Source organism: Melanostigma gelatinosum (genome assembly GCF_949748355.1).
Source record: "Melanostigma gelatinosum genome assembly, chromosome: 4".
NCBI lineage: Eukaryota > Metazoa > Chordata > Actinopteri > Perciformes > Zoarcidae > Melanostigma > Melanostigma gelatinosum.
The window spans coordinates 14950399-15214125 of NC_136637.1; the positions used below are offsets into that span (position 1 = coordinate 14950399).

The window sequence follows — 263727 nt, forward strand, 5'->3', positions numbered from 1 at the left end:
TCGTGTTTTTGACTGGTCTAATGTTTTAACAGGACCTCCATCACCATATCCGGCCAATGTCTCTGTGGTGATGAGTAACGATGTGGCCGGACTCTCTGTGTCCTGGGAACTCGATCAGGATGTCTATGGATCCATCCAATACCACGTGATGAGTGACCAGAACCTCACCTGTAACTCCACATCCAGCTCCTGCACCCTGCAGCCAGTGGGCTGTGGAGAGGTACACACCATCCAGGTCACCGCTTCCAAAGAGGCAGGGCCCAGCCAGCCATCCAGCCCCGTGGAGTTCATCACCTGTGAGTACTAGAGATTTGTTTTGGATCAGATCCACACAGTTATAATGGCTTATGTTGTTTGTTTTATTTTACATAGATTTTGACACTACACAGACATAAGTAGGATCAAAAGCGGTTGTAATAGGCCATTATGGACAATCAATGAGCTTGCCTTATTTATGGCAGTTTTATTCAAGGATTATGATGGTTTGGTTAAGTGCAACTCCAGATGTTTTGGTTGTGTTATAACTGGTAAATAAAAGGTAATAAATCGGACAAATTGAATTAACCACCTACACTACAGCCATTATGCCACTCTGATACCACAGTCAGTATTTGGGTGTGACCTGCTGTCCTGTTCTGTCAGTCCCTTGCCCCCTAGAGTCTTTGGCTCTCGTGGAGTCAACTGAAGGAAACTGCACGCTGACTTGGGACACGGTGCCTCATGCCCACAGCTACCAGGCCTTCATCAAGAGAGGTGACGTCCCCGAGGAGACCTGCAACACCACCAGCAACAACTGCACCTACCACTGCAAGTGTGGCAACACATACCTGATGTCTGTGTTTGCGTTCAACCCGGCTGGCAGCAGTCCCCAAGGACCGATTCTCAACTACACCACCTGTAAGTAACATGTCACCTCAGGTTTTAAGATTTGGAGTCCTTATGAGACTGATTTTCTTTCTGGTTATGATCATGATACGTGTATGTCTCTTAGCCTGTGTATCACCTGTGTCTTTCAGTGCCCTGTTGTCCAGAGGGTGTGTCAGTCTCCATGGTGAGCACTGACACTCTGGAGGTCACGTGGACGGCCTCGCAGGGGGCACAGCTGTACGAGACTCGAGCTGCAGACGGTTCAGAGGTTATCCTGTGTAACGACACGGCACCGGTGTGCGCCCTCTCTGACCTCAGCTGCGACAGTCCCTACAGCGTGCTGGTGACACCCTGCAATGAAATCAGTGGATGCAACCGTGCATGCGAAGCACACACCAAAAACACAGGTATGACACTTCTGTTATTATACCGTATATGTATCCAGAACATATCCAGACTGAGCCTGACTCAACAATTAACAAATATTTTCTACCAGTATGAGGCAAAAAGCTGCATTTTTTACATTGTATGTATAAAAACCCCCACTTGATAAAGTGACCAGTGAGTGTATGATGTGTACAGTTTGTTTTAATGGCTATATGATTGATATATTCTCAGCTAAATAATTGAGCCGCACAGCCATAGTCATTATTTTCACCTCTGGTGGTCAAACATTTAGGTAGGACCCTCAAAGGTCTGAACAAACTCAATAAAGTCAACTTGAATTCCTTCTTTCTTTCGTCCCTATCAGCTCCCTGCATGCCGATGAATTTGATGCTGAATCTGAAAAACTCCTCTTGCGTCAGCGTCAGCTGGACAGCAAACAACAGGGCTGCTACTTACACTGTGAGCGCGTCGGGAGATGACGGCGAACACACCTGCACCACCGGCGGAAACAGCTGCGACATCACGGACCTTCCCTGCGGCTCCATGTACGAGGTCAGCGTCACAGCAACCAGCCCCTTCGGACAGAGTTTACCCAGCTACTCGGACTCTCTGGAAACAGGTGAGTGTGGTCAAAGGGTTGGATTGATCCATGTAATAGAAAAAGTACAGACAGGCATCAGGTTGAAGGAACAATCTATGTAGGGTGGCTGTGGCTAAGTGGAGAGCAGGGTCTAAAAGCACTCTATATGCTATCAATAGAGATATATTTAATTGTTAGATTGATTCAGGTAAAGGGTTAAAAAACTATTTTATTCATATATTCTAACAACTTCCAGCCTAGGCCCACAGATTTGAATACAGATAGTTCTGTGACATAAACAGATAACAGATGATAACTTTGTGCTCCACCCCCAACATCCTCATATTTCATCTTCTTTCACAGAACCCTGTTGCCCGGTCAATCTAACAGTCGACCAGGTAACGCAGGCAGTGTCCAACGTCTCGTGGTCTCACGCCAAAGGAGCTCATTCGTTCATCACCTCTCTGACATCAACGCGTGGTCACGCCCGCTGCCACACCCAGGACTCCCACTGCCTCATGGGATGCATCACCTGCGGGACCAACTACACCGTCACCATGGAGGCGTTCAGCCACAGCGGGCGCAGTTCCAACTGCTCCTATCAGGGCTTCTCGTCCAGTGAGATGTTTTCTACCATTCATTTTACATTTATGTAGTTTTTATTCATAGCTATCCATTATACTTTTTATAATATGGAAGCACTCATGAACATATAAGTGACATAAGAGCTTCTTATACAGGCGCCAACCTCCAGGTCTGAAAAATGACGCCAAACTTGCTTTTTCTCTGCTGGCCATCAGAGGGCGTCTCCTCTGGTTGAAGAAGTCTGGTTGTATAGAAGTCTATGAGAAAATGACTTTACTTCTCACTTGATTTATTACCTCAGTAAACACGGCAAACATGGTCTCAATCACTAATTTCACATCTTCTCCAATACAGCATGATGTTCATTTTGTAAATTATGGTCCCATTTAGAGTGAAATATACAATAAAGCAGGGTATGCTTTAGGGCGTGGCTAACGTCTGATTGACAGGTCACTATCACAGCTTTAGGTTGCTGCTTACAACTTTAACCCTTTCACATTGTGTTTTCAATTCATGAAAGTTAATTGTAACATTTTGGTTGCCTACAATAATGCGTTTGGTTGTAGCTCCACCCTCTCGTGTCTCTTTTGGTTGCAAAAACCAAGATGGCGATGGCCAAACCGTCACACAAATGGATAATAGTTAGTTATTTTCAGTATCTACCCAAAGTTTGCTAACATTGGCTAACAGCCACTCGCTACTGGTCATAACAGACCAAGTCAGGCTGTAGCAGCAAATACCTTTAGTGTATTAAACTGAGCAATGGAGCCCTTTATTGCTTGTCAATTCAATATTTTAGTTGCAAGCGGGGGAGAATGTTTGAGTTGTTCTTTAAAAGGTTACATAATATCTCCTTAAATCAAAATACTGTTAATATTTATATCTCAAAGACGCATGTGTAGAATACACAGACTGTCATGTTACTGTCTTTGAAATGGCCCCTGTGTGTCACACATTAAATATCCACCAACATCCGGGAACCTTTGAGATAATACATCCACAACTCCCACATCTCTCGCTCTCCCTCTCTCTGGTAGGTGCCTGCTGTCCGTCAGGCGTCAGGCTCTACAAGATGGCTGGTAACTCTCTCCGGGTTTACTGGCGCAGCGCTGGCAGCAGCCACAGCTACATCACAGATATGGGGGGCAGCAGCAACAACTACACCTGCACTGCCGCTTCTGGGGAGAGCAGCTGTGATGTTGGCAACGTCCAGTGTGGGGACGTGTACAATGTAGTGGTGGCTCCGCTCACACCAGAGGGCAGCAAAGTCCTGTTCTGCCCCCAGAGACTGTACTCAGGTATGACTTCTCACAGTAATGTTTAAAGTGTAGGATGTCAGATGTTTCTGTTGACACAGATTTCGATAATGCAAATGTACATTATGCACACACAGTTGGGAGTTTCACCACTATTTTGTTCATTGTACATACTTCTATAAAGGAATTGTATCAGCTTAATTTGGGATTGGAACATTTTAGATGATTAGCAACTACAGGATGAAAAAGGTTGGATAATTACATTTTTACTGAATCTCGCCTTTTGTTTTGTCTCTGTTCTTAGTCACTTGCTCAGGGAGCAACGTTGGCACAGGTGAGATCTGCATTCATATTTAGCAGGCTATTATTTAAAGTCAAAATCACTGAAACCACCCAAACAACTTTCAGCATTTACTGGTAAAACGTTGAGATAAAAATGTTTAAAAGGTATGATTTTTCTAATGCCACTTCAACCTGTTCTTCTGCAGTGATTTACAGAGGGAAGAGAAGTGTGGACTAGCATATGGTGAGTAAATATACCATAATTATACCGTAGTGGACGCTGGATTTAGCTGCTCATCATAAGATGTCAAATATTAAACTGAATGTGACTGAATCTCTTCTCCACAGATGCACACTTCCATCTTTTTCATCCTCGTCTTCCTCCTGCATCCTCCCTGCCCCACTGGATTAAAGCCATGCTCGGAGCTAAATAAAGTGTGAACCAGAAATAAACATACTTGTCCGTTGGCCACGATACATCCTCATGTTATCACATACATGACTAATAAAGAGAAATAAAAGTTTGAGATATTGCACAGCGTTGTAAACCTGCCTTCATGCATCACGGCCAAACAACACAATCACTGTATCCTCAACGATCACAATCAAGCACTTGAATATGAACAACAATGCATTTTGTGTGTGGTGCTCAAAATATGGATCATGAGACAAAATCATAGCATGATTTGGTAAATGCAAAATAGTTTCTCATGATAAGACATTTGATTCACAAACAACTAAAACTAAATGTATATGTTGTATGATGATAATTGTAATTTTATTTTAACCCTAATTGACAAAAAAAAGTCAATAAGCAAAACAGTAACAGTGCCCCAACTGACATTTTAAACAATTTGCCTCTTCATTTTTAAGCATTAAAATGAGGTCCGGTCCCAAGTAGGAAGCCTCCTGATGATGAGCAGACACTGATCTGTGTCACTTTATCACGTGTCACCCTGTTGTATGATCTCTGCAGAGTGCTGTTGCTTGTTCTCAGGATGTATTTAACTGTTTGTGATATGTGTCACTGTGGTTGTGGAAACCTGATGCATATGTCAGTTAATAAATAATTCCTCAGCATCATTTCTGTGTTTTGCGATTTGTTTTGCACATAGATACCAAGATAAAAGGTTAAAAGTGGAGCATTTTATTTAGATGTTGTCCTCAACCAAAGAAGTTGTTAGTTGATTAACACTCACATGATTTAGTTGACTGATCAATTAATTGACCGGTCTATAAAACTGGAGAGAGAGACAACAGCAGGTAGAGGAGCTAATATGCCTTTCTACCCCTCAGTACAGAGGTCAATCACCAGAGTGACCACAGAATATGAAATTAAACAATATTTACAATGAGAATATTGCTCTTTTGACAATGGAAAATATGGCTGACTGTTTCAGTGCATTCTGCCTTCATAACACTTCAGCAGCTTCACAGGCCCGCCCTGCGCCCTTTTCAGAGCACAGGTTTCAGTTGGCTTAAGTCCCTCGAAACACAAAAGGAATGAGTCTGGTATTATCCCCGGTGCTCTGTAAAACAGTATGGGTTATCAATGATGATACTGTGGTGGCTCTCAGTGGGGAATAGTTTCCCTTCACAGAGTGGAACATGACTCAGCCAAAGAGGTGGCATTTCTTTGAGACGCACAGATCTGCAGGTCTTTTAGCAGCTTACATAACACCCCACTGTAAAAAAAAAAAGAAATCACGTGAGTGATTTAAAGTTTCTTGCCATAACAGCAAACATGTCACAACCGCGTTAAATGTTTGTTTACTATTGGCCGCTGTTATAGGTCCTTTTCACAGCAGCCATTTTGACATAGCAGGGTCAACCCACACAGGGTAATTGATAAAAATGAATAATTGTCCCATCTGGTGTATCACAGCCATTCCAGCGAGCCAGCATGCTCAATGCCAGCCCATGTCATATCATGTGAATACATGTGATATTCTGGAAATGAAAATTCCTTAATATTCTGAATTGAGGATTTTTTTTGGGAGGAAAGCCAGGGGTTTATTTACTGCGGAGCTGATGAGTACATTGCTGACATGTGTGTGAAGAGCAGTGAGAGGCAATGAGCTGATTAATGGCAGGTGTGTAGGTGGGCCCAGATCGATAGCAGGAATGGAATAGACTCTCTCTCACACACACACGCCATTGACATGGAAGACAGAAGGAGTAAACTGGTAAACACAAAGTAAAAGGAGGCCGCACAGTAAAAACTCCTTCCAAACGGTATGAGTCTCATAACTCTACGACCCAAACTCACGTCATTTGCAGCCGAAGAAGAGAAATAACTTTGCTTTGTACAGCCACAACCAGAACATCTCAGCTTTACATTTGTATGATCACAAGTTGTGTTCGAGGGCATGTCGGTGCTGCCAATGGCTACTCCAACGTCTCCGGATCATTTCTGAGTCGATTCCAGCCGTCTGCATTGATTTGCATCGCATGGAGGAGAATTTGCAGTCTGCCTTCCTCCAGCATCGAACAGACTATCCTCAGCCTTCCATGTGAAAACAGTCTGTGACTCCATCTGGTGGATGAATGGGGGTACTGCACTCATCCTAAAGGCTTTTGCCTTTACAAAACATGAGGTGTCCAAAGAACAATGGTCGAAATATAGTTGTCATAAAATTAAAAGTCAGACAACAGACATTGTCAGATGTCACGTTACAGCAGGGCATCTTATTTCCTTACAAGACAGTCACCCATACATATGTACACATGAATGCCTTTTTATAGAAGTTTTATAAAAGTCTAGGTAACATAACCACTGTTTAAACAGCATTTAAAATACTGTACTTCAATGTGTGGTTAGGCTTTGCTTCACACTGAATGTCAATGATTATGTATTATTGAGTCGTTTTAACTCGAAGACATCTTTTGACATGCAGAACACCACATCAGTTAATGTATTGTATGTGAAACTGATTGAACAGCTGGCCTACTCTATTTGTGTTCTAATAACGCTTCAGAGGAGGAAGCAGCAAAAAACAACCTAACCAGCTCTGTGACTTAAATGACTTGAGAAATGTGCAGGAAGCTGCGTCATAGGATGCTCAATATCTGTGACCTGTAACAGTGTCTACTTCAGAACAATATCTCCGCCACATAAAAATACAATGAAATATCAAGGTGTTCACGTCACGTGTCCCTTTTCACCGGGCTTCAAAATTGCTCTTTTGTTTATGGGGGGCAGCTAAAGTTTCCTGGCATGTTTATGGCCCGTATCCGCTTTCATGTTGACTTCCTTTTTTCTAATACGTGATGATGAGCCCTTTATTGTCATATGATAAAAGATCCTTTTCAACCCAGCATGTAGCCTACTGGAAGCCAGCTTTGGGATTAGTCTACCTAGGAGCAAATTTACTTCATTGAAATATATCACTGAACACCTTCAAACCTTTAAAGGCTAACAGGTTAAGAAAGACACAACTTAACAGTTCCAAGCATTGCGTGTTTTGTAAGTAAATCCCATTTAGATGGAGTGCCAATTCCCAAGTTTGCATTCTTGACTTTGGTTTCAGTGGCACTTGCGCAGGCGGCAACTCCCAAGCCTTTATCTCTTCGCTTCAGGTCATTCACTGTGTTCTCATGTATTGTTACAAGGATGAAAAAAATAGAGTTGAACCAGAAACATGGCATGTGAAATCACAGCATGCCTTCAGATTAGTGATATTTACAATAAATCGGATGCAGGGGAGGAGGATGCAAAGAGCCAGAAACTAAATGTGGACCTCTGACTAGAGAAAAATAAACAAAAACAGAGAGAGAAAACTGGTAAATGACATATGTAATGTTTTGAAAGTTTTTATTCAACATTCTCTTGCTTGGGTCTATGCTGTGAGTGATAGCTTGTTTCTATACAAAGGGGCTAGGTTGTGTTAGTAGGTCAGGAAAGTTAAAGCTGCATTTAAACTGTGGCCTCTGAATACAAACGTTACGACTTTGCTTCGATAAGATCATCAGTTTCAACTGAATCACTGCAGTTTAAAGTGGATCGCCACATTACTTGTTTCCTTTGGGTCCCTTGTTGTCTGTCGTCAGTGATGTTACATTTATTGAGCAATAAAGCTCAAGTTCAGTTCACAGTTTGGTGATAGAACTGGAGTCTGGATTGATATGTCACAGTTTCTCTATTTTCTCTGTGAGGAAATGATGTTAGAAGTGTTGTGGTCCTTCTCAAATTGTAACCAGACCAGTAAATGAGTGTAAATTCAACGGCAAAAATTTGTATCCGACACAACTTGTAGTATTAGAAATCAATAGAAAACATGTCATGTCAACAATATTTACGGATCAGAATGATGAATGTTTATAACAGCAGACGTTAAACTGCAACCCTGCAAATGCAAAGAGAGAATTGGATCCCAAAATGTGGCCTCTATTTCCAGACTGTCCAGAGTGATTTTCTAGCTGATGATGGTTGAAAGCTCGTGAAAAAGCTTGCAAGTGGTCCTCTTACAAGCTTGAGATAAGGTTCCTTTTTTGTGAAGTAAACTTCAGTTGTGGAAGAACCCTACCCCTTGTGCTTTGTTGACATTACTCAATATTTGGGGTCTTCTTAAATCCAATATATAGAAAAGTATCAAAGCAGGGAGAGCGAGAGAGAGAGCGAGAGAGAGAGCGAGAGAGAGACATTCTTCTCCTCCTTGACTTCAGGTAACGTCACCAAACCCTCATCCATCCATCCAGCCTTCCATCCCTCCCTCCTGACTGCCTGAGGCTGTTGGTGGGACAGCCTGTCCCTGTTTGGGGCCAACTGATTGGTTCCCACACACGCTGGGCTGAAGCTCAAAAGAATCCAGTATTTGACCACCTTCAACACTAAACTAATTGTTATCCAGCACTCGATGTCAAAAATGGGATTGTTCGGAGCTATAAGCTTTTCTTTAGCATTGGTATCTCTAACTCAGGTAAATATATATTTCTTTATGTTAAAATCTGTCAAACTCAACAATATGGATATTATTTAGTGTTAAAATATTTATAGCATGCTATTGATTATATTATACATTTTTTTTTTTTACAGATACCTTATAGTGCAGCAGGTAAGCAAACCAAGACGTTTAGTGTGAATACTATTTGAAATATTTGTGTTGGCATAACTTAACGTCACTAAAAAAACTCAATATGTCACATCCAACATTTATGATATTTTTGTATATTTGTGATATACCTTCAATTCCACACTTTATTTTCTGTAACCCAGCTCGTGTTTTCAGTGCCATGTCTTTCCATCTCTTACAGGGTGCATCTTCTTGTCAGCAAAGTCTACAAAGCCCTCATCGATTCTGGTAACATGGGAGAAATATACTGGGGCAACAAACTATTTCTTGGACCTTCGGGTGAAAAACAATACACAACTTGCACCGATTGTGGTGACCCTGCCTGCGACCTCGACAGAAAGGAATGTGTGGGGTCTGAGACCAGGAACCGAATATAGTGTGACTCTCAAAGTCTTTCAATTCTTCAAAGTGAACTGTACGGCTCAAGCTGTGGCGACCACAGGTAAAGAAGAAGTCAGTTTATACAACATGTACATCGAATGGTTGTAACATCTATAATTAGATTGATTTGGTTACTTTTGTTTAAGCAGCATCGTCATGCCATTCGCCCTCAGGGGTTCAATTGTGACATAGTTATAAATAGCGAACTGTACATATTTCAGTATACGAATGCATACCAAACAAGCTCCAAAAGGAGTTACTTGAAAATAAATTTAGAATGTGCTGTATCAAATTAGTCAACTCAGACTGCATCAAAAACCCGCCATTACGCACAGATGCAAAGTATGTAGCATCTAAACGATGCCGTCTCCTCTGCTCTTTCCTCTCAGTGCCCGATACATCGCAGATAGTAGAAGGCAGAGCTCTGTCGAGTGCTTCAGCCGTGGTGAAGTGGACTGAGGTAACCTCGGCTGAGCAGTACTACCTGCTGATGTACTCTCAGGCCACCGGACAGATGACAAACCTGACCTCCACCAACTCCTCCGCTGTGGTGGTAAATTTGCAGCCCTCCACCAACTACGACTTCTACATCGTCACAGCTAACCACGCCGGCACGGGACCCGAAAGCAAAGTGCGGACCATCACGACCTGTAAGTGATCAGTTCCTTTTGGAGCCATGAGAAGTTTTTTTTTTTAAAGGAAGGATGGGTGATATAATATCAGTTGATCTGAAGACATGTCTCTGCATGTACAAACGCAGAACCTCAAAACCTTGCTTTCGTTTACGTAATGTATGTGTGCAATTAATGACCAAGAGAAGACATTATCAAGTTTTTAAAAGTATTTTCTTTCTTTTCATTATGACTGGAAAAGCCAGAGGTAGTCTACTGTCAAACTATATCAAGTCATCATGGTTTACTGTGTTCAACTGAGTAAAGTGACTGACACCAGCTAAAGTACACGTATGAATGTTGCATTAAACTCCCCCAGACATCCCCAGAGCAAGTGATACAAGTGACCAAACTCTCCATCAAGTGTTGGTAATTTACGTTACTATTACAACGTTCCTGACAATGTGGGTCTAGATTGTATTGGTCACCATAAATATGGGGTCAATTCATGTCAGCTATATTCATGTTGCCCAAAATCATGTCACAAATCACAAATGTGCGTTCATAATCTGTACAGCAAACAACACCCTCTATTCATAGACCCTCAGCTCGGAAATCTGGTCTAGTTTGTAATCTAGTTTGTTACTATAGGAAAGTTACATGATAATTAATCAACCAAATAATTAAAAAAAACCCATTGTATTTTCTTACAGTGAGTTGTACACGGTTTATCTATCAGATAGACTGATATCCCCTCTAACTAAGTGCTGATGTTTCTAGTGGCTCAGCCTCCGGTGAACATCACAGCGACACAGATTGACTGGGACACGGCGAGGCTGACGTGGCAGCCGGTGGAGAGCGTCCTGCTGTACAAAGTCTCCATCCAGGACATTGATGAACCCACCAGCCCGCCGTCTGTGTACAAGATCACAGACATTAAGCTGGATGTTCAAGGCATCTTCCCATGTTCCACCTATGTGATATCAGTGTCCTCGTTCAACACGTTTCTGGTGCCCAGCGAGCCCACAGACTACACCTACACCACCAACAGTGAGTCGGCACAGCCACACAGATATCAATAACCGGTTGATTTTGATCTAGGTCAGCTATTCTCTCTGAGCCGTTCCTTTCAAACATCCAGTATATGATCCTCAGGGGAAAAGGGATTCAGATGCCCTGACAACCTACTTGTTGTTGAGGCTGTCATGTACGCATGAACCTAAGATAAAACAGAAACTGAAGTGATTGTTTAAGTCTTTTTACAGTATATTAAATATGGAATATACAGCTTTAACACTATATGGTCAGTTCGCCCCGATCAGAGACAATGTGATAGTTTGAAACAGAACAAATTAAGAATTTTACTCATAAAACAACTATTTTTAATTATGGCAAAGCAATCACTACCTCTTACGAGACAGTTTATGATATGAAATGTATATAGAATATCAATCCACTTACAACGTTCTTTTGTCACCAAGTTCTTTTGTCACGTACAATAAAAACAAAACACTAATCCTGTGTTACTTGCAGAGCTCAGACCAGTTTCATCAGTGTCGGTGGACTACACCTGCGCCACTCACTCTGCCACGGTTGCCTGGTCGCCCGTGTTTGGGGCAGACTCCTACAACGCCACGGCGATGGGCAAAAATGGCACGCAGCTGACGTGCACCAGCCAGAGCATCAGCTGTCAGATCACCGGACTGAGCTGCGGCCAGAGCTACGTGGTGCATGTAACGCCAATGTCAGAGAACTGCAAGCACATGAGGACCACCACCTCAGCCACCTTTCAGACCGGTGAGACGCAATAATCACAAAGAAAAAAGGATCACTTAACTTAGGCGACCTATCCGACATAAACACAAAAACAGACAACACACATACTGACATCTTCTTCAAAGTCCTTTCTGACATAACCACCCACCTTTCATAAACTGTGGGTGTGACTCAGTGTGAGCCTCGCTTTTGGTGAAACACCAAAGGAGATTAGAGAAAGACAAACTAGCGGGACAGTAAATGACCGCAAAACACAGTTAAGACTGAGTTGAAATGAAACAAGTGCACAAAAGAAAAAGTGAAAAGCGGTGGGGGAACCACAAAATACAACCGTTTTCACAGGCCGAGTCAAACTCCCCATTACAAGTTCTCTCTATTCCATGTGTAACATCAGTGGAGTGGTCCTTTGAATATGAGGTTGGCACACTACAAGCCCGAACTCTGGTCAAAACAGTGAGGGAATGTGGTCAAATTGCATGCTACATTTGACAAAAAGGCCAAGAAAACCAAACTGGAAACCCAGCTCTGGATTTGGTAATTATAGCCCATCAATACCAGTTAACTGACTCAATGGCTCTGTCTCCACACAATGTTAGTCTGATGAACATTCTTACGGCCCCACCCTTCCATCTATTTTGTAGCAGGCACTTAATCCTTTCATCTCACATATCAGTCTATTCTGTGAGAGCCGGGTCGAGATATTCTGTCCAACCCCACCCTTGGTGCCAAATTGTGCACCGCTAAACTGTTGTGACTTGGATGATGCTGTACGTGATTTTATGACAAGTAATTGTTTCGTCAATAATACTTTAATAACTCAATCTGGTGACGTAACACCTTTTTTTTGGAAAAGCCTAAAGGCACGAGCAAAAGGAAACAGCATCATCTTGGGATAATTTTGACTCCAATTGGGCTTTTATTTTACACTATTTTGATTCATAAGATGTGATATAAAGATCCACATCTGAATCCTGACATTAAAATGGCAACAAAAAAATTACATATTTTGTCAGGTATAAGATACATAAATTATGAATTGTCCTTTGATTTTAACACAATACACCTGGTTGTTTTTCCTTCAGAATAAGGTTTACTGAGGTCATATCAGTCAGGGGTCATTTGGGAATAGCCGTTTACCCCCCCCCCCCCCCCCGCCCTCATTTTGTTTGGTGTCTACATTCATGAGTTTATTTGAGTGCATCACTGGGTGTCTCCTTTGAAAACTGGGTCTCCCATTGAGCTGCACTGTCTATATCACATTGTGTTGTGTTCAGGCGACTAAGAATGAGCCTGTGTTTGTGTTAAACCTGAAACCTCATACAGTGAAAAGCAACACTGGAGTGTAATCTTCAGTATCAGGGCGTTTTGACCTGAAAAGGGATCTGAGATGCTCGCCTTTGATGTTGATACAACACCATTTACGTCAATTTGCTTTACGTAATTTGTCCTTTATAATGATATCTATCCATCTATCCATCCATCTGATGGGAATGGGATTGATGAATAAGCTGAATTTCACAGTTTAAATAATTATATAACATCCATTTCCTTTAAGTTCCCTGTCCTCCCAAGAACCTGGAGTTGTTGCGAGAATGTTCCAGCGAAGTCGTTGTCTTTTCCTGGGAACGCACAAACAGTTCAGACCACTACTTGGCCCAGGCAGTGGACTCTCAGGTACCACATTCTGGACAAAAGAATATTTGCAGCAGCAATTTGTTATGTAAAATGAATGTTTATGTAAGAATATTCTTTTGAATTGAAAGGAAAAGTTCAACATTTTCGGAAAGAAACCGATAATTTGCCTGCTTATGTTGCATATTACGCTACAGCCAGCAGCTAGTTAGCTTAGCACCATAGCTAGCCTGGCTCTGGCAAGAAAATCCCTCCCGGCTTTGGTCTTTGTGCTTAACTAAGCTAACCAGCTGATAGCTGTAGCTTCATATTTAAGATGTAGATGTGAGAGTGGCATCAACCTTCTCATCTAACTGTTTGCAAGAAAGCAAATAAGCACATGTTCCAAAATGTTGACCTATACCTTTAAAGAGGTGACGACCAGAGTCTGTAATTTAGTGTACACATCATGTAAATGCTTTGTGATTTCTCTGTAGGGAGTGGTCCAGCAGTGTTTGACTGAAGACAACGCCTGTTATTTCACACACACGGTGTGTGGACGACACTATGAGTTCTCAGTCCTCTCCATTGCAGGGGAGTGCAAAAGCCAGATGAGCGCTACTGTTGACATTCGTACAGGTATGACATCTCTACAGCGGTAAACGCACACATACACATATCATTTTGTACAACAAAACGTAACTTTGTGAACTAGTGATGAAGATTTTCAATGTATATAGGAATTGAATATCCATCATTTGAAGTTGCAGCAACTTTGGTACAACTCAATTTCAAACATTAGTGGGTCGCTGAACTGTGATCCATTCTCATGTGATCGCCCTCCGGTGGATTCTCTTATTATTTTAGCTCTTTTTAGCTTGAAGTGTTCGGTTATAATCTTTTATAAATTGCAAATATAACTTAAACTGTACCTGTCTCCAGCACCCTGTATTCCCCAGAATCTGCAAACCTTAGCCGACTGCAACTCAGACGTTCTGCTCAGCAAGTGGGATCTCGCCGAGGGGGCTCTTCGTTACACCGTGGAGGCCTTCGGCAACAGGGAAAACAAACGCTACTACAACTGCAGCTCCCTGTCCAACAGCTGCGCTATGCCGGGCATCGAATGTGGAGAGTACTTCACCATCTACATCACAGCTTTTGACGAAGAATGTGCCAGCCCGAGGGCACTGGGGCCTGTGGCTGAGACAAGTGAGGAGGAGGAGGAGGAGGAGGAGGAGGAGGAGGAGGAGGAGGAGGAGGAGGAGGAGGAGGAGGAGGAGTGCCTGTTTATTAGATGCCAGCAGTGGTGGAAGAAGCATTGAGATTATTTACTTGCTCCATTAAAAAATATCCAAAACAAGTAAAAGTTCTGTATACAACATCTTACATGTGCAATGGGAAGGAGGCATTGTATTATCAGCAAAATGTTTCAATGACCCCTGTCATATATTATTATACATTGAATTATTATTGCTGATACATTAATGTGTAAGCAGCATTTTGATAAGGAGGAATTTTAACTGTAACATAAACTGTTAGATTGTTGCATCTATAGCTGTCCTTTAAAATAAACTGACCAGATGCTATTTTAAGTAAAATATTAGCCTGTACCTACAGACAATGTACCGGTACAGTACTTATTAGTTACATTTCACCACAAAATATTTTCTCCATCACTTCACAAACATCACAGAAACTGCCTATTCACTCAGCATTTGCATGGGATTTCTTTATAGCTGAATCAATTAGTCAATTCATCAAAAAGTCAATTAAACAGAAAGTTTATCAGCAACTATTTTGATGATTGATTATTATTGTGAAAGTCATTTTTCAAGTTGAATTTACCATTTTTAGTATCTCAAATGTGAAGGTTTGCTATTTTTCATGATTTACGTTACACGATTTAACATTAATATCATTATAAATTAACTATATTTTGGTTTTGGCCTGTGTTGGATAAAACAAGCACTTTGAAGACCTCACTCTGGGGTCTGGAAAATGCGACGGCCATTTGTTATTATTTTCTGATGGCTTTACAGACCAAACCAGCAATCCAACAATTGAGAATATAATAAATCAATAATAAAAATAATCTCTTGATTGGCAACCTCGATTGTGATCACCTGCAAATGTAAAAGAAAAGTGGAATTCATTCTTATGTAAATGTTTCCCCTTTCCTCTAGTGCCATGCGTTCCTCAGATCGTGTCAGCAGAGAGGGACTGTGGATCCGACTCCATCACAATGGCCTGGTTAATGGCCGGCAGTGCAATATTCTACATCGCCATAGCGAAGGACAGTAATGGCGTCATTCACAGCTGCAACACCATAGATCTGACGTGTAAGATCGAGGGCTTAATGTGCGACACCAACTACACAGCGTACGTCATCGCCACCAACTTCATATGCAACAGCTCTGAGAGCGAGATGATCGCCATAGAGACAGGTACTGCGAGGCTGCTCGTTCTTCTTCGTCAGGGTTATTATACTGTAAAGCTGCTTGAGTGACCTTTGAAATGAACAAAAGTGGGAAAGGAGGGACCTGCATTTTTCATCTGAAGTACAAGATTTAAAGGTTAATAATGTTGTCTGGAAGGATTGAACAAACTTCTATCTATGATATATTTAATGCCTTGGTCCCATTTCTGGAAAGTGATTTTTAAGAATCTTAAGCTGCTGATTTTAATTTAATTTAATTCAGTTTAATTTCAAAATGTTGTCTACTTAACTGTCCCTTTGCCTCATTTCAGGTGTTTGCCCACCGGATCACGTTACTGCCTCACTGGACTGTGTAGCCAATGAGGCTCTGATTTCGTGGCGTGACCAACCCAAAATAAACTCCTACACCGCCACCATCAAGGATGAAGATCAAGGACTTCTCAGCTGCAGCTCCACTAATACCAGCTGCAGGGTACCCAACCTGAAATGTGGCCAGCTCTACACTGCCACTGTCAAAAGCTACGATGGCATGTGCCCCAGCATGCCCTCTCAGGAAATCTACATGGAGTCTGGTAAAGGAACAACAATTTGTATATTTTAAAACTTCATGTCACTGTATCTAATCTCCTCAGTGAACCTTTGAGAGCTCAACGCTGCACCAATAGGTTATTCTATGTTAACTTCATATTAACGTCTCTGAAGTTCCCTTCAGCTACAGAGTGTTTCAGCATCTTTCGGCTCATTGTTTTGGATTCACACAACCGTACTGTTATCGTTTTGCCTCTCATCAGCGTTGTTTACAGCAAAAACATCTGATAAGATAAGATAAGATAAGATAAGATAAGATAAGATAAGATAGACTTTATTGTCCCGAAGGAAATTTGACTACGTCTAAGCTTCATGCTCAGCTCTTAACAGCAGACAGATAAAGATAAAGTTAGTGACCAGCTGGTGAACACAGGGGAACGCTTGTTTGGATCAGAACAAAAGGGTGGTAAAATTGGACTAAATTAGTCAGATGGCCAGAAATATGACTCCAGTTGAATGCCACGTTGCTCCGTGCTGCTGTGGATGTGTAACTAGGCAACACTTTCCCAATGTCAACTCCACTGCAATGTGACAATATGTCAGATGTTGTGTTTACAGCGTGTAGTGCTGACCCCAAGTGGCCCAAAAACAAATATCAATGAATCCATGTTTAAGTAGAGCAGAGGCTGAGTTCTTATATTGCCTATATCAGTGATTCTCAAAGGGAGGTCCGTGGAAAGTTATGATATATAAAAAATGTTTTTTTTAAACATGTTTCCAAAGTTCAACAAATATTTAAATCTCTAATAGTTCACAGATTACCTTTTAATCTAAACAATCTGTAGCTTTTAGAATCTGGAAATATGTTTAATATATTGTCAACAATAGATTTATCTTGTCTTGTTCTTCCACATAACTAAGACTAAAGAAGTGTTAAAACATTCTAAGAAACATATGTTAGGAGGTCCCCAGTAGTCTACATTCTCTCATTTGTAAAGTGTTCTTGGCTGAATAAAAGTTGAGAACCTTCGGTCTCTATAGTCTGAGAAGTCCTACAGTGACCACTGTACTGAGGATGAACCCTGTAGAAACATGGCTCTGGTGCCACCATCAAGCCAAACTTTGAACTATTTGCTCCACTAGCAGTAAGGATCTACGGTAAGAATAGTGCAAAGTTCAAAGTTTGCTTTATTCTCAATTCCACAATATGTACCGAACATACAGAGGAGTTGAAAAGATGTTTCTCTCCAGACCCACATATAAACGTAGAAAGTGAATATCTGAAGAGACTGAAGAGACTGTGTGAGGGGTGGCTGGAATCGCACACAATCATAGTCACTTTGCAGGGGGGGAGAGTGTCATATACCGTATGTCCTGCAGGGAGGGGAGTGAGGGGAGTGAGGCACCAATGATCCTTCCAGCTGTGTTCACTAGTAAAGCTGTCATTTTCATTTATTGTTTTCTGGTGTGTTATGTGCATTACAGCCTGGCATGTAGTCTTGGTCTCAATTTAACCCACTGCACATTAGCATCCCTTTTTCCTAAACACAGTGTCTAGATCAACCTGCATGTAGAAGCTCGGAGAGGAACATACCTCACCTTTCTTCTCTCCAGTTCCTTGCGGGCCCAACGTGACAGCCAACTTAGACTGCCCGTCACAAGCACTGACCCTCAGCTGGAACGCGACGAGGAACGCAGAAGGTTACAAAACGGTGGTCTCAGACAGCAACAACGCAACATCTTACGTCACCACGAAGCCTGCAGTGACCATCACCACGCTGGAGTGTGGACTTAATTACACACTGACAGTGATGTCCTTCAACAGCACCTGTGTCAGCCAACCCTCAGTGTTGTCTATCAGGGAAAGTAAGAACACGGTGACGAATGTGAAAGAAAAAACTTTTAAAAAACGAGTAAATTATGCATTAGTCAGTGTTACCTGACATAAATGTAACTTAAATATGTCTACTGACATGTAAGCAGCTTTCTAGTACTCTAATTTAAAGACAATTCCTTAAAATGCAAAGCGCTGATCTGAGCTTTTTCTCCCTCAGCACCATGTGTGCCCACTAACGTGACGGTTACAAGAAACTGTGGCCAGAGTTTTGCGCAAGTGACTTGGAATGCAAGCCGCGGCGCCCTACGCTACCAAGCAGCTGCAATAGATAAAGACGGCCAACGCCTGCTGTGCTCCTCCAATGAGACATGGTGCACGTTGACGGGCCTCGTGTGCAGCCAGGTTTACAGTGTTGGGGTGTCTGCCATGGACGACACCTGCTCCAGCAATGAGAGCTCTGCAAAGACACTACGGGCAGGTAGAAACAAGCACGATTCAATCTCTGACATGTGTAGATCCTTCTCACGGTCCCAACTCCATGCCATCCATATGTTCTGTGCCCTTCCTCTACAGAGCCCTGCCCTAACTCTCAGCTCAACGTCTCTGTCAACTGTGCCAATAGCTCTGCCATGTTAAGCTGGAGCAGCAGCCCCAATGCAGTGTCCTACACTGGCAAAGCAGTGAGCGCAAGCGGACACAATGTGACCTGCGACGCAGGAATGAAGCTCGGTTGCCAAATGGATGGTCTGCACTGTGGCAAGAAGTACACCTTCACTGTGTCAGCCTCAGATGGCGACTGTCAAAGTGCTGACAGCGAGCCTGTCGTCCAAACAACTGGTGAGAATGAGTCGCATCGCTGCTTTCTTCCTGTGTCTTCTTTCTCACTTCATAAACCCTTTCTTACAAATCCTCAATACCGCTCAATTTTCCTTGCTTATCCTTATTATTCTCTTTTTTTCCTTCTTCTGGATGGCTCCGTGAAAAGTCACCCTCTTCCTTCCCTACCTCCTCCTTTCTACAAACACTGCAAATCCCCAAAACAGGCAACTTCACCAAAAAGATCCATTTAGTAGCGGTTCTGGAGCTCAATGACAGCTTGGCAAAGTCCATCTGCTGAGGAATACAATTGAGGATACGACCGAAAGCTCCAGAACAGCTCCTAAATGGGCTTTGTTGTAAACATATTTGAAGTGATTCAGCGACTACGACATGATCTCACTCTTTGCCTCCTCTCAGCCCCATGTGTCGTGAAGAGTGTGCTCAACGCCCTGAACTGCAGCACCAACGTGCTGACCATCAGCTGGGCGCCTGGATCCATGCCATTGAACTACAGCGCCGCCGCCCTGGCTGGAGACGGCACTGTACTTCGCTGCTTAACGGAGGATTCAAGTTGTACGCTGACTAACTTACAGTGTGGCCAGAGCTACAATGTGACGATCAGAGCCGTCAGCAGCACATGCGAAGGACACAGCAGCGTCCCCGAAATAGTCAATTCTAGTAAGTTTGGTCAGTCGAGCCACCAGAGCAGTAGGCTCTATGGAAATACAGAAAGCGCAGCAAGCTGAAGGACATGGTCTCTTGGTAGTAAAATAGTTTTCTCCTTCCTCCTCATGTGCCTATTTTTCCACCAACATAATTTCTCTCTTAGTTCCTTGTGTTCCTGTGAACGTCCGAGGCGTTGTGGAGTGCTCCGCTAACACACTGGAAGCGTCCTGGGATGCAGCTGCCGGCGCAGTGTCCTACATCTCCGCATTGAACGGAGCGGAAGGTTCCACATCTCCCTGCCCTACAGCTGACACAAGTTGCCTCTTCTCTGACCTGCAGTGCGCTCAGACGTACAAGCTCAGTGTGGTGGCCATGAACGACAGGTGTACCAGCTCCAAGAGTGCCAATATCTCAGCGAGAACCGGTAACTGCAGAGTTTTGATCACAAAGAAATCGAATAAATCAAATAAATACAGTCATAATAGTCATATTCCCCTCCCTCCTCCAGCACCCTGCGATCCTACAAATGTGGCCTCTGCTTTGCACTGCCTCTCTGGTGTGGTGACGGTGACTTGGGGGGCCAGCGCCGGAGCAAAACATTACACAGTCCTCGCCAAGGCCAACGGACACATCGACGACTGTAACTCAAACGGCACTTCCTGCGAGCTGAGCCAGCTGCAGTGTGGGAAGGACTACGCTGTGACTGTGCTGGCAGGGGACGGGAGCTGCAACAGCTCCATACTCGCCAAAACCAATGTGACAACAGGTAAAGAAAGACACAATAAGAGTGAGGAGCCGTTGTTTGTTGGAACCATTGTTGCTGATGCTTTTGAATATATTGATTTGCCAACTTTAAGATTGCTATTATAAGTTGTGTTTTTTTAATTAAATGTACGGCTTTTTATCTTGCTTTGAATTTACGGATTGTCCTTTTGAGAAATAACTCGTATTATGATGAAGGTCTTAGGTTTGATGATCTGATAACTTAATAACTGCGTCTTGAATGCAAAATATTTGCTGATTTAATTTTTAAGCTTCTTTAAACGAAACATTTGATTGAAAGTGGACAGAAAAAAAAGGAAATTACAGAGATTTGATATGAAACAAACAATGAACAAGCAAAAGATTCCTCTAAAAGGCAAATTTGAAATGTATGACAATCCCTTGCCCAGCCCCCTGCGCTCCAGTGATCCGGGATCACTCCCTGGACTGCGTCTCCAACCACGCTGTGCTCACCTGGGTTGAGGACGAGGATTCCATGAACGTCACGGTCAACGCAACCTCCAGCCTGGGACACTCGACGTCCTGCAGCTCCTCCACCAACAGCAGCTGTGTCCTGGATGAACTGCAGTGCGGACACACCTACACTGTCCAGGCTGTTGCACGAGGAGTCCAGTGTTGGAGCAAACCCAGCTCTTCTTTTCAGATCGTCACAGGTAAGTTATAACTTAAGACTTGTGTTAAGGCTGTTGCATTCGGGGCCACTTGATGTTGGCGGAGTCTTATAAAGTATTCAAGTATGAGGTGTTTAGGAACTGACTGTTTACGCCACTCTCACCTAGCCCCCTGTACGCCTGCAAATGTGGAGTACATGTACTCCTGTGAGACTGGCATGGCCTCCCTGAGCTGGGACGAGACTTTGGGAAGAAAGAGTTTCTCCGCCTACGTCTATTCTGGAGACCACATGGCCTCCTGCAACACCAGCCAGACCAACTGCTCCCTGCCCTCACTACTCTGTGGTCGCATGTACGATGTGGCCGTGATAGCTGTGGCAGACCACTGCAACAGCAGCGTGCCAGGTGGAGCGCAAATACAGACAGGTAAGAGAGCAAGGATTGGGTGATGGGACATCTACAGGGTGTGTGTGTGGAGATGATTTTAAATGACCAGTAACCTGAGTTTCTGTGGGTGTAATCTCCACTCTACTACCAGTGTGTTTGCACGTAATCTTTCTTTACTACAAAGCATGTGAACTTGACATTTTCGTGGACCTTTTCTTGAATGTCAGCAATGCACTTTTGAAAGTGTTAGGTTATATAATACTGTAGCTAACCTAAACTACCTGCAGACATGAACAAAGGATAAAAACTAAACATGATTAAACTAAACAAAAGTAGGTTGGTATTAGAAAGACACCAACCTTCCAGGAGGGAGAGCGAGAGCCATCTTGGAACCAACCAGGTCATGTAGGCTCCCAGCTGGTGAGATTAATCCCTTAATGAGGTGGGAGGGGCCAGGCAATCAGGGAGGACCTGTGAGGAGGAAGCAGAGGCAGTCCAGAGGCTCTCATGGGGCCAAGGGCCTTCACAATCAAAGAATTCAAAGGTGCAACTATCAGCTAAAACATAGATTTAGCTAAAAATTGGATTATAGTTACTATGGAGGGCTACAACGACATTATATGTAATTAACACCTTACAGACACAGTGTATGATTCAAGCCAGCAAAGGTAGGTGGGTAATTAGCATTGTAGCTAATCACAGTGCATGCATGTTCATCGGTTTTGGCATATTTTCAGAAAGACTCATGGGCACAGATGTTATAGCTCCCGTCTTCCCAGTTGAAATCTAGAAAAAAATGCAGTCGGCAAACCTTTCCCTGAAATGAAGTAAGTGATTAGTGCTTTTGCATAAAGACTCAGTTGTGTTTCTCCTCTTGTTTTTCCCATCAGCCCCCTGTGCTCCCAAAAATATCAGTGCCTTCCTGGTGTGTGACAACAACACAGCGGTGGTGAGCTGGCTACAGAGCCCCAGTGCTGTTTCCTACGAAGTGATGGCACAGGGCAGAGACGGTGATGTCAGACAATGCACTGCTAACGACACAAGTTGTCTCCTACCCAACATGCACTGCGCCCAGACCTACGTGATCACTGTCACCCCCATCTCTGAACGCTGCAAGGGCTCCGACAGCTCCCCACACAGTTATATTGCAGGTGAGGTGGGAAAAAAAGCACTTTGACACACTTTGATGTGATGTGAACATTGAGTTTTCTTCGTTCAAACATATTTAAAAAATATTGTATCCAAAAATATTTTACGTTGTTAGTACTGCCTTTCTGTTAAGGGTTAAGACTAAAACAAAGGGGGGGAAATGATTTTGCTGGGTTGATCGTTTATACTGCGCTGATGCAGTTCTTCTAGACGCCACCAGATGTCAGTGGTTAACTAAGTACATTTACTCAATTACTGTACTTCAGTACAATTTCGAGGTACTTGTACTTAATATGAGTATTTCTATTGTATGCTACTTTATACTACTACATTTTCATTACAACATCAATTAATTACTTTTCATGCTCAGATTAATACTACACAAATTGATCACAAATAATTTCTGATGTGTTGTTATCAGTTAAAATGCAAAGTTATTGACGAATGTATGATGTGAATTAACAAATAATTAGATTTCAATAATAATAATGATTCTAAAATGGACCACTCTACATAATAAGTTATTTTGGTACGTGGTACTTTGGATGCAAATATTTTTACTTCAGTAAAACGTTTAATGCACGACTTTTACTTCACTAAAATATTTCTTCTCTGGGGTATTACTGCTTTTACTTCAGCAGAGGATCTGCGTACTTCTTTCACCACTCCGAGATGCTGGCTTTAAGACAACTATTGACTACTGGATCTCAATTGTTAATTTCACTTCTTATTTTCTAATGTGTGTCTTGGTGATTGTGACAATCATGATATTGAATATAGGGTAATTACCTATTTTATCTAATTGTTATACAACATATTAAGTATGTTTGCTACATACAGTTCTTTGTTTGATATTTTCTAAATATTAAACATGTTTTTGCCTCAGGCTTACTCCACTTTTTCTTCACTCTTCCCTTCTTCTCTTTCTATCAGGCCCCTGCCCTCCCACCGATGTTCATGTGTCCCTGCAGTGTGTTGGTGATGTGGGCCATGTGACCTGGACCGCTGCCCCACAAGCAGATCTCTATGTGGCCACAGCACTACCGTCTACTGTGGATGAACAGAACCACATCTGCTTCTCCAACGGAACAAGCTGCTCCCTCACAAACCTCAACTGTGGCGAGACGCCCGTCGTCACAGTGGTCACCATAGAGAGGGGCTGCACGAGCGAGCCCAGCCTGCCTTTTACTTTCCAGTCAGGTGTGTGTGCACAATGTGTGCATAGATATTAGAGGAATAGTTTCACATTTTGGTCAAACTTTTTTCGCTTTCTTGCTGAGAGTTGAGAGAGTATGAGAAGATTTATATCGCCCCATGTCATGAGTGTGTTATCAATCTTCTCGTCAAGGCGTGTGTTTTCCAAAATGTCAATCTCGTCCTTTAAGTCTTGCAATTTGTTAGCAGTGCTTTATAAAATGTTTTTCAAAGCAGTGTAACAATATTAATACTTCTTCAGGCTTTACATATAGTTTGCTATTTGTATTGATCTCAAATGTCAATAAAAACAAATGTAAATTATTCTACATATTTATATTTTAAGTATTTAACAATCATAAATGATATCATCTATAAGTGTCACAATCATATGAACTATTATATTATTGGTTTTAGTTTGCAAAAATGTATATTTGAATCAGTTCATTTATAAGATTTTCTCTCTCTTCGTCTCCTTTTCTTGTTCTCAGTCATTTGCCCACCGACTAGTGTGGCTGGAGTGACAACTTGTAGCGACAATGACATCACAGTAAGCTGGAACCCGAGCACAGAAAGTGGCGTGACCTACGTCGTCCACACTGAAGAATATGGCGGGACCAGCGCCAACTTCTCCACAACCCAGACGTCCCATGTGCTCACCGGGCTGCAGTGTGGCGAGTTGTATTCACTGACAGTCGCTTCCATGGACAATGAGTGCACCAGTGTCCTCAGCAAGCCTATAATAAGTGAAACAGGTTAATATTTTGATAACTTGGTTGCTCACTTACAATAATGCAGAGCTGTTCCAGTGAGAAAAAGTAATTGTCACAGTGCCATCAATCAGCAAACATCCATTTCTCTACGCTAACAAAAGCTAAAGAGTTTAATTTTCACTCCCAGCTCAGTCTGTAAATGCAGTTGAGGAGCACAGAATCATTCCTTCCTGAATCTCTTTCCTGCCAGCTCCGTGTCCTCCGACCAACCTGACGGCCACAGCCGAGTGTGGAACCAACATGGGAAAGCTGACCTGGGCGCCAAGTATCCACGCCATCTCCTACACAGCTACAGTGACTGGTACCCACGGCCATGTAGTTTCCTGTTCATCCAACACAACAACAACCTGCTCAGTAAAGTTGGATTGTGGACGACAGTACTCGGCGGTTGTGGTTGCGTCCAGTGAGTCATGCAACAGCAATACGGGAGCATCCGTAACTTTTGACTCAGGTAAATGACACATGCAGATGTCTGGGCTGCACTTTCACTGTTTTAAAGCTTAAAACAAACGATTGAATGATTAAATCAATCGTCCTCCCCTCTTGTCCCTCCCCACAGCCTACTGTCTGCCTGACAGGGTGAAAGCAGACCTGGACTGCGATGCCAACTCCTTTGCGGTTGGGTGGAGGGCGACCATCGGCGACGTCGGCTCCTATATTGCGATCGCCATTTGCAGTGACGGCTCCCGTGCAACCTGTGACTCCGTTAACACAAACTGCGACATCCAGAACCTAAAATGTGGCTTGAACTACAGCATTGTGGTCACTACATCATCAGTCGACTGTGGCACCATCGAGGGATCCGACTACACGATACAGTCAGGTAGCAAAAGATCACGACTCTTAATCTGAGTTAAAACTCATATCTCCGCATCCTTTCTTATCACGACTCACTGTATTCTTACACCCTACCTCTCTTATTCGTCCACCTCTTCACCCTTTCAGCCCCTTGTCAACCAGAAGGGGTGTTGGTGGATCTGCGGTGCAGCACTAACATGGCGTCGGTGACCTGGGGAAACTCGGGGCCAGACCAGACCCAGGTGGTGTCAGCTGTGGACAGCGGAGGAATGAACACCACCTGCAGCTCCAGCAGCTCCAACTGCACCTTCGACCAGCTGACCTGCGGGGAGAGCTACGCTATCAGTGTGGTCGGCCACACAGACACATGCAGCAGTGACCCAGCTGTTGCAGCAATGCTCAACACAGGTATTTAGTAAATAATAATGTACAGCGAGCATTACATGGTCTACACACTAAAGCAGGACTGAAACCGTCGGAACATTGATTATTAAGAAGTAATAAGAATAGCTGCTGTGCAAAAGGCCTACTGAACTTAAGTACAGTGCATGTACTTAGTTAGTTTCCACCACTCGTACTTAACAAAGCTGTAATATAAAAACAGGCAATATACTACAAGCTTGCAGGAATAATTGAAATCAAATGCTACAGAAGGCTAAACTGAAAGTGACTCTTCCACATGTCGACCTCTCTTTCTACCCACCAGCTCCATGTGTTCCCACCCACCTCACGGCAGAAGTGGACTGCCAGACTGGTATCACCGTGGTCGCATGGGACTCAGCACGTGGTGCCAAATCTTACACCGTCTATGCTCGGGGCGATCGCGGCCACAATGCTGAATGCAACAGCACTGACACCAACTGTGACTTCCTTAACCTGGCGTGTGGGCAGGACTACGCCATTACAGTGGCGGCCCGCCATGACTCCTGCGTCAGTTTGGTCAGCGAGTCCATCAACGCCACCACAGGTAAAAGCAGATCGAGTATGAGTATGCAGATTTACAACCCCCTTGAACTACGCATCAGAAGCTACAGAATGCACTTGACATAGGGTGCGTTTCAATACCCATACTATTTAGTATGCCAGAAAAAGATTCAGTATGTCACAATACAAATGCAGTATGTCCTGCTGCATCCGGTGTGCAAGCCAGCATGCTTCTCTGGCTATTCTAACCCACAATCCTATGCACAGCGGGGGATACAGTACGTCACATCGGCTGAGCTGCAGAGAGCACAGATAGATGATTCAATGATGGAAGCTGCCTGCTATATGAGCAAGAGGGTCAAAGTTCAAGGCGCAATGTATTGACGAAGTAGTATGTCCCAATACTGCATGCAACAATAAATACTTTGTAATGGCAGCTGCAATATGTTCTAAAAGTAAAAATATGTGATTTGGAAAGCAGCCTTGTCTAAAAACCTGAGTGAACTTTGCAGCGCTGTGGAAGGAACCTTGATAAACCTGAAGCCGTTGAGTTGAGAGTTGGCATCACATTTCGTGGAAAGGGAAGTAATCTATGATCCACTATAGTCATTTGTATTCCTGTTACTGTACGAGTGGTTTGTGTCACGACCCGGCTCAAAGGTTGTAACAAAAGGGAGACAAGACGAGCGATAAAAGTACTCAAATAGACATTTATTTAAGAACAAAGAATTACTCAAGACAAATAAGCAGCTGTGTCATCCAGACAAGAGTCAGAGAGGAGAGAGGGGGGGCCGATCCTTGTTGAGCTGTGGATTTATATATCCATCACTCCATCAGGCTCAGGTGTGGCTCATTAGCTGCTGATCAACATCTTGAAAGACAGAAGGCAGCAGCCAGGACACAGACCCCTAGTGGGAGGGAGGGGTCGTCACATTTGGCACCACTTTATCCGATAATTTGTACTTTCTACAGCATAAAAACACAATCGCTACAATGTGTTAATAGAAGAGCAGTGTTTCAGGTTTTCAGTGTCACAGGTTTTTCCAAAAAATCATTAATTTTCAGAAATTACAGTTTTAGTTCACACAGTACATACCCACATGACCCTCTCTCTATGTATTCACTTTTCCCTCTCTACATACCTCTCTGTCTAGGTCCTTGTCCCCACAGCGGTCTGCAGACTACCCTGGACTGTGACACCAACACGGCTGTGGTGTCTTGGACGCCCGGCAGTGGCATCCGCTACTACAACGCATCAGCAGTTGCTTTTAGCAACGCGGACAAGCAGACCTGCTCCACCAACGGCTCCTCCTGCAACATCAGCTCTCTGTCCTGCGGAGAGAGCTACGGGGTGAACGTCAATGGACAGGGAAAGAACTGCCCCAGTCCGGCACAGGACTGGCACCGAATCAACACAGGTAACTTCTTATACTTCATAGAGTTTAGCTGCCAACTACTTTGAGCTTACATTTTTAACAGTTTATCCATTGCTTTCAGCCAATCATTTAACTCCATATCAACTACTTTTAGCTATGTATGCTATATTACCATATGACTTTTAGCATCATTTTAATGGTTATCCTGATAAATAACTTATTATCTAATCTACACACACACATATATATATATATATATATATACACACACACACACACACATGTAGTGATGCATGATATAAATTATCTTTCATTCCTCCAGCTCCCTGTCCTCCAACCCAGATGATGGTCGACTCTTCATGTGAATCAAACAACATCTCGGTGTCGTGGCAGGCCTCGCAGGGCTCCGCCTCCTACATGGCCGTGGCTGAGGATGCACATGGCCGCCGGCGGTCCTGTAACACCAGCAGCACCACCTGCCAGATATCCGGTCTGCTCTGTGGACAGCAGTACCAGGTCCACGTTGCTGGTGTTGATGACATGTGCATTGGTGCCATGAGTGATGTCAAAGTGATTCATACAGGTATTTAAACCAAAGTCATGTTTGGTTCGTCTTTGGTCACTTGAAACTCCATATTTACTGTGTGAATTGTGACTGATTCAACATTTTATGAAGAATGATTTCACATTTTCAAGGTTTCAACATTTATTGTAGAGCCACTGAACTACACCATCTCTCATCAGACCAGGATTATGTTTTTCTTTTTACAATTCCACCTCTATTTCTTCACTATTTTATGTTCTAATTTTATGCCGATTGTTAATTTGTTTCATTCAAATTGTCTGTTTCCTTACTATCTGTGGTTGCAAACCTCAAGAATAATTCAGGTTCATCCAAGCAGCTCAGAACCAATCACGAGCAGTTCAGTGTCTCCCTCAACCACTCGCATACCTGAGGCGGGATCAAACCTGTGACCATACAGATGTGACAGATGTTTTCTCTTTCTCTGTTCAGCTCCGTGTGTGCCACAGGACATGCAGAACGACCTCGACTGTGTGTCCGGTGTCCTTAACGTTACCTGGCAGTCGACGGGTGACGTTTCTCAGTTCCGCGCCTCCGTGGTGAGCAGCAACGGTCACGTCAGCATCTGCCAGACAAACGAGCTTCACTGCGTAGTACGCAACATGCAGTGCGGTCTGACCTACAACGTTACAGTGGTGGCCCAAAATGAGGCCTGCAACAGCTCCCATAACCCCGAAAAGCAGGTCCTTGCAGGTGGGTAAAGCTGCTGGTGATTGTTACAGCACATCTGATTACAGATCTGTTTCTCCGTGCTATTTGAATGTTGCTACTGTGTGAAAATCTAGAATAATGCATTTTTCCATGTTTCTCGACCACAGTGCATTTTTGTATTTATCCAATCAGTGAGTGATTCAAAAGACTGAAGGACAAAAAAAGCAAAACTTGTTGATTCACGAAAAATGTTTTTTTTTTTTACTTCTATGAACTGTTTTCCTATTTTCTTTCAAACAAATACTCGAAAGAATGAGAGAGGTCTGTTTTTGTGTCTTTGTTCATCCTCACCTCATCTTCTCCTCTCCCTCTCAGCTCCTTGTCCTCTCCCGACCTTCTTCCCCACTGTCAACTGTGCCACCGGTGTTGTATCTGTGACCTGGAACAGCAGTGTGGCGGGGGTCGTGTACGCGGTGTCTGCGGTTGACGCCGCAGGTCGCCGACACAACTGCAGCGCCACAAACGCCGGCTGTAATCTTACCATGCTGGAGTGCGGGACAAAGTACAACGTCACCGTCACACCGTCCATAAACGGATGTGTGGGCAGAGACAGCCCCACAAAACTGATCAAGACGGGTAAGGATCAACATTTTAGCTTTGCTTGAATAAAGAGGCAGATGTAAACTAGTTATTTTTAGCTGACTTTGCCTTCTATTTTATTTACTGTGTTTAAATCATATTTGTGTCTTTGTTTCTTTTAAGAAAATGATTTTAGGATATGATTAAAACTTCCCATGATTTAAGTTAAGTCATGCTTTTATTCGTAATAGTAGTGACATGAACGCTGCATTCTTACTAGGCGGCCATTTGCCACTGAAATATTGAAATGTGTAAGTATATTTTTTGACAAAGTGAAACCAGTCGAGGGTTTTAAGCATCATATGTGTATAAAAATAACTCATTCTCTGACCTGTTCCCGGTTACCTCCAGTTCCCTGCGTACCTCGCCTGTCTGATGTGGAGATCGACTGCCTGGTAAACTCAGTCTGGGTGATGTACGAGGAGTCTGCAGGGGCTGACGAGTACGTCATCATGGCGGCGGACGGCCAGGGCGCCGTCCAGACATTTGCGTGTAACGCCACGTCAGACGGGATGTGCGCTCTGCCGCCGCTGATGTGCAGCCAAAACCTCACCTTCACCATGGCGGCCCGCGACCTGCAGTGTCCCAGTGCACCAAGCAATGCTGTCACGACTGAGACTGGTAGATTGAAAATAAAATCAAACTACATACATAAATAAATATTTAAAACAGTATTTATAATTTAAAAACAAGAAGTCACTTTAGAAAACTGTTTTATTACACAGAGCTATTGAGCTGTAACTGTTGGCTTTTGTTTTGTTTACATTTTTCAATCATAGATTTAAAGGGTTTGCACTCAAACAGCTAGAAAGACAGCTCGGGAAAGAGGAGATGCAGAATCGGCTCTGTGATCAAATATGGCTGATTTGCTCTATTTGTATTTCTTTAAAACATGATGATTCAGATCTCCAGACCAAGTTTTTCAACTCATTTTCTACCTCTTGAAATGATCAAATATAATTAAAATCACTTTGGGTAGAATTTGAAAATGTCCAACTCGTCCAAAATGTCCATATCTGCCCAAGAGACCCTGAAATGAAAATGAAAGCACCAATTGAATTGTCTCCAAAGAAAAGCTAATGCCATTAGAATATCTTGAACGATGCTACAATCAATAAAAATAGCTTTAGTGGTAGAAATGAAGATATATTAGTTACTCTTGGGGGTTCAATGGCTGGTCTGAAGAAATCACTAAATAAGATATTTTCAGTGAAGTTTTGAGTCTGTAAAAGCAGCTAAAATCTATTCTCTCAATCGAATGTAGCTCTGAGGGTTTTCAAGTGAAATGTGCTGTTTTTTACACCGTAGTTAACACTTTTTAGAACAACTAGTCTCTAAAAGCAGCAAAAGCAATTCCTGTACCTTGGCTGTAAGGTGACGTACAGAGAAAGTATAGATTTATACCAGGTTTATGCCGTGCATTGGCAATAGTCAGGAGGTTGTTTTTAAATTGTAGCTCACAGCGCTTCTCCTTCCACAGCTCCCTGTCCTCCTGAGATTGTAAAAAAGTCAGTGAGCTGCGACAATCGCACGATCAGCATCGCCTGGTCAGCCATTCCTGGTGCGGTAACGTACATGGCCACGCTGGAGCAGATAAGCGGAGGCAGATTCTGCTGCAGCACGTCGGACACCGGCTGTGACATCACCGATCTGCCGTGTGGGGAAATGTACAGTTTGGTTGTCGTGGCCGAGGGACGAACGTGCAACAGCTCCCAGAGCGAATGGGACATCACCAGGACAGGTGTGATATATATATATATATATACTGTACATGCATACACGCATCATGAAAATAATTCAGAGAATAAAATAACTACAGCGTCCAGGCTTTGTGAACAGTCCATTAACAAAAAAGGATAAATAAATGTCTGCGTTGACCTCTCGCCCCGCAGTGCCATGCGTTCCTCAGAACCTCAAAGCCAGTCTGAGCTGCAGCGACAATGTGGCCTCCATGTCGTGGAACCACAGCAGGGGAGGACAGTTTTACAGAGTGAGGGCTGTGGGTACCGATGGCCACGTGGACGAGTGCAGCTCCAACACGAACCAGTGTGATCTGACAGGTCTGCGCTGTGGACAGTATTACACAGCTACTGTGATGGCAGAGGACCAAGACTGCAAGAGCAAATGGAGCGACAGTGATACAATCAAGACTGGTACGTAAAGACTTTCACACGGACGTGATCCAGAGCGGCATACAACAAATAACGTTTGTGCATTTGTTTTATGCACAAACGTGTTAGTTAGAAGACTTAAAGCCCCACACCTAATCTTCCTTATCTCTTCTCACTAGTGCCGTGCACACCTGCAAACGTCTCCTCTGTGGTGGACTGTGAGGGCAATACTCTGACTACGTCCTGGTCTGAGAGCTCAGGAGCCGACTCCTACATCGCCACAGTGCGAGACAGCAACGGTCGGAGCACAACCTGCCAGGGCATGACCGAGGGCTCCTGCAATGTGACAGGACTCGGCTGCGGTCAGATCTACCACGTCTCCGTGGTGTCCTCGGATGGATACTGCAACAGCCCGTCCACTCCTGTGGTTGACACACCTTCAGGTACGGAGAGTCATGTGACAGACGCATATCTTAAAGGGGAACTGGTCTGTCTTGACTTGCTCTTCTAGTTCTTTTTAGACATCAATGTGGTAACGCATTTAAAGCAAACTAAAGTCAAGACTGTCATAACGGTTTTACCTGTCCTCTCAGTTCCCTGTGAGGCGAGACATGTTGAGGCAGTGATGGACTGCTATCTGCAGATAGCCAGGGTGGGGTGGTACCCAAGTGATGGAGCGTCGTCATACATTGTCACGGCCACCACGGCGTCGGGTCTCAGCGTCATCTGTGAGGCCAACACCACCCACTGTAATCTGGAAGGGCTGCTTTGTCACCAGAGCTACTCCGTCTCGGTGAAAGCTGTGGGACAGACCTGCAGCAGCATCGCTCACATGACAGGACAGCTGCTCACTGGTGAGCCAAGGCACACGAGCTTAACAAAGCCGCATGCTTAGTCCCCTACCATTTAGTAATGTCCGTCACCGCGCAAAATTAGTCTTATTCTCGCTCATCAACGCTTTTCCTCTCCTCCAGGGCCGTGCATCCCCGGGCACATCGTCCCCTTGTACACCCTGTACAGCCTGACCATCGGCCAGGTGCTGTGGGACGTGACCACAGGTGCCGATTACTATACAGTTGACGCGGTAACAGAGCAGGGCCTGACGGTCTCCTGCAACACCACTGACACCTACTGTGTCTTCTACAACATGAGCTGTGGCCAGACGTACACCGTTAACGTCACTGCAAACAATGCTGCGTGTCAAGGCGTGTCCACCTCCACCGACTCGGCTGCAATCACGACAGGTGAGAAAATGCGCAGAACTTGATAGAAGATGCATCTTTGTACTTGCTAGGTTCTAAACAGTCAGTGGACTTTCTGTGATGTTGTCAGCACGGCGATAGTGTTTAAGATTATAAATTGATTCCTTTTTGAAAGCTACTCAAGTAAAAATACAAAACTTTCCATTATTTCAACTTCTCAACTGTGAGGATTTTTATTTCTTGTCTTGTATGATGATGAACTAAATATCGATACGTTTTGGAGTGTTGATCAGACAAAACAATTAAATTTATCAAAGAAATAATCAGCAGATTAATTGATGAGCAAAATAATAAATAGTTGCAGCCCTAGGACAGAGAACATGTATGTCATTTCGGCTTAACGTGACACTTTCGATATTTTCAGTGTCTGTTGATGTAACTATTACAATTTAAAGTATTAAACATACGAAGATTCATCGATAAAGGAGCGTATTTGTGTTTGTAGATGAAACATATCATCTGTATGCTTCTTTTTCTGCCTTTTAGAGCCGTGCCCGCCCAACAACGTGCAGACCAATGTGCAGTGTCACGACAACATGGCCATCGTGTCGTGGGAGGCCAGTTTTGGTGCAGTGGGCTATGAGGCCGTACTCACCGGGCGTGATGGCCACTCCCTGTCCTGTTACACCAACAACACTGTCTGTAACATAGAAGGCCTCCACTGTGGAATCATCTACCACACAAATGTATTCACCATCGGAGAAAACCGCAACAGTACAGGCTCCGATACTGTCCTTCTGGTCTCAGGTATGGCGTACGCATGGCTTCTGAGTATAATGTTTTCATGAGTTTAATGATGTTCCACTGATGAACAGATGCCGGTAATGCTCCAAGACATTTAGTAATGTGCTTGCAAGATGCAGCAAAAAAGAATATAAACAATGCAGGTTTCAAATATTAAAAATTGGCTTCGCAAATGCACTCAACTGTGTGGCCTCAGGGATACACATCATGCTTTTTGGTGAGAAACAGTGAATGTAAACGTAACTTTGTTTGTTGAAAGGAAAACTCCACAGGGTATCTTTTTTAAAAATGATTACATCGTGTATGGATACGTCTACACCCCCCGAGAAATTAGGAAATAAACCGTAGAAGCAAAACACAGCATATTAAACAGCAGCGAGCAAAGAAAGCTAAAGCCAGACAACCTGTGTTTAGCCTCTCTGGTGCCTTTGGCTTGCATTTAATATGAAGCAACTTTCCGTCCCTTTTGTCTCAAGCTCCCTGTGCAGCTGGAAACGTGGCCGTGGATTTGGATTGCTACAACAACACGGCCGAGGTCTCATGGAGCCCAGCCAATGGAGGAAACTCCTACACGGTGACTGCAGTAGAAGAGGGTGGCCACTGGGCTTCATGCGAGAGCGATAAGCAGCAGTGTGATTTGACTGAGCTGCAGTGTGGTCACACGTATAACGTCAGTCTCGCAACCATCAGCGACCACTGCCAGACTGAGACACTCGCTAATGTCACCTTCAGCACACGTGAGTCGAGCAACATCTCATCACAGAGTAGTGAGTGAATGGGAACCGCCGAAACTTATCTCAACTCAACATGTTGTCCAGGTCCCTGTAAACCTCTGCGTGTTGGAGTGGACCAGCAGTGTGGGACGACAACGGCCGACATGTACTGGGAGCAAAGAGAGGGAGTGGAGCTCTACATGGCCACTGCCACCTGCAGCATGGGAATGACTCTGCAGTGCAACTCCACCAACTCCACCTGCCAGTTCTCCAACTTGTGCTGCGGGGAAACCTACGACTTCTCTGTAACTGCATTCAGTGGCATGTGCTACAGTGAAAACAGCAGCACCGTGGAGGTTCAGACAGGTAGAGCTCATTGTCAACGAATTAACTAGTTAGGCGATGGATTGATGGATTGACTGGGCTTTTAGCTTCTGGAAGAAATGACTAATTCAAAAGATCAAAATGAATTGTTATTTGGAGCCCGACACTGTAGCGATATTGGAACAAGCGCGTCAGAAGTAGGACCAGCAAAGATCACGTCTGAGCTAAAATAAATCTCCACTAAGGTCATTGTCTCCTTTTCCAGGGCCCTGCCAGCCAACTGGCCTCACAGCCAGTGGGTCGTGTGACAATGAGACCGTAGTGTTGGATTGGTCGGCAGCTGAAGGGGCATCAGTCTACGTGGTGTCGGCCACGGGAGACCTGGGATATGTCATGTCTTTCCAAACCGAGGAGACGACAGTGGAGGCTGAGCTGCTCTGCGGACAGCTGTTTACCTTCACTGTGACAGCTCAGGATGGTCGATGTGACAGCGCTGTCAGCGTGCCTGAATCATTCAAGACAGGTGTGTGTTTCTATTTATAGTTCTGCCTAGTGTGGTGCACAGAATAATAAGTTTATCACGATGCCACAATTCACCCTCACCTCAGGTCCCTGCGTGCCCGAGCATGTGCAGAGCTTCGTACAGTGTGAGGACAGTCTGGCCTCGGTCAGCTGGGCCATGAGCGACGGGGCGGAGTCCTACTTGGCCATCGCAGTGGGACAGGACAGCCACACCCACGCGTGCACCACAAACACCACCAGCTGCACCTGGGACGACCTGCACTGTGGCGAGCGGTACACCGTTCACGTCATTGCCAACGACTACCTGTGCAACAGCATGCCGAGCAACAGCACGTCCATACGAATGGGTAAACGTGCTTCTATACTGTGCACAGCGAGAAGTCTCACTACCTTTGAGCGTCGTGTCAAAACCAGGAACTTATGAGGGGGAAATTTATAGGGCACACATGAAAATGAATTAAAAAAGCAAGGAATAGAAAAAGAAACCTGAACGTAGCAAATGAAAGGTTAGAGAAGTCCAACAAGAATTGACAAATAAATCTGGCACGTTCCCCAGTTGTAGCATCTCCAAAGTAATTATTTGCTGTTTCTCTGTGTTTGATATGATTGTAAAATGTATTATCTGTAGGTTTTGAACTGTTTGTAAGACAAAACAAGACGTATGATGACATCACCTAAGAAAATGATTCGCAGAATAATCGAGAATTAATCACAACTAAACGTTTGTTTTTAGCATCCTGTATCCCTGACAACTTGAATTCATCTCTGAACTGCACTACGAAGGTGAATATTTGACTTTGACAAAATGTTCCTCCTCAGGAATGATTAAACTATTGCATCTTTCTGCTCTGTGAAGCGCTTTTGTTTTGATAGAGGCTTTTTAAACAACATAAAACCATATTGTGATCTGTTTCTAAGGTGGGATCGCTGACCTGGAATGCCAGTGACACTGCTGAGTTTTACATTGTGGCCGCAGAGACCAACAGCGGCCACAAAGTGCAGCTCAGCACCAACGACACCTGGACCTTCATCTCTGAGTTCCTCTGCGGCCAGAAGTACCTCCTGTCTGTTCAGGCGGTGGACTCTGTGTGCACGAGCATCCCCAGTCAGCCGTTAATGCTGGAGTCAGGTAGATTACGATTTCAATTATTTATTGTTTTCTTTTAAACTTGTTCTTTTAGACTTTCAAACCACTAAACTTGGGGAATATTTTATATTTTTTAAAAAGGACTCTGCCGCACTGATGTTTAACCGTAGTTCCATAAACGAGGGCTGTTTTGCTCATTCCAAAGCCAGCTCTCACTAACTGTCTTATTTTCCCTTCCCCCAGAGCCCTGCCCGCCCACCGGCGTCACCAGCTTCATGAACTGCATCGCTAACATCGCGGTAGTCTCGTGGACCGGATCGGCTGGGGCCGAGTTCTACACCGCCACGGTGACGCAAGAAGACGGCCAATCACGAAGCTGCTGGTCTGACAGCACACGGTGTGGGATGCCCGGCGTCCAATGTGGACAGAACTACACCGTGACGGTCGTCGCCTCGAACGAGAATTGCGACTCTGACCCCAGTGAGGCCGACACGCTGCAGTCAGGTGAGACAATTTTATCCTCTAAACGTTTTTGATCCATTTTCTGGCGCGTAAATACATTTGGCCAAGATTCTAAGGGAAGGAAATGTATATAAAATGTGTTATCCAATTGTTGCCTTAACTGGGATTGTTTTTATGCTCAGTTCACTTGATGACAATCTCCTCCTCCTGCCTTTCTCCAGAGCCTTGTGTTCCTACAGATGTGGGCGTGACGATAGACTGCTCTGAAGATCAGGTTCTCGTGTCCTGGAGTGCCAGCGCGGGGGCTTTGTCCTACAAAGCGACGGCTCAGAGCACACAGGGAGCCATGCCCTCCTGCGAGACGACGAACCTAATGTGCACCCTGACCAACCTGACCTGCGGCCAGGTCTTCTCTGTCCAGGTGGTGGCGCAGGATGATATTTGCTCAAGTTTACCAAGCCCAGCTACAACGTTCAAATCAGGTAGAACAACTGGATGGCGATGAATCGCCTTTGGATGTTTATTTACATGTGAAGGTGTGTCACTGACTTGTTGCTGTTAAAGTGTTACTCCAGCCCTCCCTTTCTTCCCTCCCCTCTCTCAGTTCCCTGCACACCTAACATTGGCTCTGTGGTTCTCGACTGCTTCACCAACTCTGCCCTCTTGGACTGGGCCTATACCGAGGGCGCCCTGAACTACACCGCAACAGCTCGGTCCTCTAGCGGCCGTGTGTCCAACTGCACAACCAACATCACCAACTGCGAGCTGGAAGACCTGCAGTGCGGTCAGACCTATAACGTGGTCACTGTGGCCTCAAATGAGCAGTGCAGCAGCCCGCCGAGCACCCAGCTGCAGGTGCAATCAGGTGAGCTCTGAAAAGAAAAGCATCTACACTCAGTACATTTAAATTAGAGTTATAGGAGGTAGGGATTTTAAATACAGTACAAATATTAAAACAGTGATAAAAAAGACACAAAATTGGTGAAAATCTGATTGTAAAAATTCCTAGCATACACATGTAAACGTCAGACCTCAACAGACCCCCATTTGTTAAGATTATACTTCAGCGACCTCTCATCTGATTTTGAAAGATTTTTGTTGTTAGATATGATTGAGACCAGAATTCTACAGTTGAGGAGGTAAACATGGAGGAAGTGAAACCTATGATGATCAGAATAGTCACTCGGATGACTCTTACTCACATCAGGCTCACTTCTTTTTTCTCACTTTCCTCTTCCAGTGCCTTGTCCTCCGGAAAATGTTGTTCCCGTAGTGAACTGCTCCACTAACACGGCCCGCGTGGAGTGGCAGGCCGGCAGAGGGGCCGATTCCTACGTTGTCCAAGCCTTTGGCGTGGAAGAAGATGAATCTCACTGCGAGACGGACTCGCTGTCCTGCGTCCTCACAGACCTCATGTGTGGCTTCACCTACAACATCAGCGTGATTGCCGTCAACAGCGTGTGCAATGTGTCGCAGAGTGACATGACGCAGCTGCAAGCAGGTGAGAATGATCACAGAGAATTAACATGCTGAGGCCTTGCCAGCGGGATACAGATTGGGCTAATTTAATTATGTTAACTGGGATTTTCTAGTAATATTTGGACATTTTTGAGGATATATCATTGTAAAATTATGCATGTATCTACTCTTCGTGATTTTACGTACTACTAAACAATACAATATTTCCACAAACCTAATTTAGGCAAAATTAGTGTTGGGTTTTCTCTGATATTGCTAATATTGGATGGCTATTGGACCTATATTGATCCTGAATCATGATTCTGTCTGTGCCTTTGCAGTGCCCTGTGTACCACAGCAGGTGGAGGCCCGGGTAGTTTGTGAGTCTGGCGCTGTGGCGGTCTCCTGGGAGCCCAGCAAAGGGGCCTCGTCTTACACCACAGTGGCCCAGGTCAGCGGCGGCTACATGTCTATGTGCGACAGCAACGAGACGACGTGCCTGTTCGATCACTTGCTGTGCGGCCTCAACTACTCCATCAGCGTTAGTGCTTCAGATGAGACGTGTAGCAGCGCTGGAAGCTCTGCTGTGGAGCTCAACACAGGTAGACTCACTTGGAAGGCATATTGAATGTCATATTTAAAGCTCTATTTATACCTGTCTTCATCCATACCCGTCTGTCGGTCTGTAGTGCCGTGCACACCACAGAACGTAACAGCAGAGATGGTGTGCAGTAATGACACAGGAGTAGTGTCGTGGGAAGAGGAGGAGGGTGTGTCCTCCTACATGGTGCGAGCTTTTGGGCCTGATGGTCACAATATTCAGTGCAACAGCACCGCGACCAGTTGCCAGCTACCCAACATGCATTGCGGCCAGCTCTACAACCTGACACTGACAGCTAAGGATGGACAATGTGACAACAGCCACGCCTACCTCAACCTGCAGTCAGGTACGTTTTTCAGTATCTCGGGTGTCATTTTCCATGAGTTCAATGCTGCGGTTTGAGTGACGGTTGATAATCTAATAATTCTGGGATAATGTTGCTGTTAGAAGTTAAGGAATGTCACATTAAACATCTGGAAAGGGCAGCCTAAATGCTTAGGATTCAGGAACAGGTCCATTTGGATCAGGTTCCAGGTTGGTAGAGCAGCCAAATATTTCAATAAGTTCTGAGTCTTTTTATTTTAACGTCAAACATAAACAAAACATAAAAAAGTGGTCAATTAAAATGCCATATGTGGGCACCACAGTGACAATTGTCAAAAAGCTGGAATGGAACTAAATGTCAGAGACATTAAGGGTTAGAGCTTAATTGCATTTTTATAAGTCCTCAGTCCTGTATTACATTTACTTAATGTCGTATCCTTTCAAAATCCATTATTAAATAAATTTAGATTTAATTTTCAACAAATTGTCATGAATAACTTAAATATTTTAGAGTCAAAGCCAAAAGATTGATATTTAAAGAACTAAAACATGCATGTTACCGAATAAAAAACTTTTATTTTCCTGTACAATACAGAGGCACACTGCAAGTACATCAATTCAATTTATATGAATTGTATTGCATTAAAAAAAAAACACCTGCATCCAAGCTGTTTTTTTAAAAACAAAATAACAAAGTATAAAATAACAAACCCTCTGTGTAATCTTTTTGGCCTTGTCGCCGTCCCGAGGGAATGTCTCTCTTTCTTTAAGTGCTCTCCAGTGTTTGTTGAGTAAAAACACCTGTGTGACAGCTGACAAACAAATGAAGCATCGGATTGGGCTTAATACAGCTCAATATCGCCAAAACTGATGGAGACATTCCTACTTGCCGATGTGTGAACTTTCTGATCTCAGCCACAGGAACTATATTGTCTCAATGCTCGTCCGTCCTCTTTCCCTCTCCTAGTGCCTTGCAGTCCAACCAACGTCAAGGCTTCCCTCCGGTGCCACTCAAACTCTGTCTCCGTGACATGGGAGCGAGCGAGCGGAGCGCTCTCCTATCGTGCGGTGGGTGTAACAGCAGATGGAAGCCACACGACTGAATGTAACAACACCATGACCCACTGTGATCTGAGCAACCTGCAGTGTGGAAAGACCTACAACGTGAGCGTGTTCGGCCAGGACGAGTCCTGTTCCAGTGTGGAGAGTGACACAGCATACGTGCGGACAGGTACTGTAAACATAGGGGGGGTATTATAATAGTACTATTTATTATTATGGTGGTGGGGGGAGTTGCCTGGTCCAAAAGTACTTTCCGCCTCAACTTATAATAGTAGTTGAACAATATTACATCAACCGGCCCTCTTTGCTTCGTCTGTCCCCCCCTCAGCCCCCTGTGCACCCCAGGATGTGGCTGTTGCTGCACAGTGTGATGATGGCGCCATGACCGTGTCCTGGTCCCCCAACCCAGATGCCCAGCACTTCCATGTGGCGGCAGTAAGCAACACCAGGGCGAGACTGTACTGCAACTCCAGCGGCAGTGCATGCACCATCAGCGATCTACCGTGTGGACAGCACTACAACTTTACTGCGCTGGCTGTGAGAGATGGCTGTGAGAGTATGCCCAGCGCTGTGGTAGAGACGTCCACAGGTATACTTCAATACTTCAATGTCCATTTGTTCAAATGCTTCATTTACGCAGGTTCCAGATCCTCCGCAAGGATCCGTCCAGTTCTAAACGTAACAACCTCTGTCACCTGTCGGTAAAGAAAAGAAATAGCTGCTCCAAATTTAACGCTCGCATCAACTGCAGGCAACGAGTGCTTCAACAGCAGTTTTTAATGTCGTGTGTTTGTGAGTTTGTTATCTGCTGCTGTTGCCATGCGTGCCCGACATAATGTAACTCCTACCATCCCTGTGCTTCTGGAGAACGTCGTCAAACAGAGGACAAAAATTAAGATATCAATTTCTGAATTCCCTCCACAGCTCCATGTGTGCCCAGGAATGCTCGGGGCAATCTGGACTGCGTGTCAAACGATGCCTGGGTGATGTGGGACGTCTCAGAAGGAGCCCTCAGCTACTATGTGATGGCCCAAGAGGTCGGAGGTCACAACATCAGCGGCACATCCGCCTCCGCTCCCTATACTATCCCAGATCTGAAATGCGGGACCCTTTACACCTTCTATGTCACTGCTGTCAACAACCACTGCCGTAGTAATCACACCACCTTTGAGCTTGAGACAGGTATTTAACAAGAATCTCTACTCTCAGTGCACCAGCTTTGAAGTGAAGTGCTGAAACATTACTAGGAAAATGATCGCGTAAGCATTCGACCACGCTATGCGTTACCAAACACTAAATGAAACGCTATCACGTTCTTGTCTGGCACAAAAGTGCTGTTACGCCGACATCTATGAGTCAGTGGTTCCAAACATTTTCGGCTTGTGACTCCTTAAAATGAACACTTGTTCATCAAACAGTGAGTTTTCTTTCCATTTGATTGCTACTGGTAAAACCATTTGATGGAAGAAGCAACGCTTTGAGTAATAAAATAATTATTTCTTAATTGTTGTAGCAAAACAATGTTTTTTTTCTTCTTTTCCATCCCAGATAATCATCAATTGTGACCCCTTAAATTCATCTTGTGATCCATTTGGAGGGGTCCTGATCCTTAGGTTGGGCACAGAGTTACAACTAGGTTATTCATCAGCAAAACAGGATTTACTCTGCTTCTATTTTGAGCTGCAGTTAAAAAACTGCGTACAGTTTAATTTGAGAACTTCTGACGCTCCCTCCTCAGAATCATGGGTATTCAAAGGAATGCCATAGTGTCTTATCTGAAAGATTAAGTCGAACAAGAAATGAGAAGCATAAAATGCTTGTGTTTTCCTCAATATACTAGCTTTTTAATTTCATACTAGCAGTGTTTTCTGAAGCTGTTGCTTTCTTCCTGTCCTGCTCTGTAGGTCCTTGCGCTCTGACAGCCATTACTGTAGTGACACAATGCGACAGCGACACCATCCTGGTTGAATGGGAGATGACGGAGAACACACCGCTCTACGTGGTGACCGCTGAGGGCCACGACCATACCTTCGTTTCCTGTAATGGCTCCGCCCACTCGTGTGTGCTCCCGGATATCAGCTGTGGCATGCGTTACAGCATCATAGTATCAACCTCTTCTGATAAGTGCAGCAGCCTCAGAAGCGCACCAAAGAAGATCACAACAGGTAGTTTTCAGCGCACCAGTATAGTCCCGTTCACTGGAACAGATTCATGTATTCATTGCTCGTTTTCCTTTCATGAAATTTCATAATAAAACGCATATATCTTGTAGAAGTATTAAACTTTCAGTTTTGCAGTTTGTGTTTTATGTTGTTTGTGAGGTTATACTGTATATTATGTATGTTTTTCTATTGTCGCGGATTTTGTGTTGTTGTGAGATCTGTAGACCGTGAAACAAATGCTTGTGTAAACCCCAGGAGGAATTGCAGCTGCTAATGGGGGCCTAAATATACAAACAAACAAACCTATTCAAGGTTATGTTGTTCTCTCTAGCGCCCTGTGTCCCAGACAATGTGACAGTGGCAGCATCCTGTGAGGAGAATGGAGCCGCAGTGACGTGGGGACACTCCCCTGTGGCTACATCCTACCTACTGACAGCCACAGGGCGGGATGGACATGCAGCGGGCTGCAACACCTCAGTGAACAACTGCAACCTGGCTGATCTGCACTGCGGACAGACGTATAACTTAAGCATCACCGCCAGTGGAGACAACTGCACCAGCAAGCCCAGAACTTCATCCTTCAAAACAGGTATGTATAGAAGACATAAATAATCAAAAGAATATACAAATTGTTACTTGCAGCCCGAAATAAAGTCATATTTTCAGACCAGAATAGGAAGCTAGGGTATTGCAGCTGTGAGCTCTCGTGCAAAGACATCTTCTATTATGATACTGCAATATTTTTCATGCTATAGTTTATTAAAAATCTATTTCTGGTGTTGAAAAAGTAGATATTCCGATTCTTCTAATATGCACAATCTAGCTGCTACTTTCTAAATTTGGTTTCTACATTCCCTTATTATTTGCCTCCTGCTTGAATCTCTCAAGTTATCTTCTCTCTGTCGTCGCAGCGCCCTGTCAGCCCTCTGGTCTCGCTGTGGATATCGATTGTGAAACCAACTCTGCCGTCCTGTCTTGGGGTGCCAGTGAGGGCGCCGTGGAGTATTTTGGCTGTGCCCAACCTATGGATGGAGACGCGCTCTACTGCGACAGCACGGTCGCCTTCTGCACAATCGACGGCCTGGGATGTGGTGACGTTTACAATTTCTCTGTTGAAGCCTCAAACAGCGTCTGCAACAGCTCGTTTACTGCACCTCTGCGGGCGGGAGCAGGTAATTATTTGAACTAAAAGATATAACTACTGCTGTTCACCATCATTAACAATACTCCAATTGGTTAATTGAGCACAAATTCATTTTTACATAGAGAATAAAATACACAGAAAAAGTGTTACCTCTAGTCCTGTGTATTTGCAAGAATTATATTTATTTTACTGAAAAACTTCCTTTGTTTGTTCAATATAGTACGTAGATATTAAACATATTTAGTTTTTCTCAGGTAACATACAATAATTAACAACCAATCAATCAACTGATGTTAAGTTTTTCCCATTTGCTTTAATACTTGCAATGTAGTACAGTTAGCCAAGTGGTAAAAATATTGTAAAAATCAGTATATCCTACCAAAATGTCCAGAGAGGAAGTTTTTTTTGTATTCTTTAAAATGTGTTTTCAAAGGACTAACTTTTACAATTCCATTGGTAAAATACTAATTTAATCTCGAATCCCTTTCCTCCTCAGCCCCATGCGCTCCGACTGCGCTGAATGTCCGAATGCAAAGGATAGGCAAAGCTCACTGGGCCATGACGTCATGGGACAATGTCAATTGTTCTGATGAGTACCTTATGGAGGTAACCGGTCCAATCCAAAACAACCCACAGACCCTGATGCAGGTCTCTTCTTACTGGTTGCCAAGGGCATACTTTGAGTTCCCAATACCTTGCAGCACGCCGTATAACTTCACCGTACGCTCCAGAAACGCAGGCGGGGCCAGCGAGCCATCCAGTGTCTTTACTGGAGTCTCAGGTAGGTTCACACTGCACTCACACTGCACCCGGACTGTATACAGAATGTGAGGAGTGCTTTTATCTCTACAACTAGGCAACTCGCACCAAAACAATCTAGATTGCACTAAAAGTAAGAGGAAACATTTATACGTTAAGTGGAGGCTGGTGTATGAACAGAAAATAAACGACAATATGGTAAAAAAACAGTTGTAATAGTATAAAATGTCTTCATAGGATGTTATAATTGTTGACAAATACTGGAAATCAATAAATATGTATGTGTCCTTATTCTGCTTTCAACTACATGTTGTTGTACATGTGTTGTAAACCATGTATTTAAGGTTTATAAATGTGAATTGGGGGACTTAAGAATAGAGCTAAACTATGTGACTAGCAATATTAGAGGGAATGACCATTTTTACAACATTATTCTTATTTCTGTAGTGAAACATTAAAATGATTATGGCGTGACAATATTTAGGATAAAACACTATTTTGACACACATTTTGCCTGTAACAAATATTATATATATATGGCCATATTGCGATTTTAATAAAATTTTGATTAATTGTCCAACCTAAAAATGATGATGCATGTTTTAAATGCATTCTCACTGTTTTCTTTCCCAGTCCCCTGTGCTCCCCAGAATGTGAGATACACTGGTGCCAGAGCGTCTGCTGTGCTGTCCTGGGATGCATCGGTGCTTGCCGCATGGTACACCGTCTACAGTGTGTCGGGGGCCGCCCGTGTCGAGCTTTGCAACACCACCGGACTCTCCTGCCAGCTGACCAACTTTGATCCGAACACCACCGAAGTGACAGCCAGCAATGCGGTGGGAGAAAGCATCCCTACCCGAGATATAACAGGTCAGACGCACGGTGAAAACATCTACAGCGCAATCACTATTCCCTCTTTATGGCCACTTTAAAATCCAGTTTCTGACATTTGTCACCATTATTTGTCACCTTCCTCAGGTCCAGTAGCTCGCAGAAGAAGAAATGTCCATTTAGATAACAGTAAGTGTCGTGTTATTACATCACCTAGAGATGCATAGTAATGAATCTGAAATCATCATAGGCCTGTACGTTGTGTTAATTTCTCACCCATCGCTCTCAGATCTTGAACTCCCAAAAGTGCTGAATGTAACAGTGAGTGGAGTTACCTTGTATGTGGAGTGGATGACGGTAAAGAATGCGACCGAGTACACAGTCGAAATTGTGGAGAAGCAGCAGACCAATCGGCCACCGAGAAGGAGAACCGTGGAAGGTAATATTTACATCGAGACTGACCTCGAGCCGTGGACCGCCTACTGCATCAGGATTGCAGCCAAAAACGCCATCGACCAAAGCAACTACACCAAGCCAGTGTGTAGAACCACTGGTGCCTCCTCACGAAGCACCACAGATACACTTAAATAGACACTGGACTCAGCAGAAACACCACCATATGTTTGAGTTCTTCTCTCTGTAGCATCCATAACACGATTGTTAACTGTTCGATCTCTAAGAACTTTAGAAGGAAACGTGTAAAAAGAAAGTAATTACAACTACAAAGCCACGACGTTCTTCTGTTTGGGGTACTTCTTGCATGTCACAGATAAATTATGATCGAACCTGAGGAGAACCTCTTAGATTTGAATGCTTATGAATCCTTGTGAGCAATAGCGTACATATATACATTTCAATAATTATGGCTGGTATCATAGCAGCTTTATGACATTAATACTGTCTAACAAAGTATTGCTAAAATTCTATTTATCAAAAATGGTTTTATTTTCAAGGTTATTAAACTCTCTGGGTGATCGTAGTGTAAACATAAGCTGATATATTTTCAAGCAATAATTTTGAAACCATGTATATTGTCTAATGATGTACTATGTGACTTCTCATTTTGTGAACACTTTGACAGATCTTTTTTAACAATCGCAGAAATGAGAGAATAAAAAACAAATCTGTGAAACATTAACACATCCCTCTGTATGAACATTGGTGTTGAAAGCTTTCCTTTTAAGTTTTGTTACTTTAATGTTGGTATTCACTCCGTTTGGCCATTTAATCGATTCATACCTCATAATGTAGTTTGTTTGTTTTTTCTATTCTTTCTTTGCAATGTCAAGGCTTCACCTGAACCTCAATTCTATGGGAGAATGTTAAGTTTTAAAGAACTATAATGTTAAACACTCTGACAGGATACCTTAAGGAAAACTAAGGGTGTTAAAACTCCACTGGCAAAGGTAGCTGCAAAAACATCGTGCTTTACTTACTGAATGTTTATTTTTGCAGTGAAGGAAATATATCTGTACGTCACAACATTGCACTGTGTTCAAATTGACTTCACCGTCAAGATTAGACAGAAAAAAGTATATATCGGAGGATTAAAACTGAAGAAGAGCCAAAGTTGAACGGGTGAAACACCACCTGTGGTGTCCTGTGCTGCTGGAGAAGGAATGTAGTATGGACAGAGACAAAGAGGCCCCGCCACCTCAAACACTACCATGTAGAGAACTATGATAAAAGTAAAGAGGCGCAAAAAAGGTCAGAAGAAAGTCAACTGCATTAAATGTAGTTTATGAGAACTAAACACATTCTTGATCGCAGTAATGAGACAAATAGCGCAGAAGGTCACAATTAGAGAAAAAAAGCTCTCCAGTTTATCATCAAACAGCACAAAGACAAATGTTCACCATGACATTTATGGTTAAATAATTACAGATAATCCCAGCACCGATGGTCAATAATGAAGTGACTCATCGTATCAGCTCTAGAGCTTTGTGCTTAGAACGTCACTGAGATAGTGAACATGGTTAACGTGGTGATATAAACATCAGTGTTAATATGGTCATTGTGAATATGATAGTGTTTAGCAACGCTAATGAGACAACAGTGAGGTTGTGGGCTGTGACATCAAAACAATGCATTAGAAGACCCGTCCCTTCACAGGGCCTCGAATGATCAGCTTGGGTTTTAGGAGATTATGATGGGCTTTGTTTGTTATTTTAATAGATTACTCAAGAAAATAAATCAGTTTTTGACTGAAAGAAAATGGTTTTAAATGCACAAATCTATCTGGATTTTGCAGACAGCCCTAAAAAAAAAGAAGATTATCATTAAAATTTAAAAAAAAGTCCCGCGTGCACACTCATAACAGCGCCCTCTGGTGTCCGGTGGGGCTACTGACGTAACGGTTAACCTGAGCTGAATATCGTCAACATGGAAATAACGTTCAGTCCAGCGCTGCACAGACAGAGACATCAATTCGTCATCGATTTTGTCAAGAAGAATAAACCCAAAAAGGTAACGTTACTGTCTCAATGAGACACATACTTTACACTTTAGCTTAAAGCAAACGTAACTCTAGCTAACGTATTTACCGAACAAATAACGTCATAGAGCTAACGTTAACTAAGTTAGCTAACTTTAGCTTCAGTCGCAAAACCTAAATCAGGTTTTTGCATTAAATGTTTAACATTGTAAAGTAACAAACTCCAAACTATCCTTGTTAATTGGAAACAGGTTTATCTCTTAAACTTGGAAGTCAACGTTTGTTTACTAACTGAACCACAGTAGCCGTGTTTTGATTCTGACGTTTACGGTAAATGAATGGAGGCCATGCGACGGATTGGCGAAGTCAGCGCAAAGACACGCGTGTGACAACTAACGGTATTTCCGGTTTTCAAAGTAAAGTGTTAACGTAGTATAATACAAAATACATATATGGAAATAAGATCAGTTGGATAATATCACAGGATTTATAAAGCATATTACCTGTGTCCCTGATCAAATAAATCCTACTAAGTTGTGATGGAAATTACTTTATTCTTTGATTACACTCTGACTACATACAGTCTCAAAATCAAGCATTTTGATATAGATATGGTGACTAGTCAAAGTTAAAGTATTTCATTATGTACTTTGAAAGGCCTTCTTTTCTGTAAAAACACATTGCTCCATCATTTCTGACAATTTGATAAATTTGAGTTCACGACAGCTTTGACTACAGAGCATTGGAGTTCACGTGTTTATTTCAGGGCCGATACCGATATAAATTATTGCTAATCACATCTGCAGTACAAATTTATTGCATTTTCAGCAATAACTGCTGGTTCGACGCAGCTCCAATATGCGTTCCCATGTCTCTCTGTGGCACAGATTCAGTGATGATCGGCTGTTACTCCTGACATACATCCTCACTCCTTGATCAAGGAATGTTTGTCAATGGAACTTCCATTGACAAAAATGCTCCATTCTGACGATGATTTTGCTTTTTATTGCTTTAAAATTAGGTTGTAAACTGGCTACTTGTGAATCAATCAGGTCGTACACGTCAGCTCTCAACAACAAGAAGTATTTGTCCTCAGAGATCAGCTGTGGGTCTTTTCAAATCATTTACCGTAAAGTTCAGAATAAGGATGCACCGATACCAATATCAGGCTGATATCGACTCAAATAGCTAAATAGAATATCGGTGACAATGAGTCTGATACATTTAATTTAATTATATACTATATACACAATATACCTGAATTTAATTATATATTTGTGACCCATGTGTAGTGAGCTTAACATAGGATTCGACTCAGCGTACATCGTTACGGTACTTCTCTCTTCTCCTCAGGTGGTGGACTTGGGCTGCAGCGAGTGCAGCCTTCTCAAACAACTGAAGATTCACTGTGAAATCGAACTGCTGGCCGGAGTGGACATCGACGGTGCCAAAGTGAAAAAGAAGATGTACGTATGTTTATAACAATCAAAGGCGTGAGTGAATACTTCTTCATACAGGGCTGGGCTCATGGTTGAGATCACAGAGAGTTTGATGGCAGGTGAATGCAGAGTAGAAACAATCAACCGAGTTCATCAACAGAAACATAATCAGCAACTATGTTGGTGATCAATATATCGTGCCAGTTGTTTGATCGGGTAACAATTGCAAATATGTCCGCTGGTTGTAGCTTTATAATGTGAATTTATTGTCTGTTGACTGTGTGCACTGTGCTTGTATGTTCCTTCAGGCATGGATTAGCTCCGATGCCAATGGACTACCTGCAACCTCGTAATGATCAGCTGCTCGTTGAGATGTACCAGGGCTCAGTCACACAAAGGGACGCCCGCCTCAGAGGGTTTGACCTGGCGACCAGTATAGAGCTGTAAGAGGCTGATTATTGCCTCTCTTTTGTTTATCAGGGCAGGTTCTCTCTATCGGTTTGGTTTTTCATCTTTCTCTCCCTCTGTGCCGTTCATGCTCACCACGCTCCCCTGGCTTTCTGCAGCATAGAGCACCTCACTCTTGCTGACGTGGAGCGCTTCTCTGAGGTGGTCTTCGGTTACATGACTCCAGCGGCAGTTATCGTCAGCACCCCAAACTACGAGTTCAACCCCCTGTTCCCTCGACTGGCAGGTTTTAGGCACAGCGACCACAAGTTTGAGTGGACAAGAGCCGAGTTCAAGTCCTGGTATGCTCGCTGACTATGCATATGACAGAGAATGTTAATGGTTAAATCCACCCTAAAATACATCGGCACTTGTGAAGATTTGAACTGAACTTTGCGTCCCTCCTCAGGGCTCTGAAGGTGTGCGTGGATCACGGTTACGAGGTGGAGTTCACCGGCGTTGGACGGGCACCTCCGGGCCAGCAGGAGAGAGTCGGCTTCTGCTCCCAGATCGGTGTGTTTCACCGGCTCGGGGGAAGAGAGGTCTGCAACGTGTTTTGTGATGATGCTGACGATGCACTTTCATACACACTGGTGAGAGACCTTGTTCATAGACCAGTGACTTCTGAGTCTTCAGAGAATATGAATGTGGGGATTTTTGGTTCCCCGCTTTATTCACCGAATGTTTTCAGGTGTCTGAGGTTGTTTATAGTTTCCTTATATTCTGTCAGCTAATGTTTAGATCACCATGGATGCTAAGTCCACACGTTTATAGCATAATATATTTACTCTAACTAGATACAAAAAATGTTATATCAATGATCCTAAATACACATTTAAAATGAAAACAATATTTTCATAAAATGACTTAGCAAATAGTCTTTTTCCAATACAAACAGGTTTTGTACTCTTTCAAACTAATTTTTGCAAAACACAGTATAGTCATAACTTTTCAAAACCATTTATTGATAAACAAGTGGACAGATCCGCTCCTACAAATTCAGATTATTCTGAGAGATTGAGAGTGAAGATGGAAACAGATTTAATAATTGCATGCAGTGTTTTAGTTTGTATTCGTTAATTAACCTAATTCATTCAGTATTCGATGTGACAATTAAGATTTGTAGAAAAAAGTGACGCTCTTCTGGACGTGGGGCGGTAACACTCATCCATCAGCCCCAGAACCAGTGAGTTTTAAAAGGTTCTTTGTCGACCTCTGCTGGTGACCACCAGCAACTACAACATGGGGAGTCTTTGTCGTCTGTATATGGAGCCGACTGTAAGCCACGCCCACTGCCCTCTTAAAAATAGAAACCTGCAATTAACACAAAGTCAAAAACTACTTTTTAACTATAGATGAGTAAACTGGCTTGTCAGAGTCTGGAGTCTGTAAAAGTAAGTTTTTAAAGCCAGATATTTCTACAACTAGAAATAGTTTTTGTGTTTCACCTGTTTCTGTATTAGCTGTATAGTAAGAACTACCCCAGCCTGCATGACAACAACATCTTGCGGAGGGTCCTGGTGACGGAGGTGTTGTACTGGGCAGAACAGCTGAGGAGGAGATGGGTGGAGGAGGAGACCGGCCAAGGGGATGACGCCGATACACTGGCTGAGGGGGAAGGGGAGGAATGCCACAGAGCGTCAGAGCAACACCTGGAGATGGAAGAGAAGCAGACAGGTGAACAGTTCATAAGAACCAGGGTGTATATTTGCTGGAGGAGGATGCGCTTATTGGAAGCAATGGAGCCAGCTAAATGCCATTTGTGTGTAAATTAAAGGTTTCTCCACGATAGCATTGTATTTTATATACTGCCAGGTTTTTTTATGGTTAAATGTTCCTGGCAAATTAAACGCACACAGTATGTTTCCTGTTTTTTTAAAAACATACCTCACAGCAGCAGCGATGAAGAATCTGGTAGAGCATCAGGATGTTGAGGATGGAGAGCTGTTTTGGACAGATGGCCAAGGACAACAGGAGTCTGGCAGATTGCGCAGGTTTGTTTCCTTGAGGAAGATGAGGAGGAAGAGTGTTGCCGCGGCGTGTTAAAAGGCAGTTTGTGGCGTGCAGATCACAAAGACGGGCCATGTTTGTGTGGCATCTGTACTCATTACACTTTATCATGTGATCAACACACCACAGTAGACAGTGAGCTGTTCTCTTCCAAACTGCTATATTCCTACATTTGCACACATTTCTATTTTCTTGAGCTGCTACTAAAAAGCAACTCTCACCGGTCTCATTACTGAGCTTTTTATTTTGAACAAATATTTCCAAAGGTTTGGCATCTCACGAGTTTCATGTCATGTCATCTTGTGTGTGCTGGCAGGTGTGTGTCTGTACCTCTGTCTGTGCTGTGGTCCCGCTGCCCCAAAATCAGTGCCCTGAGCGGAAGCCTCGGTAACCTCAGACGGCTCCTGACGGATCACCCCGACGTTAAACTGAGCCAGGACGGCTCTGCTGTGCTCCTAAATGACCAGGAACAAGGTACTGTTAACATTCCATCACTTCTACATCCGTCATGTTATTTGTGCGTAAACATTTCTAATGAGAAGGGGACCGACGGATCTCTAGCGGCGATGTTCCACTTAAAGCGGACTACTTGACACAGTGTTGACTTTTCAAAGCAGAGGCGTCGCTACGAGACTTATCGATGGAAAAAAAATCGCAAGCGAGGCCGTCATCCGACATGTTACGCTAGTTCTGAATATGGAATGTGCGCGTCAACCTGCCACAAGCAGAGCTGCAGACTGTTTAAAAGGGGACCAATATAAATGCAACACCACAGGTTGCCCAGCAGATGTCCCCATTCTTACTGTACTCTGTGTCAAACCAAACTATTTGCACAATGCTTCACAGAGCTTAGTTTCCCTCTCTACAAGTTAGCCCATTACACTTATGAACTCATCAGCTGACTTTGTTTCCTGCTCTGCTTCTTATCTATGAATATAATAACTGAAGAAGAGGATTGTGATGATTTGGAGGACAGCGGGTTCGCAGAGGGCAGACGGTGCTACCACAGTTGTGAGCCGGAGGAAGACTGGGATGCAGAAGACACTGCTTTGGTGTCAGGGGACAAGTAGGTGACTTGTTGAGTCAGCACGTGGTTACTGTTGTGCTGACGATCCCCAAAAGCACTGCTGAAACGTTGGCTCTTGGGTTTATTAGATGGCCTGTTTGGACTTTGTGTTCTGTGTAAATATCCACTGGCCTCTTAAACAGGAGTACACTTGCTGAGGCCACTTCATGTAAATGGTACGATAAAAGATGTTCACATTGTGATTGCTGTGCATTAAAGCATAATCTCACACATGCTCAAGGTTTTAGATGGTTTTATTCAACAGTGCAAGGTACACATTTGAAGCATCCAGCACACTCGTTCAGGAAGAAAACGTTGGCCGAGAGGACAAGTCTGACGGGAACCACTGGACAGCGTCACAACAGATCACTTTACAGGAGAATATGTTTTACAGTCTTATAAGAGCTTCACAGAAGAGAAGAAGAGACCATGTTTGTAACAACATGTTAGGTACCGAGATAATCACACCTGTGTCACACAGGTAAAACAAATTATTTTTATCCAAAAACAAATGCACACAAAACTCCAATAGTTGATATATGTTGGCCATGAATCATACACTTAACACCGTCTTAACTATGTAGTGATACTTTTTTCTTAACAATAAAATATTTAGCAAAAATATGGCACAATATCAGCACTGACAGATTCAAAAACAAAGACGATGATATCTTTTTAGAGACATTTAAACCATGCCGAAAATAAAAAAAAACACTGATTTACAGTTACGTCATACATCTGCTTTAACATGGAAGTGATGAGCAAAATGTTTCCCTACGCGCTAAAGAGGCAAGCGGAGTCGTTCCTTCGATGTGGTAACATTCCGATTAAAAGATGGCACCATATCAAATGAGGAAAAAGCTTAACAGGAGGACGTCTTCATCGTGCCGAACGTACAGACACAGAACAGAGCGGTGACGTATAGTTAAAACACCATACACTGATGACACTTTGATGGAACACAGATATAGTTTATCTAGAAGAGGAAGTATCCTGCCTCTACTATGGCTTATGACAGGAGATTGTACACCTGATACTGTACAGTCTGCTTTCAATAGTTAGGAGTCTTAATGTTGTCTGAGTATGCATAGGCCGGACGGGGTCCCAGGTAATAACAGTGTGTTGTGCACTTTGGCAAGTTCTCTAATAATCTGAATAAATTAGACTGGAAAGGCATTTATTTTGTTTTAGATTAGATTGACTGGTGGTTCATGTATTGATTGTGTTGGATCATTAAAGTGGTTTTATGATGTTAGGAGGTACAGACACAAACACAGAACTATCACTCCGGCTCTTTTTTTTTTGCTGTCGAGTATTTTCTTCATGGCAGTGGATTACTTAACCAGTCCTTCTCTGTACAAGCATTAAGTGAAACACATGACATTACGCAACAGTCACACACAAACAACTGTTGGTTGGTCACAGGGTCCTTCATGTGTTCACTGATGGAAGCTTCCTGCTCAGACAGACGTAGAGCTGCACGATAGATACACGAGATATTTGCCCTTCTACAGTGAGATTCAGCACAGAAGCCTCTTTTATACTCCGTGTTTACTGCTCCACACAGGACTACATTTGTTTCTATAATTTAGGCTGAGTTCTTAACCCCAAAAACAGAATTGTCATAAAGAAGCCGACAATGCGTTTGGATAATCTTTGGTGATGTGTATGTACCCACTAAATGTGTTCTTTCAGCCTTCTTGTCCTCGTTTACAAAAATAAAGTTTATTTTGATTATTTATTGTCTTTAGATTACAGGAATTAAATGCATCTGTTTTTCTGGGTGTCTATCTATTATTGATATATATTTATAGTAAAATCAATATAATTTACAAATGAATACATTTGTGATTTGAAGGTAGCTTAAACACACCAAAGCACATTAATGTCACGAGAGTCAAAAGAAGAGATGGAGGTCACCGACATCTGTTAAGATCACCAAGATGTCAGCTCATGTTAAAAAGATTTGAACGAATATGTTGTAACCTTTGTAAGGCAGAATAGTACTGTCGGGTTTTCTACACCGCTTGGCAAATAAATGAGATCATCTTATGTTTACGATTAAGCAAATTGTTCGCGTTTTGCACGAGAACACATCACATCCCTCCACTCATCCAGGATAACAGGAGAACGGTTCTTACCGAAAGTGGTCTTTGACTGACACACACACACACACACGCACGCACACACACGCACACACACGCACACGCACACACACACCTCAAGTCTGAGGCCTCGTCTTTGTAGTAAAACGTTCTCAACTTCAAACAGCGACGGTTGTCAGAGCGCCAACAACTACAATGTTTTTTTTTAGCAGCTTATAGGCGAATATTAAAAAGAACATCCTATTTGAAGAGGAAGGTCTAAAACAAACACTGAGAGCCGAAAGGAATGTATTGAAAGCGCATTGCATACTCTGATGATGCACACACACACGCAGCCTGTCCCAGTGTCCTCCATTAGAAAGAGAGATTCACCGTTTTCTTTCGGTTCCTCACAGTTTAAATCGAGTCGGTTCGGATGCTGGCCTCAAACAGATGAGGCTAATCTACACCCAGAAAATGAGTTTGTTACATACGTGGTAATATTTTGAAGTATCTTCCCTTCACGTGTTTGTGTTTAGCCCGAGATAATAACGGTTCACCTCTCTACCGGCGAGCTACGGTGTCCTGCAGGACTCTTGAACACAGGAGGGCACTGTTGTGAGGTCAGACAGGGTGCTGAGCAGGTCGTGTGTGTGCGCTGTAGGAATGCAGATTGAAATTGACACAGCCTTGCCTCCAGTGTTCTTTTTGATGTAAGCGGTGTCGGTCCACCTGTGAGAGGCTGCAGGTCTTAACGCTTTATCACCACCTGCTCGTACGCTCCAGCTCCCACCCTGGGACAACGAGAAAAGACCATATTAGCAACTCATATCTGGCACACGTATCGCACAGTAGTCGAATCAATCATCCCCTCTTTCAAAGGTTTCAGTTATCCCTACTTATCTCCACTTATCTTACAGATAGTTACTTGTTATATAGCCGTGTCACACTCCTCTCTGACCTAGTCCACCTCTTCAAGTGGCCTCGAATCCTTTTCTCAGCCAAGCACACGGCAGATACTCTGCGGCACGACACGGCTTCATATCTACATTGTGAGATGTTTGACTTAAACCAAAAATGTCTACCTCATGGTGGTGCTAGAGGAAAGGTGGTGGATCAACCCTGAGACTTGTATTGCCATCCTTATTCCCATTTGGAAATAAAACATCTCCCAGACAGCAGTTTTTGCGCCGATAATTGTTGAATCTTTAACAAAAGACTTAATCAACCGCCCCGCACCCTCTCCATCTTCTATGAGAAACAAATCCTTTAGTGCGAGTACGCTGGACATGCTCACCTGGTGGGAAGGTGATGGCTTCCGAGGGCCGTGCTTCCCCCGGGGCCGACAAACAGACGCAAGCCTTCCTCTGGAGCAGACAAGAGTTGCAGTAACATTTGTCAGTACAGCGAGCATCCACATCCTGTATCATTCCTGTCATGAGGAGCAGCCAGTTGCAAGGCAATCTAAAAATAATCACGTATCGATAGCGGCTTTCTTTTCCTACATTTGAGCTGCATGAGACCTTGGAAAGAAAAACAACACCGAGCTCCTCGGAGCACACAGACTGACTCACGGAGGTAACGCAACACTGTCGACTTTAACACAGCTGCAGCTAATGATGGATGTTTGTGGTTATTATAGTAACAATTGGTCTGTTAGTTGACTAGTAGTCAGCAACTATTTTGATAATTGATTCAGGGTTTGAGTCCATTTTCAAGCAAAAATCCAAACATTTGCTGATGCTTCATAAATATTTTCAGTTTTTCCTTCTTTTTCCAATTAAGAAAATTAAATTGACTAATTTCTGACATTTTATAAACAAAATAATGAATAGATTAATAAGTAAGGCAATAATTGAAAAACATTTTTGTAGAATTTGTAGTATATTAAGGGTAGAAAAATGCAAATTATAAATTACCAGACCACACAGTAACATCTTCAACAGTCCAGAACTTGACAGTAATGAATCCACAATTATTTAAAAACACACAAAAACAGCAAATCTTTAAAATTGGAGAAGCTGGAACCAGCACATTTTTTTTAACTTCATAAATGACTTTTAATGTACGGTCAATCAAATAAACGATTGTTTCTGCTACGGAGTCTGAGAATATGGTTGCGTTTTGTAACTTTCCTTGAAGAGTCGATACAAGAAGGAGGGAACACACTTAACACTCAAAAGAATTAAAACCTGCAGATATGGCGATTCCCATACAAAGAGCTGAGTATTTCTCTGGATGTGTAGCTCACCTTCAGCGCTGGAGTCCAGCAGGCTGGGTGTAAAGTCTTGACTCTGGAGAATCTTTTCTATGACATCGTCAGCATCCACCCGCGTGTCGTCCATCCTCTTCAGCTGAGACTCCATGGAGTCCTGCTTCACAGGGTGTCTTAGGAGAGGACATAAGAGAGTCAGCCCGTGTCTGCTTCACCAATGACGGCTTCCACTGCCAAATGAAAATGCTCTTTTATCATCAACGAAATCTACATTTAGTGCGAAGCAGGGATGTGGTCAACCAGTGAGCCGAGGGATTCCACCATGTTCTTAGTAGAAGAGATGTCTCATTGTGGCCGATGGGGGCGCGGCCTATAAGCGAGAGGTTTGTCAGCGGAGACTCGAGATGCAAGTGGTAGCTTACAATTTATGCGCGTGGTATGGATTTTCTCATCTTACACTCTGCTAAAGTAAAACATGCTACAGTGTGTAAGAAACACACGACTGGTCGGCTGAATATGAAGTGCACCTTCAACCCAAGACGTCCCTAAAAGCCTCCCCAGTCTTGTGTTTGAGAAGCTACTCTGAGTCGTGGTTGCACATTTTTAGATTCCACAATGACGAACGTTTTCATGAGCACAGAGAGCCCTTATTGACACCACACAATGAAACCACAGACAGTCTTCCGCTGCTGCCTGAGATGCGATTATATCTAAAGTTTGTCAACTTCCTTAAAAGAACTGCTCCTCTGTGTTGTGCTCATCACCTGCAATAACAGGAGATCACCCCGACTTGCTGCTTCCTCTTCATTAAACAGATAATGATTATTATCTGGACGTACTTTCCACCAAGTACATTTAACTCACTTGACCAATGACCTAAAGAGACTCACCTGTTGAGTCGTTCACAGGACGACGCGCTCCTTACTGGTGTACCCGTCGGGTTGCTAGCGGCGGGGACCGGGTGTTCGGGTAGAGCGGGACAGGGTCTGGACTCACGGTCCCGGTCCTCGCTGGGCTCCGGGATGCTGCCGATGCCCGTCGAGGCGCTGCCAACCGAATGGTTTCTCCGGTGGCTGAACTCTGACATGCTGGAGGAGCGGGAGTGACCTGTGCTGTATCCTGAGATAGACGGCAAAGATTTGATCATATTTTAGAATATGATCTAAATATGACCCTCAGCTCTTTCAATCAGATAGAATGAGACATAAATTGTAAAGCACTTAGGATAAAAGCGTGTTATACGAGCAGCCATTTCACGAGGTCCATGCACCTGATTTGACAGTAATGTTAAGTAACTGTATGTCCTGAGGAAATCCTGCAAACGTGTATCGTAGTATTCAAAATATTGCAAACACCAGCTAACAAGATACATTAAATGATGCATCGTATTATGTAGTAATAGCTTCTGCAGTAAAAGTCCAAACATTGCTGTGAATAAGTGTAGAAGAAGAAAAGATTTACTGCCTAATATCTGAATTCAAACAAATGATTAATCAATGATCTGTTATTCATAAGAGGCGTTATACGTGTGGTGTTTCTGTCGACCAGATTTGCAACTTGCAGTGTTTTAAAAGATTTAGTCCGTCAGTAGAGTTGCAGTGACACCCAAACACGGCTTCATAAAACTAAGCTTTTGAAAAACGCATTTTAGTAATGCTAGCACACTGTTATTATTGTTTGGGTATTTTATTACATTTTTATTTTTGTATTGTAACGGTCAGATTTTATTTGCCTCATTGCTGTCGTGGAATGTTTTAATCCGGGTTCAACCATGTAAATCACTTTGGGACTAGAAAATACATTCCTTGCAGAAGGTGTGTGTGTGTGTGAACGCTGGCAGCTGGAAATAATTACAAAGCACTGATAAAAATACAGAAATCTTAAAGCACGAATGCGTCGCACTGAACAACATTACATAAAGAAGCTGAGAGCTGAAAGACATCGCTGGAAGCTAAACTGTCATACTGTCGCAGGGGGAACCACCGAAATGCTACTTTCTGTCCAAGTACTTACAGTTTTAAAGATAATTCTACCCAGATAATATAATATAATATAATATAATATAATATAATATAACGACTTCCAAAAATACGACCAAAAATACGGCTTTCTTTTAAATTTTTGTACTTATCATTTTAAAGGTCCATTCCAGCCAAATACTACTTTCTTCCTGACGAGACAATTCATTTCATCTTCCACCTTTGACAGAATTACAGTTTAGCTTCTATCTTTTTCAGCAGTGTGTATCAGCTGTTACCTTCTTTATGTATTGCTGTTCAGCTTTTGACTCTGCCCGTTTTTTTAAATTGCAGTTTTTCAGAAGCGCGGTGCATTTGTGCTTTAAGAGTTCTGTATTTAGCAATGCTTTGTAATTCATTTAAGCATTCAATTGCTACCTTTTCTGCAGGTTAGTTATTAGTATAATCATCATCATCATTATCTGGGCAACAGTTCATTACAGCCATGGAAGGAAATATTTCCCACAAACTAATATGAGGCAGGAAATGGCCATTAGAGCTGCTCTCAGTGCATCTCTCTACTTCCTCTGCTCTGTTATTGCGGTCATGTGATCCGCCTGTAATGGAAACACGAGCCTCAGCTTTGAACTGCTCTGGTGGAGTGTCGATGGAAAATGATTGTACCACTTCGCTCCTCTTTAGTCAAAAGCTTTGTGTGCATTATGCAGTTGAGGCTGTTTTAACTCCGTCACTCACCAATCCAGCTTTGACAGCCGCAGACATCATATTTCATAAACATCCATGTACGGTCTCAATGATTGCCTGCCATCAACGTCAGGTCCACAACAGTGAATCTAAAATGAAAACCCGTACCTGAGAGTTTGGACTGTTGGCTGGCGTAGCTGGATGTTCGGGAGTGGCCGCACCCCCCGAGGTCATCAGAAACAACAGGACACTTCCCTTCTCGACTCTCTGCTGCATTAGAAAGAGCAGAAGAAGAGACAAACGGGATGACGACGGCATTAAAGCGCTACGAGTGTCTGTTCAAATGTCTGCAGGACAGGAAGAAAAGGTCTGCGCCAGAAATATATAACAGAAATATCAAGAGACATGAACTGTGAGATGCATAGCTGGGTTTTATCCCCCAATATTTCGGCATTGGCATATTCCTAAAAAAAAATAATCTTGTTTCTGATAACTGCAAGTGAAAAGTAAACAGTTGTGTAAAATGCAATAAACCGGTGTTCAGTGATCACGGACAGAAACAGGTGGCATGCAAATGTTTCTTGCCATTTCATCTTAAAATTAGTTAAAAATTACAAATCAACATTACTAATCGTAGAATTATTGTGTAGAATTCATTGTTTTGTGCAAAGTCTAAGAAGATTTTTATTATTACGAAGAAAAACTATTGATTCCAACTCTGATTTCAGGTCATTTTTGACCCAATTGTAGGTTCCAGTGACTCTCAATGTATTGTTTGTCACACTCTAACATGTCTGAGAGGATAAGCATACAGATATATGTTACATGAAAAAACCCATTTGTGAACATGCAAAATACACCCCCCCCCCCAGCTCCTATTTTTAACCATGCAAGAGCCTAAAGGCCAGAGCAGATTGCAGCGGATCTAAGAGAGAACTAGTTTAAATTATACATGAAAGAGCTGCGCTACATTCTGAAGCTTCCAGGAGGAACAACACTGCGATGTGTTCACACATGGAGAAACACACACAGAGCAAGAGAGACGGGGGGGTGAAACACGGCAGAGAAGTGTAGCAGCTGGAGAAGGAACGTCTTCATAGTGCTGGATGGGAGATGAATAGCAGTTACATAAAGCACGAGTGCATCCTGCTGCAGAGCGCACACATGCTGAACTCAATTGGCCTGCATTGTTACTGCTCAACTCTGTGACAAATAAGGCTTTCCCTCTCATAGCTCCTTCACAATAAAAGCCATTCATTCACCAGCGTGGAACCTTTTAGTAACGCGAGCAGCACGCAGTGGTCAGCTTGCATTAGCGGCAACTGTTAGTAGTGATTTCAAAGCTGTTAATGTAGAGCGACACGAGTGAGGGATCAACGGTTACGCTATAGTTAAATCTGTAGGGCTCGTCCAGAAGGTACTACTTACAATAGGTTATTCCCTCCCCTAATCTGAATTTGGCCAGTACATTTGGATCATAACCGCTCTAACAATATGTAACCAAATTGTTTTCACCGTTGTTGGTTAAATCTGATAGCCACATATAATAGAAACTAACAGTACAAGGGCAAGCGCTGAGGCGCTGTTGAGCAACAGTGAGATTACACAGATAAGCAGATGGGATCGAACCAAACTCAAAAGAGGTTTCGGCGTGGTCGAGATGTTAGGAGGAATATTTTAGTTTAAGTATCTTAAACCTGTGTTTGTCCAATGGAAAATCCCGAAGGCTTTTTGTCGAGGGGAACCAGTGCGATGCCAACTTCCGGGTCGGCCTACAAAAATACGTCATCCCTGTAGCACCCCACGGGGTGGTCTAGTGTGCTCCATCAGGTAAATGTTTGGGGAAGCCAATGGGATGACTAAGCAGGCCAGAGGAGTGTAACGTGGCGTGACTCACCAGAACAACCCTTCTGGGAGTCTCCTCCCCTCCTCTCCTCCAGCAGGCTCTCTCCATCCCCCTGGATCCCGATCATTGTGGCTGTGGAGGGAGGCCTGGTGACACATAAATACAAAGCAAGGTGAGGAAGACATGAACGGGGGAGCAATGGGTAAACTTTAAGATTAAACAAAAGGAAAACACCATTAAGTTAGGTACAAAAGCTAAGGCTAAAACGTGAATATATACTGTCGACACTCAATATTTAAATATATGCTGCAATAAAAGAAGATGCAGCTTTTGGCATCAACATGCGGGCGACTGAATAATTTTTAGGTCAAATGTTGCCCTTGGGTGAAGCAGCATTCCCCTCTCTGCGCTGACACACTTTCACTGAAATCATTTATACAAGAATAACTAGTGTGACAACTTACAGTTTGTCACACGCAGGATGAACTGAATCAGGCCTTTTGACATGTGAAAGACTGATGAGCCAGCACTTCTTTAGTCAGCGTATATCTGTCTCATTTCATTCCCTTGAAACTTTCCCAGGTCTTGCTGTCGGTACCAAACTAACAGCAGCAGAGTTGACGTCATAACTTTGGCACAGAATACTAATACTTCTTTTCTAAGACGTTGGCATTGTTTGATAGTGGTAGTAGAGATGCAGACAGGACATGTGGGGAAAGAGAGGACACCGCTTTAAGTTACAGTCCGCTCCAGGTCAGTTATAGCGACATTTTGGCACCCTCAGAGTCGAGCACAGGCCGAGTGGAGAATAGATAAATTCTCAAGCTTCTGCATTTAAATGGCTGTACTACTGAAATTGTATGGTTAAGAGTCCCAAACGACTGAACTACAATCAGCTGACACAGCTAATACAGACTCTGAACTGCAGACCAAAGCAGATTTTGCACCATACTCAAGAGGAAAACTATCACTTACGTTTTAAAACAGGGATCCCCTGACATGAGCTGTGTACTGATGATGACCTACGGATAGAAAAAGAGACAATTGTTGATTTATTCAGGTTTGGACTAACCTTGTTGTTCCAAGCAATCCTGAATGTTTGTGCCTACTTCCTAGTAAAACACCACGCTTGTATTTCCTCCTAAAGAAGTCAGATCAGACCGGTGCGGATGTAGCTGGAATGTTACCTTGAGAATGGAGTTATCCTGGCGGGTATTTTTGGTATCGTAGCCTTCCAGCAGACATCTGCGAGTTGTATTCCCTGAGCCGGCAAACTCTGCTAAATTCAAATCCGCAAAACCAAGCTGAAGGAGAAAAATGACACCGAGTGAACTTTAGTTTTTTCTCTCAGGAGGCCGATGTTTTGACCAGTCAGCACTATGACAATCTCTGGATGTGAAATGACAGCAGTGAGGACATGAAACTCAACAAAATAAGCACATTTTAAAACTAAATACGTAATATTCTACAATTTCAACAGTAAGGGGGAGAGGGCTTTTATCTCGTCGAGAAATAACAAAGTCAGCATGCTCAGTAAATAATTACTTGCAAACAGTGAAAGAGGGAGCGACTGTTAAGAGAGGGCCATCTGTGCGCTACGGGCTCACATGGCTTTCTACATCAATACGGCTGATTACGGTACTGTAAATCTAGGTGACCTGGAGGTCTGGGTTTGGATGAAGCAAGTGTGTGAGGAATCACCTTTGCATATGCCTTCCCACCTTTCAGCTCCTGGAAAAGAGAAGCAGAAACATCGGAATGAAACATCAGAATTCATGCTTCGTTCAAGCATGATTAGGTTTAAAAAGAAAATAAGAAAGTTTGATGTAAATGTTTTAGCTCCGTACAAATCAAGAGAATGAGTCACACTCTCCAGTCCCGACACTGTAAACGGTGTGTGTGTGTCCGTACACACGTTATTGACCTTTTAAGACTTAAAAACGTACTAATTTAATACTGGTCTGGTCAACTATAACAATATTACAAATATGCTACTTTCCATCAGAGGAGAAATCACAGCAACACTGTACAATTTTGATGTTGGGTCCAAATGGTAGCAATCGGTTGCTGCTTGACATTTTAAAGTTCAAAACCAAAATACCGGTAGAGTAAAATAACACAGGGTTCTGTCTGGGGACTTGTAGGGCAGGGCACACCAGGAACAGGAAACACAAGAGGCATTTTCCCCAGGAAGGCTTATTCAGGCTTGTTTTTTCTACCTTATATCCTAAAAACGTATCACATGACATGATGAAACAACCAGAGAACACTCGTGTTTACGGTGTAATGTTAGAGGACAGAAAAGGACAAAGATTTCACTGTGATGATTCTGTTTTCTCCAGATTGCTGTGCTTGCGTTTTAGAGTTCATATTTCACTCTCCGGTTTCAATTTGCTGCATTAAAAATGAACGTAACCAACACCGGAATTTAAACCCAGGTACAGCAATTCTGTCAGCAAGGATCAGACACTCCTGTTTCTTTGCTTCCTTGTTTTTACTCTGACATGAACGACAGCCTTCGTTTTCTGCATAAAATCCTCGGCGGCGCATCTTTAACCTGAACCTCGTCGTCCTCTTGCAAAGCGCCACACCTAATGGATCAACAACACTATGGAGGTGCATCTGAAGTGTGACATGTGGAACACAGTGGCTTCATACGGTACCTTTCTGACGGACACCCGGCACACACAGGGGTCCAGCACCCCCGTCCCTGCATTGGCGCTCATCTTGCAGGGGAACGAGAACCGTTTCCTCCATCGAACACAGTTGGCCTGCACCGGCTCCCTGTGAGGGCAGATCACGCAAAAGTAGACCATCGTTAGGCCCTCTGTTCATTTACAACTGAATGTTAGACATCTTGAGTCGAGATTGGTGCAAAAAACTAGCAGGGTTTGGGATTTCATTGCACATGAAGCTCAATCGTTTGAACGTGTCTCTGTACAGCTGAAAAAAACGGCTCTTTTCCTTCTCGTGGTTTTGGAAAACTCACTTTATAACCTCTGATGAACGGTCTGGCTCTGCACCAGAATTATAATGCATCATACATTATACATGGGAAAGAATGTTTACGAAAATATAACAACAAAAAAATGTTAAAAGCTGGCATTGATGAGCGGAACAGTTTCGTAGCTGCTGTAGCACTTCTTCTTCGATCAAATGGTTTTCAGATTTAAAATCTAAAACTTTTCCCAGTTTTAGGCTGTTTTGTTTGTGTGTGTCTGCTTCAGCGTCATATTCAACATGTGAGAACGTTGGCTTCTTTTGTAAAATGCAAGAATGGTCTGGAAAGAAATATATTATTTAAAGCAAATTGTTAAGACAGTGTTTTATGTTAGTACCAAAACAAAGATATTAAAAACGGAGAATACAATGACTTCTATCAAAGATTTGTTTCTGATATAGATCACATTTTTTGGGATAAGTATCATTGCTACTTGTTTTTTGCAGCCCTGATAACATTCCTAAACTGTGAAAGCACAACTTCATTTCATTCATTTTAATTTCATTATTGAATAACAATGAAAGCCACTCGGGTTGAATGACTACTGGATTAACAATCCTCTCATCTCTTCCCAGTTTAAGGCTAAATTACCAATGTCACTAAAGTTTTTGTGCTTAACCTTTTTCTGGACACTGAATAAACAAGCTCACTAATTACAGTCCTGTTTACACCTGTGGCTCGTTTGCCTGCTCAATCGGCGGCAGGTGTAGCTCGTTATGGCACTAGAGTAATAAAGAAAGCACGCGCGCACACACCCGCCGCCAATAACTAGAGGGTGAAACCAATGAGAGTGAGGTGTAGCCGACTCTCAGCGAGAACATGAGATGAAGAGAAACAGAGAAGTATGCGTGGGCCGCATCTCGATACCCCAGATGGCCTCTCTCTCACTGGCATCCTCTCCTCGCCCACTCACCCAACCAAATCCCGTCTGTCAAGACAGCCCACGTGCCATTCATTTAGATCAGCTTTGCTGGACTTAAATACAAGCATCATCAGCATACAAATCAGCATACAAAGTGTATCAAGCCCAATACCTGGGCTTGATACACTTTAGAGAGTGAACTCCCAGAGAGGGAACTTCCAGCCAGCTGGACTCATGCATGCTTTGTGAATCCCGGCTTGACTGCATGTACTGTAACTCACAGCACTTCTCAGCGCAGCGAAATCCTATTAGTGGGTGAGAGTAAGTCCGGTTCTAAGCACATGCAGAGGTCGTCTCTATAGATGGGTCCGATATCTCGCTGAACTACACAGCTGCTCTCCTTTTTAAAAGACAGATGTGGTCAGGCTTCAGGCGTAACCTCTCTCATGAAACACACAGAAAACCAATGACTTAGACATGACTTTGGTGCAGGGTTTTCCTATGTCGAGCGATAGAGATTGCCCATAACAAGGACAACGTGTTATGGGCAGGAACAAGGGTGCAGTCGTGATGACAAGCCACAGCAAAAGGAAAAGAGAGGCTCATAAAACAACAAGCCTCATTTCCCCCTACACTCACAGTGGGGAGGACTCAAAAGAGACGCCAGAGGAAACATTGAAGTTTGCAGGTCCAACGAACACAACTGCTGCAGAGACTCGTGACTGCAAATTCTTCCGAGCTAAAACATTTCAGAGCCAGAGCAGGATGTTTTAATTAGAATCTCAACCCTTTGAAATCCATTGTCTGGGTTTGTGAGATGAAGGAACCGTTTTACAGCATTGCTTCCATTTCATTTAGCTACAGTGGCTGCTCACAGAAAAGTGCAGCTGTATTAAAATGACCTAAATGTCACAACTGTAGAAACATATCCTGATTACCACAGTCCAACACATCTATGAAGCCATAAAAGCTACTCACCGTGGAGCAAACAGAGGGTGTGTTACATAATCTGGGCGAAACCCTCTAATGCCTACAGTTTCACTCCACTAAACTGCTCCCCCCCCCCCTTTCTCCAATGCTCGAAGCCAGTCCACGTATCAGTGTGAACCGAAGACAAGACAGAGAGGATATGACCGTCTTTAAGCGTTATAGCTCATTTTATATAAATATATATAGGTTTCAGATTGTTGTTTGGAAACCAGGACATTCATGGGCATTTTCTGACATATTTTAGATCAAATGACTAATCGAAAGAATAATTCTGCATTAATAAATGATGCAAATAATGAAAAAGGCACCGAGTGATAAAAGCAACTTTAACTAAAAAAGAACTAAACTACAGAGGGGATGACTGTATTTGCTAACAGCAATAATTGCATTAGTGTGACACTTCTGTGGACTCCAGGGCCAATAATGGGTATAACGTTAGAGTACGGTAGTTTCCTGTCTTGCCAAACATGGATGTCATTTAGCATTCACTATGTCAGTTTCCTTTAAAAAAAAAATCTATAGAGTGGGCAACTAATTTACAGTTTCAGCTGACCTCGTGGGACACAAACATGGTGTCAATCAAACAGACTTCAGTGATAACAGGGGCAAGACATATCAATGAGTCTATTGATTAAAAAACAGACAGTTGTATGTATGTGACAGGTCAGCTGGCTCCTTATAGCACAGTAATCAATCCCACGAGGAAGTAAAAGTTGCACACCTTGTGAAATGTAAAGCGATGTCGCGTGGACCACGAAGATAATGCATAACTACTCAGCTAACGTTAACGTTAGAGGATATTTAGGAGCACGGTCTTGTCACTCGTGCTTAAGTTTATTATCACCAGGTGTTAACATGTCGGGTACTATTCAGCCTCAGTCACTATCTTTGACTGGAAGGTGACTATGAATGTGAACAAGAGAAAGAGCCGTTAAAGCGGCATACAAGTGACTGACGTGAGCTAGTTGCGTTAGCTGGTTAGCTTGTAGCTAAAACTGCTTAGTTAGAAGACACGCTAAAGACAGCCATTAACGTTGCACACTCGGTGTGTTTGTGACCGTATAAACAGCAGATAAGCCTCACCGTGAAGACTCCTCGGAGAAGCCGCCGTCCAGTAGCCTGACTTTACAAAAGAGGACACCGTTGACAAAGGGGACAGACGAGAGCTCGTCCAGTTCAAAATCCACCTTAAACTTGAATTTCTTCTTCTTCATCATCATTAAATCCATACACCGATTCAGTACTCTCGAGAAGACGCTCTTATCTCGCTCGTCGCTGTCATTACGGCCCCATTGTGTTGTCGTTCAGATACAGTGTTGTGTTGTGGGAGGATGGTGAAGATGCTGGTGACAACAGTCAAATCAGAGACGAAAACGAACCGAGGCGACGAAGAAGAGCTACTTCCTCTTGGGGATTTTCAAAATAAAAGTGTATGCTTTGAAACTTATTTTAAAGAAAATACCAGTGGTGGAGGAAGTATTCAGATATTGTACTTGAGTAAAAATAGTAACACTAAGTATGGGCTTAAGTATTAGCATCAAACGTTACTCAACGTAACTCAGAATAATTCATATATGGGTAATAGTTGCTGATGGATTCATGTGTACATCAATTAATGTTGCAACTGGTAATGCTTGAGTTTATTTTAATTACCTTATATACTGCTGGGTAGTTTAAGCTATACTTATACATCATGATTCATGAGTTGATTGATATTTGGGATGAATAACAATCTTTAATTTAACTCGTGGCGAAAGCTATAAAATAAATGTAGTGGAATGAAATGTTCAATGTTTACCTCTGAAATGTAGAGGAGTAGAGGTAGAAAGAGGCATGCAATGTACATACTTAAGTACAGTATAAGTACCTCAAAATGATACACAACACAACAAAACGTTATTCCAATATACTGTATGATCTACGACAGTTCAAAAACTTTAGTAAACAATGAATCCCAAAACCAGAGTGCTAAAACTCAATTTTTTGAAGTCATCGAGAATAAAATCTGAAACTGAATTGGGAAAGATGTTGTATGAGAGCACCCAGAGGAATACTGAGTTTATGGGACATTTTCAGTGTCAGAACTGCGAACACTTAGATTAGATAGATTTAAGTTAATTTGGGTATAGAAAAGAAAAGAAACGTTCTGTGGGTCCACAAAATCAGTCTCCTACATATTGTCTGTGGAGTAGCTCCATACGTTATACTGAATGACATCAAACGTTTGAGTCTAACCTGGTTTCTGGCTTTTAGAGTAGCTTGTGTTCACAAATATTGATTGAAATTTCATTAATAACACGTTTTTTTTGTTGATTATATTTCGTATCACTCTTCTCAATCTGCAAAGTAGCAATAACTAAAGTTAACAAATAAATGTAGTGGAGTAAAAAGTACAATATTTCAAATGTATTGGAGCAGAAGTATGACGTAGCATAAAATTGAATACTCAAGTGAAGTACAAGTATCTCAAAATTGTACTTAAGTTCAGTACTTGAGAAAATGTACTCAGATACTTTCTAACACTGGATTCATGTCATTTAGACTGAAACGTGTCTCTGTCCCTCTTTTTTATTTTGAAATAGATCAGGATTAAACGGATGTACAGTATTGACAAATTACTTCATGGGAGATTATTAAAGCCCGCCTCCTCCCTCCGTCGCCCCCTTGCGGCCAATGAAAGCAACAGCAGCACCGATTGGACAGATTACAACAACCAAGTGAAACCAGCTGCTGTTATGTAATATTTGTCGCCATCTCGTGGTACAATCAAGGCAGTGCCATGACAATCTTATTAAACTTGACATTTTTCAAGCCATTTTCTTTCACGACCCCCACAATATCCAAAGTTTTAAATTTGCACTATAATTTATATACATCACAATTACACTGGTATTACACACATTAGTGCAGATGTATACATTGTTCGAATGTATTGAGTATTCTGTTTTATTTAAATATTTGGTCATGCGTTTATGTGTGTGGAGTGTGGAGGGGGCTACGTGTAAATGCTGTATTGTGCTATAATGAAAATAGAGCTGAACCTTGAATATTCACAAGAACGACTATTTGGTATTTTTATTCGAAGTTATTTTGTGGACAACATGAGTTTGTAAAGACCATCGATGCATACCGAGGTCTTTACAAACGTAAAGCTCATGAGGTCTGCAGCATATGCCAGGTGCAAAGTCTTCCTAAAGCAGCCGCGGAACAATCATCGTCTCCCCCTCCTCCTCTCCATATCAATCTCTCTGCCTCGTTCGTCTTCAAAGCAATGAAGCCTCAATTGAAAAAAGTTTGGGGGACATGTTTTGCCTGGATTCCTGCTGCCAGATTCCTGTGGGTATGACTCACTAAACTGAATCAGACCGCTGGAGCCCACGAAAGGCTATTCCGGGTAGACTACATGTATGCGTATATGAGTGCAATGCATGTATGTGTGTGTGTGTGTGTGTGTGTGTGTGCGTGTGTGTGTGTGTGTGTGTGCGTGTGTGTGTGTGTGTGAGAGGAGTGTTCCACCGCAAACCCACAAGAAAGGATAACTTTGGATAAATTGGAAAAAGCAGGAGGTAAAATCTTGCTCATGAATAACAGTGTAGGCTCTTCTCTGTAAATACAGTATGAAATACTATCCTCAGCCTGTGTTGTTCCTGCCGAAGGGTGTGTCTCTGTGTGTGCGCGCAGTAAAAGAGGAGGTCTTCGGGCGAACTAAACCAAGTGTCCCCACCCTTCTGCTCAACGCTGTCAACCTACCGCATCTGCAAACAGCCCTCTTTAAATCTACGTGAAGCCGAATGTACCGGATTCTTTACTGCGACTTCGTCTCCAAGCTGCACTGCGGAAACCTCTCTGAAATCCTGCTGCTCCAAACCAGAAGTGCCAGCCACAGGCATCGGGCTTGTGCGTGTGTCTGTGTTTCCGCAGCAATTTAATTGCCCGATTTGGTCTCTGTGTGCAGAGTGGTTTTTCGTTCTCACTTCAACAATGTATCAAGTCGCAAGGAAGCTGTTCTTTACGGACTGCCAGTGCGCCGAAGATGCGTCGACAGCGTACGCTGATCTGTTCGCCAAGCTGGACACCAACAACGATGGCAAAGTGGACGTGTCCGAGCTGAAGGCGGGCCTGGCTGCGATGGGCATCAAAACCGGGAAAGGAGCAGCTCAGGTAGGTAGAGCCACGGACACAGTAACCAGTCGCATACAGGCCGCATAGCACGAGAGGCTCGCGTTGTCTGCTGGATGTAGTGCTGCATTCCTGAAGGAACTGGCCAGGCTGAACATTTGCAATAACTCTGCATTCACCCGGACTAACCCTAACAATAAAGTACAGGCCTCAGGGGAAGTGACTCAGTACGTTTACTCTCCCAGAGTAACGTTTTCATATACATGGTACTTTATTGTGTGTTCCACTTCAGGTCTGCAGCTAAAACATATTTTCTGTGTGGTTAATCTTTTGATTATGCTTTCGTTTTTTTTTTATAAGGGATTAAATCAAATATTAGATGACGTTTTTATAATCTGATTTCAATTTAAATACACATGTTGAACTTCCCACAAGAGAGTTTCAGAACACCTCAATTTGAGTCTCATTTCCCTCAGGATTTTCTCACGTTTTCCCCCCTGATAGTAAAAAAATAAATCGTATCTGGTTTCTCCACACAAAATAACAGCAGTCTAAGGCTGGCACAGAGCAGATGAAGAAGAGATGGTGCACCAGAATGTCTGAAACTGTCTCAATTCAAACCGTATAGGTGCAGGTGAGCTTTTATTGTGGGCTGCGACTTGATTCTTATTTTTCTTTCCATTGATTCATTTCCATGTAGATATCATTGCACCCACGTGGCTCCTGACTCTTGAGACCGTTCAATAGCACCACCGAGGTCCAGGTTTCAGTTTATCCTCCGAGGAACTGATCCTGAATCAGCACATTGTTGTGTGCACCTTCAGAAGTGTAAATTCTCTCTTGATCTTAGATGATCCCTCTGCAAACAAGAACAGTCTTTATTGAAATAGCACATTCCAAATGAGTACAATGTGATCAAATTCAGATGTAACTGAATGTAATCAAAGCAGGAAATATATAAACAGTCGGCCACAAACTGGCAGAATCAAGCACCGCTGTATGAAAAATGGCAGAATTTACCAAAACCTCTCCCACCACTCAGTGAGGGGGTCAGACAGCCAACAGACTATCATACGCTATGATGTGAATAAACTGGATTTCTAATGTTCTGTGTTTTCTTTAGAAAATCATTTCCTCTGGAGACCAAGACAAAGATGACGGGCTCGACTTCAACGAGTTCTCCAAGTACCTAAAGGAACACGAGAAGAAGTTACGACTTACTTTCAAGAGCTTGGACAAAAACAATGATGGTATGCCGTAATTACCTTACCGAGGCAACATTTTAAGTTCATGAATGCTGAAGATTTACTTTAAGACTTTAAGAGTCAAAGTAAATGCTGGGGATTGTACTGTGTATTGATATTTTCAACAGGTCGTGTGGACTTTATGGAGATAAAGCAGTCACTTGCCGATCTGGGAATGGACATCAGCAAAGAGGAGGCGCAGAAGATCCTTCATAGGTATGTCTGCTTATGTTGTAGCTGTTAACAATATAGGAAGGCCTCTCTGCAGTACTTGGTGTGCTGTAAAGAGTTAGGTGAGCGTTAAAAGTCTTGTTCCTGGATCCAAGCATAACCCTCATGAACCTTTAAGTGAAAGAAAGATGTTAAAGGAGGGGACCAGTGTGAGGGACTGATAAGCAGATCAGCCTGAGACATGGCCTGGTGCTGACGGAGCCACATGATAAAGAGCTGGCGAGACGTCTGACTGTGTTGGAGAACGAATCCCAACATTTAGAGAGTTTTTCTCTAAAGTTTGGAGAAAGGGCAAGCTCTAAATGTAGCAGCGGCAGCTAGTAGAGGCACTTCCTGCCACTGTTTGGGAGCGGTGCCGCGGCAGTTAAGCCTTTATTTTTCATTATTTGTCAATATGTGACAATACATTAAGGTCCTTGACGGTATGACTTGTTGGTAGTTGTAATTGGTTTCGTAAAAAAATGCGGAATTGTAATAGTATGGCTACTCGTTTTATTTAAGCTAAGCTAATGTAGGCTAATGTCAGTTGGTACTTGTTGCCCATGGCAACGATACACACTTTTCACTCCCTGGAAGAAGCATTTCCATCATGTGATGTTTGCATTCATTTGTAAGGTTTCCTTGATTATTCCTGATGTTCTTTGTCAATATTTTTAGCAAGGCATCCATACAGTACAATGTTATTCAACATTCGATCGTCAAATGTATATGTTAGGACAAGAAGTTCAAAGTTAATGGCAAGAAGCCACCATGTTGTGTCTTACAGGCAAAGCTCTGGGATCTACAGTGTCGGCCTATGTGTCTAATATGTGTCATCAGTCTTCACGAAAACAACAAAACAGACATTAAATGGAATGTGGTCACGTTTTAAGGGAGCAAAGCGTGAACATTTTTGAGAAAATACTATTTTACCACCAAGGAAGGAGCCTGTTTGACATGAACACATGACACTGAATTGGATCCTGTTCAACACGTCTTTGCTGTTCTTTGCTCTGCTCGTCGGACCAGGTAGACGCAGTGAGCTCTACTGCATGTTCTGTCTTTGCATAGTCAAAGTGAGAAGCAGAAGATTACAGGAGCACGCATAATAGAGAGACCTAGAAAGAGAAGTGAAGCAGGTTGTGCATAACTGTGAATCAGATCTGTTTAAAAGCCACAGAGAGTAATTGATGAGTGTGTCAGCCAGCCGCACTGACATGGAGGAAGGAAATGAATTGTAAGATGCACATTCAGAGCAGACGAGGACAGAGATTGACTGTAACGGAGACCACACGGGAGACACTTGGTTTCCTTATTTTTGTGAATTAGTTTCAACATGTACTAAAAATAAGCTCATAAATATTTCAGTTCCTCCATTTTTGTTTGCTGACTTATTTAGAAATTCACCTAATGTAGGCTAAACGTTTGTTACTGATATATTAATTTGGCGGCGGTTTGAATGATGTAACTTGTGATCTTGTGATCACCACCACTATCCGTTGCCATTAGTCAGCTCTCGCTCGCTCTCGCTCTCGCTCTCTCTCATTGAAAATTGCAGAATTTGTCTTGGTGCGTTGCAGTTTAAGTCGCTGACCGTGTAATCACAAAGATCCTGGTTGAAGGCCTTTGTTTAATGTCATCCCACACCTCTCTCTCTATCAGTTGCTTGCAGCTCTGTTCTAATGAAAAAGGCCAAACTAATTTCGAAAAAAATACGATATCTGTAAGTTTAGGTCAGTAAAACATACACTTTTCCTAAAATTCGACAATTTATTGTCCAACCCTAGTTGGCGGTTTCTCCCTCCAACACTGAAATACAAAAAACATAAGTCACTCTTGCACATATAAGCCAATACGTGGGCCCAGTTACTTGGGTCTTAATTGGACCGTTTATTATTATTACGGTATTATTATTTATCCTCTGTCTTTGCTTGTACAGTATCGATGTGGACGGCACCATGACTTTAGACTGGAATGAATGGAGGCAGCATTTCCTGTTCAACCCAGCCACCAACCTGCAGGAGATTGTCCGCTACTGGAAGCACTCTACGGTAAGGGGGGGGGGGGGGGGGGGGGGGTTACCACTTACAACCATAGATGGTTGTCATGTCGTGGACCAAACTTTAAAGCTTTAAAATATCTTAAGCTTATTGTTAATGTCTCTTTTGGGGTTTGAATGAAAGGACCTGGTGAATATGTTAAAGGTATTTGTTTTGGATGCGCTCACAAAGACAAATAAAGCACTCATTAGAAATTCAAGAGAAGAGACTTAGAGTTAACCTTCTTCATGTTTTTTGACTGTCCCAAACGTCGCGAACCATTGTGCTTTAAGGGAAAGGTGTTTGATTTGGATGAGAACTTTGGCAACAGATCAGTACCTCACCGTCAACAGGTTGGACTCGTTAACTCAGAGAAGAGGTGAGAAAAGGAGGGAGAGAGGAGGAGAAAGAAGATTGACTCAACCTGGTCATGATTACCTTTGCTTGGAACAAGAGGTTGTCTAGAAGTGGCACCAAAACAATATTTCTCAAGTCAATTTATTTATCACACCAAGTGAGATCCTCCTGGTCCCGCTTTAGAAATTTAGTCAAAATTGTTTATGAACATAAATATCAAACGCAATGTATCACCCCAAAACAAATCCTATTCAAACCCTAGTGTTTTAACTGAGACTTCACATGTAGACAGTTGGCTTCATATACTTTACTATGGTTGCATGCCAGAGACACTCCAGTCAATGGCTGATCTCTGACGTTGGCTGCCTCCATTCACTGGTAAGGTCAAATAAACCTGTGGCTGCTAAACTGAGCCGGACATGAGCTAATTTCAGGTGGATTAGTTTGTCAGTGGGAAGTGGACAGGTCACTGATGGAGGACGTGCATTTAGAGTTCAGGACAGGAGAGCTTCACACCATCTCCAGGATTCACGTGGATGGTTACTGGCCACTCTGGATTCGGTGTTTCTCCACTCGTGCTGTGGATTGGTTCTGCCGACCCTCGACGTCTCACTGGCCATTTTATGTTCAGGATCCTGATCTGTCTGGGAAGTAAGAGTTTAGGAGGGAGCTCGTACAACACTGGGACTGTATTGCACTGGATCGGCGGCGTGATCAAAGGCTTGAGATGGCCATTGCTCTGCTGCACCCTCAGCAGCAGCAGCAGCAGCAGCAGCAGCAGCAGCAACAGGGCAACTGGTTTTTCATCGATGACGGGGGGGATCTATGAGGTGGACATGGTGGGTTTGGCTTTTTAGCTTCACAGTCCAGGTTGTTGTGTAAACTTGGTTTTATACATCTGCGTGGTCGGTTTTGTCAGTCGGCCCATACATTTCAAGAAATTGCAGAAATGATGTGTTTATGGTAATTAAGAAATAGTCTTGCCATTATTCACGTTGTCCACTAGAGAGCGCTGTCTTTTTTTCCACTGTAAAACGTCGCATTCACTACATATCCTTGACACAATTCTATATTGACAAAATGTAAGGGCTGTCTTTACTTATATTATGTTATATCCTTCCTCAGCCCTTTAGCTTATATAGCGTATATTGTTTCATTTTTAAGTGAGCTATTCTGATTCAACATGTAATGTTCAGTTTTTGTTGAGACTGGGAGACGAAGGTGTTCAGGAGCAGTTGCATTGAATTCAACTATATTTTAAGGTGATCATTAATATTTTGTCCCTCTGTTAAGTCGCCACATCTCGATTCTACATAACGTAAGTTTCAAAAAGCTTGTGTTCCTTGCTGTAATATTCTGCACTGTTTTAGTACATTGTACATATGTTGGTTTGCACTGCGTCTATAGGAAGACAGACTTCACTCCATTTGCAGTCTCAGCTCAAGAGTAAAGTGATGTCGACGCTGCCTCAACATTTCAAATTACAGAAAGTTCTGTAGCACCAGTAGTCTGGAGTCTGAGCACAAGACAATATGTTACTCTAAATGAATCATCAATGCAAGCCTTCACATCACATTACGATTTGTCCACAGCTTTCTTTTATCTAACTGAACTCTGTGTAAATGAGATCGCAGTAGGAAGGGAGCCAGAACTACATTTAATTTCATATTGTCGTATGAAACAACCGGTTTGTGCCGTGCGGTAATTGATCTCACAGCATGAAGGTGTAGTGATGTAAGACTGTGGATAAGGACATTCTGTTTGTCCTGCAAGGCAATTAAGTTGAGGGCAGCGAGGCTGCTAATCGCTCAGTTACGAAGCTTTCTAATTCACTTAAAATGTATATAAAATGCAGACTTCCATGGGCTTGAAATGATATTTGAAACGATACAAAGCTCTAGTGAAAGTCACACAGGTCTATTTTGGTTCTGCAGTAAGTCAGCATCTATCAGTGCGAGAGTCAGCAGGGCCCTGAGAAGAAGAATTTCAGCTCCGTGTTGATGTTTAGAAACTAGACACCATTCACGCAGTATTTGAAACATGTCTCTGACTGAGATTTGTATATATTGTGTTGCGTGTAGGTGCTGGACATGGGGGACAGCCTCTCCATCCCAGATGAGTTCACAGAGGAGGAGAAGACAACGGGCATGTGGTGGAAGCAGCTGTCAGCGGGGGCCATGGCCGGCGCCGTGTCCCGTACAGGAACTGCCCCGCTGGACCGGATGAAGGTGTTCATGCAGGTGTGTGAAACGCTTAAAACAATGTTTTATTAGTTGTCTGTCATATGTTCTTAATAAATCACATTTTTAATGATATATATTTTATTATATGTATGTAATAATGTTTTTTATTTACAGTGGTCATGCAAGTTACTCAAAGGCAACGTTCAGACCAATGAAAAACATGGTGTAGTTAAAGCAGGGTGCAAAGTTAACACTGGTCGTATAGGTATAGTAATATGCTGTATCATGTGGCATCACAAAAGGATAATCTCACATATGATCATACATACTACAGAATTACAATAGAATGTGGAGACGCTGTTACTGTAGATAATGTGGCAAAAGGGAAATATTTAAAGGGGGTTAACCTGTTTGTAATTGTATTTAATGGAGCTTAAATGCTGCCTTTAATACTTTATAAATGCACTTACTTTTGAAAGTAATGATTTACAATGCAGGGTTTTTTCACGCACAGGTGCATTCCTCCAAGAGCAACAAAATCAGCCTGGTTGGTGGTTTTAAGCAGATGGTAAAAGAAGGCGGCGCGGCGTCTCTGTGGCGAGGAAACGGTATCAACGTACTGAAGATTGCCCCCGAGACGGCCATTAAATTTATGGCCTATGAGCAGGTAGATGATTACAGTACACACTGTCATAATATTGGCCCCAAGATGCAATTTCAGCCGAAGTTTATTACGACTGAAACGGTCCTCAAGAGTCATTGAGTTGTGATGCAATGCTCCCTTATCGCTGTGTTTCATTAGTTTAAGAAGCTGCTGTCCAGTGAACCAGGGAAGGTCAAGATCCACGAGAGGTTCATGGCCGGATCGATGGCTGGAGCCTCTGCACAAACTGTCATCTACCCCATGGAGGTGAGCGGAGGTGGAGGCACGTACAGGTCTATCTGTGTTAACGGTTTGTTTGATAGCTGAGTGGCGTCAGGTTAGAGAACATGTATTTTCATATCGCTCTGATGACGAAGGTTGTCTGGTCTATATTAATTGTCATGTGAACATTATTTGTCACCTTAAATAAATCCTTCCTTATTTCAGACTAACAGTCTAAAATAAAGGGCAAAGTAAAAAAATGTGAGCGACTTTACGGAATGTCATGCAGGTTCCCTTTTCCCCTTGATTTTTAAAAATGATAACATACTCTATCAATAATGACACTTGCTTCTTATTGTGAATCTGCTGACTCCTACACAGCGTCAGTAGAAGTGTCGTCAGGTGAAGAACAGCTTCACTTAAACTCTTTGCCCCCTGCAGGTGATGAAAACCCGCCTGACCCTGGGGAAGACCGGACAGTACTCGGGAATGTTTGACTGTGCCAAGCAAATCCTGAGGAAGGAGGGACTGAAGGCGTTTTACAAGGGCTACGTTCCCAATCTTCTGGGCATCATCCCCTACGCTGGCATCGATCTGGCAGTGTACGAGGTACGTGGAAAATGTACATACAAAGCTCCACTTCCATATGCAACATCCTCTGTCATTGGAGGCAGTGAGGGATTTCCACTTGGTAGATGTCACGTTTTGAGATTCTGTGAAATACAACTTGTACTCCTTTCTCACACACAAACACTTCCTTGTCCTCACCAGAGCTTGAAGAACCTCTGGTTGTCCCGCTACGCTAAAGACACCGCTAACCCTGGCATTGTGGTGCTGCTTGGCTGTGGTAGTCTCTCCAGCACGTGTGGCCAGCTGGTCAGCTACCCTCTAGCTCTGATCCGCACCAGGATGCAGGCTCAAGGTACAGAGAACCGAAAACCATTTCAAATTCTGTCAACTTGTGATTTAGCGCATTGCTCCCATGATCTTATCGAGAAGGATTTACACTAAGTGTAGTGAATGAATCGAGAAATTACCACTGAAAGGCACTGCACTACCGTAGCTAAAGTAAAGACTGAGTTAACATTGCGTGAAATATAACGTCATTGTGTTGGTTTCCCTGCAGCTTTACTGTTTCGCAAGCAGCTTGTTTCAGCAAATAAAGATGCAAAAACACACTGTGCACGTATACCTGCCCAGCACCAAACAACACTCAAACTAAATTAGCAAAGATTTGATGAGCATTGCGAGGCATTTGGCGGCCAAAGAGCCTGATATTTCCTTCAGGAGTTAGTGGAGACTAAAAGCAGGGCTAGAAGGAAGGTCAAAATTAGACTTATGTTCAGCTTAGCTTGTTTCTGCTGCCCCCAAGTGGCCAGAAATGACAAGTTATTGCAAGTTATATCCAAAGGTTCATAAAGATTTTCCTTCCCACCGTTTTTTGGGACAGCAGTGTGGGGACGGATTCATAATGGGTTCAAAGATGGCTCACAAACTTTGAGAGATTGACTGTGATTAATAAATGGAAATAAACCTTTGGCATTCACTGGGTGGGTATTCGAGGTCGAATACATACTTGTACATTCAATGAAAGCACTGACATCATTATCTGACACTGGTATGTCTCGCTCTTTGTTTCTCAGCGTCTCTCGAGGGCTCAGAGCAGCTGCCCATGAATCTGATGGTGAAGAAGATTCTGCAAAAGGAAGGCTTCTTTGGACTTTACCGCGGCATCCTGCCCAATTTCATGAAGGTCATACCGGCTGTCAGCATCAGCTACGTGGTGTATGAGAACATGAGGGATAGATTTGGTATCCAGAAGTAGGCAGCGGAGTCTTCTGTGTCCGTGATGAGCAGGGTTTCTTTTTATTGTTTCACTTCAATATTCACTGACTAACATATTAGGGAAACTGTCATGTAAAGAGCTTGTTTACCTGTCGGTCACCAAAGACTCAAAGCACTGCAGATGGAGTCGTTGCAGGACTTTGAGTAAACTCTTGAGCCATTATCTAAGGATAGTTTTGAAAAGTCTTCAGTGTTCACAAAGGGCTTGTAATGATTTGTAAGACTTTGTGTACATTGTGTTGCACCCACAGTTCTAAGTGCACTATCAGTCTTGGGGCCCAGTTTGGATCGACCGACTTTCAGTTTAATCAACCAAAGAAGTAGATATTAAGAATCTGAAAAACCAAAACACACTTGGGAGAGGTTCATTTTGATTTCAAAACATTCAGTTTTGTGTCGTTTAATTGTTGATTGGGGTCAAAATGGTTATTTTAAGTGTGGGTCCTGTTATGTCACATGTTCCTCTAAGTTCCATACAGAAAACACTTGTTTTGCTTTCTTTATATCTAAAATCGACATCTTCCATTCACTCACAAACACTCGTCAGCTTTGTTTACGGTCTCCCAAAATATTGAGTGATATTGTGCGAGTGGGGAGCGGTTTCACCAAGAAATCTGAGGACACTTTTAAAGTGCAATACTTTGGTGGTTGACGTTCTGGTATGTTTGAGACAGGTGTGTCCATTTGTTCAAGTCTGGTGAATGGGACTCGTGCCTTATCTATGGACTTCACCCTCTATTTGCCTTTCTATCCAATACTTGGTTCATCAGATGCTGGTGTTTACAGTAATAAAGACATTTGAATACAAAAGTGAGACGTTTTCAGCTTACAGTGATTGAAATGTAATGTTTGCATTTGACTGAATACCTTTGATGTCCGTCATGAATGTTTGGTCCAACATATTGAGGCAAGTAATGAATCGGTTGTGATCTCAAAACCTGTTAAATCTGAAAACTTGTACTGCAAACCCAGATGTATTCTGAACGGAGTACCAGAGTTCACTGGAGCCTTGTGTGTTGTGTAATGTGATGGTGTGCATGTGACCCGAGGCTTTAAGCACATATTACTCCACTTTACTTCCCGACTTCATCCATCTGATCCCGGCCGTGTAAAAGGACAACGTGGCTCCGCTAATTTGTAGCATGAAACTAAAAAGGACTGACTGAAAGAAAATTGCTCTTCACCTGCTCAGTTCCTGTTTAATAATTTGATACATACTTTTTAATAATTATTTTGATTTCTGAATAATCACCAATGTAAGTTCAAAGCACTTATGTTGATGAGAAATGCATTTATTTGATATTCATTGAGCAAGAACTTCCTCATTTTCAGTCTATTTTCTAGGTCTTCTAAAGTGCGGCATTCATAATTCTGTCGGCAACTCGTGTTTGTGTCAAATAACTGACCAAAAAGAATTATCAGATTAATTTGAAAGATGGACAAACACCGAGGCTTCAAAGTGAGGCCCCGATGAGGAAACGTGCTGTACAGCCTCCTGAGAACCGGATTATGTTCTTGCTTCCTGTTCAGATTATGACCAGACAGACTTGTGATTGAGACAGATGAGAGGAAGAAAAGTCTAATACCAAGAAATAAGATCACCAACATAAAAACATTGTGGCTTTATCATTTTATATACATACTATTTAATCTGACAGCTTCTTTTCTGGGTATATACCATTAATTATGAGCGTACCAATGAGAGAGAAAAACGCCACGGCGGTCAGGATGAAGCGAAGGGCTTTGAACCAGCTGGGGTAAGTGGGCAGCAGAGACAGATCGTAATGCAGCGAGATTCCTAGTCCCATAATAACCATGGTGGCTGCGGGAACAATGTTGTCGCTCATCAGCATGGCCACCCAGGCTAACAGGGGGGGAACCACACTGTTGGCCAGGTTGATCCAGTCGGGTTTGGCTGGGCTGCTCTCAGGAAGAGCAAATCCCCAGCGAGCTCCACCCAGGAAGGAAACGATCGAGGCGGCGTAAGCTAACTGAGCGTAGGCCAACTCTGGAAAGTAGCTCTCCGTCACAGCCATGAGCAGCGTGGGGGCTATGAAGGGGATTAGTCCTGCAAACCCGAGGTACAGAGCCGGTTTGGGACTTTTCCACAAGTCCTTCATGTCGTAGCGCAACAGATGCAGCTCTCTGGGAGCTTCAAGCTGCGGTCGCTTCTTCAGCCTCACAGCAGAGGAGTGGAAATGTTGATTCCTCATTAAAAATGGAGCCGCACTCATCCGGTTCCTCTGGAAGACCTCGGCGCTCATGGAACTGAGGCGAGCAGGAGGTCCGACTCGTCCGTCGCCCCTTTCTGAGAACAGCAGCCTTGTGCTCAGGGCTGATGTCCAGCATCTCTGTGAAGGACCTGCCCAATGCCACGCCTACAGACAAGACATTCATATCAGCATATAAGATACATTTCAGTTTTTAAATGATAGAAATATAAGCAAAATAGCTTTTGAAGAAACAAAAGCACAAATAGTTTGTTACCTGCTTGGCTGAAAGGCTGCTTCGTAATACAACAGAGAACATCATCTGAAAACAAAAATAAAAATAAATAAAGAAAACACAAAAGATCTCAAGGCAAGGCAAGGCAAGTTTATTTGTATAGCACATTTCAACAACAAGGTAATTCAAAGTGCTTCACATAAAACCATTAAAAGCATCAAAACATAAGGCAAAAGAAAAGGAGATTTAAAAACAATTAAAGAAACAGTGTAAGAAATAAAATGCAGTAGTAAAATGCAGAAATTGATTAATATTTTAATTGAACGTGGTTCAATTAAAGGCAGCAGCAAACAGAAAGGTCTTCAATCTTGATTTAAATGAGCTGAGGGTCTCAGCAGACCTGCAGCTTTCTGGGACTTTGTTCCAGATATGTGGAGCAGAAAAACTGAACGCTGGTTCTCCATGTTTAGTTCTGACTCTGGGAACAGAAAGTAGACCTGACTGGAAAACATCAAAGCAGTTATTGACGGCCAAGAAGTTGGTCAGCTGTTGGAAAACCGCTTTTTCAATTATTTTACTTAAAAATGGGAGGTTTGATATTGGCCTATAATTTTTCATCGTTGCGGAGTCTAAACTAACCTTCTTTAGGAGTGGTTTAATAACTGCAGTTTTTAGGGCTTGTGGGAAGACACCTGAGAGAAGGGATGTGCTTACAATTTGTAAAAGATCAGTAGTCATGCAGTTTGAAATATTTTTGAAAGTGTCTCACTCAAAATTAAGAAGAAATTAGCTAATTAAATTACGAGTAATATATATATATATATATATATAAATAAATAAAAGTGTCAAAATTTGAATGTAATACAGTCTTTGTTTTTCTGTCAAAATCTAACACATGAAGCTGGAACAGGAACCAGTCAAACCAGTCTGTCATCACTGTGTTTACCTTCACTGCTTATGTTAAAGTACCGGTGGCAGCTAACTGCAACTACAGCTCAGACAGATACACAGAACAGATACAGCAATACATAAACAAATACAAATGTAACGACTGAACACAAGTGCTGCTTTATAAAGATAAACGACACGGTTAACGAGTTAACGGCTAACGTTACACCACTGAAGCATTCTTAGCACGTGGCTGACAATATGCACTCACAGCCCTGAAACACGGGCACTATATTTACCTTCGTCTCAGGATGAAAACATCATACTTCAAACGGTGTTTAGCAGTTCCCCGGGGTCACCCAACTAGTAGCGGAGAAACGGGCGAAACACGTCGGTACGCGGTTTATTTCTTCCGTGTTCGCAAAGAGGCGTCCTGAATCTATGGTTCCACGAGAATACAGTGAAGAAAAAAATAAATGAAAAACGTTACTTGTTTCCATGGACTGTTTCTACGAAAAATGGTGGCGAACTGGACACATTATTTCATCAATTAACATGCCCAATTAATCAGTCCAAATTGTTATAATTATTTTATTTTACCAAAATATGCAGCAAAAATCGCCAATTCACTCAATTTAAATGCAAGCAAATGATGTTTATAAAATTAATATTATATGGGATAGAAAGTAAAGCTTAACATAAAATACATTAAAAAACAACATCAATTCAATTCTGAGCGTGTGGTTTGAATACATGAAAAAAATGGTTCTGTCTTGATCCCTCTGTCTCCACCCTTCTGTCGCTTCCCAGCGAGGGAAAAGTAAGAAGCACTTTTTTCACCTTGTCATGTTTTCACAGTTGCAGTTTGTCTCTCTGGGCAATGCTTTCTGTCACACAAAAATACAAATAACACAGCTCTATTTGGACAGTGGACGGTGTAGTTCTGCAAGCACATCATTTATGTAGAATTATTTCACACATCATTTAGGCTGTTTCATTTTTGAAAGGAAAACTGTTACCTGTTATCGTTCAGCCTTCTTTGCATTACCAACTCTGTTGAGTCAGACATGACAGAGATAAAAACTTAATTGTACAGAAAAATGAAATACTTAGCTAGTGCTGTTCTTAAGAGAACTCAGATGTCTTGAACTACTGTTTGCCTCATTTACTTCCTACTCTGTTTAATATTTATTTTTCTAGCTATATGTCTCATTACTGAAATGATAACTTTACATGATTTGGGAGATCAAATGCACTATTGCAGTTCAAATATCACCGCTTTGTGTTATTCCTCTTTCAAGACTTTGCAGATTTGGAGATATTACTCAGAAACAGAAGACTTTGAGATTAAATAAATGGTAAAATATTGTAAACTTGTAAAGCAATTAAGCTAATGGCTTTAGAGTGATGTATTTGTTTATAACACAAAATAAAATGCAATAAGATAAAGAGGCAAAGAGCAACCAGAAGAGAAGGTCTTTAATGAATAGAAAGAAAAAATAATGAGACTTTAATTGCACCTGTTATTATCTTAACATTCGCCTGTCCAACACACAATAATAATTGTTTTGCCTGATATCAGACAGAACTGACAACTCATTACACTCTGTTTCAGTTGACTCAAACCAGGTGGAGCGGGTGGATTCAAAGGCCTGGGCCCAGGCATGTATTTGTCAGTGAGAAGATGTAAGTTTTATTGATGCTGTAGATACTCGTAGGTTCATCTCTATGACCTTTTAACCCCAATCAGACTCGTGCTTACAACATCAAAATGCCCAGCAGTCATGCAACATCTATTTTTCTAAAAGGTTGTTTTCTAATAAGTTGCTGCCTTTGTTTAGGTTTGACTGGATAAGAAAAAAAAATATTTAAAACAATAGCGTGGTTTCATCCTGTCTTATGCTCCCATCTTCTTTACATACCAACAATAGGATCTTTATTTACTGACTTAGCTGAAGGGGCAACAGCTGATTCAAAAATATGTAGCACGATGAAAATCATTAAATACAGTTGTGTTAGAAATTAGTGAGAGCCAAAAATGCACATTCAGATTGAATAATAAAAAGAAACTGCCATTAATGTTTGCTAGAGAGTAAATGGAAAACCCTTTACATTGGAGCTCTGTCATTTCACCAGTGTTGTTGGTACACAGTGTAATCGAGGAACTCTTCTGCAAAAACTTAGAGCTATGGCATGAAAGCAAGAAACTACTGTCATCCCCTAAAAACAGAATAAATACAAGAAGCAGCCACCTGCTGGCTCTCACAGCTGTAGGAAGTACTCAGACGGCTCCATCACCCTGAAAGACAAACATGAACATTTTCAATACTCTCTCTTACTTAACACAAAATTGATGTTACAAAGAGAAAACTTTCGATTATGTCTTCTGTGTTTCTTTCATGTCTGTGAATGGACTATTGCTACAGTTTTACAGAAAGAAAAATAGATAAATAGATAATTAGTAACAACAATACTAATAATCACAATCGCCATAATAATAAAAATAAATGTTTGTAGATTTCGCTTCAAATTCATCCAATTCTTCTCACGAATTGACTCAGCTGCACCCGTCTTATCTCAGACTAGATACTGACCCCTCCACAGCAGTCGCCACACAGACATCCCAGCAGGCCGTTCACCACCTGCACAGCACACAGTGCCATCTGGATTGAACCCATGACCAGCAGCACAGAGAACAGAGAGACATGCCAGGACACCACGCTGGGCGGCTCCAAACAAACCGTCGTCCAGATAGATTTGTTGGACAGGTAGTCACTGGAGAGGGAGCGGGAAGAAGAGACAGCAGGTTTTTATCTGTAGACAGTTTAAATTTATGAAGAACAGATTAATTAGTGAGTGAGTTCAATGTTTTACCTGGTGTTAATGACATTTTATGTTAAAAGGGTGAACTGCAGCAGAGGTGGCACCAATGAAAATAGGTTTGATTCTTAAAGTGAGCTACATTGAATGAAGATTGGTTTATCGAAAACACCAAAATATTTAGTGTGAAAGTTTATCTTGAAAATAGTAGTTTGAAAAATGATCTTGACTTGTTATCTATTTCGGCTTTTTTGAGCTTTTTGTTGTTGTTCTACTGTGTTGCAAGACATCACATGCAACACTAGATTGGGGAAATGGCAAGAACCGACAAAAGACTTAATGAACAGCAGTCTGAGACCAGACCAAAACTGGAGGTGACCCCTAAAATCTGTACTTCTTTGGATGTTAAAATGCTATTCTCCTTTTTTTCTCCTTTTATACCCGCAACAATCAGTGAAAGAAATAGTTTGACATTTTGGGATATTTGTTCACTTTTATTGCCATGAGTGAGATGAGAGGATCAATACCACTAACTATCATCAAAAAGCAAATAAGCTTATTTCCCAAATGTCAAACTATTCTTTCACAAAATGCTCATCATAATTATGGAAAGAAAAATCTAAATTCAACATCATCTGAATTTTCAATGATAGAAACCACATGCACATCTTCAGTGATTATGCAGGTCATTTAGAATAAGATTTAATCATTTTAATACTTAATTTGAGTAGTGTGTGTCTCACCCGTTTGAGAAGGGATAGTCCCATTGCGTGCCTGTGCTGTTAACCACACACTCAGGTCCGTGGTGTATGGCCACAGCAGAAACTATAACTGAGTAACTAGCCCCCACAACACCCACAGCTGCAAACAGTATGGAAGACAGCATCTAGAGAGAAAAGAAGAAGTTAATGGGAATCAATATTTTAGCAATCTCGCGTTTAACTTCTGTCACTCCATTGAAGTTGTTATCTCAGTGTGCAGAGACCAGGCTGAGGGTCACGAACCTACTGAGGTTTGTGTGTGTGTGTGTGTGTGTGTGTGGTAATCTGACAGAATTGTGTGTGCTGATTCTTTCCTGGACCCCACACATTCCTGAAGTATCGATCAGTATGTGTGTCTGAACCGCAACAATGGCAGCTATGTGTGATAAAGTCATGTGACAGGAATTTCTTCAATTTGGGTGTGAATATGTGCTTCTGCTTTTATTGCGATGTAAATCATGGATGGTGTTTACATAGTGCCATTGTGTTTATTTGACAAATTATTAAACTTTAGTTAACAGGTGAGATACTGGAGATCCACTGGTAGAAATGGTTAAAATGAAATTAAGCAACACCCTGTAAGCCTTAATGCCCTATTATCTCTCTTTAATTAATTCATTCATTTTTTGCTGGGCCATTCATGAGGTTCATATGTTTCTTTGTACCTATTCCTGCCAAAAATAAAATAAAAAGGCACATAGACTATAAAAGTTGTTTGTGGTGAAAATGGTCTTCTTTCTGGAGAAGTTACGAATCGAGGTCCTCTTGTAGCGATCACAGCTCAGAATATTATGTATATAATACAAAGACGTAAATGTGGAGCAAATTCAAAAAAGTTGATCATTCATAAAAATCCCTCACATAAAAAATAAGCTGAATAAACCATAAACTGCCACAGAATGTTGTGCTGAAGTTTTTGTGCTGCAAATATTATTTCATAATAGGTTTTTTTTATGTATTCAAATTGAACTCCAATTAATGGTAAGGACCTAAAATAACAAGTTATTGCCATTCACAAAGGTTGAAAATATCCAATAGAAACAAGGAGGACAAATAGGCCGTCCGGTCACTCCAACAAAATCTGTTTCAGCAACACAGTTGGGAAAAACAGTAGTTCTTCTTCCTGCTGCAGGCGTCATTCTCTGGCTGACTGTATACTTGACTGGCTGTTTAAATGGATGGCTTTTGCACAGGGTCTATATAGAAAAATGACTTTCTGGGTCCTTGGGTGTCACGTGATTTGCACTTGCGATTGCGGCCACTACACCAACAACAGGCCGGTTTAATAGACCTTTTTCACTGAGGAAAGCAGAATTATAAAATTAATGATGGCTGAATTCTACTTAGCTGCTTCAGTTCCAGCGTTGTGATATTGTACATGATAACAATTGCAGTTGTTAAGCTGTTAGGTGAACTTGTTTGAATTTATGATGTTGGCTTACTTCCTAATCCTCAGTGTTTTATTGACCTTCATGTAAATATGTGCATGTGCGTCATTTTTTCACACAATTTTTCCTCCCAAACTAAAACAAAACACCAGTTTCTGCAAAATTATCTTGCGATCCATATTTAATTTCATCCTGTCTTGTGAGTCTAATTTGGATCCTCGCATAACTTTGACAAGCCAGAGCTGTGAATAATAATTTCATGATGGTGAGAAGTTAAACTGTGGAATATCTCCTCACAGCGAATCTCCGCCCACAGCTTTCGTTGCCACAGCAACCGCAGCAGTCATTGTTCTTCAGACCCAGGAAGACCAGAGCTGGGAAGATCATCTGTTGCCCAAACACACACACACACACACACACACACACACACACACACACAGATATAAAACAGTCAAGAAGATGATGAATTATTTGTTCCTCTGCTGTATGCAGGTCCAGGAGGAAATTGAACTGCCCACCATAATCATTAAGATATGAAGTAACTTCCTAAACCTGCCATTTATTAACTCTGCACCAATTTTCATCAGGATTGATGCCAATAAAATAATGTCTATGATTCCTATGATAATATTCAGTTTTCTCAATATCTCTCATGTGAACTAGCAGTACGGTACGAGATACATGACTTGTACCGTACTTGTAGTTACACATGTAGGCCTATATGCCTACATTTTAGAGCTAATTGGATCTGTTACTCAATCTTTTTTTTTCAAAATGCAAAACATTCAATTCCATTCTTAAATGAGGATTTGCCTTTTTCTTCTTCTTTATTATAGCAAACTAAATGTCTTTAGGTTCTGAACTGCTGAGCAAGCAAGCAAAATCGAGAGCAAGATCAAAAGCCATCACCTTTAGATCTTTTTGTGCTCATTTCTGACATTTTATATAATGAATGGATAGAAATAAAAAGAAAAATAATTGGCAGATTAATCTATGATTAAAAATGATTGTTAGTTGCGGCATTAAATTCATTTGTGTTATTTATAATCTATACTGTGTTCATGAGTCTACAGACACAGAGACAGCATTGGGATGACAAAATGCATTCCGTATCATGTGCTTAAATTGCAACTTATTACATTTTTAAAACTTTACAAAAACATCAAAAGAAATCAGTTGTGACAAATTCATGCTGATATCACGCAATGTACTCTATTCTGAATTTTACCGGCTATTACTGTCAAGTGTCGTAATTTCAACGTACTCACCAACACTCCGGATCCCAGAATGCCTCCACAGTACCAGACTTCGTTTGTGATGTGTTCGCTCTCCACAGATGTTCCCCCGGGGAAGAAGAGCAGGATGTTACACAGCACGCACACAATCGACAGAGGAATCAGACTGATCCCCAAACACTTGGCAAAGCCGCCTGAACACATTTTGACACTGATGCTTCAACCTCCACTACAAGTAACGGCCCCTGAAGTGTCTCAAACCCCCACTAATGGTGGTCTTTCAATTGAATCTCAATCTGACAAAGCAAGGACGTCTTGGTTATAAAATTAACAAATTAAAACTGCAGCTTTCCAACACCACCAGTTCTGCTAAAGCTTGGATGTCCCTTCAAAAAGCTCTGTCCGCCTGACTGAATCTTCTCAGTGAACCTGTCTGCCTCACGTGTCCTGTTTCTTATTTGGTTTATGCTATATTTGAGCCTTTATAGCCCACACCCCGCCTCACTGCTTCACTTTTATAGCAGTCAGCTGTAATATGGCAGGATCACACACACGCATGTACAAACACACGTGCACGCGCTTATGACTGCATGCAAACACACACTGTGGGAGCACCCCTGTGTGCACACTGACACACTGCTGAAGACACAGTGGTTAATGTTCTACTATGTGTTTTGTGCTCATGGAGACAGAAGAGGAAGAGACAGACAGTTGGTCGATACAGTGGAGCCCTCATGGCTAATCTGCACAACTGGTTCAGTGAGAACAAGACAGAGTTCCTCATTAGAACTTTCTAATCTGTAAAGTTCTATAAAGACATAATCATTTCTCATAAGTAATGTTTCATCACGTGTGAGAAATCTATTAGTGAGACATTATGATTCTGAGAAATTATCACATTAAAACCCCACAAAATGCCAATAATAAGGACAAATTGACGATCATCTGACCACAAACCTACCTGGTAATCACTTTTTTTTAACAGCTGTAACTAACTAATCAGGTCATATATTCACCTGTGCATCCTGCACACTTGAATTAACGTTGATTAAAAATAACTCTTTCATAAAATCATTTATTTTCAGAGTTTTATAATTGTAATTGCTATTGTGCAGTGAAAAGACAAACACATGTCATTAATCTGTGGACATTTTCACGATTTTGGATTATTAGCTGATGACATTCGAAAGGATCATGGCCTCTGGTCTCACTTTTTCAGGTCTCAGTGATTTAATTGGTGATGATCATGTTTTTTATTTACTTTTTTAAAGTAAAAACAAAGTTCAAAAAGTGGGCTCTGATGTCATGCAAATTCAAAAAAGGCTGACTGTTTAAAACCTTACTGTGTGGCAGGATAGCCCATTAATAAGACCTGAGTGACCAACAGCTTCTATTCTCTCCTTATTCTTGGTGCTCTAATATTTTGGCTGACAATTTGTCCAATTGTGCCCTTGTCCTGTAGAAATCATCGGAGATGTAATTTCACCTATTTTTTTCATAAATTGAAGTGACAAACCTAAACTTGAACTGAACATACAAGTTTGCAAATGGGAGTTGAGATACGTTTCCTAAGAATTTCTGCTCTCCATCCTAAACTTAATTATTGAAGTCTTGTTCTCAGAACTTGGATTTTAGCTTTAGGGGGGAAATGGGCATTAAGTGCAAACGCATCAATACTTGTAGTTGTGTTTGTTTGACATACTTATGGCCTGGTTTATTCCTAACATATCACTGTGGTTGTGTTGAGTTCAGAACCTCTCCCCAGAACTATGGAAGGCCGCACGTCTCACTCTCACTGCTGATATCTTTCGTCAGCAGACGTGGCAAAAATCAGCTGGATCCGGTTTATAATCAAAAAAGTAATTAATAATTAACAGAAGCTAAGATAGTTATAAACTGAATTACTCTATGATAGAAATATGTTTCATGAAGCAGAGACCAAACAAATTCCCCGCACAGACCAGCCGAGCTGGTTAGCTCCGAGTGATCTAATTCTTTGTTCTGTGAAACAGGCCGAAAGTTCAAATGTCCAGTATCAGCTTCAGTGATTGGCTGAAATCCAATAGCCCTCTCTTCGCTTCGGGCTCCGCCTCCTTCGGACTCCGCCTGCCCTCTGCTCCGATGGTCAGTCCTCCTCGTCTGACCACTTCCTGTTGACGGTGTCTCTGCATGCTCAGCTTGTCCTCGCTTTATTGTCCTCAAATATATTGTGACATTTAATATATTGTGACATTTTATAGTCACCATTAGGGGTGCCATTAATCATACTAAGAATGCTTTTAATACTTAAATTCCTCATAGTTGTAAGTGTTTTACAGGCAAAACAAATGATAAATAGATGAAAAACTGCTAGATGCGTCTGGTGGGTCCCCACACATGACACATATAACCTCTAACGCCTCTAACTAGCTTGTTATTCCATCATGATTCCTCTTGAATAATGGCCTGAAGATAAAATGTGAATATTAGTTATAAGTACAAAAAAATCAACAGGTTTCAGCATCCATCGATGTAATCGGTCATCCGTTTCTCTGCTACCGTCCCTGTACTGCCCCCGTCCCTATCGAGCCAAACTCAATTGATACCCGAGTAACCGATTAGAAGTTGAAAGTCCTGTCAGTAACCAGTCCAGTACGGTTTAATTGTCCCTGTGTGTTGCCGTGTTTCTGCCAACAGTCGCTGGTAGTTAAAGCGGGATGGATAGCGACTTGTCTTTCTCCTCTCGCCGATCACCGGTTGTGTGTTTACACGGCTGTGTGGCATCCAGCCAGCCGCTAGCTACCAGTATAGGACTCGGTGAGTGGAAAACAATTCGCCACGATGATCTAAAGTAGGCAACAAAGTGACAATCTCCTGAATACTTTTCGGTTTTTCCCACATAAGAACTAGTTAATAAAATCAGGAAGGAAACGAAGAACAGAGAACATAATTTTCACTTAAACTTGGGAAAAATCGACCAAGAATTTGCTCCACATATGGACATGCAGGCAGTTAATGTTAGCCAAAGTCCAAGAACAATTATGTTCTTGATTCATTTTGTCTGTAAAATATAAAATAATATGGTAACTGAAACAATCTCTGTGAGCCCAAAGTGACATTTTGCTGATTTTTTTTCCAACAAAATTCATATTCAGTAGACCGTCATAAAAGAGAAATTAAAGCAGCAAGTCCTCATACTGGAGATCCTGGAACTGAAGAACGTTTTGACAATTTAGCTTGAGACAATCTACTGATTGTCTAATCATTTCACCTCTTGCTGAACCTACAAATCTCCTATTACTAGCAACCATCCATCTATGTTTTTGTTTATTTCTGTCAGAGTGCCTCTGAGATTTGAGATACCAATGAAGATGAAGGGCATTTTATTTGTACTGCTCACAAAGCTAACATGGTACGTGGGACATCTGAAGTGGAGAAATTGAGAAGATACGTTGTGTTTGTAAGATGTAAAGTTACTCCACATATGAGGTACTCAAAGTGGTAGTAAATTGTACCTGAACCATACACTGATAAGGACCTTTTAGGGTCTAGGGTTGTATGAAACATGCATGGTCGTGTGTTTGTGTCCAGATATCTTGAAGCGTGGCGGTAATGCAGCAGATGCTGCGATTGCTATAGCAGCAGCGCTGGTGGTAACAGAGCCGTGCAGCACCGGTCCTGGTGGAGACGCCTTCTGCTTGTTCTACAACGGAAACACTGGAGAGATCAGAGGAATCAACGGCAGGTGGGAACTCTTCTTTCGCTGCCGTTGTTGTCTTCATAATACAGAATGATTAACTGAGCCTCCCTCTGTGTCCTCAGTGGTCGTTCGCCCAGAGCTCAGACCCTGGACTTCCTGGAAGGACGTGGTTACACTGCGGAGGCACCTCCCTCACCTGCTGATGCCTTGAATGTCACAGTACCAGGGGCACCTGCATGTTGGTGCGATACCGTGCAGCTGTTTGGCAGTCAAAAGGTTTGGTGTGTTTGTGTATTCTGTGTGTGCTGTGTTTTATGCAACACCCAGGTAGCCAAAAGCCCATCGAACATAATCATTCACATGACGTAAACAACCTACATGTAAACACTGCAAAGGGAGCCTTAATGGAACACCACCAACAAACACACTTGGAAGTAGGACTTTTCACTCTTGTGTCAACAGTGGTGTTGAAGGTGGGTCAAGAAGATACAAACTAGGAGTGATCAAACTGGCTCTATGGATATTCCCTTTTTTGGTCAAACAGGAGTTACTGAGCCTTTTATGGTTAGGTAGGTAGGTAAGTAGGTGTGTTTTACAGGTCTAATAAAATGTGGGCAAGCTTTTGAAATATGGCTCCTAAACTTGAATTAATTGGAGCCACTGATCTGTTTTTTTCTCTCCTGGGGGGTTGGGACTTGAACTCAACAGACAAAAACTCCCTTGTAAACAATATACTTCAGCAATAATCACTTGAAAGCTGAAGACTCGTCTGCTTTAAATTGTACTCCTGGCAGATGAGAGCAGTCACACTGCACTTCACAAATATACAATCAGTTCTCTTGGAACTGTCTTATCTCTCAGGTCAACCTAATTTTGAATAGAATATACCACCTTCCATCTGAGTATCTCCCCCCACGACTTGAGAACTGCCTTTGTAAAAGTGCGCCACATTTTTCTCGCAAGCCAATTAGAGCAAACTGTGCTTTTTGGGAAGTGGGGCTTAAGGAGAAAACATACGATGAATTGTAGATCATGTCAATGCAGCTATAATTGGATTTTGAGAACAGTTGTTCGTTGTCAAAAACATTATTTGTAAAGTTCCAGCTTTGGTGCCAGTCTCTCAAAATCACACAGAACTTTCTTTTCTGAGTCACATTTTGCAAACATTTGACATTTATTGATGGGGAAATCCCCAAGAACAGTGTATCCACAACAACTGTCATCTGCAGATCTGAATACAGCGTACGCACTAGAACAGTTTTACATTAGAGGTACGACTCACTTTTTCTCAATTTTAGATACTCTCACTCACTACTATTACAACAGCTGTGCTTATTCACATCGATAAAGTAACGATACCTGCAACACGTTCACAACTGTTTGTTTTATGCTATCAAAATGTGTCTCAGGAAATGAAATATATTATTAATGGAACGGAAGTGAGTATTGTTAACATTAAGGGAATTTTGGGACATCATAAAGTAACCGTGAAGGGTTTCCTCATTTGCACGGCCTGAAAACCCTGAAAAAAAGAGGAAATTACAAACCAGTTGGTCTCCAAATATTTCTTCTCAAAACAATGACTCACACTTCCTGCTCAGCGAGGTTTCCTGTGAGGTATTAAGGGCGTGCTTCCTCTCCCTGTTTCCCTGTTTCCCTAGCTGTCCTTGCAGGAGGTGCTGAGCGGGGCGGTGGAGCTTGCAGAGGTGGGATATCCTGTTGCAGAGGTAACGGCTCACCACTGGGCAAAATCGGTGGCTGCTCTGAGAGATGATGGGAAGGAACTAGGTGGAGACCTGCTGATCGATGGTCAGGCCCCCAAATGTGGACAAGTATTCAGAAACCCAAACCTGGCCCAGACCCTGAAGGTAAATCATTGAATCTAACAAACACACAATACATGTGAATAGGTCATGTGAGGAGCACTGGGCCATTCTTTTCTGAACTCTGGTTATTTAGAACAGAAGGAAACAGAATACTTGTGTGCTGTTGCCTCGTCTTCCCAGAGGTTTTATTCTTTTCTAAACTTGACTTAGGCTTCTATAGAGGAAGACCTTGAATGAACCCAGGGGCAGCATGGATAATTAACTCTGAAACCATTAGCGTGTTGGACTCAATATGGATGGGAAACAAGGTTGATGGAGGAAGGAATACAGGGCTGGTCAAAATAGGAAGGACATGGCAAATTGCGACGAGAGGATGGAGGCAGCCTGTATACCTGGCCATCAACAGAATCCTTCATAGCTCAATGCACTTAAAAGTAGTTTCCAGCAGATCTTAGTTAAAGTTTAATAAAATATTGGCAGGCTTTCATGCTGGAAAAAGTAGAAAGCAATGACTATGTTTGTACCTTGTACTGTTAGCCGTTCATATCTACGGCAAACAAATATCCAGAAGTGTTTTTTATGCTGGTTTGAAAGGTTTCTATGGATGTTTTGACACGTTTTTCCCACTATTAAAAAAACTTGTCACCAGTAGGATCTCACAGTTTGTGTATTTATACGTGTTTGACTGCTTGTGTGTCACCATTAAAGCATGCACTGCTCAATGCTCTTCTGTGTTACAGCATCAAACGGTCAATCAGTCTTTACTTATTCAATAATGCAGGAACACTGCCAAATACGCCCTTTATAAGTCCACACACACACACACACACACACACACACACACACACACACACACACACACACACACACACACACACACACACACACACACACACACACACACACACATAACCACACACAGTCACGTTCCTGAGGCAGTTAAAACAATAGCAGTGACCTCAGCCCCATTGACAGATGTTTTCCATTGCATCATAACGGCGATTCCTCAGCGATGACTGTGTGTGATACATTTTTGTAGAAAGAAATCACTCATTTACACACACACACACACACACACACACACACACACACACACACAGAGACACACACACCCACACACACAGAGACACACACACACACCATCCTGTTCATTTGCTAACATTGATTGGACCTGGAGATACTCACAATAGTGGACACGTCACCCACATATCTTTCATGTTGCATTACATGATATTTGAATGGCTGTGTTTTGTGCTGTGGTTTTAAAACATGCACATGGACAGGCAGAATAGGCTGATTGATTGATTGGTGGACTGATGTATCGACAGGAGCTGGGTGAGCGTGGCAAAGTGGCTTTCTACCAGGGCAGAGTGGCTCAAGCCATCGTCGAAATTATCCACCAAAATGGAGGAGTCATGACCCTGGATGATCTCAGTAGCCATGACAGTGAGGTCATCACCCCCATCAGCACAGAGTACAAGGTGAGGTCAGCGAGCATCTGTCTGTATTTTTGAAAACATGGTCAGCAGAGGGAATGACCTCCATTGTGTGTTCAGGGTGTGCGTCTGTGGGAGCCGCCTCCTAACAGTCAGGGGTTGACTGCCCTACTGCTGCTCAACATCCTGGAGAACTTCCCTCTCAAAGGTATTCACTGGCATGCTGATGTAGCAGAGATGCATTAGGACTCCATATGAGAGAATCTCACATAGAGATATCAGTCTGGCGATGTGGATGAGTCAAAATTCACTTCATAGAAAAAATAAACCTTCAGCATACTCACATTATTATTCATATTATCTTGGTTTTATTTGGCTGGGATTAGATATTCCCGTCTTAAATCTCTGCCTCCACAACATTACAAAGGAGGTGAATGGAATTCAAAACCAAAAGTCATCATAGAATTTCATTTGCACTAATCTGTTGTGTGTGTCTGTGTGTGTGGGTGGGGCTGCAGGCCATAACAGCTCTGACTACATCCATGTACTGGTGGAGGCTGTGCGCTTGGCAGTGACAGACGCTCTGCGTTACCTGGGTGACCCAGATCATGTGAGCATCCCTCTCGAAACCTTACTGGACAAGAGCTACAGCCACCAGCGAGCGCAGCGCATCCGCATGGACAGGTGTGTGTTTCTGCGTGTGTCCGTTAGTACCAGTGTGTACCCGTCGTGCTCTGTTGACTTTAGATAGGGCCGTATATTTTTACTTCCCCTCACCCGACATAAATGTTAATCCCTTCATGCCTCGGTCCTTCCTCCCCTCCTACACTGCTCCGTCTCCTGTTTTGCGTGTATGTTTTGGCAACAATATATATTTATTGGTCAGCACTGTAGACTTTGACCTCGGATCTAAGACAAACAGACTTTAAAATTATTTTTATACCGCTCATAATCTCTTAACGATCTCTTAACATGTACACACGCACTATTCAACCCATAAAAAAAGCACCATGATTGAAATACCTGGGCGTGCACGTAGACGGTGCACAAGCCACACTGGACCCTGCTCATGTCCTGCATGAGGTGTGCAGCTTCTCCCATCGGGAGGGGCTTGAAATAGGCCTTTTCCATACACATGGGCTGGCTTGGCTGGACTTGGTTTGACTCTGAAGGTGTGTCTTTAACTGATGAAGTGCTTTTCTTGATTCCATTTATGTCTCACATATGCTGATATGTACTTATGAGTCACCATATATACTCGTATCATATAACGCATTAGACTGCATGCAGAGGGCTGCATCCCGCACGTACACCCCTCACACTTGGACTTTATTTAGTATCACCTTAACTCAACCTTTGTGATTCAACCGACCCGGAATTGAATGTGAATCAGACCCATTGTCTCTCATTAATACAAACAGTAAGAAAATAATTGTCTTCACAGTCATAATGTTCACATAATAAAACAGGGAACTGGGAGAAATCAAGTGAAAGCAGGAAATTATAGATCATGTTTACATGCGCTGCAATTACCTGGTTACTGTTAAACCTGTGTTTACATGCACCCAGCAATCAGACTCCTCAGCCGACACCCGACGATATATATTTGAACCAAGGGTGTCATATGTTTGGTTTTTTGTTGCTCTGATAAGAACATTCGGACTGACACGCTGAGAAAACAGGTAGTGAGAAAGCACACAATTATAAAGATTATCGCAGCGACAGCCGACACTTCCAATGTGCAAGGTTGACAGTTACTTAGGACCTTTATTTTCCTATCAGATATATTTGATAAAATACTATATTTGTATTCCTTGTGAAAATAAATGATCATTAAGTAGTAGCACATTGTCTTATTATTTATCTTTCAGTGCATGTTGAAACTGCATGAACATGCTAAGCAATTGAAAACACTTAAAGGAATAGAGGAAACTCCATTTATTTGCTGAATTGCAGAGAGTTGTGTGTATGCTAAAACATGCTGCTGGTGCCAGCAGATGAAAAAAAGTAACAACCACAATGTCTGATGTGTGTTTATTTGTAGGGCCATGGAAGAAGTGGAGCCTGGCCTGACAGCAGGAAGTGACACAGTCTATTTCTGTGTGATTGACAGTCAGGGCAACGCCTGCTCATTTGTCAACAGCACCTATATGGGCTTTGGAAGTGGGCTGGTCCCTAAGGATTGTGGATTCTCACTACAGGTGTGAGGGGTCAGAAAGAGGGTGTGCCATTGTGTGCATGTGAGGTAGACAAGGGGGTGTAACACTGAGTGGCAACATCAGGGGATTTGATGAATAGAAATAAAGAAATCATGGACCAGACCTATGAAGACATATTGCACTAGTAACATGGAATAAACTTAATTTCCAGATTGCTGGCATTCTAAAACAATAAAACTTAAAAAAGGACATTGATGAAGTTGATTATTATGAAGTTTATTATTATAGTGTTTTCATGAAATCCCTTTTTCCCGCTCACAGAATCGCGGTGCCAACTTTTGTCTGCATCGTAACCACGTTAACTGTGTCGCTGGGGGGAAGCGGCCGTTTCACACCATAATACCTGCACTTCTCACTGACTGTGCAACCACGTCACAAAAACCACGACTCCTTGCTGCACTGGGAGTGATGGGGGCATTTATGCAACCACAGGGACACGTGCAGGTACGCTGCGATCAAGAGTAGACTGAGGTGGAAAATTAATTGCAGAAAATTTGCTTTGAGATAAAGTATAATAAGTATTAAAGATATGTCCCTTACACGGTTATTAATCAGTTGTCTCTGTTGTTTGTGAACATTATCTTTTGATTTGTCCATTTGCAAATAAGTTGGAATATGTTATTTAATAGTCGGACTAGATCCGGCATTTGAGAAATCAAAAATTGGAAACACAAAGCATTGTGTGCAGCAGGCTAGGGTCACTTCATTACATTAAGTGACTTGAACACACCTCGCTTTAATTATGGTTCAGTCTTGAGATTAATGAGATGAATGTGTTAATGAGTTACTGACTGACGTTGCCCTTGTGTTTAGGTGTTGTTGAATATGTTGGAGTTTGGGATGAATCCCCAACAAGCTCTGGACGCACCAAGAGTCTATGTACAGTATGACCACAAAAGTATGTCATGTCTTCTCAAAACACACACACACACACATGCAGACTGTCACATATAGAGAACAGTGTGATATCATAATTATAGCTCATTCTAATTACAATCCAGCTGTCTGCCTCTCTAATCCTGGGATTAAACACCAGCCATTTATCAGCCATTACAAATGTAGGTAGTAGGATGGTGTTTTTCTATTGAATTCACATGAGATTTATGGGAATTTTGTGAAAGAAAACAGTGTGTCCCATGCTTGTGTAAAGCACTTTTTGGAATGATAATCGTACTGTGATTAAACATTCTGTGTCTAGCTGATCAGTGGTCGGTTCATTTGGAGGAAGGGGTCGGCCAGGAGGTAGCTGAGGAGCTGAGGAGACGGGGCCACAAAGTCAGCTGGCCAATCACAGGTACCTTTTGTTATTTACACAATTACTCTTGGCAGTGGCTGCGTGGTATTTTGTTTTTTACATGATAAGTATGCTACGGTTCCAGACAGTAGACCAGTTTCTCATTCGTTCATCATAAAACACACAAAACGAACAAAAACAGGGGATAAAAGGCCGTTGTGCAAGATGTCAACGAAGCGGTTAGTTGTAAGAGTTTTTGCACTCAAGTCAAGTTTTTTTTTTTTGCTCCATTTGTCTCATTGATACGTATTTTATTACAAATAGGTGCCACATGTAGGAAAAGGTAATGTGTTTCATTATTGTTATATTGATTTAATGGCCATAAACAAGACCATGACTGAAACAACTGGTGAAGCATTCTGGGTCTGAGTTAGCTGCTGCTGTCTGTAAAATGCTTAATTCTTCATGAATTCATTCAGTCATAGAAGTTTTTCCCCATTGATCTTTTTGCTCAAACACACAGGCCACATGAGGTCACAGTTTGGGCGGGGACAGATCATCACAGTGGGGGATTGGTGGAACCCATCTGTCAATCAAGCTGATCTTCCATCCAGGGTGCTGTGGGCGGGATCAGACCCCAGAGCAGATGGATGTGCTCAGGGATACTAGACATAAGTGACCTCCTCTCTTCTTCCCTATAGATGTCGTATTCAAATACATTGATCACAAAGTATTCTGAAATAAATTCCTACGCATGAACTGTAGAACAGAGTTACTTTGAATATTTGGCGGTGACATAATTCACAGTTCTCGCCAACGTTTTTTCTTTGGCTTCTTTTATGAAACCAATTTTATTACCACTGTCAAGAAGAGTTGAGCCCAACAGAGCTGCCTCGAAAACATGCATACACGATCAGGGGAAGGTCAGGATATAAAAAGCATATACTCAGAAATCAATAGTTAAAGTGTAATCGAAAGATAAAGTGTATGATCGTTACATAACAAATGTTTAATACATAGAGTGATTTAACAAATGTAAACCTGATAATACTAATAAGTGTATCTGAGTATAGTGCAGTCTGAGTGTAGAAAGTACGGAGAAAGAGGAAGTAAGCAGGGTGTTTGCTTCAAGGGATGGGGAAATAATGATGGTTGAGAAGAAAAGACACAAAGCACAATAATGATGAAGGATGAGATCAATAATCTTTTGATAAGCAAATGTGTACTAAGTAGAGTGATTTAACAATTGTAATAAGTGTTTAACAAATGTCCTGTGTAACCGGAGCTGCGATAAAAGTGTTTTGTCAGGATGACTTGGAAGAAAATAGGAAAAGACTGTCGCAAGAGATGAGTCATAGAGGCATGATACAGGATGAAGCCTGGACATGTCCGGACATGTTCGAACCCAACACCCTTTCCAGAGGGTGGGGGGATGAGATCATGTATTGAACAGGAGGGGGCTAACAGCCCAAATGATGGATAAAAGAAGTGACTTGCAAACGGCAAACTGGGATTTCAACACGGGTGCTGTCCAAATGCACCGATGAGGAGATACGGACGATCGCAACTGATGTATTGAGGACTTTGTCTCTGTTCACGGAAAGAAGACCACTGTTCGTGGACAATAAGATTTAAAGACGGAGGTTTTCCTCTCCCCACTGCTCGACTCTTAACAACTGGACAACGGAGAAGACGCAGCAGCCCGAGAAAGACTTTGTACTGAGTTTTGAGGACTGTTGAACGGACTCTGCTGCAGAGCAGGAGGACCGAGGGTCTGGCCAGACCTTCGCTCCTAACAACTCCAAAAGAACCTTTTCATCGCACCATTGAACATCCAGCTCCAACCGAGCCATCTCGGCAACTAAAACGAATGAGTATAATCAGAGAAGAAAATTAACGTAACGAATCAAGTGTAGTGACATTTTATGTGAGCTGTAGCTTTAACCCTTGCAAACTAACTAAAATATAACCTGCAATAAATATCTAATCTGCATTTAAAGTAAATTTCTCAAGTGCATTCATTTGCTCAAGTAGTAAAAAGTTCCTCGTGGCAGTAAAAAGTTAAAGCCATTGTATGTCTAACAACTGAGTTCTGAAAGGTTATCCTAGAGACCGAATCCACTTAACAACCCCTTACGGTTTTAGAAAGAAGTAATCCTAGCCGTTAAAACCTAACCTGGCATTTACCAAGAGCACGGATCCATAAGAGGGAAGCTGCCATAACCGACGCGACTGGTGGGAGCGCCCGGGGCCAGGACTGGTCTCTCGGCCGAGTGCGCTCAGACCGGAGGAAGCAGGGTAGACGTCGGGAGTAACGGCAGTTAGCGGAGCCAGGCGAGTTCCCTCGCAAGAACACCAGCTCGACAATCTTTTAATAGAGAGCTGAGTCAGTAAGTAGCCCCGTATCGGGCCAGAAGTACCCCAGGATCTAACACCACGTAATAACTTGACAACAACTCAGGTAATCGACACAATCGTAGCACAGCATCAGAACACAACACATTAAACCTTTATAAAGTGTCTTTTTCGTCACATGTCTCCCCACATCCTCTTATATTCAAGCCACATTTATAAGCTAGTACGCTGTTTTGTGTGACATTACATACAAAAGGAAATTTTTACGATTTTATGCATTTTTACAAATGACAAATAAATGAATATTTTCTGTACCCGATGAAGAGCTGAATTTGGTCCAATATGTCTTATAAGAAAAGTACAATGTTTTACCAGGAGTAGTTAATACAGCTGGGAGTCATGCGGGAATTACAATTCAGTTCCAGTTTTTTTAAATTCAGCACCTAGATAAGATAGATGTGTGTGTGTATCTAACAGGTCCTCATGGAGATATTGATCATATGATCAATTGGTACGTCCAACACTTTGGTCAAGAGCAAGATCTCTCACAAAAAACCTGCGTGTGGATATTTAGGGTCTCAAAAAGATTATTTCTAAAGTCGACTGTAATGTAAAATTGTACACTTTGTACAAAACATAAGAACAACTATTGGTCTGATATTATTTGTTTGCTCTGTATAATCCCAGTGTGAATATTTAACATCATTTGCTTATTACTCTCTGACCTTTTCTCCTGCACCACCGACAAAAATCAGGGTCTAATGGGCACAATGCCATCAAGGACAAACCATTGCTATTTTGGACACTTTCAAACTAAAAGATATATCACAGACTCTCATGCAGATTACCATGACATTTGCTGAGTCAATTATTTTTCTGGCCTTTTCCACTGTCACAACTCTCAGGACATATGATCATGATCTGGTTCATGGCATGTGCATGTTTTCAAGCAGGCCAGATGGAGTTGGTATTTTGCCTTTGTGTATGTGTATGAGCTTTATCCTTTACTGAACTCCAGCTGTCGGGGAAACGCCCTGTTGCCCCTCAACATACCACACAGACTGGATAAAAACAGAGACAGACAGACGGATAAATTCAATTACAGTATATGCAGTGGCTTGGGTTGTGTGAAAAAGGATGTTAAAAATATAAGTGAGTCGGTGAACAGCTTGCAAACAGCTTGCACCCTGGAGTAGACAGCCCGAGCATGATTCCACTTCAACACAAACCTCTTGATGTAGAAACATGATGTTGAACTTTGTTTCATTGTTGATCTCTTTAGAGCTACCAACAGCACCTGGTACCAAATGTTCACTCCTATAGCAACTCATGTGTTCTGTCACCCAAACACCCTCCGCTTTACATAATCTCTCCTAATTAACACTGGTTGAAACAGCTTGTTAAAGCAGGTCGTTAGTGGCCAGTTACAGCTTTGGGCACAGTTTATCTGGATGTTTTGCATTCCAGCTGGATTATAAAGTAGCTCACAACATGCTGGGCCCCTGAAACACTCAAAGTACACAACATGCTGGGCCCCTGAAACACTCAAAGTACACAACATGCTGGGCCCCTGAAACACTCAAAGTACACAACATGCTGGGCCCCTGAAACACTCAAAGTACACAACATGCTGGGCCCCTGAAACACTCAAAGTACACAACATGCTGGGCCCCTGAAACACTCAAAGTACACAACATGCTGGGCCCCTGAAACATTAGTACACATACACAGTCGTTGTGGCTTTCTGACACTATTAAGAGTCATGCTGTGCCCTGTTGCCCCACATAGACCTGCTGAGCTGTTTTATCATTCGGACCTAGAAAAAGGCAGCCTTTGCCTGTGGGCACTATCAAGAATATGGGAACACCCGTGAGACATTTTGGATTGGACATGTAAAAACCTCTACTTTACCATTTTTTCATGTTTCATCTTCTATAGTGTTTTAAAATGAAATGTTGGGGATTGAGAAAAATATCTTGAATCTTTTTGTCTATATCCTTTTATCTAGATTCCATACACTTGAAAATATGTTTAGGTTTATCACCGTCTTATTTATATGTCAACAAAGTTTTCGCAAGTGTTGGAAAGTGCCTTTACTTTTCTTTACATTCGTTTTTAAATGTTCTGCTACCTTTTATACTCCACTACAGTTCAGAGAAGACATATTGTCCTTTTTGCTCCACTACATTTATCTGACAGCTATTTTGGTTTACTGTAAAAATGCAAAACATATAATCCGTTTATACAATATGATGCATTGTGACGGATTGAACTATTAAAATGAGCTCCAACTCGACATCATTAATAATGATCCAGTAATATAACATTCCATTTTGCTGTATAACAAATACTTTTGATACTTTGACGTTCATTTTGTTGCTAATACTTCTGTACTTTCAGTAACATTTTGAATTCAGGACTTTCAATTGTAATAGAGTATCGCAATCAAGTCAATCAGTCCATTAGTTTATCACCAGAAAATGTGCCCTTTTTATAGTTGATCAGTCATTGAAGTCATCTATCAAGATTAACATAAAACAAGATTCTTTTGTCTTCTTTCACATCACGACTTAACATTTGGTCTTGGGACTGTCGGATGAAACAAACACATTCACCCGTGGCTCTGACAAGTGGTGAAAAATCGTATTGACAAAATGATCAACAATCTATAATGTGAGCCCTTGTAAATATATAGTATTCATACTTCATAGGGTATATTTACTGTACAAATAGGGGTTTAGTGAAAAAAACCTCACTGCTGTATTGACTCAGTCATTCTGAAGGAAATGTATTTTGTGAGGCCTGGCTGGCTAAGAGGCTGTGGGAAACACACGCACACAAACAACACACACACTTGAGGGATTTCTCATATCTTTGGCTGAGCTCTGTGCAACCATTGGTCAGCCCCCTTCCTGTGAGTGTGTTTCCTGGAGCACGTTGTTTCATGGCAGAACTCCCTCTGTAAGGAAGGAGAATATGTTGGACACACACACACACTCTCACACACACACAGCAGGCTCTCGTCACTTGTTTTTGTTTCCTTGCTCCCCAGCTGGTCCGACCCTTCCCTCCCCTCTTTCTCTCTTTCTCTTGCTCTCCTCGGCCCATTCCAGTTCTCTCCTCCCTGCGGTTGAGAGTGTACTTTTCGGGTGAGCGATGTGTTGTTCGGTGGGTTTCGCCAGGTCTCTGGGTCTGGCCCTGCTGCCTCTGGCCCTCTGCTGCATCCTGGCCAACCTGCTGCTGCTGTTTCCCATGGGAGAGATCACCTACATCCAGCAGGACCGTCTGGCCAACTATGTCTGGTACTTTGGAGGACTTGGAGGAGGGGGAGCACTGGTGAGTTAAAGACATGCATTTATATTAGATGATGAAACCTTCTGGTTCGTCTCTAGTTGTATTTCTAGGATTACAATGAAAGGTTTTGGTGAAGTCAGAATATTCTGATCCCAACTTTGTCATCTTTGGTCAGATCATCAGATTACTGGAGGTCAACTTTAGTGGTGTGGTGAACATACACCAAACTTCAGGTGCTGGTCATGCGGCAGTGACATATTTTATATATATATATACATATATATTTTTTTAAAGCTCAACTTTAGTATCATTAGATAACTTTCCTTTAACTTAATGCAGTCCAAAGTTACTATGATAGTTTTGCTTTATATTTAGTTATTTAGTTATATTCTTGAATTGTTTACTTTTTTATGTCAATCAATAATTAAGAAAATCTAAAAATGTTTTCTCTTCTTTCTGTGTAACCAGACTTTAGACCAATCGCTGATTTATCATAAAAGATTTGAAACATGATACCTGTTCTCCACGGTGTGCGTGTCCTTTCATTCTCTGCCGCTCAAATAGGATTGCAGTAGCAGTCATGTGAGCTTGGCGTACAGACCGGGCCTTTGATGGAGATGTATATATTATTTCTACTAGAATCTGTATTTTTGGCAAGTTTATGTCATTCATTTTTACATGGTATGACTGTTGAAAATTGAGCTGCTACTGAAAGCTGTGAAACTTCAGAGGTCACCTGACCGTTTAATCCGACCATGACCTCTGTATGTATTTTCTGAACAGGTCATGAAGTATATAATGTGTCAGATTGGATTATTTTGCCTGGCAAAGGTGGCTAAACAATATGGATGTAGGTTTAACGGAGGTCACTGGTACCACGTGGTGTAACTCATCCCTCTTAGTCTCATTTTGAGAAAAAGAAAAAAGAAAACATGACTTTTTTGGACCAAAATATGATTAAATGTCAATGTTTCCCCTTCAGTATCATTCAGTCTGAGTGTGCTTGCAGTGGCTCATTGAGAACAATGGAGTTTTGTTTGAATCCACAGTTAATCTGTCTGCTACATGCTGCTGATCGAATGGGTTCATGCTCCAACTGAGCTGAAAGGAGCTGTTCTTTTAGTTTGGTTGTAAGGAGGAACAGAGGAGAGATTGTAATTACTCAAACAAGATTAACCTTGTTGACCAACAGAGCCCTTGTGTTGGGTACACAAAGCTTTACTCTTTAAAACATTTAGTTTTACTCAAAACATCTCAACATGTAACTGTAACAAACTGTAATCTACTGAACAGACTCTGCAAAGAAAACGGTACACATTTATATGTTATTTATACACATATCTGACTTTCTAATGCAGAAGGATTGTGATTTAACTGCACGTATGCAGAAGTTTAGTGCAAAGCACTACTGCAGTACCTCATTAGAAAACTATATTGATAGAATTTATAGCAGAATTACTGTGTTGAATCAGCACATTGGAGACCAATCGTTTAAAAACCGGAAGACGATGCAGAACAATGATCAATGAATGAAGTCCAGTCAAGTTATGATAGCGAAAGGTCTTCACCTTAAAATTATCTTTTAACATGCTGTTAATGCGTTATGCAGGCGTTTCACACTAAAAGTGAGGGGATTAGGCCCCTTGAACTGCTGATTGGTTCTATGAACTATGAAGGAAGTTTGTATTAACATCAAACAGCAGAAAATGGGAATGGACCGCAAAACAGGGTTCTGACTAGAACAAGAGGATACATTTAAATCAGGGGAATCTAGAAATACAGGCCCTCTAAGAAGCCTTCCTCACTATTTTAGGAACAGCTAGTATCGTTGCATCTGTTTTTAGAAGCTAAAACTTTATCTTCATTCATGTTTTTTTTGATTGTCTGAGATTACTTTTGCCGTACTGTCCTTTGTATTTTTCCCCTTCGAGCTTTTCCTTTTTTTTGTGGAAATGACAGAAAGCTAAAGAGTCAAAGAGCAGATTGATCTCCTCTGAGAGAAATCTATCTTTAGCTCCCTCCCTCTTCTTCACTCATTTTTCCTTCTCTCTCTCGCTGTGCACTTCCCTCTGTATTGTCAGTATCACTCTGCCTCAACCCAAGGACAGTGCTTTAGGGGGACATTCAGGATGTGTATGTAACGATGCCTATGAACTGTGTGTGTGTGTGTGAGTGTATGTCTGTGTGTGTAGAACCTTGGGAACTTCCCTCCCTCTGTTAGGATGTGATTTAAGGTCCTTGACCCCTGGGAGAGAGACAGCACAGGAAAGAGGAGAGGAAAAAGGGAGGGAGGGATAGTAAAAGTGTACCCTGAAACAAACAGATGTAGGATTGCAATTATATGTCTTTCTCTATCCTGTAGTTACCTTGCAGTAAGGCCCCCCACACAACTATATGAGGGCTCAATTCTATTGTTTGAACAATAGTATTGTCACAACAATCAAATCATTCAACTTGTATAGATGTGCATGAAAACAGATGCAACGATACTAAGAGGATAAATCCTAATGATTTTTATGTAGCGCCAACAACAGGTCCCTTATGCAACACTTTAGACAAAATGACTCCCTGGTCACTGTATAGTGTACCATATTTTCCTTCTGCCATGTTATTTGACATGCTACATAATGCTATGCTAGCATGTGCTAGCATTCCATTTAAAGCACGGAAAGGCCTAAGAAGACCGATGCTGACAAAGTACCTCTTAGACCAGGGGTGTCAAACTCATCTTCACTCCGGGCCACATCAGCATCACGGTCGCCCTCAAAGGGCCGGTTGTAAATGTAAGACTGTGTAAATGTAACTACTCCTAACATATTGGTAAATAACTGTCTCTGCATTTGATTGATTCAAATGTTAAAATATTGTACATGCAGTTATATAAATGTAAAACTATATTCAAGCACATTTCTGTTATTATAACTTAAATCCTTTTAATTTAGGGTTAATAAACCCACATTACTCTATCATAGATCAAACTATTAAAGAAAATATCAAACACAAGTAATTATAATAACTTTGTTCAAAGCTTAAAATCCTTTCAAGGGTGCGTTTGCACAATCCCACGTGAAGTGTTTCATGTGTTGTAAAGCCACGTTTAAAGTAGTCATCAATATACTCACAATAATATTTCCAAGTAGTAACCAGCCAAAGAGCTGCTTCTGTGACTTAAGTAGCTCATCATTATGCCTTTCTATCTCATAACTTCGACTTTCTATCTCATAATTTCGACTATGGGAATATTTTTATTATCAAATCTAACTTTCATTTTTTTTAGTTTTTTTATAAAAAAAAGAAAAGAAATTCTGGCGGATTCGCGGGCCACATAAAATGACGGGGCAGCACCCCTGACTTAAACTGTCTGAGAAGTTTGAGGGAGGTCAGAGACTTTCTAGTGGGTTGGTGGTTTTGCCCGTCCTGGCTCTCTGTCCTTCTCTCCAGCCCCTGCTCACTCCCCAGCCCCGCCAGTCCTGGTCACATGACATCCCCTCCCACCTACACACCTGTTCCCACTTTCCTCATCAGACCTGTAGTTTCTAGAAAACGCACCAAAAACATTTTACTCTACTATATATTTGGAGTTTTTTACGACAAGTAATTGTTCTTTGTATGTGAGAAACATTTCACCAACAAAGACCACGCTTCTTATGATTGCAAATTAGTTTGAAATAAAATAACATACATCACAAACAACATAATAAATAGAACTGAAGCCACCGGGATTTAATTGATAAGACTTATACAGCGAGACACAGGTTATTAAATCAGGAGAAACTTAATTTACAGTGAACAAATACATTTATTAAATTGTGCAAAGTAAAGTTAAAATTTTGGAGAGTCGACACTGGTGGGGGTGTTGAAGACAGTAGGGGCAGGCTGAAGATCTAGATGATGGCATGTGGAGTGGGACTGCCCTCAGTGGAAGAAACCTTGAGCACCGATGTGATGATGAATGGGGAGGAGGGTCACATCGGTTTCTACTGAAATGACAGCTGACTGCACAGAAGAGAACAGGTCTTTAAAGTTTGACAGGAAATATATGATTGGCTGAGGGAGGCCGTGGCGAAATCGCCCACTGTCAGCTGATAGAGTAGGAGCCAGAGAGCGAGAGCCAGAGAGATGAGTGAGTGAATGAGAGCATAACAAGACTGTCCTAATGTAGGAAGTTAGAGTAAATCCTCAAACTTTACATACCGGTAGTGATAGTATTTATAATCATACAGTTGTAAATTAATTCTTTCAAAATATCACTCCTCTGAGCAAAGCTCTAAGTTTTACTGTACTTGACCCTCAATAAAAAAGCAATGCTAACAATTTGATATTCAAGGAGGGATTTGGTAATCCTTAAATGATTATAGTGGCACCAAACATACTAAGCCAAATTAAGAAAAGTGCGAATGGACAAAATCTATTCTGAATCCAAAGTTACAGGTCAGATATGCTGCTGGTTCACACGACAGGAGTTTGGTGAGAGTATATTACCCCATCATCGTACATCGGACACCGGAAGTACCCAAACGCATGTTGGCACATGATTTGAAGACTGGCCATCCCCTTGTTTGATACTACTGAAACAGCAGCCCAACACAGTGACATGTCACCGTTCAGGACTCTCACTCAGGAGATACGTGACTGCCTCTCCCCGACAGTACACGCTCACTGTCACGATCAGGGCAACCAGGGAAGTTACTCTTGCATGTGTCACAACTACGTTAGAGGCAAGACCAGTGTCCAGATATAACAATGATCCATAGAAACTTGTGAGCAACATTTTACACAGTTTGTGAATTATTTTACAACTGTATGATTATAAATACTATATTTCAAAATATCCCTCCTCTATGCAAAGCTCTCTAAGTTTTACTGTACTTGACCCTCAGTAAATAATCAATGCTAACAATTTGATATTCAAGGAGGGATTTGGTAATCCTTAAATTATTATAGTGGCATCAAACATACTAAGCCAAATTCCGAAAAGTGCTAACGGACAAAATCTATTCTGAATCCAAAGTTACAGGTCAGATATGCTGCTGGTTCACACAACAGGAGTTTGGTGAGAGTATATTACCACAGCAGCCGACATCGGACACACCGGAAGCCTGAAGTGAGCTCTGAGGCAGACTGGCACACAGGCTTCCTGCCCCCTGGTAGCATTGAAGACTGGCCGACCATCTTTACACTCTGCTGACGGCAGCCACTCAAGCTCCAGAGGAACAAGTCCTCCGGGCCGCGCTGGCTTGCCCCACAAAGAGACACCTATCACCATGCAGGGCTTAAGAGCACGACTGAGTCTTCCCCATAGTCCAAACGCCCACCGTCAGCATTGGCTCCGAGAAGCCAGGGCTACTACCTGGGTAACTCCGTAGTCTTCCCAGAATGCAGTTCTTAAGACAGGGGTGTCAAACTCAAAGCCCACGGGCCGGAGCCCGCGGGCCTCGAGTACCCCTGTCTTATCATCAGCGCCATGCTTTGTCGTCGGACGCAGCATGCTGACTGTGCAGATGCTATGACCAGTGGTTTTTCCGCGGCCTGCCTCAGAGCTTTCCAGGTGTCTTCTGTGGAGTTGTTGAAGACAGTAGGGGCAGGCTGAAGATCTAGATGATGGCATGTGGAGTGGGACTGCCCTCAGTGGAAGAAACCTTGAGCACCGATGTGATGATGAATGGGGAGGAGGGTCACATCGGTTTCTACTGAAATGACAGCTGACTGCACAGAAGAGAACAGGTCTTTAAAGTTTGACAGGAAATATATGATTGGCTGAGGGAGGCCGTGGCGAAATCGCCCACTGTCAGCTGATAGAGTAGGAGCCAGAGAGCGAGAGCCAGAGAGATGAGTGAGTGAATGAGAGCATAACAAGACTGTCCTAATGTAGGAAGTTAGAGTAAATCCTCAAACTTTACATACCGGTAGTGATAGTATTTATAATCATACAGTTGTAAATTAATTCTTTCAAAATATCACTCCTCTGAGCAAAGCTCTAAGTTTTACTGTACTTGACCCTCAGTAAAAAAATCAATGCTAACAATTTGATATTCAAGGAGGGATTTGGTAATCCTTAAATGATTATAGTGGCACCAAACATACTAAGCCAAATTAAGAAAAGTGCGAATGGACAAAATCTATTCTGAATCCAAAGTTACAGGTCAGATATTCTGCTGGTTCACACGACAGGAGTTTGGTGAGAGTATATTACCCCATCATCGTACATCGGACACCGGAAGTACCCAAACGCATGTTGGCACATGATTTGAAGACTGGCCATCCCCTTGTTTGATACTACTGAAACAGCAGCCCAACACAGTGACATGTCACCGTTCAGGACTCTCACTCAGGAGATACGTGACTGCCTCTCCCCGACAGTACACGCTCACTGTCACGATCAGGGCAACCAGGGAAGTTACTCTTGCATGTGTCACAACTACGTTAGAGGCAAGACCAGTGTCCAGATATAACAATGATCCATAGAAACTTGTGAGCAACATTTTACACAGTTTGTGAATTATTTTACAACTGTATGATTATAAATACTATATTTCAAAATATCCCTCCTCTATGCAAAGCTCTCTAAGTTTTACTGTACTTGACCCTCAGTAAATAATCAATGCTAACAATTTGATATTCAAGGAGGGATTTGGTAATCCTTAAATTATTATAGTGGCATCAAACATACTAAGCCAAATTCCGAAAAGTGCTAACGGACAAAATCTATTCTGAATCCAAAGTTACAGGTCAGATATGCTGCTGGTTCACACAACAGGAGTTTGGTGAGAGTATATTACCACAGCAGCCGACATCGGACACACCGGAAGCCTGAAGTGAGCTCTGAGGCAGACTGGCACACAGGCTTCCTGCCCCCTGGTAGCATTGAAGACTGGCCGACCATCTTTACACTCTGCTGACGGCAGCCACTCAAGCTCCAGAGGAACAAGTCCTCCGGGCCGCGCTGGCTTGCCCCACAAAGAGACACCTATCACCATGCAGGGCTTAAGAGCACGACTGAGTCTTCCCCATAGTCCAAACGCCCACCGTCAGCATTGGCTCCGAGAAGCCAGGGCTACTACCTGGGTAACTCCGTAGTCTTCCCAGAATGCAGTTCTTAAGACAGGGGTGTCAAACTCAAAGCCCACGGGCCGGAGCCCGCGGGCCTCGAGTACCCCTGTCTTATCATCAGCGCCATGCTTTGTCGTCGGACGCAGCATGCTGACTGTGCAGATGCTATGACCAGTGGTTTTTCCGCGGCCTGCCTCAGAGCTTTCCAGGTGTCTTCTGTGGAGTTGTTGAAGACAGTAGGGGCAGGCTGAAGATCTAGATGATGGCATGTGGAGTGGGACTGCCCTCAGTGGAAGAAACCTTGAGCACCGATGTGATGATGAATGGGGAGGAGGGTCACATCGGTTTCTACTGAAATGACAGCTGACTGCACAGAAGAGAACAGGTCTTTAAAGTTTGACAGGAAATATATGATTGGCTGAGGGAGGCCGTGGCGAAATCGCCCACTGTCAGCTGATAGAGTAGGAGCCAGAGAGCGAGAGCCAGAGAGATGAGTGAGTGAATGAGAGCATAACAAGACTGTCCTAATGTAGGAAGTTAGAGTAAATCCTCAAACTTTACATACCGGTAGTGATAGTATTTATAATCATACAGTTGTAAATTAATTCTTTCAAAATATCACTCCTCTGAGCAAAGCTCTAAGTTTTACTGTACTTGACCCTCAGTAAAAAAATCAATGCTAACAATTTGATATTCAAGGAGGGATTTGGTAATCCTTAAATGATTATAGTGGCACCAAACATACTAAGCCAAATTAAGAAAAGTGCGAATGGACAAAATCTATTCTGAATCCAAAGTTACAGGTCAGATATGCTGCTGGTTCACACGACAGGAGTTTGGTGAGAGTATATTACCCCATCATCGTACATCGGACACCGGAAGTACCCAAACGCATGTTGGCACATGATTTGAAGACTGGCCATCCCCTTGTTTGATACTACTGAAACAGCAGCCCAACACAGTGACATGTCACCGTTCAGGACTCTCACTCAGGAGATACGTGACTGCCTCTCCCCGACAGTACACGCTCACTGTCACGATCAGGGCAACCAGGGAAGTTACTCTTGCATGTGTCACAACTACGTTAGAGGCAAGACCAGTGTCCAGATATAACAATGATCCATAGAAACTTGTGAGCAACATTTTACACAGTTTGTGAATTATTTTACAACTGTATGATTATAAATACTATATTTCAAAATATCCCTCCTCTATGCAAAGCTCTCTAAGTTTTACTGTACTTGACCCTCAGTAAATAATCAATGCTAACAATTTGATATTCAAGGAGGGATTTGGTAATCCTTAAATTATTATAGTGGCATCAAACATACTAAGCCAAATTCCGAAAAGTGCTAACGGACAAAATCTATTCTGAATCCAAAGTTACAGGTCAGATATGCTGCTGGTTCACACAACAGGAGTTTGGTGAGAGTATATTACCACAGCAGCCGACATCGGACACACCGGAAGCCTGAAGTGAGCTCTGAGGCAGACTGGCACACAGGCTTCCTGCCCCCTGGTAGCATTGAAGACTGGCCGACCATCTTTACACTCTGCTGACGGCAGCCACTCAAGCTCCAGAGGAACAAGTCCTCCGGGCCGCGCTGGCTTGCCCCACAAAGAGACACCTATCACCATGCAGGGCTTAAGAGCACGACTGAGTCTTCCCCATAGTCCAAACGCCCACCGTCAGCATTGGCTCCGAGAAGCCAGGGCTACTACCTGGGTAACTCCGTAGTCTTCCCAGAATGCAGTTCTTAAGACAGGGGTGTCAAACTCAAAGCCCACGGGCCGGAGCCCGCGGGCCTCGAGTACCCCTGTCTTATCATCAGCGCCATGCTTTGTCGTCGGACGCAGCATGCTGACTGTGCAGATGCTATGACCAGTGTTTTTTCCGCGGCCTGCCTCAGAGCTTTCCAGGTGTCTTCTGTGGAGTTGTTGAAGACAGTAGGGGCAGGCTGAAGATCTAGATGATGGCATGTGGAGTGGGACTGCCCTCAGTGGAAGAAACCTTGAGCACCGATGTGATGATGAATGGGGAGGAGGGTCACATCGGTTTCTACTGAAATGACAGCTGACTGCACAGAAGAGAACAGGTCTTTAAAGTTTGACAGGAAATATATGATTGGCTGAGGGAGGCCGTGGCGAAATCGCCCACTGTCAGCTGATAGAGTAGGAGCCAGAGAGCGAGAGCCAGAGAGATGAGTGAGTGAATGAGAGCATAACAAGACTGTCCTAATGTAGGAAGTTAGAGTAAATCCTCAAACTTTACATACCGGTAGTGATAGTATTTATAATCATACAGTTGTAAATTAATTCTTTCAAAATATCACTCCTCTGAGCAAAGCTCTAAGTTTTACTGTACTTGACCCTCAGTAAAAAATCAATGCTAACAATTTGATATTCAAGGAGGGATTTGGTAATCCTTAAATGATTATAGTGGCACCAAACATACTAAGCCAAATTAAGAAAAGTGCGAATGGACAAAATCTATTCTGAATCCAAAGTTACAGGTCAGATATTCTGCTGGTTCACACGACAGGAGTTTGGTGAGAGTATATTACCCCATCATCGTACATCGGACACCGGAAGTACCCAAACGCATGTTGGCACATGATTTGAAGACTGGCCATCCCCTTGTTTGATACTACTGAAACAGCAGCCCAACACAGTGACATGTCACCGTTCAGGACTCTCACTCAGGAGATACGTGACTGCCTCTCCCCGACAGTACACGCTCACTGTCACGATCAGGGCAACCAGGGAAGTTACTCTTGCATGTGTCACAACTACGTTAGAGGCAAGACCAGTGTCCAGATATAACAATGATCCATAGAAACTTGTGAGCAACATTTTACACAGTTTGTGAATTATTTTACAACTGTATGATTATAAATACTATATTTCAAAATATCCCTCCTCTATGCAAAGCTCTCTAAGTTTTACTGTACTTGACCCTCAGTAAATAATCAATGCTAACAATTTGATATTCAAGGAGGGATTTGGTAATCCTTAAATTATTATAGTGGCATCAAACATACTAAGCCAAATTCCGAAAAGTGCTAACGGACAAAATCTATTCTGAATCCAAAGTTACAGGTCAGATATGCTGCTGGTTCACACAACAGGAGTTTGGTGAGAGTATATTACCACAGCAGCCGACATCGGACACACCGGAAGCCTGAAGTGAGCTCTGAGGCAGACTGGCACACAGGCTTCCTGCCCCCTGGTAGCATTGAAGACTGGCCGACCATCTTTACACTCTGCTGACGGCAGCCACTCAAGCTCCAGAGGAACAAGTCCTCCGGGCCGCGCTGGCTTGCCCCACAAAGAGACACCTATCACCATGCAGGGCTTAAGAGCACGACTGAGTCTTCCCCATAGTCCAAACGCCCACCGTCAGCATTGGCTCCGAGAAGCCAGGGCTACTACCTGGGTAACTCCGTAGTCTTCCCAGAATGCAGTTCTTAAGACAGGGGTGTCAAACTCAAAGCCCACGGGCCGGAGCCCGCGGGCCTCGAGTACCCCTGTCTTATCATCAGCGCCATGCTTTGTCGTCGGACGCAGCATGCTGACTGTGCAGATGCTATGACCAGTGGTTTTTCCGCGGCCTGCCTCAGAGCTTTCCAGGTGTCTTCTGTGGAGTTGTTGAAGACAGTAGGGGCAGGCTGAAGATCGAGATGATGGCATGTGGAGTGGGACTGCCCTCAGTGGAAGAAACCTTGAGCACCGATGTGATGATGAATGGGGAGAAGGGTCACATCGGTTTCTACTGAAATGACAGCTGACTGCACAGAAGAGAACAGGTCTTTAAAGTTTGACAGGAAATATATGATTGGCTGAGGGAGGCCGTGGCGAAATCGCCCACTGTCAGCTGATAGAGTAGGAGCCAGAGAGCGAGAGCCAGAGAGATGAGTGAGTGAATGAGAGCATAACAAGACTGTCCTAATGTAGGAAGTTAGAGTAAATCCTCAAACTTTACATACCGGTAGTGATAGTATTTATAATCATACAGTTGTAAATTAATTCTTTCAAAATATCACTCCTCTGAGCAAAGCTCTAAGTTTTACTGTACTTGACCCTCAGTAAAAAATCAATGCTAACAATTTGATATTCAAGGAGGGATTTGGTAATCCTTAAATGATTATAGTGGCACCAAACATACTAAGCCAAATTAAGAAAAGTGCGAATGGACAAAATCTATTCTGAATCCAAAGTTACAGGTCAGATATTCTGCTGGTTCACACGACAGGAGTTTGGTGAGAGTATATTACCCCATCATCGTACATCGGACACCGGAAGTACCCAAACGCATGTTGGCACATGATTTGAAGACTGGCCATCCCCTTGTTTGATACTACTGAAACAGCAGCCCAACACAGTGACATGTCACCGTTCAGGACTCTCACTCAGGAGATACGTGACTGCCTCTCCCCGACAGTACACGCTCACTGTCACGATCAGGGCAACCAGGGAAGTTACTCTTGCATGTGTCACAACTACGTTAGAGGCAAGACCAGTGTCCAGATATAACAATGATCCATAGAAACTTGTGAGCAACATTTTACACAGTTTGTGAATTATTTTACAACTGTATGATTATAAATACTATATTTCAAAATATCCCTCCTCTATGCAAAGCTCTCTAAGTTTTACTGTACTTGACCCTCAGTAAATAATCAATGCTAACAATTTGATATTCAAGGAGGGATTTGGTAATCCTTAAATTATTATAGTGGCATCAAACATACTAAGCCAAATTCCGAAAAGTGCTAACGGACAAAATCTATTCTGAATCCAAAGTTACAGGTCAGATATGCTGCTGGTTCACACAACAGGAGTTTGGTGAGAGTATATTACCACAGCAGCCGACATCGGACACACCGGAAGCCTGAAGTGAGCTCTGAGGCAGACTGGCACACAGGCTTCCTGCCCCCTGGTAGCATTGAAGACTGGCCGACCATCTTTACACTCTGCTGACGGCAGCCACTCAAGCTCCAGAGGAACAAGTCCTCCGGGCCGCGCTGGCTTGCCCCACAAAGAGACACCTATCACCATGCAGGGCTTAAGAGCACGACTGAGTCTTCCCCATAGTCCAAACGCCCACCGTCAGCATTGGCTCCGAGAAGCCAGGGCTACTACCTGGGTAACTCCGTAGTCTTCCCAGAATGCAGTTCTTAAGACAGGGGTGTCAAACTCAAAGCCCACGGGCCGGAGCCCGCGGGCCTCGAGTACCCCTGTCTTATCATCAGCGCCATGCTTTGTCGTCGGACGCAGCATGCTGACTGTGCAGATGCTATGACCAGTGGTTTTTCCGCGGCCTGCCTCAGAGCTTTCCAGGTGTCTTCTGTGGAGTTGTTGAAGACAGTAGGGGCAGGCTGAAGATCGAGATGATGGCATGTGGAGTGGGACTGCCCTCAGTGGAAGAAACCTTGAGCACCGATGTGATGATGAATGGGGAGGAGGGTCACATCGGTTTCTACTGAAATGACAGCTGACTGCACAGAAGAGAACAGGTCTTTAAAGTTTGACAGGAAATATATGATTGGCTGAGGGAGGCCGTGGCGAAATCGCCCACTGTCAGCTGATAGAGTAGGAGCCAGAGAGCGAGAGCCAGAGAGATGAGTGAGTGAATGAGAGCATAACAAGACTGTCCTAATGTAGGAAGTTAGAGTAAATCCTCAAACTTTACATACCGGTAGTGATAGTATTTATAATCATACAGTTGTAAATTAATTCTTTCAAAATATCACTCCTCTGAGCAAAGCTCTAAGTTTTACTGTACTTGACCCTCAGTAAAAAATCAATGCTAACAATTTGATATTCAAGGAGGGATTTGGTAATCCTTAAATGATTATAGTGGCACCAAACATACTAAGCCAAATTAAGAAAAGTGCGAATGGACAAAATCTATTCTGAATCCAAAGTTACAGGTCAGATATGCTGCTGGTTCACACGACAGGAGTTTGGTGAGAGTATATTACCCCATCATCGTACATCGGACACCGGAAGTACCCAAACGCATGTTGGCACATGATTTGAAGACTGGCCATCCCCTTGTTTGATACTACTGAAACAGCAGCCCAACACAGTGACATGTCACCGTTCAGGACTCTCACTCAGGAGATACGTGACTGCCTCTCCCCGACAGTACACGCTCACTGTCACGATCAGGGCAACCAGGGAAGTTACTCTTGCATGTGTCACAACTACGTTAGAGGCAAGACCAGTGTCCAGATATAACAATGATCCATAGAAACTTGTGAGCAACATTTTACACAGTTTGTGAATTATTTTACAACTGTATGATTATAAATACTATATTTCAAAATATCCCTCCTCTATGCAAAGCTCTCTAAGTTTTACTGTACTTGACCCTCAGTAAATAATCAATGCTAACAATTTGATATTCAAGGAGGGATTTGGTAATCCTTAAATTATTATAGTGGCATCAAACATACTAAGCCAAATTCCGAAAAGTGCTAACGGACAAAATCTATTCTGAATCCAAAGTTACAGGTCAGATATGCTGCTGGTTCACACAACAGGAGTTTGGTGAGAGTATATTACCACAGCAGCCGACATCGGACACACCGGAAGCCTGAAGTGAGCTCTGAGGCAGACTGGCACACAGGCTTCCTGCCCCCTGGTAGCATTGAAGACTGGCCGACCATCTTTACACTCTGCTGACGGCAGCCACTCAAGCTCCAGAGGAACAAGTCCTCCGGGCCGCGCTGGCTTGCCCCACAAAGAGACACCTATCACCATGCAGGGCTTAAGAGCACGACTGAGTCTTCCCCATAGTCCAAACGCCCACCGTCAGCATTGGCTCCGAGAAGCCAGGGCTACTACCTGGGTAACTCCGTAGTCTTCCCAGAATGCAGTTCTTAAGACAGGGGTGTCAAACTCAAAGCCCACGGGCCGGAGCCCGCGGGCCTCGAGTACCCCTGTCTTATCATCAGCGCCATGCTTTGTCGTCGGACGCAGCATGCTGACTGTGCAGATGCTATGACCAGTGGTTTTTCCGCGGCCTGCCTCAGAGCTTTCCAGGTGTCTTCTGTGGAGTTGTTGAAGACAGTAGGGGCAGGCTGAAGATCGAGATGATGGCATGTGGAGTGGGACTGCCCTCAGTGGAAGAAACCTTGAGCACCGATGTGATGATGAATGGGGAGGAGGGTCACATCGGTTTCTACTGAAATGACAGCTGACTGCACAGAAGAGAACAGGTCTTTAAAGTTTGACAGGAAATATATGATTGGCTGAGGGAGGCCGTGGCGAAATCGCCCACTGTCAGCTGATAGAGTAGGAGCCAGAGAGCGAGAGCCAGAGAGATGAGTGAGTGAATGAGAGCATAACAAGACTGTCCTAATGTAGGAAGTTAGAGTAAATCCTCAAACTTTACATACCGGTAGTGATAGTATTTATAATCATACAGTTGTAAATTAATTCTTTCAAAATATCACTCCTCTGAGCAAAGCTCTAAGTTTTACTGTACTTGACCCTCAGTAAATAATCAATGCTAACAATTTGATATTCAAGGAGGGATTTGGTAATCCTTAAATTATTATAGTGGCACCAAACATACTAAGCCAAATTAAGAAAAGTGCGAATGGACAAAATCTATTCTGAATCCAAAGTTACAGGTCAGATATGCTGCTGGTTCACACGACAGGAGTTTGGTGAGAGTATATTACCCCATCATCATACATCGGACACCGGAAGTACCCAAACGCATGTTGGCACATGATTTGAAGACTGGCCATCCCCTTGTTTGATACTACTGAAACAGCAGCCCAACACAGTGACATGTCACCGTTCAGGACTCTCACTCAGGAGATACGTGACTGCCTCTCCCCGACAGTACACGCTCACTGTCACGATCAGGGCAACCAGGGAAGTTACTCTTGCATGTGTCACAACTACGTTAGAGGCAAGACCAGTGTCCAGATATAACAATGATCCATAGAAACGTGTGAGGAGAGAAAGCACAGAGAGTGAGTGAATGACAGCATGAAAACACTGTCCTAATGTAGGAGGTTAGAGTAAATCCCAACATTTTACACAGTTAGTTCATTATTTTACAACTGTATGATTATAAATACTATATTTCAAAATATCACTCCTCTAAGCAAAGCTCTCTAAGTTTTACTGTACTTTACGCTCAGTAAATAATCAATGCTATCAATTTGATATTCAAGGAGGGATTTTGTAATCCTTCAATTATAATAGTGGCACCAAACATCGTGAGCCAAATTTTGAAAAGTGGTAGCAGTCAAAGTCTATTCTGAATCCAAAGTTACAGGTCAGATATGCTGCTGGTTCACACAAAAGGAGTTTGGTGAGAGTATATTACCACAGCAGCCGACATCGGACACCGGAAGCCTGAAGTGAGGTTGAAAAGCTTGCAAGTTCATCTGCCAATTTGTCAGATGACAGACCTTCACAAGATGACACCTCAACATTCTCTGCTGTGTTCCAGTTTCATCCAGCATTCTCTCACCGACGTCACGATCTCCTTAGTTACGACTCGTAACTAAGGGGCGGGCCCCGCCCCTTAGTTACGAGGCGGGGCCCGCCCCTTAGTTACGAGTCGGGGCGGACTGGCCATCGGGGATACCGGGGGAATCCCCGGTAGGCCGACGGGGTTTGGGCCGGTCTCTGACATCGCCGGCCCCGACTATATTATATGCTTCACAGAACACGTTCAATTGACTCTAATACCGAAAGTCAATAATCAGTGAAAACTGTATCAACAGTATAGACTGACATTATACTACTCCTCGCGATCTGAGACGCCATAGCACGGCTGGACACTACGGTGCTTTTAAAAACTTTTCTCCATAACCGCGGTCTGCGCCGTGCGCTCGTGCCGGGCGACGGTCGGGGCGGGGCCGCGGAGGTGCGAATGGCCGCTGTAGACCGGCGAAATACAGGGGCGGCTCGACTGCCACGGCGTCCATGAATCGAGAAGGACTTCTTACTGGAACTGAAACGATGTACTGGGATTAAATTCTTTGTCAACAAAGAATTTGGTAAGTGACAAACTGCGTTTGTTTTTTTACATCTGCAGTAACGTTTTTATGAATAATATTTGATGGCTCGTGCTCTTGTGTGTGGTGGAATGCGTGGATCCGCTGCAGGTCTGCTGGATTGATGTGCTTTGTTGTCATATGAATATATGTGACTGGTTCTTATGACTTTGTGGCTGTCATTGTGTTAATTACGTTGATTTGACCATGCGTTGTCAGTTATTGACGTAGCGTCCCGTCACGGATTCATGTATCTGCAGCTTGCGTCACTCGCTCAGAGACAAGCCGTTTTGAGTGCGAGCTAGCAGCATGGCACCGGTACCAAAACGTAAATCCTTTAAAGGTGGAGCTGAAAAGCTCAGGGAGAAAAAGAAGAGATATCTGGAGGAAGGTGCATCAAAATATTTAAAAATCTCTGACTTATTTGGGAAACCACCGACTGGTGACAGTGTTATGATGGTAAGTTGTGGCATTGACTTGGCCAATGTTAGCTTGCTTTTCACAGATGAGGTGTTCGGCTACAAGCTAGCCTAGCTAACGTTAGCTAGATAAATGATAAATGTCCAAAATTGAGACCGTTATGATCTGGTCAAATAAGCAAGCTGGCGCTGTTCGCATCATCGAGATTATTTAATTTAACATGTTAGCCGTAGTTACTTGCTTACAATCGATGAGCAAGCTATCCATGGTGGTAGTTGTAAAGAGGGCAATCTTATCATTTCTAATAATTTATGTCAAATAATGTTTAAGTTAACCAGCTCTCAACAGCACCTGGAGGCTTTTATGTTGATGGCTACTCAGACAGATGTTTTGCAGATGCTGGACAGTGAGAAAATCATAGACGGTGTTGCAGAAAAGAGTGAGCTGCTACTCGTGTAGTGAGGTAATAATAACACATGAGTATACTGATATTGTTTTTTATTACTATGTGACTATAATGCACCTGGGCTGGCAGAGTTAGTTTAGGTTCTGTTACTTAACTTATTGTTTTGTTATGCACCTTCAACACCCCTACACACACACACACACACAATCACACACCCAGCATGCAACACTACTGATACCACTGATGTTCACACCCCATCGTATGTTCTGTTCATTTCAATATAGTTCAAACTAATTCTACCCTCTGATTCCAGTTTCTTTATTGTGTGGTCTTTCTCTGCTGACATTCATTCCTTAAGGCTCTGTAGTTATACGTATAACCATCTGATACTAGCCCAAAGTTCAGCATATTCATCGAGCAAACTACTACCTTGGAGTATTATTATAAAAAAAACATATATGATGTAATTTCTTTGTAATCATCGAAAATAATGTTAAGTGTATGGGTATTTTTCCAAGTAGGCCACTGACATCGATACGTGCGATGCATTGAGTGGGCCGGTCTGACAGTAAACTCCCGGGCCACTTTTTTCCCCCAGTCCGCCCCTGGTTACGAGGTCGGTCGGCCATGTTGGAGTACATACAGATCCTACATGGCGGCGCGTAAACAAGGAAGTGCGGCGAAAATACCATACTTTGAATCACTGGATAGTGCATCAAAGGTTCGCTACCTGGCCAAATTGAAGGTTATTGGTAACTTGGATCCCTATACGATGAGTGCAGATCATTTCAGTGCCGATCCTACTTATCTCCATCGGTAAACTACGCCAACATCTACGCATATCTCGTGAACACCCCCAGTCCTTACACAAAAGACGAGCTGGAGTGCTACAAAGGGCTCGACGCTTATAATCAGTTTGTCAGTGGACGGGTCCGAGACGTCAAAGCAACGGTCATCGACAATTCTCATCTCGTCATTGGAAGAATAAATATATACAGATCTGGTCAGATATTTAGCAATATTCAATGTTTACTCAGCGCAAACAGACACGTGTGTTTGTTTACATTGTACGTGCATGTCATTGTGTGCGTGTGTGTAGGAATTCACTTTCAACTAACTCCTAACTTCATCCCCCCCCCCCCCCACACATATATATATATATATATATGATCTGACGTTAAACTCATATCAAGCAATGCTGAGGCTGCATCTCTGTGTTTCGCCTGTTGTACACGCTCGACACGTCTCTGGCACCGACTGCTGTCACGGGCCGATGAAGCTTCGGTAACCTTCTCATGTCCAAGTTTAATTTATATTTCCTTTATTAAATACTGTTCACAAACGAATTTGTAAATAAAATCACTGACCACTTATAAAGTGATCCGCACATACTCTAGTGTACGCCAAATTCCATTCCTTTATATCTCGAGAGATGCGTGACAGCCATTTCTCGCGACGTCGCTTGGATAGCTCCTTCGTGTCATTTCCTTGATGTGTAATGACCGCTGGCAAACGAAAGAATGATTTCTTGTCTATCAGCTCTGCTGCCACAACCAAAGACAGCACAAAAGTTCACCATGATCGATAGGTTATGCGACTCAGCCGTGCATGCCAGTGGCTTTGTGTGTACTCCAACATGGCCGACAGCTAAACTGTGACGTCACACGAGACCACTCCATTCTGTTCTATTCTATGAATTCACTATTTGCTGGTCCAGTGTTCAGCATGTTTTCACAAAACTCCACACATTATGACCCATTAGCAGTAATGATACAACACTGTATATTAAAAAAAATAATTTAGTCTATTGCTTTGCAGATATTTTAAATCATACATGCAACCAGTGGTGTATAGTAACGAAGTAGAAATACTTAGTTACTGTACTTAAGTAGTTTTTTTGGGTATCTGTACTTTACTTTACTACTTATATTTATGTTGACTTTTACTTTTACTTCACTACATTTTGCAAAGAAAACTGATACTTTTACTCCGATACATTTCCCCTGAAACCTTCGTTACTCGCTACAAAATCAAATCTATCTTTAGAAACAAAATGAATGATGAGAGCAGCGTCGGGGACTGTGGTGGAACACAGACTGCAAGCAAGCAGGTTTGGTGAATCAGTGGTCCTAGCAGCAAGTTAAATCATTGGTTAATCACGTTAATGCACAATTGCAAACAAGTGCTCTCAAAGCTGCGGCGTTTTGATTCCCAGTGATGCCAGGATGCTACATGCTATAAGCTAGCGGGCGACTACATGAGTATAATTCCACTCTACGATGACTGATTTCATGATGGAAGCAGAAATGGAAGCACCTGCTACTCCCGCAACAAACTACGGTGGTGACGAAGACCAACATCAGTGGATCGCTAGCGAGTTAGTGAGCTGAGGAAGTGTTGACAGTTGTGACGGGAGCCGAGAGAGCGCAGCGTTAGCATTAGCGTTAGCATTAGCATTAGCGTTAGCATTAGGGAAATCCTTCGCAGCTGTGCGCAAGCTGTCTGTGACGCTGAACACACCTCTACCTGCCTCAGCGGCCTGTGAAAGACTATTTAGCATAGCAGGACTAGTCTTCAGCCCAAGAAGAGCGAGACTGAATTCTCGCAATTTTAAAAACCAACTTCTTTTGAAGATGAACAGGACATTTTTCAGTTTCAAGTAATGACTGTGTTGCTGCTTTAGTATTGATCATGTTTTGATATTTGAGTCATGTTGTGGATGATCAGATGGAGTTATGATGGTAGCAGTCGCCCAATTGCAGATTCAGCTTGAGCAAAACCTTTGTATTCAAATCAGACCCATAGGAGTTTACAAGGCAGGTGTCCTTTCTCTAAACACTGACCTGATGCATCAAGTGGATATGTTTTGCTGAACATAATATTATGCATTTGTCCTCTACATCCTCTAGTCTAATGAGCAGACTTATAAACGCACTGTTACAACTCCTTCATAGTGTCATATTGCTTTTCAGAGAATTATGATGATAAGTTCATAGTAGATGCAAAAGTATACTTATGTACAATATATTATGTTGAACATTGTTGCTCCTGAATGGATCACAGCCAACCCAATTATGTTCAACACAGCTCCATGTCCTTGGTCATGGTGCCACAGCGCTTAAAAGAATAAACTTGATAATTCTCAAAATTCTGACCCTTTGCTTTTTTATTAACAGCATTTACTTGTACTTTTACTTTCAATGAACAGGTTATGATGTTCATTTAATGTTCAGGTTATGATGTACATTTAATATCAGAAAATTACTTTTGTACTTAAGTACTTTTGTACTTAAGTACAATAAATATCAGATACTTTAAGACTTTTACTCAAGTAGTATTCTAATAGGTGACTTTTTACTTTTACTGGAGTCGTTTTCCAGTAAGGTATCTTTACTTTTACTCAAGTATGGCTTTTGGGTACTTTATACACCACTGCATGCAACAAGTCACAACAAAAGTTTAAGCTGTTGCAAGTAACTCCACAAATGATCCTTTTAACATTGTTAAGCTGTCTCTGTTTGCAAATTCATATTCAAACGCTAATATGTTGCATCCTGTGTTCTGACAATGACACCCGAAGTCTGTTCCTGATGTCCACTCGACTCCGCCATTTTGTTTTGATTGCTGTCACTGCAGAACATCCCGCTTCACAAAGAGGAGGTTGGAAATGAAAGCAGGGTTTTCAGTGCTCTAGTGGCGATCTCAGGATATTCAGCCTCGAGTTTAATCCAAAACACCAGCAGAGTTGTGACCGAGACAAAGCGTCTTGACATGTCAAGAGGCACAGGTGGATGAAATTGCGAGAGAATTCGGTCATCTTTCAAAATAAAACTTCCTTCAGACTCTGATAATCAATAAAACGGAAATAATATAATATTTATTCTTCCTGTGCGGCCGGTACCGGTGGTTGGGGACCACTGCTCTAAACTAAAGCTAACCTCAGTTACTATAAACAATGATTCAATTATCAGTGAGGTTATGTCGGCCATATGATTAACATGCAGTAGATTCAGACTAAATCATCATGATGGGCCTTAATGTTGCCACCTGTCCTGTAAAATGCATCTATCAGCTGTTTTTGATTTTTATTACGTTCTGCTGTCCCATTGGCCAGAACCATATACTTTTTCCTTTCTATAAGTTCACTTGAGACTGTTGTATTCATTTTGCTTTTAAGTTCTGAACAAAAAAAGAGAAAACACTCAGTACTTTTCATTTATTGAAGTCACAGGAGTATACAAAAATATACTTGACCATGTGGTCATTTCATAATAAGGTTATTTATGTCTCAAAATGACGTAAAAAATACAGATGAAAATACAGAAATTTAAAAAAATACAGAAATACACTGCATTATAACTTTACAGTAATATGCTGTTAAGTCATTTCACGGTATGAATACTGTAGAATTACAGGACATTGCTGGCAGCACTTTACTGTTATTTAACAGAGAAATTGTAGTGTAGGAATGTTTCTTTTATATTTATATTGAATGAGAGGACTACAGATGTTTGTTCCTCATAGTGAGAATTAAGCCTCCAGAGAGGCAGATACAAAGATTCATCACTTTACTTTGCAGCTCTGCAGAACGTTTAAGCCTCTTTAAGCTCATTGTTTTGGTTTAGGACACATTCACGGTTTGGTTCGGTGTCCCCACTCTCGTCAACAAGCAGCTGTTTTGAGCTGACACACCAATACAAATCCACTGAGCGCTGCCTGCTCGGCACCAAATAACGGACAGAAAGTGGAGCGGTCAGTGTCTAAAGCAGGATTCTCAAACTCGCCCGCAAAGGGCCGGTTGTAAATGTAACTACTCGTAACATATTGTTAAATAACTGTCTGCATTCACAGTTTAAAGTAGTCTTCAATGTGCTCACAATACATATCCATGTCAAATGTACAGTAACCAGTCAAAGAGCTGATTCTAACTGTTTAAGTGTCTCATAATTTTGACTTTCTATTTCATCATTTTGACTGTCAATCTCATAATTTTGACTTTCTATCTCAGAATTATGACTTTCTATCATAGTTATGACTTTCTATCTAATAACTTCGACTTTATATCTCATAATTTCGACTATGGGGATATTTTTATTATTATTAGTCTAACTTAAAAATTAAAAAATTAAAAGAAATAAAAAATGATTTTTTTTTTAAACTTTTTTTTTGCTGGCGGATTCGCGGGCCACATAAAATGATTAGGGCCGGGAGTTTGAGACCCCTGTCTTAAGACCGTTGAGAGTTGAGCCAAATTCTGACATGTTGAACCCGACTGAGTCTTAAATGGCCTGCAAACATTCGATTAGTGTGAAATAAGCAACACAGCCTCATGTTGCACATTTGTTTACGTCCCAGGCGATTTGTCTTTTAGGTGACGTCCATATGTACAATACTGCTTTCAACAAGGATGGTGATTGACAGGTGGGACAAAACATGTGTCGAGGCCAAGGTGCTGTATGTTTACTGTATGTATGTGCTGTATAAAACAATAATACAGTATGGGTGGTGATAATGATATGCTAGCTGCTAGCAAAGAGAAGCAGGATCAATAATCTTTTCTTGTAGTAGAATATGATTATTAGCCTAGCTTACGTAGCTTTAGCATCTATATATACTGTATATATAGGCCTACTACTATAACGATTTAATGTGTATCACTTCCTGCCATTTCAAATGATGAAAAAAAAATGCTGCTGTTCAGAAATGTAACTCTGTGTTTCCAGATGCTGGTTCCAGCTGTGGTCTTCATCACTCTGGGGAAATGTAACTGTTGTTGGAATGAGAGCTTAATGGTAAGGGACTTATTAAACCATCACACTCAAAATCCACAGGAGGTATATGCTAAGCTAAGTCTGCATCAAACACTCCAGGAGTAATGACACTGATGCTCAGCTGATGCTTAGCAGCATCCTCATTTCCCATGCTGCTCTCTAAACATATAAAAATACTTATACATTTCTGTTTGCTGCACACAGATCAAAATCACATCTTTCACGAATTGTAACTCTTAGTGTCCCCATTTTACTGCCATTTTGTTGTTTCTTTCTCACCACTTGGAGAATAATACTGAACAGTTGTCATTAAGCCAGACAACACTGTGTCCTTATGAGGTGGAATGTTAATGCTAATCAACTATAATAATTCTACAAGGGTCCCATTGTTACTCAAATCTCAACAAAGTAAGCTTGGCTCACACCATTCAAGCCACATGCACAGCTGCTGTTATGTGTGTGTGTGTGTCTATAGCAGTCTCTGTATCTGATCTATTAAACACATAAATGAAACCGTTAACATTTATACAGACAGGCATTCACACATACAGTCACAAAGGCATGCCAACACGTTCATGTTCTTCTATATAATCACTTTGTGTGTCTGTGTTGCTCTCCAGAAGTGCGGGTCAGTGTTGGCAGCTGTGGTCGGCCTGGTGGGGTCTGGTTACTGTTTCGTCATATCAGGACTTGCCTTGGTGCAGGGTCCCCAGTGCTTCACTCCTTATGGATGGACGTACCCATTTGCAGACCAGGGGGGCAGGTAGAGAGATGCTGTGTGTGTGCGTGGGTGTTGGGGCATGGGGGGTTTATAAACAGAGAAGAATGTGTGTATACATGTCCTTAACTTTATATTTCACTGGTAAACAGAATGAACTGACTACAAACAACTGTAAAAATGTACAGTTTTACCCGTTGCCTTTTGTGGTAAATGTGACTAGGTGCCCTAATCTGGAAAACAATGGACTTTGCCTCCACTTTTTTTGTTAATTTCGTAAATGAGGACACCTTGTCATGTGTCGACTTATGTCATCAATGTATACTTAGAGACAACTCTCCCCCTTAGTATTTCAGTATTTTAAGAATGTGGTGCAGCACTCACAATGAGTTGTAACCAATGCAAAAAATATATAAAATATAAATGTAGTAAATGCTGTCCGTGATTGATCTTTCTCTCTCTGTGTCCCAGGTATCTCTTACAACCAGAGACGTGGTCACGGTGTCTTCAGCCGGTTCACATCGTGGAGTGGAACGTGACTCTGCTGTGTGTGTTGCTGGGCCTGGCTGTGCTTGAGTTCATCATCTGTCTGTTACAGCTGGGAAATGGTTTAGTCAACGCCATCTGCCGGCCCTGTTGCTACAAGCAGGAGTATAGTCTGAACGCGTAGATCAACACACACGTGTATGTAGACTCACCTGCTGAGACACAAGTGCCTGTGCACCCATAAACAAATCACACACGCAATATGTATGCACAGATACAGGACGTTAATGGACACACATGGAAGCGGAAGTCTGCACACACTGCACCATGTGTGCGAGTACAATTCAACCTTACTTAGACACACCTACAGTATCATGGACTTCTGACGGCCACGTCAGTGTAATCACTATATTTTCAAGCTTTTGATTTGCCCTTTTAGAGTGGCAAAAATCACGAGGCAGTCATTGATTATGATTATGATGATGAGCTTTTCTGGTGCAGAAGTCTCAACATTTCAAAGGCAACAGGTTATTAGTACATAATAATGTAGATATGTGTGTGAGCGTGTGTCCTGAATACTCCATAGAAAATACAGTAAACTTAAATAATAAAGACAAAGTAGACAATGATAACGACAATAATATCAATAATATTATTTAGTATGTTGTCCTATCCTACATGGGATAGGTTTCACTGAAGTAAGTAGCAGTGTGTGAAACTTTCATTTGCTTTTTTAAAGAAGAAGATACAAAAACAACTGTTCTCAAACTTGAGTGACAACTGTTCACTTCATGAAATTTACATTCTTAATTTCAAGGTTGCTCACTTTCTTTGTTATCATTATTGGCGGTATACTTTCTGTACCTTCAGAAACCCAATAACTACATTAACGTTTTTATTGCTTAAACAGATGATATTACACTTCAAACCAATGATATTAAACTAGTGTACTTAAGATGGCAGCCACATATGAGATAAGCTCTTGTGTCATTGGTGTTGCAAGGAGAGAAGCACATTTCCATTATTTGGTTGTTTATCCGCATCTTGGCTGACATGATTATCTGGATGCACCAGGAAGTGGTTGTTGTTGTTCCAACATTTATACACTGTTGGATCACTTAAGGATTACGAGCAGATTTTTATGTTTGTACATTTGTTTTAATTTTCAGAGCATTTTGTTGTAAATTGTTTTCTTTACGTCTTTCAGAAGCTAGATCAGTGTAAACAGACATTTTATATATGTTTTAGTGACATATTTTTTATAATGTTTGTTTGTTTGTGCCGCCTTTAATAAAAAAATGTCTATTTCCATTTTAAGTATCCAGTGAGTCATTAAGTTGAGGCTGATCTTTGTCCACAAAAACAGGTTCTCTTTTCATAATTGGCATATATATATATATATATCCTGTGTGTGTATATGTGTATGCATGCTTGACTCCCCTGCTGCACCTCCTCCAAACTGTTACTGGAAACAAAATGTTTCCATTAACTTATCTGGAGAAGGGGCCTTGCACAAATGCAATATTAGCTTACATTTAACAGTGTGTGTGTGTGTGTGTGTGTGTGTGTGTGTGTTTAAAGTGTCCTGGAGTTTCCAGAGTTGCCCGTTATTGATCGATGTCAGGACACAGACTGAGTAACTGTGGCCTCAGACCCTGCAGTCAAGTCCATCACAAGACATTTTTCAATTCTTTATCACACGGTGGCTGTGGGGAGAGTATTTTTTACTTTTTATGTCCATGTCACATTGTGAAAAAACTACTGCGCTTTAAACCTTAAAACAATGACAAACCAGTTTTGGTAGCAGAATTCATTGACCTTAATTGTCTTTAGGGGTAGGTGAAAGTACTTCAAATTAGTTTTAATTCAATTACTTAGCTTGGTTAGACTGATTTTGTGGATTAGGACAAACGCAAATCGAAACAACGGAATCAGATTTTTCTGTATCATTTTCAACCTTGCAGTTAATATTGGACAGCAGTAGTGACTGGATCAAAAGTCTGTGTTTTCATCACTGGCAAAAATCTTGCTTAGTCATGTGTACATGACTAAGCAAGATTTTTGGCTGCATTTCCACAAGCACGGAAAATATAACTGACTGTGGTACAGATCTGGCTTTCTATATTCTGACAAATATGAGATATTCTGCATAATGTCTGATGTAAATGTAAGTTAAATCTGATCTCTTCGTGGTTGTGCCATCAAATGTGGACATTGCAAAGAATAGCATGTTCTGTTCTTATGCAAATGTAACCTTTTGATCAAAAAGTCTGTCAGGGAACGCCCTCCCTTATCTCTGTGATGGGTTGGCTCAAACCCTGTCTGTTGGTCAGTGACCCCTCTGCCCTGCTTGGCTGTTCCCACCAGTCAGCTTAGGTAGTATAAAGACACACAGAGGGTCTAAAGCCTCTCAGACAGACTGACTTACAGCTGTCAGGTGTCTGCACTGCTTGTCTTCATCATTATCATCCTCTGGATCGCTCAACAGAATTAAAGAGTCATCGTCCTCCTTGGGCAGGTTATCAGTGGTAGTGCCAGCGCTATATCTTCAAAATGCAGCGACTGGGGTTAAGGGGAGTGTTGTTGCTGTGTTGTGCAGCAGTATGTGCGTCTGGGATGAGGAGAGAGTACTTCCTCAAGATAGAGGAAGTGTCTTGGAACTATGCCCCAAGTGGGATGAACATCATTCAAAACCGCACACTGCAAGAGGATGAGTGAGTACAAACTTAGTACATTGTCTTGATTACGTTGGAAAGATTATGTTGTCTTTCCAATAGCCACTTCACCCCCATACCATGATCTCAATTAAGATGCATGGATGTTTGAGCATTGTCATTTTTTGACCCACACTGCTCAACAATTTAACCTTCAATGTCAAGTATTGCAATATTATTACGACAATCTTCACTGTTGTGTGAAAACCTTGTATCTCGAAAGAAGGCAACTTTTAAAGACATGACAAATAGCCTTACTTTAACACTTATTCCATCTCTTCATCAAAGAAAAATTCAGTGTCACCACGTGTAGTGCAGAGTTTCCTTTGGAGAGTGATTCTTTATATTTGATGTGCTTTCTGTGCAAAATGCATTTTACATGTTTACTTTTACCCATTTAACCAATTACTTATGTTTCATGTGAACTATTTATTTTGTAATTTTTAACCTCTCTGCTCAGCATGCTTTAAAAAAAAAGAAGAAGAAGAAGAAGAAACCGCAGTAATGAATTGTGTTCCACAATTAATACATTTATCGAAATAATCTAAATAATAAGACCGTTTGTGGTTAAAATCATGTCCGATCATGAGCAGTGTTTGTGGGTAAAAAAGGTATATTGTACATGCTCACTCACTGTCATACTGTCACGACTTACTGGGAAACTTGATTAGATCAGAGCCATCGTTAATGTTATGAGTTACACCTCTGCTTTCCCTAAAATCACAAATCAAAATGTCTGATGTGAAAAGGCCCTAAAATTTTTAGCCAATCACAGGTTTTTGTAATATTTTAACTGCAACCCATAATAATCCTCGTTCTCTGTCTCTGTAGAGAAGCCTCCGTCTTTTTAAAGAAAGGCCCCCAGCGCATTGGCTCCGTCTACAAGAAGGCTGTGTATAAGCAGTACAGCGACGCCACCTACAGGACAGAGGTGGTGAAGGCGGAGTGGCTGGGCTACCTGGGACCCCTGTTGATGGCCGAGGAGGGAGACACAGTGACCGTCCACCTGAATAACACGGCAAACAGACCTTACAGCATCCACTCACATGGACTGAACTACAGCAAGGGCAATGAGGGTGAGGCATTAATGAATCGATGGGCAGCCTTAACAGGCTGATATATGTGTGACTCTGTGTGCTTGTATCTTCAGGAGCCCTTTACCCAGACGGTACTGGTCCAGAGCTGAAGCGTGATGACTCAGTGGCTCCTGGTACAACAGTGACATATGAGTGGAACCTCCCAGAGAGCCACAGCCCAACATTAGAGGACAGCAACTGCCTGACCAGATTCTACCACTCCCACGTTAACCCACCAAAAGACATCAACTCAGGACTGATGGGACCCCTCATTGTCTGTAAGAGAGGTACTGGAACCTTTTTTAACTTATCTGGTGACGGAACTTAAGTACATTTATTTAACTGATGTAATATTTTCAGGTACTTCTGCTTTAGTTTTAATTTTCTGCTTCTATATCGGCTACTTCCACTCCATTCCATTTCAGAGGGAAATGTTGTACTTTCTGTACTTTCTGTGGTTTATTCTGAAGGGGAAACCTACTTTAAGGCCCAAACAACGTTTCCCTCATTTAACTTCTTACTATCAACTTATCAATTTTTGAGCCAATCGTTTCACCACAAATTAAACTATCAAAAATATTGCTGGATTCTTGTCAAATCTGTGAGATCAGCTGTGGCAATACCAAAAATCAGCATCCAAAATAGTAAGAAGTTAATTGAGAAAATAGTTGTGTAGGGGCACTACTTACTGTAGGTTTCCCCTTCAGTACATTAATGCATGTTATCCTAAAATGTCCTCTCTCCACTCCTCTGTAGGAACCCTGGACCTGCATGGAGACAGCTCAGGAGACTATCTTTACGCTCTGCTCTTCATGGTGTCAGATGAGAACTTCAGCTGGTACCTGGACGACAACATCAGGACGCACATTACAAATCCTGCCAGTGGCCTGAAGGAGGATGAAGATTTCATTGAGAGCAACAAAATGCACGGTGAGTGGTAGTATCCAGGTACACATACGCATACTCATATGCATACACATACAAATACCTTTAACTCTGATTTAATTGCAGGTATAAATGGTTTTCTGTATGGTAACCTGCCTGGACTGAGCATGTGCCAAGGCAAGAAGATCCACTGGCATATGATTGGCTTAGGCAATGAGGTAAATATTGTATTTTTAATATCATCATCATCATCATCATTATTATTACTGTTGTTAATAGTTGTATTATTATTGTATAGTATTATTGTACTATTACTATTATTAATGGTATTGTTATTATTATTATTATTATTATTACTCCCACGAATCAGAATATTGTTCTAGTTGCATGTGTCATATTTAAAAAAAAAGTCTTAATTGAGGCACATAACCAACCAAAGTTCAAAATATGCAACTAGCCCTTTAATCCTTTAATTTTTCATTTTCATATTTTCCACGAAGATCATGCGATCGGTCGCGTGTGTGTGCGCATGTGTGTACACCCTTAAGTGAGTGAGTGAGTGAGTGAGAGAGTGAGTGTGTGAGAGAGTGAGTGTGTGAGTGAGTGAGTGTGTGAGTGAGTGTGTGAGTGAGTGAGTGAGTGAGTGAGTGAGTGTGTGAGTGAGTGAGTGAGTGAGTGAGTGAGTGTGTGTGTGTGAGTGAGTGAGTGAGTGAGTGAGTGTGTGAGTGAGTGAGTGAGTGAGTGTGTGAGTGAGTGAGTGAGTGAGTGTGTGAGTGAGTGAGTGAGTGAGTGAGTGTGTGAGTGAGTGAGTGAGTGAGTGAGTGTGTGAGTGAGTGAGTGAGTGAGTCTGTGAGTGAGTGTGTGAGTGAGTGAGTGAGTGAGTGAGTGTGTGAGTGAGTGAGTGAGTGAGTGTGTGAGTGAGTGTGTGAGTGAGTGAGTGAGTCTGTGAGTGTGTGAGTGAGTGAGTGAGTGTGTGAGTGAGTGAGTCTGTGAGTGAGTGAGTGAGTGAGTCTGTGAGTGAGTGAGTGAGTGAGTCTGTGAGTGAGTGAGTGTGTGAGTGAGTGAGTGAGTCTGTGAGTGAGTGAGTGAGTGAGTGAGTGTGTGAGTGAGTGAGTGAGTGTGCGCCTCTGTGTCTCCCCTCGGCTAATCTTGCATTCTGCTGCAGCAAACATAATGATATTTTTGGGTGCCCATGGCTGCATGCTCAAGAGCCTCTCGTGGTTGTGATGACTCACACTGTCTACAAACAACTTTCACAACTATTTTATACGGCCATTGGCTGCCTGCTGGCTCGTCACTCACTGCTCTCAACCATTTTGGGGTGTTTTCATTCAATCACACAATACAGCAGTGGTCGTAGCAGACCCGTCTTGCCGAGATCTGCTTTCTACTGAGTGAACCTTTTGTAGTTATTGTCTGATTTGTCTTTTTGAGCACATTTAGAAGAAGCTCAAGCTTTGTCTGACTGGGCCTATATTGACAATATGTTAACGTATACTAACAATACCAAGTACCTGTAATAGGACTCACATTTATTGTCTGAGTGCATGCAGTTCTAGTTCTCATTTTGTTGGTGAAAGTCTGAACAGTAACCGTCACATTTACAATTGCATCTGGCCTCTGTTGACAGTTTGTTGAAAAAACTAAATTTGTGAACATGTGTTACTTTTTTGCAGGGCTGCTAAACTGGACTCACAATAGCCCACATCATGTCTTGGTGTTAGCAGCAAGCACCTGGTCTTAACCCAGTTTAAATGTATTTTATCTGCAACAGGTGGACATGCATTCAGTTCATTTCCATGGCCAGATCCTGACCACTCAGAACCACCACACAGACATAATCAGTCTTTTCCCCGGCTCCAGCACTACAGCTGAAATGGTAGCTGACAACCCTGGACACTGGCTGCTGACGTGCACTGTCAATGACCATTTGATGGGTGAGCCGACTTCCTTAATTCTTAATTTGATTCAAGCAAGTCCTTTTGTCACCCAGTTGGATAATGAACAAATTTGTTTAGTATTTCTTTGTGAGTTTTTGTTTTGTGGTTTTGTCCAGCTGGAATGCAGGCTCTGTTTGAGATCAAGAAGTGTTTCCCCATCGTCCACAAGGCCCGGCCACACGGTGAGCTCAGACCGTTCTTCATCGCTGCTGAAGAGGAAGTCTGGGACTACGCTCCTACGCCGCCTACTGATGGGTTGGTTACTGCACACACACACGCACGCACGCACGCACGCACACACACACACACACACACACACCTACACACACACACACACACACACACACACACACACACACACACACACACACACACACACACACACACACACACACTCTCACAGAAATTGTCCAGGCTAATCTTCATGATTCTGTAAGAGACCTGCTAATAATTTGTATTGTGTGTTTGTGTGTGTGTGTGTTTGTGTAGTGAAGCAGATATGTTTGTAACTAGAAGTCAAAACCGTATTGGAAGCCGCTATAAGAAGGTTCGCTATGTGGAATACACGGACATTACCTTCACAACAAAGATGCTACGCAGCCCAGCGGAGCTACACCTTGGAATTCTGGGTAATCCAGGCTGGGCAGGGGTTGGTTGCACTTTTTTTTCCAGAGTCAGCGATGCTCTGGAGGCACAAATAAACTCAAATTAGTACAGCCAAACATGCTTATTACTCAATGAAAAATGCTATATATCGATAGTATGGTATGTAACGAAATATATTATATGTCTTGCTCCCCTTTCTGGTTAAAACTTTCCATACAACATTGGACTGTTTCATCATTGACTAATCTGCAGATTACTTTTTCATTTTTTATTCATCACAACTTCCCAAACATTTTCAAATAGCTTGTTTAGTCCAACCAACTGTCCCAAACAACCAAAGATATTTGGGTTACAACTAAAAACAGCTTTAAAAAAAAATTCTTCTGACCTTCTATAGCTTTGTTATTGTTGAAGGAGGTCTTTGTTCATATTTTGGACAGACTTCGTCAGATCACTTCAACAACAGTTTGCCAGTTCCAACACTAATGTTTGAAATATGTCGGCAGGATTTTGTTAACATGATGAGATATCTCCCAACATAGTGTCATCTAATGGTCCTTTGTCCTAAATGTGTGCTTGTGTGTCCATTTGTGTCCATCCATGTCTCCAGGTCCTGTGCTGCGAGCTGAAGAGAAGGACACTATCAAGGTGGTGTTTAAGAACAAAGCCAGCCGGCCTTACAGTATACAGCCTCATGGTGTTCAGTACAGTATAGAACAGGATGGGACGCTCTATCACAATGAACTGGAAGGTTAATACAAGCACATGCACTCACACTGTTATCAATGTACTAGATTATACTTTAGACACTTTCTTATCTTGTTTTATGTCTCCGTCTTTCCTGCCCTACACTTCTTCTCCTCCTCAGAGTCCCATACAGCAAAGAAACTGCGGGAGTTGAAGAGGGAACCAAGTGAGCTAAAAGCTGGAATATTACAGTGCCAGTCTAAGTTAGCATGCATTAACATCATTATAATATTCCTCTTTCTTTTAATACATTTAGGAGTGGTGACCCCTCCCCCAGCTGCTCTAGTCAGACCTGGAACGTTGCACAGCTATGAATGGACGGTGCCATTGGGTGCTGGTCCAGTCCAAGGGGAGGCCGACTGTCTGACCTATCTGTACTACTCTGGAGTGGACCCTGTTAAAGACACCCACTCTGGACTGGTTGGACCGCTCCTTATCTGTCGTCCTGGATCACTGAAAAAAGGAATACAAGTAAGAAGAGGGCATCACTAAACTTATGTTTGATCAGGTCACATCCCATTAAATCTGGTGTTTCCAGTTATGATTTGGGGGATATTTGCAGTATATGTGGACCTAAATCTGATACATATCTGGCTTGTGGCAAGAAGGCTGGAGAACAGCTTCAATAGAGGTCTGCCATAGAGGGACACAGAAAACTGAAATGTATTGATGAAATCACAATTAGACACCTTTCCTCCTGATCCTTCTCTCTTCTCCTCATGTAGAAAAACTATAAAAAAGAGTTCCACCTCATGGCCACTGTGTTTGACGAGAACCTGAGCTGGTATCTGGATGAGAACATTATGTCCCTAACCACTGCTCCCATAGAGCCTCCTTTTAACAAGGAGGACGATGGCTTTATCGAAAGCAACAAGATGCACGGTGTGTAGGCGACGCACACTCACACACTGATCACTGGCAGCTCAGCTCAGCTTAGCTTTTTCCCTTCATGATTTTATCATTTTTGAGCTAATCACTGTATGTTTTGTTTCTGTGTCTTTCTGTTTTAGCAATCAATGGCTTTGTGTATAGGAACCTCCCAGGCCTGACCATGTGTAAGGGGGATACGGTAACATGGCACGTGTCAGGACTGGGTTCAGAGACGGACATCATCAGCCTTTACTTCCAGGGAAACCGCTTCATCTACCGCCAGAACAGACGAGACACCATCAGCGTCTTCCCTCACATCTCACACACTGTCACTATGGAGCCAGACAGCATGGGTATACATCTCTCTGTCTCTCTCTGTCTCTCTCTCTCTCTTGCTCTCTGTCTCTCTCTCTCTCTCTCTCTCTCTGTCTCTCTCTCTCTCTGTCTCTCTCTCACGCACACATGATTGTACTTATTACTTGTGAGAACCTTCAGTGACATTGTTACAACTTTGTTTTGATCTCACAATTCAAACAGAATGAGAATATAACATGTGTGTGTGTGTGTGTGTGTGTGTGTGTGTGTGTGTGTGTGTGTGTGTGTGTGTGTGTGTGTGTGTGTGTGTGTGTGTGTGTGTGTGTGTGAGAGACCGAATGATTTCAAACATTGGGTGTCTGGGATAATTATTGAGCCGAACGTGTACATTGTGTATTTCTGTACATATGATGATTGTGTTTGTTTCAGGTCAGTTTGAAGTGGTGTCAGCCACAGTGAACCATTACCGTGGTGGGATGAGAGCCAACTACACGGTAGCGAAGTGCAGCATATTTCAGCGTCAGGGTGAGACTATGTTGCGCTCAAAAACCTACTACATCGCTGCCATGGAGATGGACTGGGACTACTCTCCAAACCGTACCTGGGAGGCTGAGATGTTCCGCGGTCATGAGAAGTACAGTACCACCTGCACACACCAATTTTCTTTTTTCCCCTAAGATGTCAAAGTCATGACCCGACCTACTCTGCCTGTGTATGAGGAGATAGCTTGGTTGGGGTTAGGGTAATATCAGGGTAAGCCAATCAGAGGCAGAGTAGGGCGGGTCATGCCTTCGCCATCGTCGGAAAAAAATATCGTCCCCTGCACATGTACAGCATGAAAACAGTTGCTTACAAATATCTGGACTTCTGCGGACAGTTGGCGGCAAAATTGGCCTCCAAAGATTGATGACAGCGGAAACCATGCACTACCTTAACATGCATGCAGTTTATTTTATTATACAAACATTGTATACAACTTGAAGGATAAGATAAATGTTGATTCCCTGAATATTTCTTACTGTCCACAAATGTCAGAAAAAGACCAAAACCAGCAATGCAATTGATCTGACTAAGAGGTATTGCCTTTTAAGCTTGATGCATCTTAGACCTCAAGTTTTGCCCCAAAACTATTAAAAAACCCATCAATGAGCCATATTGTTGCTGTTGGTGAGATGTTACTTCAGTACAAACACACATTATTTTTGAGTCAATCCCACACACCGGCATGCAGCTGAGCACCAGACATGGAGTAATCCGTATAAAAATGATGCCCAACAAGTTCTCTGTGTACTCCTGTTTGAGTAAAGTTTTCTTAAAATTCCCAGCTGTTTTAGAAAATGGAGCCTTTTGAAAATGAGATTATTTATTGGAGACGTGTTTATTAAAGGTCTTGCGAAGGAACCAGAGGGGCTGAGAGATGGACTAACACATTGTTGGTTTTGGTGTTTTCATGGGATTTTTTAACAATAAGAAAAATGTACAGTAGAATACCACCAGTCTTATCCTTTAAATCTAACTTTGCACTTTTATAAAACTTCTCTCCTTGCTATTTCATTTAACTCTGCTCAGTTATTTATGTCAAGATGAAATAATATTGCACCTAATGTTTTTTGTTGTCTTTAGTGTTTTGTATCTTTTGATAACCAAACAGCAAAACACAGATTCATGCAGAAACACATTTACATGCAAATGGAAGTGAATGCTTAAACACATCCGCATGAGGTGATTGTACCATAAACACACACAACATTTAATCCTTTGCAAAATAAGCCCGTCTCTCTCCCTCCGCAGCCCTGCTTCTGTCTTCCTGGACCAGCAGGGTGGGTTTATCGGCTCCCGTTACAAGAAGGTGGTCTACCGCCAGTTCACCAATAACAAATTCACCAAGCAAGTGGAAAGAGCAGCTGATATAGAACACCTCGGCATCATGGGTAGGCTCTCAGCCAGGGCAGCAGGAATGCACAAACTGTGATTGTAATATAAAAGCCACAAATACTATGTATAAAACATCTTGGATTTATGTTCCAGCTGGATTGGTCTTGTAATCAAAACACTTTCCCGTCTTCCAGGTCCAATGATTCACGCTGATGTGGGAGACAAGGTGACGGTGGTTTTTAAAAACATGGCGTCCAGGCCTTATTCCATCCACGCCCATGGAGTCAAGACAGAAATCCCGGCAGTTCATCTCACCCAACCAGGTAGTGTGTCTACCTGCTTGCAGACCATCAAGAAATATTGGAATTAATCCCAGAATGCAACATTTTAATTGTAGATTTACTTCATTATTATTGTGTAACAAAGTTACAATTTTCTGAGAATACCAAAAGGACTCTGCAAAGGTCCTTCACTTAGCTCTAATATACTTTTTTCACATAGTATGGGATTCAATACCTAGAAACATGTCTTTCCTAGTGTTGAGAAAATTAGCTTATTTGCAGTTTAAATAGCCACTAGGTTATGCAGATTTAATAATCATTAGGTTATGCAGATTTAATAATCATTAGTTTATGCAGATTTAATAATCATTAGTTTATGCAGATTTAATAATCACTCACGCAATACACACAGTACACGCTAGGGCAAGGGAGAAGCCAGTGGGAGATTGATAACTTTAACTGCGTCACAAAGGGATAGGCTGCCATTTTTAGATAAGGTAGAATAATAGAGGAGTGAGACAGGAAAGAGACAGCGCCCTAGCAGTGCCCATTCTCCTTGCCCCCACAGCCGACAACATCTCATACGCACTGACAGATGACTACACCTTCTGGGACGGGCCAGTGTGGGCGGATATGCTCAGGTCCCAACCAGGTTGAATACATGTAAAAACATGCTCAGCCTGCAACTTTGACTTGAACCAATGGGCCTCTAGAGGAGGGACCCTATATAAATGATTACGCTGCTATGTTGAAGCGTGTCTTATGGTGGACCTCTGAGAGGGAAATCATTAGAGCCCATGCATGTTTAATTGTGTTGGCTGAATAACTCTGTTGATAAATAAATCTATTGCTTTGATATTACTATACGCCTCTGAGAGCTTCTGTTTCATTCTTAAACCTGCTCTAAGTGTGAAAGATAGCTTTATTTTCACAACAAATTGGTGGAGGATGCGGGCAAGACTTGATACAGAGCATATCGGGTTGGAATGTTAACAGACCTCTCTATCTGTGATTTCAGAAATAATTGGCGAATCCTCCCCGAGGCTGGGAGCCCCAGTATCTGCCACTGGGTCCGTGCCAGCAGTTTCGGGAGGTCTGATATTGCCGGCATAACAAACAGGTGAGCAGGTCCTATTTAACTGAATCCTGCATATTGTATTCATAGCTTTAATTCTAAATTTGATATCAGACTGACCGAACTGTGGGTAAGGAATAGTTATAAAGTATTGTAAAGAATAAACACACAGCAACAGAGTTGTTATACAGCCATTTGGGGGGTCTGTGCACAGGAATGAATGAGTCCAGCAGAAGACGTTAGATAAAAGGCGAAAAATGATGTTTTTGTGGCAGCGTAGAGTGAAGGAATGTGAGCCGTGCCACGCGCCTTCTCTGTCGCTGTCACGCGCCTCGCGCCTCGCACTCAAATTCCTGCCACAAATAAAGCGTAATCTTTAACGTAATTATAAGACGTTTTGGACTACGAAGAAACTGTATAACATGACGGGGATATATGTGTGTTAAAGGTCATTGATAAACTGTAAACTGACAGTGAATGGACCGTGAAATATTACCGTATCAAGTGTGTTACGTGTGGTGTAAAACCAAGTTAACTCTGCGTAGAGTAACCTTCAGATAGTTTCTGCACGGGAGCACAGGTTTTAAATTAACTGATTGATAGCGGACGAAGAGAAAATTACCTTATCAAGACATCAAGTCTCAGGACACCAGGATTGTGCGTAGCGTTTAGTGGAAAAACATGATATCTCTGCTTAGAGTATCCTCGACGGAGTTTCTGGGCGAGAGCGCAAATCTTGAGTTAACCGGTGAATCGTTGATAACGGTCGGAGTTTAAAAGAAAAGTCGCCAGGAGACAGGCCAGAGCAGAGGCCTTGGCTATTTAAGTGTGCTAAATTGTGTTGTGGATATACAGGGCCAGTAGCATAGGGGTTAGCATTGCGGCCTTCCACGCGGTGGGCGGTAGGGCCGTGTTCGAACCCCAGCCAAAGCAGATATTATACTTGTGTATATGATACGCAGCGGCCGCTGTAATGCATTAAAGTAACGTTGTTTGTTTTGTGTGTTGGTTAGGGAAAGAATTTTTATGATTTGACTGTATTTGTTTGCTGAAAAAGCAGTTTGTCATTTGTATCGTGATCAAGAGGTCATCGATACACAGTCGGTTTGCTGAGGGTGAGAAAGTGGATTAACTGTTCAGTTAATCCGAGTGTTCAGAGACGGGAGCGTGTGTGATTTTGATTATTTGGTATGAATGCGTGTGACTATTTGCGTTTTAACTTTTGTTTATTTGTTTGACTGTATTTGTAAAGATATTCCTTTACCGTATTTGTGATTTGTGCGCATTCCAAAGACGGCAGTGTGCTTGGTTTCAATTTTGTTTAAAGGAGTGTTTGGAGCGTGCATATGAGAGAAAAAGCTGAGGGCTGCGGCTGCTGCAAATGTGTGTGTGTGACTTTCAAAGTTTGAGGGACAGTGGAAACGCATATGAGACACACCCGTTGCTATCAAACACAAACATAAAACATTAGAATAGATCGATACGTGATTTGTGCATATTTCAGAGGGGTTGGTTTTAATGGTTTTAATGGTTTTAATTTGGTATGTGTGCTAAGGGTTAATACTTCAGTTTACTGGGAGACTAAACAAAGTTAGGAGCGAAAACATAGCAAGGCCAAGGTTGGAGATAAGCTGGCAGTCTGTGTTCCACCACAGTCCCCGACGCTGGTCTCATGATTCATTTTGTTTCTAAAGATAGATTTGATTTTGTAGCGAGTAACGAAGGTTTCAGGGGAAATGTATCGGAGTAAAAGTATCAGTTTTCTTTGCAAAATGTAGTGAAGTAAAAGTAAAAAGTAAACAAAATTGGGATTCCCTGAAAGAGGCAGTTTTAGCCTATGATTAAAATTTGATTAACTCAGAACGTGCTGGGAGCAGAGAAAAGGGTGAAGCAGATACAAATAAGTTGATGTCCAAGAGGAAACGAAAATAGGTGTAACTGTTTAAAATAGACAGAGAGGCATGTGAGCAGAGAGAGAGAGAGGAATGCAGGGGTGAGACACACACACACACACACACACACACAGAGGCACGCACACACAGAAACACAGGGATCTAAGAATTGTATCTCTACATGTCTAACATTTGCTGCTGAACTTTTGGCAGCTGTTTTGTTTTGTTTGTTTTGTTGATTTTTAGTCCTTGGTCCTGATCTGGGGATTCCGCTTCCTGCTGTATGCTCCCCAGCCACAAACAACTTGAACGACACCCACCACTCAACACGTTGAGGATGAAGAAGACGAATGAGACTCGTCAAAATCTACAGGTACCATGTCAATGCTACAGAAAATATCTGCGGCATTCAAACCTGCAGTGAGTTGCATACGACAATGGTGAAAACTGGCCGTATAAACATGCGGTGACAGCCCTGACTGAACTTTGTAAGAAGGCTTTCTGCCATCCATAAGCCTGGAGAACATCACACAAGAGAGTTGTGTGACATGCAGCATGCTGAACATGAGGATCAGTTCAACAACGGACAACAGAGAAGTTTCGTCAGCACAGATGCAAGCATGCCCAGCTGATAATGTATCAGGGCATGAGAGGAAGCTGAAAGACACTTTGAGACTTTGACACACACCAACTGAAGACTTTGTGTGCCATACATGTGGCAGCTTGAACATTGAGGAACAGATGCTCACGCTCCATGAACAAGGAGTGGTGGGAGGGCTCGACAATCAGCCATCAAAGGGGGGTGCAGCAGGGACCGGAGTGAGACCAGAGCTGGACCAACGACGCGCACACAAATACAACACCGAGGGTGAGTTAACTTCAGATTCTTTAGATGACAAACTTGTATATTTAATACACACATTAGGAACTAGACAAACACCACTCACACCCACATATGTATTCGAATGAGATTGAAGGATTTAGAAAGTCACAGCAAGTCACGTTAACTAAAAAGAGAAAATGTTTAGACTGTCACATGCAGGCTGATTCACTTCACTGCACAGCACATGGGTTACGTGAACGAGATGCAAGGTTAGAGGAAGTATGATTTAGAGAGGTGGAAATTATATAATGGTATAATAACAGTTTGTTGGACAAAAAAGTACTGCTGCTGTCTGTTTCTCTGTGTCCCACACAATCTGAGTTTGTAAAGGGGGAGGATTCCACATGTTTCCACATGTTTCCACATGGTACAAGCCCAGGACTGGTGTGAAGGACATGTCTGACTGGCAGCAAGTCAGACTCAATTCACTGACTTCAGCAATATAGAGGATCCTGGTAATGTACAGAAACAAAGGTGACTTACACAAATCAATTGTATCAGTAAAAAGAGTCATTCAACTTATGTTTGATAAAACACACACACACATCCGTCAACATGGCTGAGCTGTCTCAAATGAGAGGCTATTGAAAGTATTACACCTGTTTTTGAGTTTTTATTGAAGGCTATATAATAATGGACCCAGGTGTCCTTAGGGTTATTTAGATTAGATTAGATTAGGACAACTTTATTAATCCCCAGAGAGGACAGACTTTTGCCACCCAAAAGCCCTGGTGTATTTCACAAAGCCTTGTGAAACAATCTGGTTGATTTACACTTACCAAGTGGTTCAGCCTTTTTTACAATATGTTGAATGATATCATGATTTGCAGGAAGTGGAAGCCAGACTAGGAATCAGACATAGGTATGGATCAGTGTATCATCCACAGTCACAAGGACTGGTAGAGAGGGCAAATCAGACGCTAAAATCGAAAAATAGCAAAAACATGTGCAGCATCAAAGCTGACAGGGGTTGAAGCTTTACCACTAGCTCTAATGGCAATTTTCAGTGGCACAAGGAAATGAGACGCGTCTTTCACCACATGAGTTAATAGTCATATTCCTGCCCTAGAGGTGCAGCAGGTAGACATGAAGGTGTATATGACTGCATTAATCATTCTCACGGAGGCTCTCTCCAAACAGGTCCAGCGAACCAGTGCAGCTGACCAGGAAGAGGTAAAAAATCTCATCCGAGTGGGTGACTGGGTCAGGGTCAAAGTTCATAAGAGAAAGTGGACTGACCCCAGGTGGATAGGGCCGTACGAAGTGAAGGAGGTTACTTCACACTCGGTCCAGGTCATAGGTAAATCAGGAGCACCTTGGCACCACCTGTCACATTGTGCCCCAGCACCTGAGCGTTCCAGACCCTTAGCAGAGGTCAGAGGTGATCTGGCGCAAAATGGAGTGTAATTGTAATTTGTTGGGAAGAACGGACATCCAGTCACTGGGGATTCATCCCTCAGTTACCTGGAAAGATATGGGTATAGGTAAAAGAACCAGATGGATCCTAATGGGTGTGGGTGTGGCATTTGTGATACTTTTGACTTGGGGATTGGAGGTGAGGTACGAAAAAGTAAACAAACCAACCAGCGGAAACTATGGCTGTCTGCCAGAAGCAGTGCAAAATCTGACAGGGTTTGAGAGTCATCCAAGCTGCAATCTGACAACAAGCGGCAAGGATGTGAACAAAACTCAAAACAACCTCGAGAGAGGGAAGAGTAGGCAAAAAAGAGATGCCTCAGAACCGGCATACAAGCGACCACCAAAAGCGTGTCGTGCATATCTGACCTTAAACTACACCAAGGGGAGCAAGACCGTTTTTACTTTTGATTTGTGTGATGTGATTAACTGTGGAGGAAGACCAAAAGCATGGAGAGGTTATGCTGTGTATTTGTGTGCTGACCATTCCGTAGTCAAGAGATGTGAGAATTACGTGAACGTCGCGTCCAAGGCGTTTTGTTATTCCTGGGGCGCGGTAACAAAATACACAGGGCGGTGGAAGCCACAGACGAGAAAGACCTTATGGGACAAAATAGAATTCCAACGAGACTTTTCGCCAACAACCAATCCCTTATCTCTGTCTCTAAACAACGTCACCAAAAGCAGCACAGGGAAAAACATAATATGGTTCGCCCTATTAGTGGACGTCCCCGGCAAAGACCCGAGAGTAGGAATTCAGATAAACATAATTCTGTACAGACCACCACCACCACCGGACCCACCAATTGTCTTGTCAGAAGACTTTTCTAAATGGACTCCCCAACAGGTGATCCAATTAGCTACAGGACATGGAAGCAACAATGTTTGGTTAAATTGGATAGTTGATAATGCTATAAACAAAATGGGTGGCTGTGTAGCTTGTGCTGCAGCAAGAGCAGCTATGTTCACTGAACCAGCACCACTATATCCTGAATCTGACCCAACAGGATACGCGTGCATGACAAATATGACTAAAATAGCTACTCCACCAAATTGCACAACTCTGGCATCCATATTTCCACCAATTGATAACGCAACTGCAGTAGGATATTTCAAAGCTTACAAAGCCTGACCCAATGCAGACGCAGACATATCTTAGCAAAAAGAGCAGCTGGAACTGAGTTCAGTCTGGACAAAGGTCCAACCTACATGGATGAAATCGGAGTGCCCAGAGGAGTGCCTAATGAATACAAATTGGTAGACCAGCAGGTTTTGAGAGTATCGTATGTATCATTCCATGGATAACAGTAAATAAAAATGTTGATCGTATTAATAATGTGCATTACAATGTTCTTCGCTTGGCTAATCATACTAGGGATGCAATAGAGGGCCTGGCTGAGCAGCTGGCCCCAACTTCTTTGATTTCTATGCAGAACAGAATGCTGTAGACATGTTGCTTGCTGAAAAAGGGGGTGTTTGCTCAATGTTTGGAGATCTGTGTTGCACTGTCATCCCCAACAACACTGCGCCGGACGGTTCAGTCATAAAAGCACTGAATAGTCTGAGGGCACTGTCAAAAGAAATGCAGGAAGCATCAGGTGTAAACAATCCATTTGGCGATTGGATGGAAAACATGTTTGGAAAATGGAAGAACCTGATCTTGTCAATAGCAGTGTCAGCGGGAGTGTTCATTGCAATACTGGTGTCATGTGGATGTTGTATAATACCCTGTATTCGTTCTTAGGTTAGCCGTCTCATCACAACTGCCCTCTCCAAGGAACCCCCACCACCCCCTCCTTATGGAGCTTACCCAGTATGGGAGGAGCAGACCAGCCTGTTAGGGTCAGATGAGGCAGAGCCAGACACAGGCGTGTAACAGGGTAGGAAGGTAAAGAAAGTGACGTCTTTCAGACGTCAAGAGAGGGATTTGTTGAGAAAATTAGCTTATTTGCAGTTTAAATAGCCACTAGGTTATGCAGATTTAATAATCATTAGGTTATGCAGATTTAATAATCATTAGTTTATGCAGATTTAATAATCATTAGTTTATGCAGATTTAATAATCACTCACGCAATACACACAGTACACGCTAGGGCAAGGGAGAAGCCAGTGGGAGATTGATAACTTTAACTGCGTCACAAAGGGATAGGCTGCCATTTTTAGATAAGGTAGAATAATAGAGGAGTGAGACAGGAAAGAGACAGCGCCCTAGCAGTGCCCATTCTCCTTGCCCCCACAGCCGACAACATCTCATACGCACTGACAGATGACTACACCTTCTGGGACGGGCCAGTGTGGGCGGATATGCTCAGGTCCCAACCAGGTTGAATACATGTAAAAACATGCTCAGCCTGCAACTTTGACTTGAACCAATGGGCCTCTAGAGGAGGGACCCTATATAAATGATTACGCTGCTATGTTGAAGCGTGTCTTATGGTGGACCTCTGAGAGGGAAATCATTAGAGCCCATGCATGTTTAATTGTGTTGGCTGAATAACTCTGTTGATAAATAAATCTATTGCTTTGATATTACTATACGCCTCTGAGAGCTTCTGTTTCATTCTTAAACCTGCTCTAAGTGTGAAAGATAGCTTTATTTTCACAACACTAGGTGAGACTTACTCCTACCAGTGGTACGTTACAAAGAATACAGGACCAACCACAGAGCAGGAGGAGTGCTTTGTGTCAGCATACTACTCCACTGCTGATGTTACCAAGGTACGCCACACACACGCACACACGCGCACACACACACACACACACACACACACACACACACACACACACACACACACACACACACACACACACACACACACACACACTTACCTCGTCTCCCTGCCTAACAGGACCTGTACAGCGGTCTGATTGGTCCGTTGGTGATCTGTCGCCGTAGCTGGGGCAGGTGAGTGTCTCTGCATCATTTCATGCAGCATGTACTGTGTGCGTGTGTGTTTTCAAGGTATGATGAGGCAGGAATGAATTTTTGTTCTGTATCACAAAACAATATTATAAAGTATTTTATAGAGTGCTAATTTACAGCTTTATAAACTGTGTTTCTTTCAGGAGTCTTGGTATGAAAAAGCAAGTGGAAGAGTTCGCGCTGCTTTTCCTGGTTTTTGATGAGAATGAAAGTTGGTAAGTGGAGTCTAACCTTAAAACTAACTATGAACTGTTTAGACCTTTAGTAGTTAAGGTGTCTAATTTCAATGCAAAACAGATTTTGTCCCTTTACTTCATGGTATCTAAAAAAATGTTCTTTTGGTTTTGTATTCTGAGGTTTTGAAATTGTCTGAAATGTATGCCGCCACCACCATACAATGGAATTGATTGGAATTTTAATTATGGTAATTAACACTGTCAATTTGAAATACTTACTTTCTGTAAACCCTCTCACAGATAATCAGGATAATCCACACACTTTAATAATGTCAACATTTTCCGTTTAGAGAATTTCATCAGTAGATGGTTCAACAGTGAAGTTTATATGCAATTTTATCGGGTCCCACCTCATATCCTTTTATTATTATTATTATTATTATTATTATTATTATTATTATTATTATTATTATTCCAGGTATCTGGATGAAAATATCAGGACCTACATCAGGAACCCTCGCACAAACTTGAAGGATGATGAAACCTTTATAGAGAGCAACAAGATGCATGGTGAGATAAAGATAATCTTTATCAAAATAAACGGCATCATTTTGACCGATGGTATTTTTTTTTACTTTCGATGTCGATCGAAATATTCTTCATGTCTTTCCAATATGTTTGTTTGTGTGCTTTTCTGTATATGCAGCCATCAATGGTTATATGTATGGAAATCTGAATGGTCTAAACATGGAGGTGGGTGATAAGGTGTACTGGTACCTGATGGGAATGGGCAATGATGTGGACATACACACCGCACACTGGCATGGGCACAGTGTGGAATATAAGGTATACAAGACAAACAAACTTGCAAGACATGCCTACACAATCACACATTACGCAAACTAATACACACAAATTCCAACTATTTTTTGCTCTTTCTCTCCAGCTGGGTGGAGGTCCTCATCGTACGGATGTGTATGAGCTGTTTCCAGCAACCTTTCAGGTAAAACCTCAAAACATCCTGACGTGGCATCAACTGATTTAATTTGTCTTATTATATGCACAACTTCAAGGGATCAGTGTCGTAAAAGGTTATTGTTCATCATCCATTGGATTGTAAAATATATTAAAATATCTTCTCTTAAAACAGGTTACAAAATTCATATAGACACACCAAATAAGGAATACAGATTAACTTAAAATATTTTTTGCTCACTTTTAAAAAAGGAAATCAGGTAAAAGTATTGTTTTAATTGTGCTGCTGCATATATGATATAAGTGTTCCTTTGCCAATCCTACCATCTTTAACAGCAAATATATATATATATATATATATATATATATATATATATATATATATATATATATATATATATATATATATATATATATATATATAGAACTTAAAATGTTAGAACATTTTGCATCAGTTAGTTGCAGGAAAACTGGATTCTGTAGGTTCAGTGTTGTCAAACATGAATAAAAATGAAACTTGTGACTCACTTGACGTTTCCATCCTCTCCCTGTTCAGACTGTAAAGATGCGTCCTGAGTATCCTGGTTCCTGGCTGCTCCACTGTCACGTCATTGACCACATTAAAGGTGGCATGGAGGCGATGTATACTGTTACTGAGAAAGGTAAGAACACTAATTGGGCAGGGACATGAATTCAGGCTTGGAGAAATGCGAGATAATGAGTATGCTGTGCAAAGAGTGACATGTTTGTTTCTCGTCAACAGCAAAGAAGAAGGGAATCTTTGGCTGAACAGTTGAGAAAAAAGGATAGAAGACAGCCGAGATGAGCTGACATTTTATTTCAGGACCCAATTCATTAAACGCTCTTCATAAACTCATCTTAATGTGAACGGTTACTTGTGCAGATAATTACATCTCAGAATAGACATCACAATTCATAAATAATAAAATGTGCATTTTTAAAATTGTCTATCTGCTTTGATATTTTCCCAAATGACACTGAAGCCTGTAAGAATACTGAAAAAAATAAAGAAAAATGTAAAATGAATGAACAGTTCTATATAACTGTTATGTGTGGCATGTAATGACAGCAGTCGGGCAGCAGGGGGCACTGTAGCCGTAGAGTTGCACTGTGTGCGGAAACTAAAATCATTTGTAACACAAGTGAACATTGTTGTCTTCAGCGATGTAACTCACATAACACATCAGCAGGGGAAACATGTATCCTTTGGAATAACCTTTTGAGTGATTACTGTGAGGTAGGGATGTAGTGTTGCCTTGCGCATGATTTTAGCTGGTGCCCATTGCATCGCAACCAATCATTGTGTTCATACACTCACACACAAACTGCTCAGCTTTATGTCTTTCAGAGCACTTAAAAAAACATTTTTATGTTTTAATATTATGTTGTAGGTTATTCCCTAAATACCTGAATAGTCTTTCCAACTTTCCCTAATGAATTTAAGATGGGAGTAACTGACGCTGTTCATTATTAGGGTGATTGGCAACCCAGCAAATACGGCCTATTTAATAGGCTAGTTATGTTGTCGTGGGATTCTTTGTAATAATAGCATCAAAATAGTATTTGTAAAAATAAAAAATTTAGATTTTCTTTCATTCCAACATTATAACTCAAAACCCCTAGTAGGCTGAACAACATTTACTGAAAAAGCATGCAGTACATGTTCTCTAGAGGTCTCATGCTTGGAGGGGTAAAAGAGAAAACTTAGGACTGAAACAAATGTTAGCCTAATGATGTACGGTTAGGTTTCACAAGCATGTACATGAAAGCCACCGGAAACCTGCAATCAGGATATCAAGTTGTTCATACTTTGACACAAGCAAGGGTTCAGTCTGATCCACCAGTGGATTGCAGTAATATCACTTTAATGCATATTTAGCAACATCAGCAGTCTACGACCTGCAAGGCTGCATCTCTACAGCTACAGACCAGTGTGAAGCAGCTCAGATGTCGCTGATGCATGTGTCTGTCTGTAACTGCTGGGCTATGTCTTTTTGATGCAGTGTGATCATCTGACTTTCTACAAACATTATACACAATAACACTTTAAGTACACCGGAGGGATGCAGGAGTAACACATGCTCGGCTTGACTTGACCAATATGTTTAGATGAAACTAAGGAAGCAATTTAGAAAAGCAACTGACAGTTCCTCTTTTCATCCAGCTGATGTCACTGCGAACTAGGAAATTTGGATCCACCTCTGACTTTTCAAGATGATGCAACTATAAGCCTTTGACCTTGTCAGTGTCCCACAGAGGAACCTTTGAGAGGGGATCCATTAGGAGCAGTTAGTCCGCAAGTACTGATGAGAAATTGAATGGCTCCAATCTCTCATACACATCTGTGTGCCACGTGTCCTGCAAATCCTGTGAGCGGTGTCTATGATTCCTGGAGTCTAGTGTCACAATGAAAGTGCTCGACAAGGCAGTTTAGAATCCTGGAAGTTAATCCCAAAATAGAAGATGCTATGAATCATTTTAGCATGTCCCAGACTCAGATAAAAGCCTCAAATATATTCAAATAAATATGCAGTTTGATAGGCTTGTGAGGAGCCACTTTATTCTGACTTTTCCCCTTTTTCATTGTTCAAAGGGATCTGATATTGTGAGGATCAGCTATCATCACCAAACACACACACATACCAAACACGTAGACGCTCACACACTCACTGAACTGAGAGCAGATCAGTGTCTTAGCAGCCACCTGCAGTGCTCCATTAGCTGACTAGGAAATGGAATTTAAAAGATTCAGACCATGAAATGTGGCCAATAATGCCAGCTCTGATCTAAACCTGTACTGCATCTCAATGATGTGCCAAACAGTTCTGTCATATTCAGCTGGTAAAACTTTGCCTGATACTCGCTCTCACTCAGCTATGGTGACTTTACCCGAGCCATAATATGTTGCTGTTTAAGCCTGCTGAAGGAGACAATTTAAAGCTGCAATTCAGATTTGAAAAGAACAAAATAATAAGTATGAAAGTAATGCTATAGCAACATGCGAGGCTGTGACTTTCAGACAAATGTTGTTACCCAAATAAAACAGGTTTAACCTCTTTACGGTAGCAATGGTAACATATGTTCACAAACACACAGACTGCACTGTCCTACAGGCAAAACAGGTGCATGAATCTAAAGGCAGCTTTAAATACCTGATGCAAACTAACTTTAGGCGGGTGAGAAAAGACAAACAATTTAAGCAGTCAAGTTACATAAAGATCCGATTTTCAATTAACTGTACAATAACTCAGGAACACCATATTCAAGCCAGAGTTGGTCTTGCTCGGGCTCACAGGAAAAATAAATAACAAATCACAAAATAGGAAAAATCCATGGCTTCCTTCACCCCTCTAATCGCATGTCAAGATTGTCAACACTGCTGGTAGAGAGGACAGGGAGTTCATGTGCAAGTGTTCATGAAAGGAAGTGGACCTTGAAATGTCAAAAAACATTTAGAAAGCAAAGTAAACAAGATGTTACAGTTATCCTGTACCTGGGGCCGGATGTGTAAAGACATGTGTAGACATTTGTGAATTTGTGTTCCGAACGTAGTTTCTTAAAAGTAACTGCTTAGTATTGGCTGTGTAATGTATTTGTTTCACTCATCTAGTCAGTGTTTATTTTTTGGGACTGACCCACTTCAGGACATGTTGAACTTGCATGTCTATAACTCATGTAACCTCAGGCCGGGCGTATCTGACGACCCTTGTATGAACTGTAGTTTCATGCCACTGTCAGTAAAAATGGCAAGACTTGCAGAGATAGGTGAGGATTTTGGGCTGCTGCCTGCTCGTGTGTCTGCAGACCCAACAACATCAAAGAGGCTCAAGGCGGTCTCACATGGTCCACCAAAAAAAGTAAGAAAGGTTGAAGCTTTGGCTCTCAATGTTGGTAATCTTTCATCAGAGTTTGCTCAGATTAAAGAGCTCCTCCTCAATCTCCAGCCTTATAATAGGGAGGCCAGCTCCTCTTAGTGACTCCGCCACAAGGGACTCGCCTTGTTTAGAGGATGATGTACTGTCAACTGCAGCCTCCTGCAGTTTGTGTGATGATGGGCAGAGCGATAATTGAGATACAGGGCATCTGATGCTTTTTCTCAGGGGTCTGATGGTGGGTCTTTATATGGATCAGAGGCTGGCCATGCCACAAGGAAGCCAGCTATTAGGATGGCTTTAGCATGGCTGGGGCTGGATGAAGCTCCTGTAGGAGCGGCTCCTTTGAGTGCTTCTTTCAGGCAGACGCCACAGCCTTATGCCTTCTCAGTCCCTCCTTCTAAGCCCTGTATTAAAGAGCTCCAGAAGTGCTGGTTAAACCCGAAATTGTTCTCCCATCACACTAGTGGTATCAGTCATCCAGTGCATTTGTTTTAGGAAGAATTAAATAGAACAAGAGTTCTGAATGTAACTATGGGTCCATGAATTCTGGTTGACCGCCAGAGTTGTCTGTCACTCAGAATCTGGGCAAGAAGATTCTGAAGGAACAGAATGCGTGACGACTCGAGGGTCATCCAGAATTCATTGAACCATCGTTACATTTGTAACTCCCATTTTACTTCAACAATATACAAACATTTAGTCAGTTCTGGATTGTACCTTTAGCAGCGGTTCCCAAATTGACCTTTTAAGGTTTCTGTATTCTCATTGTTGTTGTTTTCTACATTTACCATACTTTATTATGTTATCTATGTTTTCTTTCTTAATTTACTTGTGTTTGGTTTATTTGGATATTTTTTTCTTGGAGGCAGCTGTGCACTGAGCTCTCAGGGCCACCTAATATACAAAACATATATCCATGTGATCAATTCATCAGTGATCCGTTTGATTGGCAAAATATAGGTACTGCTCCAATCTTCACACATGACCCCCTTGAGTTGTTCCACACATATTAGATCGTATTATAAAAGTGCAGCTTCAAGCAGCCAATAAGTGAAGCTGACTAGCTCTCAATGGGAAAGCGGGATGTGGGCACTGTAATGTGCTTAAACCAATGCATTCAACCCGAGTTACGACCTTTAGTTCAGGCTTAATCAGTACAAACAGCATCATAAACTATGAGAAGCTTTTACCTTTATTGTGGATTAAATGTATGCAATCAGCTTCCATGAGGGCTCATTATGCTATGGTACATCTGTGCAAGTGCATGTCATCTGTGCTTCTGTTTTTGTGTGTGTAGTTACATTTCATGGAGGTGTCGCTAGAAGGTCTTTTATAGTGGGATGATTTCTGATGCAGCCTGCCGGTATAAGGACCTGAAGAAGCCCTGTTCAAGTGCTGCTGAAACAACTACTTGGGTGTGTATTAGGACTGATACCCTGCGACATCAGCGTGTTGGAAGCAGATGGCCGGTGGTGCCTGCAGTCGTATCTCTCTCCCACACCAGGCTCTCTGGGCAGATTCGACATCAGCTTAATTAATGATTTGATAACTGCAGAGGTGTTAAAAGGAGCATGGAGACCAGCGTGAATTCCAAATTTCTGTGCACCAATCAGAGTTCAGTCAGGATCACTTTATTTCCATGTTCAGTACATCTGGCAGTATGGCTCTGTTCTGCTGTTCTGGGAGCACCCGTCTTTTGCTGATATAGTGTTGAATATGTGTGTTATAGAGAAATATATAAAATTGTAAACCTCTTAAATTTTAAGAATCTTTGAAGTTAAAATAGTAAAAAACATAAACAAGTTAAAATCAGAAGATGGAGAAGATAAATCACCAACATATTACAGTATGCGCAGTATAGGTGCACTACTAAACTTCAAAACTTCAAACAAAACACCCCCAAATTTTACAGTTTCAGTGTCAGAGACCAAGTGAGAAACCCATCGTGATGCTGGTGACAATCATGACGATGATTCACTTCTGAATAGCCTTCCTGCTTCAAACAAAACCTACCCAAAAAACAAAATTGTTCTTGCCATTTTGCACCACGGAAGAATAAAAGATGCTGTTTCCTCCGGCCAGGCTGGAGGAAACATATTCATGCACTTGTTTCTATGGAAACAGAGCAGGTCGGGTGTCAGGGGACAGCATATGTGATCCCCGTGGCTCTCACGCTGAATATATAAACCCTGTGAAACACAACACATTACTGCCTTGCTTTGTTGAAAAACACCAAACAGCCACCTGTCAGCAAAATAAATAGTATCGGCCAGGTATAAGTTTGGGAAGTCCACGAGTCAATCCATACACCATAGCAGCAGCAGCAGGAGGATGAGCTCTGCACAGTTGTTGTCGGAGGTATTTGTTGAGAGTTAAAAAAGCACAGAACACATGGCCTAACTATAAGCAACTTTGAGTTTGTTCAATACCCATTTGGTGATGAAGAGGTAAGGAGAGTTAACTGAACATCTGGATGATGGGACGTGGAGCAGGACTTCTGATGAGCTCAGTGGAAGGAACTTTGGCTCCTGACGTGATGAAGACTGTTGGTGAACGAGGTGGAGGAGGGTTGCGTCCGTTCGCACTTCAATGACAACTGACAGCAGAGAAGAGAACAGTCTTTTATCTAAAGTTTTACGGCAATGATATGATTGGCTTCAGGAACATCTGGTTGATTTAACTAGAGCCGATATTCAGCAGACAGAAAAGAAACCGGAGAGTGAGAGACAGAGAGATTTGTGAATGACTCAGAGTCTCCCTGACTGAACTCCTGCTAAGCTTCATTCAAACATGAATCATGCCTTAGTTGCCAAAATGTAATAAAATAGGCATTATGTTTCTTTCAAGATGTATTTCCTGGTTCAAATTAGTTATTATTAGTTATTATTTTTAGGATCCTAATCACCTATTGATGTAATGTTTGGGACTTACCTTGCTCAAATGTCCACATACTTTCTACATTTCTGTTCACACAGAGTGCTTTGATAACTGAAAGATGATTACAGGTCATATATGAGAGTAATTCCTCTCTCTGTTAGCCACACACCATGACTGTGAAGCAGATTAGTGCAGATGTATTCAAACCAGTGTAATTAAAAGATTTCCTTATAGATAAAGACAAGAGCAAAACTAATAGCAACAAATATCTGCACATACAGTGGAGAGATGAGTTTTACTTTTACAATAGTTAGTGCCATGTCATTACCATGAGACGACATCTTAAAAGTGCTCCAAATATTGATTGAAGCGGTCTCCCTGTTAGAATTCAATCGTGTTGTTACCCAAAACACTCAAGGAAAAGTGACAGTCGGGGGAATTTTAAATCCAGCTGGAATTCTAAAGCTTGTTTTTTCCCTTTCTTCTTTTTTAAGTGCCAGCTGGTCATCTTGTCTAAAATAAGACCGTTCGAGTGGAGTTTAGCACAAGGACATCTATAAGCTCTGAAGCTTCTATTGCCTGTAGTCAACTCTCCTGGTAACAGAAAAACTGAGAAAAACACCTGTGTGATTGAGTGACCTTGGGTTTGTTTGTCGCTGTCAAACTCTGAAACAATATACTGGGGAATCTGGGGACTTTGCTTCTTAAGACTCAAGTTGTTCAGCAACATTCAGCAGCAGCAGATTAAAACTCCCCGGAGGACATCAACATCTACTGCTGTCAGATGTTCCGTCTGTCTTTCGTCTTTCCTCTAAAAGGCTACATGTTGTATATTGTTCAGCCAATTTGAAATGCACCGGCTTCATTAGCAGCCATCAATTTTGACTAAGTGCATGTTTAATAGGCCATTTTTAATATAGGCTGTGCTTGGCATAAGCATCACCTTATATCCACTCTACTCCCCATCAGAATCGGACAGTTTCTCAAGGAACGGCCCCTTTGTTTCAGATAACCTTTCAGCCCACCTTAAAAGTATAAACTCATTGTTGTGAGCTGCTTAGTCACAAAGTCATAAATCATTTCTGTCCTCCGCACTAAGCCTGATCAAACTGAATGGAAACTATTTAATCCAGTGATTAAAAAGGATTGAAAGAACATTGAACTGAGGAAATGTCTATAGAGCTGATTTGGTCAGACTCGAGGTACAGACTGTGTGGGTGGGAGAGCGGCCCGTCGGATAGAAAAACTGCCTCATAACTGATTTCACCCATAGATTGCATGTCCATCAACATCCGTGTGTCTGCGAGTAACACACTGACCCTCAACCACCTAATTTAACCACCTAATGAAGACATTATATCAGCCTCAATTTGTCAGAGAGTCCCTGCAGTGTTAGTTCTCAAGCTAAAACGTGGCTCAGTGGCAGAGCAGGGACGTCCTTCAATCAGAGGATCGGTGGTTCGATCCCCGGCTCCGCTAGTCCATGTCAATGTGTCCTTGGGCAAGACACTTATCCCCAAATTGCTCTGTGTGGGTATTAATGTTAGTTACTTCTGATGGGCAGGTGGCATCTTGCAGGGTATCCCCTGTCATCAGTGTATGAATGCCTGCAAATGGGTGAATGGTGACATGTAATGCAACTTTCCCACACATGCCCCTCTTTGAATATCATTTAGATTCTGTTACTATTGGACCTCCCCATCACCACCATGAGCTAGATACTCCGAGAGGTTTCCATTAACCACATGTTGACTGTACTCCACCACCAAAGATGTAAATAAAGTCTACAAATATTATAACTGATGAAAATATGATTGCAATTTATATCTTATTTAAGTGCAGAATTATAGAAAGTGCAACATTTTGCACAAACGTGTCAGCACTCAAATGTACGCAAGTGTGCGCTGATTCTGTTGTCACCGAAGATCAAATCCCAAATAAGAAACGTTGGTGAATGTCAGTCTTTGTGGGTTTTAAGAAGATATTTCGTCTCTACATCAGGTTGGTGAATCTGTTTTAAAATAGTTTTTTAGCCCAAATAGAGCAGCCAAGCAGAGATATTTGATACTAAATGGTTGTTTTCATTTATCACCTTGTCTTTTTTATTAATTAATTAATTTGACATTTAAATCATTTTGCAGCTGAGGTGGTGGTGAGACACAATACAGAGAAATACTTACCGTACTACGGTTGCTTCACTCTGCTGAAGCTTTCAAGCCTTCTGAAGGTAAATTCAAAGGTTTATCAGAAGCAAAAAACAACTAAATCTTGTGATTGAATTGACCTACTTTTATTTCGGATTAAATAGTCCTCACCGAACTCCAACGAAGACACAGACCATTTATGCTGAAACCATCGCTTGTCACGTTTGAACTACAGTGTTGAACCCTGTAAACATTACATATGACAACAGGCTTGTATTTCCCGAAAACAACTTGAAACTCTGTAACTTTCCGCGATGATTTGTGGTTTAAAAGCCTGAAAGAAAGCACTCCTTTGGAAATCACAGCCTTCTCCTTGTGTCCTTGGTTCATCCCTCAAGGCTCTTCTTTGATTAAAAAGCTATTGTCGCTTTTTTGGGTTGTCCTTGACTCAAGAAAATCTATACTAGAGGATTGTGGTGATTAATAGAGAAGTTCATTTAATCTACAAATCTCTGTATATGCTTTTCATCTTTTTTTGTCTTAGAGAACAAAAATGGGACCTGCCAAAATGACTAATGACTCTCGTGAGTCACGTGACAAATTAGTTGCGTGACTAACGACAAAGTGACAAAATGTCAATGTTTACTTTTAGTTTCATACAGGACACAAACATGGGTCTCCTAGATGAAAGTCCTGTGTTTGTGGACTCTCTTGCTCTTCATACTAAGTGAGTTGCTCTGCCCATCTAATCATGACGGGGGTGGGTTTACATTGGAGTTAGTTGAAAGCACGGTGTGTCTGTTTCAGACGGCAATGGGCACTGACCAACTGCTATTTGACGAGTTGGGAGTGTGAATTGGTTGCACACGCACATGCACACGAAGCATAGCTCGTGAAGAAATTGTGGTAACATATCAAGTGCTGACGTTAATGCCAGCGTCTCACTGTTTTTAGCTGTCAATGTTCGAGCCGAATGTGAAAACATGTCAGTAGTTTCATTGTCGATCAGTAAAATGGACTTTCTGGATCGCTCTCATTAACTCAGTGAGACACCCATTCGCTGTCACTCACCATGCCGGAATATCAGAGAAAATTGGCACCTTTGCCCCGTCCCGATGCAGAGAGAATTTAAATGGTGTGATCAAACATTCATAGACCAGACACAAAGGTGGAGCAGGAGTTTAACATTCACTCCTTGTTCCCGTCGCCGTGCATGCTCAATCCCCGAGGCTGAACACTTTCTTCATTTAAAAAACACAGCATAAGTGGTGATTGTTTTTTAAGCAGATCATCTTCTTTAATTGGAGGCAGTTCTAGCATTTTCAGGATCAAAAGATCCCTGTCAAATTGATGGTGATATCCAGGCATAATTACTCTAAAAAAAAAAAAACGTTGTGAAGATAGTGTCACACCAGTCTCACACCACATCAGATCACATCACATCACTCCTCTGTCTCACACCAGTGGTGATATAATGCTAGTGTGTCTGAAAAATGTAAACAAATATGAATTGTATTTTATTTGATGTGTATTATACCCACATTATTCACACTTCATGTATGAGGCAGTTTCAAAGTGCATGAAAAACATTCGCTACTTCAACACATTCTTTATATCCAAAGAAAGGGTTTAAAAATGAGAGGAACATAAAGCAGAAAAGTTAGAAAGCGTCAAGTTTCTCCACTTCATCCATCTTGATTGTATAAAGCAGTTTGCTTCAGCATTGGTTACATTAAAGCAAACAGTTTTTTCCACAGAACAGTGGCCCAGCAAGTTGAAAACATACAGATTTGTGTGGCCACTCCGCAGTGACAATTTGTATCGATCTTGCTGAATTCGGTAAACAGCGAGCAGAGTTTATGTTTTAAAATCCAGACTACCTCAGAGTCTGATCCTTCTGCAGTTTATTCAGTTTGATTTGATTCACATCTACAAATTGAGTCAATCAAACGATGGTTAGAACAAACAGATCCTGTCACATATTATGTAAAATGCAGTTTTTACATAATGGTGCAGCTGATTTTAACATGTTTACAACATTCATGTTTGGATTTAGAGTTAAACGCCCTGTGCAGTAGCATAGATCAGATGCAGCACAGCAATACTCAACAGATATTTAGAGCTGCATTTAGGGTAATGAAAATCACAGTTGGAAGCAGAGTACATGAACAAGTCAAACTCGTGTTTAATCCAGTTGTCTGATTGTACAAATTCTTTAGATCACAAAACAGCACTCTGAGCATTTTTTTAAATTTCCTTTGGAGGTTTATTAATATGCGGTGCTCATCGTTGTTTCTGGCTGTTTTAAATGGTTCCCATAATCATCAGAGATCGGTAGCTCAGCATTATGAGCTGCAGTGACTCCAAACTGCAGTATCTTAATAGAGATCTCCGCTTGTGCTTGAATACACTCTCAATTCTGTGATTCAACTTTTAATGCAAAGCAAATAGCAACATTCTGAACACTTAATATAATAAAACACAAAACATACAGGTATTCAGAGTAATCCGTAGAATAATTCGTTATAAATGTTACCTTGTATTATTCTGAGCCTACGAAAAATCCATGAGTGGTTTCTAGTAATGTGATGTCATGTACTGTAAGAGACCCAGTTCCCATAATCGGTCTGAGAGAGTAGACAAACCAGATTTATAGTTTTCTCTTCAGACTGAAAATGTTTGGCAAGATGAAAGCAAAGTTTTCATGTATGCTCAGTTGTGTTTTATTTATTTTAATTCGAAGTCCGAACACAACTGAAAAACCTCAAAAATACCTCTAGATGTCTAAATAAGTCAGTTTATAAGTAGTTTATACATTTTCACTGTTGGTCAAATTAAGACACTCAAAAATACAACCTGTGCATACAGCAGTGCCTTGTCATCCAATTTCCTGCATAATCTGTTTCTTTTGAGCATGTAAGCATACCTAATGGTTCAATCTGGATTGAGACTAACTTTATTGTAACTTGTTTAGCCTTCAATATGCACCTTTTCATTACCATACACACCCAGACTCGGCTTGTTGGCCTGACTTACAGTAGACAGTAGCTAACAACAACAACAACAACAACAAAAAGCCCTCTCCAACATCTACGCTGCACTGTACATCTAAAAGCAGCCCTGTTGACATGAGGAGGAAGCGCTGTGATGTTTGAAGGTAAGCCACAGCTGGCAATAACTTAACGCCTGTCTGTTCCGTGCTTGTCTCCATAATGAACCCACCTGGTGGACTTACCTGCATGTCAACACATTCAACACATCTGGCTATTGGCATTTCCCACTGGGTTAAGAGCAGGACACGATGGTGAGCGGCACGTAAATCACTGTAGAGGATGTAATCATCATGCAAAGCTGATCGCAAGAACCAGGTTTGCCTGGGGTGGCTAGAGACCACACACACACACACACACACACACACACACACACACACACACACACACACACACACACACACACACACACACACACACACACACACACATGTATCTGACAATCAATGTCTGCTCGTTTATTATTGATGCTCTTCATATCCCCCCATCCATCATTGGCCTGCACTGTATATTATGAAGCTGTCTCATGAAACATAAATGGATGTGGTGGGATTACAATAACATGCCTCTCTGACTTTGTCTCCTACAGTGAATCCTCATTGGTTGAGGGCTGAGCTGCTGCACCTGAATGGGTGGAAATAACTGAATACTAATACAGCATAATATCTGTCAGAGATCTCCAAAAGCCTCTTTAGCACTGAAGATATTAAGATGTGAATCATTCATTTCCCCCAATATAAAAACATAATTGAGACTTCTTTAGGACTTCCATTATTCATGTTCCTGCAAGCTGCGGTCTGATTCCAGATCGGCTGGGAATCCAAAGATCTGTGTAATTACAGTATGAGGAATGGCCGAACGATGCATCAGACAGAAGTGAGTTTCCTTCCAAGGTTCTGTGTATTATTTTGCTCTTTCATTCTGCAGCTTTCCCTCCATGTCAGATACCTATAGATCACACAGCTACAGTATTGCTCTGCTATTACACAGCCTTACCTTCAATGGGTTTTCTTTTCAGAATAACAATGGACTCGTGGCTAGATTCCATTTTCCATTGCACCAAGTAAAGGTAAGAATAAAGGGAGTTTATTGTTTCCCACGCAGGCAGTGGGTTTAGCAGGTATTAGTCTAGTCTTATCAGTTGGAGGCACAAAGAGCTGGGGCTCTGGGGTGAGGAGGGGAGCAAACCTTAAGGGCAGCAACATGTGATCCTTCCCATCCTGACATCGTCGTGGGCCTCTGCAAGGAGGGCTGACATAGCAACAGTGGGATCTTTTGCCGTGACTGTGTGGTAAATGAAACGCCTTTAACGTGCTCTGCATCCAAAACTACCCATATGACAGAACTAAAAACAACTCCTTGTTTTTCATGCATTTTCTTACGAAAGTCCAGCAACACGAGGCAATTTCCATTCGTAACAACCATACAGTCTTTTTAAAAGAAACTCCACTCTTCATAGGAAACGAATGAGTCAGGTTTAGTCAACAAAAGTACTTCGTTGGGTTTAGGAAAAGTCACCATTGACTTCTTGTTTCCCACAGGGCACGAACGAGAGGCCGGTTTTTGTTTGACCTATCTGCCTCGCGTCCCACCCGCCCTGAGGGAGTTTTGCGGTGTATATTACATATGAATTGATTTCGTTAGATATCTACAAATTACAGCATCTTTATTCACGTAGATTTAGCTGTGAACGCCGTGTGAGAAAAGCCTGAGGAAAACAACTATGAGTGTTGGAAGGACATGGAGTGTGAACTTTTGTCTCCTTCGCACCTGCTGAAGATGATCCACTGCCACCACAGCTGGTGAAGCAAGGGCCTCAATCAGGGCTTACATGTACATCGTGGTCTATTTTCGCTGGAGCAGCTTGCATCTCTAAAGCATTACACTCACCTGCATATGAATTTGCTATTTAATGAGTAATTATTGACTTTATCTATATGTACTTACATAAAACTAGTTTTCTTGTTTGATTTTATTAATCTTCTCTGAAGTCAGTGATCCAGGATAAGGAACGACTTGGTTTTCCTCCTGCTGATATTCAGGAAAGATAAGACAGGATGTGTACACTAATTAAAACAAGTAAAGCAAAGCAAAGTGGGTTTTTTTTCAAAACTTGTTTTACTTGTTAAACACAAAATAGAACTAAAACACTTTTAGTGGACTTTGGAACAGTGCCGGAGTCGTGCTACATCATGTCACACCCAGATAGGACTTGCATGGCAGTAAAACAACATGCTAATTAAAACACACATCCAATGCTGCTGTTTCCTTGGAGAGGACAATCATTAAACATGTTCAAATTGATTAGACACTGCATTAAAACAATAGAAAGTACGGACCTATGTTTCTGGATTTTTTATATTAGAGACTTCTCTTTCCTCAAAGTAATGGTCCATTCATCATAATCTGTTACCTCCTGCACAAAGGCACAGGTAGAGGGAAATATTGTCAACGTCATCCAAAAAGCTGTCCAGAGTTTCACTGTCTTTTTGATGAATGAGCCAATTTGATGGTCTGCTTGCGTATCAGTTTCTCTCTTGCTGCTGTCTGTCTTTGTTTTTACACGTATGTCTCTATTTTGTTGGTCTGTCTTTCCATCATCCTGCATACTGTCTTGGTGGTTTCCTGCCTGTCTTGTGCTCTGTTTGCATGTCTGCCCATACGTCTGTCTTTGTCTCCCAAAAGAACAAGATCCCATGTCAAAGGAAATCACTTTGACAGGCAGACAGCTTTGAAATCCTCCGATCGACCCTCCTCTGCGTCTCCTTACTGCTGACCTTTCACATCTACAGTATCAGCACTTATTCTGTCACAACAGCATTTTTACCCTGCATCCTGTTTGGTTTTGTGTCAGAAAGATAAGAAAGAGGGAAAGAGACAAAAGCTACAAAGACACTACTTCAGCCCTTAACCAGAATTCATGGCTGCGGTTGGATAAGTAGACCTGAGACAGACGAGCCTCCAAATGGAGGGGAGATGGGGGCAGGTTCCTGCTGAACAGCCCTTTTCTGGATGAATACATTTGATCTGAGGGCTTATTTCATTCATGTCCTGAATCCTGGACACTCTAATAGGAAGTGTCACAACTGTCCTACACCTGAATGGACCAGTCGTTTTGGGTGCTGCAGCTAACGCAGCTCCTCAGAACTACTGTCATTCAACAGTTTTTGAAAAAAATGAAGATAGAAAAGATATCTAGAAAAAGAAACCCTCCACAATCTTTCTACTGGAAATTGTAATAACTTTGTCCTGAACCTACTTTTTAACAGAAGGCAATTCATGACGCTTTGGAGGTTTACTGTTTTAATATCCAGTCAGTTGTCTGTGGTTATTACTGGCCACCCACCTTGTTATATTTTTTTAAAATTTCAAGTGCTGTGAGAGTTAAAAACTTTACAAGAACTAAAAGGAATAATACTTTTCAACATCTTAGCTAGCTAGCACGAAGTGTACACCCTTGCACCATTCAAATCAACCGATGGGATGCTTATAGGGGCCCTAGCCATCAGGCCCACCTCACGACCGGAAAGTTCAGGTTAAACGCGTGCACACAATACACACATGGTTTGTCGGTCCAGAGCCAAAAGTGCGGTAAGGCCAGTTCTGCTGTGCCCCACGAAGCAGAAACGGGCGAGCAGCTTCAGGCAGAAAGACAAGGTTACACACATTACAAAGCAATATGTAGTGATGATGAAAGATTGCAAAAAATGTCATGAAGTAGACGAAGTTTGCCATTATTGTATCTGAAATAGAGAAAAGCTTATAACTTCCTACAGCAGAGCCCCACGGGCTCTGCTGTAGGAAGTTATAAGCTTCATTATAAGTCATAAGCTTCATTATAAGCTACATTTAGGCATGAACATTCTTAAAGAACATTAATATTACCACCAGTCCTTCGTGACCAACCAACATCTCTTACTGCCCTCTCCATTCAAAGCAGTCCAGAACCTCAACAGCAATCCTCTGTGCCAGGACATGCTCTGCAACAGCATCATGATTGTTGTATCTGCATTCAGTCTGTATACTTTATTACTCCGTCGATCAAGAGGATAGTCAGCAGAGATCCCAGAAGTATTAACTCTGTAACAAAACAATCTGATGAAAACCTGTCAATCTTTCTGCCTGATTCATGCTAAATACATATTTTAGTCATGTTCATGTTGAGAGGCATTTACAGTATTGTTCACCACAGTCAGGGGCTGCAACTCAGGGAGAAGTGTTCACAGAATGGTCATGCTGTTTCGGTGATTCTGTCGGTGACACCTCGAGGCATCCTAATCGCTCAGCGTGCCTGTGCATGGGCTTTCCTGGCTTCTGGCTAAAAATATGATGAAATAGCCGGTGGATGCAATTACAAGGAAGTCAAAAGGCTTGTGCTGAACAAAGCAATATCAAGTATGTGGAGTAAAAGAGGTTGAGCGAATGTGAGAGGCTGCCGGTTTGACTGCAAGGCAAGTCTTTGCAATTTCATATGGATAGATTCCCAGGAACTTAAACACAACTGATGAATATTTTACTTTTCAATTTCTTGAAATGTCTTGTCTCAAATGTCATGGCCCTGTTGAGCTTTCTGTAGGGAGATGTCTACCAATGATCGTGCACTCTAATTATAAGCAAGTCAAGTCTATTTTACTGGACCACTTAAAAGTCACATGTTAAATTCAAGCAGGTGAACCAAGTTTTGACGCCATATTTATTTATTTGATGACTCATTCATTTCAGTGTTAAACATACAGTACGGAAATGTGTTTTATGTTTTATGTATTTATCATGAACTGTTTAAAATGGTCTAGTTAAATGTATGGATGCTTTTACTTCCAAATTTGCAAAGGAAGTAACGTGCTTTATTAGAATCCTTTGGTTTTTGTCATTAGGTTTAATTATATGTCGATGCGAGGTGTCATGTGCAGAAGGCATTTGCTTTAAAAAAAAATGTTTTTCTTACATTTGCGAGTCAATTGTTTGTTTCAAGTATTGGAACTATTAATTAACACAGTAGCTACAACATTTAACTATCAAAATAACATAAACTATCAAATAACATTTAACTATCAAAAACAGTCAGCACAGTGCAGGAAATAGAAACATATTTGAAATGTACAATAAGATATGGAATATAGGATATGGAATAAAGTGCACACAAAAACAGATAACAGGACCGTAAACCAAGTGAAGTGTATGAATGTTAAAAGTGACGAGTGTGTTTAAATAGAGAGACAGGGATGTGCGGGGGAGAGACCAGAAGGAAAGAGACCAGAAGGAAATTGTCCTGGGGATGCCAGAGTCAGTGGGGGACCCGGGCTCTGTTAATGAGCCCGACTGCCGACGGGAAGAAACTGTTTGTGTGGCGTGAGGTCTTAGTTCTGATGGACCGCAGCCTCCTGCCAGATGGAAGGGGCACAAATAGATCATGTCCAGGGTGGGAGGGGTCGGCAACAATCTTTCGTGCTCGCTTCATGGTTCTTAATGTGAACAAGTCTTGGAGGGAATGCAGATTGCAGCCAATCACCTTCTCAGCAGAGCGGATGATGCGCTGCAGTCTGCCCTTGTCCTTTGCAGTGGCTGCAGCGTACCAGACCGTGATGGAGGAGCAGAGGATGGATTCGATGATGGCTCTGTAGAAATGCACCAACATTGTCTTTGGCAGGTTGAATTTCTTCAGCTGCCTCAGGAAGTACATCCTCTGCTGAGCCTTCTTGGTGATGGAGCTGATGTTCAGCTCCCACTTGAGGTCCTGGGTTATGATGGAGCCCAGGAAGCGGAAGGACTCCACCACGTCGACGGGGGAGTCACCCACAGTGATAGGGGCTGGTGGGGCTGCGTTCTTCCTAAAATCCACAACCATCTCCACTGTCTTTAGAGCGTTGAGCTCTAGGTTGTTCAACCTGCACCAGGTCACCAGATGGTCAGTCTCCCACCTGTAGGCGGACTCATCCCCACCAGAGATGAGTCCAATGAGGGTAGTGTCATCCGCGAACTTCAGGAGCTTGACGGACTGGTGACTGGAGATGCAGCTGTTGGTGTACAGGGAGAAGAGAAGAGGGGAAGAACGCAGCCTTGGGGGGAGCCGGTGCTGATGGTCCTGGAGGCTGAGACGTGTTTTCCCAGCTTGACGTGCTGCTTCCTGTCGGACAGGAAGTCTGTGATCCACTTGCAGGTGGAGTCGGGCACGTGCAGCTGGGAGAGCTTGTCATGCAGCAGAGACGGGATGATGGTTGATGATTGAAAGCAGAGCTGAAGTCCACAAACAGGATCCTGGCGTAGGTTCCTGGGGAGTCCAGATGCTGGAGGGTGAAGTGATGGGCCAAGTTGACTGCGTCATCCACAGATCTGTTGGCTCTATAGGCGAACTGCAGGGGGTCCAGGAGTGGGTCGGTGAGGGTTTTTAGGTGGGACAGGACAAGGCGTTCAAAGGACTTCATGACCACAGAGGTCAGGGCGACGGGCCTGTAGTCATTGAGTCCTGTGATTGTTGTGAAAAATAAAGTTATCTCCCACACTCAGAGCGGATTTAAGAGGATAATGAAAGCTCTCACGAGGCGTTATAGTTATATTAAAAGCAATAGGTTTATTTATCAACAGAGTTATTCAGCCCTGCAGTAATACGTGCACGGGTCACTAATAGCTTCGCTCGCAGAGCTCCACCATTTAGACACGCTTCAACATAGCAGCGTAATCATTTATATAGGGTCCCTCCTCTAGAGGCCCATTGGTTCAAGTCAAAGTTGCAGGCTGAGCATGTTTTTACATGTATTCAACCTGGTTGGGACCTGAGCATATCCGCCCACACTGGCCCGTCCCAGAAGGTGTAGTCATCTGTCAGTGCGTATGAGATGTTGTCGGCTGTGGGGGCAAGGAGAATGGGCACTGCTAGGGCGCTGTCTCTTTCCTGTCTCACTCCTCTATTATTCTACCTTATCTAAAAATGGCAGCCTATCCCTTTGTGACGCAGTTAAAGTTATCAATCTCCCACTGGCTTCTCCGTTGCCCTAGCGTGTACTGTGTGTATTGCGTGAGTGATTATTAAATCTGCATAAACTAATGATTATTAAATCTGCATAAACTAATGATTATTAAATCTGCATAACCTAGTGGCTATCAAAACTGCAAATAAGCTAATTTTCTCAACAAATCCCTCTCTTGACGTCTGAAAGACGTCACTTTCTTTACCTTCCTACCCTGTTACACGCCTGTGTCTGGCTCTGCCTCATCTGACCCTAACAGGCTGGTCTGCTCCTCCCATACTGGGTAAGCTCCATAAGGAGGGGGTGGTAATGGTTCCTTGGAGAGGGCAGTTGTGATGAGACGGCTAACCTAAGAACGAATACAGGGTATTATACAACATCCACATGACACCAGTATTGCAATGAACACTCCCGCTGACACTGCTATTGACAAGATCAGGTGCTTCCATTTTCCAAACATGTTTTCCATCCAATCTCCAACTGGATTGTTTACACCTGATGCTTCCTGCATTTCTTTTGACAGTGCCCTCAGACTATTCAGTGCTTTTATGACTGAACCGTCCGGCGCAGTGTTGTTGGGGATGACAGTGCAACACAGATCTCCAAACATTGAGCAAACACCCCCTTTTTCAGCAAGCAACATGTCTACAGCATTCTGTTCTGCATAGAAATCAAAGAAGTTGGGGCCAGCTGCTCAGCCAGGCCCTCTATTGCATCCCTAGTATGATTAGCCAAGCGAAGAACATTGTAATGCACATTATTAATACGATCAACATTTTTATTTACTGTTATCCATGGAATGATACATACGATACTCTCAAAACCTGCTGGTCTACCAATTTGTATTCATTAGGCACTCCTCTGGGCACTCCGATTTCATCTATGTAGGTTGGACCTTTGTCCAGACTGAACTCAGTTCCAGCTGCTCTTTTTGCTAAGATATGTCTGCGTCTGCATTGGGTCAGGCTTTGTAAGCTTTGAAATATCCTACTGCAGTTGCGTTATCAATTGGTGGAAATATGGATGCCAGAGTCATGCAATTTGATGGAGTAGCCATTTTAGTCATATTTGTCATGCATGCGTATCCTGTTGGGTCAGATTCAGGATATAGTGGTGCTGGTTCGGTGAACCTAGCTGGTCTAGCTGCAGCACAAGCTATACAGCCACTCATTTTGTTTTTTATAGCATTTTGAACAATTCAATTTAACCAAACATTGTCGTTTCCATGTCCTGTAGCTAATTGGATCACCTGTTGGTGGTTGCTGAAAAGTCAAATTACAAATTACAAAACAAATTATGCATTTTGCGTCAGATTACCTCGGACCTCTGCTAGGGGTCTGGACGGCTCAGGTGCTGGGGCACAATGTGACAGGTGGTGCCAAGGTGCTCCTGATTTACCTATGACCTGGACCGAGTGTGAAGTAACCTCCTTCACTTCGTACGGCCCTATCCACCTGGGGTCAGTCCACTTTCTCTTATGAACTTTGACCCTGACCCAGTCACCCACTCGGATGAGATTTTTACCTCTTCCTGGTCAGCTGCACTGGTTCGCTGGACCTGTTTGGAGAGAGCCTCCGTGAGAATGATTAATGCAGTCATATACACCTTCATGTCTACCTGCTGCACCTCTAGGGCAGGAATATGACTATTAACTCATGTGGTGAAAGACGCGTCTCATTTCCTTGTGCCACTGAAAATTGCCATTAGAGCTAGTGGTAAAGCTTCAACCCCTGTCAGCTTTGATGCTGCACATGTTTTTGCTATTTTTCGATTTTAGCGTCTGATTTGCCCTCTCTACCAGTCCTTGTGACTGTGGATGATACACTGATCCATACCTATGTCTGATTCCTAGTCTGGCTTCCACTTCCTGCAAATCATGATATCATTCAACATATTGTAAAAAAGGCTGAACCACTTGGTAAGTGTAAATCAACCAGATTGTTTCACAAGGCTTTGTGAAATACACCAGGGCTTTTGGGTGGCAAAAGTCTGTCCTCTCTGGGGATTAATAAAGTTGTCCTAATCTAATCTAATCTAAATAACCCTAAGGACACCTGGGTCCATTATTATATAGCCTTCAATAAAAACTCAAAAACAGGTGTAATACTTTCAATAGCCTCTCATTTGAGACAGCTCAGCCATGTTGACGGATGTGTGTGTGTGTTTTATCAAACATAAGTTGAATGACTCTTTTTACTGATAAAATTGATTTGTGTAAGTCACCTTTGTTTCTGTACATTACCAGGATCCTCTATATTGCTGAAGTCAGTGAATTGAGTCTGACTTGCTGCCAGTCAGACATGTCCTTCACACCAGTCCTGGTGTACCATGTGGAAACATGTGGAAACATGTGGAATCCTCCCCCTTTACAAACTCAGATTGTGTGGGACACAGAGAAACAGACAGCAGCAGTACTTTTTTGTCCAACAAACTGTTATTATACCATTATATAATTTCCACCTCTCTAAATCATACTTCCTCTAACCTTGCATCTCGTTCACGTAACCCATGTGCTGTGCAGTGAAGTGAATCAGCCTGCATGTGACAGTCTAAACATTTTCTCTTTTTAGTTAACGTGACTTGCTGTGACTTTCTAAATCCTTCAATCTCATTCGAATACATATGTGGGTGTGAGTGGTGTTTGTCTAGTTCCTAATGTGTGTATTAAATATACAAGTTTGTCATCTAAAGAATCTGAAGTTAACTCACCCTCGGTGTTGTATTTGTGTGCGCGTCGTTGGTCCAGCTCTGGTCTCACTCCGGTCCCTGCTGCACCCCCCTTTGATGGCTGATTGTCGAGCCCTCCCACCACTCCTTGTTCATGGAGCGTGAGCATCTGTTCCTCAATGTTCAAGCTGCCACATTTATGGCACACAAAGTCTTCAGTTGGTGTGTGTCAAAGTCTCAAAGTGTCTTTCAGCTTCCTCTCATGCCCTGATACATTATCAGCTGGGCATGCTTGCATCTGTGCTGACGAAACTTCTCTGTTGTCCGTTGTTGAACTGATCCTCATGTTCAGCATGCTGCATGTCACACAACTCTCTTGTGTGATGTTCTCCAGGCTTATGGATGGCGGAAAGCTTTCTTACAAAGTTCAGTCAGAGCTGTCACCGCATGTTTATACGGCCAGTTTTCACCATCCTCGTATGCAACTCACTGCAGGTTTGAATGCCGCAGATATTTTCTGTAGCATTGACATGGTACCTGTAGATTTTGACGAGTCTCATTCGTCTTCTTCATCCTCAACGTGTTGAGTGGTGGGTGTCGTTGTTTGTGGCTGGGGAGCATACAGCAGGAAGCGGAATCCCCAGATCAGGACCAAGGACTAAAAATCAACAAAACAAACAAAACAAAACAGCTGCCAAAAGTTCAGCAGCAAATGTTAGACATGTAGAGATACAATTCTTAGATCCCTGTGTTTCTGTGTGTGCGTGCCTCTGTGTGTGTGTGTGTGTGTGTGTGTCTCACCCCTGCATTCCTCTCTCTCTCTCTGCTCACATGCCTCTCTGTCTATTTTAAACAGTTACACCTATTTTCGTTTCCTCTTGGACATCAACTTATTTGTATCTGCTTCACCCTTTTCTCTGCTCCCAGCACGTTCTGAGTTAATCAAATTTTAATCATAGGCTAAAACTGCCTCTTTCAGGGAATCCCAATTTTGTTTACTTTTTACTTTTACTTCACTACATTTTGCAAAGAAAACTGATACTTTTACTCCGATACATTTCCCCTGAAACCTTCGTTACTCGCTACAAAATCAAATCTATCTTTAGAAACAAAATGAATCATGAGACCAGCGTCGGGGACTGTGGTGGAACACAGACTGCCAGCTTATCTCCAACCTTGGCCTTGCTATGTTTTCGCTCCTAACTTTGTTTAGTCTCCCAGTAAACTGAAGTATTAACCCTTAGCACACATACCAAATTAAAACCATTAAAACCATTAAAACCAACCCCTCTGAAATATGCACAAATCACGTATCGATCTATTCTAATGTTTTATGTTTGTGTTTGATAGCAACGGGTGTGTCTCATATGCGTTTCCACTGTCCCTCAAACTTTGAAAGTCACACACACACATTTGCAGCTCAGCTCAGCAGCTCAGCAGCTCTCTTTCTGTCATATGCACGCTCAAAATAATCACATTCATTTAACCAAAATTAAAACCAAGCATACTGCCGTCTTTGGAATGCGCACAAATCACAAATACGGTCACAAATACGGCCGAAAGAAATGGATACTTTTACAAATACATTCAAATAATAAACACAAAATTAAAATCATCCACTCGGTCTGTTCTTTTAACCACTCAACAGTCAATTCACTTCCTCACCCTCAGCAAACAGACTGGCGCATCGATGACCTCTTGATCACGATACAAATGACAAACTGCTTTTTCAGCAAACAAAATACAGTCAAATCATAAAAATTCTTTCCCTAACCAACACACAAAACAAACAACGTTACTTTGCATCACAGCGGCCGCTGCGTATCATAAAACACAAGTACAATATCTGCTTCGGCTGGGGTTCGAACACGGCCCTACCGCGTGGAAGGCCGCAATGCTAACCCCTATGCTACTGGCCATGTGTATCCACAACACAATTTAGCACACTTAAATAGCGACGGCCTCTGCTCCGGCCTGTCTCCTGTCGACTTTTCTTTTACACTTCGTCCGTTATCAACAATACATCGGTTATCTTGAATTTTGTGCTCTCACCCAGAAACTCCGTCGAGGATACTCTAAGATATCATGGTTTTCCACTAAGCGCCACACACAAATTCAGTGTCCTGAGACTCGATGCCTCGATAAGGTAATTTTCTCTTCGCCCGCTATCAACGACTCATCGGTTATCTTAAAACCTGTGCTCCCGTGCAGAAACTATTTAAAGGTTACTCTACGCAGAGTTAACTTGGTTTTACACCACACGCAACACACGTCCGGAGACGGACACTAAATGTCTTGATACGGTAATACTTCACGGTCTATTTTCTCAATGACTTTTTACATATATCCCCGTCATGTTATGCCGTTTCTTCGTAGTCCAAAACGTTTTATAAATTACGTTAAAGATTACGCTATTTGTGGCATGAATTCGAGCGCTTCATGTGGCGCGCGTGACCGCGACAGAAGAGGCGCGCGACCGCGTCTCACACTACTTCACTCTACGCTGCCACAAAAACGTCATTTTTCGCCTTTTATTCTACGTTTTCTGATGGACTCATTCACTCATGTGTACAATGACTGTATAACAACTCTGTTGCTCGGTCGATTATTCTTTACAAGTACTCTATAACTATGCAATACTTACAGCTCGGTCAGTCTGATAAAATCTGGATCAGCCTATAAATACAATATTGCAGAATTCAGTTAAATAGGTTTCTGCGCTCACCTTCGTTTGTACCGGTACAATCAGACTGTCGAGCTGCTCGCACGGCACTGGTGGCAATTACCAGCAATCCCAGCCTCAGAGGGAAAAAACAACGCCTTTTTGGTTCTGAACAGATAAAGAGAGGTCCATTATTTCTCTAATCCGAAGCTCTGTATCGTATCTATCACGTCGGGGTCACCATCTGTTGTGAAAAATAAAGTTATCTCCCACACTCAGAGCGGATTTAAGAGGATAATGAAAGCTCTCACGAGGCGTTATAGTTATATTAAAAGCAATAGGTTTATTTATCAACAGAGTTATTCAGCCCTGCAGTAATACGTGCACGGGTCACTAATAGCTTCGCTCGCAGAGCTCCACCATTTAGACACGCTTCAACATAGCAGCGTAATCATTTATATAGGGTCCCTCCTCTAGAGGCCCATTGGTTCAAGTCAAAGTTGCAGGCTGAGCATGTTTTTACATGTATTCAACCTGGTTGGGACCTGAGCATATCCGCCCACACTGGCCCGTCCCAGAAGGTGTAGTCATCTGTCAGTGCGTATGAGATGTTGTCGGCTGTGGGGGCAAGGAGAATGGGCACTGCTAGGGCGCTGTCTCTTTCCTGTCTCACTCCTCTATTATTCTACCTTATCTAAAAATGGCAGCCTATCCCTTTGTGACGCAGTTAAAGTTATCAATCTCCCACTGGCTTCTCCCTTGCCCTAGCGTGTACTGTGTGTATTGCGTGAGTGATTATTAAATCTGCATAAACTAATGATTATTAAATCTGCATAAACTAATGATTATTAAATCTGCATAACCTAGTGGCTATCAAAACTGCAAATAAGCTAATTTTCTCAACATGATCCTTGGTTTTTTTAGGGACAGGGATGATGGTGGAGACCTTGAAGCAGGCTGGTACGTGGCATGTCTCCAGGGAGGTGTTGAAAATGTCTGTAAACACCGGAGACAGCTGATCAGCACAATGCTTTAGGGTGGAGGGGGAGACAGAGTCCGGGCCGGCTGCTTTGCGGGGGTTCTGTTTTTTAAAAAGCCTGTTTACCAGGCTTGATGAGGAGCATCTTCCTCTCGCTCTGTACCGGTCTTAAAGATATAAAGTACAATCATTTGTCTTGACAAGCATCCTCCTAGAATTGCCCTTGAGTCAAACATTGATTCCCTTCCAGTCATGGGATGTTAATGTGTATCTTATGACTTGGACTGGCTATATGTAAGAAAAACATCTACTCAGGATAAGAAGCATAATGCTGGGATGAATAAGTATTAAAGATCAATATTGTAATCACACACACTTTGTCTCAGCCAGGTTTTCTATTGAGCTTTTTAAAATCTTAGTGGGACGAAGATTAATTAAATAAAGGATTAAATGTGCTATGTGTAAGATCTTGCCACATGCTCCAAACAAATATGGGTCAGTTTCACCTTTACCACTGTCTGTTAGTGCTGCCCACGGGGAGTTGGGGCAGTCGGCCGGGATCAGACCCCAAAAGCCAGGTGACTTTGCCTGGAAGAGAGTGGAGACAGCTCTGGCGGGGCAGCTCTACTTTTTCGTCCTCTCATGTTGGACTGAGGGCAGACCGGATGCTCAAGAGACTGAATGCTCATTTTAGTCGATTTCTGCAACGTAATACATAGACGTCTTCACTGTTACTTCTTCACATAGTTGATAATGTTTGTCAATAACAATAACAATGATCCATAGAAACTTGTGAGCAACATTTTACACAGTTTGTGAATTATTTTACAACTGTATGATTATAAATACTATATTTCAAAATATCCCTCCTCTATGCAAAGCTCTCTAAGTTTTACTGTACTTGACCCTCAGTAAATAATCAATGCTAACAATTTGATATTCAAGGAGGGATTTGGTAATCCTTAAATTATTATAGTGGCACCAAACATACTAAGCCAAATTAAGAAAAGTGCGAATGGACAAAATCTATTCTGAATCCAAAGTTACAGGTCAGATATTCTGCTGGTTCACACGACAGGAGTTTGGTGAGAGTATATTACCCCATCATCGTACATCGGACACCGGAAGTACCCAAACGCATGTTGGCACATGATTTGAAGACTGGCCATCCCCTTGTTTGATACTACTGAAACAGCAGCCCAACACAGTGACATGTCACCGTTCAGGACTCTCACTCAGGAGATACGTGACTGCCTCTCCCCGACAGTACACGCTCACTGTCACGATCAGGGCAACCAGGGAAGTTACTCTTGCATGTGTCACAACTACGTTAGAGGCAAGACCAGTGTCCAGATATAACAATGATCCATAGAAACTTGTGAGCAACATTTTACACAGTTTGTGAATTATTTTACAACTGTATGATTATAAATACTATATTTCAAAATATCCCTCCTCTATGCAAAGCTCTCTAAGTTTTACTGTACTTGACCCTCAGTAAATAATCAATGCTAACAATTTGATATTCAAGGAGGGATTTGGTAATCCTTAAATTATTATAGTGGCATCAAACATACTAAGCCAAATTCCGAAAAGTGCTAACGGACAAAATCTATTCTGAATCCAAAGTTACAGGTCAGATATGCTGCTGGTTCACACAACAGGAGTTTGGTGAGAGTATATTACCACAGCAGCCGACATCGGACACACCGGAAGCCTGAAGTGAGCTCTGAGGCAGACTGGCACACAGGCTTCCTGCCCCCTGGTAGCATTGAAGACTGGCCGACCATCTTTACACTCTGCTGACGGCAGCCACTCAAGCTCCAGAGGAACAAGTCCTCCGGGCCGCGCTGGCTTGCCCCACAAAGAGACACCTATCACCATGCAGGGCTTAAGAGCACGACTGAGTCTTCCCCATAGTCCAAACGCCCACCGTCAGCATTGGCTCCGAGAAGCCAGGGCTACTACCTGGGTAACTCCGTAGTCTTCCCAGAATGCAGTTCTTAAGACAGGGGTGTCAAACTCAAAGCCCACGGGCCGGAGCCCGCGGGCCTCGAGTACCCCTGTCTTATCATCAGCGCCATGCTTTGTCGTCGGACGCAGCATGCTGACTGTGCAGATGCTATGACCAGTGGTTTTTCCGCGGCCTGCCTCAGAGCTTTCCAGGTGTCTTCTGTGGAGTTGTTGAAGACAGTAGGGGCAGGCTGAAGATCTAGATGATGGCATGTGGAGTGGGACTGCCCTCAGTGGAAGAAACCTTGAGCACCGATGTGATGATGAATGGGGAGGAGGGTCACATCGGTTTCTACTGAAATGACAGCTGACTGCACAGAAGAGAACAGGTCTTTAAAGTTTGACAGGAAATATATGATTGGCTGAGGGAGGCCGTGGCGAAATCGCCCACTGTCAGCTGATAGAGTAGGAGCCAGAGAGCGAGAGCCAGAGAGATGAGTGAGTGAATGAGAGCATAACAAGACTGTCCTAATGTAGGAAGTTAGAGTAAATCCTCAAACTTTACATACCGGTAGTGATAGTATTTATAATCATACAGTTGTAAATTAATTCTTTCAAAATATCACTCCTCTGAGCAAAGCTCTAAGTTTTACTGTACTTGACCCTCAGTAAAAAATCAATGCTAACAATTTGATATTCAAGGAGGGATTTGGTAATCCTTAAATGATTATAGTGGCACCAAACATACTAAGCCAAATTAAGAAAAGTGCGAATGGACAAAATCTATTCTGAATCCAAAGTTACAGGTCAGATATGCTGCTGGTTCACACGACAGGAGTTTGGTGAGAGTATATTACCCCATCATCGTACATCGGACACCGGAAGTACCCAAACGCATGTTGGCACATGATTTGAAGACTGGCCATCCCCTTGTTTGATACTACTGAAACAGCAGCCCAACACAGTGACATGTCACCGTTCAGGACTCTCACTCAGGAGATACGTGACTGCCTCTCCCCGACAGTACACGCTCACTGTCACGATCAGGGCAACCAGGGAAGTTACTCTTGCATGTGTCACAACTACGTTAGAGGCAAGACCAGTGTCCAGATATAACAATGATCCATAGAAACTTGTGAGCAACATTTTACACAGTTTGTGAATTATTTTACAACTGTATGATTATAAATACTATATTTCAAAATATCCCTCCTCTATGCAAAGCTCTCTAAGTTTTACTGTACTTGACCCTCAGTAAATAATCAATGCTAACAATTTGATATTCAAGGAGGGATTTGGTAATCCTTAAATTATTATAGTGGCATCAAACATACTAAGCCAAATTCCGAAAAGTGCTAACGGACAAAATCTATTCTGAATCCAAAGTTACAGGTCAGATATGCTGCTGGTTCACACAACAGGAGTTTGGTGAGAGTATATTACCACAGCAGCCGACATCGGACACACCGGAAGCCTGAAGTGAGCTCTGAGGCAGACTGGCACACAGGCTTCCTGCCCCCTGGTAGCATTGAAGACTGGCCGACCATCTTTACACTCTGCTGACGGCAGCCACTCAAGCTCCAGAGGAACAAGTCCTCCGGGCCGCGCTGGCTTGCCCCACAAAGAGACACCTATCACCATGCAGGGCTTAAGAGCACGACTGAGTCTTCCCCATAGTCCAAACGCCCACCGTCAGCATTGGCTCCGAGAAGCCAGGGCTACTACCTGGGTAACTCCGTAGTCTTCCCAGAATGCAGTTCTTAAGACAGGGGTGTCAAACTCAAAGCCCACGGGCCGGAGCCCGCGGGCCTCGAGTACCCCTGTCTTATCATCAGCGCCATGCTTTGTCGTCGGACGCAGCATGCTGACTGTGCAGATGCTATGACCAGTGGTTTTTCCGCGGCCTGCCTCAGAGCTTTCCAGGTGTCTTCTGTGGAGTTGTTGAAGACAGTAGGGGCAGGCTGAAGATCGAGATGATGGCATGTGGAGTGGGACTGCCCTCAGTGGAAGAAACCTTGAGCACCGATGTGATGATGAATGGGGAGGAGGGTCACATCGGTTTCTACTGAAATGACAGCTGACTGCACAGAAGAGAACAGGTCTTTAAAGTTTGACAGGAAATATATGATTGGCTGAGGGAGGCCGTGGCGAAATCGCCCACTGTCAGCTGATAGAGTAGGAGCCAGAGAGCAAGAGCCAGAGAGATGAGTGAGTGAATGAGAGCATAACAAGACTGTCCTAATGTAGGAAGTTAGAGTAAATCCTCAAACTTTACATACCGGTAGTGATAGTATTTATAATCATACAGTTGTAAATTAATTCTTTCAAAATATCACTCCTCTGAGCAAAGCTCTAAGTTTTACTGTACTTGACCCTCAGTAAAAAATCAATGCTAACAATTTGATATTCAAGGAGGGATTTGGTAATCCTTAAATGATTATAGTGGCACCAAACATACTAAGCCAAATTAAGAAAAGTGCGAATGGACAAAATCTATTCTGAATCCAAAGTTACAGGTCAGATATTCTGCTGGTTCACACGACAGGAGTTTGGTGAGAGTATATTACCCCATCATCGTACATCGGACACCGGAAGTACCCAAACGCATGTTGGCACATGATTTGAAGACTGGCCATCCCCTTGTTTGATACTACTGAAACAGCAGCCCAACACAGTGACATGTCACCGTTCAGGACTCTCACTCAGGAGATACGTGACTGCCTCTCCCCGACAGTACACGCTCACTGTCACGATCAGGGCAACCAGGGAAGTTACTCTTGCATGTGTCACAACTACGTTAGAGGCAAGACCAGTGTCCAGATATAACAATGATCCATAGAAACTTGTGAGCAACATTTTACACAGTTTGTGAATTATTTTACAACTGTATGATTATAAATACTATATTTCAAAATATCCCTCCTCTATGCAAAGCTCTCTAAGTTTTACTGTACTTGACCCTCAGTAAATAATCAATGCTAACAATTTGATATTCAAGGAGGGATTTGGTAATCCTTAAATTATTATAGTGGCATCAAACATACTAAGCCAAATTCCGAAAAGTGCTAACGGACAAAATCTATTCTGAATCCAAAGTTACAGGTCAGATATGCTGCTGGTTCACACAACAGGAGTTTGGTGAGAGTATATTACCACAGCAGCCGACATCGGACACACCGGAAGCCTGAAGTGAGCTCTGAGGCAGACTGGCACACAGGCTTCCTGCCCCCTGGTAGCATTGAAGACTGGCCGACCATCTTTACACTCTGCTGACGGCAGCCACTCAAGCTCCAGAGGAACAAGTCCTCCGGGCCGCGCTGGCTTGCCCCACAAAGAGACACCTATCACCATGCAGGGCTTAAGAGCACGACTGAGTCTTCCCCATAGTCCAAACGCCCACCGTCAGCATTGGCTCCGAGAAGCCAGGGCTACTACCTGGGTAACTCCGTAGTCTTCCCAGAATGCAGTTCTTAAGACAGGGGTGTCAAACTCAAAGCCCACGGGCCGGAGCCCGCGGGCCTCGAGTACCCCTGTCTTATCATCAGCGCCATGCTTTGTCGTCGGACGCAGCATGCTGACTGTGCAGATGCTATGACCAGTGGTTTTTCCGCGGCCTGCCTCAGAGCTTTCCAGGTGTCTTCTGTGGAGTTGTTGAAGACAGTAGGGGCAGGCTGAAGATCGAGATGATGGCATGTGGAGTGGGACTGCCCTCAGTGGAAGAAACCTTGAGCACCGATGTGATGATGAATGGGGAGGAGGGTCACATCGGTTTCTACTGAAATGACAGCTGACTGCACAGAAGAGAACAGGTCTTTAAAGTTTGACAGGAAATATATGATTGGCTGAGGGAGGCCGTGGCGAAATCGCCCACTGTCAGCTGATAGAGTAGGAGCCAGAGAGCGAGAGCCAGAGAGATGAGTGAGTGAATGAGAGCATAACAAGACTGTCCTAATGTAGGAAGTTAGAGTAAATCCTCAAACTTTACATACCGGTAGTGATAGTATTTATAATCATACAGTTGTAAATTAATTCTTTCAAAATATCACTCCTCTGAGCAAAGCTCTAAGTTTTACTGTACTTGACCCTCAGTAAAAAAATCAATGCTAACAATTTGATATTCAAGGAGGGATTTGGTAATCCTTAAATGATTATAGTGGCACCAAACATACTAAGCCAAATTAAGAAAAGTGCGAATGGACAAAATCTATTCTGAATCCAAAGTTACAGGTCAGATATTCTGCTGGTTCACACGACAGGAGTTTGGTGAGAGTATATTACCCCATCATCGTACATCGGACACCGGAAGTACCCAAACGCATGTTGGCACATGATTTGAAGACTGGCCATCCCCTTGTTTGATACTACTGAAACAGCAGCCCAACACAGTGACATGTCACCGTTCAGGACTCTCACTCAGGAGATACGTGACTGCCTCTCCCCGACAGTACACGCTCACTGTCACGATCAGGGCAACCAGGGAAGTTACTCTTGCATGTGTCACAACTACGTTAGAGGCAAGACCAGTGTCCAGATATAACAATGATCCATAGAAACTTGTGAGCAACATTTTACACAGTTTGTGAATTATTTTACAACTGTATGATTATAAATACTATATTTCAAAATATCCCTCCTCTATGCAAAGCTCTCTAAGTTTTACTGTACTTGACCCTCAGTAAATAATCAATGCTAACAATTTGATATTCAAGGAGGGATTTGGTAATCCTTAAATTATTATAGTGGCATCAAACATACTAAGCCAAATTCCGAAAAGTGCTAACGGACAAAATCTATTCTGAATCCAAAGTTACAGGTCAGATATGCTGCTGGTTCACACAACAGGAGTTTGGTGAGAGTATATTACCACAGCAGCCGACATCGGACACACCGGAAGCCTGAAGTGAGCTCTGAGGCAGACTGGCACACAGGCTTCCTGCCCCCTGGTAGCATTGAAGACTGGCCGACCATCTTTACACTCTGCTGACGGCAGCCACTCAAGCTCCAGAGGAACAAGTCCTCCGGGCCGCGCTGGCTTGCCCCACAAAGAGACACCTATCACCATGCAGGGCTTAAGAGCACGACTGAGTCTTCCCCATAGTCCAAACGCCCACCGTCAGCATTGGCTCCGAGAAGCCAGGGCTACTACCTGGGTAACTCCGTAGTCTTCCCAGAATGCAGTTCTTAAGACAGGGGTGTCAAACTCAAAGCCCACGGGCCGGAGCCCGCGGGCCTCGAGTACCCCTGTCTTATCATCAGCGCCATGCTTTGTCGTCGGACGCAGCATGCTGACTGTGCAGATGCTATGACCAGTGGTTTTTCCGCGGCCTGCCTCAGAGCTTTCCAGGTGTCTTCTGTGGAGTTGTTGAAGACAGTAGGGGCAGGCTGAAGATCGAGATGATGGCATGTGGAGTGGGACTGCCCTCAGTGGAAGAAACCTTGAGCACCGATGTGATGATGAATGGGGAGGAGGGTCACATCGGTTTCTACTGAAATGACAGCTGACTGCACAGAAGAGAACAGGTCTTTAAAGTTTGACAGGAAATATATGATTGGCTGAGGGAGGCCGTGGCGAAATCGCCCACTGTCAGCTGATAGAGTAGGAGCCAGAGAGCGAGAGCCAGAGAGATGAGTGAGTGAATGAGAGCATAACAAGACTGTCCTAATGTAGGAAGTTAGAGTAAATCCTCAAACTTTACATACCGGTAGTGATAGTATTTATAATCATACAGTTGTAAATTAATTCTTTCAAAATATCACTCCTCTGAGCAAAGCTCTAAGTTTTACTGTACTTGACCCTCAGTAAAAAAATCAATGCTAACAATTTGATATTCAAGGAGGGATTTGGTAATCCTTAAATGATTATAGTGGCACCAAACATACTAAGCCAAATTAAGAAAAGTGCGAATGGACAAAATCTATTCTGAATCCAAAGTTACAGGTCAGATATTCTGCTGGTTCACACGACAGGAGTTTGGTGAGAGTATATTACCCCATCATCGTACATCGGACACCGGAAGTACCCAAACGCATGTTGGCACATGATTTGAAGACTGGCCATCCCCTTGTTTGATACTACTGAAACAGCAGCCCAACACAGTGACATGTCACCGTTCAGGACTCTCACTCAGGAGATACGTGACTGCCTCTCCCCGACAGTACACGCTCACTGTCACGATCAGGGCAACCAGGGAAGTTACTCTTGCATGTGTCACAACTACGTTAGAGGCAAGACCAGTGTCCAGATATAACAATGATCCATAGAAACTTGTGAGCAACATTTTACACAGTTTGTGAATTATTTTACAACTGTATGATTATAAATACTATATTTCAAAATATCCCTCCTCTATGCAAAGCTCTCTAAGTTTTACTGTACTTGACCCTCAGTAAATAATCAATGCTAACAATTTGATATTCAAGGAGGGATTTGGTAATCCTTAAATTATTATAGTGGCATCAAACATACTAAGCCAAATTCCGAAAAGTGCTAACGGACAAAATCTATTCTGAATCCAAAGTTACAGGTCAGATATGCTGCTGGTTCACACAACAGGAGTTTGGTGAGAGTATATTACCACAGCAGCCGACATCGGACACACCGGAAGCCTGAAGTGAGCTCTGAGGCAGACTGGCACACAGGCTTCCTGCCCCCTGGTAGCATTGAAGACTGGCCGACCATCTTTACACTCTGCTGACGGCAGCCACTCAAGCTCCAGAGGAACAAGTCCTCCGGGCCGCGCTGGCTTGCCCCACAAAGAGACACCTATCACCATGCAGGGCTTAAGAGCACGACTGAGTCTTCCCCATAGTCCAAACGCCCACCGTCAGCATTGGCTCCGAGAAGCCAGGGCTACTACCTGGGTAACTCCGTAGTCTTCCCAGAATGCAGTTCTTAAGACAGGGGTGTCAAACTCAAAGCCCACGGGCCGGAGCCCGCGGGCCTCGAGTACCCCTGTCTTATCATCAGCGCCATGCTTTGTCGTCGGACGCAGCATGCTGACTGTGCAGATGCTATGACCAGTGGTTTTTCCGCGGCCTGCCTCAGAGCTTTCCAGGTGTCTTCTGTGGAGTTGTTGAAGACAGTAGGGGCAGGCTGAAGATCGAGATGATGGCATGTGGAGTGGGACTGCCCTCAGTGGAAGAAACCTTGAGCACCGATGTGATGATGAATGGGGAGGAGGGTCACATCGGTTTCTACTGAAATGACAGCTGACTGCACAGAAGAGAACAGGTCTTTAAAGTTTGACAGGAAATATATGATTGGCTGAGGGAGGCCGTGGCGAAATCGCCCACTGTCAGCTGATAGAGTAGGAGCCAGAGAGCGAGAGCCAGAGAGATGAGTGAGTGAATGAGAGCATAACAAGACTGTCCTAATGTAGGAAGTTAGAGTAAATCCTCAAACTTTACATACCGGTAGTGATAGTATTTATAATCATACAGTTGTAAATTAATTCTTTCAAAATATCACTCCTCTGAGCAAAGCTCTAAGTTTTACTGTACTTGACCCTCAGTAAAAAATCAATGCTAACAATTTGATATTCAAGGAGGGATTTGGTAATCCTTAAATGATTATAGTGGCACCAAACATACTAAGCCAAATTAAGAAAAGTGCGAATGGACAAAATCTATTCTGAATCCAAAGTTACAGGTCAGATATGCTGCTGGTTCACACGACAGGAGTTTGGTGAGAGTATATTACCCCATCATCGTACATCGGACACCGGAAGTACCCAAACGCATGTTGGCACATGATTTGAAGACTGGCCATCCCCTTGTTTGATACTACTGAAACAGCAGCCCAACACAGTGACATGTCACCGTTCAGGACTCTCACTCAGGAGATACGTGACTGCCTCTCCCCGACAGTACACGCTCACTGTCACGATCAGGGCAACCAGGGAAGTTACTCTTGCATGTGTCACAACTACGTTAGAGGCAAGACCAGTGTCCAGATATAACAATGATCCATAGAAACTTGTGAGCAACATTTTACACAGTTTGTGAATTATTTTACAACTGTATGATTATAAATACTATATTTCAAAATATCCCTCCTCTATGCAAAGCTCTCTAAGTTTTACTGTACTTGACCCTCAGTAAATAATCAATGCTAACAATTTGATATTCAAGGAGGGATTTGGTAATCCTTAAATTATTATAGTGGCATCAAACATACTAAGCCAAATTCCGAAAAGTGCTAACGGACAAAATCTATTCTGAATCCAAAGTTACAGGTCAGATATGCTGCTGGTTCACACAACAGGAGTTTGGTGAGAGTATATTACCACAGCAGCCGACATCGGACACACCGGAAGCCTGAAGTGAGCTCTGAGGCAGACTGGCACACAGGCTTCCTGCCCCCTGGTAGCATTGAAGACTGGCCGACCATCTTTACACTCTGCTGACGCCAGCCACTCAAGCTCCAGAGGAACAAGTCCTCCGGGCCGCGCTGGCTTGCCCCACAAAGAGACACCTATCACCATGCAGGGCTTAAGAGCACGACTGAGTCTTCCCCATAGTCCAAACGCCCACCGTCAGCATTGGCTCCGAGAAGCCAGGGCTACTACCTGGGTAACTCCGTAGTCTTCCCAGAATGCAGTTCTTAAGACAGGGGTGTCAAACTCAAAGCCCACGGGCCGGAGCCCGCGGGCCTCGAGTACCCCTGTCTTATCATCAGCGCCATGCTTTGTCGTCGGACGCAGCATGCTGACTGTGCAGATGCTATGACCAGTGGTTTTTCCGCGGCCTGCCTCAGAGCTTTCCAGGTGTCTTCTGTGGAGTTGTTGAAGACAGTAGGGGCAGGCTGAAGATCGAGATGATGGCATGTGGAGTGGGACTGCCCTCAGTGGAAGAAACCTTGAGCACCGATGTGATGATGAATGGGGAGGAGGGTCACATCGGTTTCTACTGAAATGACAGCTGACTGCACAGAAGAGAACAGGTCTTTAAAGTTTGACAGGAAATATATGATTGGCTGAGGGAGGCCGTGGCGAAATCGCCCACTGTCAGCTGATAGAGTAGGAGCCAGAGAGCGAGAGCCAGAGAGATGAGTGAGTGAATGAGAGCATAACAAGACTGTCCTAATGTAGGAAGTTAGAGTAAATCCTCAAACTTTACATACCGGTAGTGATAGTATTTATAATCATACAGTTGTAAATTAATTCTTTCAAAATATCACTCCTCTGAGCAAAGCTCTAAGTTTTACTGTACTTGACCCTCAGTAAAAAATCAATGCTAACAATTTGATATTCAAGGAGGGATTTGGTAATCCTTAAATGATTATAGTGGCACCAAACATACTAAGCCAAATTAAGAAAAGTGCGAATGGACAAAATCTATTCTGAATCCAAAGTTACAGGTCAGATATGCTGCTGGTTCACACGACAGGAGTTTGGTGAGAGTATATTACCCCATCATCGTACATCGGACACCGGAAGTACCCAAACGCATGTTGGCACATGATTTGAAGACTGGCCATCCCCTTGTTTGATACTACTGAAACAGCAGCCCAACACAGTGACATGTCACCGTTCAGGACTCTCACTCAGGAGATACGTGACTGCCTCTCCCCGACAGTACACGCTCACTGTCACGATCAGGGCAACCAGGGAAGTTACTCTTGCATGTGTCACAACTACGTTAGAGGCAAGACCAGTGTCCAGATATAACAATGATCCATAGAAACTTGTGAGCAACATTTTACACAGTTTGTGAATTATTTTACAACTGTATGATTATAAATACTATATTTCAAAATATCCCTCCTCTATGCAAAGCTCTCTAAGTTTTACTGTACTTGACCCTCAGTAAATAATCAATGCTAACAATTTGATATTCAAGGAGGGATTTGGTAATCCTTAAATTATTATAGTGGCATCAAACATACTAACATACTAAGCCAAATTCCGAAAAGTGCTAACGGACAAAATCTATTCTGAATCCAAAGTTACAGGTCAGATATGCTGCTGGTTCACACAACAGGAGTTTGGTGAGAGTATATTACCACAGCAGCCGACATCGGACACACCGGAAGCCTGAAGTGAGCTCTGAGGCAGACTGGCACACAGGCTTCCTGCCCCCTGGTAGCATTGAAGACTGGCCGACCATCTTTACACTCTGCTGACGGCAGCCACTCAAGCTCCAGAGGAACAAGTCCTCCGGGCCGCGCTGGCTTGCCCCACAAAGAGACACCTATCACCATGCAGGGCTTAAGAGCACGACTGAGTCTTCCCCATAGTCCAAACGCCCACCGTCAGCATTGGCTCCGAGAAGCCAGGGCTACTACCTGGGTAACTCCGTAGTCTTCCCAGAATGCAGTTCTTAAGACAGGGGTGTCAAACTCAAAGCCCACGGGCCGGAGCCCGCGGGCCTCGAGTACCCCTGTCTTATCATCAGCGCCATGCTTTGTCGTCGGACGCAGCATGCTGACTGTGCAGATGCTATGACCAGTGGTTTTTCCGCGGCCTGCCTCAGAGCTTTCCAGGTGTCTTCTGTGGAGTTGTTGAAGACAGTAGGGGCAGGCTGAAGATCGAGATGATGGCATGTGGAGTGGGACTGCCCTCAGTGGAAGAAACCTTGAGCACCGATGTGATGATGAATGGGGAGGAGGGTCACATCGGTTTCTACTGAAATGACAGCTGACTGCACAGAAGAGAACAGGTCTTTAAAGTTTGACAGGAAATATATGATTGGCTGAGGGAGGCCGTGGCGAAATCGCCCACTGTCAGCTGATAGAGTAGGAGCCAGAGAGCGAGAGCCAGAGAGATGAGTGAGTGAATGAGAGCATAACAAGACTGTCCTAATGTAGGAAGTTAGAGTAAATCCTCAAACTTTACATACCGGTAGTGATAGTATTTATAATCATACAGTTGTAAATTAATTCTTTCAAAATATCACTCCTCTGAGCAAAGCTCTAAGTTTTACTGTACTTGACCCTCAGTAAATAATCAATGCTAACAATTTGATATTCAAGGAGGGATTTGGTAATCCTTAAATTATTATAGTGGCACCAAACATACTAAGCCAAATTAAGAAAAGTGCGAATGGACAAAATCTATTCTGAATCCAAAGTTACAGGTCAGATATGCTGCTGGTTCACACGACAGGAGTTTGGTGAGAGTATATTACCCCATCATCGTACATCGGACACCGGAAGTACCCAAACGCATGTTGGCACATGATTTGAAGACTGGCCATCCCCTTGTTTGATACTACTGAAACAGCAGCCCAACACAGTGACATGTCACCGTTCAGGACTCTCACTCAGGAGATACGTGACTGCCTCTCCCCGACAGTACACGCTCACTGTCACGATCAGGGCAACCAGGGAAGTTACTCTTGCATGTGTCACAACTACGTTAGAGGCAAGACCAGTGTCCAGATATAACAATGATCCATAGAAACGTGTGAGGAGAGAAAGCACAGAGAGTGAGTGAATGACAGCATGAAAACACTGTCCTAATGTAGGAGGTTAGAGTAAATCCCAACATTTTACACAGTTAGTTCATTATTTTACAACTGTATGATTATAAATACTATATTTCAAAATATCACTCCTCTAAGCAAAGCTCTCTAAGTTTTACTGTACTTTACGCTCAGTAAATAATCAATGCTATCAATTTGATATTCAAGGGGGGATTTTGTAATCCTTCAATTATAATAGGGACATCAGATCCAGAGTGGATCCGTGTAGAATATCAGCGTACACAAGACCTGGCGCGGTAACTCTGCTGCTGTGAATTTATTTTTCGGGCTAGAACAAAACGGTTTGTATCTATGGAAAGGTTATAAAATGTAGATTAATAATATCAAAACATCTGTATTCATTGCTCGCATACATTGTGACGAACTAGCCCGAGAAGGCGAGTAACGGGGGTTCCACCGCCGCCTCGCTGCACGGCACGGAGTTTCCGGCAATGACGCGACTTGCACAAAACCATTTACGGTTGTTACCGAACCTTATTTGGAACAGCCGAGAGTAGTCACGATTGAAGCAGACGATCGCAGCTCCATGCAGGTGGGTCAACGAGATTTCTAAGTACACGAGAAGTTTGTTGACTTTCAGTTTTGAGCTTTCAGTTAGCAAAATCATGCGTCTATCATCACTTTCAGAAAATCGATTTCACTGTATCTTGTAGCAAAAAGTACATAGAATCTGTTGGTAAGTAACAGAAATCCCTATAAATTGATTAATCGGCTGTAAATGAATGTTTTTCTGACCCACCCTTCCCGCCGCAAACGCCGGCTGCCTTGGGCGATGCCATTAAAGCCATAACCCCTTTCTGTGACGTCACGCGCTCAGTGTGAGACATGGCGGATGAGTCCATGTGTGCTCCAGCAGGGTTGGGAAGTCAAATTAAACCAGATACGGCCTTTTTTAACTTGGCTATCTCTGGATCACATTTCAAGTTGATCAAACTCAATAAAAAAGATATAGAACCAAATTAAATTCTCCTAGCCGTGAAATATATGCCTTATACCTATTGGGAATCGATTCATAGATAACAGAGCAAACACATTCATAAAAATAAAATTTGTCACTGTCATCTTGAAGATCGGCTTTTGTTTGTGCCAAGATCCAAATTTCATGGCTGCAAGTATAATTCAGAGCAAATGGTTACATTTTGTTTGCCAAATTTGTGATAATCCTCCACATTACGGTGCCATTGCCTATAATACAGATACATGGAAATCTATTCATTAATCCACACGTTTCTACCATCTTCAAAGTGGAATAACTTTGTAACGCCTTGACCGAATTACATGATCTTTGTATTATTTTATTCAGACAAGGCATAGCTATCTAAATAACAGAACCAAACAACTGAAAGATGGATATAAGATTTTGACCTGATGTAGCTACTATAAGCAAAGCTCTCTACGTTGTACTGTACTTAACTCTCAGTGAAGAATCAATGCTAACAATTTGATATTCAAGGAGGGATTTGGTAATCCTTAAATTATTATGGTGGCACCAAACATACCAAGCTAAATTACGAAAAGTGCAAACGGACAAAATCTATTCTGAATCCAAAGTGACAGGTCAGACATGCTACTGGTTCACACGACAGGAGTTTGGTGAGGGTATATTACCCCATCACACTACATCGGACACGGGGAGAACACTCACGCTGACTAGCACATGTGCCACAACAGCGGCAGGTCCAGCAATCCGGTGCCAGATAATAGATATGATCCAAACAAACCTGCGAGTGAATGATAGCATAAAGACTCTGTCCTAATGTAGGAGGTGAGAGGAAATCCCAACATTTTACACAGTTAGTTCATTATTTTACAACTGTATGATTGTAAATACTATATTTCAATATATCCCTCCTATAAGCAAAGCTCTCTACGTTGTACTGTACTTAACTCTCAGTGAAGAATCAATGCTAACAATTTGATATTCAAGGAGGGATTTGGTAATCCATAAATTATTATGGTGGCACCAAACATACCAAGCTAAATTACGAAAAGTGCAAACGGACAAAATCTATTCTGAATCCAAAGTGACAGGTCAGACATGCTACTGGTTCACACGACAGGAGTTTGGTGAGGGTATATTACCCCATCACACTACATCGGACACGGGGAGAACACTCACGCTGACTAGCACATGTGCCACAACAGCGGCAGGTCCAGCAATCCGGTGCCAGATAATAGATATGATCCAAACAAACCTGCACGTGAATGATAGCATAAAGACTCTGTCCTAATGTAGGAGGTGAGAGGAAATCCCAACATTTTACACAGTTAGTTCATTATTTTACAACTGTATGATTGTAAATACTATATTTCAATATATCCCTCCTATAAGCAAAGCTCTCTACGTTGTACTGTACTTAACTCTCAGTGAAGAATCAATGCTAACAATTTGATATTCAAGGAGGGATTTGGTAATCCATAAATTATTATGGTGGCACCAAACATACCAAGCTAAATTACGAAAAGTGCAAACGGACAAAATCTATTCTGAATCCAAAGTGACAGGTCAGACATGCTACTGGTTCACACGACAGGAGTTTGGTGAGGGTATATTACCCCATCACACTACATCGGACACGGGGAGAACACTCACGCTGACTAGCACATGTGCCACAACAGCGGCAGGTCCAGCAATCCGGTGCCAGATAATAGATATGATCCAAACAAACCTGCGCGTGAATGATAGCATAAAGACTCTGTCCTAATGTAGGAGGTGAGAGGAAATCCCAACATTTTACACAGTTAGTTCATTATTTTACAACTGTATGATTGTAAATACTATATTTCAATATATCCCTCCTATAAGCAAAGCTCTCTACGTTGTACTGTACTTAACTCTCAGTGAAGAATCAATGCTAAAAATTTGATATTCAAGGAGGGATTTGGTAATCCATAAATTATTATGGTGGCACCAAACATACCAAGCTAAATTACGAAAAGTGCAAACGGACAAAATCTATTCTGAATCCAAAGTGACAGGTCAGACATGCTACTGGTTCACACGACAGGAGTTTGGTGAGGGTATATTACCCCATCACACTACATCGGACACGGGGAGAACACTCACGCTGACTAGCACATGTGCCACAACAGCGGCAGGTCCAGCAATCCGGTGCCAGATAATAGATATGATCCAAACAAACCTGCGCGTGAATGATAGCATAAAGACTCTGTCCTAATGTAGGAGGTTAGAGGAAATCCCAACATTTTACACAGTTAGTTCATTATTTTACAACTGTATGATTGTAAATACTATATTTCAATATATCCCTCCTATAAGCAAAGCTCTCTACGTTGTACTGTACTTAACTCTCAGTGAAGAATCAATGCTAACAATTTGATATTCAAGGAGGGATTTGGTAATCCTTAAATTATTATGGTGGCACCAAACATACCAAGCTAAATTACGAAAAGTGCAAACGGACAAAATCTATTCTGAATCCAAAGTGACAGGTCAGACATGCTACTGGTTCACACGACAGGAGTTTGGTGAGGGTATATTACCCCATCACACTACATCGGACACGGGGAGAACACTCACGCTGACTAGCACATGTGCCACAACAGCGGCAGGTCCAGCAATCCGGTGCCAGATAATAGATATGATCCAAACAAACCTGCGCGTGAATGATAGCATAAAGACTCTGTCCTAATGTAGGAGGTTAGAGGAAATCCCAACATTTTACACAGTTAGTTCATTATTTTACAACTGTATGATTGTAAATACTATATTTCAATATATCCCTCCTAGTGGCACCAAACATCGTGAGCCAAATTTTGAAAAGTGGTAGCAGTCAAAGTCTATTCTGAATCCAAAGTTACAGGTCAGATATGCTGCTGGTTCACACAACAGGAGTTTGGTGAGAGTATATTACCACAGCAGCCGACATCGGACACACCGGAAGCCTGAAGTGAGCTCTGAGGCAGACTGGCACACAGGCTTCCTGCCCCCTGGTAGCATTGAAGACTGGCCGACCATCTTTACACTCTGCTGACGGCAGCCACTCAAGCTCCAGAGGAACAAGTCCTCCGGGCCGCGCTGGCTTGCCCCACAAAGAGACACCTATCACCATGCAGGGCTTAAGAGCACGACTGAGTCTTCCCCATAGTCCAAACGCCCACCGTCAGCATTGGCTCCGAGAAGCCAGGGCTACTACCTGGGTAACTCCGTAGTCTTCCCAGAATGCAGTTCTTAAGACAGGGGTGTCAAACTCAAAGCCCACGGGCCGGAGCCCGCGGGCCTCGAGTACCCCTGTCTTATCATCAGCGCCATGCTTTGTCGTCGGACGCAGCATGCTGACTGTGCAGATGCTATGACCAGTGGTTTTTCCGCGGCCTGCCTCAGAGCTTTCCAGGTGTCTTCTGTGGAGTTGTTGAAGACAGTAGGGGCAGGCTGAAGATCGAGATGATGGCATGTGGAGTGGGACTGCCCTCAGTGGAAGAAACCTTGAGCACCGATGTGATGATGAATGGGGAGGAGGGTCACATCGGTTTCTACTGAAATGACAGCTGACTGCACAGAAGAGAACAGGTCTTTAAAGTTTGACAGGAAATATATGATTGGCTGAGGGAGGCCGTGGCGAAATCGCCCACTGTCAGCTGATAGAGTAGGAGCCAGAGAGCGAGAGCCAGAGAGATGAGTGAGTGAATGAGAGCATAACAAGACTGTCCTAATGTAGGAAGTTAGAGTAAATCCTCAAACTTTACATACCGGTAGTGATAGTATTTATAATCATACAGTTGTAAATTAATTCTTTCAAAATATCACTCCTCTGAGCAAAGCTCTAAGTTTTACTGTACTTGACCCTCAGTAAAAAAATCAATGCTAACAATTTGATATTCAAGGAGGGATTTGGTAATCCTTAAATGATTATAGTGGCACCAAACATACTAAGCCAAATTAAGAAAAGTGCGAATGGACAAAATCTATTCTGAATCCAAAGTTACAGGTCAGATATTCTGCTGGTTCACACGACAGGAGTTTGGTGAGAGTATATTACCCCATCATCGTACATCGGACACCGGAAGTACCCAAACGCATGTTGGCACATGATTTGAAGACTGGCCATCCCCTTGTTTGATACTACTGAAACAGCAGCCCAACACAGTGACATGTCACCGTTCAGGACTCTCACTCAGGAGATACGTGACTGCCTCTCCCCGACAGTACACGCTCACTGTCACGATCAGGGCAACCAGGGAAGTTACTCTTGCATGTGTCACAACTACGTTAGAGGCAAGACCAGTGTCCAGATATAACAATGATCCATAGAAACTTGTGAGCAACATTTTACACAGTTTGTGAATTATTTTACAACTGTATGATTATAAATACTATATTTCAAAATATCCCTCCTCTATGCAAAGCTCTCTAAGTTTTACTGTACTTGACCCTCAGTAAATAATCAATGCTAACAATTTGATATTCAAGGAGGGATTTGGTAATCCTTAAATTATTATAGTGGCATCAAACATACTAAGCCAAATTCCGAAAAGTGCTAACGGACAAAATCTATTCTGAATCCAAAGTTACAGGTCAGATATGCTGCTGGTTCACACAACAGGAGTTTGGTGAGAGTATATTACCACAGCAGCCGACATCGGACACACCGGAAGCCTGAAGTGAGCTCTGAGGCAGACTGGCACACAGGCTTCCTGCCCCCTGGTAGCATTGAAGACTGGCCGACCATCTTTACACTCTGCTGACGGCAGCCACTCAAGCTCCAGAGGAACAAGTCCTCCGGGCCGCGCTGGCTTGCCCCACAAAGAGACACCTATCACCATGCAGGGCTTAAGAGCACGACTGAGTCTTCCCCATAGTCCAAACGCCCACCGTCAGCATTGGCTCCGAGAAGCCAGGGCTACTACCTGGGTAACTCCGTAGTCTTCCCAGAATGCAGTTCTTAAGACAGGGGTGTCAAACTCAAAGCCCACGGGCCGGAGCCCGCGGGCCTCGAGTACCCCTGTCTTATCATCAGCGCCATGCTTTGTCGTCGGACGCAGCATGCTGACTGTGCAGATGCTATGACCAGTGGTTTTTCCGCGGCCTGCCTCAGAGCTTTCCAGGTGTCTTCTGTGGAGTTGTTGAAGACAGTAGGGGCAGGCTGAAGATCGAGATGATGGCATGTGGAGTGGGACTGCCCTCAGTGGAAGAAACCTTGAGCACCGATGTGATGATGAATGGGGAGGAGGGTCACATCGGTTTCTACTGAAATGACAGCTGACTGCACAGAAGAGAACAGGTCTTTAAAGTTTGACAGGAAATATATGATTGGCTGAGGGAGGCCGTGGCGAAATCGCCCACTGTCAGCTGATAGAGTAGGAGCCAGAGAGCGAGAGCCAGAGAGATGAGTGAGTGAATGAGAGCATAACAAGACTGTCCTAATGTAGGAAGTTAGAGTAAATCCTCAAACTTTACATACCGGTAGTGATAGTATTTATAATCATACAGTTGTAAATTAATTCTTTCAAAATATCACTCCTCTGAGCAAAGCTCTAAGTTTTACTGTACTTGACCCTCAGTAAAAAATCAATGCTAACAATTTGATATTCAAGGAGGGATTTGGTAATCCTTAAATGATTATAGTGGCACCAAACATACTAAGCCAAATTAAGAAAAGTGCGAATGGACAAAATCTATTCTGAATCCAAAGTTACAGGTCAGATATGCTGCTGGTTCACACGACAGGAGTTTGGTGAGAGTATATTACCCCATCATCGTACATCGGACACCGGAAGTACCCAAACGCATGTTGGCACATGATTTGAAGACTGGCCATCCCCTTGTTTGATACTACTGAAACAGCAGCCCAACACAGTGACATGTCACCGTTCAGGACTCTCACTCAGGAGATACGTGACTGCCTCTCCCCGACAGTACACGCTCACTGTCACGATCAGGGCAACCAGGGAAGTTACTCTTGCATGTGTCACAACTACGTTAGAGGCAAGACCAGTGTCCAGATATAACAATGATCCATAGAAACTTGTGAGCAACATTTTACACAGTTTGTGAATTATTTTACAACTGTATGATTATAAATACTATATTTCAAAATATCCCTCCTCTATGCAAAGCTCTCTAAGTTTTACTGTACTTGACCCTCAGTAAATAATCAATGCTAACAATTTGATATTCAAGGAGGGATTTGGTAATCCTTAAATTATTATAGTGGCATCAAACATACTAAGCCAAATTCCGAAAAGTGCTAACGGACAAAATCTATTCTGAATCCAAAGTTACAGGTCAGATATGCTGCTGGTTCACACAACAGGAGTTTGGTGAGAGTATATTACCACAGCAGCCGACATCGGACACACCGGAAGCCTGAAGTGAGCTCTGAGGCAGACTGGCACACAGGCTTCCTGCCCCCTGGTAGCATTGAAGACTGGCCGACCATCTTTACACTCTGCTGACGCCAGCCACTCAAGCTCCAGAGGAACAAGTCCTCCGGGCCGCGCTGGCTTGCCCCACAAAGAGACACCTATCACCATGCAGGGCTTAAGAGCACGACTGAGTCTTCCCCATAGTCCAAACGCCCACCGTCAGCATTGGCTCCGAGAAGCCAGGGCTACTACCTGGGTAACTCCGTAGTCTTCCCAGAATGCAGTTCTTAAGACAGGGGTGTCAAACTCAAAGCCCACGGGCCGGAGCCCGCGGGCCTCGAGTACCCCTGTCTTATCATCAGCGCCATGCTTTGTCGTCGGACGCAGCATGCTGACTGTGCAGATGCTATGACCAGTGGTTTTTCCGCGGCCTGCCTCAGAGCTTTCCAGGTGTCTTCTGTGGAGTTGTTGAAGACAGTAGGGGCAGGCTGAAGATCGAGATGATGGCATGTGGAGTGGGACTGCCCTCAGTGGAAGAAACCTTGAGCACCGATGTGATGATGAATGGGGAGGAGGGTCACATCGGTTTCTACTGAAATGACAGCTGACTGCACAGAAGAGAACAGGTCTTTAAAGTTTGACAGGAAATATATGATTGGCTGAGGGAGGCCGTGGCGAAATCGCCCACTGTCAGCTGATAGAGTAGGAGCCAGAGAGCGAGAGCCAGAGAGATGAGTGAGTGAATGAGAGCATAACAAGACTGTCCTAATGTAGGAAGTTAGAGTAAATCCTCAAACTTTACATACCGGTAGTGATAGTATTTATAATCATACAGTTGTAAATTAATTCTTTCAAAATATCACTCCTCTGAGCAAAGCTCTAAGTTTTACTGTACTTGACCCTCAGTAAAAAATCAATGCTAACAATTTGATATTCAAGGAGGGATTTGGTAATCCTTAAATGATTATAGTGGCACCAAACATACTAAGCCAAATTAAGAAAAGTGCGAATGGACAAAATCTATTCTGAATCCAAAGTTACAGGTCAGATATGCTGCTGGTTCACACGACAGGAGTTTGGTGAGAGTATATTACCCCATCATCGTACATCGGACACCGGAAGTACCCAAACGCATGTTGGCACATGATTTGAAGACTGGCCATCCCCTTGTTTGATACTACTGAAACAGCAGCCCAACACAGTGACATGTCACCGTTCAGGACTCTCACTCAGGAGATACGTGACTGCCTCTCCCCGACAGTACACGCTCACTGTCACGATCAGGGCAACCAGGGAAGTTACTCTTGCATGTGTCACAACTACGTTAGAGGCAAGACCAGTGTCCAGATATAACAATGATCCATAGAAACTTGTGAGCAACATTTTACACAGTTTGTGAATTATTTTACAACTGTATGATTATAAATACTATATTTCAAAATATCCCTCCTCTATGCAAAGCTCTCTAAGTTTTACTGTACTTGACCCTCAGTAAATAATCAATGCTAACAATTTGATATTCAAGGAGGGATTTGGTAATCCTTAAATTATTATAGTGGCATCAAACATACTAAGCCAAATTCCGAAAAGTGCTAACGGACAAAATCTATTCTGAATCCAAAGTTACAGGTCAGATATGCTGCTGGTTCACACAACAGGAGTTTGGTGAGAGTATATTACCACAGCAGCCGACATCGGACACACCGGAAGCCTGAAGTGAGCTCTGAGGCAGACTGGCACACAGGCTTCCTGCCCCCTGGTAGCATTGAAGACTGGCCGACCATCTTTACACTCTGCTGACGGCAGCCACTCAAGCTCCAGAGGAACAAGTCCTCCGGGCCGCGCTGGCTTGCCCCACAAAGAGACACCTATCACCATGCAGGGCTTAAGAGCACGACTGAGTCTTCCCCATAGTCCAAACGCCCACCGTCAGCATTGGCTCCGAGAAGCCAGGGCTACTACCTGGGTAACTCCGTAGTCTTCCCAGAATGCAGTTCTTAAGACAGGGGTGTCAAACTCAAAGCCCACGGGCCGGAGCCCGCGGGCCTCGAGTACCCCTGTCTTATCATCAGCGCCATGCTTTGTCGTCGGACGCAGCATGCTGACTGTGCAGATGCTATGACCAGTGGTTTTTCCGCGGCCTGCCTCAGAGCTTTCCAGGTGTCTTCTGTGGAGTTGTTGAAGACAGTAGGGGCAGGCTGAAGATCGAGATGATGGCATGTGGAGTGGGACTGCCCTCAGTGGAAGAAACCTTGAGCACCGATGTGATGATGAATGGGGAGGAGGGTCACATCGGTTTCTACTGAAATGACAGCTGACTGCACAGAAGAGAACAGGTCTTTAAAGTTTGACAGGAAATATATGATTGGCTGAGGGAGGCCGTGGCGAAATCGCCCACTGTCAGCTGATAGAGTAGGAGCCAGAGAGCGAGAGCCAGAGAGCCAGAGAGATGAGTGAGTGAATGAGAGCATAACAAGACTGTCCTAATGTAGGAAGTTAGAGTAAATCCTCAAACTTTACATACCGGTAGTGATAGTATTTATAATCATACAGTTGTAAATTAATTCTTTCAAAATATCACTCCTCTGAGCAAAGCTCTAAGTTTTACTGTACTTGACCCTCAGTAAATAATCAATGCTAACAATTTGATATTCAAGGAGGGATTTGGTAATCCTTAAATTATTATAGTGGCACCAAACATACTAAGCCAAATTAAGAAAAGTGCGAATGGACAAAATCTATTCTGAATCCAAAGTTACAGGTCAGATATGCTGCTGGTTCACACGACAGGAGTTTGGTGAGAGTATATTACCCCATCATCGTACATCGGACACCGGAAGTACCCAAACGCATGTTGGCACATGATTTGAAGACTGGCCATCCCCTTGTTTGATACTACTGAAACAGCAGCCCAACACAGTGACATGTCACCGTTCAGGACTCTCACTCAGGAGATACGTGACTGCCTCTCCCCGACAGTACACGCTCACTGTCACGATCAGGGCAACCAGGGAAGTTACTCTTGCATGTGTCACAACTACGTTAGAGGCAAGACCAGTGTCCAGATATAACAATGATCCATAGAAACGTGTGAGGAGAGAAAGCACAGAGAGTGAGTGAATGACAGCATGAAAACACTGTCCTAATGTAGGAGGTTAGAGTAAATCCCAACATTTTACACAGTTAGTTCATTATTTTACAACTGTATGATTATAAATACTATATTTCAAAATATCACTCCTCTAAGCAAAGCTCTCTAAGTTTTACTGTACTTTACGCTCAGTAAATAATCAATGCTATCAATTTGATATTCAAGGGGGGATTTTGTAATCCTTCAATTATAATAGGGACATCAGATCCAGAGTGGATCCGTGTAGAATATCAGCGTACACAAGACCTGGCGCGGTAACTCTGCTGCTGTGAATTTATTTTTCGGGCTAGAACAAAACGGTTTGTATCTATGGAAAGGTTATAAAATGTAGATTAATAATATCAAAACATCTGTATTCATTGCTCGCATACATTGTGACGAACTAGCCCGAGAAGGCGAGTAACGGGGGTTCCACCGCCGCCTCGCTGCACGGCACGGAGTTTCCGGCAATGACGCGACTTGCACAAAACCATTTACGGTTGTTACCGAACCTTATTTGGAACAGCCGAGAGTAGTCACGATTGAAGCAGACGATCGCAGCTCCATGCAGGTGGGTCAACGAGATTTCTAAGTACACGAGAAGTTTGTTGACTTTCAGTTTTGAGCTTTCAGTTAGCAAAATCATGCGTCTATCATCACTTTCAGAAAATCGATTTCACTGTATCTTGTAGCAAAAAGTACATAGAATCTGTTGGTAAGTAACAGAAATCCCTATAAATTGATTAATCGGCTGTAAATGAATGTTTTTCTGACCCACCCTTCCCGCCGCAAACGCCGGCTGCCTTGGGCGATGCCATTAAAGCCATAACCCCTTTCTGTGACGTCACGCGCTCAGTGTGAGACATGGCGGATGAGTCCATGTGTGCTCCAGCAGGGTTGGGAAGTCAAATTAAACCAGATACGGCCTTTTTTAACTTGGCTATCTCTGGATCACATTTCAAGTTGATCAAACTCAATAAAAAAGATATAGAACCAAATTAAATTCTCCTAGCCGTGAAATATATGCCTTATACCTATTGGGAATCGATTCATAGATAACAGAGCAAACACATTCATAAAAATAAAATTTGTCACTGTCATCTTGAAGATCGGCTTTTGTTTGTGCCAAGATCCAAATTTCATGGCTGCAAGTATAATTCAGAGCAAATGGTTACATTTTGTTTGCCAAATTTGTGATAATCCTCCACATTACGGTGCCATTGCCTATAATACAGATACATGGAAATCTATTCATTAATCCACACGTTTCTACCATCTTCAAAGTGGAATAACTTTGTAACGCCTTGACCGAATTACATGATCTTTGTATTATTTTATTCAGACAAGGCATAGCTATCTAAATAACAGAACCAAACAACTGAAAGATGGATATAAGATTTTGACCTGATGTAGCTACTATAAGCAAAGCTCTCTACGTTGTACTGTACTTAACTCTCAGTGAAGAATCAATGCTAACAATTTGATATTCAAGGAGGGATTTGGTAATCCTTAAATTATTATGGTGGCACCAAACATACCAAGCTAAATTACGAAAAGTGCAAACGGACAAAATCTATTCTGAATCCAAAGTGACAGGTCAGACATGCTACTGGTTCACACGACAGGAGTTTGGTGAGGGTATATTACCCCATCACACTACATCGGACACGGGGAGAACACTCACGCTGACTAGCACATGTGCCACAACAGCGGCAGGTCCAGCAATCCGGTGCCAGATAATAGATATGATCCAAACAAACCTGCGAGTGAATGATAGCATAAAGACTCTGTCCTAATGTAGGAGGTGAGAGGAAATCCCAACATTTTACACAGTTAGTTCATTATTTTACAACTGTATGATTGTAAATACTATATTTCAATATATCCCTCCTATAAGCAAAGCTCTCTACGTTGTACTGTACTTAACTCTCAGTGAAGAATCAATGCTAACAATTTGATATTCAAGGAGGGATTTGGTAATCCATAAATTATTATGGTGGCACCAAACATACCAAGCTAAATTACGAAAAGTGCAAACGGACAAAATCTATTCTGAATCCAAAGTGACAGGTCAGACATGCTACTGGTTCACACGACAGGAGTTTGGTGAGGGTATATTACCCCATCACACTACATCGGACACGGGGAGAACACTCACGCTGACTAGCACATGTGCCACAACAGCGGCAGGTCCAGCAATCCGGTGCCAGATAATAGATATGATCCAAACAAACCTGCACGTGAATGATAGCATAAAGACTCTGTCCTAATGTAGGAGGTGAGAGGAAATCCCAACATTTTACACAGTTAGTTCATTATTTTACAACTGTATGATTGTAAATACTATATTTCAATATATCCCTCCTATAAGCAAAGCTCTCTACGTTGTACTGTACTTAACTCTCAGTGAAGAATCAATGCTAACAATTTGATATTCAAGGAGGGATTTGGTAATCCATAAATTATTATGGTGGCACCAAACATACCAAGCTAAATTACGAAAAGTGCAAACGGACAAAATCTATTCTGAATCCAAAGTGACAGGTCAGACATGCTACTGGTTCACACGACAGGAGTTTGGTGAGGGTATATTACCCCATCACACTACATCGGACACGGGGAGAACACTCACGCTGACTAGCACATGTGCCACAACAGCGGCAGGTCCAGCAATCCGGTGCCAGATAATAGATATGATCCAAACAAACCTGCGCGTGAATGATAGCATAAAGACTCTGTCCTAATGTAGGAGGTGAGAGGAAATCCCAACATTTTACACAGTTAGTTCATTATTTTACAACTGTATGATTGTAAATACTATATTTCAATATATCCCTCCTATAAGCAAAGCTCTCTACGTTGTACTGTACTTAACTCTCAGTGAAGAATCAATGCTAAAAATTTGATATTCAAGGAGGGATTTGGTAATCCATAAATTATTATGGTGGCACCAAACATACCAAGCTAAATTACGAAAAGTGCAAACGGACAAAATCTATTCTGAATCCAAAGTGACAGGTCAGACATGCTACTGGTTCACACGACAGGAGTTTGGTGAGGGTATATTACCCCATCACACTACATCGGACACGGGGAGAACACTCACGCTGACTAGCACATGTGCCACAACAGCGGCAGGTCCAGCAATCCGGTGCCAGATAATAGATATGATCCAAACAAACCTGCGCGTGAATGATAGCATAAAGACTCTGTCCTAATGTAGGAGGTTAGAGGAAATCCCAACATTTTACACAGTTAGTTCATTATTTTACAACTGTATGATTGTAAATACTATATTTCAATATATCCCTCCTATAAGCAAAGCTCTCTACGTTGTACTGTACTTAACTCTCAGTGAAGAATCAATGCTAACAATTTGATATTCAAGGAGGGATTTGGTAATCCTTAAATTATTATGGTGGCACCAAACATACCAAGCTAAATTACGAAAAGTGCAAACGGACAAAATCTATTCTGAATCCAAAGTGACAGGTCAGACATGCTACTGGTTCACACGACAGGAGTTTGGTGAGGGTATATTACCCCATCACACTACATCGGACACGGGGAGAACACTCACGCTGACTAGCACATGTGCCACAACAGCGGCAGGTCCAGCAATCCGGTGCCAGATAATAGATATGATCCAAACAAACCTGCGCGTGAATGATAGCATAAAGACTCTGTCCTAATGTAGGAGGTTAGAGGAAATCCCAACATTTTACACAGTTAGTTCATTATTTTACAACTGTATGATTGTAAATACTATATTTCAATATATCCCTCCTAGTGGCACCAAACATCGTGAGCCAAATTTTGAAAAGTGGTAGCAGTCAAAGTCTATTCTGAATCCAAAGTTACAGGTCAGATATGCTGCTGGTTCACACAACAGGAGTTTGGTGAGAGTATATTACCACAGCAGCCGACATCGGACACCGGAAGCCTGAAGTGAGGTTGAAAAGCTTGCAAGTTCATCTGCCAATTTGTCAGATGACAGACCTTCACAAGATGACACCTCAACATTCTCTGCTGTGTTCCAGTTTCATCCAGCATTCTCTCACCGACGTCACGATCTCCTTAGTTACGAGCAGGTGCGGACTGGCCATCGGGGATACCGGGGGAATCCCCGGTAGGCCGACGGGGTTTGGGCCGGTCTCTGACATCGCCGGCCCCGACTATATTATATGCTTCACAGAACACGTTCAATTGACTCTAATACCGAAAGTCAATAATCAGTGAAAACTGTATCAACAGTATAGACTGACATTATACTACTCCTCGCGATCTGAGACGCCATAGCACGGCTGGACACTACGGTGCTTTTAAAAACTTTTCTCCATAACCGCGGTCTGCGCCGTGCGCTCGTGCCGGGCGACGGTCGGGGCGGGGCCGCGGAGGTGCGAATGGCCGCTGTAGACCGGCGAAATACAGGGGCGGCTCGACTGTCACGGCGTCCATGAATCGAGAAGGACTTCTTACTGGAACTGAAACGATGTACTGGGATTAAATTCTTTGTCAACAAAGAATTTGGTAAGTGACAAACTGCGTTTGTTTTTTTACATCTGCAGTAACGTTTTTATGAATAATATTTGATGGCTCGTGCTCTTGTGTGTGGTGGAATGCGTGGATCCGCTGCAGGTCTGCTGGATTGATGTGCTTTGTTGTCATATGAATATATGTGACTGGTACTTATGACTTTGTGGCTGTCATTGTGTTAATTACGTTGATTTGACCATGCGTTGTCAGTTATTGACGTAGCGTCCCGTCACGGATTCATGTATCTGCAGCTTGCGTCACTCGCTCAGAGACAAGCCGTTTTGAGTGCGAGCTAGCAGCATGGCACCGGTACCAAAACGTAAATCCTTTAAAGGTGGAGCTGAAAAGCTCAGGGAGAAAAAGAAGAGATATCTGGAGGAAGGTGCATCAAAATATTTAAAAATCTCTGACTTATTTGGGAAACCACCGACTGGTGACAGTGTTATGATGGTAAGTTGTGGCATTGACTTGGCCAATGTTAGCTTGCTTTTCACAGATGAGGTGTTCGGCTACAAGCTAGCCTAGCTAACGTTAGCTAGATAAATGATAAATGTCCAAAATTGAGACCGTTATGATCTGGTCAAATAAGCAAGCTGGCGCTGTTCGCATCATCGAGATTATTTAATTTAACATGTTAGCCGTAGTTACTTGCTTACAATCGATGAGCAAGCTATCCATGGTGGTAGTTGTAAAGAGGGCAATCTTATCATTTCTAATAATTTATGTCAAATAATGTTTAAGTTAACCAGCTCTCAACAGCACCTGGAGGCTTTTATGTTGATGGCTACTCAGACAGATGTTTTGCAGATGCTGGACAGTGAGAAAATCATAGACGGTGTTGCAGAAAAGAGTGAGCTGCTACTCGTGTAGTGAGGTAATAATAACACATGAGTATACTGATATTGTTTTTTATTACTATGTGACTATAATGCACCTGGGCTGGCAGAGTTAGTTTAGGTTCTGTTACTTAACTTATTGTTTTGTTATGCACCTTCAACACCCCTACACACACACACACACACACAATCACACACCCAGCATGCAACACTACTGATACCACTGATGTTCACACCCCATCGTATGTTCTGTTCATTTCAATATAGTTCAAACTAATTCTACCCTCTGATTCCAGTTTCTTTATTGTGTGGTCTTTCTCTGCTGACATTCATTCCTTAAGGCTCTGTAGTTATACGTATAACCATCTGATACTAGCCCAAAGTTCAGCATATTCATCGAGCAAACTACTACCTTGGAGTATTATTATAAAAAAAACATATATGATGTAATTTCTTTGTAATCATCGAAAATAATGTTAAGTGTATGGGTATTTTTCCAAGTAGGCCACTGACATCGATACGTGCGATGCATTGAGTGGGCCGGTCTGACAGTAAACTCCCGGGCCACTTTTTTCCCCCAGTCCGCCCCTGGTTACGAGGTCGGTCGGCCATGTTGGAGTACATACAGATCCTACATGGCGGCGCGTAAACAAGGAAGTGCGGCGAAAATACCATACTTTGAATCACTGGATAGTGCATCAAAGGTTCGCTACCTGGCCAAATTGAAGGTTATTGGTAACTTGGATCCCTATACGATGAGTGCAGATCATTTCAGTGCCGATCCTACTTATCTCCATCGGTAAACTACGCCAACATCTACGCATATCTCGTGAACACCCCCAGTCCTTACACAAAAGACGAGCTGGAGTGCTACAAAGGGCTCGACGCTTATAATCAGTTTGTCAGTGGACGGGTCCGAGACGTCAAAGCAACGGTCATCGACAATTCTCATCTCGTCATTGGAAGAATAAATATATACAGATCTGGTCAGATATTTAGCAATATTCAATGTTTACTCAGCGCAAACAGACACGTGTGTTTGTTTACATTGTACGTGCATGTCATTGTGTGCGTGTGTGTAGGAATTCACTTTCAACTAACTCCTAACTTCATCCCCCCCCCCCCCACACATATATATATATATATATGATCTGACGTTAAACTCATATCAAGCAATGCTGAGGCTGCATCTCTGTGTTTCGCCTGTTGTACACGCTCGACACGTCTCTGGCACCGACTGCTGTCACGGGCCGATGAAGCTTCGGTAACCTTCTCATGTCCAAGTTTAATTTATATTTCCTTTATTAAATACTGTTCACAAACGAATTTGTAAATAAAATCACTGACCACTTATAAAGTGATCCGCACATACTCTAGTGTACGCCAAATTCCATTCCTTTATATCTCGAGAGATGCGTGACAGCCATTTCTCGCGACGTCGCTTGGATAGCTCCTTCGTGTCATTTCCTTGATGTGTAATGACCGCTGGCAAACGAAAGAATGATTTCTTGTCTATCAGCTCTGCTGCCACAACCAAAGACAGCACAAAAGTTCACCATGATCGATAGGTTATGCGACTCAGCCGTGCATGCCAGTGGCTTTGTGTGTACTCCAACATGGCCGACAGCTAAACTGTGACGTCACACGAGACCACTCCATTCTGTTCTATTCTATGAATTCACTATTTGCTGGTCCAGTGTTCAGCATGTTTTCACAAAACTCCACACATTATGACCCATTAGCAGTAATGATACAACACTGTATATTAAAAAAAATAATTTAGTCTATTGCTTTGCAGATATTTTAAATCATACATGCAACCAGTGGTGTATAGTAACGAAGTAGAAATACTTAGTTACTGTACTTAAGTAGTTTGTTTGGGTATCTGTACTTTACTTTACTACTTATATTTATGTTGACTTTTACTTTTACTTCACTACATTTTGCAAAGAAAACTGATACTTTTACTCCGATACATTTCCCCTGAAACCTTCGTTACTCGCTACAAAATCAAATCTATCTTTAGAAACAAAATGAATGATGAGAGCAGCGTCGGGGACTGTGGTGGAACACAGACTGCAAGCAAGCAGGTTTGGTGAATCAGTGGTCCTAGCAGCAAGTTAAATCATTGGTTAATCACGTTAATGCACAATTGCAAACAAGTGCTCTCAAAGCTGCGGCGTTTTGATTCCCAGTGATGCCAGGATGCTACATGCTATAAGCTAGCGGGCGACTACATGAGTATAATTCCACTCTACGATGACTGATTTCATGATGGAAGCAGAAATGGAAGCACCTGCTACTCCCGCAACAAACTACGGTGGTGACGAAGACCAACATCAGTGGATCGCTAGCGAGTTAGTGAGCTGAGGAAGTGTTGACAGTTGTGACGGGAGCCGAGAGAGCGCAGCGTTAGCATTAGCGTTAGCATTAGCATTAGCGTTAGCATTAGGGAAATCCTTCGCAGCTGTGCGCAAGCTGTCTGTGACGCTGAACACACCTCTACCTGCCTCAGCGGCCTGTGAAAGACTATTTAGCATAGCAGGACTAGTCTTCAGCCCAAGAAGAGCGAGACTGAATTCTCGCAATTTTAAAAACCAACTTCTTTTGAAGATGAACAGGACATTTTTCAGTTTCAAGTAATGACTGTGTTGCTGCTTTAGTATTGATCATGTTTTGATATTTGAGTCATGTTGTGGATGATCAGATGGAGTTATGATGGTAGCAGTCGCCCAATTGCAGATTCAGCTTGAGCAAAACTTTGTATTCAAATCAGACCCATAGGAGTTTACAAGGCAGGTGTCCTTTCTCTAAACACTGACCTGATGCATCAAGTGGATATGTTTTGCTGAACATAATATTATGCATTTGTCCTCTACATCCTCTAGTCTAATGAGCAGACTTATAAACGCACTGTTACAACTCCTTCATAGTGTCATATTGCTTTTCAGAGAATTATGATGATAAGTTCATAGTAGATGCAAAAGTATACTTATGTACAATATATTATGTTGAACATTGTTGCTCCTGAATGGATCACAGCCAACCCAATTATGTTCAACACAGCTCCATGTCCTTGGTCATGGTGCCACAGCGCTTAAAAGAATAAACTTGATAATTCTCAAAATTCTGACCCTTTGCTTTTTTATTAACAGCATTTACTTGTACTTTTACTTTCAATGAACAGGTTATGATGTTCATTTAATGTTCAGGTTATGATGTACATTTAATATCAGAAAATTACTTTTGTACTTAAGTACTTTTGTACTTAAGTACAATAAATATCAGATACTTTAAGACTTTTACTCAAGTAGTATTCTAATAGGTGACTTTTTACTTTTACTGGAGTCGTTTTCCAGTAAGGTATCTTTACTTTTACTCAAGTATGGCTTTTGGGTACTTTATACACCACTGCATGCAACAAGTCACAACAAAAGTTTAAGCTGTTGCAAGTAACTCCACAAATGATCCTTTTAACATTGTTAAGCTGTCTCTGTTTGCAAATTCATATTCAAACGCTAATATGTTGCATCCTGTGTTCTGACAATGACACCCGAAGTCTGTTCCTGATGTCCACTCGACTCCGCCATTTTGTTTTGATTGCTGTCACTGCAGAACATCCCGCTTCACAAAGAGGAGGTTGGAAATGAAAGCAGGGTTTTCAGTGCTCTAGTGGCGATCTCAGGATATTCAGCCTCGAGTTTAATCCAAAACACCAGCAGAGTTGTGACCGAGACAAAGCGTCTTGACATGTCAAGAGGCACAGGTGGATGAAATTGCGAGAGAATTCGGTCATCTTTCAAAATAAAACTTCCTTCAGACTCTGATAATCAATAAAACGGAAATAATATAATATTTATTCTTCCTGTGCGGCCGGTACCGGTGGTTGGGGACCACTGCTCTAAACTAAAGCTAACCTCAGTTACTATAAACAATGATTCAATTATCAGTGAGGTTATGTCGGCCATATGATTAACATGCAGTAGATTCAGACTAAATCATCATGATGGGCCTTAATGTTGCCACCTGTCCTGTAAAATGCATCTATCAGCTGTTTTTGATTTTTATTACGTTCTGCTGTCCCATTGGCCAGAACCATATACTTTTTCCTTTCTATAAGTTCACTTGAGACTGTTGTATTCATTTTGCTTTTAAGTTCTGAACAAAAAAAGAGAAAACACTCAGTACTTTTCATTTATTGAAGTCACAGGAGTATACAAAAATATACTTGACCATGTGGTCATTTCATAATAAGGTTATTTATGTCTCAAAATGACGTAAAAAATACAGATGAAAATACAGAAATTTAAAAAAATACAGAAATACACTGCATTATAACTTTACAGTAATATGCTGTTAAGTCATTTCACGGTATGAATACTGTAGAATTACAGGACATTGCTGGCAGCACTTTACTGTTATTTAACAGAGAAATTGTAGTGTAGGAATGTTTCTTTTATATTTATATTGAATGAGAGGACTACAGATGTTTGTTCCTCATAGTGAGAATTAAGCCTCCAGAGAGGCAGATACAAAGATTCATCACTTTACTTTGCAGCTCTGCAGAACGTTTAAGCCTCTTTAAGCTCATTGTTTTGGTTTAGGACACATTCACGGTTTGGTTCGGTGTCCCCACTCTCGTCAACAAGCAGCTGTTTTGAGCTGACACACCAATACAAATCCACTGAGCGCTGCCTGCTCGGCACCAAATAACGGACAGAAAGTGGAGCGGTCAGTGTCTAAAGCAGGATTCTCAAACTCGCCCGCAAAGGGCCGGTTGTAAATGTAACTACTCGTAACATATTGTTAAATAACTGTCTGCATTCACAGTTTAAAGTAGTCTTCAATGTGCTCACAATACATATCCATGTCAAATGTACAGTAACCAGTCAAAGAGCTGATTCTAACTGTTTAAGTGTCTCATAATTTTGACTTTCTATTTCATCATTTTGACTGTCAATCTCATAATTTTGACTTTCTATCTCAGAATTATGACTTTCTATCATAGTTATGACTTTCTATCTAATAACTTCGACTTTATATCTCATAATTTCGACTATGGGGATATTTTTATTATTATTAGTCTAACTTAAAAATTAAAAAATTAAAAGAAATAAAAAATGATTTTTTTTTTAAACTTTTTTTTTGCTGGCGGATTCGCGGGCCACATAAAATGATTAGGGCCGGGAGTTTGAGACCCCTGTCTTAAGACCGTTGAGAGTTGAGCCAAATTCTGACAATTTATATTTCCTTTATTAAATACTGTTCACAAACGAATTTGTAAATAAAATCACTGACCACTTATAAAGTGATCCGCACATACTCTAGTGTACGCCAAATTCCATTCCTTTATATCTCGAGAGATGCGTGACAGCCATTTCTCGCGACGTCGCTTGGATAGCTCCTTCGTGTCATTTCCTTGATGTGTAATGACCGCTGGCAAACGAAAGAATGATTTCTTGTCTATCAGCTCTGCTGCCACAACCAAAGACAGCACAAAAGTTCACCATGATCGATAGGTTATGCGACTCAGCCGTGCATGCCAGTGGCTTTGTGTGTACTCCAACATGGCCGACAGCTAAACTGTGACGTCACACGAGACCACTCCATTCTGTTCTATTCTATGAATTCACTATTTGCTGGTCCAGTGTTCAGCATGTTTTCACAAAACTCCACACATTATGACCCATTAGCAGTAATGATACAACACTGTATATTAAAAAAAATAATTTAGTCTATTGCTTTGCAGATATTTTAAATCATACATGCAACCAGTGGTGTATAGTAACGAAGTAGAAATACTTAGTTACTGTACTTAAGTAGTTTTTTTGGGTATCTGTACTTTACTTTACTACTTATATTTATGTTGACTTTTACTTTTACTTCACTACATTTTGCAAAGAAAACTGATACTTTTACTCCGATACATTTCCCCTGAAACCTTCGTTACTCGCTACAAAATCAAATCTATCTTTAGAAACAAAATGAATGATGAGAGCAGCGTCGGGGACTGTGGTGGAACACAGACTGCAAGCAAGCAGGTTTGGTGAATCAGTGGTCCTAGCAGCAAGTTAAATCATTGGTTAATCACGTTAATGCACAATTGCAAACAAGTGCTCTCAAAGCTGCGGCGTTTTGATTCCCAGTGATGCCAGGATGCTACATGCTATAAGCTAGCGGGCGACTACATGAGTATAATTCCACTCTACGATGACTGATTTCATGATGGAAGCAGAAATGGAAGCACCTGCTACTCCCGCAACAAACTACGGTGGTGACGAAGACCAACATCAGTGGATCGCTAGCGAGTTAGTGAGCTGAGGAAGTGTTGACAGTTGTGACGGGAGCCGAGAGAGCGCAGCGTTAGCATTAGCGTTAGCATTAGCATTAGCGTTAGCATTAGGGAAATCCTTCGCAGCTGTGCGCAAGCTGTCTGTGACGCTGAACACACCTCTACCTGCCTCAGCGGCCTGTGAAAGACTATTTAGCATAGCAGGACTAGTCTTCAGCCCAAGAAGAGCGAGACTGAATTCTCGCAATTTTAAAAACCAACTTCTTTTGAAGATGAACAGGACATTTTTCAGTTTCAAGTAATGACTGTGTTGCTGCTTTAGTATTGATCATGTTTTGATATTTGAGTCATGTTGTGGATGATAAGATGGAGTTATGATGGTAGCAGTCGCCCAATTGCAGATTCAGCTTGAGCAAAACCTTTGTATTCAAATCAGACCCATAGGAGTTTACAAGGCAGGTGTCCTTTCTCTAAACACTGACCTGATGCATCAAGTGGATATGTTTTGCTGAACATAATATTATGCATTTGTCCTCTACATCCTCTAGTCTAATGAGCAGACTTATAAACGCACTGTTACAACTCCTTCATAGTGTCATATTGCTTTTCAGAGAATTATGATGATAAGTTCATAGTAGATGCAAAAGTATACTTATGTACAATATATTATGTTGAACATTGTTGCTCCTGAATGGATCACAGCCAACCCAATTATGTTCAACACAGCTCCATGTCCTTGGTCATGGTGCCACAGCGCTTAAAAGAATAAACTTGATAATTCTCAAAATTCTGACCCTTTGCTTTTTTATTAACAGCATTTACTTGTACTTTTACTTTCAATGAACAGGTTATGATGTTCATTTAATGTTCAGGTTATGATGTACATTTAATATCAGAAAATTACTTTTGTACTTAAGTACTTTTGTACTTAAGTACAATAAATATCAGATACTTTAAGACTTTTACTCAAGTAGTATTCTAATAGGTGACTTTTTACTTTTACTGGAGTCGTTTTCCAGTAAGGTATCTTTACTTTTACTCAAGTATGGCTTTTGGGTACTTTATACACCACTGCATGCAACAAGTCACAACAAAAGTTTAAGCTGTTGCAAGTAACTCCACAAATGATCCTTTTAACATTGTTAAGCTGTCTCTGTTTGCAAATTCATATTCAAACGCTAATATGTTGCATCCTGTGTTCTGACAATGACACCCGAAGTCTGTTCCTGATGTCCACTCGACTCCGCCATTTTGTTTTGATTGCTGTCACTGCAGAACATCCCGCTTCACAAAGAGGAGGTTGGAAATGAAAGCAGGGTTTTCAGTGCTCTAGTGGCGATCTCAGGATATTCAGCCTCGAGTTTAATCCAAAACACCAGCAGAGTTGTGACCGAGACAAAGCGTCTTGACATGTCAAGAGGCACAGGTGGATGAAATTGCGAGAGAATTCGGTCATCTTTCAAAATAAAACTTCCTTCAGACTCTGATAATCAATAAAACGGAAATAATATAATATTTATTCTTCCTGTGCGGCCGGTACCGGTGGTTGGGGACCACTGCTCTAAACTAAAGCTAACCTCAGTTACTATAAACAATGATTCAATTATCAGTGAGGTTATGTCGGCCATATGATTAACATGCAGTAGATTCAGACTAAATCATCATGATGGGCCTTAATGTTGCCACCTGTCCTGTAAAATGCATCTATCAGCTGTTTTTGATTTTTATTACGTTCTGCTGTCCCATTGGCCAGAACCATATACTTTTTCCTTTCTATAAGTTCACTTGAGACTGTTGTATTCATTTTGCTTTTAAGTTCTGAACAAAAAAAGAGAAAACACTCAGTACTTTTCATTTATTGAAGTCACAGGAGTATACAAAAATATACTTGACCATGTGGTCATTTCATAATAAGGTTATTTATGTCTCAAAATGACGTAAAAAATACAGATGAAAATACAGAAATTTAAAAAAATACAGAAATACACTGCATTATAACTTTACAGTAATATGCTGTTAAGTCATTTCACGGTATGAATACTGTAGAATTACAGGACATTGCTGGCAGCACTTTACTGTTATTTAACAGAGAAATTGTAGTGTAGGAATGTTTCTTTTATATTTATATTGAATGAGAGGACTACAGATGTTTGTTCCTCATAGTGAGAATTAAGCCTCCAGAGAGGCAGATACAAAGATTCATCACTTTACTTTGCAGCTCTGCAGAACGTTTAAGCCTCTTTAAGCTCATTGTTTTGGTTTAGGACACATTCACGGTTTGGTTCGGTGTCCCCACTCTCGTCAACAAGCAGCTGTTTTGAGCTGACACACCAATACAAATCCACTGAGCGCTGCCTGCTCGGCACCAAATAACGGACAGAAAGTGGAGCGGTCAGTGTCTAAAGCAGGATTCTCAAACTCGCCCGCAAAGGGCCGGTTGTAAATGTAACTACTCGTAACATATTGTTAAATAACTGTCTGCATTCACAGTTTAAAGTAGTCTTCAATGTGCTCACAATACATATCCATGTCAAATGTACAGTAACCAGTCAAAGAGCTGATTCTAACTGTTTAAGTGTCTCATAATTTTGACTTTCTATTTCATCATTTTGACTGTCAATCTCATAATTTTGACTTTCTATCTCAGAATTATGACTTTCTATCATAGTTATGACTTTCTATCTAATAACTTCGACTTTATATCTCATAATTTCGACTATGGGGATATTTTTATTATTATTAGTCTAACTTAAAAATTAAAAAATTAAAAGAAATAAAAAATGATTTTTTTTTTAAACTTTTTTTTTGCTGGCGGATTCGCGGGCCACATAAAATGATTAGGGCCGGGAGTTTGAGACCCCTGTCTTAAGACCGTTGAGAGTTGAGCCAAATTCTGACAAGTTGAACCCGACTGAGTCTTAAATGGCCTGCAAACATTCGATTAGTGTGAAATAAGCAACACAGCCTCATGTTGCACATTTGTTTACGTCCCAGGCGATTTGTCTTTTAGGTGACGTCCATATGTACAATACTGCTTTCAACAAGGATGGTGATTGACAGGTGGGACAAAACATGTGTCGAGGCCAAGGTGCTGTATGTTTACTGTATGTATGTGCTGTATAAAACAATAATACAGTATGGGTGGTGATAATGATATGCTAGCTGCTAGCAAAGAGAAGCAGGATCAATAATCTTTTCTTGTAGTAGAATATGATTATTAGCCTAGCTTACGTAGCTTTAGCATCTATATATACTGTATATATAGGCCTACTACTATAACGATTTAATGTGTATCACTTCCTGCCATTTCAAATGATGAAAAAAAAATGCTGCTGTTCAGAAATGTAACTCTGTGTTTCCAGATGCTGGTTCCAGCTGTGGTCTTCATCACTCTGGGGAAATGTAACTGTTGTTGGAATGAGAGCTTAATGGTAAGGGACTTATTAAACCATCACACTCAAAATCCACAGGAGGTATATGCTAAGCTAAGTCTGCATCAAACACTCCAGGAGTAATGACACTGATGCTCAGCTGATGCTTAGCAGCATCCTCATTTCCCATGCTGCTCTCTAAACATATAAAAATACTTATACATTTCTGTTTGCTGCACACAGATCAAAATCACATCTTTCACGAATTGTAACTCTTAGTGTCCCCATTTTACTGCCATTTTGTTGTTTCTTTCTCACCACTTGGAGAATAATACTGAACAGTTGTCATTAAGCCAGACAACACTGTGTCCTTATGAGGTGGAATGTTAATGCTAATCAACTATAATAATTCTACAAGGGTCCCATTGTTACTCAAATCTCAACAAAGTAAGCTTGGCTCACACCATTCAAGCCACATGCACAGCTGCTGTTATGTGTGTGTGTGTGTCTATAGCAGTCTCTGTATCTGATCTATTAAACACATAAATGAAACCGTTAACATTTATACAGACAGGCATTCACACATACAGTCACAAAGGCATGCCAACACGTTCATGTTCTTCTATATAATCACTTTGTGTGTCTGTGTTGCTCTCCAGATGTGCGGGTCAGTGTTGGCAGCTGTGGTCGGCCTGGTGGGGTCTGGTTACTGTTTCGTCATATCAGGACTTGCCTTGGTGCAGGGTCCCCAGTGCTTCACTCCTTATGGATGGACGTACCCATTTGCAGACCAGGGGGGCAGGTAGAGAGATGCTGTGTGTGTGCGTGGGTGTTGGGGCATGGGGGGTTTATAAACAGAGAAGAATGTGTGTATACATGTCCTTAACTTTATATTTCACTGGTAAACAGAATGAACTGACTACAAACAACTGTAAAAATGTACAGTTTTACCCGTTGCCTTTTGTGGTAAATGTGACTAGGTGCCCTAATCTGGAAAACAATGGACTTTGCCTCCACTTTTTTTGTTAATTTCGTAAATGAGGACACCTTGTCATGTGTCGACTTATGTCATCAATGTATACTTAGAGACAACTCTCCCCCTTAGTATTTCAGTATTTTAAGAATGTGGTGCAGCACTCACAATGAGTTGTAACCAATGCAAAAAATATATAAAATATAAATGTAGTAAATGCTGTCCGTGATTGATCTTTCTCTCTCTGTGTCCCAGGTATCTCTTACAACCAGAGACGTGGTCACGGTGTCTTCAGCCGGTTCACATCGTGGAGTGGAACGTGACTCTGCTGTGTGTGTTGCTGGGCCTGGCTGTGCTTGAGTTCATCATCTGTCTGTTACAGCTGGGAAATGGTTTAGTCAACGCCATCTGCCGGCCCTGTTGCTACAAGCAGGAGTATAGTCTGAACGCGTAGATCAACACACACGTGTATGTAGACTCACCTGCTGAGACACAAGTGCCTGTGCACCCATAAACAAATCACACACGCAATATGTATGCACAGATACAGGACGTTAATGGACACACATGGAAGCGGAAGTCTGCACACACTGCACCATGTGTGCGAGTACAATTCAACCTTACTTAGACACACCTACAGTATCATGGACTTCTGACGGCCACGTCAGTGTAATCACTATATTTTCAAGCTTTTGATTTGCCCTTTTAGAGTGGCAAAAATCACGAGGCAGTCATTGATTATGATTATGATGATGAGCTTTTCTGGTGCAGAAGTCTCAACATTTCAAAGGCAACAGGTTATTAGTACATAATAATGTAGATATGTGTGTGAGCGTGTGTCCTGAATACTCCATAGAAAATACAGTAAACTTAAATAATAAAGACAAAGTAGACAATGATAACGACAATAATATCAATAATATTATTTAGTATGTTGTCCTATCCTACATGGGATAGGTTTCACTGAAGTAAGTAGCAGTGTGTGAAACTTTCATTTGCTTTTTTAAAGAAGAAGATACAAAAACAACTGTTCTCAAACTTGAGTGACAACTGTTCACTTCATGAAATTTACATTCTTAATTTCAAGGTTGCTCACTTTCTTTGTTATCATTATTGGCGGTATACTTTCTGTACCTTCAGAAACCCAATAACTACATTAACGTTTTTATTGCTTAAACAGATGATATTACACTTCAAACCAATGATATTAAACTAGTGTACTTAAGATGGCAGCCACATATGAGATAAGCTCTTGTGTCATTGGTGTTGCAAGGAGAGAAGCACATTTCCATTATTTGGTTGTTTATCCGCATCTTGGCTGACATGATTATCTGGATGCACCAGGAAGTGGTTGTTGTTGTTCCAACATTTATACACTGTTGGATCACTTAAGGATTACGAGCAGATTTTTATGTTTGTACATTTGTTTTAATTTTCAGAGCATTTTGTTGTAAATTGTTTTCTTTACGTCTTTCAGAAGCTAGATCAGTGTAAACAGACATTTTATATATGTTTTAGTGACATATTTTTTATAATGTTTGTTTGTTTGTGCCGCCTTTAATAAAAAAATGTCTATTTCCATTTTAAGTATCCAGTGAGTCATTAAGTTGAGGCTGATCTTTGTCCACAAAAACAGGTTCTCTTTTCATAATTGGCATATATATATATATATATCCTGTGTGTGTATATGTGTATGCATGCTTGACTCCCCTGCTGCACCTCCTCCAAACTGTTACTGGAAACAAAATGTTTCCATTAACTTATCTGGAGAAGGGGCCTTGCACAAATGCAATATTAGCTTACATTTAACAGTGTGTGTGTGTGTGTGTGTGTGTGTGTGTTTAAAGTGTCCTGGAGTTTCCAGAGTTGCCCGTTATTGATCGATGTCAGGACACAGACTGAGTAAATGTGGCCTCAGACCCTGCAGTCAAGTCCATCACAAGACATTTTTCAATTCTTTATCACACGGTGGCTGTGGGGAGAGTATTTTTTACTTTTTATGTCCATGTCACATTGTGAAAAAACTACTGCGCTTTAAACCTTAAAACAATGACAAACCAGTTTTGGTAGCAGAATTCATTGACCTTAATTGTCTTTAGGGGTAGGTGAAAGTACTTCAAATTAGTTTTAATTCAATTACTTAGCTTGGTTAGACTGATTTTGTGGATTAGGACAAACGCAAATCGAAACAACGGAATCAGATTTTTCTGTATCATTTTCAACCTTGCAGTTAATATTGGACAGCAGTAGTGACTGGATCAAAAGTCTGTGTTTTCATCACTGGCAAAAATCTTGCTTAGTCATGTGTACATGACTAAGCAAGATTTTTGGCTGCATTTCCACAAGCACGGAAAATATAACTGACTGTGGTACAGATCTGGCTTTCTATATTCTGACAAATATGAGATATTCTGCATAATGTCTGATGTAAATGTAAGTTAAATCTGATCTCTTCGTGGTTGTGCCATCAAATGTGGACATTGCAAAGAATAGCATGTTCTGTTCTTATGCAAATGTAACCTTTTGATCAAAAAGTCTGTCAGGGAACGCCCTCCCTTATCTCTGTGATGGGTTGGCTCAAACCCTGTCTGTTGGTCAGTGACCCCTCTGCCCTGCTTGGCTGTTCCCACCAGTCAGCTTAGGTAGTATAAAGACACACAGAGGGTCTAAAGCCTCTCAGACAGACTGACTTACAGCTGTCAGGTGTCTGCACTGCTTGTCTTCATCATTATCATCCTCTGGATCGCTCAACAGAATTAAAGAGTCATCGTCCTCCTTGGGCAGGTTATCAGTGGTAGTGCCAGCGCTATATCTTCAAAATGCAGCGACTGGGGTTAAGGGGAGTGTTGTTGCTGTGTTGTGCAGCAGTATGTGCGTCTGGGATGAGGAGAGAGTACTTCCTCAAGATAGAGGAAGTGTCTTGGAACTATGCCCCAAGTGGGATGAACATCATTCAAAACCGCACACTGCAAGAGGATGAGTGAGTACAAACTTAGTACATTGTCTTGATTACGTTGGAAAGATTATGTTGTCTTTCCAATAGCCACTTCACCCCCATACCATGATCTCAATTAAGATGCATGGATGTTTGAGCATTGTCATTTTTTGACCCACACTGCTCAACAATTTAACCTTCAATGTCAAGTATTGCAATATTATTACGACAATCTTCACTGTTGTGTGAAAACCTTGTATCTCGAAAGAAGGCAACTTTTAAAGACATGACAAATAGCCTTACTTTAACACTTATTCCATCTCTTCATCAAAGAAAAATTCAGTGTCACCACGTGTAGTGCAGAGTTTCCTTTGGAGAGTGATTCTTTATATTTGATGTGCTTTCTGTGCAAAATGCATTTTACATGTTTACTTTTACCCATTTAACCAATTACTTATGTTTCATGTGAACTATTTATTTTGTAATTTTTAACCTCTCTGCTCAGCATGCTTTAAAAAAAAAGAAGAAGAAGAAGAAGAAACCGCAGTAATGAATTGTGTTCCACAATTAATACATTTATCGAAATAATCTAAATAATAAGACCGTTTGTGGTTAAAATCATGTCCGATCATGAGCAGTGTTTGTGGGTAAAAAAGGTATATTGTACATGCTCACTCACTGTCATACTGTCACGACTTACTGGGAAACTTGATTAGATCAGAGCCATCGTTAATGTTATGAGTTACACCTCTGCTTTCCCTAAAATCACAAATCAAAATGTCTGATGTGAAAAGGCCCTAAAATTTTTAGCCAATCACAGGTTTTTGTAATATTTTAACTGCAACCCATAATAATCCTCGTTCTCTGTCTCTGTAGAGAAGCCTCCGTCTTTTTAAAGAAAGGCCCCCAGCGCATTGGCTCCGTCTACAAGAAGGCTGTGTATAAGCAGTACAGCGACGCCACCTACAGGACAGAGGTGGTGAAGGCGGAGTGGCTGGGCTACCTGGGACCCCTGTTGATGGCCGAGGAGGGAGACACAGTGACCGTCCACCTGAATAACACGGCAAACAGACCTTACAGCATCCACTCACATGGACTGAACTACAGCAAGGGCAATGAGGGTGAGGCATTAATGAATCGATGGGCAGCCTTAACAGGCTGATATATGTGTGACTCTGTGTGCTTGTATCTTCAGGAGCCCTTTACCCAGACGGTACTGGTCCAGAGCTGAAGCGTGATGACTCAGTGGCTCCTGGTACAACAGTGACATATGAGTGGAACCTCCCAGAGAGCCACAGCCCAACATTAGAGGACAGCAACTGCCTGACCAGATTCTACCACTCCCACGTTAACCCACCAAAAGACATCAACTCAGGACTGATGGGACCCCTCATTGTCTGTAAGAGAGGTACTGGAACCTTTTTTAACTTATCTGGTGACGGAACTTAAGTACATTTATTTAACTGATGTAATATTTTCAGGTACTTCTGCTTTAGTTTTAATTTTCTGCTTCTATATCGGCTACTTCCACTCCATTCCATTTCAGAGGGAAATGTTGTACTTTCTGTACTTTCTGTGGTTTATTCTGAAGGGGAAACCTACTTTAAGGCCCAAACAACGTTTCCCTCATTTAACTTCTTACTATCAACTTATCAATTTTTGAGCCAATCGTTTCACCACAAATTAAACTATCAAAAATATTGCTGGATTCTTGTCAAATCTGTGAGATCAGCTGTGGCAATACCAAAAAGCAGCATCCAAAATAGTAAGAAGTTAATTGAGAAAATAGTTGTGTAGGGGCACTACTTACTGTAGGTTTCCCCTTCAGTACATTAATGCATGTTATCCTAAAATGTCCTCTCTCCACTCCTCTGTAGGAACCCTGGACCTGCATGGAGACAGCTCAGGAGACTATCTGTACGCTCTGCTCTTCATGGTGTCAGATGAGAACTTCAGCTGGTACCTGGACGACAACATCAGGACGCACATTACAAATCCTGCCAGTGGCCTGAAGGAGGATGAAGATTTCATTGAGAGCAACAAAATGCACGGTGAGTGGTAGTATCCAGGTACACATACGCATACTCATATGCATACACATACAAATACCTTTAACTCTGATTTAATTGCAGGTATAAATGGTTTTCTGTATGGTAACCTGCCTGGACTGAGCATGTGCCAAGGCAAGAAGATCCACTGGCATATGATTGGCTTAGGCAATGAGGTAAATATTGTATTTTTAATATCATCATCATCATCATCATTATTATTACTGTTGTTAATAGTTGTATTATTATTGTATAGTATTATTGTACTATTACTATTATTAATGGTATTGTTATTATTATTATTATTATTATTACTCCCACGAATCAGAATATTGTTCTAGTTGCATGTGTCATATTTTAAAAAAAAGTCTTAATTGAGGCACATAACCAACCAAAGTTCAAAATATGCAACTAGCCCTTTAATCCTTTAATTTTTCATTTTCATATTTTCCACGAAGATCATGCGATCGGTCGCGTGTGTGTGCGCATGTGTGTACACCCTTAAGTGAGTGAGTGAGTGAGTGAGAGAGTGAGTGTGTGAGTGAGTGTGTGAGAGAGTGAGTGTGTGAGTGAGTGAGTGTGTGAGTGAGTGTGTGAGTGAGTGAGTGAGTGAGTGTGTGTGTGTGAGTGAGTGAGTGAGTGAGTGTGTGAGTGAGTGAGTGAGTGAGTGAGTGTGTGAGTGAGTGAGTGAGTGAGTGAGTGAGTGTGTGAGTGAGTGAGTGAGTGAGTGTGTGAGTGAGTGAGTGAGTGTGTGAGTGAGTGAGTGAGTGTGTGAGTGAGTGAGTGAGTGAGTCTGTGAGTGAGTGAGTGAGTGTGTGAGTGTGTGAGTGAGTGAGTGAGTGAGTGTGTGAGTGAGTGAGTGAGTGAGTGAGTGTGTGAGTGAGTGTGTGAGTGAGTGAGTGAGTCTGTGAGTGTGTGAGTGAGTGAGTGAGTGTGTGAGTGAGTGAGTCTGTGAGTGAGTGAGTGAGTGAGTCTGTGAGTGAGTGAGTGAGTGAGTCTGTGAGTGAGTGAGTGTGTGAGTGAGTGAGTGAGTCTGTGAGTGAGTGAGTGAGTGAGTGAGTGTGTGAGTGAGTGAGTGTGCGCCTCTGTGTCTCCCCTCGGCTAATCTTGCATTCTGCTGCAGCAAACAATGATATTTTTGGGTGCCCATGGCTGCATGCTTAAGAGCCTCTCGTGGTTGTGATGACTCACACTGTCTACAAACAACTTTCACAACTATTTTATACGGCCATTGGCTGCCTGCTGGCTCGTCACTCACTGCTCTCAACCATTTTGGGGTGTTTTCATTCAATCACACAATACAGCAGTGGTCGTAGCAGACCCGTCTTGCCGAGATCTGCTTTCTACTGAGTGAACCTTTTGTAGTTATTGTCTGATTTGTCTTTTTGAGCACATTTAGAAGAAGCTCAAGCTTTGTCTGACTGGGCCTATATTGACAATATGTTAACGTATACTAACAATACCAAGTACCTGTAATAGGACTCACATTTATTGTCTGAGTGCATGCAGTTCTAGTTCTCATTTTGTTGGTGAAAGTCTGAACAGTAACCGTCACATTTACAATTGCATCTGGCCTCTGTTGACAGTTTGTTGAAAAAACTAAATTTGTGAACATGTGTTACTTTTTTGCAGGGCTGCTAAACTGGACTCACAATAGCCCACATCATGTCTTGGTGTTAGCAGCAAGCACCTGGTCTTAACCCAGTTTAAATCTATTTTATCTGCAACAGGTGGACATGCATTCAGTTCATTTCCATGGCCAGATCCTGACCACTCAGAACCACCACACAGACATAATCAGTCTTTTCCCCGGCTCCAGCACTACAGCTGAAATGGTAGCTGACAACCCTGGACACTGGCTGCTGACGTGCACTGTCAATGACCATTTGATGGGTGAGCCGACTTCCTTAATTCTTAATTTGATTCAAGCAAGTCCTTGTGTCACCCAGTTGGATAATGAACAAATTTGTTTAGTATTTCTTTGTGAGTTTTTGTTTTGTGGTTTTGTCCAGCTGGAATGCAGGCTCTGTTTGAGATCAAGAAGTGTTTCCCCAACGTCCACAAGGCCCAGCCACACGGTGAGCTCAGACCGTTCTTCATTGCTGCTGAAGAGGAAGTCTGGGACTACGCTCCTACGCCACCTACTGATGGGTTGGTTACTGCACACACACACGCACGCACGCACGCACGCACGCACGCACACACACACACACACACACACACACACACACACACACACACACACACACACACACACACACACACACACACCTACACACACACACACACACACACACACACTCTCACAGAAATTGTCCAGGCTAATCTTCATGATTCTGTAAGAGACCTGCTAATAATTTGTATTGTGTGTTTGTGTGTGTGTGTGTTTGTGTAGTGAAGCAGATATGTTTGTAACTAGAAGTCAAAACCGTATTGGAAGCCGCTATAAGAAGGTTCGCTATGTGGACTACACGGACATTACCTTCACAACAAAGATGCTACGCAGCCCAGCAGAGCTACACCTTGGAATTCTGGGTAATCCAGGCTGGGCAGGGGTTGGTTGCACTTTTTTTTCCAGAGTCAGCGATGCTCTGGAGGCACAAATAAACTCAAATTAGTACAGCCAAACATGCTTATTACTCAATGAAAAATGCTATATATCGATAGTATGGTATGTAACGAAATATATTATATGTCTTGCTCCCCTTTCTGGTTAAAACTTTCCATACAATATTGGACTGTTTCATCATTGACTAATCTGCAGATTACTTTTTCATTTTTTATTCATCACAACTTCCCAAACATTTTCAAATTGCTTGTTTAGTCCAACCAACTGTCCCAAACAAACAAAGATATTTGGGTTACAACTAAAAACAGCTTTAAAAAAAATTCTTCTGACCTTCTTAGCTTTGTTATTGTTGAAGGAGGTCCAAAATATGAACAAAGGTTCATATTTTGGACAGACTTCGTCAGATCACTTCAACAACAGTTTGCCAGTTCCAACACTAATGTTTGAAATATGTCGGCAGGATTTTGTTAACATGATGAGATATCTCCCAACATAGTGTCATCTAATGGTCCTTTGTCCTAAATGTGTGCTTGTGTGTCCATTTGTGTCCATCCATGTCTCCAGGTCCTGTGCTGCGAGCTGAAGAGAAGGACACTATCAAGGTGGTGTTTAAGAACAAAGCCAGCCGGCCTTACAGTATACAGCCTCATGGTGTTCAGTACAGTATAGAACAGGATGGGACGCTCTATCACAATGAACTGGAAGGTTAATACAAGCACATGCACTCACACTGTTATCAATGTACTAGATTATACTTTAGACACTTTCTTATCTTGTTTTATGTCTCCGTCTTTCCTGCCCTACACTTCTTCTCCTCCTCAGAGTCCCATACAGCAAAGAAACTGCGGGAGTTGAAGAGGGAACCAAGTGAGCTAAAAGCTGGAATATTACAGTGCCAGTCTAAGTTAGCATGCATTAACATCATTATAATATTCCTCTTTCTTTTAATACATTTAGGAGTGGTGACCCCTCCCCCAGCTGCTCTAGTCAGACCTGGAACGTTGCACAGCTATGAATGGACGGTGCCATTGGGTGCTGGTCCAGTCCAAGGGGAGGCTGACTGTCTGACCTATCTGTACTACTCTGGAGTGGACCCTGTTAAAGACACCCACTCTGGACTGGTTGGACCGCTCCTTATCTGTCGTCCTGGATCACTGAAAAAAGGAATACAAGTAAGAAGAGGGCATCACTAAACTTATGTTTGATCAGGTCACATCCCATTAAATCTGGTGTTTCCAGTTATGATTTGGGGGATATTTGCAGTATATGTGGACCTAAATCTGATACATATCTGGCTTGTGGCAAGAAGGCTGGAGAACAGCTTCAATAGAGGTCTGCCATAGAGGGACACAGAAAACTGAAATGACTGAAATGTATTGATGAAATCACAATTAGACACCTTTCCTCCTGATCCTTCTCTCTTCTCCTCATGTAGAAAAACTATAAAAAAAGAGTTCCACCTCATGGCCACTGTGTTTGACGAGAACCTGAGCTGGTATCTGGATGAGAACATTATGTCCCTAACCCCTGCTCCCATAGAGCCTCCTTTTAACAAGGAGGACGATGGCTTTATCGAAAGCAACAAGATGCACGGTGTGTAGGCGACGCACACTCACACACTGATCACTGGCAGCTCAGCTCAGCTTAGCTTTTTCCCTTCATGATTTTATCATTTTTGAGCTAATCACTGTATGTTTTGTTTCTGTGTCTTTCTCTTTTAGCAATCAATGGCTTTGTGTATAGGAACCTCCCAGGCCTGACCATGTGTAAGGGGGATACGGTAACATGGCACGTGTCAGGACTGGGTTCAGAGACGGACATCATCAGCCTTTACTTCCAGGGAAACCGCTTCATCTACCGCCAGAACAGACGAGACACCATCAGCGTCTTCCCTCACATCTCACACACTGTCACTATGGAGCCAGACAGCATGGGTATACATCTCTCTGTCTCTCTCTGTCTCTCTCTCTCTCTCGCTCTCTGTCTCTCTCTCTCTCTCTGTCTCTCTCTCTCTCGCTCTCTGTCTCTCTCTCTCTCTCTCTGTCTCTCTCTCTCTCTCTCTCTGTCTCTCTCTCTCTCTCTGTCTCTCTCTCTCTCGCTCTCTGTCTCTCTCTCTCTCTCTCTGTCTCTCTCTCTCTCGCTCTCTGTCTCTCTCTCACGCACACATGATTGTACTTCTTACTTGTGAGAACCTTCAGTGACATTGTTACAACTTTGTTTTGATCTCACAATTCAAACTGAATGAGAATATAACGTGTGTGTGTGTGTGTGTGTGTGTGTGTGTGTGTGAGAGACCGAATGATTTCAAACATTGGGTGTCTGGGATAATTATTGAGCCGAACGTGTACATTGTGTATTTCTGTACATATGATGATTGTGTTTGTTTCAGGTCAGTTTGAAGTGGTGTCAGCCACAGTGAACCATTACCGTGGTGGGATGAGAGCCAACTACACGGTAGCGAAGTGCAGCATATTTCAGCGTCAGGGTGAGACTATGTTGCGCTCAAAAACCTACTACATCGCTGCCATGGAGATGGACTGGGACTACTCTCCAAACCGTACCTGGGAGGCTGAGATGTTCCGCGGTCATGAGAAGTACAGTACCACCTGCACACACCAATTTTCTTTTTTCCCCTAAGATGTCAAAGTCATGACCCGACCTACTCTGCCTGTGTATGAGGAGATAGCTTGGTTGGGGTTAGGGTAATATCAGGGTAAGCCAATCAGAGGCAGAGTAGGGCGGGTCATGCCTTCGCCATCGTCGGAAAAAAATATCGTCCCCTGCACATGTACAGCATGAAAACAGTTGCTTACAAATATCTGGACTTCTGCGGACAGTTGGCGGCAAAATTGGCCTCCAAAGATTGATGACAGCGGAAACCATGCACTACCTTAACATGCATGCAGTTTATTTTATTATACAAACATTGTATAAAACTTGAAGGATAAGATAAATGTTGATTCCCTGAATATTTCTTACTGTCCACAAATGTCAGAAAAAGACCAAAACCAGCAATGCAATTGATCTGACTAAGAGGTATTGCCTTTTAAGCTTGATGCATCTTAGACCTCAAGTTTTGCCCCAAAACTATTAAAAAACCCATCAATGAGCCATATTGTTGCTGTTGGTGAGATGTTACTTCAGTACAAACACACATTATTTTTGAGTCAATCCCACACACCGGCATGCAGCTGAGCACCAGACATGGAGTAATCCGTATAAAAATGGTGCCCAACAAGTTCTCTGTGTACTCCTGTTTGAGTAAAGTTTTCTTAAAATTCCCAGCTGTTTTAGAAAATGGAGCCTTTTGAAAATGAGATTATTTATTGGAGACGTGTTTATTAAAGGTCTTGCGAAGGAACCAGAGGGGCTGAGAGATGGACTAACACATTGTTGGTTTTGGTGTTTTCATGGGATTTTTTAACAATGAGAAAAATGTACAGTAGAATACCACCAGTCTTATCCTTTAAATCTAACTTTGCACTTTTATAAAACTTCTCTCCTTACTATTTCATTTAACTCTGCTCAGTTATTTATGTCAAGATGAAATAATATTGCACCTAATGTTTTTTGTTGTCTTTAGTGTTTTGTATCTTTTGATAACCAAACAGCAAACACAGATTCATGCAGAAACACATTTACATGCAAATGGAAGTGAATGCTTAAACACATCCGCATGAGGTGATTGTACCATAAACACACACAACATTTAATCCTTTGCAAAATAAGCCCGTCTCTCTCCCTCCGCAGCCCTGCTTCTGTCTTCCTGGACCAGCAGGGTGGGTTTATCGGCTCCCGTTACAAGAAGGTGGTCTACCGCCAGTTCACCAATAACAAATTCACCAAGCAAGTGGAAAGAGCAGCTGATATAGAACACCTCGGCATCATGGGTAGGCTCTCAGCCAGGGCAGCAGGAATGCACAAACTGTGATTGTAATATAAAAGCCACAAATACTATGTATAAAACATCTTGGATTTATGTTCCAGCTGGATTGGTCTTGTAATCAAAACACTTTCCCGTCTTCCAGGTCCAATAATTCACGCTGATGTGGGAGACAAGGTGACGGTGGTTTTTAAAAACATGGCGTCCAGGCCTTATTCCATCCACGCCCATGGAGTCAAGACAGAAATCCCGGCAGTTCATCTCACCCAACCAGGTAGTGTGTCTACCTGCTTGCAGACCATCAAGAAATATTGGAATTAATCCCAGAATGCAACATTTTAATTGTAGATTTACTTCATTATTATTGTGTAACAAAGTTACAATTTTCTGAGAATACCAAAAGGACTCTGCAAAGGTCCTTCACTTAGCTCTAATATACTTTTTTCACATAGTATAGGATTCAATACCTAGAAACATGTCTTTCCTAGGTGAGACTTACTCCTACCAGTGGTACGTTACAAAGAATACAGGACCAACCACAGAGCAGGAGGAGTGCTTTGTGTCAGCATACTACTCCACTGCTGATGTTACCAAGGTACGCCACACACACGCACACACGCGCACACACACACACACACCCACACACACACACACACACACACACACACACACGCACACACACACACTTACCTCGCCTCCCTGCCTAACAGGACCTGTACAGCGGTCTGATTGGTCCGTTGGTGATCTGTCGCCGTAGCTGGGGCAGGTGAGTGTCTCTGCATCATTTCATGCAGCATGTACTGTGTGCGTGTGTGTTTTCAAGGTATGATGAGGCAGGAATGAATTTTTGTTCTGTATCACAAAACAATATTATAAAGTATTTTATAGAGTGCTAATTTACAGCTTTATAAACTGTGTTTCTTTCAGGAGTCTTGGTATGAAAAAGCAAGTGGAAGAGTTCGCGCTGCTTTTCCTGGTTTTTGATGAGAATGAAAGTTGGTAAGTGGAGTCTAACCTTAAAACTAACTATGAACTGTTTAGACCTTTAGTAGTTAAGGTGTCTAATTTCAATGCAAAACTGATTTTGTCCCTTTACTTCATGGTATCTAAAAAAATGTTTTATATTCTGAGGTTTTGAAATTGTCTGAAATGTATGCCGCCACCACCATACAATGGAATTGATTGGAATTTCAATTATGGTAATTAACACTGTCAATTTGAAATACTTACTTTCTGTAAACCCTCTCACAGATAATCAGGATAATCCACACACTTTAATAATGTCAACATTTTCCGTTTAGAGAATTTCATCAGTAGATGGTTCAACAGTGAAGTTTATATGCAATTTTATCGGGTCCCACCTCATATCCTTTTATTATTATTATTATTATTATTATTATTATTATTAATATTGTTATTATTATTATTCCAGGTATCTGGATGAAAATATCAGGACCTACATCAGGAACCCTCGCACAAACTTGAAGGATGATGAAACCTTTATAGAGAGCAACAAGATGCATGGTGAGATAAAGATAATCTTTATCAAAATAAACGGCATCATTTTGACCGATGGTATTTTTTTTTACTTTCGATGTCGATCGAAATATTCTTCATGTCTTTCCAATATGTTTGTTTGTGTGCTTTTCTGTATATGCAGCCATCAATGGTTATATGTATGGAAATCTGAATGGTCTAAACATGGAGGTGGGTGATAAGGTGTACTGGTACCTGATGGGAATGGGCAATGATGTGGACATACACACCGCACACTGGCATGGGCACAGTGTGGAATATAAGGTATACAAGACAAACAAACTTGCAAGACATGCCTACACAATCACACATTACGCAAACTAATACACACAAATTCCAACTATTTTTTGCTCTTTCTCTCCAGCTGGGTGGAGGTCCTCATCGTACGGATGTGTATGAGCTGTTTCCACCAACCTTTCAGGTAAAACCTCAAAACATCCTGACGTGGCATCAACTGATTTAATTTGTCTTATTATATTCACAACTTCAAGGGATCAGTGTCGTAAAAGGTTATTGTTCATCATCCATTGGATTGTAAAATATATTAAAATATTATCTTCTCTTAAAACAGGTTACAAAATTCATATAGACACACCAAATAAGGAATACAGATTAACTTAAAATATTTTTTGCTCACTTTTAAAAAAGGAAATCAGGTAAAAGTATTGTTTTAATTGTGCTGCTGCATATATGATATAAGTGTTCCTTTGCCAATCCTACCATCTTTAACAGCAAATATATATATATATATATATATATATATATATATATAGAACTTAAAATGTTAGAACATTTTGCATCAGTTAGTTGCAGGAAAACTGGATTCTGTCGGTTCAGTGTTGTCAAACATGAATAAAAATGAAACTTGTGACTCACTTGACGTTTCCATCCTCTCCCTGTTCAGACTGTAAAGATGCGTCCTGAGTATCCTGGTTCCTGGCTGCTCCACTGTCACGTCATTGACCACATTAAAGGTGGCATGGAGGCGATGTATACTGTTACTGAGAAAGGTAAGAACACTAATTGGGCAGGGACATGAATTCAGGCTTGGAGAAATGCGAGATAATGAGTATGCTGTGCAAAGAGTGACATGTTTGTTTCTCGTCAACAGCAAAGAAGAAGGGAATCTTTGGCTGAACAGTTGAGAAAAAAGGATAGAAGACAGCCGAGATGAGCTGACATTTTATTTCAGGACCCAATTCATTAAACGCTCTTCATAAACTCATCTTAATGTGAACGGTTACTTGTGCAGATAATTACATCTCAGAATAGACATCACAATTCATAAATAATAAAATGTGCATTTTTAAAATTGTCTATCTGCTTTGATATTTTCCCAAATGACACTGAAGCCTGTAAGAATACTGAAAAAAATAAAGAAAAATGTAAAATGAATGAACAGTTCTATATAACTGTTATGTGTGGCATGTAATGACAGCAGTCGGGCAGCAGGGGGCACTGTAGCCGTAGAGTTGCACTGTGTGCGGAAACTAAAATCATTTGTAACACAAGTGAACATTGTTGTCTTCAGCGATGTAACTCACATAACACATCAGCAGGGGAAACATGTATCCTTTGGAATAACCTTTTGAGTGATTACTGTGAGGTAGGGATGTAGTGTTGCCTTGCGCATGATTTTAGCTGGTGCCCATTGCATCGCAACCAATCATTGTGTTCATACACTCACACACAAACTGCTCAGCTTTATGTCTTTCAGAGCACTTAAAAAAACATTTTTATGTTTTAATATTATGTTGTAGGTTATTCCCTAAATACCTGAATAGTCTTTCCAACTTTCCCTAATGAATTTAAGATGGGAGTAACTGACGCTGTTCATTATTAGGGTGATTGGCAACCCAGCAAATACGGCCTATTTAATAGGCTAGTTATGTTGTCGTGGGATTCTTTGTAATAATAGCATCAAAATAGTATTTGTAAAAATAAAAAATTTAGATTTTCTTTCATTCCAACATTATAACTCAAAACCCCTAGTAGGCTGAACAACATTTACTGAAAAAGCATGCAGTACATGTTCTCTAGAGGTCTCATGCTTGGAGGGGTAAAAGAGAAAACTTAGGACTGAAACAAATGTTAGCCTAATGATGTACGGTTAGGTTTCACAAGCATGTACATGAAAGCCACCGGAAACCTGCAATCAGGATATCAAGTTGTTCATACTTTGACACAAGCAAGGGTTCAGTCTGATCCACCAGTGGATTGCAGTAATATCACTTTAATGCATATTTAGCAACATCAGCAGTCTACGACCTGCAAGGCTGCATCTCTACAGCTACAGACCAGTGTGAAGCAGCTCAGATGTCGCTGATGCATGTGTCTGTCTGTAACTGCTGGGCTATGTCTTTTTGATGCAGTGTGATCATCTGACTTTCTACAAACATTATACACAATAACACTTTAAGTGCACTGGAGGGATGCAGGAGTAACACATGCTCGGCTTGACTTGACCAATATGTTTAGATGAAACTAAGGAAGCGATTTAGAAAAGCAACTGACAGTTCCTCTTTTCATCCAGCTGATGTCACTGCGAACTAGGAAATTTGGATCCACCTCTGACTTTTCAAGATGATGCAACTATAAGCCTTTGACCTTGTCAGTGTCCCACAGAGGAACCTTTGAGAGGGGATCCATTAGGAGCAGTTAGTCCGCAAGTACTGATGAGAAATTGAATGGCTTCAATCTCTCATACACATCTGTGTGCCACGTGTCCTGCAAATCCTGTGAGCGGTGTCTATGATTCCTGGAGTCTAGTGTCACAATGAAAGTGCTCGACAAGGCAGTCTAGAATCCTGGAAGTTAATCCCAAAATAGAAGATGCTATGAATCATTTTAGCATGTCCCAGACTCAGATAAAATCCTCAAATATATTCAAATAAATATGCAGTTTGACAGGCTTGTGAGGAGCCACTTTATTCTGACTTTGCCCCTTTTTCATTGTTCAAAGGGATCTGATATTGTGAGGATCAGCTATCATCACCAAACACACACACATACCAAACACGTAGAAGCTCACACACTCACTGAACTGAGAGCAGATCAGTGTCTTAGCAGCCACCTGCAGTGCTCCATTAGCTGACTAGGAAATGGAATTTAAAAGATTCAGACCATGAAATGTGGCCAATAATGCCAGCTCTGATCTAAACCTGTACTGCATCTCAATGATGTGCCAAACTGTTCTGTCATATTCAGCTGGTAAAACTTTGCCTGATACTCGCTCTCACTCGGCTATGGTGACTTTACCCGAGCCATAATATGTTGCTGTTTAAGCCTGCTGAAGGAGACAATTTAAAGCTGCAATTCAGATTTGAAAAGAACAAAATAATAAGTATGAAAGTAATGCTATAGCAACATGCGAGGCTGTGACTTTCAGACAAATGTTACCCAAATAAAACAGGTTTAACCTCTTTACGGTAGCAATGGTAACATATGTTCACAAACACACAGACTGCACTGTCCTACAGGCAAAACAGGTGCATGAATCTAAAGGCAGCTTTAAATACCTGATGCAAACTAACTTTAGGCGGGTGAGAAAAGACAAACAATTTAAGCAGTCAAGTTACATAAAGATCAGATTTTCAATTAACTGTACAATAACTCAGGAACACCATATTCAAGCCAGAGTTGGTCTTGCTCGGGCTCACAGGAAAAATAAATAACAAATCACAAAATAGGAAAAATCCATGGCTTCCTTCACCCCTCTAATCGCATGTCAAGATTGTCAACACTGCTGGTAGAGAGGACAGGGAGTTCATGTGCAAGTGTTCATGAAAGGAAGTGGACCTTGAAATGTCAAAAAACATTTAGAAAGCAAAGTAAACAAGATGTTACAGTTATCCTGTATCTGGGGCCGGATGTGTAAAGACATGTGTAGACATTTGTGAATTTGTGTTCCGAACGTAGTTTCTTAAAAGTAACTGCTTAGTATTGGCTGTGTAATGTATTTGTTTCACTCATCTAGTCAGTGTTTATTTTTTGGGACTGACCCACTTCAGGACATGTTGAACTTGCATGTCTATAACTCATGTAACCTCAGGCCGGGCGTATCTGACGACCCTTGTATGAACTGTAGTTTCATGCCACTGTCAGTAAAAATGGCAAGACTTGCAGAGATAGGTGAGGATTTTGGGCTGCTGCCTGCTCGTGTGTCTGCAGACCCAACAACATCAAAGAGGCTCAAGGCGGTCTCACATGGTCCACCAAAAAAAGTAAGAAAGGTTGAAGCTTTGGCTCTCAATGTTGGTAATCTTTCATCAGAGTTTGCTCAGATTAAAGAGCTCCTCCTCAATCTCCAGCCTTATAATAGGGAGGCCAGCTCCTCTTAGTGACTCCGCCACAAGGGACTCGCCTTGTTTAGAGGATGATGTACTGTCAACTGCAGCCTCCTGCAGTTTGTGTGATGATGGGCAGAGCGATAATTGAGATACAGGGCATCTGATGCTTTTTCTCAGGGGTCTGATGGTGGGTCTTTATATGGATCAGAGGCTGGCCATGCCACAAGGAAGCCAGCTATTAGGATGGCTTTAGCATGGCTGGGGCTGGATGAAGCTCCTGTAGGAGCGGCTCCTTTGAGTGCTTCTTTCAGGCAGACGCCACAGCCTTATGCCTTCTCAGTCCCTCCTTCTAAGCCCTGTATTGAAGAGCTCCAGAAGTGCTGGTTAAACCCGAAATTGTTCTCCCATCACACTGGTGGTATCAGTCATCCAGTGCATTTGTTTTAGGAAGAATTAAATAGAACAAGAGTTCTGAATGTAACTATGGGTCCATGAATTCTGGTTGACCGCCAGAGTTGTCTGTCACTCAGAATCTGGGCAAGAAGATTCTGAAGGAACAGAATGCGTGACGACTCGAGGGTCATCCAGAATTCATTGAACCATCGTTACATTTGTAACTCCCATTTTACTTCAACAATATACAAACATTTAGTCAGTTCTGGATTGTACCTTTAGCAGCGGTTCCCAAATTGACCTTTTAAGGTTTCTGTATTCTCATTGTTGTTGTTTTCTACATTTACCACACTTTATTATGTTATCTATGTTTTCTTTCTTAATTTACTTGTGTTTGGTTTATTTGGATATTTTTTTCTTGGAGGCAGCTGTGCACTGAGCTCTCAGGGCCACCTAATATACAAAACATATATCCATGTGATCAATTCATCAGTGATCCGTTTGATTGGCAAAATATAGGTACTGCTCCAATCTTCACACATGACCCCCTTGAGTTGTTCCACACATATTAGATCGTATTATAAAAGTGCAGCTTCAAGCAGCCAATAAGTGAAGCTGACTAGCTCTCAATGGGAAAGCGGGATGTGGGCACTGTAATGTGCTTAAACCAATGCATTCAATCCGAGTTACGACCTTTAGTTCAGGCTTAATCAGTACAAAGAGCATCATAAACTATGAGAAGCTTTTACCTTTATTGTGGATTAAATGTATGCAATCAGCTTCCATGAGGGCTCATTATGCTATGGTACATCTGTGCAAGTGCATGTCATCTGTGCTTCTGTTTTTGTGTGTGTAGTTACATTTCATGGAGGTGTCGCTAGAAGGTCTTTTATAGTGGGATGATTTCTGATGCAGCCTGCCAGTATAAGGACCTGAAGAAGCCCTGTTCAAGTGCTGCTGAAACAACTACTTGGGTGTGTATTAGGACTGATACCCTGCGACATCAGCGTGTTGGAAGCAGATGGCCGGTGGTGCCTGCAGTCGTATCTCTCTCCCACACCAGGCTCTCTGGGCAGATTCGACATCAGCTTAATTAATGATTTGATAACTGCAGAGGTGTTAAAAGGAGCATGGAGACCAGCGTGAATTCCAAATTTCTGTGCACCAATCAGAGTTCAGTCAGGATCACTTTATTTCCATGTTCAGTACATCTGGCAGTATGGCTCTGTTCTGCTGTTCTGGGAGCACCCGTCTTTTGCTGATATAGTGTTGAATATGTGTGTTATAGAGAAATATATAAAATTGTAAACCTCTTAAATTTTAAGAATCATTGAAGTTAAAATAGTAAAAAACATAAACAAGTTAAAATCAGAAGATGGAGAAGATAAATCACCAACATATTACAGTATGCGCAGTATAGGTGCACTACTAAACTTCAAAACTTCAAACAAAACACCCCCAAATTTTACAGTTTCAGTGTCAGAGACCAAGTGAGAAACCCATCGTGATGCTGGTGACAATCATGACGATGATTCACTTCTGAATAGCCTTCCTGCTTCAAACAAAATCTACCCAAAAAACAAAATTGTTCTTGCCATTTTGCACCACGGAAGAATAAAAGATGCTGTTTCCTCCGGCCAGGCTGGAGGAAACATATTCATGCACTTGTTTCTATGGAAACAGAGCAGGTCGGGTGTCAGGGGACAGCATATGTGATCCCCGTGGCTCTCACGCTGAATATATAAACCCTGTGAAACACAACACATTACTGCCTTGCTTTGTTGAAAAACACCAAACAGCCACCTGTCAGCAAAATAAATAGTATCGGCCAGGTATAAGTTTGGGAAGTCCACGAGTCAATCCATACACCATAGCAGCAGCAGCAGGAGGATGAGCTCTGCACAGTTGTTGTCGGAGGTATTTGTTGAGAGTTAAAAAAGCACAGAACACATGGCCTAACTATAAGCAACTTTGAGTTTGTTCAATACCCATTTGGTGATGAAGAGGTAAGGAGAGTTAACTGAACATCTGGATGATGGGACGTGGAGCAGGACTTCTGATGAGCTCAGTGGAAGGAACTTTGGCTCCTGACGTGATGAAAACTGTTGGTGAACGAGGTGGAGGAGGGTTGCGTCCGTTCGCACTTCAATGACAACTGACAGCAGAGAAGACAACAGTCTTTTATCTAAAGTTTTACGGCAATGATATGATTGGCTTCAGGAACATCTGGTTGATTTAACTAGAGCCGATATTCAGCAGACAGAAAAGAAACCGGAGCGTGCGAGACAGATTTGTGAATGACTAAGAGTCTCCCTGACTGAACTCCTGCTAAGCTTCATTCAAACATGAATCATGCCTTAGTTGCCAAAATGTAATAAAATAGGCATTATGTTTCTTTCAAGATGTATTTCCTGGTTCAAATTAGTTATTATTAGTTATTATTTTTAGGATCCTAATCACCTATTGATGTAATGTTTGGGACTTACCTTGCTCAAATGTCCACATACTTTCTACATTTCTGTTCACACAGAGTGCTTTGATAACTGAAAGATGATTACAGGTCATATATGAGAGTAATTCCTCTCTCTGTTAGCCACACACCATGACTGTGAAGCAGATTAGTGCAGATGTATTCAAACCAGTGTAATTAAAAGATTTCCTTATAGATAAAGACAAGAGCAAAACTAATAGCAACAAATATCTGCACATACAGTGGAGAGATGAGTTTTACTTTTACAATAGTTAGTGCCATGTCATTACCATGAGACGACATCTTAAAAGTGCTCCAAATATTGATTGAAGCGGTCTCCCTGTTAGAATTCAATCTTGTTGTTACCCAAAACACTCAAGGAAAAGTGACAGTCGGGGGAATTTTAAATCCAGCTGGAATTCTAAAGCTTGTTTTTTCCCTTTCTTCTTTTTTAAGTGCCAGCTGGTCATCTTGTCTAAAATAAGACCGTTCGAGTGGAGTTTAGCACAAGGACATCTATAAGCTCTGAAGCTTCTATTGTCTGTAGTCAACTCTCCTGGTAACAGAAAAACTGAGAAAAACACCTGTGTGATTGAGTGACCTTGGGTTTGTTTGTCGCTGTCAAACTCTGAAACAATATACTGGGGAATCTGGGGACTTTGCTTCTTAAGACTCAAGTTGTTCAGCAACATTCAGCAGCAGCAGATTAAAACTCCCCGTAGGACATCAACATCTACTGCTGTCAGATGTTCCGTCTGTCTTTCGTCTTTCCTCTAAAAGGCTACACATGTTGTATATTGTTCAGCCAATTTGAAATGCACCGGCTTCATTAGCAGCCATCAATTTTGACTAAGTGCATGTTTAATAGGCCATTTTTAATATAGGCTGTGCTTGGAATAAGCATCACCTTATATTCACTCTACTCCCCATCAGAATCGGACAGTTTCTCAAGGAACGGCCCCTTTGTTTCAGATAACCTTTCAGCCCACCTTAAAAGTATGAACTCATTGTTGTGAGCTGCTTGGTCACAAAGTCATAAATCATTTCTGTCCTCCGCACTAAGTCTGATCAAACTGAATGGAAACTATTTAATCCAGTGATTAAAAAGGATTGAAAGAACATTGAACTGAGGAAATGTCTATAGAGCTGATTTGGTCAGACTCGAGGTACAGACTGTGTGGGTGGGAGAGCGGCCCGTCGGATAGAAAAACTGCCTCATAACTGATTTCACCCATAGATTGCATGTCCATCAACATCCGTGTGTCTGTGAGTAACACACTGACCCTCAACCACCTAATTTAACCACCTAATGAAGACATTATATCAGCCTCAATTTGTCAGAGAGTCCCTGCAGTGTTAGTTCTCAAGCTAAAACGTGGCTCAGTGGCAGAGCAGGGACGTCCTTCAATCAGAGGATCGGTGGTTCGATCCCCGGCTCCGCTAGTCCATGTCAATGTGTCCTTGGGCAAGACACTTATCCCCAAATTGCTCTGTGTGGGTATTAATGTTAGTTACTTCTGATGGGCAGGTGGCATCTTGCAGGGTATCCCCTGTCATCAGTGTATGAATGGTGACATGTAATGCAACTTTCCCACACATGCCCCTCTTTTAATATCATTTAGATTCTGTTACTATTGGACCTCCCCATCACCACCATGAGCTAGATACTCCGAGAGGTTTCCATTAACCACATGTTGACTGTACTCCACCACCAAAGATGGAAATAAAGTCTACAAATATTATAACTGATGAAAATATTATTGTAATTTATATCTTATTTAAGTGCAGAATTATAGAAAGTGCAACATTTTGCACAAACGTGTCAGCACTCAAATGTATGCAAGTGTGCTTTTGAGTGTGCGCTGATTCTGTTGTCACCGAAGATCAAATCCCAAATAAGAAACGTTGGTGAATGTCAGTCTTTGTGGGTTTTAAGAAGATATTTCGTCTCTGCATCAGGTTGGTGAATCTGTTTTAAAATAGTTTTTTAGCCCAAATAGAGCAGCCAAGCAGAGATATTTGATACTAAATGGTTGTTTTCATTTATCACCTTGTCTTTTTTATTAATTAATTAATTTGACATTTAAATCATTTTGCAGCTGAGGTGGTGGTGAGACACAATACAGAGAAATACTTACCGTACTACGGTTGCTTCACTCTGCTGAAGCTTTCAAGCCTTCTGAAGGTAAATTCAAAGGTTTATCAGAAGCAAAAAACAACTAAATCTTTAGTGTAGAATGGAAATGTGATTGAATTGACCTACTTTTATTTCTGATTAAATAGGCCTCACCAAACTCCAACGAAGACACAAACCATTTATGCTGAAACCATCGCTTGTCACTTTTGAACTACAGTGTTGAACCCTGTAAACATTACATATGACAACAGGCTTGTATTTCCCGAAAACAACTTGAAACTCTGTAACTTTCCGCGATGATTTGTGGTTTAAAAGCCTGAAAGAAAACACTCCTTTGGAAATCACAGCCTTCTCCTTGTGTCCTTGGTTCATCCCTCAAGGCTCTTCTTTGATTAAATGCTATTGTCGTTTTTTTGGGTTGTCCTTGACTCAAGAAAATCTATACTAGAGGATTGTAGTGATTAATAGAGAAGTTCATTTAATCTACAAATCTCTGTTTATGCTTTTCATCTGTTTTTGTCTTGGAGAACAAAAATGGGACCTGCCAAAATGAGTAATGACTCTCGTGAGTCACGTGACAAATTAGTTGCGTGACTAACGACAAAGTGACAAAATGTCAATGTTTACTTTTAGTTTCATACAGGACACAAACATGGGTCTCCTAGATGAAAGTCCTGTGTTTGTGGACTCTCTTGCTCTTCATACTAAGTGAGTTGCTCTGCCCATCTAATCATGACGGGGGTGGGTTTACATTGGAGTTAGTTGAAAGCACGGTGTGTCTGTTTCAGACGGCAATGGGCACTGACCAACTGCTATTTGACGAGTTGGGAGTGTGAATTGGTTGCACACGAAGCATAGCTCGTGAAGAAATTGTGGTTACATATCAAGTGCTGACGTTAATGCCAGCGTCTCACTGCTTTTAGCTGTCAATGTTCGAGCCGAATGTGAAAACATGTCAGTGGTTTCATTGTCGATCAGTAAAATGGACTTTCTGGATCGCTCTCATTAACTCAGTGAGACACCCATTCGCTGTCACTCACCATGCCGGAATATCAGAGAAAATTGGCACCTTTGCCCCGTCCCGATGCAGAGAGAATTTAAATGGTGTGATCAAACATTCATAGACCAGACACAAAGGTGGAGCAGGAGTTTAACATTCACTCCTTGTTCCTGTCGCCGTGCATGCTCAATCCCCGAGGCTGAACACTTTCTTCATTTAAAAAACACAGCATAAGTGGTGATTGTTTTTTAAGCAGATCATCTTCTTTAATTAGAGGTAGTTCTAGCATTTTCAGGATCAAAAGATCCCTGTCAAATTGATGGTGATATCCAGGCATAATTACTCTAAAAAAAAAAAAACGTTGTGAAGATAGTGTCACACCAGTCTCACACCACATCAGATCACATCACATCACTCCTCTGTCTCACACCAGTGGTGATATAATGCTAGTGTGTCTGAAAAATGTAAACAAATATGAATTGTATTTTATTTGATGTGTATTATACCCACATTATTCACACTTCATGTATGAGGCAGTTTCAAAGTGCATGAAAAACATTCGCTACTTCAACACATTCTTTATATCCAAAGAAAGGGTTTAAAAATGAGAGGAACATAAAGCAGAAAAGTTAGAAAGCGTCAAGTTTCTCCACTTCATCCATCTTGATTGTATAAAGCAGTTTGCTTCAGCATTGGTTACATTAAAGCAAACTGTTTTTTCCACAGAACAGTGGCCCAGCAAGTTGAAAACATACAGATTTGTGTGGCCACTCCGCAGTGACAATTTGTATCGATCTTGCTGAATTCGGTAAACAGCGAGCAGAGTTTATGTTTTAAAATCCAGACTACCTCAGAGTCTGATCCTTCTGCAGTTTATTCAGTTTGATTTGATTCACATCTACAAATTGAGTCAATCAAACGATGGTTAGAACAAACAGATCCTGTCACATATTATGTAAAATGCAGTTTTTACATAATGGTGCAGCTGATTTTAACATGTTTATGTTTATTCATGTTTGGATTTAGAGTTAAACGCCCTGTGCAGTAGCATAGATCAGATGCAGCACAGCAATACTCAACAGATATTTAGAGCTGCATTTAGGGTAATGAAAATCACAGTTGGAAGCAGAGTACATGAACAAGTCAAACTCGTGTTTAATCCAGTTGTCTGATTGTACAAATTCTTTAGATCACAAAACAGCACTCTGAGCATTTTTTTAAATTTTCTTTGGAGGTTTATTAATATGCGGTGCTCATCGTTGTTTCTGGCTGTTTTAAATGGTTCCCATAATCATCAGAGATCGGTAGCTCAGCATTATGAGCTGCAGTGACTCCAAACTGCAGTATCTTAATAGAGATCTCCGCTTGTGCTTGAATACACTCTCAATTCTGTGATTCAACTTTTAATGCAAAGCAAAGAGCAACATTCTGAACACTTAATATAATAAAACACAAAACATACAGGTATTCAGAGTAATCCGTAGAATAATTCGTTATAAATGTTACCTTGTATTATTCTGAGCCTACGAAAAATCCATGAGTGGTTTCTAGTAATGTGATGTCATGTACTGTAAGAGACCCAGTTCCCATAATCGGTCTGAGAGAGTAGACAAACCAGATTTATAGTTTTCTCTTCAGACAGAAAATGTTTGGCAAGATGAAAGCAAAGTTTTCATGTATGCTCAGTTGTGTTTTATTTATTTTAATTCGAAGTCCGAACACAACTGAAAAACCTCAAAAATACCTCTAGATGTCTAAATAAGTCAGTTTATAAGTAGTTTATACATTTTCACTGTTGGTCAAATTAAGACACTCAAAAATACAACCTGTGCATACAGCAGTGCCTTGTCATCCAATTTCCTGCATAATCTGTTTCTTTTGAGCATGTAAGCATACCTAATGGTTCAATCTGGATTGAGACTAACTTTATTGTAACTTGTTTAGCCTTCAATATGCACCTTTTCATTACCATACACACCCAGACTCGGCTTGTTGGCCTGACTTACAGTAGACAGTAGCTAACAACAACAACAACAACAACAAAAAGCCCTATCCAACATCTACGCTGCACTGTACATCTAAAAGCAGCCCTGTTGACATGAGGAGGAAGCGCTGTGATGTTTGAAGGTAAGCCACAGCTGGCAATAACTTAACGCCTGTCTGTTCCGTGCTTGTCTCCATAATGAACCCACCTGGTGGACTTACCTGCATGTCAACACATTCAACACATCTGGCTATTGGCATTTCCCACTGGGTTAAGAGCAGGACACGATGGTGAGCGGCACGTAAATCACTGTAGAGGATGTAATCATCATGCAAAGCTGATCGCAAGAACCAGGTTTGCCTGGGGTGGCTAGAGACCACACACACACACACACACACACACACACACACACACACACACACACACACACACACACACACACACACACACACACACACACACACACACACATGTATCTGACAATCAATGTCTGCTCGTTTATTATTGATGCTCTTCATATCCCCCCATCCATCATTGGCCTGCACTGTATATTATGAAGCTGTCTCATGAAACATAAATGGATGTGGTGGGATTACAATAACATGCCTCTCTGACTTTGTCTCCTACAGTGAATCCTCATTGGTTGAGGGCTGAGCTGCTGCACCTGAATGGGTGGAAATAACTGAATACTAATACAGCATAATATCTGTCAGAGATCTCCAAAAGCCTCTTTAGCACTGAAGATATTAAGATGTGAATCATTCATTTCCCCCAATATAAAAACATAATTGAGACTTCTTTAGGACTTCCATTATTCATGTTCCTGCAAGCTGCGGTCTGATTCCAGATCGGCTGGGAATCCAAAGATCTGTGTAATTACAGTATGAGGAATGGCCGAACGATGCATCAGACAGAAGTGAGTTTCCTTCCAAGGTTCTGTGTATTATTTTGCTCTTTCATTCTGCAGCTTTCCCTCCATGTCAGATACCTATAGATCACACAGCTACAGTATTGCTCTGCTATTACACAGCCTTACCTTCAATGGGTTTTCTTTTCAGAATAACAATGGACTCGTGGCTAGATTCCATTTTCCATTGCACCAAGTAAAGGTAAGAATAAAGGGAGTTTATTGTTTCCCACGCAGGCAGTGGGTTTAGCAGGTATTAGTCTAGTCTTATCAGTTGGAGGCACAAAGAGCTGGGGCTCTGGGGTGAGGAGGGGAGCAAACCTTAAGGGCAGCAACATGTGATCCTTCCCATCCTGACATCGTCGTGGGCCTCTGCAAGGAGGGCTGACATAGCAACAGTGGGATCTTTTGCCGTGACTGTGTGGTAAATGAAACGCCTTTAACGTGCTCTGCATCCAAAACTACCCATATGACAGAACTAAAAACAACTCCTTGTTTTTCATGCATTTTCTTACGAAAGTCCAGCAACACGAGGCAATTTCCATTCGTAACAACCATACAGTCTTTTTAAAAGAAACTCCACTCTTCATAGGAAACGAATGAGTCAGGTTTAGTCAACAAAAGTACTTCGTTGGGTTTAGGAAAAGTCAACATTGACTTCTTGTTTCCCACAGGGCACGAACGAGAGGCCGGTTTTTGTTGGACCTATCTGCCTCGCGTCCCACCCGCCCTGAGGGAGTTTTGCGGTGTATATTACATATGAATTGATTTCGTTAGATATCTACAAATTACAGCATCTTTATTCACGTAGATTTAGCTGTGAACGCCGTGTGAGAAAAGCCTGAGGAAAACAACTATGAGTGTTGGAAGGACATGGAGTGTGAACTTTTGTCTCCTTCGCACCTGCTGAAGATGATCCACTGCCACCACAGCTGGTGAAGCAAGGGCCTCAATCAGGGCTTACATGTACATCGTGGTCTATTTTCGCTGGAGCAGCTTGCATCTCTAAAGCATTACACTCACCTGCATATGAATTTGCTATTTAATGAGTAATTATTGACTTTATCTATATGTACTTACATAAAACTAGTTTTCTTGTTTGATTTTATTAATCTTCTCTGAAGTCAGTGATCCAGGATAAGGAACGACTTGGTTTTCCTCCTGCTGATATTCAGGAAAGATAAGACAGGATGTGTACACTAATTAAAACAAGTAAAGCAAAGCAAAGTGGGGTTTTTTTCAAAACTTGTTTTACTTGTTAAACACAAAATAGAACTAAAACACTTTTAGTGGACTTTGGAACAGTGCCGGAGTCGTGCTACATCATGTCACACCCAGATAGGACTTGCATGGCAGTAAAACAACATGCTAATTAAAACACACATCCAATGCTGCTGTTTCCTTGGAGAGGACAATCATTAAACATGTTCAAATTGATTAGACACTGCATTAAAACAATAGAAAGTACGGACCTATGTTTCTGGATTTTTTATATTAGAGACTTCTCTTTCCTCAAAGTAATGGTCCATTCATCATAATCTGTTACCTCCTGCACAAAGGCACAGGTAGAGGGAAATATTGTCAACGTCATCCAAAAAGCTGTCCAGAGTTTCACTGTCTTTTTGATGAATGAGCCAATTTGATGGTCTGCTTGCGTATCAGTTTCTCTCTTGCTGCTGTCTGTCTTTGTTTTTACACGTATGTCTCTATTTTGTTGGTCTGTCTTTCCATCATCCTGCATACTGTCTTGGTGGTTTCCTGCCTGTCTTGTGCTCTGTTTGCATGTCTGCCCATACGTCTGTCTTTGTCTCCCAAAAGAACAAGATCCCATGTCAAAGGAAATCACTTTGACAGGCAGACAGCTTTGAAATCCTCCGATCGACCCTCCTCTGCGTCTCCTTACTGCTGACCTTTCACATCTACAGTATCAGCACTTATTCTGTCACAACAGCATTTTTACCCTGCATCCTGTTTGGTTTTGTGTCAGAAAGATAAGAAAGAGGGAAAGAGACAAAAGCTACAAAGACACTACTTCAGCCCTTAACCAGAATTCATGGCTGCGGTTGGATAAGTAGACCTGAGACAGACGAGCCTCCAAATGGAGGGGAGATGGGGGCAGGTTCCTGCTGAACAGCCCTTTTCTGGATGAATACATTTGATCTGAGGGCTTATTTCATTCATGTCCTGAATCCTGGACACTCTAATAGGAAGTGTCACAACTGTCCTACACCTGAATGGACCAGTCGTTTTGGGTGCTGCAGCTAACGCAGCTCCTCAGAACTACTGTCATTCAACAGTTTTTGAAAAAAATGAAGATAGAAAAGATATCTAGAAAAAGAAACCCTCCACAATCTTTCTACTGGAAATTGTAATAACTTTGTCCTGAACCTACTTTTTAACAGAAGGCAATTCATGACGCTTTGGAGGTTTACTGTTTTAATATCCAGTCAGTTGTCTGTGGTTATTACTGGCCACCCACCTTGTTATATTTTTTTAAAATTTCAAGTGCTGTGAGAGTTAAAAACTTTACAAGAACTAAAAGGAATAATACTTTTCAACATCTTAGCTAGCTAGCACGAAGTGTACACCCTTGCACCATTCAAATCAACCGATGGGATGCTTATAGGGGCCCTAGCCATCAGGCCCACCTCACGACCGGAAAGTTCAGGTTAAACGCGTGCACACAATACACACATGGTTTGTCGGTCCAGAGCCAAAAGTGCGGTAAGGCCAGTTCTGCTGTGCCCCACGAAGCAGAAACGGGCGAGCAGCTTCAGGCAGAAAGACAAGGTTACACACATTACAAAGCAATATGTAGTGATGATGAAAGATTGCAAAAAATGTCATGAAGTAGACGAAGTTTGCCATTATTGTATCTGAAATAGAGAAAAGCTTATAACTTCCTACAGCAGAGCCCCACGGGCTCTGCTGTAGGAAGTTATAAGCTTCATTATAAGTCATAAGCTTCATTATAAGCTACATTTAGGCATGAACATTCTTAAAGAACATTAATATTACCACCAGTCCTTCGTGACCAACCAACATCTCTTACTGCCCTCTCCATTCAAAGCAGTCCAGAACCTCAACAGCAATCCTCTGTGCCAGGACATGCTCTGCAACAGCATTATGATTGTTGTATCTGCATTCAGTCTGTATACTTTATTACTCCGTCGATCAAGAGGATAGTCAGCAGAGATCCCAGAAGTATTAACTCTGTAACAAAACAATCTGATGAAAACCTGTCAATCTTTCTGCCTGATTCATGCTAAATACATATTTTAGTCATGTTCATGTTGAGAGGCATTTACAGTATTGTTCACCACAGTCAGGGGCTGCAACTCAGGGAGAAGTGTTCACAGAATGGTCATGCTGTTTCGGTGATTCTGTCGGTGACACCTCGAGGCATCCTAATCGCTCAGCGTGCCTGTGCATGGGCTTTCCTGGCTTCTGGCTAAAAATATGATGAAATAGCCGGTGGATGCAATTACAAGGAAGTCAAAAGGCTTGTGCTGAACAAAGCAATATCAAGTATGTGGAGTAAAAGAGGTTGAGCGAATGTGAGAGGCTGCCGGTTTGACTGCAAGGCAAGTCTTTGCAATTTCATATGGATAGATTCCCAGGAACTTAAACACAACTGATGAATATTTTACTTTTCAATTTCTTGAAATGTCTTGTCTCAAATGTCATGGCCCTGTTGAGCTTTCTGTAGGGAGATGTCTACCAATGATCATGCACTCTAATTATAAGCAAGTCAAGTCTATTTTACTGGACCACTTAAAAGTCACATGTTAAATTCAAGCAGGTGAACCAAGTTTTGACGCCATATTTATTTATTTGATGACTCATTCATTTCAGTGTTAAACATACAGTACGGAAATGTGTTTTATGTTTTATGTATTTATCATGAACTGTTTAAAATGGTCTAGTTAAATGTATGGATGCTTTTACTTCCAAATTTGCAAAGGAAGTAACGTGCTTTATTAGAATCCTTTGGTTTTTGTCATTAGGTTTAATTATATGTCGATGCGAGGTGTCATGTGCAGAAGGCATTTGCTTTAAAAAAAAATGTTTTTCTTACATTTGCGAGTCAATTGTTTGTTTCAAGTATTGGAACTATTAATTAACACAGTAGCTACAACATTTAACTATCAAAATAACATAAACTATCAAATAACATTTAACTATCAAAAACAGTCAGCACAGTGCAGGAAATAGAAACATATTTGAAATGTACAATAAGATATGGAATATAGGATATGGAATAAAGTGCACACAAAAACAGATAACAGGACCGTAAACCAAGTGAAGTGTATGAATGTTAAAAGTGACGAGTGTGTTTAAATAGAGAGACAGGGATGTGCGGGGGAGAGACCAGAAGGAAAGAGACCAGAAGGAAATTGTCCTGGGGATGCCAGAGTCAGTGGGGGACCCGGGCTCTGTTAATGAGCCAGACTGCCGACGGGAAGAAACAGTTTGTGTGGCGTGAGGTCTTAGTTCTGATGGACCGCAGCCTCCTGCCAGATGGAAGGGGCACAAATAGATCATGTCCAGGGTGGGAGGGGTCGGCAACAATCTTTCGTGCTCGCTTCATGGTTCTTAATGTGAACAAGTCTTGGAGGGAATGCAGATTGCAGCCAATCACCTTCTCAGCAGAGCGGATGATGCGCTGCAGTCTGCCCTTGTCCTTTGCAGTGGCTGCAGCGTACCAGACCGTGATGGAGGAGCAGAGGATGGATTCGATGATGGCTCTGTAGAAATGCACCAACATTGTCTTTGGCAGGTTGAATTTCTTCAGCTGCCTCAGGAAGTACATCCTCTGCTGAGCCTTCTTGGTGATGGAGCTGATGTTCAGCTCCCACTTGAGGTCCTGGGTTATGATGGAGCCCAGGAAGCGGAAGGACTCCACCACGTCGACGGGGGAGTCACCCACAGTGATAGGGGCTGGTGGGGCTGCGTTCTTCCTAAAATCCACAACCATCTCCACTGTCTTTAGAGCGTTGAGCTCTAGGTTGTTCAACCTGCACCAGGTCACCAGATGGTCAGTCTCCCACCTGTAGGCGGACTCATCCCCACCAGAGATGAGTCCAATGAGGGTAGTGTCATCCGCAAACTTCAGGAGCTTGACGGACTGGTGACTGGAGATGCAGCTGTTGGTGTACAGGGAGAAGAGAAGAGGGGAAGAACGCAGCCTTGGGGGGAGCCGGTGCTGATGGTCCTGGAGGCTGAGACGTGTTTTCCCAGCTTGACGTGCTGCTTCCTGTCGGACAGGAAGTCTGTGATCCACTTGCAGGTGGAGTCGGGCACGTGCAGCTGGGAGAGCTTGTCATGCAGCAGAGACGGGATGATGGTTGATGATTGAAAGCAGAGCTGAAGTCCACAAACAGGATCCTGGCGTAGGTTCCTGGGGAGTCCAGATGCTGGAGGGTGAAGTGATGGGCCAAGTTGACTGCGTCATCCACAGATCTGTTGGCTCTATAGGCGAACTGCAGGGGGTCCAGGAGTGGGTCGGTGAGGGTTTTTAGGTGGGACAGGACAAGGCGTTCAAAGGACTTCATGACCACAGAGGTCAGGGCGACGGGCCTGTAGTCATTGAGTCCTGTGATTGTTGTGAAAAATAAAGTTATCTCCCACACTCAGAGCGGATTTAAGAGGATAATGAAAGCTCTCACGAGGCGTTATAGTTATATTAAAAGCAATAGGTTTATTTATCAACAGAGTTATTCAGCCCTGCAGTAATACGTGCACGGGTCACTAATAGCTTCGCTCGCAGAGCTCCACCATTTAGACACGCTTCAACATAGCAGCGTAATCATTTATATAGGGTCCCTCCTCTAGAGGCCCATTGGTTCAAGTCAAAGTTGCAGGCTGAGCATGTTTTTACATGTATTCAACCTGGTTGGGACCTGAGCATATCCGCCCACACTGGCCCGTCCCAGAAGGTGTAGTCATCTGTCAGTGCGTATGAGATGTTGTCGGCTGTGGGGGCAAGGAGAATGGGCACTGCTAGGGCGCTGTCTCTTTCCTGTCTCACTCCTCTATTATTCTACCTTATCTAAAAATGGCAGCCTATCCCTTTGTGACGCAGTTAAAGTTATCAATCTCCCACTGGCTTCTCCCTTGCCCTAGCGTGTACTGTGTGTATTGCGTGAGTGATTATTAAATCTGCATAAACTAATGATTATTAAATCTGCATAAACTAATGATTATTAAATCTGCATAACCTAGTGGCTATCAAAACTGCAAATAAGCTAATTTTCTCAACATGATCCTTGGTTTTTTTAGGGACAGGGATGATGGTGGAGACCTTGAAGCAGGCTGGTACGTGGCATGTCTCCAGGGAGGTGTTGAAAATGTCTGTAAACACCGGAGACAGCTGATCAGCACAATGCTTTAGGGTGGAGGGGGAGACAGAGTCCGGGCCGGCTGCTTTGCGGGGGTTCTGTTTTTTAAAAAGCCTGTTTACCAGGCTTGATGAGGAGCATCTTCCTCTCGCTCTGTACCGGTCTTAAAGATATAAAGTACAATCATTTGTCTTGACAAGCATCCTCCTAGAATTGCCCTTGAGTCAAACATTGATTCCCTTCCAGTCATGGGATGTTAATGTGTATCTTATGACTTGGACTGGCTATATGTAAGAAAAACATCTACTCAGGATAAGAAGCATAATGCTGGGATGAATAAGTATTAAAGATCAATATTGTAATCACACACACTTTGTCTCAGCCAGGTTTTCTATTGAGCTTTTTAAAATCTTAGTGGGACGAAGATTAATTAAATAAAGGATTAAATGTGCTATGTGTAAGATCTTGCCACATGCTCCAAACAAATATGGGTCAGTTTCACCTTTACCACTGTCTGTTAGTGCTGCCCACGGGGAGTTGGGGCAGTCGGCCGGGATCAGACCCCAAAAGCCAGGTGACTTTGCCTGGAAGAGAGTGGAGACAGCTCTGGCGGGGCAGCTCTACTTTTTCGTCCTCTCATGTTGGACTGAGGGCAGACCGGATGCTCAAGAGACTGAATGCTCATTTTAGTCGATTTCTGCAACGTAATACATAGACGTCTTCACTGTTACTTCTTCACATAGTTGATAATGTTTGTCAATAACAATAACAATGATCCATAGAAACTTGTGAGCAACATTTTACACAGTTTGTGAATTATTTTACAACTGTATGATTATAAATACTATATTTCAAAATATCCCTCCTCTATGCAAAGCTCTCTAAGTTTTACTGTACTTGACCCTCAGTAAATAATCAATGCTAACAATTTGATATTCAAGGAGGGATTTGGTAATCCTTAAATTATTATAGTGGCATCAAACATACTAAGCCAAATTCCGAAAAGTGCTAACGGACAAAATCTATTCTGAATCCAAAGTTACAGGTCAGATATGCTGCTGGTTCACACAACAGGAGTTTGGTGAGAGTATATTACCACAGCAGCCGACATCGGACACACTGGAAGCCTGAAGTGAGCTCTGAGGCAGACTGGCACACAGGCTTCCTGCCCCCTGGTAGCATTGAAGACTGGCCGACCATCTTTACACTCTGCTGACGGCAGCCACTCAAGCTCCAGAGGAACAAGTCCTCCGGGCCGCGCTGGCTTGCCCCACAAAGAGACACCTATCACCATGCAGGGCTTAAGAGCACGACTGAGTCTTCCCCATAGTCCAAACGCCCACCGTCAGCATTGGCTCCGAGAAGCCAGGGCTACTACCTGGGTAACTCCGTAGTCTTCCCAGAATGCAGTTCTTAAGACAGGGGTGTCAAACTCAAAGCCCACGGGCCGGAGCCCGCGGGCCTCGAGTACCCCTGTCTTATCATCAGCGCCATGCTTTGTCGTCGGACGCAGCATGCTGACTGTGCAGATGCTATGACCAGTGGTTTTTCCGCGGCCTGCCTCAGAGCTTTCCAGGTGTCTTCTGTGGAGTTGTTGAAGACAGTAGGGGCAGGCTGAAGATCTAGATGATGGCATGTGGAGTGGGACTGCCCTCAGTGGAAGAAACCTTGAGCACCGATGTGATGATGAATGGGGAGGAGGGTCACATCGGTTTCTACTGAAATGACAGCTGACTGCACAGAAGAGAACAGGTCTTTAAAGTTTGACAGGAAATATATGATTGGCTGAGGGAGGCCGTGGCGAAATCGCCCACTGTCAGCTGATAGAGTAGGAGCCAGAGAGCGAGAGCCAGAGAGATGAGTGAGTGAATGAGAGCATAACAAGACTGTCCTAATGTAGGAAGTTAGAGTAAATCCTCAAACTTTACATACCGGTAGTGATAGTATTTATAATCATACAGTTGTAAATTAATTCTTTCAAAATATCACTCCTCTGAGCAAAGCTCTAAGTTTTACTGTACTTGACCCTCAGTAAAAAATCAATGCTAACAATTTGATATTCAAGGAGGGATTTGGTAATCCTTAAATGATTATAGTGGCACCAAACATACTAAGCCAAATTAAGAAAAGTGCGAATGGACAAAATCTATTCTGAATCCAAAGTTACAGGTCAGATATGCTGCTGGTTCACACGACAGGAGTTTGGTGAGAGTATATTACCCCATCATCGTACATCGGACACCGGAAGTACCCAAACGCATGTTGGCACATGATTTGAAGACTGGCCATCCCCTTGTTTGATACTACTGAAACAGCAGCCCAACACAGTGACATGTCACCGTTCAGGACTCTCACTCAGGAGATACGTGACTGCCTCTCCCCGACAGTACACGCTCACTGTCACGATCAGGGCAACCAGGGAAGTTACTCTTGCATGTGTCACAACTACGTTAGAGGCAAGACCAGTGTCCAGATATAACAATGATCCATAGAAACTTGTGAGCAACATTTTACACAGTTTGTGAATTATTTTACAACTGTATGATTATAAATACTATATTTCAAAATATCCCTCCTCTATGCAAAGCTCTCTAAGTTTTACTGTACTTGACCCTCAGTAAATAATCAATGCTAACAATTTGATATTCAAGGAGGGATTTGGTAATCCTTAAATTATTATAGTGGCATCAAACATACTAAGCCAAATTCCGAAAAGTGCTAACGGACAAAATCTATTCTGAATCCAAAGTTACAGGTCAGATATGCTGCTGGTTCACACAACAGGAGTTTGGTGAGAGTATATTACCACAGCAGCCGACATCGGACACACCGGAAGCCTGAAGTGAGCTCTGAGGCAGACTGGCACACAGGCTTCCTGCCCCCTGGTAGCATTGAAGACTGGCCGACCATCTTTACACTCTGCTGACGGCAGCCACTCAAGCTCCAGAGGAACAAGTCCTCCGGGCCGCGCTGGCTTGCCCCACAAAGAGACACCTATCACCATGCAGGGCTTAAGAGCACGACTGAGTCTTCCCCATAGTCCAAACGCCCACCGTCAGCATTGGCTCCGAGAAGCCAGGGCTACTACCTGGGTAACTCCGTAGTCTTCCCAGAATGCAGTTCTTAAGACAGGGGTGTCAAACTCAAAGCCCACGGGCCGGAGCCCGCGGGCCTCGAGTACCCCTGTCTTATCATCAGCGCCATGCTTTGTCGTCGGACGCAGCATGCTGACTGTGCAGATGCTATGACCAGTGGTTTTTCCGCGGCCTGCCTCAGAGCTTTCCAGGTGTCTTCTGTGGAGTTGTTGAAGACAGTAGGGGCAGGCTGAAGATCTAGATGATGGCATGTGGAGTGGGACTGCCCTCAGTGGAAGAAACCTTGAGCACCGATGTGATGATGAATGGGGAGGAGGGTCACATCGGTTTCTACTGAAATGACAGCTGACTGCACAGAAGAGAACAGGTCTTTAAAGTTTGACAGGAAATATATGATTGGCTGAGGGAGGCCGTGGCGAAATCGCCCACTGTCAGCTGATAGAGTAGGAGCCAGAGAGCGAGAGCCAGAGAGATGAGTGAGTGAATGAGAGCATAACAAGACTGTCCTAATGTAGGAAGTTAGAGTAAATCCTCAAACTTTACATACCGGTAGTGATAGTATTTATAATCATACAGTTGTAAATTAATTCTTTCAAAATATCACTCCTCTGAGCAAAGCTCTAAGTTTTACTGTACTTGACCCTCAGTAAAAAATCAATGCTAACAATTTGATATTCAAGGAGGGATTTGGTAATCCTTAAATGATTATAGTGGCACCAAACATACTAAGCCAAATTAAGAAAAGTGCGAATGGACAAAATCTATTCTGAATCCAAAGTTACAGGTCAGATATGCTGCTGGTTCACACGACAGGAGTTTGGTGAGAGTATATTACCCCATCATCGTACATCGGACACCGGAAGTACCCAAACGCATGTTGGCACATGATTTGAAGACTGGCCATCCCCTTGTTTGATACTACTGAAACAGCAGCCCAACACAGTGACATGTCAATTCAATTCAATTCAATTCAATTTATTTTTGTATAGCCCAAAATCACAAATTACAAATTTGCCTCAGAGGGCTTTACAATATGTACACGTTTGACATCTTCTTGTCCCGGGACCCTCACATCAGAACAGGAAAAACTCCCCAAAAACCCCTTTAACGGGGAGGAAAGAGGAAGAAACCTGTGGGAGAGCAATAGAGGAGGGATCCCTCTCCCAGGATGGACAGGCGTGCAATGATGTCATGTGTAGAACAGGATAGTGAATTACAACACATTCAATGTAATTACAGCACATTCAATGTATGACACAACCACGACAGGAGGCAAGACCTGGTCCAGGTAAACCCGGATACACAGGAACCTGTGAGGCGAGAAAGCACAGAGACTCTGGTGAAGAAGCAGGTCAATAATGTGCATTAATGGTATCGGTAGTATGAAATAGTAATGTGAGTAATAATAAAAGTGATATTAGCAGTTGGAGTCAGCAGGGCCATGGTAGGAGGAAGGACCAGGGTCCAGATGAAACCATGCTCCATGGAAACCTGTGAGGAGAGGAAGCACAAGGACTCCGGGGAAGAGACAAAATGAGTACCGTGCATTAATTGTATCGGTAATAGGATTAATAATCAGTACTGTGCATTAATGGTGTCGGTAATAGGATTAATAATGTTAATCATGAAGATCGTAGTAGATGTCAGCAGGGCCATGGCTGGTTGAAGAACCAGTGTCCAGATAAAACTGCGGTCATCCTGTGAGGCGAGAAAGCACAAATACTCCGGGGAAGAAGTAAAGTTAGTAATGAGCATTAATGGGACATCAATGCATACAGACGGAGGTGAAGAAGAGGAGGAGAGAGGTGCTCAGTGTAGGAAGTCCCCCTGTAGTTTTTGCCTATACCAGTTTGTCCATGGGCCGGTCCAAGGCAAGCCAGAGCCAGCCCTAACTATAAAGCGCTAACTATAAGCACTGTCAAAGAGGAAAGTCTTAAGCCTACTCTTAAATGTGGTGAGTGTGTCTGCCCCCCGGACAGAAACGGGAAGCTGGTTCCACAGAAGAGGAGCTTGATAACTGAAGGCTCTGGCTCCCGTCCTACTTTTTAAGACTCTAGGAACCACAAGTAACCCTGAATCACTGGATCGCAACTCTCTAGTAGGGCAGTATGGTACTATAAGCTCTTTAAGATATGATGGAGCCTGACCAGTTCGGGCTTTGTAGGTCAGTAAAAGGATTTTAAATTCTATTCTAGATTTTACAGGGAGCCAGTGCAGAGAAGCTAATACAGGAGTAATATGATCTCTCCTCTTAGTTCTTGTTAGTACACGAGCTGCAGCATTCTGGATCAGCTGGAGAGATTTAAGAGACTTATTAGAGCAGCCTGAAAATAAGGAATTGCAGTAATCTAATCTAGAGGTAACAAATGCATGAACTAATTTCTCTGCATCGCTTTGAGACAGGATGTGCCTGATTTTTGAAATATTACGTAGGTGAAAAAAGGCAGTCCTAGAAATAAGTTTTATCTGAGAGTTGAAAGACAAATCCTGATCAAAGGTAACTCCAAGATTCTTGACGGTGCTGCTGGATGCCAGCGCAATGCCATCTAGAGAAACTATATCATTAGAGAACTGATTTCGGAGGTGTTCTGGGCCTAGTAGAATAACTTCAGTTTTGTCTGAGTTTAACATCAGGAAGTTGCAGGTCATCCAGGTTTTTATGTCTTTAAGACACGCTTGCAGTTTAGCAAGCTGGTTGGTTTCGTCCGGTTTGATCGATATATATAATTGAGTATCATCTGCATAACAATGAAAGGTTATAGAGTGTTTTCTGATAATATTGCCTAAAGGAAGCATATATAAGGTGAACAAGATTGGTCCAAGCACAGAACCTTGTGGAACTCCATAACTGACGTTGGTCCTCATTGAGGCTTCATCATTTACATAAACAAACTGAGATCGATCCGATAAATAGGATCCAAACCAGTTCAGTGCGGTTCCTTTGATGCCAATATAATGTTCCAGTCTCTGCAACAGGATGTAGTGGTCTATAGTGTCGAACGCAGCACTAAGGTCTAACAGAACAAGAACAGAGACGAGTCCTTTGTCTGATGCGATTAGAAGGTCGTTAGTTATTTTTACCAGAGCTGTCTCTGTGCTATGATGCTTTCTAAATCCTGACTGAAAATCCTCAAATAAACTATTGTTACACAGAAAGTCACATAACTGATTTGCAACTGCTTTCTCAAGGATCTTAGAGAGGAAGGGAAGGTTCGAGATCGGTCTATAGTTGGCCAACACCTCTGGATCCAGAGTGGGCTTCTTAAGAAGAGGTTTAATCACAGCTACTTTGAAGGACTGTGGTACATGACCTGTTACTAAAGACAGGTTGATGATATCTAATAAAGTTGTGCTAATTAATGGTAGCACTTCTTTAAGCAGCCTAGTCGGTATAGGGTCTAAGAGACAGGTGGACGGTTTAGATGTAAAAATTGTTGAAGTCAGTTTGTCAAGGTCGATGGGAGTAAAGCCATCTAAACATATATCAGGGTTTACAGCTGTTTCTAAGGTTACTCTATTTGTGGAAAGATCGGTCGAGGGCAGGAGATTATTAATGTTGTCTCTAATAATCATAATCTTATCATTAAAGAAGTTCATGAAGTCATTGCTACTGAGGTCTATAGGGATACTCGGCACAACAGAGCTGTGACTCTCTGTCAGCCTGGCTACAGTGCTGAAGAGGAACCTGGGGTTGTTCTTATTTTTCTCTATTAACAATGAGTAATAAGCTGATCTGGCATTACGGAGGGCCTTCTTATATGTCTTAAGACTGTCTCGCCAGAGTAACCGAGATTGTTCCAAGTTAGTGGAACGCCATGTTCTTTCAAGTTTTCGCGATGTTTGCTTTAATTTGCGGGTTTCAGGGTTATACCATGGAGCGAATCTCCTTTGTTTTACCAACTTCTTTTTTAAAGGAGCAATAGAGTCTAGTGTCCTTCTCAGTGAGCTTGTAGCACTGTCGACAAGATGATCAATCTGGGTCGGACTAAAGTTAGCACAGGAGTCCTCTGTCACATCGAAGCATGGTATTGAGTTAAATACAGACGGAATCGCTTCTTTAAATTGAGCTACGGCACCATCAGATAAACATCTAGTGTAGTAACTCTTGCTTAACGGTGTAAACTCAGTTAGTAAGAATTCAAAAGTTATTAGATAATGATCCGACAGAAGAGGGTTCTGTGGATAGACTATTAAATCGTCTATGTTAATGCCATAAGTCAGAACCAGGTCGAGAGTATGGTTAAAACAGTGAGTGGGTTTCTGTACATTCTGACAGAAACCAATCGAATCTAATAATGAAATAAATGCAGTACTGAGGCAGTTGTTCTCGACATCCACATGAATATTAAAGTCACCTACAATAATTACTTTGTCTGTTTTAAGGACTAGACTTGATAAAAACTGAAAAAATTCCGATAGAAATTCAGAATACGGACCCGGGGCCCGGTACACTATCACAAATATAACTGGCTGTATTGTTTTCCAGGTTGGGTGTGAAAGACTAAGAACCAAGCTTTCAAATGAGTTATAGTCTAGTTTAGGTTTAGGGTGTAATAATAGGCTGGAGTCAAAGATGGCTGCTACTCCACCTCCTCGGCCAGTGCCTCGAGGAATGTGAGTATTGATATGACTTGGAGGAGTTGATTCATTTAGGCTGACATATTCATCATTACTCAGCCAGGTTTCAGTAAGACAAAATAAGTCAATATGATGATCTGATATCAGCTCATTTACTAGTAGAGCTTTAGATGACAAAGATCTGACATTTAAGAGTCCACATTTAATTATCCTATTTTGTTGTACTGTTGCGGTAGTTTTAACTTGGATTAAGTTATTTTGTTTAACTCCTCGATCGTTTATTTTTGATTCAATTAATTTAAGTGGCCGTGGGGCAGACACAGTCTCTATGTGGTGTTGCGTGAGTAACTGCTCTAATGGAAGCTCAGAGGAGTGTGTAAGACTGCAACTCTGCTTCCTGGTCTGATCTCTGAGTTGTCATGCACCAGGTCCATACAGAAACTGGGTCAGATTTGCAGAGATGAGATCTGCTCCATCCAAAGTGGGATGAATGCCGTCCCTCCTAAGCAAACCAGGTTTTCCCCAGAAAGTGTCCCAGTTATCTATGAAGCCCACATTGTTTGCTGGGCACCACCAAGACAGCCAGCGGTGAAACGATGACATGCGGCTAAACATTTCATCATTGGTCAGATTCGGGAGGGGGCCAGAGAAAACTACGGAGTCCGACATGGCTTTTGCGTATGTACACACAGATTCCACATTCACTTTAGTGATCTCAGAGAGCCGTAGCCGACTGTCATTCCCGCCGACGTGAATAACGATCTTACTGTATTTACGGTTATCTTTAGCCAGTACTTTCAGGTAGGACTCAATGTCGCCTGCTCTGGCCCCGGGTATACATGTAACTGTAGCCTCTGGTGTTGCTAGCTTCACGTTTCTCAGAATAGAGCTACCTATGACCAGAACTCTGCTGGGTGCAGAAGACCCGTTTGTAACGCGAGGTGGCTGCTGGTGAGTCGAGTGCCTCGCCCCAGGTTTAAGCCTCCCGGGAGCAGTCACCCGGCCCCCCGGCTGCTCGGGGGCTGCAGGGAGACGGCTAGCGGGAGCCACGTCTGTTTGGGCCGCATCGGCTACGCCCGCAGTCACCAGCGTCTTAGCTTCCATGGTGCGGAGCCGTACTTCTATCTCGCTAAGCCTTGCATCTAACCGTTGAGCTAACGTTACCTCCGTCTGCGCCAACGAGTAGGGTTGAAGGGTAGCGGAAGCCCGGGAGGGAGTATTCTCCGTCAGGACTGCAAAATGGTTGGAGGTGGTTAACGGAAACTCCCCAGTTGGTTTTCTCAGGACGCCGCGGCGTACCACCTCCGTCCAGGATGGTTTCGGAGTGGAGCTATGGGTCAGGTCTATAGCAGGTCCTCTCAGCTCGTGGTCGGACGACCGACTACACTCCCCGTCCGCAGGGCCGGGTAGCCAGGGAATAGTGTCCGCAGTATCCGAGACCAGTTGAGATTGCATAGATGAGATATGCTTTGACTGGGCCGCTGCTACGGATACGAATCCGTCGATCAGCTGTTCAGGACTCTCACTCAGGAGATACGTGACTGCCTCTCCCCGACAGTACACGCTCACTGTCACGATCAGGGCAACCAGGGAAGTTACTCTTGCATGTGTCACAACTACGTTAGAGGCAAGACCAGTGTCCAGATATAACAATGATCCATAGAAACTTGTGAGCAACATTTTACACAGTTTGTGAATTATTTTACAACTGTATGATTATAAATACTATATTTCAAAATATCCCTCCTCTATGCAAAGCTCTCTAAGTTTTACTGTACTTGACCCTCAGTAAATAATCAATGCTAACAATTTGATATTCAAGGAGGGATTTGGTAATCCTTAAATTATTATAGTGGCATCAAACATACTAAGCCAAATTCCGAAAAGTGCTAACGGACAAAATCTATTCTGAATCCAAAGTTACAGGTCAGATATGCTGCTGGTTCACACAACAGGAGTTTGGTGAGAGTATATTACCACAGCAGCCGACATCGGACACACCGGAAGCCTGAAGTGAGCTCTGAGGCAGACTGGCACACAGGCTTCCTGCCCCCTGGTAGCATTGAAGACTGGCCGACCATCTTTACACTCTGCTGACGCCAGCCACTCAAGCTCCAGAGGAACAAGTCCTCCGGGCCGCGCTGGCTTGCCCCACAAAGAGACACCTATCACCATGCAGGGCTTAAGAGCACGACTGAGTCTTCCCCATAGTCCAAACGCCCACCGTCAGCATTGGCTCCGAGAAGCCAGGGCTACTACCTGGGTAACTCCGTAGTCTTCCCAGAATGCAGTTCTTAAGACAGGGGTGTCAAACTCAAAGCCCACGGGCCGGAGCCCGCGGGCCTCGAGTACCCCTGTCTTATCATCAGCGCCATGCTTTGTCGTCGGACGCAGCATGCTGACTGTGCAGATGCTATGACCAGTGGTTTTTCCGCGGCCTGCCTCAGAGCTTTCCAGGTGTCTTCTGTGGAGTTGTTGAAGACAGTAGGGGCAGGCTGAAGATCGAGATGATGGCATGTGGAGTGGGACTGCCCTCAGTGGAAGAAACCTTGAGCACCGATGTGATGATGAATGGGGAGGAGGGTCACATCGGTTTCTACTGAAATGACAGCTGACTGCACAGAAGAGAACAGGTCTTTAAAGTTTGACAGGAAATATATGATTGGCTGAGGGAGGCCGTGGCGAAATCGCCCACTGTCAGCTGATAGAGTAGGAGCCAGAGAGCGAGAGCCAGAGAGATGAGTGAGTGAATGAGAGCATAACAAGACTGTCCTAATGTAGGAAGTTAGAGTAAATCCTCAAACTTTACATACCGGTAGTGATAGTATTTATAATCATACAGTTGTAAATTAATTCTTTCAAAATATCACTCCTCTGAGCAAAGCTCTAAGTTTTACTGTACTTGACCCTCAGTAAAAAATCAATGCTAACAATTTGATATTCAAGGAGGGATTTGGTAATCCTTAAATGATTATAGTGGCACCAAACATACTAAGCCAAATTAAGAAAAGTGCGAATGGACAAAATCTATTCTGAATCCAAAGTTACAGGTCAGATATTCTGCTGGTTCACACGACAGGAGTTTGGTGAGAGTATATTACCCCATCATCGTACATCGGACACCGGAAGTACCCAAACGCATGTTGGCACATGATTTGAAGACTGGCCATCCCCTTGTTTGATACTACTGAAACAGCAGCCCAACACAGTGACATGTCACCGTTCAGGACTCTCACTCAGGAGATACGTGACTGCCTCTCCCCGACAGTACACGCTCACTGTCACGATCAGGGCAACCAGGGAAGTTACTCTTGCATGTGTCACAACTACGTTAGAGGCAAGACCAGTGTCCAGATATAACAATGATCCATAGAAACTTGTGAGCAACATTTTACACAGTTTGTGAATTATTTTACAACTGTATGATTATAAATACTATATTTCAAAATATCCCTCCTCTATGCAAAGCTCTCTAAGTTTTACTGTACTTGACCCTCAGTAAATAATCAATGCTAACAATTTGATATTCAAGGAGGGATTTGGTAATCCTTAAATTATTATAGTGGCATCAAACATACTAAGCCAAATTCCGAAAAGTGCTAACGGACAAAATCTATTCTGAATCCAAAGTTACAGGTCAGATATGCTGCTGGTTCACACAACAGGAGTTTGGTGAGAGTATATTACCACAGCAGCCGACATCGGACACACCGGAAGCCTGAAGTGAGCTCTGAGGCAGACTGGCACACAGGCTTCCTGCCCCCTGGTAGCATTGAAGACTGGCCGACCATCTTTACACTCTGCTGACGGCAGCCACTCAAGCTCCAGAGGAACAAGTCCTCCGGGCCGCGCTGGCTTGCCCCACAAAGAGACACCTATCACCATGCAGGGCTTAAGAGCACGACTGAGTCTTCCCCATAGTCCAAACGCCCACCGTCAGCATTGGCTCCGAGAAGCCAGGGCTACTACCTGGGTAACTCCGTAGTCTTCCCAGAATGCAGTTCTTAAGACAGGGGTGTCAAACTCAAAGCCCACGGGCCGGAGCCCGCGGGCCTCGAGTACCCCTGTCTTATCATCAGCGCCATGCTTTGTCGTCGGACGCAGCATGCTGACTGTGCAGATGCTATGACCAGTGGTTTTTCCGCGGCCTGCCTCAGAGCTTTCCAGGTGTCTTCTGTGGAGTTGTTGAAGACAGTAGGGGCAGGCTGAAGATCGAGATGATGGCATGTGGAGTGGGACTGCCCTCAGTGGAAGAAACCTTGAGCACCGATGTGATGATGAATGGGGAGGAGGGTCACATCGGTTTCTACTGAAATGACAGCTGACTGCACAGAAGAGAACAGGTCTTTAAAGTTTGACAGGAAATATATGATTGGCTGAGGGAGGCCGTGGCGAAATCGCCCACTGTCAGCTGATAGAGTAGGAGCCAGAGAGCGAGAGCCAGAGAGATGAGTGAGTGAATGAGAGCATAACAAGACTGTCCTAATGTAGGAAGTTAGAGTAAATCCTCAAACTTTACATACCGGTAGTGATAGTATTTATAATCATACAGTTGTAAATTAATTCTTTCAAAATATCACTCCTCTGAGCAAAGCTCTAAGTTTTACTGTACTTGACCCTCAGTAAAAAATCAATGCTAACAATTTGATATTCAAGGAGGGATTTGGTAATCCTTAAATGATTATAGTGGCACCAAACATACTAAGCCAAATTAAGAAAAGTGCGAATGGACAAAATCTATTCTGAATCCAAAGTTACAGGTCAGATATGCTGCTGGTTCACACGACAGGAGTTTGGTGAGAGTATATTACCCCATCATCGTACATCGGACACCGGAAGTACCCAAACGCATGTTGGCACATGATTTGAAGACTGGCCATCCCCTTGTTTGATACTACTGAAACAGCAGCCCAACACAGTGACATGTCACCGTTCAGGACTCTCACTCAGGAGATACGTGACTGCCTCTCCCCGACAGTACACGCTCACTGTCACGATCAGGGCAACCAGGGAAGTTACTCTTGCATGTGTCACAACTACGTTAGAGGCAAGACCAGTGTCCAGATATAACAATGATCCATAGAAACTTGTGAGCAACATTTTACACAGTTTGTGAATTATTTTACAACTGTATGATTATAAATACTATATTTCAAAATATCCCTCCTCTATGCAAAGCTCTCTAAGTTTTACTGTACTTGACCCTCAGTAAATAATCAATGCTAACAATTTGATATTCAAGGAGGGATTTGGTAATCCTTAAATTATTATAGTGGCATCAAACATACTAAGCCAAATTCCGAAAAGTGCTAACGGACAAAATCTATTCTGAATCCAAAGTTACAGGTCAGATATGCTGCTGGTTCACACAACAGGAGTTTGGTGAGAGTATATTACCACAGCAGCCGACATCGGACACACCGGAAGCCTGAAGTGAGCTCTGAGGCAGACTGGCACACAGGCTTCCTGCCCCCTGGTAGCATTGAAGACTGGCCGACCATCTTTACACTCTGCTGACGGCAGCCACTCAAGCTCCAGAGGAACAAGTCCTCCGGGCCGCGCTGGCTTGCCCCACAAAGAGACACCTATCACCATGCAGGGCTTAAGAGCACGACTGAGTCTTCCCCATAGTCCAAACGCCCACCGTCAGCATTGGCTCCGAGAAGCCAGGGCTACTACCTGGGTAACTCCGTAGTCTTCCCAGAATGCAGTTCTTAAGACAGGGGTGTCAAACTCAAAGCCCACGGGCCGGAGCCCGCGGGCCTCGAGTACCCCTGTCTTATCATCAGCGCCATGCTTTGTCGTCGGACGCAGCATGCTGACTGTGCAGATGCTATGACCAGTGGTTTTTCCGCGGCCTGCCTCAGAGCTTTCCAGGTGTCTTCTGTGGAGTTGTTGAAGACAGTAGGGGCAGGCTGAAGATCGAGATGATGGCATGTGGAGTGGGACTGCCCTCAGTGGAAGAAACCTTGAGCACCGATGTGATGATGAATGGGGAGGAGGGTCACATCGGTTTCTACTGAAATGACAGCTGACTGCACAGAAGAGAACAGGTCTTTAAAGTTTGACAGGAAATATATGATTGGCTGAGGGAGGCCGTGGCGAAATCGCCCACTGTCAGCTGATAGAGTAGGAGCCAGAGAGCGAGAGCCAGAGAGATGAGTGAGTGAATGAGAGCATAACAAGACTGTCCTAATGTAGGAAGTTAGAGTAAATCCTCAAACTTTACATACCGGTAGTGATAGTATTTATAATCATACAGTTGTAAATTAATTCTTTCAAAATATCACTCCTCTGAGCAAAGCTCTAAGTTTTACTGTAGTTGACCCTCAGTAAAAAATCAATGCTAACAATTTGATATTCAAGGAGGGATTTGGTAATCCTTAAATGATTATAGTGGCACCAAACATACTAAGCCAAATTAAGAAAAGTGCGAATGGACAAAATCTATTCTGAATCCAAAGTTACAGGTCAGATATGCTGCTGGTTCACACGACAGGAGTTTGGTGAGAGTATATTACCCCATCATCGTACATCGGACACCGGAAGTACCCAAACGCATGTTGGCACATGATTTGAAGACTGGCCATCCCCTTGTTTGATACTACTGAAACAGCAGCCCAACACAGTGACATGTCACCGTTCAGGACTCTCACTCAGGAGATACGTGACTGCCTCTCCCCGACAGTACACGCTCACTGTCACGATCAGGGCAACCAGGGAAGTTACTCTTGCATGTGTCACAACTACGTTAGAGGCAAGACCAGTGTCCAGATATAACAATGATCCATAGAAACTTGTGAGCAACATTTTACACAGTTTGTGAATTATTTTACAACTGTATGATTATAAATACTATATTTCAAAATATCCCTCCTCTATGCAAAGCTCTCTAAGTTTTACTGTACTTGACCCTCAGTAAATAATCAATGCTAACAATTTGATATTCAAGGAGGGATTTGGTAATCCTTAAATTATTATAGTGGCATCAAACATACTAAGCCAAATTCCGAAAAGTGCTAACGGACAAAATCTATTCTGAATCCAAAGTTACAGGTCAGATATGCTGCTGGTTCACACAACAGGAGTTTGGTGAGAGTATATTACCACAGCAGCCGACATCGGACACACTGGAAGCCTGAAGTGAGCTCTGAGGCAGACTGGCACACAGGCTTCCTGCCCCCTGGTAGCATTGAAGACTGGCCGACCATCTTTACACTCTGCTGACGGCAGCCACTCAAGCTCCAGAGGAACAAGTCCTCCGGGCCGCGCTGGCTTGCCCCACAAAGAGACACCTATCACCATGCAGGGCTTAAGAGCACGACTGAGTCTTCCCCATAGTCCAAACGCCCACCGTCAGCATTGGCTCCGAGAAGCCAGGGCTACTACCTGGGTAACTCCGTAGTCTTCCCAGAATGCAGTTCTTAAGACAGGGGTGTCAAACTCAAAGCCCACGGGCCGGAGCCCGCGGGCCTCGAGTACCCCTGTCTTATCATCAGCGCCATGCTTTGTCGTCGGACGCAGCATGCTGACTGTGCAGATGCTATGACCAGTGGTTTTTCCGCGGCCTGCCTCAGAGCTTTCCAGGTGTCTTCTGTGGAGTTGTTGAAGACAGTAGGGGCAGGCTGAAGATCTAGATGATGGCATGTGGAGTGGGACTGCCCTCAGTGGAAGAAACCTTGAGCACCGATGTGATGATGAATGGGGAGGAGGGTCACATCGGTTTCTACTGAAATGACAGCTGACTGCACAGAAGAGAACAGGTCTTTAAAGTTTGACAGGAAATATATGATTGGCTGAGGGAGGCCGTGGCGAAATCGCCCACTGTCAGCTGATAGAGTAGGAGCCAGAGAGCGAGAGCCAGAGAGATGAGTGAGTGAATGAGAGCATAACAAGACTGTCCTAATGTAGGAAGTTAGAGTAAATCCTCAAACTTTACATACCGGTAGTGATAGTATTTATAATCATACAGTTGTAAATTAATTCTTTCAAAATATCACTCCTCTGAGCAAAGCTCTAAGTTTTACTGTACTTGACCCTCAGTAAAAAATCAATGCTAACAATTTGATATTCAAGGAGGGATTTGGTAATCCTTAAATGATTATAGTGGCACCAAACATACTAAGCCAAATTAAGAAAAGTGCGAATGGACAAAATCTATTCTGAATCCAAAGTTACAGGTCAGATATGCTGCTGGTTCACACGACAGGAGTTTGGTGAGAGTATATTACCCCATCATCGTACATCGGACACCGGAAGTACCCAAACGCATGTTGGCACATGATTTGAAGACTGGCCATCCCCTTGTTTGATACTACTGAAACAGCAGCCCAACACAGTGACATGTCACCGTTCAGGACTCTCACTCAGGAGATACGTGACTGCCTCTCCCCGACAGTACACGCTCACTGTCACGATCAGGGCAACCAGGGAAGTTACTCTTGCATGTGTCACAACTACGTTAGAGGCAAGACCAGTGTCCAGATATAACAATGATCCATAGAAACTTGTGAGCAACATTTTACACAGTTTGTGAATTATTTTACAACTGTATGATTATAAATACTATATTTCAAAATATCCCTCCTCTATGCAAAGCTCTCTAAGTTTTACTGTACTTGACCCTCAGTAAATAATCAATGCTAACAATTTGATATTCAAGGAGGGATTTGGTAATCCTTAAATTATTATAGTGGCATCAAACATACTAAGCCAAATTCCGAAAAGTGCTAACGGACAAAATCTATTCTGAATCCAAAGTTACAGGTCAGATATGCTGCTGGTTCACACAACAGGAGTTTGGTGAGAGTATATTACCACAGCAGCCGACATCGGACACACCGGAAGCCTGAAGTGAGCTCTGAGGCAGACTGGCACACAGGCTTCCTGCCCCCTGGTAGCATTGAAGACTGGCCGACCATCTTTACACTCTGCTGACGGCAGCCACTCAAGCTCCAGAGGAACAAGTCCTCCGGGCCGCGCTGGCTTGCCCCACAAAGAGACACCTATCACCATGCAGGGCTTAAGAGCACGACTGAGTCTTCCCCATAGTCCAAACGCCCACCGTCAGCATTGGCTCCGAGAAGCCAGGGCTACTACCTGGGTAACTCCGTAGTCTTCCCAGAATGCAGTTCTTAAGACAGGGGTGTCAAACTCAAAGCCCACGGGCCGGAGCCCGCGGGCCTCGAGTAACCCTGTCTTATCATCAGCGCCATGCTTTGTCGTCGGACGCAGCATGCTGACTGTGCAGATGCTATGACCAG

The 263727-nt window shown here is 42.5% G+C and overlaps 9 protein-coding genes and 1 pseudogene across 12 annotated transcripts in view; 7 read left to right on the forward strand and 3 right to left on the reverse strand.

Annotated features, from left to right (window-relative positions):
- Window positions 1-4425, forward strand: part of LOC306776059 (fibronectin type III domain-containing protein 7-like) — a gene marked incomplete at its 5' end in the record, with an annotated part of 7543 nt that extends 3118 nt beyond the window's left edge. Inside the window, 9 exons of the mRNA XM_079266644.1 lie at window positions 33-296; window positions 643-897; window positions 1017-1274; window positions 1619-1873; window positions 2198-2452; window positions 3457-3717; window positions 3980-4009; window positions 4164-4201; window positions 4306-4425. Coding sequence (XP_079122770.1) covers window positions 33-296; window positions 643-897; window positions 1017-1274; window positions 1619-1873; window positions 2198-2452; window positions 3457-3717; window positions 3980-4009; window positions 4164-4195 — 1610 coding nt within the window. The 3' untranslated portion in view covers window positions 4196-4201; window positions 4306-4425. The remainder of the gene's footprint in view (window positions 1-32; window positions 297-642; window positions 898-1016; window positions 1275-1618; window positions 1874-2197; window positions 2453-3456; window positions 3718-3979; window positions 4010-4163; window positions 4202-4305) is intronic.
- A 43086-nt stretch (window positions 4426-47511) lies between these two features.
- Window positions 47512-52529, forward strand: henmt1 (HEN methyltransferase 1; the record flags this gene model as incomplete). The annotated part of the gene is made up of 9 exons (XM_079266645.1): window positions 47512-47595; window positions 48917-49029; window positions 49311-49445; window positions 49569-49751; window positions 49859-50042; window positions 50913-51126; window positions 51344-51443; window positions 51776-51933; window positions 52411-52529. The coding sequence occupies 9 exons, from the start codon at window positions 47512-47514 to the stop codon at window positions 52527-52529; spliced, it is 1290 nt and encodes a 429-aa protein (XP_079122771.1).
- A 232-nt stretch (window positions 52530-52761) lies between these two features.
- fam102bb (family with sequence similarity 102 member Bb) lies at window positions 52762-67495 on the reverse strand. 2 transcript variants are annotated; one of them, XM_079266902.1, is made up of 11 exons: window positions 67270-67495; window positions 63997-64117; window positions 63035-63064; window positions 62521-62637; window positions 62309-62355; window positions 61385-61479; window positions 59656-59754; window positions 57715-57943; window positions 56861-56997; window positions 55907-55976; window positions 52762-55403 (listed from the first exon to the last, which is right to left on the reverse strand). In XM_079266902.1, exons 1-11 carry the CDS (start codon window positions 67413-67415, stop codon window positions 55361-55363), a joined length of 1134 nt encoding a protein of 377 aa, XP_079123028.1. In that variant the 5' UTR covers window positions 67416-67495; the 3' UTR covers window positions 52762-55360. The 2 variants fall into 2 exon arrangements, with proteins under 2 accessions (XP_079123028.1, XP_079123027.1); XM_079266901.1 differs by having other exon boundaries at window positions 59656-59757.
- Window positions 67496-69899: 2404 nt separating this feature from the next.
- Window positions 69900-79846, forward strand: LOC306776860 (mitochondrial adenyl nucleotide antiporter SLC25A24-like). Its single transcript, XM_079267726.1, has 10 exons — window positions 69900-70347; window positions 71429-71555; window positions 71678-71765; window positions 73699-73810; window positions 76237-76395; window positions 76853-77005; window positions 77141-77248; window positions 77645-77812; window positions 77975-78125; window positions 78847-79846. Exons 1-10 carry the CDS (start codon window positions 70168-70170, stop codon window positions 79026-79028), a joined length of 1428 nt encoding a protein of 475 aa, XP_079123852.1. The 5' UTR covers window positions 69900-70167; the 3' UTR covers window positions 79029-79846.
- Window positions 79847-80694: 848 nt separating this feature from the next.
- On the reverse strand, window positions 80695-82763 carry LOC306776061 (transmembrane protein 69-like; the record flags this gene model as incomplete). Its single annotated transcript, XM_079266646.1, has 3 exons — window positions 82681-82763; window positions 81536-81580; window positions 80695-81426 (listed from the first exon to the last, which is right to left on the reverse strand). The coding sequence occupies exons 2-3, from the start codon at window positions 81578-81580 to the stop codon at window positions 80695-80697; spliced, it is 777 nt and encodes a 258-aa protein (XP_079122772.1). The 5' UTR covers window positions 82681-82763.
- A 2200-nt stretch (window positions 82764-84963) lies between these two features.
- On the reverse strand, window positions 84964-88789 carry tm4sf4 (transmembrane 4 L six family member 4; the record flags this gene model as incomplete). The annotated part of the gene is made up of 4 exons (XM_079266648.1): window positions 84964-85156; window positions 85945-86087; window positions 87648-87737; window positions 88619-88789. The coding sequence occupies 4 exons, from the start codon at window positions 88787-88789 to the stop codon at window positions 84964-84966; spliced, it is 597 nt and encodes a 198-aa protein (XP_079122774.1).
- A 2395-nt stretch (window positions 88790-91184) lies between these two features.
- Window positions 91185-100965, forward strand: LOC306776262 (glutathione hydrolase-like YwrD proenzyme). The gene is made up of 12 exons (XM_079266896.1): window positions 91185-91381; window positions 92156-92309; window positions 92387-92540; window positions 93926-94132; window positions 95419-95571; window positions 95647-95734; window positions 96045-96210; window positions 97571-97727; window positions 98007-98189; window positions 98559-98643; window positions 98944-99039; window positions 99503-100965. Exons 1-12 carry the CDS (start codon window positions 91282-91284, stop codon window positions 99646-99648), a joined length of 1689 nt encoding a protein of 562 aa, XP_079123022.1. The 5' UTR covers window positions 91185-91281; the 3' UTR covers window positions 99649-100965.
- A 3513-nt stretch (window positions 100966-104478) lies between these two features.
- On the forward strand, window positions 104479-215880 carry LOC306776498 (transmembrane 4 L6 family member 1-like). Of its 2 annotated transcripts, none has more exons than XM_079267209.1 (4): window positions 104479-104670; window positions 127257-127325; window positions 213986-214128; window positions 214555-215880. In XM_079267209.1, the coding sequence occupies exons 1-4, from the start codon at window positions 104491-104493 to the stop codon at window positions 214751-214753; spliced, it is 591 nt and encodes a 196-aa protein (XP_079123335.1). In that variant the 5' UTR covers window positions 104479-104490; the 3' UTR covers window positions 214754-215880. The 2 variants fall into 2 exon arrangements, with proteins under 2 accessions (XP_079123335.1, XP_079123334.1); XM_079267208.1 differs by lacking the exons at window positions 213986-214128; window positions 214555-215880 and adding exons at window positions 127925-128067; window positions 128494-129819.
- LOC306776494 (ceruloplasmin-like) lies at window positions 131062-150032 on the forward strand (the record flags this gene model as incomplete). Its single annotated transcript, XM_079267205.1, has 24 exons — window positions 131062-131222; window positions 132054-132298; window positions 132373-132585; window positions 133055-133228; window positions 133310-133401; window positions 134958-135120; window positions 135240-135378; window positions 135613-135752; window positions 136340-136480; window positions 136598-136642; window positions 136733-136947; window positions 137202-137358; window positions 137487-137699; window positions 138091-138295; window positions 139453-139592; window positions 139731-139859; window positions 147696-147802; window positions 147934-147989; window positions 148151-148222; window positions 148662-148753; window positions 148890-149029; window positions 149130-149186; window positions 149715-149820; window positions 149922-150032. 24 exons carry the CDS (start codon window positions 131062-131064, stop codon window positions 149945-149947), a joined length of 3228 nt encoding a protein of 1075 aa, XP_079123331.1. The 3' UTR covers window positions 149948-150032.
- Window positions 215881-217118: 1238 nt separating the features above from the next.
- LOC306776495 (ceruloplasmin-like) lies at window positions 217119-228482 on the forward strand (annotated as a pseudogene). The gene is made up of 24 exons: window positions 217119-217279; window positions 218111-218355; window positions 218430-218642; window positions 219112-219285; window positions 219367-219458; window positions 221013-221175; window positions 221295-221433; window positions 221678-221817; window positions 222416-222556; window positions 222674-222718; window positions 222809-223023; window positions 223287-223444; window positions 223573-223785; window positions 224241-224445; window positions 225602-225741; window positions 225880-226008; window positions 226223-226329; window positions 226445-226500; window positions 226662-226733; window positions 227167-227258; window positions 227395-227534; window positions 227635-227691; window positions 228175-228280; window positions 228382-228482. The product of its transcript is annotated as a ceruloplasmin-like (transcript).
- The last annotated feature ends 35245 nt before the right edge of the window (window positions 228483-263727 follow it).

Excerpts from the sequence above, each read along its gene's own strand:
- LOC306776860 (XM_079267726.1), top strand. The coding sequence starts at position 70,168 with ATGTATCAAGTCGCAAGGAAGCTGTTCTTTACGGACTGCCAGTGCGCC. Across the intron at positions 76,396-76,852 it reads GGATGAAGGTGTTCATGCAG|GTGCATTCCTCCAAGAGCAA; the intron begins GTGTGTGAAACG and ends TTTCACGCACAG. Across the intron at positions 77,813-77,974 it reads TCGATCTGGCAGTGTACGAG|AGCTTGAAGAACCTCTGGTT; the intron begins GTACGTGGAAAA and ends TGTCCTCACCAG.
- LOC306776498 (XM_079267209.1), top strand. The coding sequence starts at position 104,491 with ATGTGTTGTTCGGTGGGTTTCGCCAGGTCTCTGGGTCTGGCCCTGCTG. Across the intron at positions 104,671-127,256 it reads TTGGAGGAGGGGGAGCACTG|ATGCTGGTTCCAGCTGTGGT; the intron begins GTGAGTTAAAGA and ends CTGTGTTTCCAG. Across the intron at positions 127,326-213,985 it reads GTTGGAATGAGAGCTTAATG|ATGTGCGGGTCAGTGTTGGC; the intron begins GTAAGGGACTTA and ends GTTGCTCTCCAG.
- LOC306776262 (XM_079266896.1), top strand. The coding sequence starts at position 91,282 with ATGGATAGCGACTTGTCTTTCTCCTCTCGCCGATCACCGGTTGTGTGT. Across the intron at positions 96,211-97,570 it reads CAGCGCATCCGCATGGACAG|GGCCATGGAAGAAGTGGAGC; the intron begins GTGTGTGTTTCT and ends GTTTATTTGTAG. Across the intron at positions 97,728-98,006 it reads ATTGTGGATTCTCACTACAG|AATCGCGGTGCCAACTTTTG; the intron begins GTGTGAGGGGTC and ends TCCCGCTCACAG.
- fam102bb (XM_079266901.1), bottom strand. The coding sequence starts at position 67,415 with ATGGATTTAATGATGATGAAGAAGAAGAAATTCAAGTTTAAGGTGGAT. Across the intron at positions 63,065-63,996 it reads GCCGGGTGTCCGTCAGAAAG|GAGCTGAAAGGTGGGAAGGC; the intron begins GTACCGTATGAA and ends TCTCTTTTCCAG. Across the intron at positions 59,758-61,384 it reads CTCCCAGAAGGGTTGTTCTG|CAGAGAGTCGAGAAGGGAAG; the intron begins GTGAGTCACGCC and ends TTTCTAATGCAG.